Source organism: Bactrocera dorsalis, chromosome 2 (assembly GCF_023373825.1).
Source record: "Bactrocera dorsalis isolate Fly_Bdor chromosome 2, ASM2337382v1, whole genome shotgun sequence".
In the NCBI taxonomy this organism is placed as follows: domain Eukaryota; kingdom Metazoa; phylum Arthropoda; class Insecta; order Diptera; family Tephritidae; genus Bactrocera; species Bactrocera dorsalis.
Window position 1 is genome coordinate 93138627 of NC_064304.1, and position 288358 is coordinate 93426984.

Consider the following 288358-nt stretch of genomic DNA (forward strand, 5'->3'; position numbering starts at 1 on the left):
TCCAAGTTCAAACAAAAATTCTCAAGTTAAATATCAGAATTTTTTTAAGTGGAATATGTTCAATTGTTTGGAAGAGAAGGGCTCATGAGAGAAACTGATCCTTATTGACTTACAAGATCTAGTTTGTACAAACTTTGGTCCACTTTTAAGCGTAATGGTAGCCACCACATATTTTGACAGCCGATTTCACTCTTCTCAGTTTGCAATCTCTATTTCTAGCTTAATGATCCCTTTTTCGAGGAGAGATTAGAAGTGAACTCGGAGGTATTCACCACAACACGTAATATCAGATTTTCTAGTACAGAGATTTTATAATTGATAGCCATAAAAATTACCCTCAATATCAATATTTGATGCCGCTTATGCTTAATATGGTTTCACTCTCTTAACAGCAATGGAAAATAGCAAACTCTCGCTCGATAAAATATGTATATCTATGTATGGATAAATAAATTAATAAATGAATATTTGTCTAGCAAATGTGCTCATATATACGAGTTTGTTACAATTCTTAATGATCCAACATTTCCGGTGCACTTAAGCGCTCCATTCCCGTCGCGCTTTTGCGTGTGTTTGCCTGCTGTGCGCTGCACGTTTCTACTTCAACTGTTTACCTCTCTAATTAAGTCATTTACATTTTCTTAAATAATTAATTAAATGGACACGCGTGCCGTCGGACCACTCTTGTGCAAGCACAAACGGCATACCTTTTTTTGTAGAAATTATCAAACGATATCTTCGTTTCGATTTTTTATTGCTACGGTGCGGCTGCCAGTTTTCCGCACGTGGATATTTGCGTGGGTTAGACATAAGATCTTCGTTTTATTTGTCGGCGCCAATGATGGACGAGATAAAATCATAACTTGCGTGTGGGCTTGTAAACCTTTAGAAATTTATTAATTAATGTTTTTAAGAACTTGAGTTTGATTTTGGTTGATTTACAGTTTAATATTTCATTTCTTGATCATCTTTTAGGCGAGTGCGGAAGGGTTAATATCCGTTCGAATTCTACGACTGATATTTAATATCCTTTTTTAAGTTGAATGCGGATTAATAAACATAGATATTTTGAGTTAGTACCTTACTCCTTCGTTGACGATGCTTTCATCGAAGTTTTCTGACATGTTCCGAAGATATGTGACACCTTGAGGTGATGTCGCATGATTTAGAGTAGAAAAAACATGAACTTCATAGCTATAAGACCCGTACAAATACAAAAGTTTCCTTAAAGGATTTTTGATCGATCAGTTTGTATGGCAGCTACATATATGATATGGTGATCCGATCTGAATATTTTTTTCGGAGATTTCACCGATGCTTAGAGCAATAACCCCAGCCTAATTTTGTGAAGATATCTCTTCAAATAAAAAGTTTTCCATACAAGCACTCGATTTCGATCGGTGCATTATGCTTGCACTGCTATCTAAGCAATTTTTTCGGAGATTATATTATTGCATTAGGGAATAATCAAATGCCAAATTTCATGCAGATATCTCGTAAAATGAAAAAGTTTTCCATACAAACATTATATATTGACCGTTCCGAAAAATTAGTAGCTTCATAATGAGAAAAGGGATGGCGCAAAATTTCAGTTCAATGTTTCAAAAACTGAGGGACTATGTCGTATATATACAGACGGCCATGACTAAATCGACTCAGCTCGTTGCGCTGATCATAAGTATATATATACTATATACTTTATAGGGTCGCTAGCGTATCCTTTTGAGTGTTACAAACGTGGTCAACTAAATATACCCTGTTCAGGGTATAAAAACGATGGCCACTGAGGATGTTATGTGTTTAAAATCAATTATGGTTACTTTTGAATATATTTAATTACCATTCAAGAGAACAAATTAGATCTTTTCAACAGATAAAAAAATAACTAATAAAAATCCCTATATAGAGATATATCAGCTCACTTATCAAATGAAGAAAAGTCAATAACCAAGTAACTTACAAGCTCAATCACTAATACAAAAGAAATGAGAGAAATAACTTTCAGGAAACCTGTTGAAAAAGGCATTATTGCATGAGAGGGCGGTCATTTAATCACTTTGACAGGCAATTTGCATATCTGTTGAATTGTGGCGGCAACGCGGAACGGAGTTGTTGGCAGCGCTAACTCATCTAAGCCACCAGCCTGCACTTAACTAGTAAACAACAAAGCCATGCCTATAAATTCAATTGGCGCATATTGTGCAACAAAGCCACAGCGCAACAACTTCCACAACTCTATGGTACAACAACACGGTACTGCTCAGCGCACTACAACAGCACAAATTAATAGCGCATTTTAGCGAAATTAATTGATCTTCAAGTGAACGAGCAATTGCGTCGTTCGGCAATGGCGCCAAGGGAGTATGCTGGAAGAAGGGTGTAAGCGATTTTTGAATGAAATCGATACATGCGGCAAGCCGTGCGCAAGCTTGCAAAATTACACGTTTTGTTGTTGTTATGCTAAGCGCGACTCAACTGAAACCTGTTCGATACTGTTCGGTCCAAAAGCGCGCCTAAGTTAAGATGCAAATTTCTTCAATCGACCGCTTCGATGGCTGTATTTTAACACAAATATATACATACATATGTATATAGAAATATTTGTATATACCTCATATCATTACACGCAAGTGGGCTCCCTCTAGGATTTGACATTTTGACGCCATGAAAATTCATGTTCGAAAACTTGAAAAAAGTCTAAACAATAATATAATCTATTAAAACTTTAGATACACTGTCTAAGATCTAAGTATCATAGTTTCATATTGATTATTTCGACTTCAAGCTGGATATAGCTTAGAGTCAGAAGTCCCTTTACCTACTTCAAGCGTTACATACCCGAAAAATCGATCTTGGAACACTTAAGCGCTCACCATTATACTCGAAATTGCAGAAAAGCTTATTACTGAAAGATTCAGAAACTTAGCCAATGTCGGTTAATAAAAGCAACTCAGCACTTATTTCGTGAATCTCCTGCTTTTGCGAGATTGAGGATAAAACATCATTAGAACTAAAGAACGATCGAGATTCCTATGTTACTTCATATAATCTTCAAATTTATTGGGGATCGTTTATTATCATTCAAAAAAAACTTCTTTGGGATTTATTTTTTGAAGATAATCTCTTTCAAATGTTGGTCACAACTACGTCTCAGATGTTCCATCAATTGAGTCCAATTTTTGATGACTTGTTCGAGGATTCCGCCTGGTAAGCGGCGAACGGCACGCGCGAAATTTCGCTCCAAGGCCTGAATGGAAGCGGAATTGTCCGCATAGATTTTATACTTTAAATAACCCTATAGAAAAAGGTCTAACGGTTTGATAACACATGATCTTGGTGGCTAATCGGTTGGCTAAAAACGTGAAATTATCTGCACCACACAAAATCGTTGTTTTTTCTGGATAAAATGGCAGGCCTTGAGTCTCTTAAGGTTTCTCTTCGTCCCAAATCTGGCGAATTTGCTTGTTTACATACTCAATAAGCCAGAACTGGACCTCATTGCTGAACAAAATTTGGCTCGAAAACGTCAGAACTTTTCAAGAGCCCATAGAGCGAAGCAACATCTCTTGGGAAGGTCGAGCGGCTTCAGCTCTTACACAAGCAATATGTTGTACGCTTTTAATTTAAGATCTCGACGCCAAATGCGCCAAGTCGTTCCATACGTCAGTCTTCATGTTCAATATGAAAATTTTTCCTACAGGGTACTTGGCGTACATATAGCTTTTACTACTGTAGATTTTTATGGTTCAACTTTAACGCTATTTCACATAACTTGTTTCAAAGTGGTCAAATAAATTCGTTTCATGCGCTTTAACTCGCTATTAAATGCGGCGTGTGTAATTTATAATGTCTGAATTTGTTTAAGAATTTTAGATAAAATAATAAATTAAAAGCGAATAGTTTCAGATATTCTGTCCAAAAAATTACCGAAATAATATTATCTGAAAATACCGTTATGAGTTCCAAAACTACAGCGAATGCAGTCGATCCGGTCTAAGACGAAATGCGTGAATTTTATAAGCAAAGAAAACGTAGAAATTGTCTATTTAGGAGAGATTGAAAATAATGGAAACTAATTTTATTATATTTATATTAAAATTTTTCAAGTTTGATTGATGTCTATTGAACCGCAGATACTTTTGACTTACGCCAAACAGTTTCCATTTTTGTGCTAACAAAAAAAGCAACAACTGTAATAAAATTTAAACAAATAAATCAATTTGTACATAAACACAATTACCAGATAATCAACAATTAATCACGAAACGTGCAAGTAGCGCTCGTCAATTTGATTGCCTTTGGCGCTATTTACGCCTCCGCACCGGAAATGATAAATAAATTATACGCATAAACGTGCTGAATTTCATTCAGACTATAGCTTTATCCATACATAGTATATGTCAAAATGAATTTTTATTGTTGGTTAATTCAGTAAATGTGCTCTTCCGCAGCATTACTTTTGCAAGTAAACAAAACACAGTGAGCGACCACAAACTACTCGATCCACTGGCACCTGTATCTACGCTTGCGGCAAGTGATGAATCAATTGAGCTCCGTTGATGCTACGCAGATTCACCAAAATGACGTTATGATCAGTTTTTGTTCAGAACGGTGAATGAAACTGGTTCCACTAACGCCACTGACTCACTACAACTTTTTTTGCTCAGCTTCAAGCAGATTTATAGAAAATTTATGTAAAAAATACACACTGAAATTAATAATCGAATTGAATGTATATTTAGAAAGTAAAATATATTTTCTATAATGTTAGGAATTCTTGTGAAAAGTAATGACAATTCACGGAAGTGATTGTGATCGATTAAATCACTGTTAGTGACAAATTTAAAGCGTGAATGATTAATATAAGGCGCTTCCGAATTGCAGTTTCCTATACGAAATTTATCTGAGAGCCGCAATAGAAATATTGTTATACTTGTATGAAGACAGCAGTAAGCTGTAGAGCTGTTTCTTACAACATCTTAACGAAAGCTCCAAACTTTTGATTTCAAAGATTCCGAAAATAAGCCACTTTAAATAGATCCAACAACTACATTTCATATATGCCAGTTGCTTGTTCTTTTCGCCTTCTCTAAATTTGGACGTGTAAGGAATGCTTTCATAAGTAAAACTTCTTTTGGGAATTCCTCCACACTAAATGTGTAATAATTGGTTACTTTTAAGAGATGATATCTCATGGCTCGTGGTTCCAAATGGTTCCAAATTAAACTCACTTGGCTAAGTTTCCCCAAAAAAAAAACCTGATAAACACTTAGTAAGCACAAAGCTTACAAGTTTTAATACAAAACGTCTTCGCTTTAGATCAATTTTTTCTAGTATATTGACCTTTCGAAGGCCGGAAAGTTTTGATAGTTCAGAAAAATGTCGTTCAATTTTCTATTGAATGCATAATTTCATTATATCTTTGGAACAATACTGCTCAGCCGGCCGAAGGCCCTGTCGCTAGTGCTGTTATATTTTATAGGTAGTATAATTATTCTATTATATTATAATTGTATTTCCTTTAATAAATAAATAAATAAAAGTAAATACTGCTCAGATATATTAATATCCTGAACAGGGTAAGGTAAACTTGAACTTCCTGCCAAAGTACCACCAAGAAGGAAAAGTCGGAAGCCCTATAAAATACACATATATATTGTATATACATATAATCAGAATGATAAGCTGAGCAAAGTCCTATCGGTCCATCGGTATATATACGAACTAGTCCCTTAGTTTTTCAGATATCGATATGAAATTTTGAAAAGAACAACAAATGAGGAACCGCCTACAGGACCACTATAGTATAGAAGTTGCTACCTTACATACTGAATAATCAGAATCAAGTTCTTGGATGGAAAACTTTTTTACATAAAATTCGGCACGAAGTATCGGCCCAGACAGCCTTCCAAAATCTGAAGAATTTTTTTGGGTCGGACCACTATAACATAATGTTGCCATACAAACTGAAATCGAAATCAAGTTCAGATAAAGATTATTTAGCATTTCTGTAGGGTATTATAGCAACGGTGCTACCGACGTTAAGGTTTTTTTTCTTGGCGATAATTCTATATATTCTGCACACATTTTTCCTTAATCTTCACAAAATAAGACTCATTATTACGTCATGTGAAGCACTTAATTTGTAATGGCGCCTAACAAGCCATCTAAGCGTCTTCGACTTCGACTTCGAAGAAGTAATTGTTTACTGTTATTTCGACAGGTGCAAATAATAAAATATTCCCACACAAACGCAAGAGGTGTTTGGTAAAAATACTAGCATTCGAAACATACACATGTACAATTATATACCGTTAGCAAGTTGAGTTCATACATACGCTTAAAGTATGTATCATATATATGTATACACAAGTACATTAGCATATAAAATGTTTGCTGTCGAAGCGCTTTAGCAACCACAACTTCATGGATCATCACCACTTTTAACACCTTAAAGGCGAACTTTGTGTACAGTTCACAACACAGCCGCTCTCTTCATTCATTAATTAAATTACGCAAAACGTTTTACGAGCAAAACATCGAAAAGACACGAAAAACCGAGTTAAAAGCATAAACAAATCGCCCACATACTCGCACCTAACTTACATATACTTATATGTGAGATGATTGTATAGGTGTACAGGCATTTATGTTTGTATGTGTGTATGTTGTAGGCCAGCAAATTCAGCTAACGGCCAGCCTTAAAAATTCATTCATAAATTCAGCGTTGAAATGCTCGAACCTCAAAAGAGTGCGGTGCTAAAGGCTGGTACAGCGAACGCGTCGCTTCACAAGCCAGACTCGCAGCTTACGTAGTATGTCACAACATTTATCTGCGTGTAACTATGACGATTTTGAGGTGACTTAATGATTTTTTAAACGCATATGAAACGGGTATATATGGGTTGTAAATTTGTGTGTGTGAAACTCCGACTAAGTAGGGAATTCTTAAGTTTGTATGGAACCGAAGAAAGCCTCTGCGGCTATGTTCAAACATTTATGTATTTTGAGCACTTGAAATCAATAAAAGTAAGTGTTCAGAATTACTCTCCTTCTGAGTTATTTCACACTCATTTAATCACAGATGGATTACAGTGCTGGGGCCTTATAAAAGAAGAGCAGCTCAGCAAAAAATATCTCAAGCAAAAATGCCTTTCATATGCTGGATATTCAGCCGATTCAAGACTCATCGCCAGTAATAATACGTTTCATGACAACTTGTTGAACGGAAAGTAGTGTTTCACAGGCGTCAAACCGACGCTGTTTTTCGAAAAAATGCCGTGATTTTAGAACCTTCACTTTTTTTAAGTTCAAATAATCTTTCAATATGGTTTTCACTGATACTTCCGAGCTTCCAACGATGCCAGTATGATCTCTGACTGTTAGTCGTCAGTTCTCAAGCACCACTTGCTTCATTTTATTGACGTGTTGAGCATCAGTTGATGTTGTTGGCCTTCCTGGACATGGTTCGTCGCCAACGCGTTCACGACCTTCTTTGAATAATTTGTATCTATAAAAACAAACTTGCTCACGACAAATAATTGTCATCGAAGCTTTTTTTCAACATTCTGAATGTTTTGTCACATGAAATTTGAATCCACACACAAAACTTAATGGAAGTTCTTTCTTAAACAATTTCGTGTAATTTATCGTAAAAATCGTCGCAACTTTATGTAAGATAATACTAACCACTAAGAATTACTTTTGATGTGACATTTGGCACAGATCTCACTGACAGTCATGCAAACCTAGAAAAAGAAAATATTTCGACGAATGGGTTTTCGCGCGAAATTTTAATTAAAAAGTCTCACCATTTTTTGCCCACGGATTCTAAAATTGTGCAAGTCGCTGCGAGACAATTACCAGAATCACATCACTCTTTAAAGTATCTACAGTAAATCACTATATATCATAAGTTTTCAGCTTTCGGACAAAAAACACTCCAAAAAGGTTTAAAATACCTAAGTATGTATAATAGTACGTTGGGTTAAACAAAATACAACTTTCGAGCTGCACATTTATGAATGAATCGAGTGGCTGTCGTGCTATGCAAATCTTGTCTCATTTTTAACAATTTACTTGGTTTCTAACATTAAGTTTTTTGTTGTAATTCATATTTTTGCTTCAGTCCCCGTAACTTATTCATATATATGCGTATATGATAACCATTAAAGTCGTTTGCAATGAGAATTTAATGCTAAGCAATTTGCTTCATGCACCGGATGTAAAGGTGTAACATTATTTTTACAGTTACTAATGGTGAAACTTAATTGCTTGCTAATCAGTGCGCATATTTTTAAGTTTTCGTAAAGTTTAATTTTGCTGTAAACTGTGCTCCCTGAAGCTGTATACTACTTCCATGAACAATGTTCAAAGGACAGGATAAATGCAGTTAAATTTATTTTATACGGAAGCAATTCACTAGTAGCGTATATATAAATATTAAATTGCCATTCAATTAGTATACAAATTTTAACAATATTATTGGTGATAATGAATATTTTGCAGCACAACTTAGTTCGTGCAAAAAATATAAGCGTTTGGGTAGCCAGTAAAAAAAAATTTTCTGCTCCTGTTCGAATCGAGACTGATTGCTAATTTTATTTTAAATATCTTGCTAAATTGACAGCTTTTCTAAAAGGTATGTATATGCTAAATTAAGTTTGAATGTATGAAATACCCAATTAAAAAGTTTTTAACACAATTTTCCGCAAGATTAGCGGTAAGTTTGTATTAGTATTTGCAGACTTTTCAAATACCAACTTAAATAACACAGTTTTCATATTTCTTTATTTTTAGTAATCCATACAACTCGCTAATTGAGTAAATTAAAAATTTGTTGAATTTAATTGTCTAACGCTAATTCGAAAGTAAATTTAGCTATAGACATGCCACATCAGAACGCTTCATCACTGAGCCATTTATTGCTGTCAACAAGCAATAAATGATTTCATTTAAAATTTTTATTTACACAAAAAGAGAGTTTCCTCGTTTACATATTGTATATATAATATTATAGCATATTTGAACCATAAATTTACCACTTAAGTAGCATTTACGGCACGCGGCCGCTTCATTAGCATGTTATTGCGTCAATTTCAACACTTTTGACATTTCTTTAATGCCTTCAATCAAAAATTTAACATGGATATTTTGACAATAGAAGACTCCTAGAGACTATAAATTTTACTAAAAGTGCACTTCACACTTAAAGGTAAGGCATTTGTAATTAAAAAGATTTACATTCCTTTTCTACTTATAATAGTTTTTTCAAAACACCATTGAACTGCAATAAATATTATATGATCATGGTGTCAAAAGGCAGACACACTTTTTCACTAATTTGGTGACATTTTGACGGTCATTTAATTGGAGAAACAGCCGAAACACTGTTTTTTTTCTAACGGGTTTTTCAAAAGGGATGCTACAGAAGTAGTAGAAAAGTAGTATTAAATAGGGGCTTCAAACAACGCCACATTTTTTCCCGCTCATTTGACATTTCTCTTCAGTACGCTTTGCCATTTCATCGTAGAAAGATATACGATTCAACAACGAGTCGAAATTATTACAATTTACTACCGAAACCCGGAGTCAGTGGTCTAAACTTTAAGAGCGCTACGTCCAATTTATGGTCTTTATAATCGTACTGTCAAATCAACACAACAAAGTGTACCGTGCCAGTGAGGCAAATAAGTGTTCAAAATATTGCTATCGATAGTGCATCAATTCAAAAAGACCCAAATCAGTCTCTCACACGTTGTTCTCAAGCGTTAGGCATCTCTGTGGTGTAGTTGTGGCGAATTTTGTTAAAAGATCTTGGCCTACATGCGTAAAAGACCAAATTTACGCAAGCACTGAAGATTTTTGGCCACCATAATCCTCTTATGTTCGTGAATTGGGCTGAGCAACAACTTGAAAAAGATCCCGATTTTCATCGAAAAAACATCTTCAGCGATTAGGCTCATTTCTGGCTTTAGTTATTGGGCCGCACTACTTCCGTGATGATTAAGACCGGCACGTTACTGTGAATGGGATTCGCTACCGCTCACTGAAACCGAATATCTTTGGCCCGAATTAGATTATATGGACTTGGACAATATATTTGCTATAGGATGTAGTCATTAAGATTCTTTTACGTCGTTTTCGTCTGAGAAAATTCTTACGAAGTGATAAAAAAACACCACCTTTTTTGTAGAGTGGATTTTGAATAACTCAAGACTTCTGGGAAGCATATATGATAGTATTCGAAATCTACACTACTCTCTGTACCCAGTTGTCAATAAGTCTTCATAAAATGCTTCAAATTGACTTGCTCTAAGAAAAGTCCAATTCATCAGGCAAAAGCTGATCCCTCTGCGAGCTATAATTTATATCCGTTGAGTAATTTGGTATACTTTTAATCCTAATTTGTTTGGAATTTCTATAAAACCTGCATTTTGTTTGTACGTTCAACACATGGCGACCTGTCACCTCAGCAAAATTGATCGAAAATTTGTCAAACAGGACCAGTTGCGCCAAAGCCGCGGCGCATACAGCCAGCTAAATGAAAATTCGTGTAAAATGACGACAAACAAGTTCGGGTTCTTATGCACGTACGCGCGCGTCTAATACGTAAGGTGGCATGTGTGTATGTGCTTCAAAACTCATGTAATACCTTTTCACGTTGGTTGGAGTGGTCAGTAGCGCGGTTGCAAATTCTTGGCGGCAACGACGACAGACCTTTGTAATGTGCCACATACGCACATACCTGCCTATAGTATGCACGCGTCCATGCAACATGAGCCAACACCATTTATCATAGATAAATCCGCGTAATACAAATGACAGCGTCGCGGCTGCCACTGCTACCTTGTCGGTGGGGGCTACACATGTTGGCAGCGACTCCTGGTGGTCGGCGCGCGTAAACTGATGCGAATGCATGTGGCACGCCGGTGACACAAACAAACGCTACTGTCCGTTAAGATATAGTGTTGGGGGGCGCACACGTGTGCCAGATGCAAATTGGCGTGTATCGAACACAAATATGTAGCGCTTTCGCAAGAAGAGTCCAAGTCGAAGAGAGCCACGTTTTTGTCGCATATCGCATGTGCCTCACTCCGACATGGCTTGCAAAATGAAAGTAGAAGAGAATGACTCTTGTTTTGGCTACACTTCCAATTACACTTAGTATTTGCGCATTTACGCTCTCACTCTTTCGCTCTCCGAATTTATTGCTTTAGTTTTCCTTTAGAACGCATGATTAATGCCGCACTGATGATGCTGACAACCGCAAGATGCTACAACATATTGCCGCAGACGACGACAATTTGGCATCTGCGTAAGCAAAGCTACCGGTGTCGTCGCCGCCGCAGCCTTGCCACAAGCGCGCGTGTCAGAAGCGAGGCACTTAACTTCTTTATCGTGCACCACAGTTACCCTTTGCAGCCGCTTGCCACCGCAGCCACCACAAATGGCACAAGTGGCATGCCAGCCATACCAATGTCGGCTGCAACTGCGGCTGTGGCAGTGTCCTCCACTACCGTTGTGGCAACTTGCCTACTTTCATGTTGCACCAATTTTTCTTTATGGAAAAAGTAGCTTTTATGGTCATTGTCTACAGTTTGGATTTTTACGGTTTGTTAGTTGCTTAGTATCCTCTTCGCAGTCGCAACAGCCTCAGCTGGCATTTCCTTGGCCATTGCACAGTTAATTGCACCGTTCGGCTATAGTGGGTGGCTGACTGCAAACCGGTTCGGCATTTGCATACACTCCGACGTCGTTTCAGGCACACTTGTGCGCATGCGCGAAATAGTTCATGCACTTAGTTAGTGGTGCGCATGTGTAGGTAGGTATGTACATACATATGTGCGGTTAGGCAGTGGTCCAGTGGTCCAACGGTTCAATTGCTTATTATTCCTATTCACATTCCCATTGCAATTTATATTTAACGTGTATCAATAGATATGCCGACCATTTACCTTTGGGCTATGCATGTGAATAGCCTATACACACATATACAGCCATGCAGTTGCATATAGAAACATATTGGCGCATTGACTTCCTATTTGTTACGTCTTTATTACGCATTTGGCGCGGCTGCGCAGTTTTATTGCTTGAACAAAGCAAAGTCTGCTTTGGGCTGAGTTAATACAATATCGCATGGGCACTTCGGTTACCCACCATGGCAGGCAATCAAACCTCATTACGGCCATTGCCATTGCAATCGACAGTTCAATAAGATTTGTTTCTGATTGCGTACATAACTTTTTATCCACACTCAAAATCGTGTTATTTGCATTGTTATTTCACACACACCAATCCACGAGCATTTACATATTTGTCCCAGGAGAATACTTGTATTTGGAGTAAAGGTTCAAAGGTGCGAAAACATGAAAGATATGACGTTACTTTTATTAATAACGAAGGCGTAGAAGTAGGCATGTGTATTAGTATTAATCTGCTCGTAGTTATAAAAATTTCGTAAAAATATAATATCTGCTGAAAGTCGTCCATAATTGTTCAATTCGTATGAAATAAATGGATCTTTATGCAATTCGAAAACAGGGTAACGAAAGTATTTACTTAGTTCTTCCATAGTCGGGTGGAGTGTGTCCACGCTTTCAGTTGAGACATGCACCCAAATAACAGTCGTTAACTGTGCAAGGTAAAGTGAATATGAGCCGATACTTGCTTCCAAAACAAAAATTATTAGTCTTATTCATGGACTTTTTTATTGTCTTTAAACTAAATTACATTAAATATTTGCGGAAAGAAATTTAACTGAATCTATTAGAAATCGGACAATCGTACTCATAGACTTGTTAGTTCAAAAAGTACGACTGATTGCAATGTCATCCCTGACAGCGTTTAGGATAATAAAAACTTCGGGGTACTTTCGCCTACAGAGGTTATATTAAGGAGGCTTTCGCTTGGCCGGCTCATTGAATTGTCAGTTTCCCGACATATCATTACACCTAAGTGATAAATGTTTATTTTATTTCCAATCAGTTATCAGAGTCGATGTTTCATCTATTTAATAGAGTAAATTTGATCAATCATTTCGTTCACCAATGATTCTTTCACAACCAGTATGAAGACATGCCGCTAAAAAATCCATTATTTTTAGACGTGTGGTTTCCAATGAGACAATACTTTTTTCGGAGTTAGTTTTTTTGACAACTATTACTTGATTTATACGCAGTTTGTTTTGCCATTTCATAACTAACAGACTTTCTCCGATATGGTTCGTTTCGTGAGACGCTTCGCGCGCTGCGTCCAATATTCCATCGACATAATCTCCCAGCAGAGTCGGTAATTTGAGCAACCATAGGCCGATTATGCACCACGTTTACTCTAGAGGAAAACAAGCATCCTCAAACACGCCGTACAGCACTCACTGAAGAAGCCATCGCTGTTGTGGACCTGAATGAGTTTATCCGTTATTGCGCGCAACAATTGAAGTTGGGTTCAACCGCTTTAAGGAAGATTTTATGGAAGGATCTTGGTTTGCTGGCATACAAAATTCAACTCGTGCAATAATTGAAGTCGAACAAGCATAAAGAGCGAGGCACAATCAGAGAACGGGTCCAAAACGCAATAGCCAACGATCTTGATTTCCACAAGAAAATTTTGTTCAGCGATAAAGTTCATTTTTGGTTGAATGGGTACATTAGTAAATAAAATTGTCGCATTTGGAGTGATAATAATCCAATCGTGGGCCTGTGTCATAGCAGTTAAGATCCTGTCATTGTCTACGCAGATAAGCCCGAGAAGATTGAAAGAGAATATTCGGCGCGTTGTTTCTGACCTGCGACCACGATTGCTGCACAAGTTTTGCCCGAAATGTGTGTATATGTCACGCCCTATTGAAATTTTCACCTAATTGCCGCTGCTTCCTTCCTTTTTACACAGAGCGTTCGTATGAGCCTCAATACCCGCGGCGTTAGTTCTGCGATGAAAATACTCCAGCTCTGAAAGTATTCGACGCAGTACCCGCACGTAGCGAAAAGAAGAAACGACTGGCGCGCGGTTGTTAACTCGGCTATAATCGCGTAAGCGGTGTCTACGCCAATTAAGAAAGTTGGTATGAGATTAGAAAATTGAGATTATTGGTCCACAATCGGTTTTTACCATGTATCGTACTTATGAATAAATATCTTTCTTTTGTCCGCACCATATTTGTTCCAAACAGGTGAAATACCCATACATTTGTATGTGTTAATACCTGAGAACTTCTAAAAATTTCAGCAGCTGTGATTTTGATTCATGGAACGATTGTGTGTACAGTTACAATAATTCTTACTGCTCAGATCTCATATAAGCCACGTGACATGCTTTTAAAGATATGGGTTAGTAACTGCTATATGTACATTGGTGCGAAGTTCAGCAAATGGCAAGTTCTGTTTGTAGTAACAGTAACGTTACTGTATTGCAGCCATTGATTTGTCAATTCATAGCGAATGTATATTAGGTCGGCTCGCTTTTTATAAGACATTTTGAATATATACTAATTTCATATTACGTAGGATTGGCTTGGGGGAAAATTAGCATTTTTTTCAAATATGAAATATTGCGATTATTTTAAAGGAGTTGGGTTATTTGATGATAGCTGGATTCATTTAATCATATCGTGAGTTTGTCTGTGAGGTGAGCTAAGTTGAACTATCCAAGTGGAACCAAGCCGATCACCAGGAGGACACTCACGGTTCCATGCCAGCAATATGGCTGTGCGTCTTCCAAACTCCGGATATATTTATTTATTTAAATGCGGATCCTTCTCGGTTATATTGACTAGATTTTAGCGGAAACTGAGCGCTGTTTAGTGTTGTACGCACTCCGGCTAACCTGTCTCGACTCCAATGTTTGTTTCTGGCTGACACACATACATACATTTCAACTGTCTGCAGCACCTTTTATTTGCAGCTCTACATAACATATATGTATATCGATGTACATGAATTTTGGTATTCGATTACCTGTCACCGACAACGTCACTGCCACAAGACCCCTGGTTCTTAGTGCTTCGCGCGCTTTATTAAATATTTCTTTAACAATAAAATATTGCCAACCAAATAAAAGCGTTCACGCGGCCGTGCCACAGACGTGAAAAATGCAGTGTCTTATGGGCTGACAGCCGGCGTAACAATTTCACAAACACATACAAACTTATGCGCTTATATGCGATAGAGCTGCTGTTGCCGCTGCGGTTCGGTGTGCGAGTGTGTGTTTGCGGTTGTTGCAGTGGCATGTCGCGTGATTTCCTGTCGTACGTTAAAAACGCCGCGCATCCTTTTGGAAATTGTTAATAAGATTCTTTTGTGTTTTCTTTTCTTCCGCCGAACGTGCTACAGTAGCTGCCACAGAACGCAAGCGCAACTGGAATGAGACCTCTATTATTGTAGCGGTCGCGGTCGTTGTGCACACTGCTGCATGTTGCCATGGATGTTGTGTTGCATGCACAAATTGAATTGGTTGTTGCAAACGCTCCTGTTGCTGTTAGCCTCATTGACCAAAATGAGTTCACAAATCCGACAGATGCGCGCATAATCCTACCCAATTTGGTGTGGCAACAGCGACAACAGCAACACCGCGTGAAGAGCGGCAGCAACACCGTCAATGCAAATTTAATTTACGAGCTTCTATAATATCGCCTGAATGCTGGCTAGTTGCTTGCTGAGCGTATTGCATTTTGCACCGTGCCACAAACGAATTAGTGAGTACATAAAAATTACACCAAATTCCGCATAGCCATTTATGTTGCATTTCAACGCGTTGCCACGGCAGCTATGGCGAGCTGTCAGGACCGCCACCTGTTCGTGCACACCAATGTTTCATCTACCATTCTTTGCATTCGCGCTTGTCGGCGCACTTGTTGTTGCTGCATTTGGTACTTATTGCTACACGGCCGCGCATCCTTAATGGGTATCACGACCTTAACCAGGTAGTAGAGCGCAGTACACATACATATATGTACTATGTGCTGCGGTGCGCGTGCGCAGCGGGACCGGCGTACGCGTTTAATTTATGGTGTGCTACCTTTTGTCGCCTTGCGCCTGTCCGCTCGTCACTCTCCGGCACGGTTGGTGTTGGCACAAAAAGCATATTCCTGACTCTGTTACAAAAAGCATAAAAAAGCTGAGCTGCGTTTCCTTACTCTGGGAATCGCACCTCAGTGTAAACTAAATGGCGCGCAAGCTGTACTATTGTTGTTGTTTGCGCGATGATGAATGTTTTTGCATCATTTAACATTTTGTTGCAACAAAGTTGCACAATTGCCGCCACTTATAGTCGCCATTGTACTTCAAATGAAGCGTGCTGCTTACTACAGGTGCGATTACGACTTCGGAAGACGATTCGACATCAGGGTTTTAGAAGCGAAAACTCCACGCCCAATTTGCCACATACACACATGTTTCCGAGCGTTTCAAAATTAGCGTTTTTATATTGCAGTGGTCGCTTAATTGTGAAATATATGCAGCTCAGCTGACTCGATTTTAATTATTGAGGTTAAGGGTGCTCATTTTCAGAGTTTGTCTTCAACTGAATAAAGTAGAGCTTTGCTAATGTTATCCTCTGGATTCTCAAAGTTTTTGAAGAAGCTTCTCTTAAAACACACCATCCGTCCAAAGTCGACCCAAGACTTGATAAAACTGGTATTCACAAGATAAATAAGAAGAAAAGCTCGACAAAATGAGTAGGTGTTAACTACTGGGTAGTATCATATATATAAAAAGGTGCACAATATTTAAGTGAATCAAGTAATACCTTAAAAATATACACTTTAGAAAATGTTTCGACCCATTTTTCATCACAATGAACATCCCTTACCAAAAGCCTGATCTATGAAGCTTTTAACTTGTACTTTTTGGAATCAGCAATAGCAATGTTACGAACCTTACCACGGCCGTCCTGCGAAGGACTAAGAAATTTTCTCCGAATCGAGGCAACTTCTAAAAATACCTGAGGAAATATGCAATTTCGTACGTTTTTCGAATAATCAATTATGATTGCTTTTCGAAACAATACTCGAAAGCGCGTCGAGAAATAATTCTTTCTACAGTAATAAGCTTTAGGCTGAGATGAATTCCAACAATTCCAATTTCAGGCTATCCAAGACAACTGTAGCGTCTTTCAAGTAAAGCTGGTTTTCAGCTTCCTTCAAAGTGGTGTGCATTAACTCCGATAACAGAGCGACTATAATAGCTTTGAGTTCGCTAACTATGTGCTCAAAACTAGTCAATGAGCGACCTTATTAGCAATATAAGTACGTATGTAGCTTCAAACCTTTTATTATATGTATATACATATTTGGGTGCCCGATCACGGCGAAATCGCCGGAATGCCGATGGACTTTCTAGATCGTGCACTTCTGTCTCAATTTCATCAGATTTTAGGCACGTCGGTGTTTTATTGCGTTCTATTTTTGGAATATGGATCTCTCGTCTCGTGTGACTGCAAAATACATCTGGCCTAGAGTGAACCGTAGACGATCCTCTAAACCACTTCACCTTAGCAAAGTTTTGTCAAAGTTCTAGGTGTTCTCACTGAATATTGTCCAATAGGTTTACATGCGGTGTGGCTAAATATATTGTGGGACATTCTAAACTGTATGGAGGAGGGCAAGGTGGAATCATTTTGTCTTTCTTACTCTATATTAACCGCCTTAAGAAGTGTTTGGTAAGCTCAAGTAACTTCGTCCATCCATTTTGAGGAGTTTGGGTAACACAATGCAACGTTCACAGTTGTACTAATGATATCCAGAATCAGATTAGAATCAACCCTACGAACTAACCACACTTAAGCTGGAATATGAATGATAAAACAGTTACCTTTGAAGTGAAATCAGATTTTAAGAACCTGTACAGTTAAGTTCAAAAAAAAATAACAGGGTTACCAAATAAAATGTTGTCCAGCTATGGCAATCCTGGCCAACTAACAAAGTTTAGTTTCAACGCTTTACACCAATCAAAACAAAAATTTGTATGCCCTCGTATATTTGTGTGTGTGTATATTTGTATTTTCGAGCTTGTTTGCAGCCGTTGATGATGTATGTTTATGATGGCGTGCGCGATGGCGATGATTATGAAAAATTGTTACAATTTATGAAAATGTTTCTGTGAAAGATTGCTTTTAAAAGTGTTGCCACAGCGGCAGTAGCACGGCTGATTATGGCAATTTGAAGTGTAGTTAATGCAACAAAAACACGTTAAAGTATTTATGTATGGCTATTAAACTATGTTTGTGTATGTGTGTGTGTGTGCATACATGTGATTTTAATCTCGACTTAATAGGGTGCAACGCTGCTGTTGCAAGAAGTGTTGTTATCTGTGAAGTTAATGGAAATTTTTGCACCTCATCAAATGGGGCAGGCAACGGTACTTGGCACTTAAGCGGAGTTGGTTATTTTGATTGTAATAGTTAGATAAGCTATCTTTAAGTATATATGTATATATACAAATACATACATATTTATTAACATAGAGAGCAGATGGTGGCAACCGAATTTATGAGTTAAAGAATTGTGATGCTAAATATTTTCAGCTGAAAAGGCAATATAATTTGTTTATGTTCGGTCACATAAAATTGTTTATCATAATTTTTTAGTTCATAATTGACAAAGAGGGTGCTTTCTGCAGGCGGTGTACGAATCTTTGAGTTTTGCACACTTCGTTTACTTGAAAATGCTCGAATTTCGGAGCGTAACTATCTCCGCTTTTAAGTTAGAAATCTCAAGATCACACGTTCTACCTGAGCCATCCACTGCCTGCATAAAGGTAGTCTACAGCTTTCTATTCTGACCTTTCTCAGCCCAACTCCAATCTCGCTTTGGGGTAATGATCCCCCACACCACTGACTTTCGAAGGAATGGCATCATGTCTAGCTTGCTCCTCGAAACATATCCCCAAAAATTGGGAGAAGATTGGCGAAAATATAAAAAATAAAAATTCAAGCAAAAAAACAAAAAAATCATTTTCTTAGCAAAACCCTAAATTCCCAAAGTCTTGGAGTAAATTGATTCAATTCATGAGTTCACGGGCGAGTAACAAAATCAGCTAATAAACAAATATCTAGCCTAATATGTAATGCAGCATTCATTGTTGTTTTTTTTCTCATTTTTGTTAGCAATTCAAGTTCGCAATCATGAATTTGCCCACAACTGACCAACTGACCAATCGACCAACAAAACGGCCGTTTAACTGCCGCTCGTACAACAACACCAAGCACCTAGCAATATTACAGCTTGGAAGCACCACGACCAAACTTTATGTCGGCGGTCAGCGCCAAGATTATCGTTGGTAAGTCACGATTTTGCAATTTCAAATGTTGAATGCGAAGACTCCTGCAAAGCTAGCACCAGAAGGCCACTAGTGTAGCTCGATGCGCCTTGACGGTAAACAATACATTTTGCCATGATAATCTGACATTCATTCACATATTTCAATACACTTTCTTTGCAAATCGCGCCTAACTATAGCACTGGCTTACTGTTTACTGGTTGAAGGTGTTGAGATAAAGATCAATTTTCAGGCGTCTATAAAACTAATTGCGCTTATGATCTGTAGCTACTGTTGCTATTGTGGGCTTTCAGTGGAGTGTATATGCATGTGTGTGTATAAAATATATTACCGAAGCCGTAATTGAGTTATGTAAGCGCATAGTTGCGCACGTTTTTAGGAGAAGAATGTGTTCCTGCGGTATTTTATACAAATGCATGGCCATAAGAAATCTATGCTGATAGCATTCATGCTTATAAAAGCGCACAATCGAAGTATATATTTATATCATCACTGGAAGCAACAGATATTTCCTTTTACATGAGTGGTGAGGACACATTTTTTTTTTTAATTTTGACACACAAGCTGTTTGATCCGCAAATATCTGAGACTGTGAGTGGTTGCGTCTTTATTTCTAGTAAGTCCACTAGTTTAGCTTAAACTATATTTAACAACGTTGTATTCGTACTTGAAAACCCAAGCTTGTATTACTATTTAACACAACATCATTGCTTCTAGTTTCTACGTAGCGAAACCTTTAGAAATTATAGATATCTGAAATAGAGTTAAATATAGGTATCAATTGAAAAGTCCCCAGCCTGCCATGGCAAAATACATTTTTTTGACAAAATTCGTCTCCTTTTTATTAAACACAAGAATGATACACCGAGTATTTTTGTAGTAAGATCCTTTGCTTCAAAATAGGACTCAGTTTCGTCGTTCAACTTTTCTTTCGACGAAATTTTCTTGTCAGCGCGCATTTTCTTGAGATCTATAGTCGTTCGGAACCAGGTCTCGAGAATGCGGTGGATACGGCAGCAATACGACGCCAAATTCATAGATTTTTGCCAACGTTTTCACTCATTTGTGATACGGTGCGTTGTCTTGGTGGAACAGCATTTTTTTTTCGTCCTTCAAATGGTCCAGTAACGCTATATAATAGTCGCTGTTGATGGTCCTTGCTTTCTCAAGGAGGTCAATACAAATTTTTTCATGCGCATCACAAAATATATACGACGTGGCCAGTCGAATGTGTTTAACTGTATATGTACGAATGTTAAATGAAAAGTTTTGATTCAATAAACAAATGAAAATATTGCAGCAATTTAACGAATAACGCGATTATGCAGTCAAGCAATTCAAGACTTTCAAATCCCTTAAGAACTCTACAACACCAAAGTGCAGTATCTACGAATTCTCCTGTCAGTGCACAAAAGTCAAGCAGATAACGTGAAAATTATCAAGGTGACATTGATGAGCATTCACCGCTGGCAACGCAATGGGCACAACAGCCACAATTCAATTTGTCACAGATTGTCAGTGGGCCAGAACCGGACGCAAGCCGCTGGGGAGCGCTTGTGTCAATTTGTTGAAAGGGCAAACCGCAACAAAAGCTGCACCAGCAATAACATGCCAAGTGATTTACGCGCACGCGCATGCGCATTCGACAGGCGTCAGCTTTGGGCCAGCCACCGAACAGAACGGTGACAGAAGCTGGCGCGTGCAGCATACAGTATTACATAAGTACATATGTAATAGTGTGTATGGGCATGCCAGCAAGTGGGTCGCTGGGCAGGAAAGCCACACTGCTGTTGCATTGCCATTCGCATGAGCTGCCACCGGCTGCTGGAGTCGCACAGCGGTAGCGGTAGAGATCGGAACCGAATTGTTATGCTTGTTGCACGTGCTGCCACATTCGGCTACGACTGGCTTGAGGAAGTGTATCCAATGCGGGCATTCAAAATTGATTAAGCGGCGACAGTGGCGGCCGTTGGACATGTGCCAGCGACAGGGCCACTGCAGGACCACAACTGTGGTCAGGCTGTAGTGTCAGCACCTTGTTTTTCTCTAAATTATTCCTTTCGAGCACTCTGCCACCACACTACTGCGTGCATGTATATGTAATTGATTGTCAACACATATGCAAATTTACACTATGCCCAACAAATTTGCTACACAGTGGAATGTAGCGAAACGAAACTGCATGAAAAGAAAATAAAAAACAAAAACGCGACACCAACTATGCCAGGCACTTTAATTGCGCCGGTTTAGGAGACACCTATCGAATATGTACATCGCTAGCGACGTAGTCAATCGACACAAATCGGTCGTCAAATTACATCATGTTGCATGCAACCAGTTGCAACGTATACGCCTGTGGCAGTTGTGGCAACTGTGATTTTGTAAGCGATTGTCATCAGCTGATTGCCAGTGTGGCCAAAAATGGCAAGAATAATGACATAATTTGTAGAAACAAATCACGGTTGGCACCAAAATGGGTAATACCGAGTGCAGAGTTACTTGACAAAATGGATAACGATCCAACAATCTTCCATCGGCAATGTGCAGCCAACTCGCCAGTTTGCCAGTTTGGCACAACGCAACAAGTTGAGCACTCCGTTGAGGACAGAAGGAGCGCACAATTCATTATGTCGCAATTTGCAAATCAAATTGCCCAGTTGTGGCAAGTGGAGTCTGCGCGCTTCCATCCAAGCAAACACATGACATTTTCAGTCGAACAACAACACCGAGCCTCCGAGTCCTCAAGCCTATTGAAGGAAGTAATTTCCTAGGCACTTTCAAATAATTGCCTTTCTGTCTGTTGCAAGTGTGTGCCTATGTGTGTGTGCGTGCATACTTTTGTTAATTTGCCAACCAATTAGAATCTATTTTGTGTGCTTCAAATCACAATCTTACCATCTATTGCTAACTGCTGCTTTAAAATGCAAAGTGCCATGTAATTCGCCGTGCCATTGATGACGGTGTTTTTAGCATTCGCAATTGTTTATAGAGCAAAATGGTGTGCGAAAAGTCGGAAATATTACACCTAAGAGATTTTATAGTCGTAGAGGTGGAATTCATTGCTCCCTTCATTAGAAAAGTGGAAATACTTTTCGAAAATATACATCCTTGGCGCCTGACTTAAAAGTTCTAAGAAGGAACTTAGAAGTTGGTTTCGGTCTCTTCGAATGAATCGCTCAACATTAAAGTTTATTTATGAATCTCTTTTCATGAATTCTTCTCTACTCCAGTCTCGGAATTTTAATAAAAAAAAACCACTCCCTTCCATTCTAGAAATTTCGATGTAAAAGTTGTTCTAGCTGTGGTCGACCTATTGTTGAAAAAGTCGATGGAATTATGAAAAATACTGACCAGGACCGTCACATAAGCAACCATGACATCGCTAAGGAACTTAGCATTCAACATCAAACGGCTTTGAACCATTTAAAAACGACAGGCTACAAAAAAAACCTCGATGTTTGGGTACCACATGAATTGCCTGTGAAAAATTTAATGGATGGAATAAACATCTGCGATTCTTTGCTGAAACGAAATGAAATCGAACCATTTCTGAAGTGAATGCCTAAAGGAGACGAAAAGTGGATCAAATACGACAATAATGTGCGTACATGTTCCAAGCGAGGTGAAGCTCAACAAATGGTCGAAAAGCCAGGATTGTCGCCTCGAAAGGTTATGCTGAGTGTTTGGGGGGATTGGAAAGGAATCATTCACTTTCACTTCATTCTACATTTTACGGTCAACAACTGATGCCATTGAAGCAAGCAACCGAAAAAAAACAGCCAGAACTGATTCACAGAAAGGGCTTCACAACGTTAGACCACACACACAACTTAATTGAATCGGCAAAAATTGGGAGAGCTTGGCTGGCTGGGAAGTTTTGATGCATCCACCATATAGCACTGACCTTACAACAATGGATTACCATTTGTTTTGGTCCATGCTGAACTACCATAATGGAGTAAAGTTGACTTGAAGAGAAGCCTGTGAAAAATACTTGTCGCAGTTTTTCGCCGAGGAACCAGAAAAGTTCTACACTGGTGGAATAAGGCCCGTTAAGACCTCTGTATTGGATAATAAAATCGAATTTCACCAAAAAATGTGTTTTCTATTTTTTCGATAATAACTTTTCCGCCTTACTGCCTTATTAAGATTATTTGGTATCCCTCAAAACACTTTCCAAAAATAGCCTGAACTTGTCTTTAAATATTTTTCTTTTCATTTTTCATTCATATTAACAAAATCTATATATACATATGTGTGTATGTATGCGTTTTCATTATTTCAAAGCGCTGAACGCCGCCTGCCGAAGTGCTATGACCAATTGACCAACTTTTGAATGACTTCACACCAACACCAACAATGTGGTGGCAGCTAAGCGTGCAATTAATCTACAAGTTGCACTGCCTTAAATGGCAATCACACTGACAGACGGACAAATGAATGCGCTAATAACAAGTAGATGAATGTGTGAAATTCATAAAGATATGCCAATTTGTTGGAGCACAGTTCGCGCGAACATTTCAATGCATTGTAGACATATACATACATACAAGTTAGGGTATAGAAGCTCATCTAAAGCACGTAGTAAGCGGCGCATGCGCATTTAGCAAGCAAAGCTTACACGAAGCAGTTTTATAGCCAGACATATATGTATGTGTATGTATGTATGTACTATATATATAGCGAACATAACATTCTAGCACTAGTATATAATACAAATTCAATTTTATTATGGATATATTATTTATAATACTATACAACAGCCTTGCTCACAAGCATATTTCATTCATAAAATCATAGCAACTCTAATTTCAAGCGATTTATGTCTCTACACACATACATATTATACTTGTATATACATGCATATATAGTAAACATTTATACAGGAGTGCATTCAGTCGCACGCGGTTACTTTTCAACACAGCCACAATACCGACCGCAACAAGACGTCAGATAATTTATCTCCACTTCACAAATAACATGAACTTTTGGCCAGGGACACGACTTCTGATGCCTAAATGGCAGTGTTACTATGCGTTCACACTAATGACTTCATTTCTGCGCCAAGTTTCAGCCTAAAACGCTTGCCTGTTGCACTGCGAAGCTAAGTGCCAGCGTGGCATGATGATGCAAGCCTTTACTACTTATGCAACGTGTTGCAGGTTACTTCTGTATGCTTGACCATCAGTGTGAAAAGCTCTTTATGAATTTATTTATGTATGTGAATTTGCTTATGCTGGAGTGTTAAAAGCCTATTTAGCTTGCTTTGCCATTTGACATGACCTCCGACGTGAACGCAATTACGTGTTAGTTAATATGGTCTGTGTGACCATGGAATGTAGAGCCACATACTGGTGAGAGATATTTAGTTGGTCGGTAAAACTATTTGACTGTATAAGTCCAAATCTTTAAATGGCATGGTAGATATGGTTGGACTTATAAAATATATGCTTATGGTTTTTAAACGGTTAATTTGAATGAAATCTAGGAAAGTAATATAATTTGTTCTTGCAGCAATACCAACACAAGTTACATGGATGCACATTCAGCTTCCAGAAAATGTTGTCGTTTCTGTCTATAAAAGTAGACCGATAGGGACAGCAATCGACGCCATACTCTTCCCGCTCTTTTGACATTTCTCTTCAGTAAGCTTTCAGCATGGAACGATCCAACAAAAAGTCGAAATTATTAAAATTTGCTATCGGAATTCGGAGTTAGTGGCTTCAACTTTAAGAGCGCTACGTCCAATGTATGGTCGTCATAATCGACCTGTCAGACCAACAACTCAGCGTCTAGGCGAAAAATCCACGAGCGCAATACAAAATGTTCCCGTGCCAGTGAGACAAAGAAGTGCCCGCTGTGTCGACAATATTGCTGCGCATCATTCGAGGAAGACCCAAACCAGAAATGCGTTGGGCATTTCTGTGACGTCGTTGTGGCGAATTTTGCGAAGCTATATTGGCTAACATCCTTACAAAACCAAATTGAGTCAAGAACTGAAGCCGCTTGACCACCAGAAGCTTCACATGTTCGTGAATTGGGCTGAGCAATAACTTGAAAATGAACCGGATTTTCAAGGAAAAATAATCTTCAGCTTTAAGACTCATTTCTGGCTGACTGGCTCGACAATAAGCAAAATATTCGTTATTGGTCAGGCAGCAATCCACACGTACTCCATGAGTCACCATTGCATGCCGAAAAAATTACGGTTTGGTGTGGTTTATGGGCTGGCGTTATGCCAACAAGTCAGCGACGATTGATGAACTTTGTAAGAAAGCAGTATCGGCCGATTTATGCTTCAAAACCATCGAAAATTGGGCTTAGCGTCTGGACTTTTGCATGCTTTGGCCATGCAAAAGAAATCGAGTTCCATACATAATGCCATCAATTGTAAAGGGTGATTTTTTAAGAGCTTGATAACTTTTTTTAAAAAAAAAACGCATAAAATTTGCAAAATCTCATCGGTTCTTTATTTGAAACGTTAGATTGGTTCATGACATTTACTTTTTGAAGATAATTTCATTTAAATGTTGACCGCGGCTGCGTCTTAGGTGGTCCATTCGGAAAGTCCAATTTTGGGCAACTTTTTCGAGCATTTCGGCCGGAATAGCCCGAATTTCTTCGGAAATGTTGTCTTCCAAAGCTGGAATAGTTGCTGGCTTATTTCTGTAGACTTTAGACTTGACGTAGCCCCACAAAAAATAGTCTAAAGGCGTTAAATCGCATGATCTTGGTGGCCAACTTACGGGTCCATTTCTTGAGATGAATTGTTGCCCGAAGTTTTCCCTCAAAATGGCCATAGAATCGCGAGCTGTGTGGCATGTAGCGCCATCTTGTTGAAACCACATGTCAACCAAGTTCAGTTCTTCCATTTTTGGCAACAAAAAGTTTGTTAGCATCGAACGATAGCGATCGCCATTCACCGTAACGTTGCGTCCAACAGCATCTTTGAAAAAATACGGTCCAATGATTCCACCAGCGTACAAACCACACCAAACAGTGCATTTTTCGGGATGCATGGGCAGTTCTTGAACGGCTTCTGGTTGCTCTTCACCCCAAATGCGGCAATTTTGCTTATTTACGTAGCCATTCAACCAGAAATGAGCCTCATCGCTGAACAAAAACACGCGCGAAACACATTTCGAACCGAACACTGATTTTGGTAATAAAATTCAATGATTTGCAAGCGTTGCTCGTTAGTAAGTCTATTCATGATGAAATGTCAAAGCATACTGAGCATCTTTCTCTTTGACACCATGTCTGAAATCCCACGTGATCTGTCAAATACTAATGCATGAAAATCCTAACCTCAAAAAAATCACCCGTTATTTTCACAAGAATAATTCCATCGATATCCCAAGCCGTTTTTGTAGCGATCTCATTAAAAACCCATTATTTGAATAAAATAGTAATATCCGCCATAAAGTAACTTACTTCGGTACTGGGAAATGTGTGTGTGAGTTTACTGTTTCTTCACTTTTAAGGATGACTGAAGAGAGCTGTCACTAGCAAATCTTAAACATAAACTAAAATAAAACTATTACAAATACTAGATGAAGAAGTTTTTAATAAATCAAAAGTAACGCTATCTTATTGATAAAAACAACGGCATCACTGCCACAAATACAAACTTCAACGCCTTCGGCAGTTTCCGAATGCAAATCTTTAAATAGAGCCAATTGAATAGATAATAATTTATAACCAATCTTCAGCTGGAAAGCATAAAATACTGCCGAATACACAATAAATATATATCTATTGCTATATAGCTGTATATGTATATATATGAGTCCACATATGTATTTACATAAACCTTTGACTCTTCTTTGCATGTCCGCCAGTGCTTGCTGTTTATTTGTCTGTTATTTTCCTGTCATATTCAAATTGTTAATATGATTGGTGTTTACAGATTAGAAAACAAATATTTCACAAATATTACCACTAATAATTTTATTGCATGCAACATAAGAAACAAACGCGCATTTGCACCAACGCAACATGACGTGCCGCTATGCGCCCGACAACCCAACAACCCAACAAACCGCCAATGCCTGCGCGGCCATCCAGCTGTAGGCTAAACACAGCAGTAGTGCAACAACTGTTCCAACAAGCGATAACCTTTTGACTTTGGCGCACATCACTTGTGCTAAAGACGCTAAAGCTTCGAGCGAATTTATGTTGCACCAACTGACAAATTGAATGAATAAAAGAGCTGCAAGTGGTCGGACGGACAGGCGGACGGACGGACGTACGAACAAACAGACGGAAGAATAGCCAAACTAGCAAGCGACTAACGTCCGATCTAACAAGTAAACAAACTCTGGGGCGGCTGGAACTGCAGCAGCGAGCTCGGCGGCGTACATCGGCTTCATATGCGTGTGCTCATGCACATGATCGGCCCCTTTTTGCTAATAAGCAACGTTGCAACGCCTTACTTGTGGCAGCGCCGAACAGCAATGTGCAAGAAAAGAGATAAATTGGAAATCTTATGAATTTTCCGATGCATGAGGAAAATATTTTAATTTTTCCTACAACAGGTTATTGTTTTGCATTCCAACTGTGCGCGCCAGTAGAGTTGCCAATTTCTTGTCGTGCTTAGCACCCGCGGTTATATTTATAAATGGTTGGCGCCTTAGAAAATGGTTAGACCTTACCTGCAATGAGCTCCGTCTTTTAAATTTGACCAAAAGTAGATAAGAGGATGTAATAATGCACTTCTTAAGCTCGCTGATATCGTCTAGCAGAATGTTTTGGCTAATGTTTATATGGATTCTACTCTTTTCGGATGGTGTCATTAGCAAATGAGAGGGAATTCAGTAATTCTCTTACACTGCCGATTTCGTTCGTTTGTTTAAGACTCGTTTACTACCTAGGCGATTCAGATACATATTTTTTACCATCTCAGGGTATTTCTCATATTATAATAGTTATGAGCTCTAAAATATATTTTTTTCGATGAGCTTTTCCCCATCAATAACTGTGGAGATGATAAAGGTATTTATTTCTAAGGTTTGCTTACAAAATATTGGTCCTAGCATACATGGTTATAGCCGAGTTTACAACAGCGCGCCAGTTGTTCTTCCTTTCCCTGTTTGACGCCAATTGGAGATTCCAAGTATAGCCAGGAACTTCTCCACCTAGCCTTTCCAATAGAATGAAGGTCTTTCTCTACCTCCCCCGGCAGGTACTGCGTCGAATACTTTCAGAGCTGGAGGGTTTTCGGCAATTCCGTCTCTTAATTCGCTGAACTATGTCAATGTCGTTATACAATACATCTCATACAGCTCATTGTTCCGTCTGCGATTCTCGCCGTTGCCAATGCCCAAAGAAGCATAAATTTTCCGCAGAACTTTTCTTTCGAAAATTCGTTTCTACGACTTCTCAGATGTTGTCATCGCCCATGCCTCTGCACCGTATAGCAGGACGAGAGTAATGAGTGACTTATAGAGTTTGGTCTTTGTTCGTTAAGAGAGGACTTTACTTCTTCACTGCCTACTCAGTCCGAAAGCACCAAGAGTTATTTAGCATTGGGGTCGAGGCTGCCATTATGTATTGTTGGTGTTAATACTGGTTCCACCAAATATTCAGTTATTATTTCACCATATTTTATCCGAAAAACCGGTAAGTGACGATGGAGGATACTACTCTCATTGGCAGCTGATATGTTTTAAAGTATATGAATGCTATGTAAGCTCAAAAAAGTTTACTCGGGCATTTACTACAGGATACTGGATCTGATACTGATAAGAGAGCGTGGAACTAGCTGAGTTCAAGTTTGATGTCCGAGTCCGAGCACTTTTAGCTGCCTAGTATAACTAGTATCTAGACTATTAAAAATAAACTGTGCCGTTAACTTAGCCATAATACCTTATGCCGTATCTCATGCTGGACGATAAATGGAAAACTGTGTAAAAGTGCCGCACTCAAACCCGAATCATTCCGCAATTGTTAATAACGCCGTTGGCAACCACTTTTTAGGAGTAGTATATGTCCATACTGCTAGGTGTACATATGGACGTAAGCTCATGTGCATAGTCATATGTGAGTTATGTATATTCAATGCCGGCAATTTCTCTTTTTCACTTTGGCGCAGCGAATTACATTTTTATGAATTCATTTTGGCTACGAATCTACGGCCTCCTACAGCTCGGCACAATAGAAGCGGGTGTTGGCAAAAATATCGCAAAAAGGCACATAAAAAATATTGCTAATAAGTTATAAACCTGGTTGTAGGTGCATCTCGGTGTTCATATGTGAAGGAATATATATTGGTGGAATAAGCGGACAGCGCTCTAACTGCTTCGGCGTATGAAGATGCCGCAGGCGCCCTTCTTCCATGCGTTACAAGCAACTCCGCCTCGCCACAACAATTGACCATATGGTGCCGCGGTCGGCAAGTGAACCGCAATAAGCTGTGAATCTTCTCACGCGCGTTGCAAAATCAAATATACGGATGGCTATATACACTCGTACCTATAGGTGAGGATAATCACCTTTGGTTTTGTATAATATTTGCCTTTATGAAATAAATGTTATGCTCGTATAATACAAAATCGGATATGGCTTGAATCTCTTGACATCACTCCGAAAGTTGCAAGACCGCCAGTTCCATTATACTTATCCCATACTCTTGTTAAATTACCTCTAATATGGCAAGCATCACCACGTCTGACCTTAAGAAGTCTATATCGTGAGCTGAGGAACTCGGCAGCGTGCATAAAGTCCAGAGAAATGCTATATGACCGCTGCGTATACAAATTATCAACAACCACACACAACTTTCTTTCACCGAGGAGCAGATTCAACATCCGCAATGATTCAAAGCTTAAATCTGCAGACACTATCCGATCACTAACTGGTTCATCATCAAAATAGCTTATGAAAACAAAACAGATGGCGTTAATCAAATATTTTAAAGTTATCGACGTGTTTTTGTATTATTTCTTTGCAACATATTTCTTATGTTTTGCATTATTGATATGTGTGGTAATTTTATCATAGCTGGCGGTCTTGGCACGTATGCGCCGAAATTTCCTTTAGCTCATTAACACTTAAGTCAAACGAAAAACAGTCGAGGTAAGATTGGCTCTGCGAGTTGACCAAATGGCCGAGAACACACGCATCGGTTCTCACGATTATATCCTCCGATACCGATACTGTAAGCTCTGACGAAAGAACAAAGCAAAACACAAAGGATGGCGTAAATAATTTCGAGTGCAGTTCGTTCGGGGCAGTACCGCAACGGCATAAATGTTCTACGTTCTGTTAAACCGACACAACAACACAACGTAACGCAACACAATCAAGGCATTGCAATCTGTTGTGGCTTTGTCTTTATGTGGATAAAGACGGGCTGAGCTGAATACGCGGATAGGCATAAGGCACGCAAGTTGAAAGATCAACATCCGCACAGATAATCTACTGGAGCGCAGCAAAGCGGCTCAGCGCGTTGGGAGTATCAACAGCATCGAAAAGAGGATAATCGATAAGAGCACATTAAAGCCACAGTGTTCGAATCTATCACGATTGCGCAGGAGACGCACGAAAAGACCTTGCCGCAAGTAAGCGCCAAACGACGAAAACTCCATACACACTTATGTATGTATTTGTGTCTGGCAATGGAAGGAGACGCAGGCTGACTCAGAGCCTGGCGCGCTCTGTGACCAGATGTGTCGTGTTGCCGCGTGGATTGCTTTGCGTTCGCGTTGCTTTTACGCAGCGCGCGTGATGCCAATGCGAGTGGCCGAAATAAAAGGGTACCACTCTTTTAATTATGGGTTATTATGAGGGGCAGGATATGCGCTTGAATTGCTCATCGTCATCATCATCATCATTGTGTACAGCAAACGCGTATGGAGGAAAGTGCATTGTGGGTTTGTTGATTTTTGTGCGCCCATAAATACTTAATTTTAACATTACCGTGTTGTTTGTTTTTGTTATTTTTTTATTTTTTGTATTTTGTATTTTTTATGAATTCGCTTGTGACCCAGAGACGTGCGGTTGCAAGACCAGTAATTGTTGGGGCACGCACCCTGCAAATATGGTTGCATGTCTGTCTGGATGTACTTTTCGTTGTTTGTTTTAGGCGGAGCTAAACGGGTGTTGTGCCGGTACGACATACAACCTTACAGAATATTGTCAGTGCGGCGTTGACCTGGCGTCACACGTCATGTTGGGCCATTATGCGCATTTGTAATCGAGTGTGATCCATCATCGATCATTTAGGCTACGTGACGACCTGCCTGTCGTCACAGGTTTCGCCGTAGTTGCGTCTCAACGTACATTGATGAAGTTATTTTTCACGCAATTATGGCAATTATGTCATCAATATTTTGGTAAGGACCGAATTGTGTGGGACAGATGTGTAGAAGCCACAGTCGTAGATATGTATAAGTTTCGTATGCATTCTAGGGGTTAATACCCTAACGGTTCATAACAAAAGTTTTTTGAAAATTCCAAACAAAAAGGTCTAAGGCCAAAACACCTAAGGTCCTGACTTCACACGCCGACCTCTTCCAAATATATTTTGTTATCCAAATAAAGATAAGTACTAACCTGACGCTCCTGACCTCCTCCGAAGGTATGTGTGTCGCGTAAAAGCAGAAAAGAGAGTGAGATAGAAGAAACAAGAGAGATTGTGAGGTAAAGAGAAATCAGTAATTGTTGAATCCTTCGATATCCCACATCATAAGCATTTGACGATAATCACTCTACAACAATAAAAACATAACACATACAGCTTTCACTATACATTTCAGTACTAATCTATTTACGATTATATTTTTTTTTTTTGTGAATTTTAGAACAAAAAGTTGTAAATAATATAATGTGTTCTGTTTACGAGTAAAAAATTTTAATTCTCATTGTCGTCTTGCGTAACTGAACTGCGTGCTGATGATTCCACCTCATAATAGTCAGCCACGAGCTGGCAAACGTTTTGCGACGCTTCCGACAGACTGCCCTCCTCCATGCCCTCTCCCACAAAATGATACACGAAGGCACGTCGATTGTACAACTTATCATACTTACTAACCAGCCGACACCAAGCACTGCGAATGATGGTATTGTTGGAAATCGCACAGACGGCACGAGATGTAGGGGCCAGATCGCCGCCCGGTACAAACACCGGCGGCATGGCATTAACGCCAATTTTGAACCCAGTCGGCGTCCAATCCACGAAACGTGCAGTACGAGATGATTTAATATGTTGGATGGAGGAGTTGATGTCGTTCGGTGAAACATCGCCACGGTAAAGGAGCACACAAGCCATATACTTGCCGAGCGTCGGATTACAACGCACCATTTGACTGCCCGGATGGAAGCAAGACTGGGTCAGTTGCTCAACATTGCTGTTCACGTAGGGAAACTTGCTGACGGGCACCAGCGGCGCGTACGTGAGCAATGGATAGTGTATGCGCGGGTAAGGCACAAGATTTGTTTGAAATTCCTCAAAGGATACATTGTTTGTGCCATAAAAGCGCTGCGACGCTGTGAATGCGGAGACAACCTGCAAACGCAGTGATTGAAAGAGATGATAAAGCTGCGTAATGATGTGGAGGTTCACCTGTCCTATAATACGGTTCAAATTGGTATATGTGGGCGCTGAAACACCAAGCTTCGTATCGCAGATTTCATACAACGCTTCGTTATCTACAATAAAGGACACATCCACATAGTCCATGGAATAGTGTGTGGCCAGCAAGGCATTATACGGTTCAACAATAATAGGCGAAAGTCTGCAAGATGATAGGAGTCCGTTAATTTAGTTTGTGATCATCAAATTTGGCTTTGTTTTCTCACGAGGGTGATGGAAATACTAGAAACTCAGCCTTCGTAGTCTTCCGCCCATAGGCATCGGCCAACTTTTCCAGCAACAACGTGCCGAAACCGGAACCGGTGCCCCCACCAATGGCGCGAAATATTAGAAAACCACGTAAATTCCGACACTGCTCCGCCACTCGTCGTATAGCGTCCATCGTGCGTTCGATGAGATCGTGACCCAGTAAATTGTAGCCGCGTGCAAAATTGCTGCCTGCATCCTCCTTGCCGCTTATGAGTGTATCCGGATGAAAGAGGTATCTGTAGGCGCCCGTGCGTATTTCATCTAGAGCGTGTTGAAAAAGGATTATAATGCACATTATAGAGGTATGCGACGGGCTCTGCAAGTCTTCTGCATACGCACCGATAACTGTTGGCTCCGTGTCGACGATCACAATACGCGGCACCACTTTTAGCGCCATGCCTGAGATGCCAAAAAATGTGAGAAACGAATCGTCGTTCGGCATTTGGCACAGCGCACCGTTTGCCATGATTCCATGTTCGAGACAATATAACTCCCAACAGGCATTTGCTATTTGTACTCCAGCTTGTCCAATATGAATTTGTATAATTTCGCCCTAGCAGTGACATATCCGACGGAAGCATGTGGAAATGTTAGAGCTTATTTTATAAAAATGAGAAAGGATATATGTATACAAACTTACGCGGCTTGACATTTATTGTTGTAGCCTTCATAAACTGTGAATTTTGTGTGGATTACCGAAACTAAAATGTGCGAAACATTCGTAGATTTTTAGTTAATAATAATTGTGCTAAATATTTTTAAAATTTTGAATTTTGCAATATTTGTATATATTTTTTTTTTTTTTGAAAATATTAATTTTGAGGCGAGAATTTTTTTAATTTTGTATTTGTTAAAATTTCAAAAGTATTCTCTCCATTATTCTGATAGACTTCACGGTGTAGTGTTTGTAAAGAACTGAAACTTTTACAGTCTTTTACCGAAAAAAAGTGTTTGTGGAAATATTAATAAAGAATTGCCTGAAATTTAATCCCAATCGTCGTATGAGCTTTGCTGTGATCTCAGAGCATTGTTTAGGTTTAAATTATTAGAAAAAATGCATTAAGTAATGCATATTGAAATTACGTCTTTTTATGGGTTTGGTATCGTAACGTTCTCTCTATAGCAACAAATCTTGTGGATCTAGAAACCACTTTACAAGGTCTAATTTCCTAATTCAATTGACGACTCCGTTATTATGATGATTTTGCTATTAAAAATAAAACTTTTTATCGAAACTTTTTATCGAGAGCCCTGCTAAATTCTGGTAAGATCATATATTTCGATTCGCGAGCATGCCTAAATATTTCATACAGAGTTTTTTAACGATAGCCTTGCAAAATCGGAGCAGTCAAAAATTTTAGAGTAGCGATGATCATAACCTGTTTTCTTCCAAACTAATTCGACAGTGGTCATCCGTCCGGATTTTTAACTCTTGGTCTTTGGACAATGACAGAATCGTATCTGCAAATCCTGGAAATGCGAACTTTACTGAGGGAAAGACCCAGTTTAAAAGTGCATTGCGAGAAGACTACAAGAGTAAATTTAATGAAGAGTGATTACATTAAGACATGAGGGACTTTTCTTGAAAATCCAACGGCTTAGCAGTTTCCAGGGATTGCACTATGGCAAGGCATCCTTACAATTGATGGACAGTTTCCGACAACAGATGATCTCTCTGAATTCGACTCATATTTAAAAAACAAAACTCTTGCCTCTGTTGTTGTTGTTGCGGCAGAGTTCTGCTTCTTGCCTCTCTACTCCAAAGGTGCCGTATCGTTTATACCTGCAAGGAAAGGATAAACAGAGAAAAGAGAGCTTACTTGTCGACAAAGTCTCTTGATAATTGGCAGCGAAAGAGAAAGGGTGGAGATGGGGGACAATATATCCGAGTTCTCAGGGGACCCGGTGTACAGCTCTCTCTCTCTCTACGGCGCTGATAATCGCGAATGGAGTCAAAGTATTCAAGGATTCGGAGTGAGCAGGCGAATGAGAAGTAAATTTCTCTCTGGGTAAACAAAGAGCAAACCCTATAAGCCACTCATTATCCGCACTGCTATATAGGACAGAGACATGGACGATGACAACATCTGAATGAAAACACTCCAGCTTTGAAATTATTCGACGTGGTACTCGCCGGGGGAAACAGAGGAAGAGGAACACCCCGACTCCGTTGGTAAGACCATGCGGAGAAGGACCTAACTGCACTTGGTGTCTCGAATTGGCACCAAATTGCTAAATAAAAAAACGATTGACGCGCTGTTGTTAACTCGGCTATAATCGCGTAAGCGGTGTCTACGTCATTAAAGAAGAAGGAACCTATCGAAAAATATTGCTTGCCTCAAAGTATCTCGTTTTATTAATAACATCAGAATACTATATACATACATACAAACATCGGCATTTTTATTATTTTTACAGTTGTAAGCGACTCTTTCATATATATCAATATTATTGTCCGCAGACTTCTTAGGTTAAGGTAGGTACGAACAATAGAATTCATGTTTCAAAATGGACACACATATTTTAACGTAATAATTGAATATATTTTATAGGCAATAGACTTTAATATTTGTTAAGGTGCAAGCAAAATGTGTATTAGCTCATTTTTTATAATTTGATAAGCTTAATTATATTTATTGTAACTATTTTTGCTTAACATTATTACTTAGCATAAATGATTTATTTAATATTAGAAAAAATATGTGTAAAATGTACATAGCATATATAAAATAAATACAAATAGTCTTTTTAAGTAGTCTAGATGAAATAATAAGTTAAATTTTTTAAATATTATGTTATCTCAGTATTTTAGTGACAAAATGCAGAGTAGACAGTTTAATACTTGGAAATGTTCATTGACTAGTACATAATATAGTGTGAAAAATTATGTGTTCGTTTCAATATAAGTGTGAGGGGTCATATATACATGTCAATGAATTATAGTTGATAAACAATATAATGTATCATACAATATGACTGCTATCAAAATAGCACACGATTGTTCTACGAAACGGGCACGCCTGTAAATAAATAGATTTAACTTGTATTTTTAAGATTTTTCTAAATGTTATGCATTTGTATGAACTATACCATTGAAAAATGTAAGTTTAGAGCAGAGATTGTTCAAGCATAATTTTTTCGAAACCTGGCGGCGCACCATAATGAAAGTTGTCCAAAATAATGTCTACAATGGCACCATTGCCCACTGAAAATATAAAAAATATATAGACTTTATTGCATATATGTGATTACTGATTGCAAAGCATACCGAATATAACTGGGTACACGGCGCCCTTTACGTTACGAAATGGCACTTCCAAATTTTTACCATTAAAATAGAAATTTAATTCTATATGATCGAATGCTACACCCACAATATCACCTTCATCGGGAAAATTGTGTAGCGGTTGTGCGATAAGATTACCCTCACAGTTACTACTAACATTCAGAGCATCGCCAAGCAAATTATCTTCAGGTACATCTTCAATGCCAATGAGACCAGCCGCCGCTGCAGAGTCCTTAACATTACTATTGCCATTGCTAATTGGTTCTTGTGTTGTCACGACTACTGGACGGAAAGTTTCATCATTGTGGCGTGTTGCGTTATCGGAGCAAAGACACCACGATTCCTTGTCACAGCCACCTAACTTTTTCGTCAAATCTGCTTGACGTGTTGCCAAACCGACCGACCAACTGCCACCTTGTTGTATTTTAATTTCGAAATATGATTTGGATTGTACAAGTGGTGCAGTGGCCAATGCGCCGCCAGAGCCAGTAATTCGCAGCTGTCTTGATAGTAGTATAACATCAGGCCCTGTAGTTTGTACAAATAATGTATGTAGGCAACATTTAAGTTTTATTTACGATTAATAACACTAATTTATACACAAATATTTATATATATATGTTTGCATATGTCAGTTATTGTAAAATGTTTACCCGCAAACGAAGAATCGAGAAATATGTCTGGCTCACGCATTCTACTCGCTGCTGAGGAAGCGGTTTTCCGCATATTTTCGTTGAAACATGTGCGCAAACAACAAAACATTTTAACTTTTTAGCAATATACTTAGTTTAATAGGCTTTCCCCACAAAATTTAGAAGCTGCACTTTTTTTCTTCGCTGCAATAAATAAATCAACTAGATGTCGTAAACGTCAAAATCAGCTGCTTCGTGTTGCTTAATGATGAAATGTTGTAGGAACATGTTGCTAAATACAATGTTGCAAGTGGCAACAAATATGATACTAGCCGAATATATTTGAAGTAGTTCTATGAACTCAAAGCAAGTAAAAATATTTTTAAGATAAATGTGGCCCCAAGATATTAAAATACAATTACAAAAAGAATTTGACTAATTCTTCTCAGCAACATGCGCTGCTATTACAAATTAGTTTGAATAAATAGCAAAGTCAAAAACCAATAACAGAGGTGGCTAAAATATGGTATTAAGGTTGCAAACTGTACTAAGCTGTGAGTGCAAATGCATATAGAAATAGATATTTTTTTATTATATTATTTAATTTTTTTGAAGGGTTTTGAACATTTGAAAATGGTTTAAAGAGAAATTTTAGTCTTTTCTTATTTTAAGTTGAAACGTGTTGAAACTTGAAGGGTCAGTCGAAAACGTTTAAAAATTTTAGCCTAATTCTATTTGCTTCACGTAGTTGTGTTCAATGGCAAGAAGAAAAAATATCTATTCAATAAAAAGTGAACATTTTTCAAAAGTTTCAAAGCAATCACAATAACAGCACAGAAGATAGAACTTTTGGAAGAGCGGCCCGTCAGTCCAAATGGGTCGCCTAATTCAATCTTTGAACGTGTTTTTCTCAAAATATCGTTTTAAAAATCGTTGGTCACGTTTTCTCAGTAAATAGTGAAATGTTCTTACTGAAATTTTTTACAGTTTCTCTAAATTGATAGAAGTTTTTTTTCGATCATTAGTTTTTTCAAGGCAGTTTGTGGACAAAATCAGGCCTGTAATCATACTGTTTGGTTTGCAACTTTGCCAAAAATCGATTTTTTTCACATTCTTCCATTAATCACGACTTTTACTCATTTACTATGCAATAAGTTTACATTTTTTGGTTTTAGTTGAATAATCCTTCGTCTGTTATGCTGACAATCTCTTGGAGCCTTTACAGGCGGTGCCTCCGAAAATCAACTGCCGGCTGAACTTCCAAAAATTGTTTATGAAAAATTTTCATGATTGCACAATATTTTAATCAAGAGAAATTGCCACATGCCCCTTTGATGAAAATAAAACAACGATTATTTTTTATTTTTTACAATTACACAAAACAATTTAAAATTTTATTTTCATATTTTTTTATTTGTTTACTCTTTTTTCACTTACTTTTCATGCATCTATATATTTATGTACGTAATTCGTTCTATGTTATATGTTTCCAACTCTTATCCAATTGCTTGGATCAACGGCGTATGGTAATTGGTTTTAAGGAAAGAGAAAAAAAATAAAAAATTAAAAGTAATAATAAAAGAAATAAAAATAGATTTTTTTTTATAAATTCTAATTTCTAATATGTAAATTTATAAATTAAATGGAAGTTAAAGCAATTATAAATTATAGTAAAACTCATAAAAAATATGCAAATTGTTGTAAATCGAAAAATATCGCATAAAAAAACCATTTCATTTCCAAATTGTTATTTTTAAAATAACTTTTTCTTCAATGTTTTAACATAATTTTTATAGCCTAAATTTTGAAATTCCATTTAATAGCGTGTATAATATTTTTCTGTATGCTCTGTTGCTAGCTTCACGCACTTTACCGTTGTATATTTCTAATAGCATACGCGCTCTTTACAGTCCGCCCTCACTCTGTACGTTCAATTAAGTAAACAATTATTTTTTCTTATGGTTGTAATATTTTTTTTTTTTTTTTTTGTATTTTTTCTCATTTTTGAATGCAACAATACGTTTAAACTCACAATATTACAATATTTCCGCTAAATATTTGTTTACTTTTATATTATTTAAAATATCATTATTTTGCAAATTTGCATTACTTGCATCTGTTATTATTATATTAATCTTTATAATATTTTTTTTTTTTTGCTTTCACTTTGTATTTTCCATTAGTTTTGCTTCAATATTTCAATATTTTGTTTGTATTGTATGTATGTATAAAGAACAAGGCTCGTATTTTATGTATTTTACTTCAATAATTTGTGTGTTTGTTTTATGTTTCTATGATTTCAATGCAAATATATATTTAAGTACATAAGTATTTTCAATATGAATGTATATAGTTACTTTGTTCGAAAATTGAGTAGCGAGCGCAATAAATAATTTAAGCACATACGTATGTATGTCTGTATGTATAAGACTCTTACAAAATATTTGAAAAAAAAAACTTTTTTTTTGGATTTTGCTGCAATTTTGAGCATATTTTGCATTATTTGCTGATTGGAATCGAGTTGAAAATCGAGAAAATGTTGCTTTCACCTTAATTTTTCTTGCAGGCGGGCAATCACGCAAAAGCTCTTATGAAAGAAAATGTATTTATGAAAGCTTTAGAATTGATTGTAAACTTGTTGCTTAATGAACGAACTTATTATTATTAGATATCTTGTTGTATAGCTTTATTTCTAAATATAATAAATTATTTTAATAATGTTAATAATTATGCGTAAATTTGTAAAATTTTTTCAAATGTTGCTATGGTAATGTACTGATTTTTTTTTTGCTTTCTTTTGTTGCTTCAAATACATACGCATCAGCACATATATGTATGTATATATCAATACATAATATACATAGTTTTTTGTTTCATATAAACAAAAACAAATCACAAAAACAAAAAATGCTTGTATAATAAACAATTGTAATTAATATATAAAGTAATTGATACTGTACATGCTGCAGCTGTATGTATGTATATACCATATGTAAATGTCAGTAATGTTGAGTAGACATTTGCAACATTGCGCAATATATATTTAATTAAATATCAATATCGTATATGTAGAATGTATAGATGCTAATATTATTAAAACTTTTTGCCATTTCCATTTACTTGTGTAAGTATTTATATATGTATGTATGTATACAAGTGTATGTATATTATAGTAATTATACTCTCATATTTTGTTATCGGGCACGAATTTGATATGTTTTCAAGTATTTCCATGTATTCACTTATGTTTTGCGGCCTAGTCAATGCTGCATTTTCATAATTTTTTTTTTATTAAATTATTTTGACGAAGTTTCTCGCACGCAGTACTGCCTAAAAGCTAAAGATTCAGTTTTTTCTTCATATATATAATTAATAAGTATTATTTACTTTAATTTTGTATATTGTAATATAATTAGTTATATTTAATAATTTGCTTTGCACAATAAACTTTCTTATGCACTCCTTTTACTATAAGTTTTTGTCAAATTTGTCTACTTAAATTTAACACTAAAATACATTTACACCTTTCAATGTGTGATATTTTTATTGTTTAGTATTATTTTTTTATTATAAATATTTTTTTATTATTCATAATTGATTTTTATTACTTAAATATTTGTTTTTCATTAGTTGTTATATATAATATTTTTTATATAAATTATTTTATTATTCATAATTGATTTTTATTATTTAAAATAGTATTTTTTCATTAGTTGTTATATGTAATATAATTTTTTAAAATTTTTTGTTAAAAAATGTTTTTTAAATTATTTACTTTTTACTTTTTTTTAACAATAAAATTAAATTAATTGATTTATATATATTATTTTTCAATTGTTTATTATTTTATTTTATGTTTTTAATTTATTATACGAAAAATTTGTTAATAAAATTTTTTACTAATATTTAAAATTATTATTATTATTATTACTTTTATTTTTATTAAACGTATTATTATTATTATCAATAAAATTGAATTAGTTGTTTTTGTTTTAATTGTTTTTTTTTCAATTTTATCATTTATTATTTGAAAAAATTCTTAATTTCATTTTTTTACTATTTAAAATTTATTATTATAATTTTTTTATTATTAATTATTAATATTTCCCATAACAAAATGTTTTTGTAGCAAATACCCCACACCTTGAGCGTTTTCAGTTCGCTATATTGTTATTTTATTTATTTATATTCATTTGACTTGATTTAATTTTGGGTTTCAAAAATTATTTAAATTTTTTTTTGCGAAATTTTTATTTTTTTTATGAATAAAACGTTTACTTCGTTAATTAATGTTTTTTTGCTGTTAAATTGTATTAATTGTTTTGCTTACATATTTTTTGCCTTGTATGTATGTATATTTTCCAAATGGCTTATGCAAAAATTTCACTAATTCAAAATTCGTTTCATTAAGGTTTCTCATTTAATATAGTAATTTAATATATACTAAACACGAGTATATTTTCCCCATTATAAATATGTATGTATGATGTTATCAAGAGAAAAATAAAATAAAATTTATTAAATTGAGGAAAAAATGTGAAAGCTAATAAAAAATTTATAAAAAAAACTAAGAAATCAAAATAATAATATTAAATGTGATATTTAGCCGAAAAGAAAATTATAAAAAAATCGAAATCAACATATGTAACTTTTGTCATGAGTAAGTAATCAAATCAAAGTAGAAAGAAAACATAAGCTAGTTAAATTAAAATACTGTGCTTGTTGCCATAAAACACTCAATGGCGGAAAAGATTTACTCAGCTGAGTTAAAATTAAAACAAAAAATATTATAAATTAAAAAAGTTTCGAATATTTTTTACTATTAAAAGTATTTTTATAAAGAACTAAACTTCATTTTTTATATTTACTTATTTTATTTTCCTTGAAATATGTATGTACATTAACGCTGAGCTATAAACTCGAGTTTAGTGTCCAATTCGAGTTTTCAAAGCAACGAAAACACAAGACACCTCATTTTTCGCTATGAAATACTTAAACGTGACAGTTTTCCTCAAAGTCGGGTCCATTTAACCCAGGTTTTTACTAGGCAAAGAACTGCCATCATCATAGAAAATGAATATGACAGCTTAAATTGCTATAAAATCAGCTTAAGGTCAACAAAGAACTGTCAGCTGTCATTTCAGCAAACAGACAGCTTAAATTGCCTAAAAATCATCTTAAAATCGACAAAGAACTGTCAGCTGTCATTTCAGTAACAGAAAATTCAAATGACAGCTTAAATTGCTATCAATTCACCATCTAAAAATTCCTCAGGCAATAATTTAGCTCTGCTTTCTCTGAAAACGTGAAATAGTCCACGTAAGTCCTTAAATTTTTTTTAATAATATATTTTTAATCCTTGTCAGTTGCACCGAATTTATGAAAATAATTGTTACAAATTAAAATAAAACAACCAAATAATTTTATTTTGAACGAACAAAAAATATTTATTAATACAGAGAGAATTAATTACGTTTAGTTATTTAAGGAGCTTCATAAGCAAAGGCATACCACACACACACACAAACACACACAGACTTGTTCTCTGTGTACGTGTGCGTATGTGGCATTAACATAAATAATTATATAATTATAAGTTTACGGCATGATAAGGCAATCAATGAGCGCTCGAAATTGGAAACGAAAATAATTTAGTTAAACATTTATGCAAAGTTTTTTCTATGCTCTTTTGTCGCAGTATGTGTATGTTTGTATTTATGTTTTGCAAGCAGTTTCCAATTACACGCATAACATTTTATTTAATTTTTCATATTTTAGTTTTTACTTGTTTGAAATTCCCTTAAATTTACGTTTATTATATATTTTATACAATATATGTATGTATATATGTATATACTGTAAATTATTTATTTAATGTATTCCCTAATAATTTATTATGTTTATTACGCATGAATGCATAAAAATACCTGCTATTTTGTTTTCCATCATCTGCAGCACAACGCTCTCATTACTTTTATTTTTTGTTGTTTTTTTTTTTACTTTTTATTTTTTAATATAATTTTAATTACGAAATTGCTTCACTTTACATACTCATGCACTGCCGTCAATGGTTTCTTTACAATAATTGTTTTAAGTATAACTAAATTTTTATTTATCGTATCATATTTTGTTTTTGTTTTTATTTTTGTTTTTTTTTTTTTTTTTGGTAACTGCTTCTTTTCACTATAAATGTATAATGTATGTGTATGCTTGCTGATTGAGTTAATTTCTATGCCTTTGCGCTAGATTTCTGCATATATGCCTACATATGTACTCGCACTTCCGGTTCCGGTAAATATTATTTCATACCCATTTCATGTATAAATAAATGAAAACAATAAATATTTTAAAAGTTTCCTCAGCGTCTATTATATAAGTATGTATAAGTATATTTAATTATTTTTCTTGCTTTTTGTTTTTTTTTTATATTTTTTCTTTACTCTTTTCGCTAGATTCTGCTACTTTATTTATGTATTTCTTATATGTATGCGCATTCACTGCAATGTAAAAGTTGTTAATTTTTGCTGATATGTATTTGTTGTTTTAATTTAATAGTTAATTGATTTCATTTCACAAAACTTGCAGCTGGCATCCACCGCTGCATGCCTGCCATTCCTGTCTAAATGTTCTTGTTCTTGTTGTTGTTGTTTTTTTTGAAATTTTTTCTTTAGTTAATTTTCGCACAATTTACACGTTTTTATATATGTATTGTATGCATGCACTGCAGCTGTATTTTATTAGTTAATTACCGCTTATATCTACAGTTTAAAACTTAATCTGAAACTTGCTAAGCGTCTTCACGGCGGCATTGTTCTGACCTTTTTGACCCTTACAAAATGTAAAATTGCTGGTTCAAAGATATGTTTATTGGTTTTGTATTTGTAATCGTCGCTTTATCGACTTTTTGTTTGGTAATTTGTTTTTGTTTCCTTGGTTTCGCTTCTTACTTTTCAAATATGCCTGTTCTGAACCTGCGCTCGGCTGTCTTTTTTTCGCTTCTACTGTTTTGGTTTGTCTTTTCTTTGTATCTTCATGCTTGGTTAATCATAGTCGAATGTTGGTAATATATATTTTTATATGTATTTATATGTATATATATAAGTATATAACGTTAAAGTAATTTCAATTAAAATTTATATTAGCTTCTTTACTTTACTTTGCTTTTCATAATAAAAATATTAAAAGTATTTATAAAATTTATTAAAACTAAATAAAAAAATAAAACAGGCGCTTTGAAAAATTTGGTGATTTATGTATTTTTGAAGAGTATAAGAGCTCAGCTTATAGATGTGTTAATATAAAATAATTATTTCAATAAATATTTTTCATGAAAAATATAATATTAGATAATATTAACCCTCCATTACTAACCTTAGGGTCGAATCGACCCAGACACGCAAACTTTTTAAATTAACAAAAAATAAAGAATATTTTTTAACGCAAGATATATGTGTAATCTAAATTTGTACATATTTAAACGTTTATAAACAATAAGAATAAGAAACATGTAAAATATTATGCATAAAAAATTGTTTTAAAAAATAGCCTGGGTCGATTAGATTACATAATTGAAAAATTTTTGCATTAGTCATTCCAATTTTTCTTTTTTGCATTTTACTTTTATATTTCAGGTTTCAAATGCACTTTATTTGAAGTCAATATCTTTAAAACTTTTCATTTTATGCGGAATCTGGCTGGATAACTTTTTTTTCACTTTATTAGCTATGTTGTAATGAATACAGACTTAATTTCAATTTAAGTATATAAATTAATTTTTTAACACATCATTTTATAAATTTAACAATAAAATACTACAATATACTAAAAGACGTATACGTTTTAGCAATTTATAAGTTTAAACGATTTTAATAGATAATACAAATGAGGGTCGATAAGACCCATGGTTAGTAACCATGCGACATGATTTGAGGTTAGTAATGCAGGGTTAAATTAAAAAAATTATTTTACTCTGTAGCAGCATGTTGCAAGAATACTAAAATAGTAAAATCAAGCAAATTAAAAAGCAAAAATGATATGATTTACGAAAGAAAAAAGAACAATACCAAAAAAATAATAAAAAAATATTTTAAACTAAATAAAGTATTAAGTAGTAAATAACATAGAACAATTGAATAGTATTATAATTAAATTTAAAAAAAAAATCAAGAAAATTAAGAAACAAAATTCAAAATGTTTGAGTTAAAAAAATTTATAATAATAAAGTAAAATAAAATAAAGTTTTAAATTATACGGAATAAATAAAACAGTAAAAAATTTAATTCAGTTAAAAGAATATTAATATAAAATAGAAGAAAATAAAAAAAATGATTAAATATTAATTGAAATTAAAATCAATTAAGTAAATTAAATAAAATTAAAATTAATTAAATTAAATTAATTTAAATAAATTTGATAAAATTAAATTAAATAAATTTAATAAAATAAAGTAAAGTAAATCAAGATGTCTATATTTTAATTGCAATAAAATAAAATAAAAAATTAAAAGAATTTAACTAAATTTAAACAAAATTAAGTAAAATATAATAAAATTAAATTTAAATAAAGTAGTAAAACGAATTAAATTAAATAAAAATTACAATTCAATTACAATATAAGTAATTTAAAAAAATTTATTAAAATTTTTTTTTTTTAAGTTTAATTAATTGTAATTAAATTACAATTTAATTTTTGAAATTAATTACACTACAATTTAAAAAAAATATTAATTAGAATTCAATTAAAATTTATTTTTTAAATTAATTAAAATTTAAATTAATTAAATTACAATTTAATTTTTTACTTAACTTTTTTTTATTTTATTTTAAATTGCAATTTATTTTATTTAAATGTTAATTAATTTAAAAAATTAAATGGAAATTTTATTGTAATTAAATTATAATTTTTGTTTAATTTTTTTATTATTTTTTTAAACTACTTTGATTTAAAGAATTTATTTGCAATTTTTTTAATTTAATTTATTTTATATTATTGTTTTTGTAATTAAAAAAAATTAAAACAATACTTCCACTGAATTTAAAGAAAAAAAAAACTCTTACCAAAATATTATTTAATTCATACAATAAATACATAAGAAAGTAAAAAAAATTAATTAAATTGCAATAAAATATGAGTTTATGCACAACAATGCAATAAAATGCTAAAAGTAAATATAATGAAAAAATCAAACAATTAATGGTGAATTAAAATATTTTATTAAATATTAAATAAAATAAAAAATATAATAGTTAGAAGAAGACAGATTAAACAAAAATATCGAACTTTTAAGCTGATTTCTAAAATACTCATATAAATATGTATATAGAACTGTTCATCGACTTAAATATATAATTGCAACAGTATTATGTACACAAGTGGCTAAAGCAACCACATACTGGTTTTCAAACAGCTGCTCGTTCAAATAGAATTTTGCCAAGTTAATTCAATCAGCTTTCAATTATTACACACCAAAAACAACAAGAACGCTGAGTTTTAATTATTTCAATGTTATATTTATGAATTTTATGTAAGCATATGAACTTTAATTTAGATGTTCTTAATAATTTATAATAATTTCAGTTCAAAACCAATTTAATGAAAAACGTATTTTACTCAGCCATTACAACTCCATTGTCATAAGCAAAAAGTAACTAAACTGGCGTGTTCTTTTGCCACTTGTTTACATAAAAATGTTGCTACAAATACGCGTGTTCTTTTCTGCATTGCTTGCCACCGAAACGAGCACTGTGCCGCATGCCACTATTATATTTAACGGTGAAAATATTTATGCCAACTTGTAACTGCTTAACAGTCACGCTGCCATTAACAGTTATTATTTATATACTGTTATCTTACAATTAGCGCTAAATTACTAATTTGATATTTACTAAACACTTACCGATTTTTAATATTTTTATGCGTAAAATGTTTGCCTCAATTTGTCATTGATTTTAGTTAAAATGACACACTTACATATGCAACATTTAAAAGTGTACATTTATGAATAACAATTGAATTATGACATTTTAGTATGTTTTTCACGCTATCATATAGATTTCTGCATACACGTTATTTTTAAAATTTCGAAAATAATAACGGCTTACTTTCGAAAAATTTCACGCTTAATTAGTTTTTAAATATGCTTACAAATACTCGTACTTGTAAGTATGTTTTGTTTTGTTTTCTTCTTCTTCATAATAATAATTACTTTTAGAGTTTGGAAAAAAGGCGCAATGTATGATATGCATTTAGTAGTCAGTTGACTTCTTCGGCGACGCGAGCGGTCGTGGAAAAAGAGTTTGTCTCATAACTAATTAGTTAGTAGTATCTCTTATTATAACTATTACTCTTAATTATTAAGAATGAATAACCGTTATCAATTCACCGCTACATAGGTGTGTATGCAGCACAAGTGGCCGTTTGGTTGCTTCATACCAAAACCGGGCAAATCACCAAAATTTCTAGCCGTACAACAAAAACAAAAAACTAAGTTAAACTATAATTAAGCTTTTGAAATACATATTAACAAAATATTATTGGACGGAATATGCATATGCCGACTAATATGTATACAAACTATTTACTTGCATGTATGTATATATGTATGTATGAGTAGCTTGATTTATATGCGTATATTTGAAATGCAACTAGTATTTTGTTGTAATATGTTTTTTGCATGATTTCTTTGAAGTTTTGTTGCCAGTTCAAACTGAATTAAATACCGCTAACGGTAAAGCTAAAACCATAATTTCGCTTAGTGCGAGTTCTCTACACTTTTTTGTTTAAATGTATAGCGTTTACGGTAATTTATGCTGATATTTTTTTGTATAAGTTTGTATGCTCATATTTAGGTAGGTATGTTTGCAAGATAACACTATATATATATAAATATATATGTATGTTAGTATATAAGTTTTTATATAATTTTAACCATTTGAATTTGCTTTGGTATGTCTAGTACTAAACTAAGAAAACAGTAAATTATATAATAGATCAATTAATTAATACAAAAAATTGCAATAAATGTTATATAATGTATATATATATATATTAAATTTTTGTTTAACGCATTTTGTTTGTTTTAGTAAGGACAACTTTGGTAATGAAAAACACATAAAAATTCTACTTCAAAAATACTTTTTTTTTGTTGTTTTTTCGTTTGTAACCTAAGAATGTTTTGAAAATTAGTATGCACAAATATACACATTACACTTGTTTATGTATGTTTGTCATATATTATGCATGCGTATATATGTATGCTTATATATACGGTATATTTGTATATCAACATCTTCTAAAACAACATTACAAATAATCAGCATTATCATCAGCAGCATTATTTGCATTCGATTAGCATTATATTTATGTATATGATGGGCGTAGTTATATATGCATTGCATCAACGCTTGATTTGATATAGATTTGCGCTGCCAAATAAGGTCGTGTTCACAGTGGCGTAGTTTTGGGAGAGTTGCGGCGAGTAAGTTAGGTTTGCGGTTGAAGAAAAATTATTTTAATAAAATTTTTAAATTTTGAATTTTGTTGTATACAAAATACAATTATTTTTGTAAAAATTTGTTTGAGCTTGCGTTTGCAAAAATTATGTAAATATTTTTTTTATTAATTTCTTTAAAGTTTTGAAATAAGTTTTAATATTTTTTTTAATTTGTAAAATAATGTTTGAAAACAATTTTTAATGACCTTTAAACATTTTTTTTTTAACTTTTTTTATTAATCTTTTAGTATTTTTAAACCGTTATTTTAATAATTATTAATATTTTAAAAATATTTAAGATTTTTAAAACAAAATTTAAATAAATTATTTAAAATAATAATTATTGAAATATTGTAATTAATAAATATAGAAATATGTTTTTTTTTAAGTATTGAACAGTTTTGAATATTAAAAATTACTAAAGTATTGTTATTAATATTTTAAAAATATTTAACATTTAAAAAAATTTTAAAAATTATTTAACATTAAAAAAAAAATATTTCAATTACCAAGCTATTGTTATTAATATTTAATAATATTTTAAAAATATTTAATATAAACCAATATAAATTATTTCTAAAACAATATTTCAGTTATTATAATTTTTTTAGAAATGTTTAAATAATATTTTTTCTTTTTTTTAATTTTAAATAATAATTATTTTTTCTAAAATAATGTTTTTAATTTTAAATAATTAAAAAAAAAAATATAAATTTTATAATAATTTTAAATAACATAAAAAAAAAAATATTTTTTGTCTAAATTTTAAATATCTTTTAAAATAATGTTTTAAAAATCCTAAAAAGTTATTAACAAAAAGTTTGAAAAAAAGTTAAAAATTATTAAAAAATATTTTTAAAAATAATTTAGAAATTAAAAACAATTATTAAAAATTATTTAAAAACTATTAGGAAATTTAAAAAATTCAAACACTTTTAAAAAATTTCAAAATATTTCTTTATAATTTTTTAGGAAATTTAAAAAAATCAAACACTTTTAAAAAATTTCAAAATATTTCTTTATAATTTTTAAATGTTATTAAATAATTTTCTAACGAACCTTTCTATTTCCCTATTCTTCGACCAATACTTGCCACAACTCGTCTTGCTGCGTGTCAATTGATCTTTCTTTTTTGCTCCATTTCTTTCTCTTTCTCTATCTCATTCTCTTTCACACGCTTGCTAGTTTTCATCTATGGCTCTCTCTGCTTATTTGGTTTACGCTTCATTTAATTATTTATTATTATTTTTTTTACTTACATCAGTATAAACTTTTACACTACGCAAGATGATATGTCATGATATATATAATATATATTTTTTTTATTAAAATTTACGCCATTTGTAATTCCCGTTATTTTTTTTAACTGTCTGCGGCGTATTTTATGCATGCTTTTGCATTTATGTTTGCTTTAACTGCTGTCATAAATTTGTTGCATTTTGGTTTCAGTTTTCAGTCACGATTACTTTATACAATGTACATAGGTTTGTATGTATGTGTAAGTCGCCTTCGCTATCATTGCTAGCTGTCAGCTGCGATTTTCACCTGTCAGTTAGTGTGGTGGCTGTATCTAGTTGCTGTTGTTGTTCTTGTTGTTTTTTATAAATTGGGCGGAAGTTAGTTTTTAATAAGTATATGTGTATGTAAGTAGTTGTTTTATAGTCCTAGAAGAAAATCGCTATGTTTGCTTTGTTCTGTAGTCTGCAACCAGGTTACATAAAAGTTTTGGTTATGTATAACAGCTAAAATGGGTAGAAAAGCGTTTGTTTTGTAAAGTATAAGTAGTATGCAAGTTTTGTTTTCCGTTTAGTTAGTATGTTAGCTCATTGTTCGATATCCACATATATTGTGGTTTTTGTTGTTCTTATTTGGGTAATTTCGTAACTGTTTTGTCATTCAGCTGCCAGTATCACGCTCACTAACTGCTTAACTGCGACAACTTTCTGCGCAGTCTACTCTCAAGCCTTAATGGCGTTCAGACAGCGCCTTAATTTAGTCAATTAGCAAACTGTCAGCAGTCATACCTAATTTCGGCCGCTTTAAGTGTTGTTCGTAAGCACTTAATATTCGGCTCGTACGCTACTCTGTTGCTTGATTTAAACATACTTTGTTATATATATTTTTGTTTAGAAAATCAATAATTTTGTGTTTTTTTTTTTAGTTTTACTTAAACAATTCGGAAACCTTATGATTTGTTGGTAGTTTCATTTGTTTTTAATTTTTTCATTGTTTTATGACGCTTTTTTTATTTATTTATGTCTCACATAGCCTACTTTTGGTTATTGTTTTTCTTATTATTTTTTTGCGTATTGTTTATTTGAAACTCTAACTCTACTTTGCTTTTTATCAAAATTTCTACATGCTTTACTGCCATTATGCGCACTACTCAGCAGTTTCTGTATTTTTTTCAATAATTATTCCATCATATTTTTATGGCAATAATAAAGATTATAATTTTATAGCTCAATGCATTTAAAAATTTATGATATTTGGGACTCTCCAATTTGTTTTGTTTTTGCAATTTGTTATTTTTTACTTTTGTAATAATTATTAATAATTATGTTTTTTTTATATAATTCTAGAAAGAGAGCTATGTAAAGGGCACATTCGGTTAAGCTATAAATAGTTCTTTATTATTTATGTACTTTTAATTTAATTTTCTTTTATGACAATAAGTTTTTAATACATATTTCTATATATTTACGATTAAAGTCAATTTTTGTAATTATTTATAATTATTATAATTATTTTTGGTTATTGTTGGTAATAAAATGCATTTAAATTTAAAAATATTTCAAAAAATTGCATATATTCTTTTTAAGAAGAGACTAAATAAGCAATTGATGTCTAATATTATCAATTCCTTTCGAGAAAATTAATTTTAGTTTCGAAAATGAAAAATTAATATTTTAAAAATTTGAATATTATTAGTGCAAGTATTGCAAAAAAATATTATTTTTGTAGCAAACTTGGCAAAAATAAAAAAAAAATTTGAAGTAAATTACAAAAAACAAAAATATAAAAAATTATACCAAAAAAAAATTCAAAAAAAAAAAAAAATATTATATTATACAAAAAATTAAAGAAAAATTTAAAAAAATTAAAAGGTATTCTTAATAATTTAAAAAACGCATATATAGTAAATAATTAAAAAAAAATTATTGAAAAAACAATTAAAAATTTTTAATTAAAAAAAAATATATAATATTTGAAAAAAAATTATTGAAGAGTTCAAAAAAAAATTAAAAATATTTCAAAATGCATTTAAAAAAATCCAAATAACTTTTAATTAAAATTTAACACTTTAACAACTAAAAAAAATTATATATTAAAATAAAAATAAAAAGTTTACAAAAATTACAAAAAAAAACTCAAAATGCATTTAAAAATTGCAAATAACTTTTAATTAGTGTTTTCACATATTTTTTTGAAATTGCTTTAATTTTCTTTAACTGTCATATGTTTCCAAACTGTACTACACTATGCTCACACACATAGCAGTATAGTACATATGTATGTGTTTGTATGAATTTTATTATTTACTAACATTTTTCATTTATGTATAATTTACTTATATTTGGTATGTTTTTCTTAGATATTTTCTAAATATGCTGTTTTCCTCCACGCGCGTGGCATGACAAGTCTGTTGCCTGCTGCGCTACGTACGCTTGTTACACTTACACTCTCTGTGTTTAGCCCCTGTTGCATGCTGTATAAACTCAAATTGTCGCTGATTTTGACGCAATTGTTTGTATTTGTTGCTATTGTTATTGTTGTTGCTGTTGGTTTTGTGCCATACTCCCACACGCAAGCTTGGTGATCGCATTTTATGCTTGTTGTTATTGTTGTTGTTGCATTTAGCGGCATTTACACTAGTAACTGTAATTGCCATCGACGAAGTTGTCGTACTATGCCGCGATGTGTGTTGTTGCCGGCAAAACGTAGGAGTAGATGCCAGCTGCCGCTGCCGCTCCTGGTGTGGCACCCGAAATGAGTGTTGTTGGTATGTGATGTGTGGCGGCTAATGTGGCGGCGGCAGCTGCTGCGTAATGTTGTTGCTGCTGCTGTTGCTGGTGTTGGTGGTTAAGATGCGTTGAAAGTGTCGCTGCGTTTGTTTGTTGCTGTTGTTGTTGCTGCTGTTGGTAGTGCGCTGTATAATGCTGATGTTGTTGCGTTTGTTGCTGCTGCTGCTGATGCAGTTGTTGTTGTTGTTGTTGATGCTGATGTGCTGCCGCTGCTGTTGTAACGGGTCAAGTCGGTGTTGTCATTAAAAATTGATGATGTTGCAAGTCGCGTTCGGCCTTTTTATTCAATAAATCATGCCTTGATTCCATACCCGCTCCTCTGTAATATGAAATGGTGGCAATTTAAAACCAAATGCTAGTGGAATATTTTCTATTATTTATAAGCAATTTTGTAGTAAGACTGTGTGTGTTAGTAGAGCTTTTGAAGCGCTAAGCTGGAACTATGTACAGTTATATGTTGGGTTGAATTTAAATTAATAATGTATTATAAGTACGTATATATATATCTGTATATATATTTGTCTAAATAAGTGGATATAAGAACTAAAAAAATAACAACAATAAAGCTTTTTTCGCAATATGTGCTTTTATGGTGAGCTTTTTGCTAAGATGTATATGCTTTGCGCCATATTTTATACCACATGCGAGCTTTACATATAAATATTGTTATATAAGAGATATAATTTTAGTGAAAATTTCCAAGCTTATTAAAAATAAGGTTTTGTTGCTTTTGGAAATATCTATACTATATATGTACTTATGTATCATGAATTCTAAATACGTCATATTAAGTAAGAATTTTTTATAAAAAAAAAGTTACTGAGATGACCGAGGTAGGGTGCACGAACATATTCAGAGCTGCTTCATAACAGCCGATGGATTTTATGAGAATCTTTAGAAGAGCAAAAAATCTTTCTAAGGTTTGCTTCTATCCACAAAGTACCGATTACACTCAGAGGGAAGCTTTTTATATTTCTCGCAAGCTTGGATAGATTAACTATTATACTAAAACATACTATATATTATGTTATAAAAATTGGTTTATTATATTAAGTTCTCATTAATGGGCTTTACGTTAAATATAATTTTTCTCATTTTTAAAACGTTTTTTTTTTAAGCTTCTTAAGGTTATTGAATAAGCTCTCGATAAAAGCTTTACGCAAGCCAGTTAGAAAGCTCTATATTTTCGAAAGTTAGTGAGCGAGTTTTATTTTTAGATTTTCTGTTATGAAATATCTTAATATAAATGTTGTAATATTTCCAAAATCTACTTATTTATCAGCAATTTTTTAAGCTTGTGCCAATAACGACGTTGACCTATTTGGTTCATTTATACTATTTTTGAATATTTTTTTCCCAATATTTTAGAGTATATATTTTTACTCTCTACCGTCTATGAAGTGAGCGTTAAAATATATTTTCACGAAATGGGTAGCACTTTGTATTAAAGGGTGATTTTTTAAGAGCTTGATAACTTTTTTTTAAAAAAAAACGCATAAAATTTGCAAAATCTCATCGGTTCTTTATTTGAAACGTTAGATTGGTTCATGACATTTACTTTTTGAAGATAATTTCATTTAAATGTTGACCGCGGCTGCGTCTTAGGTGGTCCATTCGGAAAGTCCAATTTTGGGCAACTTTTTCGAGCATTTCGGCCGGAATAGCCCGAATTTCTTCGGAAATGTTGTCTTCCAAAGCTGGAATAGTTGCTGGCTTATTTCTGTAGACTTTAGACTTGACGTAGCCCCACAAAAAATAGTCTAAAGGCGTTAAATCGCATGATCTTGGTGGCCAACTTACGGGTCCATTTCTTGAGATGAATTGTTGTCCGAAGTTTTCCCTCAAAATGGCCATAGAATCGCGAGCTGTGTGGCATGTAGCGCCATCTTGTTGAAACCACATGTCAACCAAGTTCAGTTCTTCCATTTTTGGCAACAAAAAGTTTGTTAGCATCGAACGATAGCGATCGCCATTCACCGTAACGTTGCGTCCAACAGCATCTTTGAAAAAATACGGTCCAATGATTCCACCAGCGTACAAACCACACCAAACAGTGCATTTTTCGGGATGCATGGGCAGTTCTTGAACGGCTTCTGGTTGCTCTTCACCCCAAATGCGGCAATTTTGCTTATTTACGTAGCCATTCAACCAGAAATGAGCCTCATCGCTGAACAAAATTTGTCGATAAAAAACATTTCGAACCGAACACTGATTTTGGTAATAAAATTCAATGATTTGCAAGCGTTGCTCGTTAGTAAGTCTATTCATGATGAAATGTCAAAGCATACTGAGCATCTTTTTCTTTGACACCATGTCTGAAATCCCACGTGATCTGTCAAATACTAATGCATGAAAATCCTAACCTCAAAAAAATCACCCGTTGTTAGTGTATTTTTAGCGAAAAGCTAATAGCAAGCGCTATTTCCAACATTATATGGTTGGTGTAAAGTTCACAAAGTGAGCCATCAGTGTAATATGTGAAAAAAAGTAGACGAGCAGAGCAACAACGCAGGTGGTATGTGCTAATGAGTGCTTGGTACCCAGTAGGAAAATATTAAAAACAAGTAAGAGCCACGTTTGGGTATAACCGAACATTTCACATTCTTACAACTTTCAGGGATTAAAGCCAGGAGAGTACCTTTATGTACATAAGGCTTGTTAGTTATATGGGGTCTAGGGCGTGTTTTCGCCCGATTTTATACATTCTAAGCGCAATTATGCATCGTTATAAGAAAAACATGATCTCTCAATTTTATTAAGATAACTCATATATTGGCCGAGATATGCGGTATAAAGGCACCCCCAAAATCGAACATCTTCATATTAAATATATGGAGACTCAAGGAAGTATCAACCCGATTCAACCCATTTTTGTCATACAGACTTACTGCTATCAGGAAAGGATTTACTCTGAATTTTTATTATATATCTCACAAATTGACTGAAATTTTCGGTAAAAAGTCAACTATAGGCACTGAGGTCCAAATAATCTGTACCTAGGGGCTTAAACAGTTTTATTTATATTAGAACAATTTTTGGTCAAAAGCTGGCATATTTTAAAGGAATTATTCGTGCAAAGTTTTATCCCGTTATATTAATATCTTCTTGATTTTTGTACTGGAAAGTGAACGAATCAAGTGGAATTGAAATGGTGTTATATGAGAAGTAGGCGTGGCTGCAGTTCGATTTCGCCCATTTTCACACTGCAATAGTAGAATGTGAGAATAATTTCACGCAGCAAATTTTGTTGAAATCGGTTGAGCGCGTTCCGAGATATGTGATTTCGTAAATTTTTGGCAACGGTTTTGTAGTAACGAATTTTCGTTGAGAAAACTTAGTTTTCATAATTAGTCATCATTTTCTCACAACCATGAAACTTTATTTGGGTTTTCGTTACCTTAACCGTCAAACCGAAATTCAACAAAATTTCCTACAGGGTATGCGCATATAACTTTATGCAGCTTTTTGCATGTACGCCACTTAAACTATTAAACTTGTTTATCGTAATTCGCGCTATCGCTGAGCAAGCACTTGTCTCATCCCGCGCTTGGCCAAAGTTTCACCTTTCGCGCAAATTGATTCCGACACCCAAGGGACGAGGTCGCTGCCGCCATGCCAATATGGTAGCGCAATATGTACACACGTCTATTTGTACGAGTAATGCTGGAAATTTTACTGTCTAGCGGTTTTCTACACTTTGCACTTTTTACGTTTTTTCACAAGCGGAAAGCTTGCATACACACTAACTGTATACATTTTCGCACACGCCTCAGCGTTAAATCTATGGTATGTGTGGCATGTGTATGTGTGTTGGTGAACTGTTGGTTTGTGGTGAAACCACAATCATAACAATTGAGCGCCGCTGTGGCCGAACCCAGAAGGGTTAACTGCCGCCATGAATATATGTCTGCACATACATATGTGTGGTGTATATGTGTGTGGGTGTGTGGCAATATAAATATGGCGCAGGCGACGAGGCGCTGCTAAGTCAGCTAAGAATCTATTGGTGTAAATGCAAACAAATGCGCGTGCGGCAAAGTGTGGGGCGCACAAACTTGCTGCATTTTTTATAAAGTTTTTGTGCAAATTGAAAAACAAATTTATATGGTACCTACTTTGGTATTTTAAAAACGTATCAAACATAAAATAGCGGTAAAGTGGTAAAATGCTTGTAAATGCGTGTGCACACTAACGGTTAACGCTGTTGGCCATTAGCGGCGTTTTTTTAGTGCACACATATACTAGTTGCTCGGTGTTATTTGTATTAAGTGCATACTTTCAGGCGTTGCAGCGTCGCTCTTTTTATTTTATCTGTATGTATTTATTTAACGCTATAAAGGAATTGCTCGCATTTACGTTTCGACTTAGTGCCGGTGGTTAAGGGCGCTGCGACGTGCGTTTGGCTCGCTCTACCTCCGCGTAGCGAATTTAAATCAGCAGCCAATGCAGAGGCAGATTAGTGAGGTGGTAGGTGTGCGGCGCATTAGCATTCCAATTACTTGCATTACCTAGGACTTTAGGTGTATTTGCAAAGTCAAGCGTTGGTAGAGATATTGTTGAATAAAGGGATACTTTTGTTTTAGAAATTTGATATTTGAAAAGGAAGAGGAGTGCGTACTGGGAACATTTCAAAAAGCAAAAATGATAAAAATTCCAAAATAATTTTTTGTTTTGCTTTTTCAATTACGATTTCACATTAGATCTTTTATGTAAGGTAATCTTTGATACAAAAAGTGCCTGCTTCAATTAACTCAATAATATCATATTCTGACTCTTTTTCAGAGCTCTTTTTTTCGCAAGTGTATTACGATTCTGGTTGCAATCGAATAACGAAGTCCAGAAAGCACAAAGATATCGTCGATATTCGCAAAGAATGTTTCGTCGAAATAAAATACAAAGTACGAAGTCAGGCTTTTTCGGATTAGACAAAGGTTTCCAAAGTAACCTTCCATAAGGAATATTGCGACAGAACATATTCAATAATTTTACAGTCATTGAACAAACAGCATCATGCTTCTTCATTGTGTTGAAAATGTCAAATTTAGTACCGAAAATTGATGATTTTTTATTACCATACGAAGAAAAGTGCTGCAGAGTCGCATCGAATGCTTGTCGAGGCATATGGTGATCATGTTCTCTCAGTAAAAACACACAAAATATGGTTTCAACGATTCAGATGATTTCGATGTGAGAAATGAAGAACGGCGAAGACCACCATTACCGAACTACAAGCAATATTGGATGAAGATGATACTTTGAGTTAAAAGCAAAGAACAGTGATATTAAATGTTGCAAAACAAAGAATTTCAGATCATTTTAAATCTTTAAAAAAGATGCAAAAGTGTGAAAAATGGTTGCCATAGGAATTGAATGAAAGACAAATGGAAAACCGAAATTGCATTTATGAAATTTTGCTTCGAAGGCACATAGAAAATTTAAAAATTTTAAAATTTATTTTAAAAATCTTAAACGAACAAAATCATGGGTTAATCCGCGAGAACCATTTACATCGACTGCAAAACACATCGATTTAGTAAGTTTCAAGTTTGGTAGGATCAGAAGTGTGGGATATTTTAAGAGCTTCTAAAACCTGGTTAAGATGTTAATACTAATCGCTGCAAATATCAGTTTAAAGCATGTGTTGATCGAAAAACTACCAAACTGAGCCAGAAGCACACAAAGCAAAATCGATTCCGGATACAACCGTACTTGGATGGGAGTTGCTACCACACAAGCCGTATTCACCAGCAGTGCTTCGTCACTCACAGCGCATGTTTTTCTTAATGCCCCTTGCAACATAACAATCTTCAAATTTCAAATTAAATACATTATATGTTCAATTGACAGCGTTTTTGAAAAATAATGGTCCGTTCACAGAATTTCTTTCAGAAAATTTAATCTGTTGAAGAATTCGCTCGAATTGATATGAAATCTTCTGTTCTCGACAAACCGTGCTTATTGAGGGAGCCAGTAAAAGAGGGATAATGTTTAAGGACTGAGTAGAGTGGGACTTGATGCTTTGCAAAGTTTGAAAAACGAAGAAATAATGGATAAAGCAGACAAAATCGTTTATGCAGTATTATGCCATTCATATACTATATTCCTCGCGCTGCTTGACAGTATAATAAAAACGAAGCGAGAAAGGCTAGGGTATGTCAGAATGAACGTTTCCTTGCTTTCCTCATAAAAACGGCGACTGCTGATTGACAAAGCGTAAAAAGTTCAGCGCTGGGTCACATTTGGCTCTACTTTACTTAGCTACGTCTCCACGCTCTCCGCGTTCTGAACGAATTCATACAAAAGCATTGACATTTTCTGTCAAAGCCAACGTCTGAAGCAAAGCAAAAGATGTAAAGGAATAAGCCATAAACGTTGGTTTGAATTCTTAAGAACGTTTTCTGAATCTCTGGTGAGTAGTATTCTATAAGTTAAGTTCTGGTTACAAAAATGTGCTATATCGAAGAAGAAGTTTTGGTTGAGTTAACCTTTTTTTAAGCCAGAACTTAACTGACGGATGGAGAACGGCTCTTAGCGAATTTGCCTTTGCTAGTAGTAACTGATCAACATACGGTAATAATACGGTTTTCTCGGGTTTAATCTAATTGTAATCTCTCAGCGTATTTTTGTTTTGCAAAGATGTGAACTCTTAAACTTCAGCCGCTTAGAAAAGCTTACAAGCCCAAACAATTGGCTAGCTAAGTGCTGTAAAGTTCTTAAATAGTATATGGTGTATCTGGAAGCAATTCAGCTAACTGTTAACGCGTTAGTGAGTTCAAGTACAAGTAATCTAAGGGTTAAGCTATTAATACTTCCTTATTATATAACAGAATTTTATATTAAATACCAAAAGTTATAAAAACGAAAATTGTTGCATGTAAAATTGTGGATCAAGCATTTTTTCAATTTTTACGCAAAAATAATTTGTCATATATTAAGGTATGAATATACATTCGTATAATATTTATAACAATAATATAAGTTGAAAATACTTTGCATAATACGAAATGCTAATAAAGTGAGTAAATCTTGAATAAATATAGCTAAATAATTAAAAATTATGACAATAGGCAGGCAATTAAAGAAAAACTAAAGCGAAACACTAGAAACTAAAGATAATTATGTAGTGAAAGTCATCGAAGTGACCCTCGACAACCAATACGTACGTCTCTAAAGAGATGATTTTGGTGCTGAGTTGGATGAAGTTGGTGCTGTAGTGAGTTTACAACAACAGTAGGCGGTGGTAGTGCGGTAGAACGATTGTGCACAATATTACTGTTATTACTGTTAATGTTATTGTTATTGTTATTATTGATATTATTGATATTAATGCCGTTATTATTATTTAGATTAGTAGTGCTGGTGGTGTTGTTCAAATTATTCGTGCTGTTGGTGCTAGTAAAAATGGTGGCCAACGATGGACCCACTGCTGACATGGCCTGCAAACCGCCGCCAGCTGCTGGATAGGCAACAGCCGTTGCAGTGCCACCATTTGCGGTGATAAAATGTTGTGCCGGCAAGATGGCCTGCTGTTGCATAACGCCGGCCGTTTGCAATATTGCTTGCTGTTGTTGTTGTTGCTGTTGCACTTGTTGTTGTATTGCCTGATGTTGCTGCTGCTGCTGTTGTTGCTGCTGTGCATAGCCATTGAGGATGATCAGCTGCGGCTGTGGCGGCTGATTGCTGATAACCGTCATAGCGGTACCGGCGGGGCTGAGCGCCGTCAAATTGTTGGCCGAAAGCAATTGTGTGGCGTTCATGACATTGGCCGCCTTCTGCATAGCCAATGCTTCATTGTTGTTGATATTGTTGTGGTTGTTGTTGTTGTGCTTGGCACTGCCACCGCCGGTGGCATTGTCATTGATCATTTTGGTTTTAGCAAATTCTATGCGTATCGAACCGCGGTCGGAGGATAGTAAATATTTACCCTGCAATTGCTGCATTGCTGTTGCAGCGCTAACGGTATCTTTGAACTCAATAAATGCAACGGGATGATTGGCATTGCTGCTGCTGTTACTGTTGTTGTTGCCAGCTCCGTGATAATTAGCTATGGCTGTTGCATTAGAATTGGTAGAAGTGGTGCTTGTGTTGGTGGCATTGGTGATGGTGGAAGTAGTAGTAGTAGTAGTAGAAGTAGAAGTGAGATTGTGCGAACCTTTTGTGTGCATTCGGAGGCGACAAAAGCCAGGCATACTGTGTGTGTGCAATTGTTCAATAATTAAGTAACAAATTATACATATTTGTAAATACAATAAATATATATATTTATATGTATGCTTGGTACAGTATATGCATGTATGTAAGTAAATAGTAGTATTGTAATAGTTTAATTTATTTTACAGATATATAGAATGTATTTTATACTTTATATTTTATTTATTTTTAAATGAATGAAGAGAGTTCTGTGTATGAAAGGTATTAAGTCTCAAAAGATATGGTCTGTCTGCATCTGTGCATCATAATTATAATGAGAGTATGTGTATAGCTTTTGGTTTTTATAAATTTCCATGAAAGTAAGCTGAAGTGAATAACAAAATAAGAAAAAAAAATATTAACTTTGATTGCAACGAAGCTAGGGACCCTTTTAGACCCTTCGCAAATAAGGAAGTTTTCATATAACAAACTGATTGCCATTGTTCAGTTTGTATGCCGGCTATATAATATAGTGGTCCGTTCGGTATAATTTATTCAGACATTGTAAGTTGCCTTAAGGATTAATTTATCCTAAATTTAGTGATGATGTCTTATTAAGTAAAAAAGATTTCCATACAAGCACTTGATTTTGATCTGTCCGTTTGTATGGACCCTATATGATATAATGATCCGATCTAAAAGATTTCTTCGGAGAGTACATGGTTGTCTTGGACAACAGTCTATGCCAAATTTCGTGAAGGTGTTTTGTTAAATAAAAAAGTTGTCCATACAAGAACTTAATTCTGTTCGGTCTGTTTGTATGGCAGCTATATAATATAATGATCCGATTTGAAAGATTTCTTCGGAGAATACATGATTGTCTTGGACAACACTACATGCCACATTTCGTGACGATATCTTGGCAAATATACAAGTTTTCCATATAAGCATTTGATTTTGATCGTTCAGCTTGTATGGCAGCTACATGATATAGTGATCCGATATCAGTAGTTCCAACAACTCTAAAGCCTCTTGGCGAGAAAAGAATGTGTGCAAAGTTTCAGAGCGATAAGTCAACAACTGAGGGACAAGCCGAGTATTAAAAGCGACTGTACACAGTCTGAGGTATGAGGTCAGCAAAGCTCTGTATAAATGCCAAATATTTTCAGGCGGTGTTTACGAAAGTATTCCACGAAGTCAAAATTATTATATTTTAGAACCAAATCAGCTATACACATACATATATAAATACATTATCAGTACATAGTATATGTGAAAAGAAAGTATACAAAAACACTCAATAATTATCTGAGTTCATTCAATTTCGAATTTGGATTTTTATTCAGACTTCACGTAATAGGAAAAGACTACACTTTCTTTTCACATACATCACTGGTGTACGTAGTAGGCTGGTTATTACAGATATTGAATTGGTGCTTTTGACTTTATTGAACAGTATACATATGCATGGTACTTTAGTCTTGTGAAATAATTGATGCTTACTTTAGTTGAAAATTTTTTACAATCATATTGCATACATAATTTTTCAATGTGCGATTTTATGTATTGTGATTATTCATGTAAATTTAATTTGTCATTAACCTAATTGAATTGAATGTGCAAGTGAAGAGAAACTTTCAATAAGAAAGGATGAAATCAAAAGGCGGTCAAATATTCGACACGAAACTCAAGTTGTTACAAAAAATGTTGTAAACACCGCGTTAAATCGTTATTGAAGTGCAAAACTCTCTGTCACTCACCTGGAAAAGACCTCTTTGAGTTCATGTTCGGACACGAATTGCCCCAAATTGGCCACAAACAGTGTCGAGCAGGGCGCGTTCGCAGCTAATGGTGGATTTGATGGGTGTGCTGGATTATTCGAGGAACCAACTGGACTCGCCAAAGCGGGGCTGGATAAAAAATGATGATGTGCTGTATGACCGGCTGGTGGCGGTCCCGGTGGGCCAGTGGCGGCTGTGCCCGGCGGTAAACCAGCAGCAGCAGCGGCAGCAGCAGCCGCAGCAGCGGACATATGCATAGCTGTTGGATGTAATGTTGTTGCTTGTTGATGATGTTGCGTCATAGCGGTCATTTGAGTCTGAGTGAGTGTAAATTTGTGAGTAGATGAAAAAAATGCGATTACTTATGATAAAACGTTGAAAGTTGTATCGGCTGACATATGCAATACGGTGTAGTGTTAGCTGTTATACTCACTTGATGCATAGGCTGTTCGATAACTTTATCTGTATTTAGTCAGAGGTAAGAGCGTACCGGCACCTGCGGATGTAGAGCTGGATGCACTAGTGTGGCATGCTGTAATGCAGCTGCACCGGGTAATTCAGCGGCGGCTGCCGAATAAGCTAACGGATGATGCCATAATTCCGGGCCGCCTGGAAAGAATGGTCCACCCAAATCTAAGTGTTGTGCAGAAAGAGAGAAATTGTTTTTTGTTAGAGAACAATAACGCTTCGGTGCAAACGAATGGAAAGCAACTAAACGTAGAATATGCGAAATATTGGAAGAAATCAAAAAGAGAATTGTTCATGTTTTATATATGCACAGTTGAAATAACTTTTTGTTTTTGTTTTTATAAAGATATAAATATTTTTTAATTTTAGTTTTTTTTTTTTTTGAATATTTTCTTTTGTTTAATTTTAAAATTTCTTACTGGTTATTGACAATTGTGTGCGAGTTTGATAAAAGGTAGAATACATGACAAGAGCGCATTTAGTCGATTGAAGCTCAAATGTTGCAGCTTCTGTCGTTTTTAGAAAATATTAAAGTATTCGATAGCTATTACGCTTCAGTCTTCATTGTAATAAGGTTTGGTTTTTGAGTAATTTTAATCGTTGAGCAAAATAACTTTTAAATTAACGGCAATATTTTTTCAATCTGATCAAAAGTTCATTTTTCTGATAAAAACACGGAAGCCAGACTAATAGCTGAATTAATTACTAAAGATTAATTTTTCTAAAAGCGCTAACTGTTAAATCCTGTTAAAAAGTCACATTTTTTCAGCTTAAAAAAAGCTTTCTAATATTAAAGAAAAGTCAATTCTATTGGTCGTTGTTAGGATTTTCTTAATTTTTAAACTTTTTTATGAAAAAATCGTTTGTATAAAATTTAATTAGCGAGTTCGCTTCTTAAGTCTTTTGTTTTAAAACATTATAGATAATAACTGTCTTCCATGCGCCATTTCTCTGCTCGCCAAGTTTAAACTGCACTCTCTTTAAAAACTAACTACTAACTAAGAAACTACTTTTTTAAAGTCGCCTAAAATTTACGTATGCTTTTAATTTGACCTTATTTAACCTCTTCTTTCATACCAATTGTTTGTTCGAATCGACATTTTTCAGTTTTAATTTCGATATATATATTTTTTTATTTATATATAATTGTAATTTTGTTTAATTTGTAATTTCAGTTGTAATTTAGTTTAAATTTAGTGTTATTTTTTTTTAATTTTAATTAATTTTAATTTAGTTTTAATTTTAACTTTAATTTCAATGTAGTTTTAATTTAATTTTAATTTTAGTTTTAACTTTAATTTGAACTTTATTTTTAATTCAATTTAACTCTAACTTTAATTTTTAGTTTAATTTTACTTTTATTTTAATTTTAATTTTAATACTTATTTTAAGTTTATATTAATATTATTTTTAATTTTGTTTTTTGTTGTAATTTTAATTTTAATTTTAATTTTAGCTTCAATTTTAATTCTATTTTTAATATCAAGTTTAATTTTAATTTTAGTTTTAGCTTTAATTTTAATTTTGTTTTATTTTTAATTTGAACTTAAACTTTATTTTAGTTTTAATTTTAACTTTAATTTTAATTTTAATTTATTTTTAATTTTTATTTTAGTTTTAATTTTAATAATTATTTTAAGTTTATATTAATGTTATTTTTAATTCTGTTTTTTTTTTATAATTTTAATTTTAGCTTTAATTTGATTTTAATTTTATTTTAGTTTTAATTTTAATTTTAATTTTAATTTTAATTTTAATTTTAATTTTAATTTTAATTTTAATTTTAATTTTAATTTTAATTTTAATTTTGATTTAATTTTATTTTAATTTTTTTTTCGAATTTTAATTTTAATTGGAATTTTGATTTAACTTTTAAACCACTAAATGACTACGTTCAATGCAGTTAAAATACAACAAATCAGCTCTAACTGCAAAATTAACCGATTTTTATCCGGAAAAAATAAAAATATAAGTATTCTCTGGTAGCTAGTTAATTGTAATAACTTCATATAAATCCAGTGCATCTGTCGTAGAATTGAAATTTCGACATAATCCAATTGTTTGCACGCACAGAGATTCTCGTCAGCAGAAGAAAAAAGTAGTGTAAAATGAGTTGAGAGCGCTAAAATTCACGCTGTATCTAATTATAATGGAATGTTAATTGCAATCACTGTGTTTTTGTACGAATTTGCATATAATTTTTTGTGTTTGTGTATGTGTGTGTGGGTGTGTTTTATATGCAGATATTCGGTGTAACAGCTGCGGGCTGCTTTTGTGACTGTGTTGTTTTCATATTGTGACGGTATCAGTGGCGATTGTGATGGTTGTGGTCGTGATGGTGGTGGGTGGCGTTCTTTGATGACATACCACGTGGTGAAATCAGTGCAAAAGACATTTTGCTTGGGGCTTGAATATTGATTTATCTCAAAATAACAGGGAAACTTATTTTCATTACAATTAAAATTTTGTTTACATTTCTCACTTAAATCTTATGTAGGTGCTCTAAAGCAGTTTTGTTGTTGGGAGAGTGTGTTATTTCCATTTGATTTGAATTTATTGTATTTTCAATTTATATAAATATGGGAAATTAATTAAGTGCGCTTTTGTCATAGAATTCAGTAAATAATGTTATACATAGTTATAAATTTGTTTTTGTACAACAACAACATACTATATGTAATTAATATTTTTATACTTAAAAAATACACAGAAAGCAGTTGAAATCGATAAAAAATTGTTTAAATAAAAATAAATAAAAAAATTAAAATAAATAAATAAATAATGCAAAGTAAATATAAGAAAGCTGTAATAGTTAAAGCACTACAAATACAAATACAAACACATATATACAAAATTAAAAGCAGAAAATTAAAAATTTGCATTTAACATTTGATTGCTTAACATCTTTTTGCTATTTTGATTTTGATTTTTTGCATAATTTTTTTATTTTTTTTTTTGAGTTTTGATTTTTCAAACATTCTTTACTTACGTCCAGTGAGTGGGTGCATCAATGCAGGATGTGAGGCTGTTGTCGCTGTATTGGGCTGTGGTTTGGGTTTGCTCACTTTCGTGTTACTCTTGGCGAATTCCAAGCGAATTGTTTGGGGCATATCGGGATCGAAACGTACACCCTGCTGCAAATGAGCGAGTACGACGGATAGTAATCGATTTTGCAGTTATTTTGTAATCATATATTTCAAACTTTCTATTTGCAATATACTTATTCAAAGTTCATTGTTAAGCAAAAAATCCAATATATTTAATAAAACAACAAATTTCATGTAAAGTAAACTGTTTTGTTCACAAAGTTTATACGAAATTCGCGCGAAATTCTCTTGCAACAACTCAAAAATGTATTAAGAGATTTTTTGTTTTTTTATTTTTGAAATTATTTTCTTTATGCAAATTGAATTTAAATATGTACTTTTACCGTAACGACTGGCAGTTTCGATTTGAGACGCGTCAATTCGCCAAAAATATGTCATAATAATATTTTATCTAGCTCAAAAACTTTCGTGTGTGTTTTGAAAACAGAAATTGGGTTAAAAGTATGCTACAAAAGGCACAATTAAGATGGAATTGGCGTAAATATATAAACTAATATATTTTTATTTTTGAATTCATTGGAGGCATGTAGCTATATCGTTCTAACTGTTTGTTTTTTAATGAGAGTGTGGAAGTGGTGGGAGCATTTTTAAAACTATAGAGCTTTAAGTGTTTTTCTTCAACGCCCTCAACTGTTTGCGTTTATTGGTGAATGTGTAGGCAGATACACTTTTATTAAATGCCTTGATGATATATGTATGTTTTTATAAAATAAATCAATTCAACTAAGTGGAAGTCAATTGCAAAAATTTATGAGCTTATGCTTAGCTCAAACTAATTTGGAACGTTTTAAAACTTTCACTAACTTTTTTTTAGATTATTTTACTGCTTATGATAAGCTTTCAATCTTTTATCTTAGTCTATTAAACATTTTTTAAAAGAAAGCTTTCACAAATTTCTTTAAAAGCTTTTTTTAACTCGCTTGCTTCAAAATTTAATTCGATTTCTCTTCAAAAACTAATTTGATTATACTTTTTTTATATTAAGTTTAAGAATTTTCGTGTTGGTGAAATCGTGAGAACTCGTTTAAAACGATTTAATGTTTTTAATTATGTTTGAGAAGTTCAGTAGGTGCGAAAAGCACTCAAACACGCATTATTATATTTAAACAAATTAATGAGAAAGCGTTAAGAATAAGTTTGAAGTCAATTTATTGTGATTTAGGCTTGAAAGCTTTCACTTCAATGAAAGCTCAAATCCTATTTTTTTGCGTTAAAAGCTCCTTTTAACTTTTCTACCTAGCAAAACTGATTTGTGGTCAACTTTTATTGTAAAAGTTTAAATATTTGCTATTTTGTTGTTTATTTTTCTATCGTTAAAATCAGTTGAGTGCCTGCTTTATGCTGTCTTTTGAAAGCTTTAGAAATCTTTGCAACTCTATTTGCTGCAACTGTAATACTAACATAACTAAAATGCGTAACTTTCACACATGAAAATTATTTAATGACTGTTTGTAAATTAAAATCGCTCTCCAAAATTCCCTTTATCCCCTTTTAACTATCATTTCTAAAAATAGGACTTTGCTGCTCAGTGTGTGATTTTGTTGTTGTTGTTTTGCTAGTAGGTTGTGGTTGGCAGTGGCGGTGTTTTCATTTCCCATACATGCACCAGAGCTAAAAACTACTACAAGGATATTTCAAAGTTGAGATGCTTAACAAAAAGTGATGACATATTTGTACGTTTGAATGAAAGTTAGATAGATAGTTAAACAAAATGGATTAGAAGAGTAGGCGTGTTGGTTGCGTTTGATAACAGAAAAAAGAAGAAGAAAACAACAGTCTTTAAAAGAACCGAAAATGTAGGGAATTAAAGCAGTACTGGTGTGAGAGAACATTTTGGACGCGCTGAAATGTTTTTTGGAACTTCTTATTTGTTCTTGTTCTTAGTGGAAATAGTCATTTTCAAAGTGCACAATTTAACGAAATACTTCATATTTTCCATTAATTGTTGTTTTTTCTTGTTGTTGTTGTTGCTTTGCTTGGTATAATCGTGTGCGGCAAGCCACGGCGGTGTGTTTATACAAAAATTTGCAAGGCGTGAATATATTTGTTCATTATATTAATGGAATATATGAAATTTGCACTCGCAAGTGATAACATAAATACATACACACACACCCACAAGTGTACTTTTGAAATGCAAAAGCGCGGGTGTTTTTAATTATAATAAATATTGCTGCAGTTCTTTTGAAAATGACTACTTCGCTGCCTTTTTACATGTTTTTGCTCAGTATGATTTTTGTCTGTAGAGTTAGTGTGTTCACGCCAAGCCTGCGTATGCGAATTTTACATCGAACGTACTAAAAGTAAATAAAGTAATGTGCGCTGCTCAAATAAGCAACCCTGCTTGATTTGTTTTTGTATTTTTTTTTTGCTCAACATTTTCTATGCGCTGCTGCATATTTGCAAAAGTTTTTTTTTTTGTTTTTGTTTCTTTTTGGTAAAATAATTTTCATTGCATTTGAATTAATGTTGTGTGCCTTTATAGCGGTAGGAATTGCATACAAAATAGTTTACATTCTCATATTAAATCTGTTTTCTTGCTTAATTTGTTTTTGTTATTGTGATAGCTTTTGTTCTTTGCTCGTTTTGTTTTTTGTTTTTTTGTAATTTCAAAATTAATATTACCTGTAAATCCTGTTTAGCTGCCTCCGCACCGGCTCTGGTGTGAAATGTTACAAATCCGACGGGCTGTAAATTGGCATTGAAGTAGAACCGTTAGTAGCGTATAGTGGGAAGAAGGGAGTGCCGTGCCGTAGTGTATTGGGATATATGCACTTAAAATAATACCTAACTTGTGTTTTACTTACCGATGCAGTTTTGCCATTCTTGCTGGTCACCTTTAAGAGAGATCCTTCATAGCCCTGCAAGGTGGAGATGTAGAAGAGAATTTTGAAAAATGCTTTCGAAATGTGTGTTATGAATGTTGATATTGTGGATTTTTGTTTTATAAATCCAGTATATACATACATATTAGAGTGGTTCTAAAAAAGCGGATATTTATGTCATTTGGTTTCTGAAAATAAGTGTTTTAGGCACCTCTAAGAACATCTATAGAAGTATGGGCTCTTAAGGGGTTACATGGGTTTACGGGTTTAAAACAATTGATTGAATTTTTTATTGTTTCATTAAATTCTACAATATCTCTAGAATATTGTTCTAAATTTTAAAGTTGATCCGAGTAATAGTTTCAGAGATACAGCCTTGAGAATTTGTGCGCTCGAGGCTAGCAAGGCTACGTACGCCGTCCTTAAACTCGCTTTTCTCGAAGCTGTGTTTTTGAGATAAAAGTCTTTAAGACTTGAACGAAGATTTTTTTTCGGTTGATTAAAGAAGGCACATTGCTCTATCGTACAACGCTCAATTTTTTCTAACTCAACAGTTAACAGTTTTTTTTTGGCTTGTAAACTCTTTACTACCGTAGTAAAGGAAAATTTAAATCTTGCGTTAATTTTGAGAATTTCGGCTATAATCGCGTAAGCGGAGTCCACGCCAGTAAAGAAGAAGAAGAAGTTAATTTTGGGACCCCATTTTTATACATCCCTACTGACCTAATATTTTATAATAGATAAGTATCGAACCTAAGCTCTGACCATCGTCCAAGTTAACGTCGATAATATTTCGAAATAAAGACTGGAGCCGGATTAACAATGCTTAAGGCTTCGAAGCTTTTTTGCATTTTGATAAAATTTTATAGAAACTATTTTCTAGGACGGTACAAAACATTAATTTTTCGAGCGAAGGCGCTGTCACAAAAGGTGAATATAAACAGAGGTGTGTGCGCGAGGTTTAAATTATTCTAGAAAAATAACGCGCACATAATCTATGTAAAAGTATCTCAAAAGGACAATGAGTCTTAATTCGGTTTTATATATAATTCTATAGCTTATTAATAATTTTATCGTCAAATGTCACAAAAAAGATGCAGGTTTTGCCTACCATTTTTAATAACCAGAAATGTTTTAATTTATAGAAAAAAAAATTTTACAGAACTTTTTTTTTTAAATTCAGTTTCTTTTCATACAAAATAAAAAAAATGTGCCTGAACTAAAAATAAATTGGCTACTCACCTCATAAGCTCTGAATAAAAGATAAAGTTCGCGTGGTTTTGCGTCCATTGGCAAACCGCTAACGAAGAGGGTGCGAACCTGAAAATAGATAAATGAAAGTCATACATGAATATTAGTTGCAAACATTAAAATTATATGAAAAACATACAATTAAAAGGTACAGCAAATTTTAGCTGCCAAAAAACGTGTTACATGCCCTAAACTCCATTTTAAAAGCTTACAGTTCCGCTTTAGTATTTGGCACTTGTAGTTTAGCTGGAAAATGCCAAAAAAGTTCAGCAGAAAAAATTAAGTATTGCACTTTACATGCATGAAAGCAATTTTCCATGATAGCGTAATTAACTCACATCTTCGCACCTGACAGCTGACGGCAGCAACCACAAACATACGCACGCATACAACTGCATTATGCAAACAAAAGAACGCCATTACCTTGAGTGTATTAGCATGGGTGTGTGTGTGCGCTGTTGAAAATGCAAATGTTTGAGTGCTCTTCGGCACTCTCAAAAGTTCATGTGTGATGTTAACAACAATATCAAGCGCGCACAAAGCATACAACAAAACAGAGAAACTACAATTGGGAAGCCGAAATAGCTGCGAAGCAATTACGTAAGCGTGTGTGAAAATGGTTATTTGCATGTGTGTGGGTGTATTTGTGCGCCTGAGTAGTGGAAGCAAATTAACAGTAAAATCACTTGGGTCACATCATGACCGAATGAACGCCTTCACACACACACACACATCCACACGCACTTACATGATATACATATGTATATAATATACGTGTGTGTGGTTTCGCGTGTCATTGCGCTCCTTTTAGCCCGTATACCAAAATCCTTGCCATACTAAGTACATAATTTGTATATACTCATACACATACATATATGTAGGTGGTACGTGTAACTTTCCGCTATGCATGAGTCATTATATGCACGTGTGTGCCACGCTCGAGATGTGAGTGTGTGCGCGAGCCACCAGTGTCATCTGCGCTACGAAGCCAAGTGCGAGAAAAAAGCTCTCCAACTAAATAAGCATTATAAACGCTGAATTCATTAAGCGAATTACGGGCGAATGGGACGCTAAGGGGTAACAGGGCGTGAACTTTACGAGATTCGAGGGCAGATAGTGTGGCGTTAACGTCCTTTAAAGCCCGCTAGCAGCTCACAAATGCATGCATATGTGTGCGTATGTATGTATACCACAATGTATGTGTGTGTACTTATGAGGCGAAACATAAATGTGGCACCTTTGTTGATAGCGATCGTGTTGACAATGGGAATCCTCTGGCTGCTGACTGCTGCCTGACGCTGATAGACAACACATTGCCAAAAGACAAGTGAAAAAGTGTTGACATTTTTCAATACATACATATATAGTTGATATAAAAATAACATAAGTTTAGTTTATATGTGTCGGACTATGTGTGTGTGGGCAGGCGTTTGCATGTAGCGATGCATATGAACATTTTGTTTAAGCTGAAAAACGTGTTCTATCGGGAAATCTGTTGTGTAATTTAGCAGATGACTTGTCACAGCTCACATATTGTACTACACACATGCTGAGTTATTAATATATTTTTGTGTACGTATGTTTCCGTGTGCATGCAAGGAAATCTGGTGATTTTGTAATATAAAGTTGGTTATTATTTTGGATTTTCGTTATTATTTTTCAAAATAAAACAGTTTTTAATTTCAACAAATTGGTAAAAATGTAATGTATTTTTCAAAGGACTGCTTATAACTGACGTACTCACGTTAGTATCATCTTCACGTTTTTCTCGAACATAAAAATGTTTTGTCTAATTCGAATAATGAATGCAAAATATTTTTTTAATCCCTTCATGCGTGCGATTGTATCATTGAGTAAAATTTTGTCCATCTAATTTATTTTTCTTCCAATATTTAGCAATTTTTTTAGCTTTACTTCTATATGTGGTTTTTTTTTCATAACATCAACATACAAATACTTTAAATTTTATGAAATTATTTGTAAACGCAAAGGGCATGAAAGAAAGAACTGCAGAATATGCTTAAAACAAAAATTAACAAAGGGTTATTTGGAATTTGGAAGTTAAATTTGTATAGCCAAACTTTTAATATAGGGATAGTTGTCATGCTGCGTGATTTGAATGCGCTTAACTTAAAAATTTATAAAACCACAGAAAAATGTATGAAATTATAAAAAAACCTATACACATATTAAATGAAACTTATTTATATGCTTTGAATCCTGTTGGAAAATCATTCACATGCCATTACTTAAATTTCTTAAATAAATTGAGTTTAGTATTTTGTTTTTCAAAAAACATAAACATTATTTTTAAAAGAGGTAATTACTTATAATTAAAGACAACTGCTAAGAACAATGTTAGTATTGATACATATAACATTTTTTATTACTCTGTTACCAATGTAACGAAGGCATTTAACATTTCGACATTAGAATTAACATTTTGAATGGCAACAACATATCAGTAGATGTCTAACATTAACTCGACATAATGCTATATTTTACTGTAATTTAATATTACGACAGTAACAGCAGAGAATTTTAACGAATACATTAACATTCTTTGATAACAGTGAGTGGCCACTTGCGCTATGATGAGCAACCTTTTTATGTGAATGGCTATGTTAGATACGTTGAGATAAAGAATAAAAGCATTTACGCTCCAGCTACCAACAAAATTTTAAACAAAAAAGATATGTGAAAAAAATCTTAACTAACAGAGTTTAACAACATTATGGCGGAACACAGTTGAAAGCATTTTAAATGTTAGAAAAATGTAAGCTTTTTGTAAATGCCGGATTTGAATATTTTCTAATCCTAGAATACTCTCTTTTATGTATTTACTTAAAAAAATATTTATTTCTCATATTTCTACTTACATCAAATTGTTTTATTATTCATATTTTTGCTTACAACAAATTTCCTAGAGGCTATGACTGCATGTGCTCACATAGAAACAAACTTATTTTAGTACAGCACTAATGCAGCATATTCAATCCTTCCATATCGTAGGCTACAAATAAAGAGTTTAAGGCCATCGACTATGTGTGAATGCATACGTACATATATAGTATAGCTTACAGTTCAAGAGACGAGAGCTCTAAATCTGACAGCTTTATTTTGATGGAATTTCATGAGATGAAATTGACCTTTGGTCTGAGCATTTGACACATTGTGTACAAATAATTGATTTTTGTTATATAAAAGCCTAAGCGAAATATAAGAGAAATGTCTATGTAAGGTCAATATTCACAGCAGCTTGCAATACCAGCAGTTGTGAATGAAAATTTGAAGAGTAGTTTTTGCGTTTGCTCAAAAAATTAGTCAAACATATTGTCTTAACAAAAACTATTCACACCAAATCAAGTCTCATCAAACTTCACAATTTCTAGCACCTAAATTAATAAAAAGAAAACGTGCTGCAGTATATAAATCTTCCATACTTTCAATAGTGTAGAATTGATTTTAAATGCTGGCTGTACACACTCGCTTTCGTGCCAAAATTGCTTTAATTTATATCATTAGCCTATATATCAGTTGAAATAACTATTCTTCATTTCATATTGCCACAATTGGTGGCGTATGCGTTGTGCTGTGTTGTTATGCTTTTGAAAATCTCGAAATTAAAATCATTAATCAAGCAGCAGTCGGAATGTGGAACGTGCCACTTCCCATTTCGAACACTCGCAACAGCACGCGAAAAATGCAACATCACTTATATGCATATACATAGCATATACAACACTTGCATGTTTATACGTTGCCACCGCACCTGCAACAATGTTAATTGCCAACGTAGACGGTAGACTTACAACGCGGTTTTAATTGAATTTTTATGAATTACGAGACTTGTGTGATGCAGCGAAAGAACATGCCATTGTTATAGCGAAAATATTGTGTTTCAATGAATATGTGATTGCTCTACACATTAATATGTTATGTGCGTTAGTGTGCCGCGCAGTGGTTAAATACGTTTGGCTTATTAAGGGATACCGGTTTGAGAGCATTAAGGCTTATAACTTGTTTAATTTAAAGGCTTTCAGGAATCTCATATGTTGCTTTGGGTTTGTTAAAATTCGAAAATTCGCTTATCCTAAATATAGGCAACACTTATACGTTCCATTATCAGCACTCTGTTGAATGTTCACAAAACATGTGCCCCTCATCTATCCGAAAATTATTTTTAGAATACCACCTATTTATAAGAAATTTTTATATCGTATCACTGCTCCTAATTTTGAATTGAAAATTTACGAGTTTGAATGTAGAAAGCCTAGTTCTTTCATTACACATAAAGCTAAATATCATTACTAAAACGTTGCCTACACTTAGGCGATTACTACTAAGTATGGTATGGGCTTTGTTTTACAAAATTTTGAGACTTCATTCGACAAAAACTGCAGGATGCCAGCTCTATCAGCAAATTTAAAAAACTGATTTTTGCAGCGAAGTAAATAAAATTTCACAGCAAAAGACTTGATAAAAATATAATAAATAAAAATATTTATTAAAAAAAAAATAAATACACTTTTCTGTCAAAGTATTATTAAATATAATCAACTTATTATTATTATTTTTTTTTTTAAATTATAGTTAATAAAAATGTTATATACAAAACTAAAATTTTAAATTTGCAATGCATATCCTAATGTCTCTTACACCATTTAATCATCTCATAAATTCCACGTGAATAGAATTTTTGGAAAATAATCAAGCAAATTGCCATATCGCGTGCGAAAGCACTGGCGCCTGCTTCTCGTAGGAGACGTTCATTGCCATACTAACTTAGCTGAGTGCTATAATAAATGTGAACTTTGCAACGAAACAGCTCTTCAGAGAGTTTTCAGTTGGCAGCTGCTGCTGTAGATTTTTGGAAGACTAATTAGGCAGCGTGATTATGGAAAATTAGTGCAAATGAAATCACAGTAGAACTTAAAAAACAAACGAATACAGAAAATTAAATATTTAAACAAATTTACAAAGGAGTACCTACGAAAATGAATATGTCGTTTGTAGCAACACGGTCAGCTCAAGTGGGTTTCGAGTGAAAATTTTCATACTTCTTTTCATATTTGAAATATTTATTTATTTTTGTTTGAAGATTTACGCTTTTCTGCGCATAAAATCTCCGCCAAATGATGGCCCGTCGACGGAGCATTTGTAATTAATATTGCAAGTGCTTAGCCAAAAGCTTTCCGAGTGAAATTATTTGGTAGTGCCTTCCGCAACAACGCTTCGGCAGCGGTTTTCATTTACCAATTAGCGCTAATGGACGTCAAGAGCGGTTAAGATAAGGCAAAAAGAAAATTTCGCCCTTTTTGACTACTACAACAACACTACTTGTTGAGATTTGTTAATTATGTATGTAGAAATATTGGACCAAAGTCTGCAGCGTTACTTGGTAATTTGTAAAATTTAAGGCATTAATTAGTGCCAAGAAATCAAGAAAACGCTGCTCATAGCATACGAATTTATCAACGAATTGTCAGTGGAAATAAGAAAGTGGGAAATATAATCATATTGGTGTGCTCTTTTGCTGTTGTTGACTCTTTTTTGCTAAGATGCCCTTGCTTTTTGAATAATTTAAAATTGGGAGGTTTCAATTTACGTGACATATTGTTTTTTTTTAATCTTGAGAACTATTTATACTAAATCACAGTCCTCCAAAGAATCGGCATACTTTTATGTAGAAAATACTTGCTACTTCCACTAGTAACACACTTCAATCTTACTTGCCACAGCACAAAATCGAAAACAATTTATTTTGTCAGCGTAAAAAATCAATTCTATATAGTTTTAGCACATCCTCAATGTTCATGTTACAACAAGCTGCTGCAAGCACAACGAGCATGCAGTTGCACGCACAACTAAATGGTGTGACCCTTGTACGAGTTTATACATGAGTCCGTGCGTGCGTTAGTGCGATAATAATCATTTGGCGTTTCTACTGGGAGCGTGTTTATCTGGGCAAATCAGCACAAAGCTATCGATGAGGCCTTGCACGCACACAGGTATAGGGATGCAACAGCGTGTGACATGTACACATGCCCAACTGCGTACAAGTAAAAGGTGGAGCACTGCGGCCATTGCAGCAAATTAACTATACAAACATATAAATATTATTTGTGTGTGTATTAGCAAGTGATGAACCTCGTGTTTGCTGCGTGGCAGTCCAATGCTGAGTAAATCAGTATGGATGACATTGCGTATGATGAACATTTTACATTTGCGTATGAGGTTTATGCCTACTTTCAAATTTTTAACTTCACCTAAATGTAGGGTAAGCTTATCACACACACATATAAAATCAGTCTAACTACGCTATTAGCTAAGAAATTCTTGAAGTCAATGGAAAATAACGTTTTATTTACACGCAGCAAAAAGGTTAATAGAAATAACAAATTGGCAGATTTCTTTAAATCATTTTAAAACAAATTGTAATCAGATCAGAGGCAAATCTCTGTTGATGAATTGACACTTAAGATTTGTTTTAAGCGCACCCGAAATAAAAAAACAAGCGCGTTATTCTACAAATTTTCCAGTTGTGAAGGCTAAACAGTATTTTTTCACTCAGGCCATTATTTTTAAACAAAATTATTAGGAAGTTTCTTTTTGAATTTTTTTATATTTTTCTCCGTAAAACAGCATTTTTTACCTAATCGAATTAGCTTTGCTCATACTCATTTCTTCAGAGACAAACTTTAAATTTCCTGGCGAAAGGCTTAAAGCTGTAAAATGTCCATAAAACAACAGCAAAATTACACAGTGCTGTTGGTAGCCAGATAACAAAATAAATAAAGAACTATAAAAAGACAAAAGTAATAGCCGCTGTGGCAATGCCACTTTGATGGCCAACAACCCGACTGACACCGGATATAAGCTGCTGCAGTGTCTCTAAAAGAAAGAGAAAAAAAACCGTAATAGCCAACAAAGGCAGAGCAATGTTCGAACAACCATGACGGCTCGAAACCAGACAAAGTGGCGTCATCAGCCGACGGCCTAGACAGCAGAATGCTGGTGGACTAAGAGTGCCAAGGGGAATAACAAGGACCGGATGCCAAGCGTGGCTGCGGCTGTGGCTTTCAATGCGGTTGTATGTGCTGCAACGTGTGTGTGTGTGAGCGCGTGTTTGGGCATGTGGTTTCCACTACCGAAGCAGCAGCGGCGACTGCTACGGTGTATTTCTGCTAGCGCCAACGGCCTGGCGATCAGTCGACCGGTTGACCGGTTGATGGCTACAGTGCTATCCATTTAAATGGGATTTTCAACCCATACATATATATATATGCGTGAACAGTTTCAAGCGCTTAAATATGTCGAGTTTAATGGCTGCACGCTGATCCTGGCCATGAACAGAAAAGCCGTGGAGGGGCGGAAATATAGTAGTTGGATGGAGAGTGAGAGAGCGGGGGAGCGGTGGGCATTTGGCGTGGCTGCCATATAGCACTTTATACATGCCATTGTTGTTAGTTGGCTCTCGCTCAAGTTAACGTTGTCGTTTGCAACTTCATCAACGGTGCTTTCATTACCCAGCATTGCAGCAAGAATAACTGGCATAGTTGTTGGCGTTATTGGCCTTCTGCAACCAGTGTCAAAGATTGCCAAGCATGCAGCAGCTCTGTTGTTTTTCTCTTGGTTTGCTTGTAGTTTACAATGTGGTTGCGAGTCGTGCAATAAGAGAAATTGTTGCAACATTGACTGCGCAACTAATGGCAAAGGTGCCAATGTTTGTGTGTACGTAAGCAGCAAAACATAAATATCTGATTTGCATTTGCTTGTGCGTATGTCCTTGGGCAACGTTGATGACTTGTTGCCATTGTGTGTCCCCTAACGGGTTTCTACATTGACAAAACTAGCAACTCCATTGAGTCGGTTTATTTATTTGTTCAAGTTGCAAATGCTGCTGCGTATGTGGCAAATACTTCCGGTTTATTATTTTCTATGCAAATGACTTTTAGTACACACACACACACGCACGCACAGACGCTTACGAAAGTTGCATTTGAGCATCTGCCAGCGTTGCTATATACAAACAGATATCATTTCCTCCTCTGGCAAGGGAAAACTATGTGTTTGTTTTAAATATTATAACTTTTCAACTTGCTGCTGGTGTATTTGCTGACATGTATGTGAGCAGTAGCATAAATAGTAGTTGCAGCTGGTTATGCATACTTACCCTGTAGGAAAACAAGCAAATTGTCTGACGAAATTTTTAAAAAATTGCTGGAAGGATCTCATCAAATATTGAGGTTATTTTTTAAATATTTATTTATTTATTAAATATATTTGCTGTGGATTTTCATTTGAAACAAATTTCAAACAAATTGGTTTTCAATACATGTTTCTTAAAAAGTTTTTGCAAATTCAGTAAAATTTCTAGTAAAAGTGATATATCCATTGGAACTTTCCCTAATTAGCAGACATTATATTGATATGGTTTTTCTGGTGATGGCATCTAATTTTTGGTATAGGATCTGTGAGAAATATTACGCGAAAATTTTGTTAATCCTAAAAAAATTGCAAAAAAAAAAAATAATAAAAATAAATATAAATATAAAAAACAAAAAAATAAAATAAAAATATATTAAAAAAAGTTCATGCTCAAGCATACTTTTGGAAAAGTCAAAAAATTTGAAAAAAAGAGAAAAAAAAATAGAAAAAATATTCAAGGAAAAAAGTAAAAAAAAATGTTTTCGTGCTAAAACATAAAAAATCTCATTCCACTCCGTATTCGCTGGAATAACAGTTACGCATCATTTATGTACTCATTTGAAAAACCTCTTTTGTCAGCAGATCCTCGTTATGATTGCTCATACAGCCAAACATTTTACAGAAACATACAAGTATATTCATCTACAACAACATCGTATGCATTTCAGATTTCGCTATGAGCTTATAATTACATACGACTTTTTGATTGTTTTTATTTGTCATATCACATCTCATTTGTATTTGTTTTTGTTACGAGTGATTAAAATACAAATTTACTGCTTGCTGATTATCCAAATTTCTACATCTGCCATATATACTATATATAGTATATGCTTGTATATTAGAGCGGGCTGATTTACAGTGTGAGCGAAAAAAACGGAAGAATCGCGTATGCGGGAACTCATTTGAACATCTTCGGTATATTTATTAACAAAGTATTTGCACACATTTGCATGCATGAATACTGAACTTAGTTAAATACTAATAATTTGAAAAAAAAAAATATTGTAAAACTGTGAAAATATTTATTTTGGCAAAAGCTGTATGGAATCGTATAAACAAATATTCAGCATTGCTTAAAATATGAAAATTTTGCTCGTTAATAAATACATTATTGATATCACACATTTTTATTAATTTGTATTTATTTGGAATTAAAGCCTAACAAGCCCTATAATATAAATATTTAAATATTTCCTTTGAAAATATTTAGATGTGATTTCAGTGTTATTTGTAGTTTGTTTTGAAAGAGAGAAAGAGAATATATCGTCACCCGAAATGCAAAATAACGCAACAACATTTTCAGAAATTTACAGTGGCATGAATGAAACACGAAATAAAATGGAACATGAGTGAAACATAATATTAATATTGGTTAAAACTGGTTTAAATATGATCGCAGAACCAGAAAATGTTGAACATATGTAATATTATGTATGTAATTTGAAGTAGTGAAGCGTAATCAATAAGACACTCAATTTCGAATTTTTTGATGATACGTTATTTTGCATTTCAGATGACGATATGTACATATGTATATCAAAATTATATTTGAAATTTGAAATTTTCGTATAAATTTTGAGGTTATGTGAAGAAGGTCTATATACAGGAGTTGTAAACGAAAATGAGGCTTTGCACTGCGATCTTCGAATACATCTTTTGAGACTTAGCTTACAAATATCACAGGGACTAATCTGCTGAAAAATAACATGTTTGCTTTTGATGGGAGGTAGACAAGAAGAAAAAAAAGAATGTTGAAAAAAAGTTTATTTTTACCCGAGGAAACCCATGTAAACCTTACCACCTCTGTCCACAACCATTACCAAAATTTTCCTAAATAATTTTTATTTTAAGCAAATCGTTCATAGCAGCCGCGAAATTTCTGTTGAATTGATCATTATTTGTAGATTTTTATTGCCAAAGTAACTTTAAACTCTAAATCACAGACTTTAGGTGTTATTAATGTGTAATAAGTGTAAGCTTGGGCCGCTGTTCAGGGTGTTCTGAGAAGTAACACAACTGTCAATTTAAAATTCCATTTAAAATTTTCATACAGTTGTTTTTGTTTTCTTTCAGTGAACAAACTCACTTCGGAATTCATTAGCACATATAAATTTTGCTCATTAAAATTGTACCCTAATTAGTTATCACTCGTGAGTTTTACCTTTCCACTCACACCGACTAGAGTAGTTGCATAGGTATTGGTGGAAAATAATTAATTTTGCTATATTCACAAACATACACGTCTAACTTAATGTGCTTGTAGAGATATGTATGGATCAACGCAGACGCGCGCAGCAATTACAACAACAAATTTTTGTACAATGTTGAATGTTGTTAAATCATATTTCTAATACCGTTATATATTGGCCTTCAAAAAACGGCGAAATACAACAAATGTGATGCCGAGCACTGTAACAACAACGAATTATCGATAAAAGTTGTAAGCGACAGCGCAAAGGAAGAGAGACGTCTTGAAAAAAGCATATATATGTATATAAGTATGTTAAGTTCAAGTTAAGTTTATGTTACTTGTGTATAACGGTACATTCCGCGCTCTCCGCCGTGAAACTTATAAATATCTTCAATCTAGAGCATCTCGAGAACAACTAGCAGCAGCTGCAAATACAGTGCTCAGTGTTATTAGATCTGTCGTTGGAAGTTGCAAGTTGTAAGTTGTACGCTGGCCAAAGTTGTTGCTGCCGTTGCCGGCTGTCGTCGGTGTTAACGGCGAAAAATTGCTTGTAACAAGTAATCAGTGTTAACAATTTTCCCTAGCTAAAAACTTGCTAAGCACTTCGCCAAGCGTCCAGCGCAACTGCGGCGCTGACTACTTAGCAAACGAGCCAAAATGTATTTTCTACGTGGCATGGCATTTTGCGTGCGGCATGCCTGGCGCGCTTGAAATATTAATAGTTGGAAAAGGTGCAGCAGCGGTTGATGTTTAAACCGAATTGTGTGTGCGTCGTATAACGGTAAATGTACTTGCAACAGCAACAACTACGCTGCCAAACTATTGCCTTTAATAATTAAAACTCATTAACACTTTCGCTGTGCAGAAGAAGTTCTAATGTTAGCAAGAAGACGATGAAGGAAAATAAGACGAAGAGAGCCAACAGAAAAGGAGGGTGGGAGTCCAAAGTTACACCGTCCACTTTTGTAGGATCAACTTTTTAGCTTACAATTTGCCGTTTGTCGCCTTTTTTGCAAATAGGATTAAGCTTCTGCATAAATTTGAGGAAGACAATAACAACACAAACAAGTAAGGAAGGGAGAAGTTCGGGTGTAACCGAATATTTCATATTTTTGCAGCATGCAAGGAAAAGCCGAGGTAATGCTTTCAGGTACATAAGGCTTAAGAGTTATATGATATCTAGGGCGAGTTTTCACGCAAATTTATTCATTCACAAAAATGTACCGTTACATTAAAAACATATTCTCTCAAATTTCGTTTGATAACTCACATACTCGTATGGGCCGATATATGCGGTATAAAGTCACACGGTAGTTCGAAAATCTTCACATTAGATAGATGTGGGCTAAGAAGTATTGACCCGATCCAACCCATTTTTGACACACAGGCATAATACTATAAAAAAGGGATTCTGTCAAAATATCGGGCATCGAGTTATGTATTTTCACTTAAAATGGGCGGTACCACTCCCATCGTCCAATTTTGATCATGATTTCATTAAAACCCTATCATATCACCTCTGGCGTAAAATTTAGGGTCTCTGCCGTATTTAGTTATTGATTTAACGCTCTTGTAGTAGTTTATAACAGTACCGTTACAATTGCGTTACCCTCCGATTTCAACCATTTTCACAGTGTCGTTAGGGGTTCTTATAATTTTAAGCTGGGTGAATTTGGTTGTAGCTTTAGTGGTTTAGGAGGCCTTTATAGGTTTCAGTTAATAGGGTTTTGTGGGCGTGGCAGTTGTCGGATTACGTGGACCTCATACTTTTCATTTTTACCAGGGAACGCATGTACCAAGTTTCCTCAATATCTCAATTTTTACTCGAGTTACAGCTTGCACGGACGGACAGATAGATAGTCTCCCGGATTTCAACACATCATTCTGATCACTTATACATACATAACCCTACATCTATCTCAAAAAGTTTTAGGTGCTACCTACAGCCGTTAGATGAACAAAACTATTACACTCTAAAGCAACATGTTGCAAGAGTGTAAGAAGATGTGCGTCATTTGAGTGTAACAACAATTTAAGTTTTACCAGCGGCAGCAACACAGAAATTTAGCAACCACTCTTGTGTGCCACAGCCAAGTTTATGTTGAAGTTATTGTTGGCGTTATTGTAGACGTTGCTGCAACTGATTTTGCCTTTCAGGATGCTGATAAATTATTAAATTATGTGACATTTTATGGCAGCAACTAAGGCAGGAAGCAGGAAACAGCAACTGCCCCGCAACGAGAAGTTGCACCCGAACTCTAATGCACAATTGTTTGTTGGAATTTACAGCTATTCACATACATGATTTGCTTGCTACAGCTGTTCACGTTCGTGCATTATTTGCTACGTCTCACGCTTGGCTCACGGGAGTTTTGCCTTAATTGGTTTGGGGTATTACGGAGCTGGTCAAGCGGCCACTGGAATGCTTTGCTTTTGAAAGCCCATCTCCGAATTTAATAATTAATTGTTTTGCCTAGTAGAGGCTGCATTAAATTAACTTGCCGACATTTCTACGCACCTACACATGCAGGAATGTAATAATATTTATATATGGTTAGGGGATCTACTGATTGGTTGCCTTATCTTTCGATAGCTTGCAGGCGAAACTAGTTTGTGGTGATAGCTCATAGACATACCCCTATGTGCCTGCCAAAATTTGTATAATTAATTTGTAAGTTGTTATCATATACCTATCTGTTCACATAGATGTTTTATTTAGCAGCAATTTCATGGCACTGGGAACTATTGGCAATTTGACATGCTTTGAGGTTATTGTAAAGCAAATCAATAACAGAGCGCGTCATATATCTAATGGATTACAATATTTGCATGTGCTGAACTAAGCTTAATATGCGTAGAATTGCTGTTCAGCACTAAGAAAACAATTTTTCTATCTCAGCAGGCTAAGCCCAAATTAATTTTCAATATTTCACTTATTTATAAGTTGTCGATCTGTTCATTTTGGGACAGATACTACTCGAAAATTAAAAGCCACCAAAGCTTTGATGTCAAGCGACAACAGTTCTAATACTTGGTGAAACTTGCTGATGTAGCAGCTCCAGTAGAGCATCGTCGATATTCGATATCTGGCGAATCAAAAAGTCTGCGGAAAATTTGTGATAACTACTATGGCCTCATGGCAAAACACTTTCGTTAAGAAAGTGAAATCATTTAGGAAGCGATGATCGTATTCTGCATAAAGTGGAGAATATTAAACCTTGAGTTTTTAGACTTGAACTTTTCCATAACTAAGTCACTTTTGAGCTCTATGAAGTTTCATAATTATTTGAAAATTTTCAGTTACAGCGTTAAACTCTTATCTTAATATGACAGGATAAATATACCTCGAAGAGGATAGAACCATTTTAGGAACGTTTGTAACAGATAATATGTGACTAGGCCCTTCAGATTTCTCTAGGTACTCTCTACAATGCTCGTATGGTATCATAAAGAGTAGGAATATATGTATGGTACTGCCTTGACTTGAGTTTTGAGATATGTTTATGTTATTTCCTGATTTTTTGCAATATTCTCATATTTCCATCGAGTGAGCGAAAACACTCTATGAACCACTCTAAATGCATTTATCAACCGAATTGGAGAGTTCGTTTTGGATTGACAGATTTCATCACCTTCAACTTGCCACTCAAAGCTCTAGTGTCAATACGCAAGTCATGCTGCTGTCACATCGCTGTCCAATCTGCACTGATACTATGACAAATGTCACCTTGTTACAACTAAGAGACATGGTGTAGAAGACCAAATAACTAAAAAATATATAAATAATATGCATTGCATTGCAATTTTACGCCTTGTTGTACGCAGTCGCAGACACTCACACGTCCATACTTGACTGCTGCAACAGTCACTTGCCCTGATTCTCTGCAATGCCGAGCGAACATAAATTATTACACACTGTCATTGTCGATTGACAGTTCAATTGCCTTTAATATTGCCACATTTACGGCAACTTAATATATGTGTGTTTGCATGTCCGCATCTTGACTTGCTTGTTTGTTTACACTGCTTGCCACCTGCCCACACACAAGTGGCAGCAACGAGCTGAACTTCAATTTGATGGCAGCAAAGCAAAATTGAGTTGAAAATACGAGAAATTCGCAAAGATTTACAGCTGTCATTGGCGACTGTCAGTGGTGGTGTTAACTCAACGCCTTGCGTTGGTGCTGTCGCTCATGCACAAGCACAAAAGCAACAAAAGTAACAGCAGCCGCAAGCAAATATATGGGCGTTTAAAAAATGTGGGCTCAAATTCTTGTAAGACAAAGCGATTACGGCACCGTTTAATTGCAGTTTTTATGGATTTGCTTTTGTTTTTGTGCGGTATTGAATATCATTGGTAGTTAACATTTTGATTTATTGCATATTGCTAAGCTGTGAATTAGTTCTTTGAGCCTTGAACCAGTTGATATTTGTGCGCTGCTGAAGCTCGCAATAACTTTTTAAGCGCGGATAAATGAATTGGAGAGAATTTTGACAATTTGTAGAGTTTTGTGAAATCTTAAGCATTAATGTGTATATATATGTATTTGACTTTTGAAAATTAATTACATATGATAAAGCTGAGATTTCTTGAAGCTAAGATAGATGTTCAAATGATTATATTTTCAAAGCTACATTCAATATTTATAAAAGTGACCTATAAGTTTTTACTACATTGTCGGAGATTTGGAAATATTTTGGTGAAAAGAAAGTGGGCACTTTAGTAGAGTGCACCATTCTGAGAAATATGCATCTAAAGTCAAAGCGATGCCATGAAATACCTCTGATCTGTACGAATTTAAAGATAAAAACTCACGATTGTAGTGCGTTTTCTACGGAAAATTTTTACAGGCCGCTTGGTCCAGTTCTTAATATTAATATTAAGAGCTAAAATTTTCAGGGAATTTTTTTTTATAGTATTTCCAAGGAAATTTCGTGACGGCACTGAAAAAAATTAACAGATAAAAAAACACCCTAATATACAAATATGATATCGGAAATTTGAAGACTCACATAGTCGGTGTACTGCCCTCGGTGTAACCTATTTTTGAAAATGAAGACAAATTTTGCAAAAAATAAAATTACATTCAAATTTTTCCTTTCCATCTCTTTATTAAAAAGCTTACTGCTCATATTTTATTCTATTTTATAAAGATTCAAAAACCAACAAACATTTTTTTCTTCATCATTAATCGTTATATCAAATATAAACTGCATAAAACTGATGAACTGATAAAACAAACTCAAATAAAATATCATTAAATTTGAATAACAGCGCTTTATTAAGGCTGGTGCTTAAGGAGTTAACCAAACTTTGAAATTTCCCACGCCAATTCCTAACACGCTATCAATTTGGGTCATCAGCAAACTAGAAGAGATGCAAAGAGCTAAAGCTTTAGTATTAGTTATTTATTGTGGTAAGAGTATGTTGCAAGCTAAGCGCCTGCTTGCCGCGCACTCATATCAAAGTTGCATTTCGAAGTTGAGTGCGGCAAGTCGGTAAATTCCCTTTCAAAATTCGTACGTTGCACAATTTTATGGCAAACATGTACACATACAAACAAAGATACGTGCTCACCGTACCCATTGAGGCAAACTAATGAGAGATAATCAGAGAAAAGCTTATTATGCAACAAATGCTTAAACTTCTGCTGTGGCGTGTTCTAAGGGAGCTGCAACTGCCAACTACGAAATGGCGGGCTAAAGAATTTCCCAATTGCACGAGTGTGCGCACGTATTACACACACACACACACACATTCACATGAACTTAAATAAAGTGTGCTTTGCCTCCACGCCTTGACGCCAGCACAACGCTGGCACGTATGGCATACAAACAACAATGGCAATGGCGAAAGTCAGCACAACGCAGGTGGCGGCAATGAAAACGGCAATCATCAAGCGGCGTCTTTATGACTGTCAGTATGAGCGCAGCGTTGCTGGCTTGCCATCGCCTGCCGCACGGCAAATCTATGAATATTAAATGCACGAGTGCCAGTTTGGCAGCACACAAAACGCCACACGCTGCATGCGGAGCATTGCTGTAAGTGACAGTTTGTTGCTATTGCAACTTCAATCTCTATCAGTTGGAATTGGGTGTGCGCGCGTGTGCAATCTGTTATTGTTGCAGCAAGAGTCAACATTGGAATTAGCTATCCACTGCAGTGCTACCAACGACAGACGCAATGGTTGACGCACTCTATGTGCCATTCCTATTGCTGTTTATTGTCAATGTGCCGCATAACCCGATTTTCGGTAACACTTTAACAGCTTCACAATCACAGCAGCTAGCTGTTGACGGCGCGTATGTGCACACGCATTGAAATGTCAACTGCTTAGCTGTCAGTTGCGTAGTTGGCTCCGTTAGTTGTTTGAAAATTAATTAAGTTTTGTGAAAAAGTCGACTTAACTCGCTTCTGTGTGCGTTCTTGCTACATGTTGGCATCTGTGTGCATGCGTCACGTGTGTGTTTGTGGTTACGTGTCCCGTGTTACTTTTGTTGTTGCCCCAATTGTCATTAGCACGATAGTAATTGCAATTGTTATGTCTCTGTTAAGTTGTGGCAATATTTCGAGTTTGTTGGCTTCTCTGTTCTCTGTGTGCTGCTGGAAAGGTTTTATGGGGTCTGCTTGTGTTCGTTAAGACCAGTGATGAAAGCAGGAATACAAATTTACATATTTGCGTGGAAACTACGAGGTGTGTTTCAAGAGTAATGGAAATTTTGGTTTTTTGTGAAAAATATTAACTAGTCGAAAAAGTCTTTTCGTATTTATAATCAAATTTCAACTTATTTTATTGATATTTATAATGAACCATTGCCATTTGCCATTTTTCTGCTAGAGACATTAATACATCAGCATAAGACTTTTCTGGCTTCTCGGCGAAAAACTGCTACAAGTAATTTTCAGAGCCTTCCCTTGTAGCCAACTTTACTCCATTAAGAAAGTTCTGCATTGACCGAAACAAATGGTAGTCCGATGGAGCAACGTCAGAGCTACGAGGTTTGACAAGTAAGTAATGAGACTGATTATATTGCCGTGCTTGTGGTAAACCTGTGACCTTGATATATGTACCATCGCTCTAGCTTGTTTAGTTCGCCTGCTGCTTCAAGTTGAGTAGACGTGTGTTTGTAGCGCTCGTCACGAAAATGAAAAGCGAAATCAAGAGCAACGCGTCGCGATAAAAATTTGCGCCAGATGGGGCGAAACAGCTTCGGAAACGTACGCTAAAATTGTAAGAGTGTAAGGTAATAGTGCTTTTAGTCGTGCACAAAGTCACAATGGTTGTCTCCGCGCGCCCCCCGCCCGAAAAAAGCTCGCATGAGCAAGTCGAAGGTGAAAACGATGATTATTGCCTTTTTTGATAGCCGTGGAATCGTCCACAAAGAATTCGTTCCAGGGAGGAAAACTGTGAATTAAGTCTACTATTGCCAAGTACTCGAAAGATTGCGAAAATTAGTTAACAGGGTGCGCCCAGACATCGTTCGTAACTGGATCTTTCATCACGACAACGCGCCGTGCCACACCGCCCTCACCGTGTCCCAGTATTTTGCCTCTAGAGGGATCGCCGTGTTGCAACAGCTGCCTTATCCGCCCGACATGTCATTCTGTGACTTTTCTTTGTTTCCTAAAACAAAATCGGTGCTCAAAGGAACCTATTGAGTCGATTACGAACATCCAGGCGGCTGTGACGAGGGTACTCGTGGAAATCCCAGTCGAAGCGTTCCAGAAATGTTATGAAGCATGGAAAATGCGCTGGAATCGCTGTATAGCAGCCCAAGGAGACTACTTTGAAGGGGATGGCTGAGTTGTAGAATAATTTTCAAGTATACGGTTTTTATGGAATCAGTCTCTTTACTTAATTGTCATACCTCGTATATGGTGGATGCATCAACATTTCTCAGCCAAGCTTTCCCAGTTTTTGAAGAGTCATCAAAGATATGTGTGGTCTAGCGTTGTCCTGACGGAAGACGACGCTCTTTCTGTTGATCAGTTCTGGCCGTTTTTTTCAATTGCTTGTTTCAATCTCATCAATTTTTGACAGTAAAATGGAGAATCAATAGTTCGACTAGGCTGGAGCAGCTCATAGTGAATGATTCTTTTTCAATCCAACCAAATGTTCAACACAACTTTTCCAGGCATCGATCCTGGCCGATTTTAATTCGGTTCATTAAATTTCAACTTCCCCGAATTTAAATGTTTGTTTGGTTAAATGAAGCTTAAACCCTAACCTTTCCAAAATAGTATGGCATAATGTGATTGGTAGCACTGGAGATATACGACTATAAAGTCATCTATTGACAAAATACGAAAATACTTTTTCGACTACCCAATATATTCTCATCAAAAACTTTAAATAGCTTAATTTTAGTACGCACTCACACATACGCAGGAATACCGGCTCACTAACGAAGTTTTGTGCTATTTAAAATCAAATATGCGCGAACACACAGTGACACACTAACATGCAAATATCACACATTTGCAAACAAGTCACGACATATATATAGTTGTTGTTGTTGTTGGTGATCTAACTAAAGTATACTTAAAGGACTTGGCAAAAGTAAGTTTATTAAGTCAACAGAGCAGAAAATAACAAACTAAAGAAACATAATAATATAAACTAAAACAAAAACAAAAAGAAAATAGTTAAAATAAAACACAAAAACAACATGACTGCAATGGCAGCAGCAACAGTAAATATAAATAACTAGTGCCAAGTGTAAAATAAGCACAATAACAAAGAACAACAAATAGAAGAAACAATAAGATGCCGAGTATTAAAATGGTAACTGCAGAGGAGGCGCGCGGGCGGACACAGTGACAGTAGCAAGGCGAACAGTTGGCGCATACACCAAAAGTAGATTGTTTAAAGTGTCCTTATCCTTGTCCCACATTTGTTTATAATAATTTCTAAAGCTGCAACGCGAGCGGACACGAACAACAAACAGCACAAACGCATAACGGCGCTGGCAACTAACGAGAAACTGCAATTGCATGCAACAATAAGAACAAAGAGCAAATATTTTTTGAAGACTGTCGCTTGAAGCGCACAAAAGCAAGCTAAGACTTTAGCTTTTAAGCATGTGAAATGTGCTAACTAAAATGCTTCTATTCTTCTGGTTCTCTACATCTCTCTCTTCTGCTGCTACATTGCCCCTGCTATTCGCGTTGCTTGTGTGCGCGTTGTAGCAAATGCAAAAATTAAAAATTTAAACTCATTTCCCGTGCTGCCGCGCTGACAGCCCAACGCCATCGCATAACAGGCAAGTCGGTGCACCATGTCGTATGAGCAACAAAGTGGGCGCGCGACGAGCGCGGACAGTGTTGTAGTAAGAAAGCGGCAAACAAGTCAAATGTTGATTTAAGTTTACTTTGTATTTCGTTATTTACACAGCAATTTAGCATTTTTGTTGCTAAAGCACAAACAAAAACAACAGCACAGCGAACAAAAGTGTCGGACGAAGAAGTTGTAGAAGCGGCGTCCAAGCACAATGTGCACGACTTGCTGAGCCCAGCAGATTGTAGAATGTAGACATTGCTTCTGTTTTCATGTGCAACAATAGCTACACATACATACATATAGCTATAAGCGGGCAGTTTTGCAAGCCAGTCGGTGACAACTGCAGCAATATGTTTGTGTTTTGTGTGCACAGCGGGCAGTTTTAGTTGGGTTTTAGTTGGATTTGCGCCACCTGCTCCTGCTGACGCGACAGACTTGTGTGTCTATGGATAAAATAAAGAGCGAAGCAGTTTATTTTCAGTAAATGAACTCTACTTCCCGACAATTCAATAATATTTTGTTCGATTGCAAACGAGTGAGCCGAATCGAATTAAGTGGACTGGAGTGGCGTGGAGTGGAGTGGCAAACAGTTGAGTACCACTATGACGGCACACTATTTTCTTTCAATTAGTTTGATTGTGTCTCCGGTGAATTCCAACTGACCCGGTGAATGCACTCGTAATGCGCAAAGGGTTTGGGCGCATCGCCGTCACGCCTGCCTTTTAGGCAATCAAGGCAGGAGCGTACCAGCGCTTCAACCGCGCACACCTCCCGCTAAACTGTGTTTGGGGAAAAGTTGTTGCGCCTTATTGTTTTCGTCATTGTTGGCCGCATTGTTGGCAAATTCTTTTGTCGCTTTGCTATTGTTTTTGGCGCTGTTCCCGTTTACTGCTTCACTGCGAGTATTTTGCAAGCTAGTTGGCAATTTTGCGCCTCGCCTGCAAGTTGCATGCCTTTCTCTTTTACCTTTTATGCCGTCACGTTTCCCTATAGTGGTCGGCATTTGTATTATGCGCTGTTGTTGCAGCGTCGATGTTGTGCTTTCTTTCGGCAATTGTTGAAGTTTGTGAGCATTATACGACACAAAAATATATAACTTGCATGTATATATGTTATATATGTGCGTGTTTGTGTGCATTGGCTGCCTGTGCCATGCTCTTGCAACTTGACTATAATCGCGCTTGACATTTTCGCCATCGCATTGTGCTACTGGATCGGCGCTACGCCGTTGCAATGCTTTATTTAGCTCTTTATTTGCACCACGCACACACATACACACATACATTTTATTTGTGCAACTTAGTTGCTGCCACGGCTGGTAGGTTTGCCAGTGCCACGGCGTGTGTGTGTATGTGTGCGTTTGTTTGCGCCGACAATTGTTATCGCTGCGGATTTTCACTGCAACGCCAACAATTGTGCGCGGTAATTAGCGTTTTCCTCTTTACTTTTTACAATTCTTATTCATTTAGTTGTATGCATTCGCTGCGCTTTGTTTCGCCTGCTTTGGGCGCGTGCTGCAGTGTTGGCGCTTCGTTTTTGTTTGCGCACTGCTCCCTCGCTTATCAGATTTTGCGGCGTTGCAAGCGTTTAATTTCTTTTTTGTTCTTAGTTAATTTGTTCCACTTTTCGTGCGAATTTTATTCGTTTTTGGTCTCTGACATTGATCGATTGTTTTTGTCTGGCGCACAAAGTAGGCGAATGACCGTGTGCGTGTGTGTTTGAATAAATTTAAAATAAATTAAAATGTTTCGATACTTCATAGCGCCATCATATAGTAAATTTTCTCATGATATGCTTTGCCGTGCTGTGCAAAATGGTTATATGTTATGTAATATTGGGTAGTCGAAAAAGTCTTTTCGTATTTTGTCAATAGATGTTGTTGCAGTCTTATATCTCCAGTGCTACCAATCTCATTGTGTCATACCATATAATTTTGGAAAGATGAGATTTTAAGTTCCATTTAACCAAAAAAAATTAAGTTCTGGGAAGTTTAAAGAAAGTTACAGCTGTTCAAAAAAGAGTGAAAATAATGAAGAAATTCGCTATATTTTGAAATTTATGTATAAAAAGGGAAGAGTCACGCAAGCCACTAATGAAATGTGTGAAGTTTACGGAGACAATGCTGTATCAGTTCGTTAAGCACAACAGTCGATCGTTCGCTTCAGTTCTGGAAATTTCGAAATTTTGATTTACGCTGATGGAATAGTGTCTCTAGCAGAAAAATGACAAAAAATTGTCGACCAAAATGGTACATATTTGTTTATTTATTATAATAAATATAGAAAATTAAGTTGAAGTTTTAAGAAATACGAAAAGACTTTTTCGACTAGACAATATTATTAAAATAACATATCATAAGTTATTATCATTAATATGTCAGCTTTTTGGACTCCTCATGAGCATTTATCTTGGCAAAACTATCGAAGTTTTATAAGCCCTTATTGGTATTTTTCATGCATTGACGTTTGCTTTAGTGCCTCACAGAGCAATTGAAGACAGCTCTTTAAACCTTTTATACAAACCAAGAGCACCTTTGATAGAAATTTTGAAAACCATTGTTCGTTGATATAAATATAGTACAAAACTTTTTTGAAAATACCTGCAAAGAAAAGAAAAAAATAAATTTTTAGTTCTTTTGTTTTTCGAAATGATGAATACAGAAATTAAATATTATATATAACACATAAAAAAGCTTACATTTCTAAGTATTCGTTGTCATAACTTAGTTTAAGAAACAACTTGAAAATAGTTTTGGCTTACCAACGGAAGCTACATGGCAAGCGGAACACATCACACACATTCAAAAAACTTCAATTTCTAAGTAATCGTTGCCATAATTTAATTTCAAAAACAATTTGAAAAAACATTTCACGTTGAAACCATTTAAAACTGATTAACTTAAAGTTCGTGCATAAATATTTTAATTAAGAACTTCAATGAACATTCAAAATTTTGCATAAAACGTGACCTTCCGTCAATTAATTTGATTGACCCGCAGTCAACTCGATCAAATGCCACTTGTCGCAATATTTCAATTGGAATTAAGTTGTAAAGATGTTAAAACATTACAATTGGAATGCCTTTCCGCCTACTTTCCTGCTATGCAGGGGCTACCTATATAATGTAACTACATACATCGGTATATATACATATATATAAATGTCTGTAAATGACTTGAAAATGTTTTCGCCAGCCAGCAGCCGTCAACTAACCACCGGCGGCGGCTGAAATGCTAACTTTTCCAACTGTCTTTGTGGCCATAGAAGACACAGAGTTGACAGAGACCGCGCCGGCTAATTTCATTTGCAAATGAAATGGGCTAATTGTGCGAAGTGTGCTGGCCAATTTTTGTGTGGCGGCAGTCAGCCAGCAACTCAATAGCACTTTAACTAAGCGACGATGCAAGGGTATACATATTTTCATTTATTTATATGCAGCAAATCGAAGTTCACTAAAAAATTAAATGAAAAGAGAGAGAGAGAGAGAGAAAGTGCGAGAGGTTGTGTGTTAGCAGGCAGGTGATAGGAAATAGTCATGTTGGGTTGATGTGGCAGGAATTGAAGTCTAAAATTTTCCAATTTGAAATAATTGGATTTACTAAATAAAACAGGGTTTGGTTTTTTTTTGTATGAAAAAACGTTGAATTTTTTCTCTCACTAAAAGCTCCATATACCATTTAGCGAAACACAAAAATCCTTTTTTACAGTTTTAAATATTTATATGAATTTATTTTGCTTAGCTTAATTTTTTTTCAAAAGTAAGAAGTGGGCATAGCATGCTTTTAGGCGCAAAACTAATTAATTAAATTTATAGCAGAGGCACTATTTTGTTCAAATATCATACCAAAAATATTAAAAATAGATTTCAAAGCTTCATTGAATTTTATAATTGTACCGCAATTGTTTGTATTATTTCGAAAAGACATTATAAATGCAATTACAATACTTACAAGTCAAATATTAAACCCTAGAGAATTTGAGAAATCTCAATCTTAAGCATCTAATTGTGATTGTGATTGCCACCAATTCCCATTAGCGCTAAAGTATGATATTTCTTATTGTTTGCATGTAATGTATGAAGTCAGGTATATACCTACATTTTTAATTGAAGTGCTTATGACAAGCAAACCGAGTCACCTAAAGTACTACTTAAACTTTAATGAAAACCTCAGCAATTGTCAGTTTAACGCCTAAGAGAGTTTATTATAGAGATATTTATTGTTTCTGCTTTGCTATAAATCAGCAAACATCTTGGTTAATTGTAATGCATATGGAATGCATGCCGTACATAATAAGTTTGTGTATTCATTAATGTCGCAGGCAACAAATTTGGACTCATACCGTTATTTATGCATAAACTGCAGCAAGGAAGCATAAGGATTCCTTACCGCATTTGCGAGGCCTTGAGCCGAAATTTTGATAAACAAATGCAAGGTTGTAGGGCAACAATGCTGTGTTATTGTAACTTGTGTGTCGATGTGTGTTTGTTTTGTGTGCACGTGCCGGCGCCATTACCACAATCGCTCGATATAATGTTGCTGTCAATTATGATTAGTGCAATATTTATCAGCTAAGAAGCGATTTGCAGCGCCTGTCAATCTCAATAGATGACAACAGCGCAGAAGCGTTGTAATGTTTAAATAACAAACAACAATTTACATAGGCTGATGTCGTGCGCTTGGCAATTATGAAATTCGGCTAAATAATTTAAATAATATAATTGCCAACTAATATTGGCATATGTGGAAAATGTGAAGTTTTGAAGCGTGGAGTGTTTAGGAATTTTATATTTATTTGTTAGCGGATTTTATTAGAATAATAGACAAAGTTAAATATAAGTAATAAGATATACTAGGTAGTCGAAAAAGTTTTTTCGTTTTTTGTCAATAGATGTTGTTGCAGTTGCATATCTCCAGCGCTACCAACCACATTGTGTCATACCATATAGTGTTGGAAACGTGAGATTTTATGCTTCATTTAGTCAAAAAAAAAATAAAAAATAAAATTTGCTTGAAAACTTTTTTTCAAAGTCAGAGTCATTTGCCGCATATGCAATTTTGAACACAGTATCCAATACCAAAAATTCACTACAATCAATTCCTGCGCTTTTTCAAAAACAGCGAACTAACTCGCTGTGCCATTAGCTTTCGCGTAATGTAGTGGTTTTTGGAAAATATCTGCGGTAATAATTAAATTCCGTTGACTTTATGATTAACGAAGCCACAAATGTGTGCATTGACAGATTTCTGCATAAATGCGTCACAATGTTTACGCCACAAGTTTACAAATTTACGTACATACAATAATGTGATGCTTTTAGGCGCACGCTGATTAGCTGTGTTGTTCATTGAATTTGCAATTCTGCGGTGAGGGTACAGTACAATTCACTTAAATCATGTTTATATGCACACCTCGAAGCGCTTTCCATATAAAAGTCTGTGTGCATGTGTGTTTAGCTATAGAAATATTGACCTAAATCAGTTATTATGTTTAGTTAATATTTTTTTTTTGTATATTATCCTTATTAATCGCGAGGAATACGCTATAATAATTTTATTTTAATAACCTTATTTGGGGTAATTAACTTGTGTGTTTACTTTTCATTATCCTGATTTCTGTATTTGCGGGAATTTTATGGTGTATTCATATTATTCATATTGCGCTTTATTTATTCAATGTGGTGTTAAACATAGCTGAAAGGGGAGAATTTTTGTGAACAATTACCTCAACATTCTGATTTTTGTAGGCTTTCTTAGACTTTCAAGTAGACAAATTTTTGGTCAATTTAAAGCTCTTTCAGCTACTGAGGAGTCCCTTATGCTTTCGAAGCAAATTGGAACAAAAATAGGCAAGGTATATAAAGTAATTAAAAAAAGATTTGGGAAAAATCACCGATTCCGATCTTATGCATAAAAAATGTTTTTATTCAATTGTTGTTTTTTTTTTTTAATTTCAACATTTTAATATGATTCGAAAATATGCAAAAAAAATTCTCTGCAGTTATTATATCCGATTTTTGAGCCTTGTACTTAGTACTTGATTTTCTTAAATTATTTATTTATTAAAAATTCCAAAAAATCTGCATTTTTAGCCAACATAAATGCTTGCAATTTCTTAGAAAAATGCATAATTTTTATTTTTTACAGTACAGTTCGCATTATTCTAATAAAATATATTTCATCAATATTTTAGATCTCTACAAAAAAATATTTAGCAATAAGCCGCACAGAGATTCAGCATAGTCTAGATGTAGTTGTTAAACAAACAGTTTTTGCAGAGCAAAAGCAAATAAAACATTTTACTTTTTCAATGCAAATCCCTACAAAGGCATTGCAAACAAAATCATGCTCATAATTGCACTTCATCAGCGAATATAAACAAAGTAGAGAGAGAGGAAAAAAAAAAACACAAATATACCGGCGGCGACTACATGCAAATAAAGCTAGTAAATAAGAGAAAAAAGCGATTCGAACTAAAAAAAAAAAAAACACCGAAAAACATATGCGCGAACAATGCGGAAGTGACATTAATGAATTCGGCAATGTCAACAATGCGTCACTGCAACACATAAACCGTCAATGCACACACAGCGTATTGTAAGCGCAACACATACACTTGCATTACTACAAGTCAGCGTGTATACAAGCTCATTTGTCAATACAAGCGCGCACAGACAAGTCTACAAGCTAGGCAGTGTGAGCACAGGTGCATACTTGTAATAGCGACGTCACTCATACGCCCTGTTGGCTGCGCTGCAGAACTGTTTGACTGGCTGGCTGTGTCCATCGTTTCGACAGGCACGCTTTTTAACTGTAGGTTGGTGATGGCACTGCCGTCCCTACCGCTTAACTGTTATGTGCTATTGGACATTGTAGTGCTGATGTGGCAGCCGCCATTTTGTTTATTTTTGAAATATTGATTTTCACTTTTACAATTTTTTTTTGATTTTGAAAAAGTACGGTGCACAGATTTCTGCTTTTGACGCGCGCTATTGACACAGCAGTACAGCGCACAAAAAAGCGCTTTGTGTGTGTGCCGTACGCTAAGTGACGTTGAGTGTGTGTGTGGTAAAGTACCGTTTTATTTTAATTTTTTTGCCTATTGCTGAGGTTTCGGTTGTAGTTAATTTTTTATTTTAATTTTTTTGTCGCTTCAACTGCAACACATTTGACAAATTTGTTTATTTTGACGTTTAATGCTGACGATTCTCTGCAATAAAATCAAATTGGATTTGCCACCGTTTGTTGATTTAGTATCTTTTGCCGTTTTGTTTTATTATCATAGCACTGCAGTGTTGAGTCGAGTGTTGACTTAACTTGTCATTTGTGTTTATGTCGGCCTGCATTTGACAGCAAATACATGCACAGCTGGCAATCATAGTTCGGCAGCAGTGAGAGTTAGCTGCAGTGGTTTGTGTATCTCGGCTGATTGATTTGTCAATTGTTTTTTCGAACGATAAATAAAGTGTAAAAGCTGAATCAATCGAAGCAATTAAATTTTGTTTATACACAGTGGTGGCACTTAAAATACTCGAAAAAGTGCAAACAATAAAGCAAACTGAAATATGAATACCAAAATTGTATGGAGCTCAGGTATGAACGTCGGTTGATTTAATTGTTAGTGAAGCTAGTTAGAAGCGCAGGGGCAATTTAGTAATTTTAGCAAAGCAAGTTTTTTATTTGATTGAAAAAACTTTATGAAATGGATTTATACACATTTTAATCTTTGGATTACTTAGAACTGCATATATGGCTTTGTTCGCTAACTAGTTGAGTTGTGTTGAGATGCGCTACTAAGCGCGAGATATTTGCGATTGTTATTAAAATTCTCATAAAAGTTAGAAAAAGTTTATATCAATTGGAAAGTATATATGTATATATTTTTATATGTATATACATATATGGACGATGTTAGGAGATGTAGCAGCATTCTAACGGTATCAGAGTAATGGAATTTTAATATACATATGTATATGGGGTTGTCACACAGATCTAAGCTAAAAGTGGGTAGAGAATAAATACTTGTAAAATTGCAAAGAATAGAATTTTTAATTAAACTTAACTTAAGCGTAATTGAGAATGACGTTGCCACCTTATTGCAATTATAAATACTTAATATGTATTGAAAGATTTAAAATTTTTCTTGTGAATAAGATTTTGTTAGAAAAAGTGATATTAAAAAATTGCTATCGTGTTGCCACCTGGTTTTAATTATATAAACAAATAATTTCCGAAAGTTTGCATAAAAATTGTTGAACATATATTTTCCATCTAGATCTTCTTAACTAAAGTGTTGTCGAAAATGATGTTGCCACCTTATTGCATTTCTTAATAAGCAATATATTTCGAAGAGTTTGAAAAAAATATGCCGTAGATTTTATGAAAAATTATTATTAAGAAAAATTATTATTAAGAAAAATTAGTATAGTGTTGCCACTCGATTTTAATTATATAAATAAAGAATTAAGGAAAATATACGCCAATATTTTGAACACATATCGCTTCTTAAGTTTCAATTCTTCTCAACTTAAGTGTAATTGGAAATGATGTTACCACCTTATTGCATTTATAAAAAAGGTAATATGTTTTGCAAAGTTTGAAAATTATATACATATAAAAGTGATATTTCAAATTTATCATGGTGTTACCACCTGCTCTTAATTGTATAAATAAACAATTTCTTAAAATTTATGACAAAATTTTTGAACATATAGTTTCCTAATAGCTTTAATTCCTCTTAACCAAAGTGTAATTGGAAATGATGTTGCCATCTTATTGCATTTACAAGAAAGGTAGTATGTTTTGAAAAGTTTGAAAAAAGTATGTTGTAATTATATTATTATTATTGTTGTAAGTTACATTAAAAAGTACTATAGTGTTGCCACCTGAATTTAATAATATAAATACAAAATATTCGAAAACTTACGTGTAAATTTTTGAACACACAACTCTTTTAAAGTTTCAATTCTTCCTAACTTAAGTGCGATGTTGCCACTTTATTGCATTTATGTATAAGTACATCATATGTTTCATAAAGTTTGAATAAATACATTTTGCGAATTAGATTTTGTTAAAAAAAAATTATTTACAAATTAGTATGGTATTGCCACCTGATTTTGATAACATAATAAATATTATTTTTGAAAATACGTTTTAATTATAGTATATGTTCAAAATAAAAAATAAAATTTCAAACTAGTGAAAAATAAAAAAATAAATAAATAAATATGAAAACACAAATAGAACAAACAACTGATATATGTGAAAAAGACTGGATGGAGATAGTGAACTAACTGGTTATACTACTTTGTGGCTTCCTGCTGTCTGCTATCTGATAACTTTTCATGTGGCTTTCACCGGCGAAAGGTGTGCAAAACTAGTAAGCATTAAACTGGCGAAACGAAGAGTGAAATATTTAGCTGATATTTGCTATGTACAGTTATGTCACTGTATAAAACACGAGAAAAACCACATATGTTGAAGGCGGCATTTCCTGCCTTTTCTGTTGGAATAATTTCAAATTAAAGGCACTTTACGTGAATGCAATCTCAATACATAAGCATTTATAATTAACTAAAATTTAATACATAAATTATTAATATTCAACATGAGGAAGCCATATTTGTTGAATATTTCATTAGCGGCAATTGTGCAATATTTCAGCCATAAATAAGGCAATGGCACGTTTTTTGTATGCTGCTCCAATGATTTTAGTTAATTAAATTTACAAAAAAATAGAACGCAATGGTAAAACAATAAATAATTATTTCAAACAAATATGATTTGACTACAAATGCGCAATGCATAATTGAGGATTAAAACATAATAGCCAGCAAAATGCATGCTGACAAAGGCAAATTGCACGACAGGCATTAAATTTAAAGCCTGACACGACAATATGCCTGTGAAATGATACTTTGCTCACAGCACATATGCTACTAAGTAAATTAAAAAAGTACCTGCTGAGACGGCATAAATTAAATTAAATCCTGCACTACTCACACAGAAGCTAAATGATTGATAATTTCATTTGAAAACAAAATAGCAATACAAATAGCAGAGGTTTGCAATATAGCTCACAGCTGGCGTGCGAATTCACTGGCATGCCACATATGTATATCTACGCATACCACATTTAAATAGTTTTACCATTGCTGTGTCTAAATAAGAATATTATTTTCCCATAAATTCCCTGTTATACGTGCGGACATCAAAAGCCACTTTAATTGATTTTTTCACTTGCAAATTGTTATAAGCGCAAATATTATTGAAAATAAAAAATGAAAAAAATATAATAATAAATAAAAATATTAACTGATTTTTTATCAAAACTGTGATGCGTCAAAATTATTGTTTTTATTGTGCGCTAGGTGTTTATAGCTATGCAAAACTGGAATTTATATTATTATTATAACTACACTATGCAAGGAGAAGTTTGCTCACAACTGACACCCTGCATGACAGAATTAGAATGGAGGAATTATTCGAACAACCTGAAAACCGATATCGAATATCCGGTTTGTAACCGCTCATCAATGTCATAAATCGAAACAAAAACTGAGGTTTATGAGGCTTCAACATCTCCAAACACTGCTCCGAAGCATTAACTCGTCATTGTTTTTGGTCAAAAGTGAGCTCGCCCGGCATCCACCTTACACAGAGCTATCTCATACCTAAATATTTGTGAATTATCAGCAGCTGCAGTTGTTATCTTTAGAGTGTCTACTATCTCAAAAAACTTTACTTCACGGTCATCCAAAATTTTTTGGTGCTCTTTTTTGATGTTTTCATCGATAACAACACCTCTTAGGCGTCTACTGCGTTCACTGTTTTGGGTGCTCATTTTACCACGTCTAAACTTAGTATACCCAATCCCTTATGGTTCATTTTCCTGAAACAGTCTTCGGAAATTCTTTTTCCCTTCAATTTTTTGTTTGAATAATATTTTTTTCCTCCAAACATCAATGTTTTATCAACATACAAATTACTTATTATCAATATTTTCCACAATAACAAAAGTTACTTAACTCAAAATGACATAGTTCACATACTAACAGCTGCCAACTATATTACACACGCGCCTTTTGAAGGTTAAAACTAACTAAAAATCTTATAGATTAAATTTTAGTGGTGCCATCTATGTGTCAGACCGGGGACTTTTGAATTGAAGTGTTATTTATTTTTCATAAACGTGCAAGTAACATTCTAAAGAAGTTTTTCAAAAGTAATTTTTTCCTCCAAACCACAATTTAAATTTATTTTACAATAATATTTTTTAAATTTATAAAATTTTTTAAATTCCATGGAGCGTTTATATTGGTACACAATTAGATTGCACAGAGATAATGCGTTGCTCGAGTGTATTTTAATTTTGCCACTCAACATTTTGCTTCTATTTGGCATACTTTGAAAGTAATATTGCAGCAACTGAATTTTTATGTAGTTTGTTTAGTGAAACTTTTACATTATTTTGATTATTGAATTTAATAAAGAAAGCAATTTGTAGAATATTTTTGGCAAAAAAGCGTTAATATCCTTTTCAGCGCGCATTTTTGGTGTTTGTTTTGGCATTACTGTTTATAGAAGAGTATTTTTTACTCGTAACAATTGTTAATTGATCTCATTGTCTATGTATTTTTTTGTAGAGAATAGACATGTTGCATGGAAAAAGTTAATTTTTATATACAATAAAAATTATATTAAAAAAAAGAAATATTTTGAACACTCAGCGAAATTAGATACTATTACGAGTCTAAATACCATTGTTTGAATACCCAGAAAAATAACAAAATGTTGATAATTTTGGCGAATAGAGATTTTACTTCAAATCAAATACAGAAAAATTAATTAAGTTGTCAATCAGTTGAGGCAAAATTTTATGGTAATTCGCGTTTGAACAAAATTTCTGCGGTCGCGGTGCAAGCATTTATTGAAAAAAACTGTTTTTTTTTGGATAAATTTTGCATGGTATTTTGCTGATTATTTCTATCAATTTAAACAAGTTCCACGAAATCTACATTAGATTGTCATGAAAGTTTTATTTTACAATTTCTAAACGCTGTAATGTGTTTTCGTAGATAATATGGTAAGCAAAATTCTACTTCCTGCATATTTAGCATACATTAAGGCGCATGATTAAACAGCGCATTTATACCATTTGTCGGTCATCAAAAATGCAAAATTTTACTTCATTATTGGTGTATAAAGACAGGGTTATCTTTAGTTATCATCGTTCACATTGCATTTTAGTCGTAGTAGAACACAAACTAGTATAATTTGCCGTAATAATTTTCAAGTTTTATGAGCTACGGTTGGCTACGGGTAGTTTCAGGTGGGATTACAAAACTATTACTACTTTTTAAAAGACTTTCCAAACAAAAACTACTGCAGGAACAATATTATTAACACTTTATGGCGTGGCTATAAATCTCAGAATACAAAATATTCTGCTTAAATTGCATGCTTTTACTCTCACTTTAATATTTACACAATTTCTGCCGCAAACGAAAATTTAAAATTCTTGACTTGAAATCCCAAATGACAGTCAAGAGCCTAACTAGCAGTACATCGCACACATACTTGTCTGTGTGTGTTTCTGTACGAGTAAAAGCTCGGTAGATAAGATAAGCAAGTACGAAAGCAGCCTGACAGCTTATCGCCATCGACTTACAAGCCGTTGAATATCAACCAACAAACTAAAGAAATGTGCATTTATTTTTATTGATTGCGGTAACATAAAAAAAAAATGCTGAGAAAAAAAACACATTTTTGGCAAATGCTAAATTGCGGTTACAGCAGAAATACTAGAGAAAAAAACACAAAATCAACAACGATAAAAAATGCAGTGAAGAGGAGAGAAAACAGGAGAAAAAACTACGAACTGAAAAATTGTCGCACATAAATAAAACGATAAAAGGCGCAAGTTGAGAATATATCGGTCGAAGCAGCTGTTGGCCGTTGTTCAATGCCTCAACGCCATTGTTGTTGTAACTGCTAACAAAATTCACAGTGATTCCTGCGGGCTTACGACTAAAGTCCATGAAGGCAGTAAAGCAGTCGTTAGTGCTTATGGCTGTGTGAGTATGTTAGTGACCATGTATTTGTGTGTGTCTGTGTGTCTGTATGTGTGTGAGTGTGTTTGTATGTGTATAAGTCAGTATTTGTATGCGCATGAGTGAGTGTACTGCTGTCTGTGTTGTCAGTGTATTTACGTAATCGGCTGCCCATCATTGTTAGCGGATAAGGCCAAGTACTTGGTCGTACTTCATTGGCTTTGCGTGTATGCTGGCGAATGATAGAGAGATTTTTATGCTTGAAGCCATACGCACACACACTTGCATGCCTGGGTATGAGCCTCTCCGCATATGTCCGCTTGTTGGTTATGCGCTTTAATCTACTAAATATGCCCACTTGCGACCGCAGCGCACTCGTTTCAACGGATTTAAAGTTTAAAGCAATGAAAATGAAGCTTGCCACACATTGCTACAACTGCACACAGCATTTGAGAGGTTTCAATTTATCATGTGTGTGCACGCATACACACAAACATATATTTGTTAGCAAAGTAATATTTTTTTCATGCCGCTGTCCATTTGGTGCTGGTATTTGTCTAGCAAAGTGTGTCAATTGCGCGTCTTTTGTTCAATTATTTCTACAGAAAATTTCGCGCCAGCAACTTCCGCAATTGCTCCAATAAAAGTTAAAGCATTATAAAAACGAACTATGTGGCAGCACGTGTTCGACAGCCGGCTCGTTTTTTATTGGCTGGCTGTATCAGCGCTCGCCACACTCATGAAATTATGTAGCAATTTTTCCGCATGAACAACTTTATTGGAGTTCGGCCAAACCGCCGTAAAGTAGGCAACGCAAAGCATATAAATACATATATGTAGTGAGCATGGGTGTCGGTGTGTGTGTTGCGGAACTAAAAGGCAGCTTAATCATTATGAACCACATACAACTCTATTATATATATTTTTTTATTTTTGAGTTGTTAATTTGCTGAAATGCGTGGCTCTACATATACATACATATGTATATAGATATGTATATAGTAGTGTGATATTGCGCAAAGGCTGAGTGATGCCAAGTTAAAAGCGAAATATTATTATGAACTTTTGCACTTATTCGTACTGAACTTAATTTGCTTAATTTTGGTTTTTAATTTTTAAAATTTAAATTCTGTTGGTTAACTTTGTGGCTTGCAAACTATTATATATATTTTATGTATTATCACTGGAAAGCTTAACTGATTCTTTTTCCAACTATGGCGGTGCAGGAGCAATTTAAATGCACACGTAGTCTTATTTTTTACGTTTTAAGGCAAATATAATTATAATTTTATGAGAGTTCCTTATGAGAGTTCCTTATATATCTTATACATACGATGTTAAGAGGCGAAAAGGACTAGCCATAATTTTCAAAAAATATTTTTTTTTTAATTTTTGTTAAACATAATATCTAAGAAAAATGTACATATTCCCCGAAACTTTGAAATAAATCTGACTGATACCTCTAGAGTTATTCACTAATAAACAAAGAGTTCTCGGGCGCTCGGGAAGTGAACGTATGCATTGCTTTACGTAAATTGAGTGTGAGACTCCAACTGTATTTTTCTCTAGACTATGTTTTTTTGAACTGATGAATAAAAAAACTTTTCGAAACAGGCACAACTATTGTCTGACCGAAGGATTTTTTATTTCATTTTTTTTTGAAATTGTTTTTTCCCCGAAAAACTTGAAAAAATTTTGCCTGCGCCGCCATTTTGTCACTCAAAAACAAAAAAAGCTTTGATCATATACTATATTATCTATTAATGAAACTAAATTTTTCAGACCGATTATTTTCAGATGCTTACACGTCCTCATACGCATGCGTAGTTGAGTTGGTAGAGAAATAGTTTTTTTTTTTGTAAACCATTCACCATTCTTTGACTAAAAGCAATTTTCGACACAATATCAACTAAAGCTTCTGATAACATTTCTGATTCTACAATAGATTATCTTATTATTTTTTATATGAAATGCAAAACAATGCCTATTTGTTGCAGCAATATCTACGTAAGCACACTTCTCTCCTTCCTATTATAACCTTTGCTGTATGGATAGTGTGGACTATGGGTCTGAAAGCTTTTCTAGTACAATGGAGTTTACTGAAAGTATCCATTTTCCATTTGATTCCTTATACTTTATTTTATGTAGTAATACTACTACTAGAACTAAGTATAAAGAACATTGTGCAGTTTGTGGGAATTTATAGCTTTCGTTGAACTTCCGTTGAGTTTATCGATTTTGTTATATAACATTCAGATATACATTCAAATACTTAAAGCAGGTAACTGCGAAACCATTACCTAACCATTTTTATAAACACACTGGAAAGAGTCAGAAATGAGCCAACAGAGTGAAATGCACGTAGGCAGCGAAGCATCTACGCTAAATAATTCTGAAAGGAAATGAAATGAAATTCGCATGAAGCATCAAGCGGCGGACGACCCATATATTCGGCACGTTGCAAAGCGAAACAGGTTAAGTGGGCTTGCAGCGAAGCAGAATGTGCTGCGGACTAGGCTTTCAACTACCGCCAATGAGGTATATAGTGGAGCACTATTTTTCGTTGTTGTTGCCACCTATTTTTGTCTTAAAATCTACTGACTTTATACAACACACACACATGTAATTTCATTTCATAAGCCAGCTTGTACGTGCAACCTCTTCAGCAACTGACTGCGTCTTTTGCTCTTGGTGCTCGATTTTCTTCGCATTATTTCTTTATTTTCCTTTTTGGCGCGCGTATTATCATTTTTAGATTTTTCTGATATATTTTTTTTTTTTGTCTTTTTTTCTTGCAAACACAATTTGCGAATAATATGCATTGCTCCGTAAATGCTCCAATAAATATGACACAGTGCCCGCGGCACGTACTTAAGTACACACAATGGTGACGAGCGGAGGCAGCAAAATGCGCACATACGTGGTGGTGTATGTGTGCATATACATTTGCACTAAAATAGTGTGCTGCCAATGTTGCATGCGGCATCACGTACTGTTGCTAGTATGACGTACATGCCACATGACATTACGAACAGGCGGCACGTTGCAAGCACTAATGCCCTTAGAACAGCAACAAATAAATATACTACTTTATATATACAAATATATATACAAATATACAAATATATATGTATACATATATATAATATGTGTTAGTGTGTGTCAGCAGGCAAGCGCCGAGCGCCGATATCACTTTTAGTTGGCGCGCTGATGAAAGGCGAATTAAGTTGCCTCGAATTTGTGCCAAAAATTTGTGGTGAACCTTATTGCCGTTATGTGATTTGTAAGCAAACGAAAGCGTTGCAGTCGACTGACGTTGTAAGGACTGTTTTAATATGCCACAAGCGCGCTGAAATTTTCACATGCAATAGTTTTAAAAAATTTTATATTTAAAAATATTTATTATTATTATAAAAAAACATGATTTTATTAGTAAAATGTTGAAATTTTCAAAATTAAAAATTCAAATACTTTGAAGAAAAACTGTATTGAATTTAAAATGCACAACAAGCGGCTGCATATTTGAAGGCCTTCCGCTTCATGAATGTTCCCCTCTTGCTGTGCAACCCTCTAGGGAAATGAGTGTTTACGGCTTCATGTACTCGATTGCATTTGCCTGCTCACTCCTGCGCTCTGCACGCCAGCGACCAGTCTATTTCCGGTTTCATGTTTCCGCTCAGCATTTAGCAGACGCGCATAACACCGCTTAACATTCTCAGCATTTTTTATTTAGCTTAGGGTTAGGCAATATTTTTTGACACTTTTTTTTAGAATATGTCATGCATATTTAACAAATCCAGTTACAATATACACTCAATACGTAGTAAATGTTGCACGAATGGCAAAACGACATTTCTGACACTTCCACTGCCGAGAGGTCGGTGTGTTGCGTTGCATAAATAAACATGCGCCAGCAATGTTCGTAAATAAATAGAAAAGTGTGATATTTTATTGGAAAGAACGAGCTCTGGATATTTTAGAAATTTATAGTGGTGTATATATGTTTGAATGAGAACTGGTTGTATTGACAATTTTCCTAACTAAACAATGGTCATAGAAATATTAAAACTATACAAGAAATTTAAAGTAATATTTTTATTAAGTCACAGATAAGCTAGTAGCTGTCACTTAATGCATGTATGACAATATTGTTTGTTGCATGTAAAGGGTGATTTTTTAAGAGCTTGATAACGCATAAAATTTGCAAAATCTCATCGGTTCTTTATTTGAAACGTTAGATTGGTTCATGACATTTACTTTTTGAAGATAATTTCATTTAAATGTTGACCGCGGCTGCGTCTTAGGTGGTCCATTCGGAAAGTCCAATTTTGGGCAACTTTTTCGAGCATTTCGGCCGGAATAGCCCGAATTTCTTCGGAAATGTTGTCTTCCAAAGCTGGAATAGTTGCTGGCTTATTTCTGTAGACTTTAGACTTGACGTAGCCCCACAAAAAATAGTCTAAAGGCGTTAAATCGCATGATCTTGGTGGCCAACTTACGGGTCCATTTCTTGAGATGAATTGTTGTCCGAAGTTTTCCCTCAAAATGGCCATAGAATCGCGAGCTGTGTGGCATGTAGCGCCATCTTGTTGAAACCACATGTCAACCAAGTTCAGTTCTTCCATTTTTGGCAACAAAAAGTTTGTTAGCATCGAACGATAGCGATCGCCATTCACCGTAACGTTGTGTCCAACAGCATCTTTGAAAAAATACGGTCCAATGATTCCACCAGCGTACAAACCACACCAAACAGTGCATTTTTCGGGATGCATGGGCAGTTCTTGAACGGCTTCTGGTTGCTCTTCACCCCAAATGCGGCAATTTTGCTTATTTACGTAGCCATTCAACCAGAAATGAGCCTCATCGCTGAACAAAATTTGTCGATAAAACACATTTCGAACCGAACACTGATTTTGGTAATAAAATTCAATGATTTGCAAGCGTTGCTCGTTAGTAAGTCTATTCATGATGAAATGTCAAAGCATACTGAGCATCTTTCTCTTTGACACCATGTCTGAAATCCCACGTGATCTGTCAAATACTAATGCATGAAAATCCTAACCTCAAAAAAATCACCCGTTATAAAAAACTTCTCTTCAAGCTTTCAAAAATTGTAATTTATGCACGAAGTATATTATGAAGTGTATTGGTATAGATTATTTGGTTATAGCTGACCAGCTATACCAGATGCTGACAATTTTTTTATAACCTTACTTTTTGATAATAATATGTTAGTATATAAACTTTTTTTCTAGAAATTTATAGCGAATTATATCGTTTGAAATTGAAATCGACGGGAAACATCTTATCCTTTATATTTCTGTGAAAGTTGAACTTCATTGCTTTAACGGATCGTCTCAGTGTGAAATTTTTGAAAAGTTATTTATTTTGTTGCATTATTGGATAGTATATAGTACACTGTAATAAATATTTTCTCAAATTTTGAAATCGAAATTCAAATTATGGAAGTCGCTACAGCGTTGCTTGTAGAAAGGGAACATAGCGACTTCAAGCTTTAAGCGAGGTTTTTCTCAGAATGGTGTTTTTTAAATGAAGATTTAAAATTGCAATTTGCAACATAAAATTTTTCATAGCTTAATTGAACTCTGAAATCACACATTTGTGAAGAAATTTAGTTCTATTCTGCTTTACGATTCAAAACAGGCAGACCACATCGCTTAATGATAGAGTATTTACTAAATTGCCTATTGAGTCGAATAGAAGAGTTTATTTTCATAAGAAAGACTGATAAAGATAATAAGTGCTTATGTGAAACCAATTTAGATGTATCAATAGTTCATTAATAATATAAAATTAATAGCAGTGTTCAAACTGCCATTTCGTTGGACGCTTCTACTTTCTTATCAAAATGATTACATGCAGAAGCAGAGTATACGGATACCTCATTTAAGTAGTTTTTCTTTTATAACAATATTTGTTATGACAGCAATTTTACAGTTATTGGTGACAAAGAACAAAACTTAAGTCATTTGTTGTTACGTATTAAAAGGCGAAACTTTAAACGCGTTTTTCTCGTAACGACATTCTTCAAAATTGCTGACATCATAACTTAACGCGAAATTGACCGATTGAAACTGGGTATTCTTGGATCTATTCACTACACAATGACCTGCGATCTTTTTGATTGATTAAAAATTGTTAATTCGGCATTAAAAAACCGACAATCTTTTAATTAAAAAACGAAATATTTTTTAGAACTACGCCATTTTGTTATTTTTGAAATTTTTCAAAAATCGTAGGTCATTGTATACGAAATATCTTCAACTTTAATAACCGTTTTAAACCTTTTTGTTGCAGCTACTCATTCGGCCGGAATTATGTCAGCAGTTGAGAAACTTTTTTTGGCACCTCCGAAGACAGCACATATCTCCGTTATTTTGCATTATTTTCGTAAAAAAAAAATCTTAAAATAATTTAGCTGAAAATATACCTTAATATGTCCAAGGTATTCGAAACATTCGAAAGCGTACTTTCGTTTAAAAAAGTTTGCGCTGGTATGGCCCCTAAGACGTTGGAGGTTCTACTTTTTTGTAAAATTTTTCTGATTAAGTCTGCGAAATAATCTCTACCATCATCATACAGACCTATTAAAATCTATTATGTGAATGAAAAACTTTGTTTTATTTGCAGAAATAGCTTAATGAAAGTTGCCAAGTGGTAATGCCTTTGGCAGCTATGCAATCTTCGAAGAAATTGTTAAGATCGGATCACTATGACATATAACTGAAATACAAACTGAATGAACTGCTTGCATGGAAAGCTGTTTCATCCTACGACATATCTTTTTGTTTTCAATTACTTTTTCTAATTATAACGGGTGATTTTTTTGAGGTTAGGATTTTCATGCATTAGTATTTGACAGATCACGTGGGATTTCAGACATGGTGTCAAAGAGAAAGATGCTCAGTATGCTTTGACATTTCATCATGAATAGACTTACTAACGAGCAACGCTTGCAAATCATTGAATTTTATTACCAAAATCAGTGTTCGGTTCGAAATGTGTTTATCGACAAATTTTGTTCAGCGATGAGGCTCATTTCTGGTTGAATGGCTACGTAAATAAGCAAAATTGCCGCATTTGGGGTGAAGAGCAACCAGAAGCCGTTCAAGAACTGCCCATGCATCCCGAAAAATGCACTGTTTGGTGTGGTTTGTACGCTGGTGGAATCATTGGACCGTATTTTTTCAAAGATGCTGTTGGACGCAACGTTACGGTGAATGGCGATCGCTATCGTTCGATGCTAACAAACTTTTTGTTGCCAAAAATGGAAGAACTGAACTTGGTTGACATGTGGTTTCAACAAGATGGCGCTACATGCCACACAGCTCGCGATTCTATGGCCATTTTGAGGGAAAACTTCGGACAACAATTCATCTCAAGAAATGGACCCGTAAGTTGGCCACCAAGATCATGCGATTTAACGCCTTTAGACTATTTTTTGTGGGGCTACGTCAAGTCTAAAGTCTACAGAAATAAGCCAGCTACTATTCCAGCTTTGGAAGACAACATTTCCGAAGAAATTCGGGCTATTCCGGCCGAAATGCTCGAAAAAGTTGCCCAAAATTGGACTTTCCGAATGGACCACCTAAGACGCAGCCGCGGTCAACATTTAAATGAAATTATCTTCAAAAAGTAAATGTCATGAACCAATCTAACGTTTCAAATAAAGAACCGATGAGATTTTGCAAATTTTATGCGTTTTTTTTTTTAAAAAAGTTATCAAGCTCTTAAAAAATCACCCTTTACAATAATACCATCTCCTTGTAAATTGTTCGGATTGGTTACTATAACATATAGCCGCCATACAAACTGCGTTTTTATACTCTCGCAACAAAGTTGCTAAGGAGAGTATTATAGTTTTGTTCACATAACGGTTGTTTGTAAGTCCTAAAACTAAAAGAGTCAGATATAGGGTTATATATACCAAAGTGATCAGGGTGAGGGGTTGAAAACCGGATGTCTGTCTGTCCGTCCGTCCGTGCAAGCTGTAACTTGAGTAAAAATTGAGATATCATGATGAAACTTGGTACACGTATTTCTTGGCTCCATAAGAAGGTTAAGTTCGAAGATGCGCAAAATCGGCCCACTGCCACGCCCACAAAATGGCGGAAACCGAAAACCTATAAAGTGTCATAACTAAGCCATTAATAAAGATATTAAAGTGAAATTTATCACAAAGGATCGCATTAGGGAGGAGCATATTTGGACTTAATTTTTTTTGAAAAGTGGGCGTGGCCCCGCCCCCTACTAAGTTTTTTGTATATATCTCGGAAACTACTATAGCTATGTCAACCAAACTCTATAGATTCATTTCTTTCAGGCATTTCCATATACAGTTGGAAGATAATAACCACGCCCACCTCCCATACAAAGGTTATGTTGAAAATCACTCAAAGTGCGTTAACCGACTAACAAAAAACGTCAGAAACACTAAATTTTACGGAAGAAATGGCAGAAGAAAGCTGCACCCAGGCATTTTTTAAAAATTGAAAATGGGCGTGGCGTCGCCCACTTATGGACCAAAAACCATATCTCAGGAACTACTCGAGCGATTTCAATGAAATTCGATATATAATATTTTCTTAACACTCTGATGACATGTACGAAATATGGGTGAAATCGGTTCACAACCACGCCTTCTTCCAATAGAACGCTATTTTGGATTCCATCTAAAGCCTTCTCTGTATAATATATAAATTAGGAACCAATGATAATAGGTAAATGACAGATAATGAAATCTCGATTATCACTTTATCATGCGGGAGTTTAAAATGTTCGGTTACACCCGAACTTATCCCTTCCTTACTTGTTTTAATTGTGAAATGTTTCATAACTTTGGTTTTTCTTCTTCATTATTTATTTTATCCAAAATAATGACACATTTTATATTTTTTAGTTGTATGTTGCTCTTTTAACTACCGTGTAAGTGCTTAGACTTCATAAAATGGATTTCAATTGTCATACTTCACGACTAATCACATTCAACTTCATGCAAATCCTCGCGCTGCCGCTTTCAGCTATTAAGCGCCCACTTACTTGCACCATATATGTAACAAATAAGAAAGATAAGGAAATTGAGAAAAATATATGCTCGACAAATATTTCTAAAATTTTCCGAATGAATGCAACAAAATTGCCAAATCAAATTCGTACAAGTTTTATGCCGCTTCACTTTGCATTCATGCCATACTTGTGCATGCATACACACACACACGCACGCTTCTGATGTTTGCTGTCCATATGAATAATCGTCGAAACAATCTGCACAAAATCTAACAACAACTCAGAAATTTTCAATAAAACTCTTTTCAAATGACTTTTTGTGTGGCAAGAGAACAAAGAAGAGCAAAACGAATATTAAATTGAGGGCGCACACATGCATGTGTAAATGCAAGTGATTGCTGCATAGCTATGCTGCCATTTTAGGCTGCGTCGTTGTGCATAATCGTGTGTTGCAACTTGCAATAAGAATGTGTTGTTGTTGTTGCTACTGTGATGTGCTCTTCGGTAATTCTGCTGGTGTTTGAACTAAGTTGAGCCTCTCGACTGCGCAATAAAATTTTGCATGAATACCAAATGTCAAGGCTGTCGAGGTGGGGCAAGGAGGTGTTGATGAAGAGAGCGCCTGCAGAGGCGGCAGTCCTAAAATGTAGTTGTTGCTTGAAAGTCGTTTCACTGCAGTCAGCAGTAACTGGAAACAGTCCTGTATGCAATCTCCTGTTTGCAACAAGCGCAACAAAATGGACACAAATGTGATTGCTTGTCTGCCTTGCAGTCTGGATAGATGACAGTGTTGCAAGTAACAAACTGTTATTGTCTTGGTCTTCTGCTTTTGTTGTTGCCTCACTAAAGAGATTTTAGTGCACTTTTAATACTATTTGTGGCACATGCAGCTGATTGCAACAAGAAATTGTCAATAGTCTTGTTGCATGTATTGGAAAACTTATTTATAGTTACTTGCCATGCAGAGTTTGTATTGGCATGTTCATACACACACACACACACACACACTTGTGCCTGCTATGTATGGTCAGCTAAAAGAGTTTAATTTCGGTTGTAACATGTTGCAAGTGTATTCAAGATTTTGTTTTGTTGTAATTTTGCGATTGTTATGTATTATGTCTTTTGATTTTCGGCATAGCATTTGTTGCAGCATGTTTGCTATTATTTGAGTTATTGCAATTTTCCGTTACATGCCACAAATTTGGATTGCTTGCAACAACGCTTTCTAAGCAGCTTGTTTGCTTTGTATTTGTATTTTCAACAAATTTTACGTTACATTGAGGCGCAACAGTTTGCATGCAACACACACATAGACGCTCACGCTCGCATACACAAACTAATTTCCATTTTAGTTTCACACAATTTAATTTTCAATTTGCCAAAATGAACAGCTTTGAACAAATTTACAGTTATTGGGTCACCACATCATTTTCCTGCTAAAATTATAGCCGCAATTTATCAATGAATGCAGCGCCCAGCAATGCATCACCGAGTTACTAAGTGTAACACTGATGTCGTTGTTGTTGCTGACGTTACAGCTGCCGCAAAAGGCACAAATCATTGCCATTATAAATTCGCGCAGTTGTCGTCGATTTATAAAGTTGCCACAAAATGTTACATCAATGTTGTTGTAGCGTGTGACAGAGTGCACTATGGTTCAGTTGAAATATTGTTGGCGCAAGGTGCACGGCAACACTGTCTTTAGCATGCTACAAACAATTAGCGTGCCACAAATATGCGCATGTAAGGCATATACGAGTATATGCTAATGATAGGTGTGTTGCATATGTTGTGCATGTCTGCTACGCGCGGAGGTAAACGAAAATTAATCTGCGGCTATAAATAAGCCATTGGCCTTTACAAAAATTGCATATTACCAGTCTTGCCACTTGTCTCTGACTTGTAGTGGCGTAACATGCAGCACTCTACTTAATCATAGGTGTTTGCATCTTGGCAGCTGCCGTTCGCTTTTATTATCCGCCGCAAAAAAATGCACAGATATATGTAGACTTGCCGCTCTTTCGCAGTTGCCAATTGGCGGCGGCTGCCTCTGACCTCGGTGGCAGGTAAAGTCAATTTCAAGTTTATTTACATAAATGAAAAGCCACATTTTTACATACACTTACACACACATTTGCATATGTCTGTTGCTCCTGCCATTATTTAGCCACGCTAACGGTTGTTGCAGCGCGCACACCCTGTCACCCCGTCTGTCTGTCTGTTGCGCTTCAATGGTTCGCTGTAATAAAGCGCCACTCTTTCATTTCTTTGCCGCTGCTTTTGGTCTTCGTTTTTCTTCTTCTCTACTATTTGCATTTTTGTTGCATGCTTATTCAGTTTGAATCTTCTCTCGTTGCCAACATTCTAACCGCCAATTTCCTTATGCAATCAACCACATACAACAACAAAAACAACAACGTAACAACATGACTCGTCCATTGCAGTTATGTCAATGCCTCTATATCTCTGTCAAAGCGACGATTTCATTTTCTAAGCAAGAGCAAGCGCATAAAAAACCAATAACAAGAAGGGCGACCCAGACACCTATGCATATAGCGGTCCATTGAAATGACGTTAACCTTAACTGTACAGCTGATCATGGCGAAATGTTGTGAATAAATGGCAAACATAGCCGTCAAAAAAAGCGTGCAACACAAAAATTGAAAAAAAAGCGCCTCAAAACGGAAGTGAAAGAGGAAAACATCGAAAAGACATTAAGTACGGACAGAGAGTGGCACACTAAGTTTGACGCTAAGGGCATCGCGGTCGCCCTTGCACTACACCTACATGCATGTATGCATATAGCTACGTGTGTCGGCGTGTGTCTGTGGGCGTTTGTTAAGCGCAGAAAGCGTAAGTGTGTGCACGGATGCGCGCAACATGGCTGATGATCAAATCAAGGCGCTCATGCGCTCACTCCGCCAACTGCGTCCAATGTCGTTAAATCGGATTGATTGGTGTTGATTGAAAAATGCAATTGGTATGCGCAAATACAGTTATTTGGAAATTGAGATTTACCCGCATGCAGTGTCACCGGTTGGGCAGTTTATGGGGTAATGAATAAAAGTCATGTTTATCCGAAATATTTAGAATAGACAATTGAGTTTTGGGCATTATTGCAAGCAATGTTGAGTTTATGCTTGATTTTAGGTCTAATTGCTACTACAAATTACGATAAAACGATTGGTTGTAAAAGAAACAAATCTTTGGAACAGTCACAGGGTCATCGCATTTAGAAGAATAGTGAACATTTCAATAAAATTGCGTCATTAGTTCCCGAGAAATCGTGACCACTGACTTGGAAAACGATGTTTCGAGAAAAACACGATCAAAGATGAAGTAGCCGACCGGTCTAGCCTGACAGGCCGCTCTGCCAAAGTTACTAATTACACTTTTAATACGATTGCCTGCCAAGTATGGGAAAATATTCGAGACATTTCATAGTAATAAAAAAAATAAGAAAAAAATTTAAGTTTTGAAATTTCAGAAAAAAAAAATTTCCTTAAGCCTTTTAATCAACAGCTAACTGCGCTACGTATTATTGAGTGGAATTGCGCTTAAAATTGTTTTCAAATTTGTATATTTTGATAGCGATATAGTTATTGTTAAGTAGTAGTGAACCACTTGTAATAATATCAAATGTTACTCATACGCCATGTATCTGCTTAACAACAAACCCTCATTCGAGTTACTTATACGCCATGCCGTCGCATAACCATTGCGTTGTTCGGCATATATGAGTTTCCATCAAAACTTTTTAACGCCGTACAAAGTAATATTGTGTTTACGCGACCATTCGTACCGAAAATTACTATTAAGAGTACTTGAAAGAGAGAAAGAGAGATATGCAACAGACAGAAACTGTCCATTTTGGCCAAAAAAAATCGCTTAATAATTGTAAAAAACCTGCTTTTAGTGATAAAAACTACACTTCACATTGAAAATATGCCGGCTTTTATTACAAGTACTACTTTAGCTGCACTCAATATATTTTATACAAAAGCACATCATTTCTACTTGGCAAATGCTGCCTAATTTGGGGCATGCAAGGTTTGCAAATCAAATTAAAGAAATACCGACCTTTTCAATCAGCTTTTTGAGTTTTTTTGTGCGCAGTTGAATGATAAAGCTACAAAAAGTGGTAAGGCAGCCAAAGTGGTCACATTTTAGGTTGCTGTTAGACATAAACCCATTGAAAGGCAGCCAAAAATGAGAATATTTAATAATGTTGGGAATTTATGAAATTGACATGAAAAAAATAAAGAAGTTTGTCCTTTTTTGGAATTGAAAAATGCAAAAATAAAATTATAAGTAAATTAAAAGAAAATCAAATATTGCATTTTCGTTGGTAGAACAGCTTTATTAAAAAAAAATTATAATAATAAAATAATGGCCCCAAATGAAGGCTGCTGGCTCATTTTGAAATTTACCTTTTGTTTTTTGTTAAAAGCATTGCACTTGACCCTCATTATGTGTTTTGTTAGCGCTATGCTGCTCTCGAGAGTTCTCTTATGAATGAAAGCGATTGATTATGTAATAAAATTGGCATACGCACTTAAGATATATAAAAGCTGTGTTATGAGCATACATTTTTTATAAAGAGATAGCGTCTTTCTTGAGAAAAAAATATTAAAAAATAATTCTCGACATTAGCCCTCATTGAATGGGTGAAAGTTGTTGAAAAATAACTTTTAAATTAAATTGAAATTACTCTAATATCTAAAGCTAAACTCATACTATACAATACATTTTTCTTGGTCTCCTAGCCAGCTACAATTTTTGTTTGAAAAAAATATTCCAAGGAATTCAAATAATTCGAGTCGAATAAAATGCTAAATGCTAAATGTTCAGAAAGTAATCAATTTTATTCGATTTTTTTTATTAATAATAATAAATTTATAACGCATATCTCTACACACCAGTGATCCATTTATAGTGAAATAGTATAAATATGAATTTCAAGCTGAGAAAAGGAGCCATTCTGCAAATTCATATGCGCTGCTTTGTTCACACATGCAACATCACCTATTTATACTTGTTGGTTTTATTTTAACATACATCGTTATTTCAATTATTTGGTTGAATAGAAGAAAGCTCATATCCAATACAAAATAAAATATCATTTAACGTACGCTTCTATTTAATATTTTGTGTAAAAATGCCAGAGATTTTTGCAATAGTTGTGCTACTAAAGCGAAATATCATTTCTTGCCACTGAGATTGCTACAACAAAGAAGTGAATAAAAACGGTGTGTCAAGTTTTTGAGATAAAACGATAAATCAAAGAGTGGTAATCTCGTCTATTCACATAAAATACCGTAAAGTCAAATGCAGTGAGGGAGCAAAGTGTTTGCCGTACATGTGAGCAGAAAAATAAGTGAGTAAACAACAGCGTGTGGAGGGAATAGTGTGAGCTTAGTTGGATTTACGCATGCCACTTGCGCCATATATAGCTAGCTGGTTTGGTTTTGTAAGCACTGTTGGACGTAATTGTGGGATCATACTAAGGTTGGCTTAGAAGAGCATATGGAGCTATTCACTATGTATCAGGGGAACTTTATAAATATATACTGTATATGGAAATTGAGAAATTGAGTTTTTAATGCTGACGATACAATACATCATGTAGCTCATAAAATTTTCAGCTTCCGCTGTCAGATATAACCTATATATAGTATAACCATTTTATAATCAAAACTCAAATTTTGTTTCAATTTGAGTAGACTCTATTAAAACATTTTTCCTTCGCCTGTAAACTTATGAAAAGTGATGTCCCGTTATTTTTCATTTTAGATGACGATATGTTTTCCTTATCCTTCTTAAGTAACTGTGGCAATATTGCAATACTTTGGAAACAAACTATTACTAAGAAAAACTCGTTTTCCTACAGGGTCAATTTCGAATTGTTTATGTCAAAAATTGGCATTTTGCGTTTAACATTTTTCATGCACTACGGGATAGAGAGCAAAGCGTGTGGCAAATGGAAAAAAGAACGCAGCAGCTTTTGCAAATCTACCCCGTTAGTTGGTACACACTAGTCGTTCAAGTGGCACGTAAGCCGTGTATAGCGTAAACACGGATATTTGTATGGGCAAAGTGGAGTTTTGTGTATAGGTATGTGTGTCGCTTCCATTTATGCACGTTGATTCAACAGCAGCCGCATATTGCGCAGCTTAGCTGTCACTTTCATGTCAAAAAAATGATTGTTCGCATTCTTCATGGCGTCATGGTTATGCTATAGCGCATGGCGCCGGCAGCAAGTGAATGATGATTGAGTGACTGCTTACCTGAATGTGGCAGGTATACAGACACACACATACATATGCATTGTTGTGCGCTATAACAAGAGCGAAAGTAGCAAGATTTGTACTTTACTCGCTGTTACAACCAAAGAAGTCTTGGATAAATGTAGCTCTCGAGTTTCTGATGCGACAGTAAATGGTGTGCAGGCAATATATATTGCTTGCTACATATTATACAAAAGCAGGTAGCTTATATGCCGTTACTATAGGTATTATATGTACGCAACTTTTGATAGGGAAATTGTACTTGTTATGTCTGCGGGTTATCGAAAGCCCACTGTTCACTTATAAGATCTTAACTTTGTTTTGTATGGCAGTTGCACACCCCTTAGTTGACGCCAAGCCGCTTGGGGATAGTGTTTCACAAACACTCTGCGAGATGGCAAGCTTTTGCATTAGTTTAGAAAAGACTTTATTTTATTATTTTTTTGATTTTAGTTCAGCTCAGGTTTTTAGACACTTGCAACCAAAAATGATTGTTATGAAAGCAAAACTATATACAACACCAAAAAATCTAATATGTGCGCCTCAAAAGGTGTCAAGCAAAAATGTGCAAACGCTGTAAACCATAATATTTTATTTTCATTCCTTTTCAGTTTTGCTCAACTATGCATATATAACGGTGTTTGTTGCTTGAAATAACGTTATTCCCAGTTGGCGCAGTTGTTGTTAGTCAACTGACATTTTTGACGTTTATATTGGGTTTACAGTTGCCACTATAAAAACGGAAAAGTACTAGCTTGACTGTTATGTATGAAAGCAGAATTCACTGGCGCGCCAAGTTGCCTTAACTTCTCATCCGCTTTATGCTTTGTTTGCTTCAGTAATGTTGCAAAGAACAAGTAAAAAATTCTGCAGAGGCAAAATATCAAATATTAATCCTGGAAGCTTGCTGAAACTTATGTGACATATAAATATCTAGGAATGTGCATTAGGGTGGTTATTGGAAACTGAAAACCACTTTTTTTCGCAACTCCATCGAAAATTTCTTGATAACAGAAAGCACATATATTATTTAAAAGGGTTTTGACAAACGAAGTCGTGTGGTATGGTACCCATTGAGACCACAAATTAACGCGTTATGCGTGCCACATCTATGTGCCTCATCTTTCCTTGTAAAGGTGACATTTTTTGATAAAATGAGTTACATTTCTAAAAGCGGCGGTATACTGAGAATTTAAGGCTAACTGTTAATGTAACAAGGCTGATTTTTAAAAGCTGAAAAACAGTGTTGTCACTAGCGTACTAGTTTAGGACTAGTCGGTCCTCCTGTAGTAGTTGTAATGGTAGATACGCCATAAAATTGCCACATATTCGCTGTCACATATTTTTATACATGGCAACATACATGAAAAATAAAAGTATATGTTTATAGATATTTTATAGAAGTTGCACACAGTTGCTGTGGCGCTAACTGTTTAGAGTTGCCAACACGAAAACGTGTCAGAAATAGTTATTACAACTTTTTACAATGCTTATTTAGTGAAACCGATGCCAAAGCGCTAAAGTATAGCAATGCATGGTGTTTCTTCTCTCTCGTATATATTCTTCCCTTTCCCCCATCCAACATCCCTACTTTTTCTATCAGCGTGGTTTGTCTTGGGACAACATCGCAAACTTTACTTTGCCTCGCCGCAAAGCGTCGACAAAAAGAAAGAACATGCAATCAACAACAAAAAAGTTAAATAAAGAAGAAGAACAAAAACAGCTAAAGTAACTAAGCATGTTTAAAATATTAAAATGCTAAAGTTTATTCCATCAAAGTCGGCAAGTAGTGAAGAAAAAGTTATTTGTGTGTGAATATGTTCATGTTCATGCCACAACGGCTTTGCAGCCACGTGACCATGTGCCGAAGGATAACTTGCATTATACGTAAAGCAGTAAGTGATATGACAAGAACTTTTTAAAAGTTACATGAACATTTATTTGTGTATGGTATATTTTTTGAAAGAAAAAAAATGGAATATAAAGCACGTTTTTATTTCAATTAAAGTTTCAGTGTGGTCAAAGCTGAGTATTTCATGGCATAAACATAAAACACAAAATTGTGGCAAGATGACGAAAGTAAATTTGCTATAAGCCTGCTTTTTATGGAATCCTCTTTTGTTGTTCTTAATCCTTAATCCTTTGATATCTTCTAATACATGCACAAACACACACACACATATGTATATATGTATGTTTATTTCTGTGCAGCAAACTGATTGTCACGTTCGGCATGCAAACAACATTTTACATGCATCATTTATATTATTTTGCTCATTCTTCGCCAACACACACGCCATTTATCTTCTTCTCTTGATTCCAAATAGCAACAACGACACCAATGCCATCAATAAAACGTCGTCAGAGTTAATCGGCAACTGCTCATGGACAAGACAAGCAATCATGCGCTCACAGGCAAACAAGCTATCAATATTTAAACGTTTATAATGACACTTCACGCAGGAGACACATTCGCCCCGCTCTCTCCAACCCGCTCAAGCGCCACTTCACTACTTTTCACCAACACTACAACAACTGTGTACGCTCACCAGCGTATTTCTTGCAGTTATCGATGTTGTGCCAACAACAAAATGCGCTATATCATACATACTCGACAACAACAACAACAATAATACTCAGTCTTTGTTTGTGTTGACCACCACCGTTTGGTGGTGGTCGTGCCACAACTCGTTTACTGATTTTTTCTTGTCACTTGTCAACGCATCAACAACAATGGCTATTGTCTGCAGGGGCGCCAGTGCGGAACAGCAGCGTGGTATATCATAGCTTGTTGCAACAATCAATATTGGCAAAATGTATGTATGTATGGGTAACATAATGTTGCAACATTTGCCAGCAGCGTCAACTGACCGTCACCAGTGCGGTGAGCTTGTTGTTGCTACTGGGAGTTTTATCGGTGCTATTGGTAAGCGTGACTGCGGTGTTATCACGTTTTGTGTCAAATAGCTTTTTTTTACGATTTTTTATGATATTTTCCTTTTTTTCTTTTTCTTGTCTTTTTTCTTGTTTCGCACGTTTTCCAAAACTTTTTTTTGCCACATCGAGCTAGTGTCAACTTTCGTAGGCATACACAACGACTTTTAGTGCTGCATGTGATACTGGCGACCGCATAAGATCTGTTATTATAAACTTCTGAAAAAAGCAGTCTTAGGTTTAGGAATCGGGTGGAAAAGCGGAAAATTCCGATACTCGAAGAAACCTGTCGTAATGAAGCTATTCTTCGACGATACTTTTACGAACTCACCATTTTTCCATTAAACAAACTTTCTTAATATTACTTTGTTTATCACATCTTTGAAGGAAAACATCAACATACCTGGAAGAAAAATAGAATATATTGTTAATTATTTGCTCACTCAATTTCTTTCTTTATAAAACTATTTAAAATTAAAGTAAAATTAAAAACAATATTAATTTAAAGCCATAAGTAATGCTATTTTTTAAGTTTTTCAAACTTTTTGAGAATAATAAAATTAAAGGCAGGCATTGTTGTTAGTTAAATAAGTTTTATTTGCTATATCTAGCATTTGCGTTAGTGACATTAACTATGAAAAATCATTGTGCCTAATGCACACAGACCTCAGCAAGTAAAGGTCTTTTTGATAGTAGGAGAAAGCATCGAAAGTCGGATTGCGGGACTTTAAACCGCTAAACATTACCTACTCACAGCTCATGTCTCTCCCACGGGACCACTGGACAAAGTATTACTTCATGGAAGAGAAGAAGACATTTAAGTGTTCTTTACAGTACGGGCTGACTGACGCCTAATCTGTTGTAAATGCCTAAGTCGTATCATAATTATAGCTGCCGCTTCGCTGAAAGGTTTCAATTTTACAGAGGACTCGCATATAAGTGTAGTCGAATATCCATCGTAAGACTACCTCCAAGTGTGGTTTTCAACTTTTCCCTTATAAATACTTGAAATCCAAGGGCAATGATAGAATACGTGTTCAAAGTCTTCTTTACATTCTAACAATATGGACTAAAGTCAAGATGATGGTTGTATAGGTAGCTTCTAAAGCATTCATGGCTGTTGAGCATTTGGGTCAAGTGGAAATCCAGGTCCAGGTGTTGTTTATATGTCCACGAATATATGTCCAGATTCGGTCTGTGTCTCCACCATCCTTTGCATGAAGTTTACCACCGTTATTGCTACATTGCGATACTTTCGATTCTTTCCTTTTTTTCTGCGGTTGACGTCTCTGATAAGTTATACATATATACGAGTATATTCGCGCGAATTCGTTTCCATGGATGTCAATCGGCGCCATACTGGCTAATACCTCAGCAGCCTCATTTCATATGATTCGGAAAGCCATTAGTAGTAAAGGGTCTACCAACAAGAGTGACGATAAAATAAAAAATTAAAATGAGTTCTGTTTTTTTTTTATGCAGATAATTTCATGTTATTTATGATTTGGACAAAATTTTGTTTATGTCAATTTTGGATGACCCGGTGCAGTATTTCGTTTAGAATTTCGGCTATAGTGTGCTTAATGTTATATATATTAGAGTATTGTTGATTGATTGGCGTAAGACTTTGATTCAGCATTCCCCTAGAGAAAGTAATGTAGAGGCGTTAAGTCACATGATCTTGACGCCGTTTGACTGTGTCATTTCTCGGAATAAATGAGTCATCAAACACACGGTTTTCTTGAAAATAGAAATCATCTGGGTCGTTTTCATCAAATTTAGGGTATACATTGTGTTATAACGCCCGATGTTGATGGTTGATTTCGAAAGAATATTTCGGACCACTACAACTTATAGGTCTGAAGAAATTTTGATTATTTTCCACCCCCTTTTTGTGAGTGAAGAATATAATATAGGAATATGAATTTCTTAGCTAGGCCGATAACTTTAATATATATGTCGCGGACAACACTAAAGCAAAAAGTGAAATTGCATTTGCCATAGCAACTCAACATAATTGCATTTTAAAGATTTATCCATTTCAAAATGTAATTGCAATTTACGTACAATCCTTTAGGCGCTTGTGACTTCAACACAAAATTCTCATTTGAATTATTTATTACGACCGTATGCCAGCAACGGCGTTCTCACGCAATATTAACGCATTCACGGGCTTAAGTCATAATAATTTCTGATTTTTTTTTTACGTTTTTGCACGATTTTTACACCGCCAACAACACTCAAACGCCGCAACACTCAAGAAAAATCAGAAATTAACTGCTGACAAATATTCATTTTGCAACTGCTCACCGCCGCCGCCTTCGGTTTCCGCTCATTCATATTTAATGTCGCTTGCGCTATTTATTGCACCCAATTGTCCAACCTGCCGGGCTTCCTTCCGCGCTGTCTATCGCCGGCAAACACTGCAGTTGTATGCAAAGTCCGATTTTATTTGCGAAAAGGATGAGCACACATATAAACGAACATACATGTATATCTTTATATGTATGTACTTAATTTTATCCTTCCAGATACATACATATAGTATATAAATATAACTGAAGTTGTGCAATAATATTGTTTCTGTATAAAATTGCGAAAAACAGCAACAAATTGTCGAGCAGCGTATAGGCTGACGGCGAGCAATGTTAAGTTCAACGGAGCTGCCATGAAATAAAATTAACTGCAGTCGTTTTTTAACGCATTGCAATGTGTATGGGTATGCAGCGAAATAACCCTAATGGGAGTTAAACGGGCAATAAATAACAATATGCAACACGACCGCGACCACGGCGACGACACCAACGACGATGTCGTCGTTGCAGATAAAATAAATACGCGCAATAAAAATGGTGTGGCAACAACTTTGAAGGCAGCACCGGCGGCGTTGGCACGTATAACTGTAGTGACAGCTTCCGCCCGTTGAAGGCAAAAGTACCGAAGGTTGCAAGCGTGACCAATAGCACCGTGTGCGCTGTTTAATGAAAAAGACAACTGAAGATGAATTCGTTGAAAATAACAGCAATGAAAATAAAGTATGAAAAAATGCCAGAAATATAAACAAATGCGCAGTATTGTTGTGTTTGCGTTGTTATTACTGTTACTGGACAGTTTCCAAAGCGCCCTTTAGGCAGCAGCTGTTACATCCGCCGTGGTTGCAAGCGCTGTGGCATACACGTGCACATACACAGTGTGCGTGTTGCGTGTGCTGTTGCTATAAACAGGATACCGTTAGTACAACTATACGAACTTTTACACCTTTCTGCATGCAGCTCTCGGCGGCACGGCGAGTTTCCATATTGTTGCCGTAACTTTTTACCTGTAACAAGCCAACTGTTGTAAACAGTTACTCTGGCAGGCTAACGAAGACTTCCGCAGAGCTCGGAGGCTACTCGCAAAGATATGCCGCTTGACTGACTTTTGCCTGTATTAACTTTGCCAGTGACTTCCGTTACGAATGTGCGTCTACACAGGTTGTTGTTGCTGTTGCTGCTACGAGTACTTGCTGTTTGCTCTCACAATCATTGCAGATTTTTTGTTGCTTTTCAATAATTTATTTTGTTTGATTTCTCAGCACACAAATACCCGCAGCTTCACAGTAAGCAGCGAAACTTTAGTACAAGTGAGTTGAGCCGGCACTCACCGTAGCAGGGCCGCAAGGATAACAGCATCCTTGTAAGGTGGCATGCGTTTCTTCTTCACCTCCAACAAGCAATGCCAATTTTATTAAAACTCATTTCCTCCAAAAGCGTTATTTTTGCATACATAAAAGCGTGTATGTATTTGCTTTTACTTACACATACATACATGTAGCAGGACATATGTGTGTAGATCTTCTTGGTATGCGAAAGCGAAATAAAGTGCAAACATCTGTATTTTCCAGCGCATAAGGTGCAGCGCATCACAAAGCACATCCGCACAAAACGTCCAACTGACCTGTGCATACATACGCACACATGCATATCTACACATATTGTAATACATAACTACATTTTAAATTTGTATATTCCTGCTTTCGAGCAGCAGCGAGTGCACACATTAAAATTTTAACAAGGATATATGCAACTTTATATGTATATGAGTATATGAGGACACGTAAATATATATTTATATACGCCAGCACACATGAGAAATTATTTCGATGAGTGCCCAAAGGACTCGCCAAAGGATGCGACACGATTTTCATGCTTCGTCGAGCAGCAGAATTTCGTTTTATTTATATGCACATTTTTATCACACAGAAAGTACTATTTTTACATACACACATACATATATTTTTCAACACAATAATAAACAAATTTTCGTAATAAATATGCATCCCTGCTATGCCGTACTAGTTTCAAACTGGTTACTTCGTAATGCCAACCTTGCTTAGTTCCATGCTTGTTTATTACAAGCGCTGAACCAATTGAGTTCTTATGTAGCTTTTGGTACTAGTTGGAAGCCTGTACTCAGCTTAGTATTTTTATGCTTCAGAAGAGGGTTCAAAAACTCGTTTCATTTTCGCTAGAACAAAAGTCGACGCACAAGGTTAGAGGTTCTAAATATAGGGTTTACGATTTTTGAAAGTTGTAGCTGGAATTCTTTTGAATCTTTGATATAAATCCACAGAGCCTCTACACTTTTTTGTGGTCAGATATGCTTATATGGTATAACTCCTTTTTTCGAATACTGATATTAGACGCATACACATACGTATTAGACGCATGCACATACGTATTAGACACATACACATATGTATGTATGTAATCTCACTATATGTACATATGTTGACAAAATACGAAAATACTTTTTCGACTACCAATATATGTATTTTATTTAAAATATCTTGTACAGACATAGCCTTAAATAGCAAAAACACCGAGAAGTTAGTAAAGAGTTAAGCATTGTTTGTTGAAAAGCTATTGCTTATTGCCTTACCAATTATAAAGTCGTATGGTCTATTGAAAAACTATTGCTAATAGATTTGAGAATTCAACCGTTTATTTAAATACTATTAAGAATTGACGCACGATGACAAGTAACTGTTGTTAGCATAAGCTTATTTATATCACAAATATTGAGAGTTGACTTTAGAATTCAACAGTCGGTCGAGAAACTATTAAAAATTTCCGGGAGACAACCTGAGTTAGCTATTTGCTGTGTTTATAGTCTTACAAATAATGCGCTTAAATAGCTAAGGTTTATGGGTTTGCCACCTTAGGTGTTGAGTATGAAAGTGACATTGTTTTTATTGTTTTTGTGCAGTTGCGCGTTTTTCAAACGAACGCGTTTCAGTGTTTCGCGCATTCTTCGTGCTGTGTGGAGAGAATTTATTGATGTCACCACTGTGGCTGTGCTCTGACCAGCAATATAGTTAACAACAACAGCAGCTGCTGTCTGCCACTTTTATTGTACTTTACTGTACTTTGTTGTTGTGCTGCTGTTGTTTCTGATTTTTCTCGCCAGTCACTACCTAGGGTTCGCAGGTTATGCATAAATTTTGCCTTGCTGCTTTTCCAGTGCTAATGAAATTATTTGTCAGCATGCTTTAAGCTGCCAATGGAGCCAGTTGTGTGAGTGTGTGCGTGCATATATACAAGCGCACAAGTCCACACATACAGATGTGTTTACAATATGTGTTTACTTGTACATTTATATTTCAACTAATTTTGAATTCATGTTCAAGGAGTAGCAGAGCGCCGCAGTGTTCAGCTATTTATTGCTCTTGCGGCATGTTGTGGGTGTAGCGGTAAGTTATTTATGTGTAGGTGTTTGGCTTCGTATGATAAAATTATGTGTTTATAAATAGAAGTTTAAATCGCCGATTGAATTTTATCTTTTTCCGGTGGCGCAACGCGGTTGCGATGAGTAGATTATCGCTTGTATGTTTTTTACCGCAGATGATTTATATTTGCAGGTGGGCGTATTGGTTGGAAATGTTGCATTATATGACATTCGCAATTGCTATTTGAATTAAATTCTTAAATGTAAAAATATTGTCTTAATGCTTTTTGAACATGCACTTGAACTCGAACAAAAAGTGAAATAGTTTTTGAGGAAACCTTTTGGTTTTGAATTTTCAATAAAATTAAGCAAATATATTGAGATAAATTTATTATCTATACTTTACTTTTGTTTATGGTTGTTGTTACTGAGCCATCAAAGCCTGTTGACAATTTAGACTTATCAGTAATACTAATTTTGTAAATATGTACTCAATTTATGAATATTATTTAGCATTTTTTCCATAATTCGATAAGATAATTAGATATTCAAAAATATTCTTCAAAAAGGATTTTTAAAAATTAAAATTATTTCAAAGTTATAACCGTTTTAGTGTGGTAGCAACTGGACAGTCGTCCTCTAAACTGCAACAATAAACGGCTGAAAGTAAAACTTTAAAGGCGTTTTTTTCAAAACTACTACTACTTTTCAGCCAATTTACTTGAACTTCTCTCTATCATATACAAAACAAAAGAAAGCAACAAAACTTTTAAAAAAATTGGTGAAAAAGTCTACCTTTGTTTTTGAGCAGCCGCTCTTGTAAGACATTTTTTTTTAGTTTTTCAGCCGTTTGAGCTCATCGCTCTATTATTTTTCAGATGACCAGAAGAATAGAAGTTATAAACGGCCTTATTTCCCTTCTACTTCAAGAACGCACAACTTAAAACGAATTTTGTGTATACTTTAAATATGAATAAACAAACGATACAATAATTGATATTAAAAATTTCAAATGCTTTATTTGCCAATGGCCAAAAAACGCTCGAAATTCGAGCCTCTAGACTAGAGTAACCGCCAAAGTGTCCATTTGAGTAAATATGAAATATCACGAGCACTCAATTTATTCATTTTTTAAGTTAATTAGCTTGATGTTTTTGCACAGTTTGAGGAAATATGTGGTATTGTTGAGTAGTCAATTTACTATTTGACTCAAGTATTGTTTTTTAATTAATTAAATTACAGTTTGAGTAAATATGAGATAGATTATACTTATTTATATAAGTATACTCTATTTGCAAATTGACTAAATTATATTAATTTGAAATCAATTATGTTTCAGTATAAGTAAATATGTAATATGTTGAGTATTCAATTTACTAATTGACACAATTACATGTTTTATGGTCAACTCAGTATCGCTTTGTAAAATTATTGAGTTCTCAATTAACTAATAATGTAATATTGTTGGGTACTCAATTTACTAATTGACTCAATTACATTTTTTTATTGCCAATTAAGTATCGGTTTGAGTAAATTTGTAATATTGTTGGGCACTCAATTCACTAATTGACTCAATTAAATTTGTATCCTCAATTAAGGATCGGTTTGAGTAAATATGTCAACGAATTGTCAATTTAGCAAATATATTAAAGTGTACTCTTTTTACCAAGTGACACAATTTAGCTCAAAACTTGCCAACCCATCCTTTTGTTATACATATGTATTTCATTATTGCTTTACGTGTTACTCAAGAATATGTTTCAGAAAATATTAAAAAAAAAGTTATTGGATATTCAATTTATTTATACTCAAATTAGTCAAACAGAGCACCCTTAAAGTTTACAATCGTTTCCGGGTATGCGATCGAAGATGAGATATACGATAGAGATGAAACAGCAACATTGTGCGAAAGCAAAAAATACAGTATAAGACAAAAAAATACGGGAACGTTTTGTTTTTTCTATTTTTAAATGCCTCAAACTTGTTTGATATACTGATAAATAGATCTACAACATATGTAAGTAAATCATTTTAATGTACTAAATGAAGGTGGTCACACATAGGCATAATGAATGGGACAAAGTCGCACGCAGATACATGTTTATAGGCGATTTCTCAATGCTGCCACCCAAAGAATAAACAAAAACGAAAATTTAACAATAACAAGAAGAATGAAGCCATGGCAAGCAGGAGTCTTAAGTAAGTAAATATCTACACATTTTCATGCCTTCGTGCGTTTGTGGCTTAATATATCATATAAGGATATGCTGCATATTGATATACAAGTATGTCGTTTAAGCAGTAGCAACCAACTGATATCTGTATCTAACTGTACTCTAATGCATTATTAATGACACACACACACATCACACTCGAATATATATGTAACATGTGACTGCACATATACCTTTATGTACGTAGTGGAGCAGATAGAGGTTACCGCCCCAATTTAACCTACGCGACTACATCCATTCAAGCATTTTCAGGAAAATACGTCGATTTGTTACTTGACTATCCAGTCATCATCAACAACCGCGCGCTTGCAGCGCTCAGTAGTTCGCTTTTAATTACTATTTGAGCTTTCACTGTAATGTGGCACTATGATATGCAAAGCCCAAACAGGAAGTTGTTGCAGCTTAATTAGAAAAAAATAGTAATGTGGCAAAAGAGCTGCGCTACATTGAAAACACACCAAACTGTGTGCGTGCATATGTATGTGTGAGTTTTACACAAGCCACATGCGGTAGTTAAATTGCGTTATAACGCTATGCTGCTGATGGTATATGTGGTATGCTTGTATACGTGTGCGTGATTGAATTTCCCTTTTGCGCTTTGTAGCCTGAAAGTATGCATTGAATTGTATTTAGTTCACTTTTACTTGTTTCTTAATGGTGTCTGGCGCAAATATTTGTTTAGAAAATATTTAAACGCACTCATACAAAAGAAGTGTGTACTCGTTCTATATTTTTTAGTTGTCAAAGCGCCGGCAGGTATGCTACAACTTGCTTTCAATGTTTTAATTGAACGCAGATCTTTTTGTATTAAAGTGTTTAGGCTCATAGCGCTTTTATGGCACATTTTGCTTTATTGGAAACCAAAAATAGAAATAATAATCTAGATAAAATATTTTTAGCAAAAGTAGACTCTGACTTTTTTGTAAATATAACCTATACCTGCCTGCATTAGTATCATTACTAAGGGAATCAAGTTTTGTAAAATCCGTGAATCATTAATTTTTTTTTGGAATTTAAAAGTTAATAATTGGTTTAGAAGTAATATTTTAAGATTTTAAACTGTATTAAATGCGCTTTAGCAAATTAGTGAAAGCTCATAAAAGCTTTTAATGTTTGTAAGCATTTTTCCTAACCACAGCAGCTTTTGTGAGCTTTCACGTGTTAGCAGAAAGAAAGCTTTGTAATGTGCTTACGAAAAACTTTTACTTTTAGATGGCTATATAGCAGACTATAAACTTTTAGATTGATTTATTGAAAGCAAAATTTTAAAAATGATGAGCCTTACGCGTTTTTGTAAAATAAAGTATTTTATTTCTATGCCGGTTACGTAAAAAATATAATTTTCTTAACGTAGTCGAAGATTTCCTGCAAAATATATTTTTACAAACGCATTGTCACCTCTATTGCATTTACTTCTCTCTATTTGAATCACTTTTCATTTGTAAATAACCAAAAAGTATATTTCTATTAGCGCCCAGTAATCAGATTCTTTAATAATCCGGTAATCAAAAAGCTGTACACTTATTTCTTTCTCATACACCGGCTTATTCCTTAGACTGTGAAGGTCAGACGCCATTACAATTTCTTCCCTATTGTGTTGCCACAATCTTGAAATGACCTCTTCTATTTTTGAAAAATACATCTCTCTATTGATTGAGCACATATTGCATAAAAATAGATTTTCAGTTAACACCTAACCAAACTACGCAATCACAAAAGCATTATAAAACCACAATTTCCATTACTGTTAGCTTTCTCAACAAAGCTCAGAACGTTTTTACTGTGTTTGTCCGCTTTCGATTTCTAGGTCTAAAATTTGCTTACCAATCGCATATTTAGGCGTCGAAGTGTAATTTGACGAGTATTTTTAGAACGAAATTGTAATTGCCGTACAATCACGGTGCTGGTAGTTTACTGAAAGTTAAGTGCGCTTTTGGATAGCTTTCGGAAAGAAATGAACTTCTGTTTTATTACTATTTATGGAATATATACTTTACTTCATATAAAATAAGCTATGAAAGTATTATTGCATTTAATTTCATGAAATGGTAAGTATGTGCTGCCAGTAAAACTTAAATAATCATTAAGTCCACTTTGCAAAATCGTTTTATTTCATCCATTCAAGTTGGCTTCTATTAGTGGCCATGAAACGACGGCTATACCAGAGAAAGTTCACAAAAGGACAAATAATATATATAACTGGCGGTTCAGTCATAAAGTCAAATAAACTAACTCAAAGCGAGCGAAAGCCCCTGTGAGAAAACTAAAATATATGATTAAGGAGATGTTACTTATTGTTATTTTCATCAAAAGAAAATAAAAAATAATTTTTGGACAAATATTTTATACATTTTATGATGTTCAAAACACTAACAGTATTCAAAGAGATATAATACAATATATTTAGAAATAAATTATAAGTAAGATATCGATTTTTACAGTTAAAACTGTATAGTATTATATTGAGAAGTTCTCCAAGTTTAAAATTTTCCTAGCGCAATAAATAAGCATCTTCATTTGCTTAATCTATTGTCATTGTGGTAGAGAATATCTCTAAAGTAATTTTTAGGACTGTTGGGGCTTCTATATAATACAAGTTTAGCAGCATTATGACTAAAGAGCAAAATTCATAAATGCGTTATTTCATAGCATAAAGTAGAGCCATCCCCCCCAACTGTCTAATAATAGTACCACCGGGTAGTTTTGAGAAAGCCGCTGCCTGCTATTCAATTGCATATTACTGCCAGCTGAGGTTGTTAAAACTTTAATATAATTTCCATAATGCAGGGTTAGCTAGCGGACACGTGTGCTGCACATACAACCACACACACACGCATCAACTATGCTGAGGAATAGTGGACCGACAGCGCTGTTTAACGGTTTCCGGTGCGCCGTTCTGCATGGTGGCACAATACAATTTTCGACATAAAATAATAAGAGGAAAGTAGCGAACGGAGTAGGAGGGGGCATTGAGCGGCAGACAACGTTTCAAGGTGTGTTGCAGCGCGCGAATGCACAAGCACACACACATGCAACTAACCAATATGCCAGCGCGTAAATGAATTTGTTAGCGTAATACAGTGTAGCGTATGAAGTTGCACATTAGCCGTTACGATGCTAAACGTTGGTGTGTGTTAGTGTGTGTTAGTGTATATGCGCGTCGTTTTTAGCGTCGAGTAGCTGACTGTAATGTGGCAACTAAATGGTATTTAATAGCCTCAGATGGCTCCTGTGCGTAATGCGCCACATTGTGCTAGTTGTTAGTATATGACTACATATTTTGTTGCCGTTCGCTGGCACACTAACACAAGCAACCTATACGTGTGCGTACATCAAACGTTGCTGTGTCCCCGAACCTCATAAAGCGCCTTTGTTTCGTATGTTTCGTGCGCAAACGTTATTTCGACTTGACATGCAAATTAATACGGGCAATTTGGTATGCTACATACTCTCGCCGAAAGGTGTGGCATCAACGACAGCTTTGTATACATACACCAACAGTAGTTGGTAGCATGTTTAATTGACATGCCACATAAGCGGCGATGCAGTACTTTGAGCGCAATATCAATCGCTTTTGTTGGTTGGCATTTCGTGTTTCGTACACACTTTGATTCTATAGTAAAGCCGCTTGTAGTAAGCGCTTGAAAGCAACAACAACAAAAATAGTTTACATGGTATAATGCGAAATGGAGCAGCAGTGTGGCGAAATTGTTTCAAAATTTATAGTCATCCGCTAGAATTTAAGTGTAATTAAATATAAATAAGCATCATGATTGTCAGTTAGAGTGTCATTAGCGTCGATCGTACAGTGCGTTACGCTCTCTGCATACACCGCTTGCCCCAGCGTACTTTGAAACAATACTTTGGCGTGTTGTTGTTATTGACTTCGTCATTTGCTACATATCTGCGTTCGCATGCCTAGTGCCTATACATCAATATATGTGGTTATGTCTATATAGAAACCAATACAGTATATGGTTTTTGGTGGGCACAAACTTGTTTGTATAAAGGGTGTATGCCTTTTTGGGTACAGAAATTTTTCTCTGAAAATTTGTTATGTAATTTTAATTTATGATTTCCATATCTAAAACAGATTGCTCGAAGTTTTTAGCACCCAACTACTGTATTCTGCCGACTGACCGTCTGTTTCAAGGTAGTAAACATTATCATCGCCGTCGTCAGTAATAATACGTTTCATGACAACTTGTTAGTCAGAAAGCACAGAAAGCATTGTTTCACAGACATTAATGCCACGCTGTTTTCGAAAAAAATTAGTGATTTTAAAGCCGATTGTGCTTTTAATTTTCTTAGTCCAAAATGATCTTTCATAATAGTTTTCACTGATTCTTTTGATAGTCTAACGATGCCAATAAGATCTCTGACTATTAATAGTTGATCCCCAAGGACCAATTCTTTTATTTTATTGCCTTGATTATCATATGATATTGTTGGTCGGCCTGAACGTGGTTCGTTGTCAAAGCGTTCTCGACCTTCTTTGAATAATTTGAGAATTCAAAAACACTTGCTCGCGGCAAACAATTATCACCGTAGGTCTTTTCTAAAATTGGCAACAGAAATTTAATTTTGCACACAAAATTTATTGGAATTTTTTTGTTGAATAATTAAAATTAAGTTTTTGTAAGAAAAAGTTTTTTATTTGAACATATATCTTCACGAAATTTGTCACAGATTATTGTCTAAGACAACGCTATAATATTGGAAAAAATTTCTAGATCAGGCAACAAAAACATATAGTTCCCGTACTAATTGAACGATCAAGCTCGAGTCGTGGTATGGAAAACTTTTTTTTCTTGACAAGATATCTTCAAAAAAGACTGTTATAAACTATTTTCCAGAGCAACGCTACAATTTTGTTGAGATCAGACCATTAGTTACCACTAGATATATCATTATAGTTGCCATACAAACTGTATTATTAAAGTAAAGTTTTTGTAGTTTTGGGAACTTTTTTATTTGTGTTGGGTGTTATAGTTTAAAGAAGCCGAAGTTCACTTTTTGTTGTTTTAATTGTGTTTTTTTTTTTGTTTTTTTTTTTTTAAATACGCATTTAACTTACACACCTTATTATATAGCATGCTCTGTCAATTCTCTAAACGCCCACGATCGTTCGCATCTTAGCAATGTGTCGTATTGGATTCCAATAGGAAGTGTGCAATTTGACAGTTTTTTATCTCTTGAATTAATCGATGAACACATGTTCGTAATTGCCGGTAGTCAATTTTAATTTCCCAGCCATTTAAACGAGCTGCGCACAATGCGTTTTTTCTCGCAGTTAACTTTTTTTTATCTCATGAGAGTTTTCATTTGGTCGCCCTCTCGATACTTTGAATTGTCGTGGAAATATGTAATAAGCGCGGTTCAGTTGGTGAGTTATTGCGCAATAATTGTTACTGAGAGTTTTATTAAATACAGTTTAAGTTGATGCTCAACTTAACATCATTTTTTTGAGGCAGCTCTTCCTCAATTTCAAGCAAAATTATTTAAATATTATTTGGATAAACTTTTTTACCGACATATAAAATTCTTTCACACCAAATTGATTTGCCATAATATTTGATTAAATTTAAATGCCGTTAAAATATGATTGACCTCAAAAGGCGCACACAAAAATGCTGCCACTTTTTCGAAATAAAATAAAATATTGTAGCATTTTATTGGAATAAGTAGAATAAGGTATTAAGTACCGCAAAGCGCGCCTGGAGGGAAAATGTACGCCAGAGCGCCGCAATTAGCTGGTTACCTACATAACGGTATTACCTACATACATACTGCATATAACTCCTATAGTACATGCAACACTAACTATGTCGATTTATGCGTTTAAATGCACTTTTTTGTGCCAAAGCGTGACATACTTTTCGCCAAATTGCCCTAGAAAGCCTGCAATATTAAGGGCTTAACGCAATAAATTGCTACAAATTGCCAAAAGTACGCTTTATTAAAGTGCGGCTTTGATATTTTTCACCAAAGTATACTTTCCCTGTTTTTTGTGTGTTTTTAACGTGTGTGCCACAGGCATTTGGAAATTACGTGAATACCGTTAAATATCAATAACACGCATTTTAAATAATAATTTGTGAAATTTTCATTGGTACTTAGATTATAATTGCCGTATTACATTTAGGAATTTATTTTGCAAATTCCACAATTAGTGAGAGTGCAATGCAAAATAACCCATAAGGGTTAACCGTTAATGCGTGTGAGATTTTGTAACTCTAAACTGCGGTTTCAAATAGCCTTTCGAGTAATTAGGCAAATTAAGTTTTGATTTTGCATTCATTTCAATGTTTTAATTATAATGTGTATACGTTTGTATTATCATTTTTGACAATTTTTGTTTTATATGTGCTTTGAAATTGCGTATTGCTGCTGTAATTAGCTGTCAAAAAGGGTTTCTGCTACAAATGCTCAGTAAGCTAGTATTCATTGGTTACTTTGGCGCATTTCTATGAATTGGACACCATCACTGATTCCGGAGGCATGCAAATAACGCTTGAAATGAAAAGAGAGGATTTTTTTAAGTACTATAGGAGATTTCGGGGACCATAAGTCTACGTTTGATTTTAATTAAAATCTTCCGAAAAAGGGTCCCAAAAATGAAAATGTTTGAAAAACCTTTATGTATTAAAAAATATACAAAGAAGTTGAAAAAAAAATATTAAAAATACCTTTGTATTGAAATTGGTTTATATTGCAAAAAAAAAAGTTCGATTTTATTTCTCAGATTTTTTAATTTATGCATTATATATTTTTTTTGATGCTGTGTTTTTTTTTCTGTAATGATAAAGCAAACAACATGTAGCAACTCCAGCATTAAAATTTTTATTTCCATATTATATTCTTGGATTATGTAATTTGATAACATTTTCGATTTTATAAATTTAAGGTTTTTGTATACAAATTTCAGCGTGTGGCAACTAGACATAGAAATTCTGTTTCCTTTACTTACATTCTGCTTGGCTCTGAAAATTATACTCGACATCCGGGCAATATATATACAAGCTAGGTATAAGGCAATGCTTACGAACAGCTGACTTCTGATTTTTTGCAATTGGAACCAGGGTAGACGTCACTACGGGCATGATATCATACTCACACATTGTCACATTAAAGAATTCAGGTTTAGCTGAAAATGTAACCAATATGGAGATTCACGAGGAACTAAACACATCCTTTTCTTTCCTCAGTAGAGAGGATCGAAATGGCTCTGATCGACAGTTCCAATGGCAAGATCTAAATATTCACAGACAAGTCAAACGGGAACAGGACCGGGCTTCTTTTGCAATAAGCCATACATAAAAAGGAGCTGTAAAGTAAATGATTATAGTTCAGTCTTTCAGGCCAAATTGGGCAGACAGAAGGTGATAATTGTGCTGCTACTCTAACCAGCAAGACCATACATATTAAAGGTGTTAGCCCATCGAAAACTAAGGCCATCCGTAGCGCCAGTACTTAGTATTTTAGTAGGTAAATAATACTATTTAGGTATCCTGTCATAAATAAAAAGGCAGTCGGATATCCAGCCTTCCACAGCTCCTAATATTTCACCTTAAGAGGCATTGGGCAGCTGGGGTGTGAAAGATCAAATTTTTTCCACTGAGTTGCTGGATAATACTTAAAGTGATTATCGCCCTAAGCGCGGCCACCTGTGGTCCATATTTCGTATGAAGTTCCAACTTAAGTTATTTAAAGAGCTTATTGGTGTTTAGTATTTTTTTTTTAATAAATCATTTTGTCGAAAATGTGCCAACTAAAGATATACGAAATTTTCCGAATTTAGAAAAGTAGATAATTTAGCAAAAGAAAAAATAAAAGGGTTGCCACACGTATATAATTCATGTTTTGCAAATTTTCTAATAATGCACAAAAAATCTGTCAGTAAAAATAAATAGAGAGCCAGTAAATTAAATGTTACAAAACTATCAGTTTAAGGGTTGCCAACTGACTTTATTTAACTTTTTGAATAAACCCCAAAAGTTGACAATTTTAATTTCAAAGCGGGTAAAAAATTAAATTATTTGATGAGTTTTTTTCCAAATTGTGTTATATGTGTGGTTACCATATTTTATATATATGTACATATATGAAATACTAGCTCTTTACCCGCGGTTTCGCCCGCAGTGGAGCCATTAAATAAGTATGAGAAATAAAGGGTAAGGGTATAATAATAGAAATGAGTCAAAATGATAACTAAATTTTATTGCTTGGCTGAGATCAACAATTTTTAAAAATTACTACAGGCAATGAAGTTTCAACATCTTAAAATATGCGTATTGAAATGCACCAAAAAATGTTAAAATATATTTCACCGTAACAAAAATAAATATTTCTGAATTCTAACAATTTAAAAAAATAAAATACAGAGTGTTAATCTAGTATATTTTTATAGACCATGTTATAAGTTTTCCCGTCGAGTGCAAATATGTGTACATTCTGGGCATTAGATACACGTGAACAGGCTACATAAAGTTGACCATGGGAGAAGCATGGGTTTTCTAAATGCACTCCTGCTACCTGTAATGCTTGTCCTTTTGCCTTTTTTATAGTAACAGCAAAGCTAAGCTTGAAGAAAAACTGAACACTTTTAAATTTGAATGGAAAGTCAGTGGGAACAATTGGTATCCGAGGTATTATAACACTATTTCCCTTACCGACACCTATTAAAATAGTAGCACCAAGTATGTTCTGTCCCAATTTTGTTATCCGAAGCTTGGTTCCATTACATAGCAGTGGAGCATCTAGATTTCGCATAAGCATTACTGGTACATTTAGTTTCAATTGAAGTTTATGTGACGGTACACCCGATAGTTCAAGTGAATTTAAAAACTCCACAGGATATGAAGTACTTAGTTCCGTATCTATAATTGTATCCATTGACAAATATTCCTTAATTTTTCCCTGAACCTCGTTTAAAATATCAGTGTTGATCCTATTAACAATTTCATTTCTTATATATATAATATTGCTCTTGCACACAACCACTGATTACTACACAAATTTTGTCGCAATTCCGGAAAAACATTAGTAATGAAATCCACATCACTTTCTACTAAATTACAAAATTCTCTTGACAGTAATATGTAGCCTTCAATGTCAACATCTAAACAACCATCACCAATTTTCAACAACATTTCTGCGTAAAGTCCTGAATCCACGTCATTATGAAGATGCACTCTCATATTCGTTTTCAGGCGGAGCTTTTCAACTGTCGACCATAAGCGTGATGATTTAATTCACGCTTGAATTTCATCTGCTGGTGTGGCCCTCTGAATCACTGGGAGGGTTTGACGGAAATCACCAGTCAATAAGACTACCATGCCATTTTGGATATACCAGATTTCCGCTTCCGTGGCATTTTCTAAGAAAAGCAGAGTAGGAATTAACATCAGCGAGTAAGATCTAAAATAATAAAATGACTCCTAACCACAAATATTACGGATTACCTCAAAAATTTTAATAGTTTTATACTGCATGTAACGACAGACAGTTATCACAAAAACGGTACTCACGGACTTTTTTTTAGATCATTAAAAGTGAAATAATTCTTTCATACATAACTTTTGTGTATCTTGAACCGCTTTCGCAGCGCAAGGAACGGAAGCCCTCAAAGATAAATAATTTCCCCCGTTTTTTACACATTTACCACTGTTTCTTCGCTCCTATTGGTCACGTGATGCGTGATGCTATATAGCCTATAGCCTTCCTCGATAAATGGACTATCTAACACAAAAAGAATTATTCAATTCGAACCAGTACTTTCGGAGATTAGCGCGTTCAAACAAACAAACTCTTCAGCTTTAGAATATTAGTATAGATTCTAAACAAATACGATGTTGAAAGAGTGTCTTGAAGAGAAGTGATAATGGTAATGAAAAATTAAAATTTTGAAAGTTTTCAATAATTTTTTCGCGTTAAAAATAACACTGTTTTCAAAAAGTTGAATATAAAATATTTAAATTTTTTCAAATTCGCCTTCAAATTAACCTGCTGTTTGAACTACTCGTGCATAATTTGTTATTAGAAGAATTAACTTCGCAGTATTGAATTTTTTGAGAAGTTTATTAAGCCTAAGCTAGCTCAAAAGCAACGGCAACTAGCCGTTAAAACTATTGAAACAATTGTAGAAGTACTTAGTTAAAAACTTCGTGTTAAATCAATTTGGATTCATAATAATTTTGCGCTGAAATTGCTACGAAGTAGCAAACGTAGCATGGTAGCCACACCTAAGCCATCATAAACCAACGACTTGAGCAAAAAGAGTCTTTTAGGTCGCTAATCTTAAGCTCGTTGCTAGAATTTCAGCCAATTCCAAGTTAAGTAGCAGCACGCTTGCCTGCTTGTGGCTGCTAACTATTGAGATTTACTGCACTTGCCATCAAACAAATCTTGGCGCTCAGGCGCAGCAACCGCATTTCCAACAGCCATCACCATAACCGCATAGCGTGAGATATTGTGCAGTGCCAACAACAATAACAGTGCCACGGGAAATGTGGCAAAGCGGTGGTGTATTTTGAGGCGCCGGCGTTGCAGTTGATTTACCGCTCGACAAGCCGAGCCATAGCCATGGCATTAAAGCTGCATGCAACACAGCACACCACGGCAAGCCACTTGAATTTACATTTTCTTAATTTACATTTACTTAAGCAAAGTTAAACAATTTTTGAATTTCACGCTGCCCCAGCACATCAACAGTGGCAACGGCGAGCGGCAAGCGGCGTATCGCGTTGTCAGCGCAGGATTAAGGCTGCGTGTAGCCATAGCGGCAGCATAAACCGCACATTATGTTAATGAGTTGCTTTTTATGAGTAAATAATTAAAAACGCAATTCTGGCAGGTTCGCCAAAGCCACTTTTTTATACACTCAAGGTTTGCTATAAGCATCTGTATGCGCTGTTTTCTTGTTGTAGTTGTTGGTTTATTTTTTTTTTTTTATGCTCTTACCTTTGCAATGAGGCACATGCTTATTTATTTATTTATTTTTTCGCTTTTTGCTGCTTTTTTGTATGCATCAAAAAGTTACTCATACCACATGGCCGCCCGCATTGACAAACTGGCGAGTGGCGAGTGGTAAATGGCGACTTGCTAGTGGGAAACTGCAGGTCAAATATTTAACGGCTGGCATGTGAATATGTTTTTAACTTTTTGTATGTAAAAGTCATTGTTTTTAATTTGCATATGCGAGGGTGCGCTACAAAGTTTCAGAATTGGAAAAAATGGACTAATTATGCAACATAATTTTTACTTATGTTACCTACCAAATTGTAAATAGTTTTAGTTGTGTAAAATACTTTTTTTCTGAGCAAAGAAACACCAAAAAAAATTAAAAAAGCAAAAGTAATAAAATAAAAATATTTCTTTCAAGTTAACAGTACTTAAAAAAATATAACAAAAACATTTCCCTTGAAAGATCTCGTTTTACTTATGTTTGCAATAGTCTCAACTACATTTCGAAATCGAAAAAAGAAGCGTGTCCAAATTTCAATATTTTTTTTTTATTTTTCAGAACTGAAAATATGAAAACTTGAAAAATTTTCTATACCAAATATGAGCTTACGAAATACACACACCATCATACTTTTCGATCCACCCTAGTATTTAATTTTTTTTTAAATATAAAATAAATAATAAAATTCATAAATCAGCTGAGGATTATACGCCGTTTTAAAATTCTCTCCAATAAAATCTCTGAAATCGTGCGAAAAGGTATGTGCAGCCATTAAAGGGCTACCACTTCATGTTGACTCTCGTACTGAAGTTAAGCCTGCGCTGTTAATTGCAATTTGGCAGAATATTAAAAATTCCATTTTGCAAAACTGCCATTGCAGTGGCCCAGTCCACCAACCCGGGTGAGGTCAATTGGCTTATCGGCCAACAGCGGCGCGCCGGTTTAACAGCCAGCACTTGATGAGTGCAGTGCACCGCAAAGCGCACCAATTATAAAACGAAAATCAAAATTAAAATCTGTACAATGTAAAATCAACATTGCGAAATGTGGCAAGTAATGCAGCGTGCTGGCAACGGTAGTAACAACGACCGCAAGGCACGCCGAAACGTCAGCTTTGGGATGTATGACGGTGGAGTGTGGGCAATGCAGCGTAACTTTGTGCTTCCTCATGCTAATTATGACGCGTCGTTGCTGCTTGCTATCTACAAAAAAGACAATTTCATCAACACAGCAACAACAACAACAGTTACCAACTAAGAATGGCAGCAAAAATAAGCAGCTAGCACACAAGCAAGCGCCACAATCTGGATAAAATAATGAACCTTATGACAGCATGTAGTGTGCGTATATAGTTACATGAAACAGTAATAACAACGCGTATAAACCCATTACCTGCCGCTAACTCATGCACACACTTACTTCAATGTGCAATATCATTTACATATGTATTATGTTTACAGTGGTGTGCGTGTGCATGCAGAATTTATTGCTCTTGGCAAATGTGCAGGAAGCAACAGCAACAACAATTTGCCCGCATACAATAGCAATAACACATATACACACACATGTACAGATATATGTATGTATTAAGGTGGCATATAGCGCAACGCAATCGCTGTTGCGGCAACAATCAGACAAATGAGATTCGCATATCAAACTCGTAAAATCAGCATTATAACTGCGTCAAACGAATAAACTATGCACAAACCAGGAAAAGGTTGACTAATTCGTTTCCAGCTGCAACTACTTTGTTATATTGTCACGCAGCAACATAGCTTTGGCTACCGTTATTAGGCGTTTAAATGAAAATGCTGGACAAACATTATCATAACAAAATGTTGCCAAAATTCAAAAATACATAAATACTTATGTGAAAAAATTGCCAAGCGAAGAAAGTTTGAGTTGTTTTCAAATGAAGTTCGAATATTAACGGAAATCTGGCAATTAAAAGCATTAAAGTCTGAATATTGAAGGCATTGTGGCAAAAGTAGGGGTTAGCTAATGCAACAAGGCTGTTTTCGTACAGAGAAAAAATCGAAAAAATGAATAGAGCATAACGTAGACAGAGTTAGCAAGCAGCTTTCATGGAACTAGAGTTTTTTAAATCATTTCTTGTCTCTCATGTGTACGTAATAGAATGATATTTTGCATGAGCGCAGATTCTTCACTGGAAAACATTTCTCAGCTACTTTTACCTTTCGTTTGCATAGTAAGTGTTGTCATTAACATCTGATGCCAGCACATTGATCGAACTGCTAGCTGTTGCAATAGTGTTTTCTCAACTGATTTCATTTAACATAAAATAATCGATCAGCGAGAGCTTCGTCATTGATACCTCGTATTTTATCGTTGTAGATTTTTGAATATTTTCTGTAAGTACTCACTCTTTCATTTGAAAGAGTGCTCTCTCTCTCTTTATACTCACACAAGCAAAGTTTAAGCTGTTACATTTATTTTTGTAGTTTTAATTTTTTATAATTAAGTGTAAAAACGTATTTTTATTAGCAGAAAAAATTAAAAAAAATCGCTAAACATATCAAAAATACCCAGAGTGCAAAATTTGTAGCAAGGGAAACTTTCGAAACCATACTTATCTTTTCTACAAATGTTAACAAATCGTCTCTTTTAGCATTCATTCAACATATGCGCGTTCAAAACCGATTGTTTAAAACATGTAACACGGTTGCTGAACCATTATGTATAAAAATTTAATTTTATTAAAAAAAAAAAGAATATAGGAAATCCATTGGGCTGATAGAACTTAAGTTACTTGAACTCCTGAAAAAAACAATGGACAATGTTATATTTATTATGACAAACTAACTCACTCACACAACTACAGTTAATACTAAAACAAGCATAAAATTTCATATTTGCTTAGTTAAAGTAGACACCAAACTCTGCAATAGAGCAAATATAAAAAAATATATACCCATATGCCACTGCTGAAAAAAATTCTAGGTGCCTTCTACATATTTACAAACATTAAAATGGCCAGCAATTAAATCTGCGCTTGGTTAGCCAAGTGCGCATGCGCCGCTTAAAGCAAAGTACTGAGAAAACATATTTGTGTTCATATAGAGTAAAACGTAGAACGCGCCTATTGCAATTTCCTGTCACAAAGTACTCAGTTCTAACTTACACCGCTGCAAGAGCTAGCGTGTTATAAAGCTTAGTTGGGGTTTATGGCATTTACTTTTTCCATATGTGGTTACACATTTCCTCTGTAAATCTCTAAAAGCGTATTTTTCATACAGCACGTCTGCAGCGATGCGGAAAAAAAGTTGCCAAGCAGCTTAGTAGAGAAATCATTTGAAAATACTTAACAGATGCCTCTACTATAATACTAAAGTGGGCTTCAATAAAAATTTAGATGCACGAGAGATTAGTTTATAACTTAAATACTGGGTGCCTCAGAGTATTTAATTTTTCGCTAATTTAAAAAATTCTATAATTGATGTTTGAGAATATTCCACAAAGAGTTGGTGCTCAAAAAAAGTAACTAATTCTTGGTTCCAGTTTTTCACTTTTCCGACTGAAGAACTCTTTATTACTATTACTATTATTATACCCTGAACAGGGTATATTAAGTTTGTCACGATGTTTGTAACACCCAGAAGGAAGGGTCGGAGACCCTATAAAGTATATATATAAATGATCAGTATGTCGAGCTGAGTCGATTTAGCCATGTCCGTCTGTCCGTCTGTCTATCTGTATATATACGAAATACTCCCTCAGTTTTTAAGATATCGTTTTAAAATTTTGCAAACGTCATTTTCTCTTCAAGAAGCTGCTCATTAGTCGGAACTGCCGATATCGGATCACTATAACATATAGCTGCCATACAAACTGAACGATCGGAATCAAGTTCTTGTATGGAAAACTTTCACATTTGTACAGATATATTCACGAAATTTGGTATAGATTATTTTTTAAGGCAACAATGTAATCTCCGAAGAAATTGTTCAGATCGGATTGCTATAGCATATAGCTTTCATACAAACTGAACACATAGTTACTAACAGAAATGCACCTGTGAAGGGTATTTAGCTTCGGTGCAACCGAAGTTAACGTTTTTTCTTGTTTTTTATTTTTCTTTTGTATAAACATACATATATATGTATAAAATAACAAAAATGCTTTATATATATTATATATTTAGAATATATTATATATTTAGTATATTTCTTATTTAGCATCTCATTGCCGCATACCAAAATTTTTGCCTACATTTCTTTCAGTAAACTTGCATATTCTGGTGATTTGTTATGCAACTGACAGCTGTCACATTTGAAATGTTCAAGTTTTGGCAGTGCAAGGCACGCTTTTGTCGTTTTCTTTAAGTTTTTCGCAAAGAGTTTGATATTTTTATACCCTGGCACAATATTGCGAGTACTTTCTGTTAATGCTTCTAAAGTTAGTTGTTGCTGTTGAATTACTCTGAATTACGAACTTTTTATCAAAAGTAGATTTTCTGATCTCCTCATATATACATAGTTATTTTCTAATCTCCTCATATATATAGAGTTCTTTCATCAACCATTATAACCCACCTCCCTTAAATTCATCTGTTTGGCTTAGAAACTCGTCAGCCTGCCAACGCTTATTATTTCCACCATTTTGTTGTAGGGTGCGAGCAGCAAATTGCAACATCTTATATGCATTACAGTGAGCAAGCAAGTCTCTTAACTACCTCCAGAAAGTGGAGACAACGGGATAGTGACTAAAACGCTTGCAAGTACTGAGTGCTTTTGTTGAAGTAAGTGTTTTTTGTGCTCGGTTAAATGGAGCATGCTCTCGAAATGAGCGCTTATCTGCACACTATGCTTTTGCAATGGGTATGGAGCATCGAAGAAAAACCTGAGCAATTTTTACGTCTTTGTTGTGGCATATTTCACCTTTTCTTATGGACTTAAACGCGGTTGGAAACATATCTACTTCCACAAGCATTCCTACACACCCACATATCTACTAAGTATAGCTGGTTTGGGCAGCGTTTTAGCTCCGCTCTTTCTTGCATTGTTGTTTTTGCTGTCATTCTCATGCCGGCAATTCTTATAAAAAATTCATTACTACTTTGCGGTTAAACTGAAATGTTTTGCTACGAAGTTTTTTTGTTTTTTTTTTTAAACCTAAACACAAACACGTTCACAAACTCTCCCTCTTTACTTCCACTTGTCTACCTCACTTTGTTTTGCTTCTAAATTTACTTTATTTCTTTATTATAATGACTCGTATTTTGGCTTTCTTATTTTGCGTATTCCTGACGTGTTTAGCATTTGACACCAGCTGCGGTTGCTAAAGTGGACTGGATTCGGCGATCATTACGAAAAAATTTATTATTTGTAGGGAGAGTATGTGAAGCAGGACACGAATTTTTGCTGTTGATAAATAAATAATTTTATTTCCTTGTGGTTAAATGTGTTTTAAATATTTTATTTTGAAGGCAAAATGTAAATTGAATATATTCTGTGGTAGAAAGAAGCATAAAACGAAGGGTTTTCAATGACAACTGCGTTCTGTTGGCTGTGAAAAGGTGAAAAGTTTTCATCTTCCGCAAACCCTTCGGGTAATTGTTTTTGTGACAGTGTATGGTAAAAAATTTATACACATATTTAGATGCAAATGTTTTACCAGCTATTTGTTGCATACTGACTTTCATATTAATAAAAAAAAAAAATAAATTACAGCTGCCTAACACTCTAAAAATGTTCGAGATAAAACCCATAAGGATGACTGCTTGCATTTAGAGACATTTTAAGTCAATCCTGCTTTTTTTCTATGTATTCATACTTTTGTAGAAATAACATATTTATAGTAAACGTTCGTATTACTATTTTTTGTGCTCTTCTATAATTAACCTATAAGTATGTACAGCTTTAATCATATTATTACAAACCAGTAGTTTAAACTAAGGAGTTAGTTTGTGGGCATACCTGCAAAGAAACAAGAAAAAATAAATTATTTAATTATTAAATTCTAAACTTAACACTTAATTGATAGAAAAAACAGTATATATAGTTAAAAAAGTAATAAATACAGTTAAAAAAGTATAAATTCCAAAATAGTAAAGTCTTCCCGAAAGTTAGTGAAATATGTTAAGGCGTACCATGTGTTTCCACGGGTAAAAAAAGTATTTTTCCAAAAATGTTTTTCTGATATAAAAATTTAAATATTTTATTAGAATATTTTATTGTTACTAACATACACTATTAACAAAGAAATTTTGAAATTTTTGGAAAAAAAATATATTAGACTCGGCCAATCAAATGGCATTTCCGGTGACTCATCAGAAGAAAGATGCACCCGCATTGGCTTGGTAACTGCTACCAAGATCATCTAAAGTGAAAATATTCCTGTTTTAGTTAAAACCTTAACTTAGAACTTGGATGAAGGAAAAAAATTAAAAATTGGACTTTTGACAGACATTTAGAAAAAATGGAAATTTTATCAAAAATTTCGCGACATTTTTTTTTGCAAATAGTTGTAATCGAGAAAAATCCTTCGTCTATGCCTGTAAGAATTGTATCTCAAAGACCTGTGTAAAATTTCTTGAGGATCGATTAAGTAGTTCTCCGGACTTCGAAGACAACAGACTTGCGAGAAAAACTAGTTTGAAAACGCCACACTAAGCGTAGCTAACCTCGAACGCACAAGTTCTAAGGCTGTTCTCCGAAATTATTAATCGGATCAATTTGAAAATTTAGGACAATATTCTAGGCGTGTTGAGAAATTTAATAAGGCAATAAAAACCGATTTTTTTTTTAAACTTGTAAATTTATGTAACCTCTTAAGGCTTAAAGTTATTATTTTAAGCACAAATTTATTTTCATAAAGGCAGACATAAATGATATTCTGACATATATGTACATATTTTAAGATATAGAGGCTGAGACTGACATTTTTCGTATATTTTGAGAGTGTCATCAAAACTAAAAAAATATTTAATTGGTAAAAATTTATTAAAAAAAAATAGTGACGTTCAATTTCTTTTTATTGATAATCTTAAGGGGTCAGTAGGATAATTTTTTTTCAAAATTTAATTTTTTTTTTACATTTTCTATTTCCTTATAACTTTAGAATTAATGTTGAAACCCACTTTATCATTGGAAGGCTTTGAAAATGGCCCAAAAATAATAATACCACTCGATGTTCGGAGCGCTCGGAGTGCATAACTCAAACTTTAAACGCGTTTTTCTCAAAACACACTTTTTTAAACTGGCGGACAAGATTCCGGTAGAACTCTTTAAACGATTTGTCTAATTTTTTTTTAAATGTTCACAAAACGCCTGGCAATCGTCCCTATATTTTTTATAATTTATTGACAATGTTATAAAAAAAAGTAATGCAAAAAAATTGGGAAAAATTAAAAAAAAAATTAAAAAAATTAATTTAAAAAAATTAAATTACTTTTTATTTATCAAAATTTGTCCATGATTCTAGTAGGGACGACAACCATTCCCTTACTTTTTAAGAATAAATTGGGTTTTTGTGTGTCAGATGATCCAAAGATGAGAAATCGTGTCCGCCAGTGAAAAAACGCATCTCATTCACCCAGCCATTTCTTCGACAGATGTCATCAAAAAATTCCGAAAAAATTCGTTTATACACTCCACAATATACCTCAGATATGTGGAAAAAGTTCTATTGTAGAATAAAAGTTTCTATTAAAAATATCCAAAAAAACAGGCCAGATTACCCTACCGACGCCTTAAAAATTCAAAAACCTAGAATTATATGACGCAAAAACTTCGTGTTGTACTACTTATATATTCAAACAGTACATAAATGCTGCCGAAACCAAAACTTCAGTTAACCAGCTCCATTTTTTTATATTATCTAATGACATATGTTATATGTGAAAACATTGCGTAATTTGCAAATCATTTACGAATAGACAGACAAACTGAGTTCAGCTAAACGAAGACGCAATTTCATTAGAAAGTAAACGATAGTAAAAAGGCAATATCATGCAAACTTTTTCGAAAGAAAATACATATACCCAATATAACATTTAATATACGATTTTTGGCAGGAAAAAGTATTCCGTACTGATAGCTAATGTTTATGGCAAATGAATTTTAATTGCCGATACCCTGTAAATAACACGATATGGCATACTTAGAGGAAAATGCTAGAATTTAAAAGGCCTCCACGAATTTATTTGTGATTTAGCGACGAGCTGCTTGAGAAAATCCGTATGCTTGATGACAGATTTGCCATTTTAACTTTTAGTTTTAGATGGTCGCAATCAGAGATTATCGCCTACATTTAGGCAGTGATTTATTAAAATTATAAGTTAAATAAAGAATCTGAATTGTAGGCAATATATTATTGACATAGCATATATTTGGGACATTTTATTTAGGAGTCTAGGTGAATTAATTAAAATTTCAATTATATTTAAGACACTATTATGACTTAACATAGTCTTAATACAGGCAATGCAACAGTAACAGAAATAAAAACTTTGCCTTCCTCTAGGCGCACCATCTGAATACATATAATAATATGATTAGTCAAGTGAGATCCATCGCAAACTTTTGTACCAAGATAAGCTATATGACATAACATAACCTATCTACAGAGTTGTTTTCAAAAATTACCTCAACTAAAGTTAAAAAATATTACAAAGAGTGTTGAAAATTACAGATGATCTTCTAGTTGGAGAAATTGGTAAGGAAAATGTTTATTGAAGACGTTAAAAATATTACACTTTTCACTTTTAGCATCAAAGTAATTTCATTCGCACAAACTTTTGTGCTGTGACTTTCCCACAGACCATCACTTATATATACGAAAATGTAATTTATGATGATCGCTTATGAGAATAATGACAAACACATTTGGGCAAGTGATTTAAGCAAATTATCGTTAATGACAAACACAGATTGTCACAAATTTGATAAAAGATATGCGCATTGCACAGATGGAAAAGTTTATGTGCACAAAATATGCCTAAAAATATTTGTATGTATATATATTTGTAAATAAACCAAAAGTTTGTAGATATATCAAATGGGTTGCTATGAAAAGATATTATGTTTGCATATAACGAACGTCTTGGGTAGCTTAATTCAAACTTATTTCTTTATAATTTACATTATTATAAGCAAAAATTTGGGTTAACATTTCTAAATAGTTTCCTTAATATAATCTTTTTGTCACCTCAAAATATTGTCCGGAGATTAACTGATTATAACTGGTTGGCCTCAACTGCATTTATTTCATGTGTAGCCATCATAAATACTTTCAACTTTCTGACGTTATATGCACTTATGAGCTATAAGCAACGACCCTTGCGCCACCATAAAACAAAAACAACAACAAAAGCAACTAAGTACACTTGTACGTGTCTGCAATGTCAAACAAGACTGCCCTAAGCATATTACACTTATCTCATTATTATGAGTAGCTAAGAATGAGATTAATATGATAAGGTCTATTAAAAATGTCAGGTTTATTCTAAATAATATAAAGTAAGGGGCGAAGCAAAGGCATAAATTTAATATATGTATGTATGCACTAGGCATAAATGTAATTGGAATTATTCATTCATGCGCATAATCACCTATATATACAGATGATCTATATAAGCAGTCTACGGCAGCAGGCAACCCTTTAGGCATGTAAATTTATCGCTGTGTGTGTAAGTATATATAAATATAAAAGTGTGTGCGGTATACTAGCAAGCAATTACACTAACATATTTATGTTTGAAATTATGGTAAAAACAAGAGAGTCACGAAATTTGATGGATTTCCTGGCAATGCCACTATCAGCACTTTTTATATCAAAAGCGAGGTGTGTGTGTGTATGTGTTTGCAGGTTGACGTGCTTCCTCCTATGCGGAAGCAAAAAATGTAATACGCAGACATGCGTACATGTTTTTATACACCGTTATGTAGCACTAAAGCACGCTTAGCCCGTTGAGGCCACATTACTTGGAAAGGATAATGATATAAAACATTGTAAAATGCAATCTTAAAGGCGCAACTTATGGCCGGCGTGAGCTCAATGCCCACAGCAAACTTTACGTAAGACACTTGCCATGACCAACAGGGCGTATGAGTGCCAAATGTCGACGGCGCGCACGAACAGGGCATAAAAATAAGGCGGCAAGCACGAGAAGCACGTACATTTTTTGCCAGTATGTGTGCGTATATATGTGTGTGTGTGATTTTACGCGGGAGTTGCGGTAGTAAGGCTGCTTAGCACCAATAAATTTCGCTAGCGACACCAAGTATAAACTAGACAGCAACATATATTTACAGCAAAGCAAATGCTGCTTGACTTGTTATTGTTGTAGTGCGCGCAAACGCTGCTGCTTATATTTAGCAAACGCTGATGTTTTGCTCCATTTTTAACCCTACTTAGTCGGGGTACAACCTTTGAAGTAGAAAAGCGCGAAGAGCAATCACTTATGCGTGGTGTAATGTGCTTGTGTTTGTGCGTGTGTTGATGTATTAAAATAGTGGTGTTATGCACAGCTACTTCAGCGTGTGCTTACAGGCATGTGTATAGTTGTTAATAGGTTTGTAACTCAGAAGCTGTACGTAGCTTGGCTGCTTAGCTGTGTCGTGGTAAGCCTGCTGGTAGTACTAATGATGCAACCACAATTTGTAGCAATTTACATGCAAACGCACCAACACACAAATATGCATATATATTTATTTACTATATATGATATTATATAATATGCGGCAGCTACATCACCGGCAGACATACATAAATTCTGTGTAAATGTGCTGCAACGACATGAGCAACATTACAATGTGGCTTTTACAACAAAATTAGTGGCTAAATGAATGTTTGTGCGCATGTTTGTACGCACGTTATGGTATGTGCAAGTGGCATAAGTTTGATTCTTAGCTGGCAAACCACCAGACATGCTTTGATTTAATGAGCACTTTTAAGTTGTTCTTTGCCAGGGATTTGTGGTTTCTTAATACCGCCATGTTGCATGCCGCAAAAGATGGTGACAGTAAATGTTTTATGCGGAAGTTTTCAAGTGCTTGCATGCATTACAGTTATCTACACATACATATGTATTAAAATTATTTAAAATTTATGCGCTAGAGCACCTCAACTTCGACTATTTCGCTGAATTTGTGTTGCTGTTGCGCGTTATCCGACTGACGCGCCTGTCATAAATTAAAATTAATCACGTTCATGAACTCTAGTAAATATAATTTGCATTAAATCTAGTCTGGCGGTAGTCAAAACAGCGGAACTGGAGTTAGACGGCAATAAAGAGTTTGTTAGGAACTGTTCTAATTAACATGTAGCTAACAGCCTGGAGAATGTTGTGGTGGGAGATCTTTAATTATACCCACATATATATTAAAAGAATAAATATAGATTTATGATTTTGTCCTTGATCTCACTGAATGCTAAATTTTTGTATATTTTCTTCGTGATAAACAGATGTAAATGTTAACAGAATCTTGAGTTGTTTATTAACAGCAAATGTTATATTTCAGAAATAAAAAATGTTAACACTCAACAGAGAAACTATGCTAATGTGAAAGTATGTATTTTATGCTTTTTTTTTAATTATTTTTCACTTTTTTGATTTTTTTTTTACTCAAAAAAAGTTTATATATTAATATTAATTAATAATCGGAATCCAATATGTATCCTCTACAACGCTTCCTACCACTCACATTGAAGCAAAATTTCAGTTTATGTTATAAACCGGTTATATATTGGTTATACTGTCAGTAGAAGCTGAAAAATTTATGTTACGTATGTATATGCCATATTATGGAGTGTATCGTAAGCTATAAAAATATTAATTAATTTTTTTTTGATTATACATTGTTTTGCATTTTTGGTGACGATAATCTCTTAAACCGCCAATGTGCTGAAGCTCTGTTCACTCCTTAACGTCCTACATAAAAAACTCTATTGAATAGCCAATTGCATACATCAAGCCTCAGAACATATTTTTAGCGCCAGAAAAATTTCTCACTAAATATAATGATTACTCGAAATCTCCTTTAAATAGTTATGCCCGGCCTTTCTCAGAAAGCAACCAGCTAAACACCACATATGGAAAGGGCGGATCAGTCAAGTAGCAATTAATGCAGATAGCCAACAATTTTCAACAAATTAACGCTTCGTTGAGAAAAAAACAGTTTTCCTGATTTCAGTATTTCGATAAACAATTTAAATTCCCCTTGCCTCGGCTGCTTGCAACAGTTTCCTGCAATTACAGCCGGTTTTTCTCGACTTTATGCTCGTTGGAGGCTGCACTCAATGTTTGGTTTAATTAATAACCTGCAAGTGTATATGTGTAATCATATGTATGTGTGCGTAAAAGTATACGTAGGACAAAAGCACAAACCCTGCAGGAAATTGATGCTCTGCAAAGGGTAATGCACTGAAGAGTAAAAAAGAAACAGTGAGAAGATACGATAAATGTGAGAGTTATCAGACCTGAATTGAGGTGAGGAAAAGTAGGAAGAAATAATATAAAAGCTATAATGTAAATATACAGATAATATTACAAACAAAAAGTTTTCTACAATTTGTGAAATATGATATTTCACACCAGTGTGCATATTCTTCACCCTTTAAATCAAGAAATTGATAATCACGCTAGTCAATTATCTTCATGCAACATGAGCGGTTAGCAGTTTAATTAAAAGAGTACAAAGTAAGCTTGGATTTACATATGAGTGCTTAAGCCTCACTGCTTGCCACAACACTTTCAAGTCGCTGAAAAGGTGCGCATACCACAAAGGTTGGCACATAAAATATACATGCATATGGTGTGTATGAAAGGGAGGTCGTAATTTTTAAATTTTATGGCCTGATGACAAATTATTTGAAATTTCCATTAGCACCCAGGGGCGCGACAATACAGATAGCAAGCCGTTTTTACAGCCCCCGCATGTCGGGTAAGGATGCCGCCATATACGCCAACATATGTACGCATTTAGCGAGCGGAAAGTGAATGATAAAAAAGCGTGCTCCTTTTATTTCTGCGGTATGTGGCACAAAAGGTCATGTTTGCTCGTTCATTTGGCTTTTTGTTTATTTGCGCGACGGAAAATGGGGAAAACATTACTTTGCTTTATGCACGTTGCTTGCGTGCCGGTGTGCGAATGAGTATAGTGTATGTGTGTGAGTTGATTTAATGGCGGTTATGCTCATATTTGTGTGCTTGCCGTGTGACTGGCACGGCATGGCGTATGAGTGACGGCAATTTTGCAAAACTCCACAGTCATGTGAAATTTTCTGTTGGCGGGTGATTTCATTTTTTGTTGGCCTAAAACAAACCTGCAGCGTGTGTGATGTTTCGTGCACGTTTCTTTTTTTTATTCATTCCTTAATCATATTTATTTCATTTTTTCTCTGCATTTTCAGCATTATTTTTTCGCTTTTAATTAGTAGTGAATGTGGCTGGTTAGGGTAGCTGACTCACTAAATGTGCTTTGGGAAAAGTGGTTTGGTATGTATAATTTATCATAACTGCAAGACTCGTTGGGGTAGAGAAACTGTTGGTTAGAAGCGATTACGAATAAGTTGTAAGTGGTGGGTTGGAATAGAGAGGTTAATGCTCGCTTTTATTCAACTATATATGTATGTTGTATATGTGTGTAGGTGATGAAACTGAATAGTCACTATTTCGCCTTATTTTGGGTGGTGTATTTTAAAGTATTTATCATTTTATTTAAACATTGTTTTTATTTTTAAATTTTTTTTATTTGTCTAAATAAATATTTGGCTCTAAATTATTTAAAAAAAAAATAAATATTTACGACTTAAAATTTTACTTTAACTTAACTATGACAGTTCGAATATGAAATCTAAAAGAATTAAGAGCCTCTCTGGTATTACATATAGCTGCTTCGTTAAGCGATTAAGTCTTTATATGTAAGTCTATAGTTCTCTGCTTTTGTGATGTTGTGGAAACTGACGCATTAGCAAACAAGAAATTTATTCATTTATATTTCATTTCAAGGTGATTGAAATTGTCAGTACGCTCTTCAGCATAAATATTATAATTTTAGAATTTTCTAGAATTGATTACTTTATTACTTTTTACCGAACTTAATAATATGTGGAGTATATTTAGGCTGCGGCAATTTGTCTCATTTATATATGATTAAATGATACACTATCTATAATAAGAAATATTTTGTTATATATGTGGGCCTCATGCTCCTTTGCTTATGAAATACACATTGTTACAATAAATTTCATATTTATTCGCTTTTTGCTGATACATTTATTTGCCTTCCTTAATTTTTGCTTTATCGACAAAATCAAATTTATTGCTTTACACGCACGACTTGCTTTTCATATTCATGAGCGGCTATGGCACATGCGTGTATGTGTGTGTAACAAGATGCCAATCAAAAGGACAGTACAATATACACTGCCTGGGCGAATAGGTGCAGGTCGACATATTTGATATTTCGCATTAATTTTCCACATGTCATTTTCCAATATGTTTTATATATTCAGTAGTATGATCCAACCATGCGTTGTTGTAACTGTGGTTGACATTAGCTACTATTATAATAAAATATGCAATACGGAGAAAATATTATTTGCGTTTAAGGGCGAAGAATTCAAGTAACTGGTCTTAAGGTTTAATTGTAAAAATCATTCATTCAAATATTTTTCAATTGAAAAATAAAATAATTTTCTTTTTCATTTACCATTAAGTTACATTAAACGAGTGGTATTACTTGTTATTTTATCTGTTTATTATTTATACCAGTTGCGTAATTTACGCCAGACTTTGTGATTTATACCAGTTTGTGTGATTTACTATAGTTTTTACGATGTATAGCTGTAAATGTGATTTACACCATTTTGTTTAATTTATACCAGTTTTCAATATTATATACATATATTTTAATCTATTTTTTGTGATGTATACATTTAGGGTCTGTGGTTTATTCTGTTTTCTTTCATATAACATTAAATTACATTAAATGAGTGGAAACACTTACTATTTTATTTATTTGTGACTTATACCAGTTACGTGATTTATACCAGTCCTTGCTATTTATACCAGTTTGTGTAAATCACTATAGTTCTTATGATTTATAGCATTACATGTGACTTATACCAGTTTATGTAATTTATACCAGTTTTGTATAATATATCTTATTCTGGTGGTGATATACATCAGTATGTAATGTGATTTTTTCTGTTTTTTTTAAGTATAGCAGCATTTTATTTTCACCAGTTTATGTGTATTATTCCATTCTAAGCGATTAATATCTGTTTTCTCGATTTACAAAAATCTATTTCCACCAGCTAATTTACCGTACATATGTACAGTGGCGGACAAAAGTCTACATACACCCCCTGTTTTCTTCGATGTGAGAGTACAAAAACTTTTTAGAAAAATGTGTTGATACAGTTTTATTCTAATATCTATTATAATAACAATTAACTAAAAAAAATCATTATTTAACATAAAACAACAAATTTATGGAAGAAAAACTCAAAAATTGCTTTGACAAAAGTCTACATACAGTTCTAATCTCCTACTTTGTACATTGCAATATTAACAGTAAGGTAACGTTAGCCTTTTTCTTTTATTTCAATATGTTTATTGTTTGATATTTATTGAATTTAGTTGTGGTTTAAACATTTCAATAGCTATAATGGCTCCGCGAAATGAAATATCAATTGATGTAAGAAATTTGGTGATAAAAGAAAGAAAAGAAAAAAAATCATATGGTGAAATTTCTAAAATTTTTAACTTGAGTCGAGCAACAGTACAGACAATTCTAAAAAACTTTAAAAATAATGGTTCCAACGAAAATAAACCGCGCAGTGGACGCCCAAAAAAACAATCTCGTAGAGACGTCAGCCTGATTCCCAACGAAGTAGACCAAAATCCAAAAGTAAATGCTCCAAATATAGCCGAACGCGTAGTAAGTACATCACAAATGAGTATCCAACCAAAAACAATAAAAAAAAAACTCTAAACGATAACGGATTCCACAGTAGAACACCACGGAAGAAACCTTTTATTTCTGAAAAAACCGGAAACTTCGTTTAAAGTTCGCCAAAAAACACAAAGAAAAGGAAATGGATTTTTGGAAAAAAGTTTCATTTACAGATGATTCTAAATTCACCCTTTTTGGTAGTGATGAAAGGGCTAAAATTTGAAGGAAAACTAACGCCACGCTTGAACCGAAGAACGTAGTATAAATTGTGAAGCTCGGTGGCGGCAGCGTAATGGTTTGGGGAGCTGTTGCGGCCTCTGGAGTTAGAAAGTTGGACTTTATTGAAGATGAAATGGACGGTACTTATACTTAGTCTCTGTTGGAACATAATTTGAGGCCTTTGGTGGATAATTTAGGGCTCGGTTCCGGTTGGATATTTCAACAAGATAACGATCCGATGCATGCGGCGCAAATTGTCAAGGATTGGTTGCATTATTATACTCCAAGTGAATTAAATACACCACCTCAAAGTCCAAATATGAATATTATTGAACATGTATGGGAGATTTTGGAGCGTAGAATTAGAAAGAACCAAATTTCTAGCTCTGCTCTACTCTAAGAGCGCATATTGGGACCTTGGAACAGCATTACATTTGCAGCGTTGACAAATTTAGCAGAATCAATGCCACGGCGTCTTCAAGCAGTTATAGATACCAATGGGGACCCAACTAAATACTAAAACGTCTTAATAACTAGCATTTTTTACAGTTTTTCGCACTGAACTAAGATATTTTTGTACTGTATGTAGACTTTTGTCAACACAATATTTGAGTTTTTATTCCATAAATTTGTAGTTTTATATTAATTAATGGATTTTTTAAGTTTGTTGTTATTAGAAAGAAGATTAGAATAAAACTGTATCAACACATTTTTCTAAAAAGTTTTTGTACTCTCACATCGAAGAAAACATGGGGTGTATGTAGACTTTTGTCCGCCACTGTATGTCGGTTAATGTGTTTTATACCAGTTTCGGTGATCTATGGCATTTTATGTGCTTTTATTTATTTCTATGTGTTGTACAAGTTAATGATACTTATCACGGTTTACGCATGTTATGCCAGATATTTGGTGTACACAATTTTATGGGTTTTATACCAGTTCATGTGATTTAAAATAATTTCCATAAGCAAATTATACCAACTTCGTGATTTATGTGAGTAATGCCGGTTTATGCCATTTATACCAGTTTATGTGATTTTTGCTTGCCTTTGTATTTTGTACCAATTAATAATATTTATATCGGTTTACCTTTTTATACCAGTTTATATGACTAATGCTCATCTCTATGTTCTTTATACCAGTTGTATATGCGATTCGGCAACTATTACGGCGCGCAAACGTAAAGTCAGCTATAATTTCTGTGAAGACGCCACTCTTTCTATTCAAATCAAAAACTGTCAGCACAATATACCAGTAAGGGAATTTTTTTAAATAAATCAAGAGTGTAAAATAAAAAGATCTGTAATAAAATTTTCACTTTTCGCTACATCAGCTCATCTGTACCACCTGCTTTGAGGCAATTAATTACAAAAGGAATTAGCTGCAACAATGCGGGATATTTAATTTGCCAACTTAAAGTAATAGTGACATTCACATATCAACAACAACAGCAAAAGTGCTGTGCACAGCACGGAAAGCATACAAGGCTTTGCAGTACTTAAAGTGGAAATTCACAGTTACATACAAGCACACACATATTTGCAATGCTAATGGTATGCCATTGTGTACAAAAAACAAAAGTCTTTCACTTACAACAACTCCCAGCATTAAGACAAAAGCAGTCTATGTCTTAACTAACTAAAATAGCAACAACGAACATTGCAAATCAGCAACTGCTTAAAGTAATTGAAGATACCGCTTTGTATGAGTGTGTGTTTGTGTGTGTCGGCCTGTGCGTGTAGCATGCGGTGTGTGCCAAAGTGCCAGCTGTACCACAGCAACGCGTCGCGACTAGACAATGAAATAAGAGCATCTGTTGCAAATTGCTTGCGATGAGCAATGAGCAACAAAGACAAATAAGCAGCAACATGAAAATTCACACACACATACACAGAAAGTCTTTAAATTTGTGCTGGTGGGCGGTAAGCAAATGAATGGGTAATAAGACAATGCGCAAGTGGCAGCGATTCATTGAGCGACTTAGACCACTCGCCCCAACGAACGCGACGAAAATAAGAACAAAATCAAAGAAAACCAAAAAAAAAGGAAAAAATTGCAGCAAAGACATGAGCGAATCAACTAAAAAACGGGCTAACATAAAAATTAGCGCAAAAGTGTGGAACAAAAGGAATTGCTCAATCAATTAGGCAGAGCAATTGTCGTGGCGACAACGCAATTTCCATGGACAAACGCACACGATTAAAGCCGCTGTTGCTAAACAAATAACGCTTACTAATAAATATATGTGTGTGCGTGTGTATATATGCATTTGCGCAAGTGTGTGTGCCACTGAGTGCGCACAGATTATTATTTAATTGCGAAAGCACAAAAGGAAGGCATTTTTCACATTCTTCAAACGATTGCCAAGCGCAATTTGTGCGCGTTTGTGGTTGTTGCTGTTTTTGTTTTCTAACTACTGCCGCTGATTTGTTTGTTGTTCTAATGCTTGTGCACAATCTTCTTCGTATTTGCTGCGTCGCCTGTTGATGGCTGCTATTGTTCACATTTATTGTTGTTGTTTTTATGCTTTTATTTTCGTTTTCTATTTTTTCACAAGCTTCTTTACATATAGACATATATGTTCACATATTTCTATGTAGTATATATGGTATGTGGTGTTAAAATGCATGCCACCAGTTGTACTTGGCACTCTGGCAGCATTGAAAAGCAACAACAATGCCATGCTGACGACATCTGCCTACTCCAGCACTTTAGCGCATTTGCTCGCGCCTTTCCATTGTCGCTGGCGCGCTTCAACTCACTCATTCGCCATCGCTTTATTGCACTTTGCAAAGCAGTTAAGTTAGACTTTTGTTTTAGTGCCGCACTAATTATGGCAATTAAGTAAATGTACTTGACATATGTCGGTGATGGCATTATCGCTTTTGTTGTATAGCGTTACTTATTCATATACATACGTATATCTGTATATATACGAGTACATATACGCAAGAATGTGTGTGATCAAAAGAGCATGTAATCACCATAGTCAGTAGTGGACTTAAAGTGTGCCCTGTAGGAATACTTATAGTCGGAAAAATTATTGGAAACAAGAATTTCAATCAGACGTTTTCAGAATGCTAAAAAGTACTCGCAATATTATACATAAACTATGTAAACATTTTATGAAACCAAAAGAAATCATTGAAGTATGAAATCCATACGAAACGAAAGATAAAATAACAAGCATTAAAGGAAAAATAATAATAATAATCAAGAAAAGCAAAGGGAGGGGCGTGATGGAGTTTATATAGGTTATAAATGGTTATCTCAATTTTTCGCACAACTACGAGTCCTTTAGGAAAAAGTTGTTTGGCAATGTTGTAGGTAATGAAAAGGTCTATAACTTTCGTTCATTGAACTTTTTCACATAACCTCAAAGTGTATGAGAAAATTTCAAATAACCAAGTTTTTGGGTTTTTTTATTTCAATCAGGACAATTTCTAATAACTGAAAACGCTGTGGATATATAATTGTATGATACTTATATGTAATGATTATTGCATACCACAGCTAACCAAGAGCTTTGGACATGTCAATAGAGTTTTGGAAAATATTTTTCAATTCCAAGTATAGGAAAATATTTATGTGATTTTGTAAATGATTTTCCACGCTTAGAAAGTAATTTTCAAAAACTTTCTTTGTAGCCTAGATGTTGAAGCTATGATCAAATTGTATTTACACTAAGGCAAGTTATTTGGTTTTTTGTATAGTCTGTAAAAGTAATCACCCATATTTAACCTGCAGGGCCACGTGATATCACAAGTAATATTAGAAGCGTGAACATATGTTGGCGTTGGTTCACTCGTTGGCATTTTATCAGCCTAACTGTCGGTCGCTTCGTCCCGCCATCATAAATGCTGTGACATAACACAACGTAATCACACATAACACATACAAAAGCATAAGTATTCATACACATATGTAATTTATACATACGCATTTTTATTGTTGCTGCGTATGTTTGTATGTACGAGTATGTGTGTAATAATCTCAGCTTACTTTAACGCCTTTTCTTGTATGTGAAATTCAATTATCATTCTTCCAAATGAGCATTGGCGCTAAGTACACTTCAATCGCTTTTAAGTTTTCTCTCTATACAAGAGTATATGTATTTCTTTGCTAACGCTGAAAGAATGCCAAGCATTCGATAAGCACGCTAGATGGCTCAGACTTAAGCACTTGCAGTTATGAGAACATATCAGCTTCGAAATGGGAACTTGACATTGAAATGAAAAGGAAAGTAGTTGTGGAAGTAGGTTACTGAATTTATAAAGATTTTAGATCAAAGTCTTCTATTTAGTTTGAGGGGTCTTTTTTCTTAAGTTGAGGTTATGGACATGAAATATACATATATCGGTTTAAAAGCAGTTTGAAATATATAGTTTTATATATAGTTTACGGTGATTCATAAATACATGCCTACGAGTGTTACAACGCCTTCAAACATGGTTAAGAGATCGTTAAAGACATGCCTCGTTCTGGACGACCTTCGGCCTCTTATACTGATGAAAATATTAAAAAGCTGAAAGATATTGTACTTGAAAATCATCAAGCAAGTGTTAGAGAGATGTACGGATGATTTTTGCGGATATGTTGGGTATAAGTCGCGTTCTTGTTCGACTCGTTCCGATAGAACCGAGTTTGTTTTCAAAAAGAGTACGATTTTGACCGAATTTAACTGAAATTGCCGCTCCGTGAAACCCGTCTTTAGTCGATCGAAGAGATAAAGACAAATTCGCTGAAGGCCATCACAAAAAGTGCTTATGAAAAGTTTTTCGATGACTAGGAGAATCTTTGACATATCTGAATTACACCGGAGAGCGATTACTTTGAAGGCAACAAAACAAATATTGATGAATAATTAAATATTTTCCATTGTATTTACAAGTTCCCGGTACTTTTTTGTCACATCGTATGTCTATAACCAATATGTTCGCTAGAAAATTGCACATAAAATTTCTCTTGACATGAAATTTATTGAATATTTGTACAACAATGCATTAAAATATACTCTCATACATACACACATGCATCGTTATGATTACACTTCGCAAATACATATTCATACTTATCTATTTCGTTGTAAAATTCTATATAAAATAATTAATTTTATGCATAATATATAAGTGTTCATATGTTAGGCATTTAAGCATGCATGTGTAGGCGTATGCCATTCGTTTAATTAATATCATGTTGTTTACTTGTCGCACATACACTCACATATACTCATACACGCACACGCAAATAATGGTTTAATTAAAAACTACTTAAAATGAGTTTAATTGAGCTTTCGTCGTCGCAACAGCAGTCCGCTGTCGCCAGAGCTTAGCAACAATTTAATTAGGGCAAAAAACACACACACATGCACACATATGTATGTACGAGTACATAGCATGTCACATACCTATATTATCACAGCGCCTGTGCGAAACCATAAAGAATTAAATTAATGGCAAAGCAAGTGGAAAATCGCTTGGCAAAGTCAAAAATATGCGCGTTTGCAGAAATGGAGTGTTTTGCACGCCCAATAAAAATGTCAGCTTCAAGCCGCTTAAAAATGTTAACAGCCACAAATTGCCTCAGATATTAGCTGCAGTCATTTGTTATATTTGAATAATTAAATAAATTAAGTTGGCTATAATTATGAATTTAACAGCTTTTGTGGCCGTTGCAGCTCTCTCGGTGGTGGTTGAATTGTTTTTAAAAACCGCTTTGGTTCTCTATCTACTTGTATTTATTGCAATAACTCCAATATGTTGTTTCATTTATGAGCGAGTTTATGATTCACTTATTTAGGCTCTCATTCGTAGAGAGCGGTGGAACTGATTATATTCGGTAGTCGAAAAAGTCTTTTCGTATTTAGTCAATAGATGTCGTTGCAGAAGTATGTATATATAGTGCTACCATATCATATATTTCTAGCCACTTTTTTTTGACCTAAAACGCCTTCAAGTCGAATCTGTCGAAAAGATCTTTATCTTGATTTTGAACCTTCGGTTTGTATTGCAGCTATATTATATGGTGGTCCGTTCTGCAATACTTCTTTGGAGTTGGTACTGCTTTAGGCTATAAAGTATGCCAAACTTATTATGATATCTTTTTGAATAAAAAACATTTCCACAAAAGGACTTTCGATGTGTAAGTTTATTTTACAGCTATATGCTATAGTAGTTCGACCCGAAAAATTTATTAGGAGTTCTTATCGTTTTTTTAGAGAATAAACCGTGCCAAATTTGGTGAATATTTCTGTCAAACAAAAAACGTTTTTCACACAGGGCCTAATTTGGATCGGGCACCTTGTATGGCAACCATACGCTATAGATATCAGTAATTCATGCAAATGCGGAGCTTCTTGGTGAGAAAAGGATATGTGTAAAATTTTGGATAGATTTTGCAAAAACTGAAGGACTAGTTCGCGTATATGCAGAAGGACAGACGGATATGGCTCAATCAACCCATATCGCCCCGCTAAATATTTTTATAAATGTAATTTATAGAACCTCTGACATTTCCTTCTTGATGTTACGAACTACGTGGCCAACTTAATTCACCCTGTTCAAGGTATAAGTTAAATTGGAGATATGTTCAGACCAGCTGCAGGTTAATGAGTTTAGAAAATGGAAAAAATGTACACCCGTGGTCACGCAAAGCTTACCACAATACTTTCTAAAATTTTGTTTCGGACTTTTGCGTTCGTTCGGGATTTTCTTAAATTTCTTTTTAAGTTTTTAATTATAATTATAGTTTTTAATTTATTAAGTTTAATGTGTAAAACACAAATTAGCTTTTCTGTATTTATACAAAATCGACAGATTTAAATTTTTAATTTTTCTGATAACTAACATGCCATTAACTTATTTCTATATAAAAAATTTCAATACCGCAAAAAATCCCGTTAAAAAGTGTTGTCAAATAAGCACAATACTTGAAAATTATAAATGGTAAGGTTTGCGTGGCCACGAATGTATGTTTTTCAGATCTTCGGGTCTATGTAATCGAAACGAACTCAGATCTATATCCGAACAAGGAATATCAACTTAGCAGTTTTCTTAAAAATTATTTGGGGAATTTTGGGCTATTAATATATCACAAAAAAGGTGATAAAGGTCAAAATAACTGCCTCGATAGATGGATGAATTCGCAGCTTAAGACATAGCAGACTATTTGATGATTTAATTGGAACCACACACAACAAGTTACAAAAATTTACCAGTTAATATATCAGATATTTATTATCTTGCATTATTTTGGAATCTAGAGTACGAGAAACCGTAAGTTTTGAACACTGTATTTTATATAAAATGCTTGGTAAATGTTCATTCTCTTTAAAGCAATTATTTTACATTTGTACGTTAATTCTAGCTCGCGTTCACGACAATTTTCACGGAAAAATATTATATTAAAATAGGCCCATAAAAACAGCGTTTATGCAAATAATTTCAATAAGTAATCGACGGCAATCAGTCATTAAATAAATATAATGAGATGCAAGTATAGGGAAACCATAGATAACCTCATTCGACATCCCGTACTGCTATTTGTTTGCTATTGTCATTGAAATTTCTCCAACAACCCAATGGGATGGTGGCTAAGGTAAGAGCTAAAAAGCAAGTTAACCACACAGCTTATTCTAGTGGCACTTGAGCATTTATATATCCACTTTAGTGAGTAATAATTCGTCCAGTATAAAAAAAAAAATATGTAAATAATTTATGTCAAATAACCTGCCTCAAATTGTTGAGTTGCTCTACACTCGCTTTTGCTATTGGTTGCTATCAACGTTTCGTAATTTTGTAATGATCTTGAGCCAAAGAGAGAGAGATGCACGTAATTAACTTAATTAGTGAGTAACTCATAAATTTTATTTACAACCGACCGTTGTTCGCGTATTGTTGGTATTTACACACATACACCTACCACACGTGAAAAATATTAGCTTAGAATGTGCTTGGGAGCAATGTGTCATGTCGAGTCTGCCTAATTGAAGTCTAACCACACCTACAACTTATGAAAATATAGCGCTAAGGGGAGCAGTGGGAAGAGTTCCAATAACAAATAACGCAGTAAGCGAGCTGTGGATTCAGGCAATGAGTAAGAAAATGGAAATCTTCAAAACAAATGCGACGAAATCACGATTGAAATCAGTTGCTAGAGAAAAATATATGTACTTACATAGAGTAGATATAAATATTTGTATATAATATAAAAGTATATGTATTGAACTGTTAATACATAAATCATTACGACTTCAAAAATAAACAAATGATTTGCGAATTAGTTAAATTGCTATCGAGCAGCTAATTACATTCGAAGACAATCAAGTGCGCATGAGTCACAAGCGCGAAGGCCGTCAGCAGCCGCCGGTTATAGTACACTCGTTACAAAGTGCTATGTGTTTGTTGTAACACTTGTAGATATATATTTATATGCCACAGTCTTTTGATTGCCACGCAGCGCTCACAAACGCTGAGATTTGCTTCTACTAAATTGCCAAACACACATACACTTACACAGCCGTATTTGCCAATTGCCTTGTGCGCTAATCAAAATCTGTCAGCAATCAGCGTGCAGCAGCAAAGTCAACCCACACACAGATTAAATGCGCAGACGTGCGATTAATGCCTGCAACAGCAATAACAGCTGGTAAATAGATTGCCGTTGATGAGCCAGCGGTTTCTGTCATTAGTTTGCCGTTTACCAGTTGATTTGTTGTTATTTTGCAGGTTGTTTTTTTGTTTTTTTTTTTTAATTTTGCGATTTGTTGAAAGGGAAATCCGCTAATCCGCCCGGCTGTCGTGTCGCAGCTCATTGTTAGCGGGCAGGGTTGCACGTCGCACAAACGAAACTGCAAGGCAACAATCGCAAAGGCGGCCAACAACTATTCGCTAACTGACATCATTTTATCATCATCAGATATTCTCAGCGGAGATTTGCAATTTACAAATGCTGCCGCTTATTTCCTATAATCAGCCAGGAGCATTGTTTGGCCACTTAAGAGCTATTGGCATGCAAATCAGTTATTATTTGGAGTTGAGTTCGGCAGGCAGGTTGTTTGCGTGCGACTCTATTCACAGAGTTTTTTGTTATTAGATAATTATGAAATTGGCGCAATTATTTGAAAATTGAAATTAATGAAATTTTTGAATTTTTTGTGGTATATTCTTTATTTCTTACATTTTTGAGAAGATGATAGAAGCTTTATATTTTGTCAACATTCTTTTAGAATAAACTGTTTTGAGTGAAATTACATAAGTTCATGGGAGCTGAAAGCTTTTGGGGTAAATTTCTGAAGCTTTCGATTATTTAAAAGAGTTTCCTATAACTGATGAAAGCTGTATTCATGATTAGGTCTATGGAAAGCGAAAGCTTTGGGGCAAAGTTTTGAAGCTTTCGGTTATTTTAAAAAGCTTAAGTTCGATAAATGAATGTATTATACGCATTAATGTATTCGATTTATATCCATAAATACTGAAAACTCTATAGCCAAGCTCTGAAGCTTTCGATTTTCCAAAGGAGCTTTTGTAACTAATAAAAACTTTATTCACTTACGCACCAATTATATGAATGAATAACAAGCCTATGGTAAATGAAAGCTTTAGCACAACGCTTTGAAGCTTTCAGTTATTTTAACGAGCTTTCATTAGTTATGTTGATATGTATTATGAAAGTAATATATAATTTAATGAGTTATAATTGAAGCTATGATAACTGAAAGCTTTCCGATTAAAGTTTTACCACAATGCTCTGAAGCTTTCGGTTATTTTAACGAGCTTTCATTAGTTATGTTGATATGTATTAAAATATATTTTAATGAGTTATAATTAAAACTGTGATAACTAAAAGCTTTCCGATTTATTAAAAAGCTTTTATCAACTATAATATCAAATGAAAACAGGCTTTATAGTAGAATACTCGTATTTCGAAATTTTATGTAGCACAATCTCATATGGATAATATAGTGCGAATAAAAGAAGTGAGATGCACTTTATCAAATAGAGCTTAAGAAGCTTTACAAAAGAAAACTTTGATGTGTATTTTATATATTTTTTTCTTTTGTTCTTTTTTGACGAAAATTGTAATAAAATTGAATAGAAAATATATTGTGACAAAAGTTTAATAAGTGACAATAATATTTAAAGAGTATCAAAAGCAATTAATCCTAAAAGCTTTTAGTCACTTTTTGTGCACAAGAAAGCTTTCATCAATAGTTTCTTTTGTGCCATTGATAATAAAAATTTGAATAAACCAGTATTATGACTAAAAATCAATAAAACTTAAATAAAGATATTTTGTATGCAACTAATTGGGCAAAAATGCTCACATTAGCAATGGAAATATTTGAGGTCATAATTGTTATTGCATCATTAGCAAAGCTTGTTAAAATTTTAAATCATTTCTGCCACATTTATAATTTTTTCTTTGGCATTGAAAGCTGTGCATTTTTGCCGTTTTGTTCTGTTGCCTCGGCAATTTTGCTAAGTGTAAAATTGCTTAAGTGATCCGATAATTACATTATCATTTTTGCAACGCAGCTTGGCACGACACACAAAAAGCGCATATGTGCTGGCCCACACACACACATACCTTGTATTTGGCATGTCTACATGAAAGGGAATTTGTGGGTGTGTGTGAGTGAATTTATACGGCCACTTTGCCACCATAGTCGGGCTGAAAGCGAAACTTGCCACATATAAATATGTATCTAGTTGCAAACAGTTAAGCACCACAGTTATGTGAGAAATACCTGCAGCATACACACACTTAAACTCATTTAAATGCACACATAACGATATTTGCATGTATTTGGCGGGCTCTGCCAGTCGGCTAAAGCGTTAAGTGGAAATTATTTTAATCGTTTAAAATAGTTTTAAATAAATTGTGCGCAAACGCTTAACGGGCTTTTGTGTAATTTCATTTTACTGCCGCCAACGTCTGCGAACACACGTACACTTGCTATTCTCATGTGTTCGCTTTTCGCTTTCACTCACCTTTCGGTGGGCGATTAGAGAGGGGAACGGTATCTATGACTACGCATTTATATATATGTATGTCAGCAGGGATGTGTTTATGTATATCGGCACGCAATGTAAGTGACAAAATTCTCACACGCGCTCGTAAATGTCTCAGCCCTAGCAGCTTAGCAGACTATCTGCAGTGCAGAAGCCCAGTGAGTGTCGTAGCGGTGATGCAGATATTTGATAAAGTCGGCTACTTGTGAATGTAAATTTAAATTTGCACCAATTGTGGGTCTGCTATAATCGGCTTTGAATAACACACCGACCACACAACGCCGTTAAAGTGAGAGTATTAACGCAGCATTTCGGGAGTGCGATGAATCCTGACACCGAAATGTGCGGTGCAACGTTGGAATGCGCATGAGATGCAATTCACTGTTATGTATTGAAGCAGCACAGTTTGAGTGCAGTTACTTCAGTGCGTATATTTAAGCCGATTGCTTAATTGTTTAGTGGGCATTTGGGGCGCCAATGCATATATGCTAGTTACTGCTAATATATAGCGGTGCTGCTTATCAGCATCCTTGATCATTGAACAGCGCTTGTAGCAGCTTTAAATTAGGGTTCTCGTATGACAAGCGATAACGCTTAGCGCCACACGAGAGGCATTGTGTAAAGGATACTGATAATCAGCTTTAAGGTGAGCATGCTTGGAATTTGGGATATCGCATCAGCATATCGCGCAAGAAGTTTGAAGTAAAGACTAAGCTGACTAAGATATAGTAGTATGTCTTAAAAACAGCACACAAGGAAAAGAACAGAATTCTACTTTGTTTGGACTCAGAGAAGTTTCGTACGTTTTGATTTTAGCTTTGGCTAAGATGTATAGTATATTGGTAATTTAGTCCACAAAGTCTTGAATTAAATCAACTTATCAGATCTGTTTAAGTTTAGATGAAGTTATAACGCATACTTATCATTTTTAGACCTTACATAAACTAGAATTAAACAAAAATTTTGTTTTTCCATAAAATTGGCTGATTTGACTGGGACTTGGCCGGTCAAGTGGCGAATATTTGTGGAATTACCAAGGTGATCGGCCTCATCAACAATCCGGCTAATACTAAATTATGGAAAAGTTTGACCAGGACCGTCACATAAACAGTTATGTCATTGCTAAGGAACTTAAAATTCACCATCAAACGGTTTTGAACCATTTAAAAAATGCTGGCTACAGGAGGTTTCGGCACCACATAAATTTTCTGTGAAAAATTTAAAGGACCAAATTAAAAACTCCGATTCTTTGTTGAAACAAAATGAAATTGAACCATTTCTGAAGCGAATGGTAACAGAAGACGATGGGTGGATCAAATACGACAATAATGCGGGAAAAATATAATGGTCCAAGCGTGGTGAGGTTCAACAAATGGTCGCAAAGCCAGGATTTACGCTTTGAAAGGTTATGGTGAGTGTTTGGTGGGATTGGAAAGGAATCATCCACTCTCTAGCCTGGTCGAACAATTGATTCTATATTTTACTGTCAACAGCTGATGAGATTGAAGCAAGCAATAAAAAAAAAAGGGCTAGAACTGATCAATTGAAAGGGCTTTGTCTCTCATCAGAACAACGCTAGACCACACACATTTTTGATGACTCTTCAAAAAGTGGAAGAGCTTGGCTGGGAAGTTTTGATGTATTCACCATATAGCACTGACCTTACAACATCGGACTACCATTTGTTTTGGTCAATGCAGAACTACCATAATGAAGTAAAGTTGAGTTGAAGAGAAGCCTGTGAAAATTAAGTGTGGCAATTTTTCGCCGAGAAACCAGAAAAGTTTTATACTGATGGAATAATGTCTCTAGAGGAAAAGTGGCAAAAAGTGATCGACCAAAATGGTACATATATGGTTCATTAAAGTTCATTATAAATATGAAAAATAAGTTGAAGTTTGATTAGAAATACGAAAAAACTTTTTCGACTACTCTATATAAAATTCCGTCGAAGACATTGAAATCAAGCTATATTATCCTTAAGAAAAAAGTTTTTTATATCATAAAACAGTACAAAAAGAATGTATTATTATTGACATTTTTCGGTCAATTTGTATCACAGCTATAAGCTATAGTGGTCCGATCTGAAAAATATATTCAGATACAATATAATTGAGACAATGCTATTGAAAAGAATTCATGCATTTGGCAATATTTTATTAAACAAAAAGTTTTCCATATAAGGACTTGATTTTGATCGATCAGTTTTTATAGTTGCTTCATGCTATAATCCGATACTCCGACACTAACAGATTTGTTAATACGGACGTGGGTATATTGACTCAGTAGTTTCTTATGGACCGATCCAGCTCGAATTTATACCGACAGTGACATTTATGAAGCCATAAGGTATTTGGATTTGTATAAGAACAAGTACTGCCAACTAATAAAATTTTCAGTAAATCAAAGTATGACTAATACTTAGCCTAAATAATATAAATTATTATGATAAGGTCTAAAGTACCATCTCGAAATCTGCTTATTCGCTTTGAAAACATTTTGCTTCTATATAAAATTGAGTGCAAAACACAAAATTCCGAAATGACGCACCAAAATTTTGTCACAAAACTGAGTTTACGCATACTTTTATTGCGGCATAAAACATTTTTGCCGATTCACATCAATAAAAGAAGAAAAATCACGCACATAAAAAACGATTTGCTCTTACTATTTTTACTTAAGAACATTCTGCCAATGTACATAAAATTGCTAGGGATAACACGCATTCATTATTATTTTGGCTTTCTGCTGATTTTATAGACGCGTGCAACAATAAGCGCACAGCTACTTGTAGTCATGGCCATATGCCGGCAACCAAGGACTCAGTAGCCACACTTCGTGTCTAATTTACACACTGACTCAAGGCAGCGCCCCACTGGAATGTGGTTTGTTTGGTGTTAGCGCTGGCACACAAACACTGTGCGAATCATGCAAGGGACGACCAAGTGTTGTGGCAGATGAAAAGCTAAATTACAAACTGTGGGAACTCCACACGTTCGCACACGCTGAATACGAATGTGAAAAGCTGCTGGTGAGCTAGAACGAGCAATATGTTTTTGCAGTTATACAAATAACAGTAGCAACAACTACATGCATGTTAACAACAAAAATAAACACAGCAATAAAGTAGCTGAAAAGGCAACTGCGAACTGGCACTACCGCCAAGGGTGTGCTTGCGGCAGTGTGCGCGCGGAAGGGGCGCATGTTGTGCAGGCGGAAATGAATTAAACCGGATGCTGTGCAAGTTGCCGGCTCCTCAACTGCCGACCGTTTACTACGTTACTTAGCAGTTGCTGTATTATTGTAGGAATAAAAGAGCGCTGTTGTGATCTGCATAATAAAATCAGCCAACTACAACTACTGTAACAACAACAACAACAGCTGTGACTACTACAACTATTACTGTGTAACAATAAAGCAAAGGAAATAATAACAAAGCAACAACGGCATGCTCGACAACGGCTGTGAAACAACTGCACACATACACATATTTACACACATACAAACAGCTGCGAGCTAACTTTCTTCACAAGCCGAATAATTAGCTAGTAAGCGCGGGCGAAAGGGTGGCTCAAATGTTACGCGGCAAATGAGTTGGTGGAAAAATAGTTTATTCAGCAAAATAACGGCAGCGAGACAAGAAAAGGCGGAAAGTTAGCGAATTAAGCACGTGCAATGCCACACCAGCTCCTTCAGCAGCGCCTCGCCTCTTTTCTATTTTGCTTAATATTTGTCCGCTGCATTACGCTCAATTTATTTGCTTGCTCGCCTCGCGAACTACATTATGCAACACACACACACATACATGCACTGTCTGGCTGACTGCTCTTTATTTATTTTATTTTGGCCATTTGGCAGGCTTTGGCGCGCACATTTACATATTTATAAAAATAAACATGCATTTTCCGTATGCCACTATTCTGATTAAATTGTGCTGATACCGTTGATGGAAGTGTCTGAAGTGGCATTATCAACTAGGAGTAATCTGTTGTGGCATGCAGCATTACGTTATTGCCACAATGGCATAGTTGAGTTGTTGCCGCGTGTGGCATGCACGGAATTTCAACTAGACACATGTAAATATGTGAATCTGTACTATATGTAGAAGCGTAGTGTTTTAGGGGCTTTCATGTTGCGAGTTTGGTAGAAATTAATTTTCGATTTTCTCAAAAAACAAACTATAGCTCACAGCTATTAACCCATGTGTATACAGCTATTAACCCAACGGTGATCAACGGTTTCGCTAAATTGAAACATAAACTTGCCGAAACGATTCCAAACCGAAATTTCTGTTTTTTTATCTTAAGGTTCTAGCTTTTGAGAAAAGGTTACGGCAATTAATATATTCTATATTCACATTTACTTTGAAAATTTTGTAAATTCATCAAGTTCGAAGTTTTATTTTCGAAAATATTCGAAATTCCATACAGTGTAACCGATATGCATGTCTAAAAATAAATTGCAAACTTTTCTTGCTAGAGATTGAGTATTTATACAAAGGTCTTCGAAGATGGAAGCAAAATAACGCAAAGAATTCCGAAAAAACATTACAGAACTTCGTGGCATTTAACATCAGTAGTCATTCGAATATAAATCATAGACGCGTAGGTGATGCGAAAATATTGGATTTTAGATTACTAAGAGAACCACTGCAGTATATTTCAAGCTGAGGTCTTTGCTACTGCGAAGGCAGCGGGGCTAGCCTCTAATGCACCTGCAGACAATTCCAGAGTCAACATCTACGTAGACAGCCAAGCAAAAATCATGGCAGTAACTACCGCCAGAAGTGTCTTGGGAAACTGAGTAGCAGCGGAAAGTATTGCCAGAAGTAAGCAAATTCACTACTGTTCTATTGGGCACCAGGCCACAAAGGCAACAAGAGCAATGAAATAGTGGACAAGGTTGTCAAGAATTTTGTACGGCTAACATCCGAAACATTGTCTATACGACGATCTTGACAGAAAAATGGTAAAGAGAACGAGCTACATGGGTGCAAAACTACAAAGTTATGTGCAAAACAGTAGATCGGAAGTACGCCAAATTCCTATTGGCACTCGGTAGAAGAGATTGTAAGAACATGCTGGGTATACTAAATAGTCAATATCACGCAAGCTTTCTTCATTCTTAACGCTGACTTAAATCGTCCAACTAGTACAGTTGCGTCTATGAAATGTGGTTTATTTGTAATTTGAGTGGAGCAAAGTCAACATGTTGCAAATAAAAAACAAAAAAATTAAATTAAATTAAAAAAAAAGAACTGAATACAAATATATACACAGCAAAAGCTGTAACCACAATAAAAAATAAATAAAGTATATCAAATGAGCTTGCTGTAAGTTGGCAGCCACTATTGTATGACTACATTCGAGATACACATATAGTCGGCATATGCAACTATATACCACTTTTTATAAGCCAAGCAAACAGGTCACTAATTATATTTGTAGAAATGTAGAATATTAAAACGGGAGAGCGAAGCCTGAACACGTCCTGGCTGCGGTGCTGTGAATGCCGCTGCAAACCACAAGAACACGTAGTTCTTGGAGAATTATCTTAGCGAGCGAGTGGCGAAAATAGAAATTTTAGTTTTGGAAGTAAAAGAAATAGTTAAAAGTATAAAAAAATATATGTTAGAAAAATCAAAAAAAAAAATTGCATGGGAATCTAAATGGTAAAACAACGTATCATCGAAAATTTCAAATTGAGTTTTTTATAGCTTACGATTCACTACATCTATTATATGTATATATGTTGCATAACATTTTCAGCTTCCGCTCTCAGATATAACCAGTATATAACCAGTATATAACCAATTTATAACCAATATATAACCAATTTGTAACCAAAACTCAAATTTCTTTCAATATGAGTGCTTTCATTGTATCGTTTTACATTCGCCTGCAAACTTCTAAAAAGAGATGTTATGTTATTTTGCATTTTAGGTGACGAATTGTACTATATCGTCACCTGAAATGCAAAATAACGTATCATCAAAAAATTCGAAATTGAGTGACTTAATGATTACGCTTCACTACTTCAAATTACGTACATAATATTACATATGTTCAACATTTTCAGGTTCTACGGTCCAGTTTTAACCAATATTAAAATTTTGTTTCACTCATGTTCCATTTTATTTCGTGTTTCATTCATGCCACTGTAAATTTCCGAAAATGTTGTTACGTTATTTTGCATTTTAGGTGACGATATGTATTAGAATAAGTAAATATAAAAATAAATTATCTGCTGTTACGATTCTAAATTTAGTTTGGTAAAGATTTTTTTAACTATAATTTAGTTATGCATTTCATGCAGAGAGCTACAAATAAAAAATTTAAAATATGTAGAAGTATTTTGGAAAATACACTCGTAATAATTATTTAATGCTGGCAATCTCACACTAAACTTACAATAATGAAAATGTAGACTAAATTTATAACATAAATTATAGTAAATAACATATTCTTTGCAAGTACTATTTATATTAAGAATTTCCCCTTAACATTTCGTAAATCACGCATACATACACACACAAGAGCGCATTTCACAACAAAAGTATTGTAAGTATATGCATTTCCTGTGAGGTTTCGTGCTTATTTGACATTTTCATAATGCCCACAATTCATTTTTTGTAATCAAGTTTTTACTTCAATGCTGTCATTAAAATGTTTTTGTGGTCTTTTTTACAAATGTTCATCATTTAAGTGCCACAAGTAGAACGCAATAGCATTGTGGCCGAAATAACTATTAATAATAGCGAACTTCCTTTCCGGCTAAAATAATCACGTACACAATGATAGTGCTGTTTTTATTAACGTTTTTTGTATATATCTCAACAGCAACAACAACACCGTCAAACATTAGTGGGTGCTGCCATGCGTGAAGGTTAACGCTGAGGTGAGAGCGATGGCATGGCGAGCCAAGTTAAGTTAATTAAAATAAATGTATAGCAATATATCGTATTATGCATGTATGTATATGAACATGGATGTTATATTGGATGTGCTTATATATGAGAGTTACAAGGGTTGCTAAATAATTTACTACGTTTTGGGTTCAAAAATTATAATTACAAGAGTGGTGAAAAGTTTTCAAAAAAATATTTTTTTTTGTTTTAATTTGGGAAACAATAGTCATGAATGATATAGCAAAAAGTTGAACCCAAAAATGAGAAATTTGGCTTCCATTATAACACTCTTCGCAAATTAAAAAGATTCTGTGTAAAAACTTGACTTTGATCGGTTAGTTTGTATGGCAGCAATGAGCTATAAGGTCCGCTATCGGCGGTTTTGACATTTTAGCAGCTGCTTGTTGAGAAAAAGATGTGTGCAAAATTTTAGATCGGTATCTCAAAAGCGTTTTCGAAAAATAAAATGAACGAATGGACCAGATTGAGTTATAGCAAAGTTTGTGGTGCAGAATTAACTTATTTTCTATCAAGACACTATTTCAAAAATAATAATACTCACTTTTATTGGCTAAACGCCTTTTCAGGCACCCTATATATATTTCAAAATAATAATTTGAATTTGAAATAAAACTTTACAACACTTTGATTTAACTCTATTTTTGTGATTTATGACATCCGTTCAACGGGCTTTCAAGGGAACTTTCATGTGACTATTATCATTGCTTTTTTAAGGACTGAGTAGGGGCGAAAACAAAGAAAATGCTATTACAACAACACAGTGATTGTTTAGATACATATATCAAATGAGTTGCTTGTTGCGGCTGAAATGTGCGACGAACCGCGAAAAACCACACGAAGCAGACAGCGTACATAACATAGTGTGGAATAACATTAAAGCCACATACACCTGCGCCCATACACGCACACACATACACTTGCGTATAATATAAATTTAACAATGATATCACTGAATGAAAAGCCGCAATTAAACGAATTGTGTGCGACACGATTAAAGGTACGCGAAAGTAAAGCGGCGACGCCTGCACATGAAAGCACAACAATTTTTATGTGTGCCGCACCAACACCACCACCGCATAGCACACGCACACAGGCGCACGCCATGACTGGCACTGTTGACGTGTTTTCGTTTGGCGTCTAATTAACGGGCAACAGTCGGCAGCGGGTGGCGGTCACTCAGCGCTATGACATGAGGAACGAGCCGGCAATGTGGAGTAGAATTAACATTCGACATGAATAATTATCAGAAATAATGCATGAGCATGCATGCACGCACATGCGCACACATGCAATTACAATTGCAAACAAATAACCACAACTGCTGTAGTTGTAGTTACTTACTATGTGTGGGGGTGTGTGTGAGCAGAGCCACACAGCAATGACAAGCGCGTATATCAACGACCAAAGCGCACACCACAATCGCCTGACCGACCACGCCCCACAATTATTATGATTATTATTCGCAGCGCTCGCTGACTTTGGCCATTTCAGCAACAACATTATCATTATCAGCGGCAATATAGGCGATTTAATCGCGTAATTACAAATATGAAATGTTTTGTATAATTTCATACGATTTCGGTTAAAGCGAATCGCCCAGCAAGGCTTCGCCTATCTGTCAAAACTTGATTTCAGAGCCTTTTGCTGCGCTTTAAATAAATATCGTACAAAAGCCTTGATTACTTACTGTTTTGATTTGTTTTTTATGTTTGGTAATGAAGTACTTGATTTAACGGTTTACATACCTGAAAGTGGAAGATATAAAAATTTAATTAGTATATAAATTTATTTTTGTGTTTTTTTGTTAGAAAGTTCTAAAATATATGGAAAGTCTTGAATTTAGTTGCTCAGCAATTGTTGGCGATGTGCATCAAGCAATTTTTGTATCAGGTGGAGATATTTAGATGACGCTGGAGCCTAGTTATTGGTTAAAATCGCTATTTAGGGTCTAATAGAGAAAAGAATAACAGAGGAAAATCATGGAAACAACAGGAAATTGGAAAGTGTTTATTGTGCAGATTATTTATTAAACTTATACAACCTGTCTCTTAACTTCCTTTATCACCTGCTGTGCTTATGGGGTTAAAAAAAGAATTGTTGAAGTTGTTTAAAAACTACTAATCTGCAAGCTTCAATGTCTCCTGCGATTAATTTGCAACAACATCACACTATATATGTATATTTATTGCAGTAATGAAATCAATCATAAAAACCACTCGCTACTCTCATAACCACTCAACAAAAGCCTGTGCTGTGCTTCAGAAAATTTTCTGAATCTTTTCTTTAAGCACAGACACAAGGTATGATATCATCACCTAAAATGCTAAATAACGTATCATAAAAAAATTAAATATGAGATATGATAACCAATATATAACCAGTTAATAACAAAAATATGAGTGTCTGACAACCAACATATAACCATTTTATAACCAAAACTGAAATTTCGTTTCAATATTAGTGGTTTCTGTTATATCGATTTTTCTTCCCTTCAAACTTATGAAAAGTGATCATAGTTATTTTCATTTTTTTAGGTGACGTAGTTTCTTTTCAGATCTCAATTATTTTTATAAAAAGTTAATATTTTACTTAAAATAAAATTTTGTTAAACTAATGATAGCCACGAACTATATTAAAAAAAAAAAATCATTATAAATACTTAAGGCATATTTTGCATTATTAATACCCTTATAAGTAGCTTTAACAGGCCCAAAAAATTCGAAAAGAATTTAAAAATTTCGAAAAAAAATTAAAAAAAAATAATAAAAATTATTTTAATCAGAGAAATAGATGAGAAGCAACAACAAGCAAGAGCATGAGCTAAAAAAATTAAAAATCATGCTCAAGTGTTCACTACATAAATTGTACCAAAAAAGATTATAGTGTTGCCACTTTGAAAATAGAAAAAAGCCGATACTAAAGGTCTAAATCCTTTCAGCCGGAAATTGCACCTTTTGCAATCAATAATAAAATTTCAAATCTGCAGCCACCCTGTGATTTTAGATGCAACAAAAGAACTGTAAACAGTACCTTTACATGCGAGCACAGCTACCGGTGTGAATAACTAAATATAAAATAGTGCAAAAATAAACACAAATTTTCACGTGACCGAAATTCTGTCTGATTTTATTATACAAAAGCTAGCCACGCAGTGAATGACAGCAGATAGCAATACCATACATTGCACGAATATACGCAAATCGACCAGCAAACATATACATATATAGTACATATATACGCAACACATTTCGCTATTTGCTGCTTTGCAACAACTCAGGCTATTTGCAATAGTTAATACAGGTTGTTGTTGCAATTGATTTTTCGATTTTTATAGCTGAACAATTCGCATTCGAATTGCCCCGGAAATCAAGTTTCAAATATTTGTTGTTACTGTTTTTGTTGTTTAGTTGCTTCTGCACTTTGCTGGAACATTGAAAACTCATGAAAACTCAGGTAGCAGAGCTGAGAGTCAAGCGAAGTTGCAACGAGCGGAGCGCCGCAAGGCAAGTGGAAAGCGAATGGGAAGCGCAAACATGCAATTCACTCAATAAAACCAAAATTGGAGTGAAGTGAAATACCCTTGAAGGCAACGAAAACGAGAAAAATGCGTACAGAGGAAAATAAATAAAATGATAAACAAAATATGAAAAGTCAAATAACGAGTGTGTGGGGGTGCGCACGTACAGAGGTAGGTGGCGTGTTTTGCTACGTTGGTGTGCAACGTTGCATTGAATTGCCAGCGGCAAGTATAGCACTGCAATTTTACATTGAGACTGGAGCATATTTCATATGCGTTGATGCAATTCAATGATTCCTGACAGATTTTTATCTCGAGCTTTATTTACTTACAATTTTAAAATAAAAACAACAAAAAATAAGTTGCTTGTAGCAAGCAGCAAAAATCTTACAAAATTGTATAAGTTAATACAGCTTTTTTTGCGCAGGCATAAACAGAAATCGTATTGCAAGGGACGACGAGGCGTATACGCAACGAAAAATACTTCGCATTGCCACGTTAGATTCGCTGTGCCGCAAAAATTGCACTTACTACAATCCAATTAAAGTACGTTTTATACACAAACTTCAGCAAATAATTCTTCGCAAATAGCATTTATTTGCAAACTTTGAATTATGCAACAGCAAAGATGAAGAAGAAAAAGGAAATACTACCGCTTCATTTACTACACAACTGAGCAGCAAATAAAAAACCACTAGAAATTTATGATAAATGCATTAAAGTTTGGCATTCATTGGTACATTAATTTCGATTTTTACTATGGTCATTAAGTGCATCGATTGCATGCGCGTGGTTGAATGCATTCGCTGGAGTGGCTTGCCTGAAGAAAGCCTTCGCCGTTAGCAGCGCAACCAACTAATAACGAGCGCCAGCACTCAAACTTTGCGCTCATGCAATCCATTTAATTTACTATTTGCTACTTATATGCACAACCTCTCTCCACCCTCACCACCGTCAGCTGCCACAGCGCATAATAACATTTCAGCTTGCCCAAAAAAATATAATAAATAAATAGACCACTACTGCCCAGGGAGCCTCAGGCAAGCGCAGTCGTGCTCTTTATAAGCCATGTACCCATGCTGCTGCCGCTGCCCCGCTGCCCCTCGACAACTACATATACATATCGATTTTTATACATCCTCGTTTTTGTGCGCACCTTTTGTGTGCGGCGATTGTGTGCCACGAACTGTGTTCTCGTGAATAGTGGCGCTTGTTCTTGTATTACCTGCCTTTCAAATAGCCTTCGGCATGCAACCGCGCTTTTGGCGCTGCACTAGCCGCCCTACTTCTTATTCACTACTCATATAGTGTAAGCGCCTAAAAGCATGCCATATAATTTACTATACATGTGTAGTAACGCACCCAAAAAGTAGCATGAAGCGACCGAGAGTGTGGTGTTAGTGTACTGAAATAGAAACGCAAAAAGCACATTAAAATGTGGGGAAAAAACACGCAGTACTTTGGTTGATCCTTTTACATTGCGTGTCGGCTGAGTGGCGCCTTTTAATTTTATTTTTCTCTCATTTTTTCGCTTTCTACTGTGCATGCTTCATTACGCCTATTTCACTTGAGTTTGTTAGTTCTCGGCAACCTTTTTAAGGATTATAAATTCATTTTGTCGGTTTACCATTTCTACAGTGTTTTCCTTTGAAGTTGGCTTTAATATGACGTTTGTTGATTTGGCTTCAACGTAGGGTTGACGAAAAGAGATAAATGTCAGCTTAAGTTGTAAAATAGCTCGTTTCAGGAGCTGATAATACTTACACGTGCTAAATATGCCTTTAGAACTTGGAATTTACGCTTCTGTAGAAATCTTTTTCTTCACAAATTACTATTTAGATTAGACACCAAAAATATTTTCTAAAATTTAAAGGCTTCGTAACATTTCGTAATATTTTTTTCAAAACATGTCTCTTTTGAAAGGTTTTCGAACACTTATCAGTGGCGTTTGCTCGAACTTTATTTTTTCAATAAGTGACAACTGTATCAAAATATTTTTTGAAGCGTGAATATAATTTTTTTAATAAAATACTTCCAAATATATTTTCTTAGCTTCAGATTGAATACAGGGTGGGCCAAAATTAACACACGATTTAAATTTGCCACCATTTATGTAGTAAAGTGTTAATATTTTAATTTTTTTACATGTGGCAACTCTGTTTTTCCGTATATAAAAATTAAAATATTTCCTATTATTTTAATGTAGATCTTTTCAGAACTTTTCATGTTTGAGGCGCATTTGGTATGGCTATTGTGAGCTTTAATTCACATAAAGATGGCAACTCTGCTGAAAAAAAAATTAAGTCATTGACCTCCAAACTTTAATTTAGATTTTTTCAATGGTTCACGCTTGCATAGATACTATTATAATAACTCAATTTATAATATTTCAATTATTTTGTTAGATGGCAACTCTATGTGCAAAAATATATTATAAAAAATATTTTCAATTACTTCAATGTGGGCACCTTTAGAACTTATCATGTCTGAGGCGCATTTGATATGGTTTTTGTGAACTTTAATTCATACAAAGGTGGCAACTCTGCTGAAAAAAAATTAAATTGCAGAACTCCAAACTTTATCTAAGATTTTTTCAATAATTCATTTTTGCATAGTTATTATTATAATATCTCAATTTTATAATTTTTTTTTAACTGGCAACTCTGTGCAAAAATATATGAATTAAAATATTTTCAATTACTTCAATTAGGTCATTTTTAGAACTTTCTGGTTTGAGATGTGCTTTTCATAGTTATTTCCAGCTTTAATTCATCAAACGTTGGCAACTCTGCACTATAAAGTTGCACACTTACATACTTGATATTAGTTTCTTCAGTGCAATGTTATTGGATAATTACTGAAATGTCTTAAGTCGAAAGTTGGCAATTCTATTCCACAATATGACTAATCACGTTGTATTATGTTTTCCTGGCATATTTTAAAATTGCTCATAAATATTTAAGTCTTAACTCGAGTTTACAAAATAACTTGTCTAAATCTCATTAAATTTTAAAACCTTAAAAATCCTTTACATAAATGGAAAACCTTCTGCTTTGAGTGACACATTTAAGTCTGTCTTTAATTGTTCACTAATTCACACACATTGTGTCTCAAATTTAGGAAATTAAATTTATATTACAAGCGTATGTAAAATAAATCAAAAGTCATGCGACAGTTACATGAACAAATTTCATTCGAAACAGTGAAATGATTTCAGGTATTTGAATTAGATAAATTAAAATTTAAGTCAAGGTATTGTATAAAAATTTAATGGCGCATGCAGATTTTACATGTAACCTTGCCTTTTATTTATTTTTTGTTCTACAACCTTCTCGACCCACAAATGCAACCATGAGCATGGCTGCCAGCTTGCCCTGTATTTTATCACCAGCAGCCAGCTTGATTGACACAATGCTACCGAATGTTATTGAAAATGTTAAACTTTTTTAACACTTGACATAAACATACAAACAAATAACAGCGTTTTTGCATTAGCCGTTCTTTTTTACTCCAACGTTTGTATGTGTTTGTGTTTGTATATGTGTGAGGCGGTTGATAGCAAGTAAATGTAGTTATAGCACTCTGTTGCTTGAAGGAAAATGTAACAGGAAGGTATTGCTTTAAGTTATTTTCGTATATGTTTGTGTATGCTTTATATGTGTATATTTTTATACTTTCGTACGCAATATCTACATAAATACATACATATAAAGCTACCTGATAAACCTTTCACTGTCACACTTTTACGGTGCCCTTATCAAACAAAGATTTATAATTAATTATCTTTTACTTCTGCTTTTTAACTCTCCCTTTGAGCATTGTGCTGTTTCAAATTTATACCTCTTTCACCACTACATATAAAAATAATATAAATTAAATATAAATGATACACATCTAAATATATTTATACATTTATATATATGTACATTACAATTTGTTTCAGTGCGTCTTGCTTAAACTACACCCTTTCTCAGTGCTCTCTAACCCCAACGCCCTTCTACGGCATTAAAAGCAACCAAAAAATTCAATTACCCACGCTTGCAACGCTTTCAAATCAAATAAAAATGCAGAAAAAAACCAATGTGCGCCTGCAAACACGTTAACAACCGTCATATCTTTTATTGTTGTAACTATAAAGTGCCATACAATGGCGGCGCTATAATTGCGCTGCTCCTTTTTCACAACAGTAAATATCTCAAAACTGTCAAATTTGCACGCGCAGCTCTATGGCTTCCTGAAAACGAAGAAGCGCACAACAACTACAACAATACATTTACATCACACACACACACTCGCACCTTTCGTCCTTTCAGGCAACGTTCGCTCGTTTCGTGCTTCGTTGTTGCGGCGCAAATTGATTGCGTGCGCCATGTCTGTAGTTGTTGTTGTTGTTGTTGCTGTTGTGCGCTTATAGTTTACTCGCTTTTGTTATTTTATTTGTTTGGCGATTTGTTTGACTTGCGTGTCAATGATGACACAACAAGCGGACGGCAAACGACAAATACCCCAGCTATTATGTTTAAGGAAAGGGACGCACAAAAGTAATAATAACAACAAAAACCACAACGTTGAGCAATGCAGCATGGCGAAGAGCAATCTAAGTACACATTCTCATGGCTTACACAATTTCGCAGAAGAAGCAGCTAACACATACCACGGTGCTGAAAAAGTTCTATACCTACACGACTTGTATGTGTGTGTGTTTTTATTATGTTTGCTTGTGTCGCGCATATGCTTATTTATTTATGTATAAAATACAGCAATGCTGTTGAAATTTATTTACTTTGTCCAAGTAAATTGTGCCTACACGGGCAGCAACACTATTAAATGCGGTCATTTGCTTGCTTTAGCATACCTTAAGGCGCCATAACAGCAACATATTGAATGTGACAGTGTTAAAGTTTGGTTATGTTTTCATTTGCCTGCACATTTATTTATTTGATCATGACATGCAAGAAGCGAGGTTCACCGAAAAAAAAATAAACACACACACACAAACAAAAAAATTTCAGTTCAAGGAAACTTAAGCCGTACTTTTTATGTTTAAACGATGTCCCTCAAATGTAAATATGCAAGCGAGTGTGGTTTTACATAAAGTTTTATTGTGAATTTTTAACTGCTATATCATTTTCCCTCAAAGTGAATTCCATATAAATTCGAAGCTTTCGTTAAAATAACAAATATTTGAACTGATTGTCAATGTAAATGAAATTGTGGGTTAGTATATTTCCACGAGGCTATCTATTCCATATATTGCTATAATCGATTGAATAGACTTCTGTGAAGTCCTAGCTGCAAATAAACTTGAAAAATAGTTATGTTTTTACGATTTTGAGATATCCGGAAAATTATAAGAATTTCGTCACACTTAATAAAAATATTTTCTACGATCTCGTTTACAAGGAAATTTCAAATTATATTTTTATTCATTTAACTTAATTTTTAATAAAGTATAATTATTAATTTACTACCTCAGCTAATTACGATCATTAACCACAGCGCTGCTCATTATTTTCTGTAATTTTTGTGATAATTTATGGCACAGCAGGTTATGGCATAGTTTCAGCTGACCCGCAGCGGGTGCCATACTGGACCGCGGCGCTGAATTGGAGTAAAATCTAACGACCGAAAGTGGAAGGGGCGAACTAATGAAACTCACCATAAAAAAAAACAACCAGTTTCATCACATCACACTAATTCAGTACACACATGCACACTCGCAAGAAGCGTACGTTATGGCAATCGCAGCGGCAGTCCGCTGAAAAATCTCATTTCACTTATTTATCCCAAACGCTGCTTGAGCGAGTGTGAGAGAAAAGTAAGCAAAAAATGCATTATTTGTGTAGTAAGGATAGTGCGAACTGCTGTAAGAGCCTATAGAAAATTGTTTCGATTTTCTGCTTTACGTTCATGATTCCGAAAGCCATTAAAAATTAGAGCCAAAGCCTGATAAATAAAAGTTGTCAAGAATTTTACTTCAACATACTGAAAAGCCAGACCACCGCAAAAGTTGCCGTTTTAAAACGTGTAAGGAACTTCATAAAAATTAAAACAAAGTGAAGCAAGCGAGGAAGAGACCTTCACAGGTACAAGTTTTCCTGGAAGCCCTTAGTTTAGAATGATCAGTTTGAGAGGTAGCTATATGATGGTGTATATGGTTCGATCTGAACAGTTTTTTCTTCTTCGGAGACAATAATTCTTGCTAAATTTCATGAAAATATCTCATCAAATGAAAAAGTTTTCAATACAAGCATTTGATTCGGATCGTTCAGTTTGTAGGACATCTAGATGCTATAGTAGTGTGATATCGGCGGTTCTCACAAAATGTGTCAGTTTCTTGGCGAAAAAAGAACTTGTGCAAAATTTTAGGTTAATATCTTAAAAGCTGAGGGACCAGTTCCTGTATATACGAAAGTACAAACAGGTGAGCATGGCTCATTGGACTCAGCTCTTCATGCTGATCGTTTATACATATTGTATATACATTTTAAAGAGACTCCGTTGCTTCTTTCTCGGTGTTACAAACTTCGTACCCTATTGAAGGTATAGAAATATGAAGATAGAGAACTTCCATCTATAGGAAAACTATTTAAAATTAAAGTCTCTAGCAAGTCTTAAATCGGCAATTCTGAACTTAAAAAGCCTTTAAAATATGCAAATACTCAGCACACTACTGTATTTCAGATTCAAAATTCTAAATCTTTCTATAAATGCAGTTTTCAATCTAGAATACGAACAAAGCATGGGGCTTCAAATAACTCATTCTTAAATGATCTTTATGAGGAATTTTTTTGAATCACTTTCCAACACTTGACTAGAGGTCACTTGACTAGAGGACATTTACTGTGAGAAGACATCAATAAACCCATTCTCCCTTCGTTAAAGTACTCAAAAGTCTCTCTTGCCATATTGATTTTTCATTTCTATGTTATTTTCGACGCGAGAATGTGAGGTCATAATTCACTGACCATAAAATAAGAGTTAAAATTAAAGTCTTACTGATAAAAAGTAGACTATCTCATGCAGTCGTATGTAGTCAAGTGTCACTGTTAAATTCGTATATGCTCATTAGAGAAGCATTTATGCTCGATTGTTACAATTACATAACTACAGCAAGAATGTCATCCATTCTTTAAGTGAGTCTGCTAACAACACATATAAGACCATATACTATAATATGAACGTGCAACACTTAATTTGCAAGGAAACATATTTCACGCATCAGTAAAAGCACAATTGAAAGTGCAGCGAACGCCACATATTTACACTGCGCGCAGGTGTGTATGTGTATATGTGTGTGTGAAAGCGCTGCATGCTGCATAGACAGTCAGTCAAGCAAGCGTCTGACATGGACTAAAGCAACAATGCCAACAATGAAAGCAAACAAAAGCCAATGCTAACAAACGTTAGATACACACACTTGAATCGCATACACACACATATATGTATATATATATATATTTGTACAATGAAACACACACAGGACTTAAGCATTTGATGTAGAAGCATGTAGCTATGAGTGACACATACTCCATGCACAAAGGCAACAAAAACGGGCAAGGCTGCGCGCTGCTATTCATCTGTCGAGGAGCCAAATAGAGATGGAAAGATGTGTGCATGCACTGACAAAAAGAAATGCGAAAATTTTTTTACAAAGCGTGTAAAAAGCTTAAGCTGCACAAGTGGGGAGTGCAAAGTTGGTTGTAGGGGTGGGATAAGATTTTGATTTTGCGTTTAGTCTGTGGCTGTGGATTGATGGAAGTTGCATAAACGCGGCTGCACAAATATTGTCTTGTCAAGATGCCAATGCTGCGAATTGTAATAGCATGAGAATTGGAAGCGGTCGACTTGAATGTGGGAGAAAATGCTTGTGTGAGTGTTGTAGGTGTCACTAGGAAATGAAAGACCAAACCAATTTTTTTCGAGTTGGCGAGTTGTGGGGAGAAAAATCATTTTTCTGAATAAATCATTTAAATTTGTCTAATTGGCTGCATAAATGTGGAAATATATAAATATTTTAGCTCCAGATATTTTCTAGTTAAATATATGATATTAAAATGATTTTTAAGTAAAAAATTAAATAATTAAATTAAAAATTATCTCTAAAATATTTGAAAATTGCATAATGCAAGAATTTGCGATTAAATTGAAAGTAATAAAATTTTTTTATCATTTCAAAATTAAATATTACCTCAAAATTATCACCAACTGGCAACCATAAAAAACTATATTTTCAAAATTAATTAACAGCACAAATGTGGGATTAAGTAGAGATTAATTATTTACTTTATTATCATTTAAGTGTATATACCACAAAAATTATAACCAGGTGGCAACCATAAAAAACTCATATTTCCGAATTCAATTACCTGCATCAATTTGTGATCAATTACAGAATAATACATTTTTTATTTGGATTTGAATTTAAATATTACCAAAAATTATAACAGGGTGGCAACCATTAAAAAGACTATATTTTCCAATCCATACCTGCATAAATTTGTGGTTAAGTAGCGAATAATTATTTATTTTATTGCCATTTATGTTTAAATACAACCAAAAATTATAGCAAGGTGGCAACCATAAAAAACTCATATTACCAAATTTAATTACGTGCATAAATTTTTGATTAAGTGGAAAATAATAATTAATTTTATTTCAACTTAAATTTAAAAAAAATTAATACCAGGTGGCAACCATAAAAAAATCACTCTTGTTTTTAAAATGCTTTATTTGGCTTTCATTAAAGACCAACATTTCAAAACTACGAAAAAGCAACAAGACAAATACAACTGGTGACTAAACAACTAGTTAGGTACTACTTAGTATGGTAAGCTAGTTCACGCAAATCGACTCCAGAAGAAGTCATTATCGCTCAAATACACTCGAAAACATCATTTTGCATTTGCTTTACGCCAAAAAATTCGAAATTTAATTCGTAGGAAGCTCGTTTCCAAATAGGGATACATGCATTAACTCACACGCACATATACACATACGAATGCCCGCTTGCATAGGTGTGTAAAAATAGCGTGTTTACACTTTGGAGTATACACTTGCTAGTTTGTTGATGTTTTCTTTGGCCACCAACGCTTAACGCAGCAATTCGCTTGCCACAACGCTCTAAGCGCCGTAAAGTATGCTATAGTTACTAGCTTGGCATATTTGCTGTATAAACAGAGCTGTTTTAAAGTACATAAATGTTGAAGAGGCGGCAAAATCGACTGTTTGCGCAAACCCAAGTGCGTATATGTGTAAAATATACATATATATGTGTGTGCGTGTGTGTATGTTGGTGTGCGCGTTTTTGTGGTTATTGTGTTAGAGGCGCCGCCGCGGCTGAGTGTTGCAACGACTACACCTACAATCTTGAAACACCACTACTGTTGCAGCTGCACATTGCCGCGCTAAGCGCTGTGTAGGTTGAGAGTATTGATTGACATGTGTGCGAAGCTTTGCGACCGAATGCTGCGCACTGCTTTCTTTACAATTGTAGAAACTGAATGATGTGTGAGTTAGGTTGTTCAACAGCTATAAATGTGTATATATGTGTGTGTGTGTGTATTTCACTTTCGCTTTAGAATTATGATGTGGGTTAATGAGGTTATTTCAAGTGGAAATTTATGCATGCACTCAAGAATCTCTTACTTTACTCAAACAAATACAGCGGCGTGCTTGCCGCATTGAATTGCTGCAAAAATATACATAAGTGTTCAAGGAAATGCGAAAATTAAAATTTGTACTTATTCTGAATGTGCGCTCATACATGTAAGGTAGGTGCATTTCTTACTCGCTTTAAGCCAAAAGTTGCACCTAAAACTGCTTGCAACTTCAATAGAAGCGCGCTCGTTTTGAACACCAAGCTACTTACTTATTGTGCATACGCGGGTGTCATACACAAAAGCGAATTTTTCCCTCAAAATTTACTGTTAAAATGTGTAAAAAATAAAATTCAGCATTTTTTTCAATATGGCAGCGCTTGCTTTTATAAATCAATGCGTGCCCGGCAGCGTATTAAAAATGCATAAAGAGCTTAAATGAAAATGTTGCAAGATTGAAGTGAAAATATAAAGGGTCGCTACGCGTGCAACACCAACACATGCCACACACACACACAGACACGCACATGCATAAAATAACACAGCGGCTGAAAATCAGAGGAGAGTGCAGCGCAGTGACAGTTCTGACTTGGCAGTTAAGCTGAGCTGTAGGAAGTAATACCCAAAATGCACACATGCGCGCCAAGTGTCAAAGGTAACGAGGGTAAGTGAGGCAATAGCAAGAGCCTAGTAAAATATTTACGTACAATCAACCTCTGTCATACTTTTTTAATTGACTAACTTATTCATGCTCATGTTGAAAGTGCAGAGTGTGGCACCCACACATGAACGTCGATACAGTTAAACATACATAAGTGTATACAAAAGCATATTAACATGCATATATGGCATACATATGTATATATATGTATGGTGTTGTCATATTTTCCTATCGCTGATTGACTGCCCAAACGGTCAATATCGCATGAACGGGTTGAAAGTCTGCATAAAACAAATGCAAAAGGTTGCAAAGAGAAACGAGATGACAAAACAAACAATAAGGGGATTGAAAGTGACAACAAGAGGATATGCACTTGATGTAAGCGGTCGCACAAACAATCACACTTGCAGGCTCGAAACTCGAATATGCTCGATGCATATATTGGCAGATTTGCGAAAGCAGGGCGCCGTGAGTGCTACTTGAAAGCATAAAAACCCTAAAAAAAAAATAAAAAAAAAGAAATTAAAGCAAAAAAATAACAAAAAAATTGTAAATTCATGTAAAAAAATTCAAATTAAGTCGCACAATATACATTTGCTTGTATGTGCGCTGTATGCGCCTTGGACTAAAGGAAGCAAGTATGGAAAACAAAAAGCATTGGGAAATACCGATCATATGCGGAGCAAGTGCGCAAAGGATAACGGGCAACAGCAAACAGTGCATGGAGTGTTTGCGCACAAGCACTTGTGGTTAAGGGAAGCTTTAAAGAGGCTACACCCGTCTTCTGTCTGCTCAACAATCACTTCACTTCCAGCATTTGCTTTGTTTTTCAATATCTTTTCTCGTTCTCATACTGCTCGTCGCATTTGTTTGATTACATAATTGTAAGTACTATATTGGGTAGAAGTAAGAAAGTTGAAATGAAAGTAAAAGTTCTGAGAAGCCGTACGCAAGTTAAGCAAATGATGTATTAAAAAAGTTGAGGCGAAAGAGAAATATGATACAGAAATTAAGTACGCAACAGGATAAGTAAGAGTGCAAAAAGTTTTATAGTAGCAATTAACGAGATATCTGCAAAATTTTTTATTTTAGTTTATTTTATTTTGTTTTGTTTTATTTGATTTGATTTGATTTGATTTGATTTGATTTGATTTGATTTGATTTGATTTGATTTGATTTGATTTGATTTGATTTGATTTGATTTGATTTGATTTGATTTGATTTGATTTGATTTGATTTAGTTTGATTTGATTTGATTTGATTTGATTTGATTTGATTTGATTTGATTTGATTTGATTTGATTTGATTTGATTTGATTTGATTTGATTTGATTTGATTTGATTTGATTTGATTTGATTTGATTTGATTTGATTTGATTTGATTTGATTTGATTTGATTTGATTTGATTTGATTTGATTTGATTTGATTTGATTTGATTTGATTTGATTTGATTTGATTTGATTTGATTTGATTTGATTTGATTTGATTTGATTTGATTTGATTTGATTTGATTTGATTTGATTTGATTTGATTTGATTTGATTTGATTTGATTTGATTTGATTTGATTTGATTTGATTTGATTTGATTTGATTTGATTTGATTTGATTTGATTTGATTTGATTTGATTTGATTTGATTTGATTTGATTTTATTTTATTTCATTTTATTTTATTTTATTTTCTTTTATTTTACTTTATTTTATTTTACTTTATTTTATTTTATTTCATTTTATTTTATTTTATTTTATTTTATTTTACTATATTTTATTTTCCAGTTTTTAACTAAAATAATTTTTATTTTTTTTTTTAATTTTTTAAATAATTTTTGATTTTTAATTTTTTCTTAAAATTTTCTATTGACTTTCCCAGTTTTTTCATAATATTATTTATTTTTTTTTGCATTTTAAACTCTACCCAATTCTTCTTTACGCCGTTACTCAAATTAGCGTTTTTCTGCTTCTGTTTTTTTTTTTTTTGCAATTTTCATAGCAGCTTACGCCTTTCCCTCAGTTAACGTAGCAAACAACTACGAAAAGTACAAATATTAAATTCCCTGCTTTCACACAATTCGTAGCAGCATTGTTAAGAAAACACACACACACGTACACTCATATACTTTTCTGCTGCTGATTATGGCAGCGTTCTTTCGACGAATGCCCATTTTTTTAGAGCGACCTACGAAATTGCTTTCTGCCATTTTGTTTTTAACAAAAGATAATGCTGTACTTATTTTCTTCTATTCCTTTCACTATTGAATCCATGCGCCCACACTTTTTCAACGCTCTTTACTTTCGCAAGCAACTCACTTTCTTCGTAATGTAGACGCTTTAGCATCTCCTTGTAATGTTATATGTGCATCTCTCAAGTTTATTTTTGGTTGTGTCCAAATCTATTAGTAGCCATTTGCTGCCTTTATTCTTTTTCCTGTGTATATATTCAACTTCACCTCTAAAGCTTTTGTACAGCAACAAAAACTTATAAATTTTCAAAAATGTACTGCTTTACAATAATGTAAAGGTTTAATATTTTCTAAGTAAGAATTCATATTCCAAATCAGCGGACTCACTATACAGAAAAATGTTTAATACAACACAAAATGATTCAAAATCGATGATATCAATATATGTAAACTTCTAGAACAAAAGAACTGAAAGTACGAACATTTTTCTTGTCATTACAACACTTTGAACCAGAGATATATCGTTATATATCCCTTTGCATTTAAGAATATCAAGTGCAATTTATTTTCTTTCTCACATTATTTCAAACTAATGCACAATGAGCCCTTTAATATATAAGTAATAGTTATTGAAAACCTTTGCTGACCTAAGCGCGAAATAAATTTCCAAAAACTGTTGTATCTTTTCAAATTCAGAATACTATAGCTCATACTACTTAGCTCGAAATATATATGTTAATATATACTCGTACACGCATACATTATCTCCCATCTGCGTCTTCATTATGTTGCTGCACCGACTCGGCATTTGATTGATACATTTTTAATGCGAGTGCGCCCGAACCACTTTTATTCATATTCGCATTTGCTGCGCAACTTTTTCCGCGTATGTAATTTATGTGTGGCACTCGATTGAAAGCAAGTAATTGCGCGTAAGTTCATTCCAATCGCATGCATGTGTGTGTATGGAGTACGTATGCATAGGTATTGCATGTGTGTGTAGGTGCGCACTCAATGGCATGGGGCGTGGAGAATACAGCCGGATATCTGCAGATAGCGTAAAAGTGTATAATAAATGAGAGCGATGAATATTTTAAGCTCCTTTGAAATCCATACTATTGTAAAATTACATTTGATAGTCTTATTTTGTGAGCGAGTGTGGGTGCGTGCATGGTATATCGATATTTTAAAGCTATCGCGAAGGTGGGCGGCGGTGCAACTGAATGTGCTGATTTTTTCTGTAGTAATGTTATATTAAATCACAAGAAAATATGAATTTCGTTGCTGTATGTAAGATATGTATGTAGATCTATGAATACAATTGAAGCGAAGGTAAACAAAAAACAAGAAAATAATTTTAATTCTGTTGTGCCGAAGCTATACAATTTTTAACAAATAAAAAATTGTTCCATGAAAGAACGGAATTTTTAACGATCAGTTTGTCTGGCAACTATATGATATAGTGGTACGATCTAGAAAATTCCTTCAAATGTTATAGCGTTGTCTTAAATAATAACCCATGCAAAATTTCGTGAAGCTATCGCGGCTAATAAGGAATTTTTCGTACGAGTTCTTTGCTTTTAACGTTCAGTTCTTAAACTTAAGGCGTTACATTAGTATCCTGAGTAAAAAACAGTCTTTTTTGAAATGTCTTTTTTTCATATAAAAAATTAAATATTTTATTAGAATTTTTTGTTGTTAGAACCATAAACTAATAACAAAAAAATTCTGAAATTTTTGGGAAAAAATATTCAAAGCTCGGCCATAACTCCTTGCAGGATCAACTAAAGTGAACAAATTAGTGTAGGAAGGAAAGTAAACTGAACTGTATTTTTAGCAGACATTTTTACAAAAAAATTAAAATACTTCATTCAAGTCTTCAAGAATTGTACCTCAAAGGCCTGTGTGAAATTTCTTGAACATCGGTAGAATAGTTCTCGAAAAGTGTTTCTCAAAAATTTCAATAAAGGTCTAGCAGCGAGTTATTGGTTAAGGTTTCTAAGGTTTCCTCTGCAAATTTACAAATTTTCACTTGAGAATACTTCAATGAACATACCTAACCGGTTTTCGTTACAGGAAATATTAAACTTTAATTTGAGCAACAGTTCCCTATGTAAATGGCAAGTCATAGCTTCTTGAAAATTTCAAGACTTAGGTTTTTATGAAGGTCGTCATCAATTTATCGTTCTTAAACTTCACTTTGTTTATTTCAGTTTCGGTAATCAGAGGGTTTAAGATGAGTAGGTGATTAGCCTTCTGTATCCGAGCGGGCTGCTGGTTTCGCCTCTAAGCAGGCAGTGTCGTAGGAATTTCCTCCTGGCATGTGCTAAGGTTATACCGCCTTCTCTTGGACGACAGAGCCTCGTTTGTAGTGAACAGAGGGTACCGCGCGAAGGTGAGGTTGACGTTTAAGAGGAATAGGCTATATATTTCCATCACCAACCCCATTTGCCCATTTTTTGGTATTAACTGAATGGGGCCCTATATATGTTCCACCTAGGAACTACGGGAAAATATATATAAGGTTTTTATGAACACAAACCATTATACTTAATTTCCTTAAACACCTCAGCGACAACCCTTAATACTTCCTAACGTGAGCTTTTAAACTCGAGTTTAAGGTCTCCATCCTCTCAGCGTTTTTATTAACATGTAAATTAAAGGGTTTATCTTTTCTATCCATTTAGAGCTCCTTGTTAAACTTGTGATTATGCGTTGTCAAATCAGTGAGTAAGAGCCAACTGAGCTCACTTTAAGAACTCTAGTGATTTCCAAACACTTGCTCGAAAACACAAAACATTAAACACGAGTTTGTAACTTGTAAATTCAACCCTGAGTATGAAAAAATTACAACAACATCAAACTGACAGTTATTACCAACAAAGTGTGATATCATTTTGCATTTTTCGCAACCTCAACTGTATGCCAACAACAATACAAGAGTGAAATGTTTATCAGCGATGCAACGTTGCGCTCCTGACAATTTGCAACACGAGTACTCGCACACTTATGTTCCGGTGATTTCTGCTAAAAGTTTCAATGCACGAGCGGTCCAGGCGTTCAAGTGAAGGCGACAGTGTTAGCGGTGGCGGTAGCAAGCGTTGCAAGTCACCAGTTGACCGAAAGAGTGTGCAACAACAAAGCGGTTCTGCAACAGTGGCGAAGCATTTAAACGCTACACACAATTAAACTTTGACTTTGTCCGCAAGCTTACAGCGGAAATATGTACATATGTATCTAAATTCGCTTACCACAACAACAGCAACAACAACGTGCGCCATGCGTCGCCGCCTGCAAGTGGCACGTTGGAGCGCGCCAAGTGACGTAGAGTTAACAAAATTAAGCAAAGAATGACTGATAAACGGGGGAGGCGAGGGTATAGGTTTTGTGTGTGAGTGTGCGTAAGTGTGTGTGTGCGTTTTTGTTTTTAGTGGTCTGATGTTGTGTAACCAACTTTGTTTGTTTCTTTATTGTTTGTTTGTCATATTTAAAAGCAACTTTTATTTGAGAGCAGGGAGCAAAAGGCCAACAGCCCAAGGGGATTTGGTATACCCCACTCAGCGCATTTTTTTTTGTGTGTTTCATGTGTGTGTTAGCAGAGCTAGCGGGTAGCTATTTGATATGGCACTAAAGTGTTTTATACTGTGGCGGCGCACTCACACACAAATGCATAAGTTCAACAACTAAACTTTTCCTGCTTGCAACAAAAAATCAGTTATATACGATATTTAGGTGTGTGTATGTGTCTATATGTGCTTGTAACAAACTTTGTGCAACGCTTTGAATGAAATAAATAACGAAAAGTGCCGCTGTCAGTAGTTAGAATGTAAGCTTGACACTTGCCACTTTGCCGCAAGAAGCAAATTTGACATTGAAATGTCTACTCGAGCTAAATATACATACATTTATACACACATACCTACAAATGCCGCCATTAACAAACTCAAAAAAGTTCTAACACTTCAAACAATTCAGCACCGACGTGACTACCGAATAACAAATTTACTTTCTGTTTACTTTCTCGCTCAAGTAACGGCTCAACGAACTAGATATACAAAAATATACAAATATATATAAATATACAGTTATATAGTACATAGTATGTATGCCGCACACCCCACGAAAATGCGAAAATTATTTGCCTTTGCTGTTAAAAAGTTGGCGTCTACTTGCCACGCAGACTCGAATTACCGTTGCAGCAAAAGTTTACGCACTTGATTACTTGTAATCATGACAACTTGAATGATTCATTTTACAGACACCACGCGGCGTGTCATGTACTTTTGCACTCGGAGTAGCGCACGAAATATTTATTAGAAGAGCTGAGAGCAGTCAAAAGCTAACATTTTCAATGCCCCAAAAAATGCTGGGCAGTAAGTTGTAAGTAATATTTTTTAATAAATGCAAACAGTCAATGTTGAAGCGCAAATCGAGCTAGGTGACAAAGAGCATGGTGAATGACAAGTTAATTTATGATTTGGCAAGAAAAAAAATTATATTTGCATAAATTTATTTGCTTGAAAGTTATAGTTTAGTTCAAAACTTTACTTATAAAACTATTTTCCTGCGTAATATTCAAAACCCAACAAAAAGTGTTTCAAAAATAATCAATAAAATAGAAAAAAATACAGCCTGCGTCAAATTACCGCAACTTTGAAGCGGTTAGAGTAGATTTGCCAAGCTTATAAAATACACAAACCGTGTTAACGTTGCTACAAAACATCAAAAAATCACAAAATACCACCAGCTCTACACAAAAAACAATATAAAGCCGTTTTGTTGTTGAAAATTTACGAAACATTAACCCCATTATAGAAGTAAGTCTAAAAATAACACGCACACAACTACACTTGACACATTTTCCACAAATTTGCGCAAACACTCATGCAGTCATCTTTACACCGTCTTCACTTCTACTTAAAGATCAACACTAACACACGCAAGCATTACGCAGTTTGTCACTACTGCACTTTTTTTGATCGAAAATTATCCCTTCGTAGAATTTGTAAGCGCTTCAAATAGTAAGAGTGCCATTAAAATTTTAAGCACGCTTCAAAACTGTTAAGTGGCACCTGCGTTGTTGTCGCGTCGCTCGGTTGCCGCATACATCGTTGCCCAACAACATTTATCACAACTTGCTTTCGCTGTAATTTGCACTTAAAAACTTTTATAGCATACTTTAAGGCGATTAATAGTACAATGTAACTGATAATGCACTTGATTGTACACCAGGACATAATGTAAATTGAAAATGTTAAATCAAATAGTTTGTAGTTGTTGCGCTCTTTTGGGAAATTAAACGCTATGCGTTAAATTAAAGTTGTGGTTTTATGGGAAGTTGGAGTTTTTTTGCGAAATTCGTATAAGTACCAGGAATTTTTGAAATACTCGTAAAAATTATAAGGAAATATTTCGTGAACGTTCTTAGATTTCTAGGTATTTGTAGGGTAGAACAGGCTGTTTGGCAGAAATTCAATTGGAAAAAAAGATCATTTTTGCGTTCGAGGAACACTCAAGGTCTTTTGCGATTTACTATTGACGAGAGAGTTATTTAAACTAGGCAAGTATTGATAGTTTACCAGCCAGCTCACGTAAAGCTCAGTCAAGCTTCATAATACGGGGAAAGAGAGCGCAGTTCCCACATTTTACCAATCTGCTAATAACACTAGTTTACAGTCAATTTGTGACTGTGATGTTAGTAATTGTTTCTTGCTAATCTTGGGTTGCTAAAAGCAAAAGTTATGTAAAAATTGTCTAATTATCTAGGATGTAGGCGTAAAAACATCACCACATGCTAAAATTACAAAAATAACTGTACGTAATGGAAAATTGTTGCACTTAAATACGAAGTCATGACCCCACAGATCTCATAGCACATCAGGCTTGCTATAAGGCAACGGTACAGTATACTGTCTTGGAAAGTTACTACTTGAGATTCCGTCACGGCAAGGCACGCACATTAGTCTTAGCAAAAAAAAAAAGATCCGTCCTAATAATAATTAGCTATTCCTTATCAGATATAGTCGAATTTAATGTAATAAGTGTTGGGTATGTGAATTGCTTTTTCATAGAAGAAGTGCATAGAAGTTCAGGCAAGTGAGAAAAGCTCTCTGCGCGCCATTCGCTTGGTAGATTTCTTTTACATATGGCTCAAGCAGCTCACGACTTCCAGTCTTAGACGAAGTATCTTCTGAGAAGCCTAAAATAGACGTTTGAACGCGAACGAAATGAGAAGGCGAAACATCTCCTCCCCAGGCTTGTGCGCTGGGTTTGGGAACCGCCACGTAAAAAACCGTACCAATGAAAAGGAAACAACAGCCGCGACTAAGTGACCCTCCTCTTGATAAGACACACACTACCTCTTTATCGATTTGAAAGCTGCTTTTGACAGCACCAAAATACTGTTAGCGGGAAATTGGTATCCCCGCAAATTAGTACGCCTGTGTAAGTAATACCAAAATCAATATCATGCCCAGCCTTCGGAGGCTTAAAGCGCATTAGCTCGTATATTGGACATCATATAGGTATTCCATAATTTATAATAATAAAAATAATTTATTTGCAGCTGTTATCTCTGACTCAATTGTTAGGCGTACATATACGACTATACGAGTATCTAAGCATAAGCCACTTACCTCTTCTTCATTGCTGGCCGTATTCACTGAGTCCATGCTTTGCGATAATCCCAGTGGAGCTAGAGCCATTTGATTTTCCATTGTCGAGCTGCTGGTAATGATTGTGTTGTTGTTGTTGCTATTGCTACTACTACTGATTGGACTGCTGCTCAACACACTGGTATTGTTATTGTTGTCGTGCGTATTAAGTGCTGCTGTCGCTGCCGCCGGTGACGGTGTAGTCGATGCAGAGGATGTGTTCGAATGTGACGAAGTTTCGTTGACCGAATTGGCTGCTAGAGCAGCAACAGCGGTGGCTGTTTGAGCGCCGACACTCGCGTTTGAAACCGCTGTCGCTGTTGTAGTTGTTGTATTTGCTGTGGGCGCTGTGGCGGTCAGCGATGTGCCGGTGTTTGGTGTGCTGCTAACTGTGCTGGCACTACTGATGATCAAATGTTGTTGTTGTTGCTGTTGCTGTTGGGCCTGCAATTGCTGACGCAATGACTGTTGCTGTTGCTGTTGCTGCTGATAAACGTGCTGCTGACTCAGCGAATGCTGGGCGTGATGATGATGCTGTTGCTGTTGTTGTTGTGCTTGTTGCTGTAACACAACGTGCTGCTGATGTGCGGCGGCAGCAGCAACGGCAGCCGCTGCGGCCGGTGACAACGAGTGCGATGCAGCTGCAACCGAATGCAAGTGCTGATTCAACAATGCAGCGGCCGAGGAATTATAATGTTGGGCGGCGACAGCGATGCGTTGTTGCTGTGCTGCGGCGGCGGCAGCTGCAGCTGCGGCAGCGACCTGTGTGTGGTGGTGGTGTTGGTGGTGTTGATGTGTATTGACGGCGGCAGTGGCGGCGTATTGGGCAGCAGCAGCGGCAGCGGCGGGATTAAAGGTCAATTGATGGCCGGCCTTGAGGGCGACTGCGGCGGCTGGTGTGGCGGCGTACTGGACTTGTGGTGTCAGTTGGGCGGCGGCGACGGCGGGTATGACCGAAACTGCGGTGGCGCACTGTCGCTTGGGCGATAACACCTGTGGGGCACTCGCTGGCGTTTGCGGCAGCGTTGGCCTGCGTTTAATCGCAATCGACGAAATGGTGATGGCTTTTTTCGAAACGTTTGACTGGGGTGTAGTGATCTGGTGCCGTTTGTCTACTTGTGCTACTTACCGCGCTCACGTTCACTCTTCTTGCTGTGCTGGATTTAACGTGTCCAATCTCAAGCGTTACGCTCTATCATATACGAATTGGTTTGATGGAAAAGTATAGTTGTACCCTTCAACTTGTACATGGGGAATTCAGCATAACTGTAAGTAGAAAACATATATACAACGTATTAAAGAAGACGTATTGGTTTTCACATATAAAAGTTTATGTAAGTTAATCATTTTATGTACTTAAAACAATCTCGCGCTTTCTCAGGCCACTTGCAACTTATTAAAAATGCATTATCCTCAACTAATGTACGCGCAATGTGCTAGCAAATTTAGATTTTCTCCATAAATTTCTTGAAACTCATATCACTGCACATTAATACCAACTGCCACTCTCTATCGCTCCCCTTATAATGCTCTTGGTCGTCGCTACAAACTAACGATATATGCATATTCACCATTATATGAAAGGATACCTGCTTCTGCCGAACTAATCGCCTCAGATTATTATCCTTACCGCAATGGAAAAGCGTTTTGCGTGCCAGCATTCAATTTATCAACGCCAATGAATTTCCCATTGTCGGTTCGAAAGTATTTACCGTGGAGATTAAGCTTGCGATTTACTCTTTATATTTGTTAATGGTGTATATACTCGAATATTATTATACTGCGGCTTGAGAGTGAGAGAAAAGCTCGTTGGTGTATAGTAGCAGCAGTAAATAAATTGTTGAATCCTTTTTGCGTTTTCTGAGCAAATTTGGCATAGCAGTGTATTGAAAAATCCAGAATCCAAAATTTAGAATTGAAATCTTTTTTTGAAAATTAGGATTTTTTCCGATATTAGATGAATATAAGGGGAAAAAATAAATATTTCAAAATAACAAGAAACCGTGTTTTTGGGTCATAAAAAGTTAAATTTCCAATATAAAAATAAAAAACCCACAAACTGAGTTAGGTGAAATTTTCACATAAAATTTGAGGTTATGTGAAAAAAAATTGATCTTTTTATTACCAACTACTTTTTTGAAAGGACTTGTAGTTGCCAGAGATCAATATAAACCGCTTTTAAACGTCAAAAATTCAACCACGCTCTTCCGCTTCCTTTTCCCGAACTCAGATCGCTCGTAAACTATGTTTCCTTTAATGTTTGGTACTTTATATTTCGGCGCCGATGGGTGAAAGATGAGAAGTATGTTGCTATGAGTTTTTTTTTTTTGGTTTGCAAAAATTATCTACGCTTATCACAGTCGCCATATCATCTCGAATAAAAACAATCTTCACAATCGCTTCAAGTGATAAGTGAAAACTTTTTTCTATTGCTCAGATCGAGAAGACTGAAAGCAATGTCTAGAGCAGGGCACTAGGAAAACAATGAAGCATCTCTTGTGCACTTGTTCCGCATTGGCAATACTACTCTGTAAACATCTGGGGTCCCCACAAAGTCGTACACTGGAGGAGGCACCGTGTGGCCGCAGAGTCTGTTAAACTTCGCGTCAAGCGCTGGCATCCTAAACGATGACTACTCCTCTTGGACTTAACAAGTGAACTCCATCTGTGGTCTGCTTGGTATATTGGCCTACCAGACTAACCTAACCTAACATTTTTCTATTGCTGTAAAGCAGTACTACCCAATTTATAACTAATAGAAATAGAATTCATAACTAATAAAGAAAGAGAAAAGTACTATCCAATTCATACCTAATATATACAAATATATCAGTGAGAAAGTAGTTAAGTCACGCTGCGAACCATGAACAATGAATTTAAATACTTGCAGTCCTAGTCTGTTGTATACTGCTTTGTTGCAATTTAGTTCACCTCTTTTATTGAGAATTTCATAACATGATATATTCAATATGAGGATAACTCGCATGCGATATATTTTGTAAAAAGTTGTTCCTATTAAAAATCGGTTATGGACTTATTTCATGAAATTCCATTAACAATATAATTCGACTAAGCCTTTGGAAAAAAATTTATGATACGAGTAATTATTTGAAATCACAGCAGCAAAGCCGTAAAAAAAGGTGGAATTCAGAAAAATACGCTCGCAATTCGCGGAATATTTTTAGCTTAGTTATGAACAAATATAATTTAATTTGATTTATTAAATAAAAACAAATATGTTCAGCGCATCGATATCGTAACCGAAGTACATTTCTCCTGAAAAAGCACGACCAAAAATAATTAAACGAATAAAACCGATTAATGCCGTCCTTGCAAACGCTGCTTTACGGTCGCACTAGTTGCGAAAATGTCGTGCCACTTAAGTGCTTTTACGCACAAACATATACGTATTAAACGTGTATATGTTAAAGCAAATAATAATAAATAACATCGGAAATACATTTTCCCAACAAAAGCGATTCTGTTGTCAGTCAATGCCAGCACACACATCAGCTGAACGATCAGCCGCTTCAGATGAACAGCGTGATTTTGCATATTTCCATATGCAAAGGACTGCTGTGTTTGTAATATTTATAATTTTATTGTTGTTGTGCGATTTTTTGTTGCCTCCTCAAACACCCACCTACTCATAAGTAAGTCGAACGCTGAGTGCGTTTACTGACATTATAATCGCTCCGACTGTCATATCTGTGTCGCCAGTACTCATCCGCAAGCGCCTTCTCTAATGTGAATATGTAAAATATGTATATAGGTATATATTTATGTAGTCAATCGCTCAGTATGTGCATATATTTTGTTTATCCTCGCTTTAATGATATTCGAACTTATTGTCATGCGCTTATTGCATATGAACGTATTGTTTGCATTACGTAGCTGGCAACATTGGCGGTAAATAGGAACCACCCACACAAAAGCAATAAGTACAATAACAGTATTGAGCGCCCTATCGTTTGTGAACTAATGATTTATGCAGTGTTTCGCTCCACATTTTTATTGGTTTTGGTTTTCAGTAATTGTTTCTTTTATGTTTTCTCTTCTTCGCGCATATTTTGTAGCTGCGCGATTGTTTAATATCGTATTTGTATGCGACAGTATTAAATATTTATGAACATGAAATTTCTGTATTTTTTTTTTTTTTGTTTTCATATGCAAAATATGTAAGAAGTTTTCAAGCTTTGTTTGAGGTAGTCTTCGTCTTAGACCTTTACAATAACACACACACTGTAATTACAGTATGAAAAAAGAAATAGTCGTGCGATAAAAAAGATTTCCTTGCACTAAGTCAATGTTGTAGACAGTCTCTCTTTGACATTAGTGCATTGAAACCAATGTAAGATTCAGAGCTTTTCTGACATAAGTCTCTCTTTGACATTAATGCACTTTTCAAAAGGAGTTTGCTTGACTTGCGGTATTGATAATTCTGCTTACAGTGTTAGCATTATTATGCAATAAGAATGAAACATTTATTTCACTAGAAAATTGACGGAGCTTGGTTCAAAGAAATGTTAATTTAGCTCCTCATATAAATTTTAATCGTAATCAGGCACCCCGAGAGCAAAGGAATAAGTGGAATTGCTGCTTATTCCATAAACGTGTATTTTCATTGGAACTCATTATCTTTGATGTTTTGTTTAAGCTTTCGAGTGAGTGTCGACCAGCTCTTTGAAAGAGAGTAAACAGTACATAATTTACGGCTTCTCGGTAGTTGAGGATGTTATGAGTCGTTTCAGTCGTTTCTTCGAATTTTTGTGCAACAAGACGAGTACAATTTAGATTTCTGCGGAAGGATAATGCTATTTATGGCACAACAGGTCATATGTATAAGTAAGACCTGTGTTATCTTGTACAGCATAATATTAGTGCTCTTAATCAGCTATTTGTGTGTTCTTTATAGAGGAGAATATACGTTCGATTCAGAGTGAGTTATTCTCAAAATATTTTATGAGTTGTATGGTTAATATTAGTTAAGTATGGTGTATATGGCATCAGATATATAGTTTTCTCACATATCTAGATGATTATTGTCAGCTCTCAAGTACTCATTTATAATTTGCGTTTACATTTTTTTTTTTTTTTTGAAAAGTAAATAGTCTTACAAGTTTTAAGTCGCCTGCTCATGCCAAAAATGCTCTTCACGAATCTATGCTTCTTAATCTTTCTGTATGACTCGGTTTTGTTCCGACCTTTAATGGATTTACTTTTGAGCACCATATTTTAGTATGATTGTGTACATACTTATAAGTATTTATTAAAATTCTAATAATTCTCATACAACAAAACATATAACGGTTAGAAAAAAACTTCGTTTTCAAGTCTTTCTTTAACAAAACATATATCTCCATTACAAGCGTTGTTGAGGTGACAAATGCAATTAATCTTTCTCACCTTCATATATGAAAACCCTACAGACATATGCACATTCACATGTGAGCATTCCGAAGAGGGCACAATTGACCCTAGGTCGCGAAGCAATACCTCATTAACAATATCTGTGAGCATGCTGCACGTCATGCCGCTCTTGCCTAGCTCCTACTTTTCTCACATGACTTTTAGATAAAAATCACTGAAATTTATTTAAGAATTTTCATTTATATTTGTATATTTAATTTTGGTTTTGTCATAAGTAAATTCAAAATTTTCCAACAGAATTATTTTCTACAAATATTCACAAATATGCTTGTATTCTTTTGTAGTTACATAATGACATAAATGAAATTCGATTTTAACTGTTAAACAACAATCGGCTTGTCAAACACACAACCTTTTGTTGAAATGCCATTGCAAAAAGTCAACTGAACGCCCAATGTCAACGGCAGAAGTGAAGTGACATGGAAATGTTGAGAAAATACTCAACAAAATTCTAAATTGACGCAAAGTAACTTAAAGTACTTCGCTAGAAATTTGCTTACAAGCAAGCGATGTGGAAGACTCAAAACGTACTTAATAAGCTACAAAATATCATTACACAAAAAAATTCAACTTCAACGTGAAAAACAACAATGAGGCGACAACAACAAACACCCACGGATTCGCGTGATGCTGCACGTCGCAGTAAATCTCAGCCAATTTGGATAAAACCACTTGGCGAAAAATGCAAAAATTAAATACAAGCAGACAAAAACACACATACACACAAATATATGTATATATGATTGAGAAGTGGAGACTACAGATATTTGTGTAGCACAAATAAGCAAAACAAAACAGGCAGCACAGCGCACGTGGGTCTAGTAGCTTCCATTGCTTGCTTTGCTTCGCAGCTGAATGAACAATGCAGCATCTCTCAAGTATGTGGCGGCTGAGAAATTCTTCGCTCGAAAAAAGTAGCAAAAAAGTCGTTAAGCAAGTCGGATTGTGGCAGAAGGCACGCGTGTTGCGCTTGGCCTGTGTCTGCTGAAGTGCTCATTGATTACGCTGACAACAAGTGGCAGCACGCAAATTATGGAAACCAAAAGCCATAAAGCCGCGCGTAAAGAAACACATAAAATAACAAAAGAAAAAAAAAAAAAATAGGAAAAAATAAAAGCAAAATACGCAACAAAATCGAAAGTTTAATTGAAAAATAAGTAGGTGGCTAACGGGAAGCAAGAACTTGCGCCGGATATATAGTATGAAGATGGTATGGGAGATTGAGGCGTTTACCGTAATATTAAGAAAACATTTACGCTGAGCTTACTATTAAATAATTCTGAGTTTGTATAAGTTGTGTCTTTTATTAATGGCGATCCATTTCGATGTTCCTGACTTTTTTAAAGAAAAAACGAGGAAGCTTCAAATTTAATAGGGAATGTCTATTATCATTCGAAGAAAGATTATCTCTTTCTAATGTTCGACGCGGCTGCATCTCAGACTGATCATCCATTGAGTTCAATTTTCGTTGACTCGTTCGACCATTTCGACTGGTAACTGTCGAATGACAGAAAAAAGCCTAATTGTCTTTGTGTCTAACAATATTGGTGTCCAATCGACCGATCCAAATCGTGACATTCTCTCAGTAAATCCATTGGTTGATGCGATGTGTGAGATGTGCTGTCTTGTTGAAACCAAATGTGACCGAGGTTACGAGCTTCAATTTCAGGCATCAAACAGTCGGTTATCATGACGCGATAACAGTCGCTATTGACGGTAACTTTCTCACCGGCATCATTTTTGAAGAAATATAAACCGATGATTCCACCGGCCCACAAACCACACCAAACCCTTTTTTCTGGAAGAAATGGCAGTTCTTGAATCTCTTCAGGTTGTTCTTCGTCCCAAATACCGCAAGTTTGCTTATTCACATACTCATTGAGCCAGAATGAACGAAATTTGGCTCGAAAGCATCTGGTCTTCGAAGAGATGACGCTTGGGAAGGTCGAGCTCTATTTTACTTGTGTACGCTTTCAATTTAAGCTCTCGACGCAAAATGCGCCAAGTTGTTCCATACGTCAGTCAGAGTTGCTGCTAACGGCGCCGAATCGATCCTCCACGGTCTTCGTGTACACTCTCAACTACGGCTACTATGTTTTCTTCTCTGCGTGCTGGACATGGTCTCTGCGGTCGAACATTATCCAATAATGAATGCTGGGTCTTAAGATGAGGGATGATGTTTGCTAAGAGTACGCTCAGTAGGTCGATTATATTGACCATAAGTTGAGCTAAGCGCGCGAAATACAATATTTACAGAACGTTAAGTTTCGCAACAAAGCTGGACGATTTGTAAACGTTGTTCACGCGTTAGTCTAGTCTTTCTACGATAAAATACCAAGCAATAACATGACAGCCTGACACGACGCACGTTAGATCTGTCAAAAAAAGGCTATTGAAACAGGTTACAGAAAAAGGTCGGAAGATACACAAACAATTTAATTGTAATTAAAAATCTGTGATAATGTAGGGTTCGTATAATAATAAGCTCGCTCTAATATTCGACTTTTTTTACTTTTTCCATCACATGTCTGCATTTAATTATAGTTCAGTCTTAAGATTAAAAGGATCAATATTTTCCTTTCTACTCTCCAGAGTGAAGCTTCCAAAATCAGTTTGCTGTCATCAACACCACACAACGAAACTCCAGAACCGCACACATGTGAATGTATATTCTTTATTGGTAATACTCACTTTGGATTTATTTTGGTTTGTTCTCCCTACTTTCCACTTTCAACTTACAATTTAACAACCACCCACAAATTGTTACCCACATACATATGCAACTACGCTAACGAACAAACGGTATATATATACGAGCATTTCTCAACAATCAGGGATGGTAACCACATCCTTCGTGTAGCCACAAACTGCATTTAAAATGGGTTAGCAACCGCTCAAAGTGATATAAAATTACAAAATCCATTAACGACCTGAATCGAGGGGGTTGAATTTGAGTTGGAATATTAAGAAAGCAGTGTGCAGCTCGATGAGGTGCCTTTCTTGGCACACAGTATGCAACTATAAATCCATTAGCGGCGGTATTTTACAGCTATCGTTATGGACTATGAAACCGTTATTTGAATATTTTCTTTATTGGTATCATATTTTCTTGCTCGTGAGCATTTAATTTAACCCTAATCCGCTTCGTGGTCGATTGGAAAACCATGATTAATCAACAAAATTTGGAACCAGCATAATAATATATCGTAAATCAGGGTATATATTGTGCAGTCGAAAAAGTCTTTTCGTATTTTGTTAATATACGAATAATAATATTGTTGTTGTTGTAGTCGTATATCTCCAGTGCTACCAATCACATAGTGTCATACCATATACTTACATAGTATTGGAAAGGTGAGATTTAAAACTTCATTTAAGCAAAAAAAAAATTAAATTTGGGGAAGTTGGAAAAAAGTTACAGCTGTTCACAAATGAGTGAAAATAATAGAAAAATTGAAGAAAATAAAATTAGTGAAGTTTACGGAGACGATGCTGTATCAGTTCCTGTCCATTCTGGAAATTTCGATTTACACTGATGGAATAATGTCTCTAGCGGACTAAATATAAAAATATAAGTTGAAGTTTGATTAGAAATACGAAAAGACTTTTTCTACTACCACTATTTATTTGTAAAAAAAATATTAAAAATTTCGAGATTTTTTGAGGTTAACTTCACAGGCTGGAAATGGCCTGAATCGAATAAAGGAATAATTGAAAAATATATATTCATTATCATTGGTTATTATCGCAAACTTACGTCAACTCCTCCCTCATACTCAAAAACAAGGTTTGTCTTATCACCGTTGTGTGCTTTTCAGTGATCTTGGACATTTTTTCAAAGTCTGATCGAAGAGTTTCCTTTTGCGTGACCCAATAAACTAAGGTAAACTCTTATACTCGTATGTTTACCAGCATAATTGAGCTGTAATTTGCATTAAAAACGAGTTTTGAGGAAATTAGAAAACTAGCTCCCACTGCAGATACTCATGGACAGACATAAACATATAAGTAATGCCACTTCTTCGCTTATTTTCGAGATTTGGGAATGCCAAGTGACTAATGCCGCTACACACGCGATTATCTAATTATTTGCTGAATATTAGAAAAGCATGAATTTGAAAGTTAAACTTTCAATTCCAATGCAAACAAGCAAATAAGCGTAAGTAGATCGCTCATTATTGTAATTTAAGGCGACGTTGCAGACTTTCTTACAGACAATTTGTGCGTGCTCGCCGATCTACAGCAAAGATCTGAACTCTACACAATACGAAAAGAAAGAAGCAAGAAATGCAAAACTCAGCAAAAACAATAAGAAAGCAACAACTAAAGAAAAGTAAGCTGTGAGTGCGGGAAAAGTCCAATTTACTACATTTGTTGTAGTAAATAAGTATACACCTAACTATATACATATGTACATACTGCAATGTATATCAACAGCACATAATGAGTTTGGCGTTGGGAAGCAGCTAGAGACAATACAAGCGTGCAGTCGCCTCACTAAGTGCCTCGCAGTGAAACTGTGAAAAGGCGGGGGAGCGTGTCGAAAATTATATAGCCGGCTAAGTAACGTCTGACTGACGTGTCTTTTGGCGGTGTTGCTCTTGCTAAAAAACCTTCAAAGTGAAACTAGTTCAAAAGTTCAATGTAACAAAACCGCGCCACTGTCCGCCGCTGAGTGTGCGCGGCGGTTCAACTGCGCAGCTGCAGCTGTCGCTTCGTGTGCTTCGTTAAAGCTGTTTTCCATTTGCCGTATCGCCTTCAATCCCGGACAATATATTTGTGTGTAGTTCTATAGTAGTTTTATTTAATTTGCATTTTCCACACAACAACAACAATACAACGGCATAAAAACTTGCATAAAGCAGAAGAAATATAAAGGAAATTGCCACATACATACATAGCTAGCTGAGCTAACGATCATTGTTGTCGCTGGTGTTGTTGTTGTTGTGGTGCTGACATGCAGTTCAGCTGCAATATGATCGCTGCAGCACGTTGTGGCAAGCAAGAATGCGGCAAGTACGGTGTGTACGAGTGTAATGCAAGTCACTCACGGAAAGCTGCTGGGAGTTTTGAGAAATCAAAAGGGCGTACATAATTTCAACACTACTATTGTTGGTGTTCTTGCTTGATATGCGTAGTAGTATTGGCATGTTGGAAAATCAGCAGGAAATCATAATGGATTCAAGAAATTATATGTAAGTGAATGTTCTACAGAATGAAAGATGCACAGTGTTGGTCGCTTAGCTGTCAGTGACTGCCGAAACGCTTTGAAAATGAACTGGAACAAGAAAAAAGTAAACGTGCTTTGAAAATGAACTGGAACAAGAAAAAAGCAAACGTAAGTTACATCGAGAGGGAATACCCTAGCAGGACTTGGCTTGATCGATCAGTTTGTATGGCAGCTATATGCTTTAGTTGTATGATCTTAATCATTTCTTTGTACATAATATGATTTCCATGGTGTATAATATGTATTAAATTTTGTGAAAATATATTGTCAAACAAAAAAGTTTTCCATATAAGCACTTTTTTCCCATCGATCAGTTTTGTGGCAACTGTAAGCTATAGTCATCCGATTTTAACATTTCTTTCGCAGATTGTATGTATTTTTGACAACGAGTTTAATAGAAGCCAAAATACATACATAATTATTTCTTATCAAAGAAACAATTTTCCATGCAAGAACTTGCTTTCGATTGTTCAGTTAGCATAGCAGCTAAATCCTATAGTAGTCTAATATCGACAGATGCTTTAAATCAACTTTTTCTTGGAGAGCAAAGGACGTGTGCAAAATTTCAAGCCGATATCTCAAAAACTGTGGAACTAGTTCAACATGCGGCAACGATATATTTAAGATTACGAAGAAGGAAAAGTTAATAGGAAGCTAAATATAGCTTGGAAGGTACTAAAAAGTGAGCTTAGAATGTGTTTTCCTGTTAAACATCCTTCTCCAGTCTCCTATTCAAAGTTTTTTTTACAAAAATATCAGCCCTTTCTATAGAAAATTGGCGCTAAAGGACATCGTATTCAAATGATGCACCCCAACATAAACCAATAAGAAATGTTAACGGCCTCTGTTAACCTCATATAGTTAAAATAATTATTTTCAAACACAATTTGTTCGACATTTGACGCACTACGTATAATTTTGAACACCCTCTTACCCATAAGCATGTGTATACATACATATTTATAAAGTTTTTGCGCTTCCTATGTTGCATACATACATATGAATGTCGTTCACAACATAATGACATTAACATTATTAAACAGCGTAAATCGCTTCGCTTTAAATTCAAATCCACTCTTTTGAGCGCTGTAAGCTTGTTGGCTAGCAGCATACTTCCGCTGCGTACTGAATTTGTTACCGGAGTGTTATGTAAATATGACTCAAAAGTTGGAGTAAACAATATTTGCAAATGTTGCATGTACTTTTGTATATTTAACTAACCGCACAAACACACACATATGTAATTATTTTGTGGTAAATTTACACATGCGCATTTGCACACATATACACACATATAAATGGATGTATTGACATGTAATTGTCTACTCGAATTTCTACCGCAATGACAACAGAAAACAATAATTTGCAAGACAAACTTTCAGCAGATTAAATAGCGTCTGCTTGCATTGAAAGTGCACATTTCCTCAGATATACACAACCGCATACATACAAACATGCATTTGCAAGTTCGGTTAGGTAAGAAGAGAGTTACACAAACAATAAAAGCGCAAACTAATATTCGATCTGTTGTTCAAGCAAAAATTACGTGGCATAACGCTAAAAACGCAACCGCAAGCAAAAATTGGAGAATGTCATAACTGATTGCATTTACCTGCAACAGCAATTGTACATACGACGTTGCCATGAGATCGACGTTCATAGATTTGTCTATCGCTGGCTTTAACAGCAGCTAAGCTGCAGTTGGAGAACGATACTTATGCTCCGGCACACTCACACACACACAAGAACGCACACGCGTATGTTGCCATCAAGCAAACGAATGCCATTTTGCGTCGCAATACTAGCCCGAAAGACTGCTGCGATGCACACACCACACCTGCTACCCACATAACCCTGCAAACTTTTATCAACTTAACTTAGCAGCACTTGTCGCAACTGTGTGTGCGTGTGTAGAAGCACTCGACTCTATTCTCGCATAAACACACGTGCTTTGTTATACGTACATACATACTGCCACAGCAGCTTATGCCCTGAAGCGCTTGCCACGTTGTTGTTGTTGCAATTGTCTTGTATTATTGTAAAGTAAGTATCTGTTTATTGCCATTGCGAAGGAAGCTCAACCACAGTGCACAGCATGTAGGTAAATGCGGTTACGGAAGCCTTGGATTTGCGGTTTATCAATTCGCAGTATGGAAATGTGTTCTACCCAAGTTACCCGTATGAACAACGGTACTTGATGTGGCACTCGAATATAATGCGGTTTGCTTCAATTGTTGGCAAATCGTCGAATCAGTAACTGACGCGTGATTGTTGCCATGACTATAACCACGAGTATAGATTTGTGACTTCCTGCAGTCAGTGGAGGCAACTCTGTTTTGCTTAGGTTTAGTGCTATCAAAGAGGAAACGCTTTATATTATTGGGTAGATCTCTTTAGTGTACGATTAAGAATTTATATTTACGTCTTAGAGGATAGAGCAAATCATTATTTTTGATTTTGTAATGCATACTAGAAGTACTAGTTGAGCTATAAGATCCAAATGTGTAAACCAAAGATATAAGAAACATTTTAAAGAGGCGTTACTTAGAAGTCACACATCAAACGAGTGGCCTTCAATATTTTTTTTATTAAAGCTTTGTTCTCTAAAGAAATGCTGCGCCTTGCTTTATATAACGGTAAAACTTTTTGTATGAAACAAATTTGGCTCGAGAACACCTGTAAGTGTTCTGGATCAGAATTTCGTACTAATGTTTGGATGTGTTGATCAAAATTTGAATGAGTTGCTTCCTCTCTCTGAAAGAGTCATGAAACACTAAGAAAGCTAAGAGAGTCAAAGCACTCAATGGCTAACTATAATAACCTCACTAAAGGTGAGATTTTCAGCTTCGTTTAACCAAAAAATTAAATTCTTAAATTCTTTGCTGAAACCAAATGAAATCGAACCATTTCTGAAGCGAATGGTAAGAGGAGACGAAAAGTGGAGCAAATACGACAATAATGTGCGAAAAAGATAATGGTTTAAGCGTGATGAAGCTGAAAAATCAGTCGCAAAATCTAGATTGACGCTTCGAAAGGTTATGCTGAGTGTTTGGTGTGGTTGGAAGGGAATCATCCACTATGAGCTGCTCCAGCTTGGGCGAACGATTGATTCTATATTTTACTATCAACAACTGATGAGATTGAAGCAAGCAATCGAAAAAATCGGCCAGAACTGATCAATTGAAAGGGCTTCGTCTTCCATCAGAACAACGCTAGACCACACACATTTTTATGAATCTTTAAAAAGTGTGAGAGCTTGGCTGCGAAGTTTTGATGCATCCACCACATATCACTGACCTTTCTCCATCGGACTACCATTTGTTTCGGTCAATGCAAAACTCCCTTAATGGAGTAAAGTTGGCTTCAAGAGAAGCCTCTGAGAATTACTTATCGCAGGTTTTCGCCGAGAAACCAGAAAAGTTTCACATTGAAGGAATAAGGTCTCTAGCGGAAAAATGGCTAAAAGTTGTACACCAAAATGGTACAGATTTGTTTATTTATTTGTCAGTATTTTCGACTACCAATATTTTCATTGAGCTCTTCAAATGCTATAAGATTTTCGAAAGTCAACAAACATGTGGACGAGATTTTGTGTCGCTCTCTAGCAGACAAAAAACAATCGGGAAAGAATAAGAAGTTCATCAATTTTTAAAAAGCTCAACAGCGACTGGAAAATCCTCTCAAAAGCAACAAAATGCTGATAATCACAAGCCTAGTGGCTTAAATAAGCTTACGTGTTGCCTTCTCTTTCATCTCTGATCTGTCGATTTGGAGTTTAAACTCATCTGAAGAGAACATTAGTTCAGTAATGGCTTATTTTGAGATTAGAAAGCTCAAATGTTAATTTGAAAGGATAAAGAAAAATCGAAAAAGCTCAAATCGGTTTAATTTTTTCTTAATTCCTTTTTATAAAATAATAGGAAAATAAAACAGAATAAATTAAAAATGTTTTCTTGCTCATTCGCCCTACCTTTAATTATTCACCTTGCCGTTCAACTCTTTCACAACCTTTCAAACAAACAACAAGCACTTCATCTAACGAGTTGCATTGATTTTCAGAAAATCCCTCTCTATTAATCTGCTACAAAGTGGGGAGACGCGTTTGGCTGCTTTTCACAAATCACTCAAATTAGGCGCCTCATTTTGCATTTGCACACCTTCGAACCATAACGGGGAAAACCAGCTGGCAACCTACTAACCAACCAACCAAGCGCTGCACAGCCATACACATATCAATCAGCAGAAATAAATGATTAGGAGTTGTGCGCCTCTGCACTTTCATCTGCGCTCGGCACGTCTCGTGTGCTCCTGAGTGCCCAGCAGCGCCGCCCCTCGACAATTAAAAGCACATTCAACATGGCAGAAATGAAAGGAATCATGAGCCGCATGTTGACAAATCCCACTTTGATGGCGTGGAAGATGTGAGCCACATTTCAGCAGTGGCGCAACGGCTGGGCTAACGAGCAATTTGCGCCTGCGTGCCATGGCGAACGCATTGGATTACTTAGCAAACCCCTTTTGACGAATGCCAAACACACGCGCATACCTACATACATTTGTACCAGTGTCACATGCGTTGCCTGCCACATGTCAAACGCCACATGCCACAAGCATGCTGCTATGCTGTTACGTTGCGTAGCTGCGTTACGTTGTCCAAAGCTGCGGCTGTGGCATTTAGGCGCAGCAACACATGCTGCCTCATTGATTTTGGTCATGCGAGTGACAGACGCGCCCGACCAGTGATGAAATCATCGTGCGTCACTGCGTGTATGTATGTGTGCGCACATGTACTAAGGCGCTAAGTTGCTCATGTTACGCATTGTTGCAACTACATGAAAATTCGCTTAGTGCGCCAGCGCCATGAATGATAGCACGGACGTCGAAAGCAATGTGTGTGCGTGCGCGTGTGGCAATATTTGTTGCCAACAAGCAGTACGACACATGCAACACGGCGCAAAACAAATGCGTACGACTCTTGTTGCTGCCACCGACCGCCACAGGCACACTCTCTGCCATGCAGCTAGCGGTGCGACGGCAACATATGTTGTGGGAATACAAGTGGCAGCTAAATAAATTTGCCAACAAAGCCGCGGTTTTGCTAGCAACTCGCGCCGCTGGCTGCAGCCTTTTTGCCGCTGTGTCCCGTGTGCTTTTGGCTTGCTCTGTCGCCATTCGATCACTCTGCGCCCGGTTAGTTGTTGTGGTTAGGAAGCTGCCACGTTTCTCAATTTAATTTTCTATGCGACTTTGTTGTTCACCATTTGGCTGGTGCGGGAGGCGACAGCGATTTCGTGGGGCGTAGCCGCCGTGGGGAACTCCGCCGAACATGCTGCATGCTTCGCATAACTTGTACGTGTAACATGCGCACAACAACAACAATTACAGCAAACAAAAAAATTAATTGTTGTTGTAACGCTCTTATTTGCAATTTGTTGGCGGACATAAGCGCCGCCGTTAGTGTGCTCGCATTTTTTATTAAGTATGCTAACACAAGAACATATGAACATGGCTATAAATGTTTGTACATACATACATATGTATGTGTGTACAAGCGCCGCTGTGTTGTTTTAATAGCTTTGTTTTTGTTAATGGAAATTGTTGTCGAGGTGCGCCTTGTCGCCGGGCACTCGGGAAATATGCAATGCCGTTTGCCTTGAAATCCCGCTTGTTGCTGTTGTTGTAGTTGTTGTTGTTATTTTGAAAACATGTGTGCTCGCATTTTCGTTTTTTAATCTAAATAATTTACATATTTACATATCACATTCCAACTGTATGTTAACCACATAAATATTTATGTATTTGTGTGTGTGTTTAGCGTGTGTATGTGCGCTTTTATGTACCTGTGCGCCACTGTGACACGATAAATGTGCTTTGGGAGCCTGTAACCCACCACCCTTTTGTCATTAAGCCAACAGTTGGTTTTTGCCCAAATTGGCTTTGATGCAACAATTGCAGCTGTGCGTTGTGCCGTTATGTGTTTTCCTTCCCCACATACAAATAAAATTCATTAAATATTCTGTGCATTTAATGAAATGTTTAGTTTTTGTGGTAGCAAACATTGTTTTAATATTCATTGCTTACACACATTTGGAACATGTATTTATATATATTGTATATATATATATATAACATGAGGAATTGTTTAATCAAGGAATCTTCGGTTGACACGAATGACTTCTGCTTCTTAAACAGGTTGAATATTGTGTCAATTTAATGCAGAGTGGGGTTAATTCAAGTCGTAGATGGAGAGTGGTGAGATGTAATGTGTGAGATATAAAAGGAAGAGTTTTTAGGTTATGAAAGAATTTGGAAGCATTTAAGCTAAACGCACAAGTTAACCCGTAAAGTTGTTATTAAACAAAAAAAAATTGCTAAAACAGTTCATAATTCGGTAAAAAATTTCGATGCACTTACGCTAGCTTCTAAATTAAATGCTAGAAATGTTTTCAAAATGAAAAAAAAGTAAAACAGTTCATAATAAGCACAAAAATGCCTTAGAGCTTAAACTTGGCTCTCGAATTAAACCAACAAATTTATTTTAAAACTAAAACAAATATATACAAGTCCATAACATAAATTTTGGAAGCCTGAACTTAAGAGAAAATACGAAGCTCAAAATATTGATGACTTGAAGAATGTCAAAATAAGACACTAAAATAATTGTAATGATATTTTCTAACGACAGTGACCTTAAACGGGCATTATTCAGTACTATGTACTCGCTCAAATTTATAATCTTCTTCTTCTTTATTTGCCAATTCGTATTCGAATATTGGTGATCATATAACAATTAATAATATGTACAATATTAATAAACTTAATAATAATATAATAATGTAATGTTTACATGTTAAATATATCTATTGTATATAAAAAAACACAATAAAAATAAAAAAAAAATCACAGATTTTGAATTATCGCAGCATATTTCTCTCTATCTCTCGCCACATCTATAAGGTTGCCCACGTTCTGGATTCCTGTCCATTGTCCATTTATAATAGTCTCATAAAAATCGATCGGCTATTTGGAAGAGACTTAAAACGTCATCGTTTGGGCTTATGGAGATTTTCCATAGACAGAAGTTACAATGCAAAGATAAAGCATATGATATTGGTTAAGTTAGGTTATATATATTAGGCCTTCTACCATGCCATACATAGATCGAGTGATATTTAGTAATGCCAGATTGCGGGTCATTTTAATTTGAGTTAAAGTATTCGTCATACAGGACATATGTATGTATGTAACTAATAGGACAGAACTTTAAGAATTACTGGGTATCTAATTTTGATACTTCATATAATTTCTTCAACTCTGACGCTCCTACATATCTAGACGAGTTCTAGATAATACTTAACATAAGCATAGGAAGTGTTCCAGTGTCCTTCCTAAGCCTACCTCCCATCACTTTCTGCATATGTCATCGCTAACAATGCCTACCCAGGTCGCATATGTGTGACCTGTTCTTAAGCCAACAAGTGTTCTGCAGCCTGTTCGAGACCGTGTGAGTAAAAAGCATGCGTATTTTCCTTTTGAACACTTGCACATGATCTTGGAGATCCTGTACATTCTTAAGGCATTCCATAGCGCCCTGATCTGCCAGTCAGAACCTTCGGATATTTCACTTTTCTTTAAAAGGAATAAAAAGTGTGTAAAGACTCCAATAGATGGCGCACTAGTCGAAATATTGTAAGAAGTGGCTGATAGCTTTCAGAATGGGACTATATTCTTATCAGCGGAAATGAAACAATTGCTTAGTATCAATTAAGGGGTATAATCATATTACAACTGGAACCTAAATCAGAGCTTTCTAGATGAGCTTCCATACCAAAGCTCAATATTTGTTCGAAATATTCATATTTTAACTAAAACCTAAAACTGAGCTTTCTTGATGAGCTTTCACAAAAAAAGCTCAATATTTGCCCGAAATTTATAGAGAGTGCCTAAAAGTTGGTATTTTCTTTGCCTAACTTATTCAATTCCTAGAATTTTTGTTTTTATTGGGTAGTCGAAAAAGTCTTTTCGTATTTTTTACTTCAAACGTTACTCAGAAAAGCATCTGCACATTGCACATAAATGTTGATAAAGCTTCACAAAATGAAATATCCAAATTAAAACCTCAAGTTATAGTCACACAGAATTCCATTATTCCCACTTTATGCTTTCTCGGCATTTTCAGTCTGCGTTTTAGGTTTCTAGTTGCTCAAATTAAAATTATACGCTTTATATTTTCTCGTAATCCAACTTTGTAGAGTTTTTGGTTTTTGGAATAAAAGATTAATTAATCTTCGCTGAAAACAATTAAAGCTTTAAAGACTTTTTCCCATGCGCCGCTTTCTTTCCATTCTAAAACCATTACAAATCATTTCTTTTTCGACTAACATTCATGGTGGCAACCGCTCACACACACAGCACGACATCTCGATTCGTGCATGTGTATGTATGAAAATGAACTCTATTAGATATATGTATATAAAAGTGTGTGTGTGTGTGTTGAAGCGATCGTTTGAGCTGGACATAGTTTTTACCGCAACCGACATAGCTCAGCGTGATAAATGAAGCGCGAATCGTGTGCGAAGCAATGGAAAAAACTAATTTTTTCTCTGGGGAGAATATGGCAGTAATACTACAATATTTTTATGAAAGAAGAAACGGTTGAAAATACCACTTTTAACACTTTAGCTGCAGAAATAGTTGAGACTTACTTGCGTTGTATGAATATAATGCCGCAGACTTATGGGTAAAGACCACTCACAAAGCGTTAGAGGCACCACACGGCTGGGAATTAAATAAAAGAAGTGTGTAGAATAGAAAAGTAGCAGCAAAAGAAACGATTGTGTAGCTGATTATTTTGCTGTTTTGCTGTTTTTGCGTTTGGAGAGGTCATTGGTGCGTCGGTAATTCCTACGCGGCTTTGAGTCGCCCATCAGCGTGAAGAAATCACAGTCAAAAGTCGGCGTTATCAACGCACGTACGTAGCTGTTAAGAAGAAGGCCATGAGAGTGGCGTAAACTAAAAACAACAACGAAAGTTTGTACAACAGACGCAGCAGCACTTTCTTCCTATGACTTTTAATGGCAATTCTGCGTTGCGTTCTTTGGGCGTTGGGCGCCAATATACCTTAAATGTATATACAAAAACAAATACGTTGATAGTACATACTTGAGCACATTAGTGCGCGCATATATATTCATTTGAATGTTAATAGTTGTTTGTGCCGTCAGCTTCCCAGCAACGAGTCAATAAATCAAGGCTACTCCCCAGTTGAGTTCTCATTTCACGAGTATCGAGCTATTCGCTTTTCGGAATGCAACATCGTTGCCTTTCTCTTAACAGTCGCACATAAAATCAAACACTCGCACACCACGCTTCTTTAACAACAATTTTCCTTAGTTTACGTTTTGGAAATAAACTTATTTCCGGCTCTCTATTTGCGACCAGCTGATCGGCCACCTAGAACACCCCCATGCGTGGCTTCATTTGGGTGGCTGTCGTGTTAACAACTTTGTTGTTGCTCCATTCTTATTGCGACTACATAGTTTGCAAGTGTTTACTCTTCGGTCTGCCGCAGTCAAGTGGGACTCTGCGGAGAAGTTCTTTGGCGGAGTACTAAAGCTTAAAGAGCAGCGATTAATCTTCACTAATTTAAAAGTTTTTAATGCGGTAAGTCTGTAAATGTGTGGCGCTGGTTCTGATTTTGTTTCGAGCACTTTGATTTTTCACAGTTGGAAAATGAGTAGGTCATTTGTTAAACGAGTGCGGGTTAAGTGGTCAAAGGGTGGGTGGGCTATTCCCTCAGTTTTTGGGATATCGATTTGAAATTTAATACACGTCCTTTTCTTTCTAAGAAGCTACTCATTTGGCGCAACCGGTGAAAAGGGCCTATAGAATACACACTGATCAACTAAGTTGGGGTTTGATGACGCCGTTTTTTTTGGGAGATGTCGTAAAGAACCAAAGTTTTGGAAACGACGCAATCACTATTTAAGGTCAATTATATGTGAGAATGCGTCTTAAGCTCTCGGAGATGAGTTCTTTGCAATATATCAAAGAAATTAATGGCTCATCAACACTGGAGTTTTTGCATGAACTCGCTTTGTGTACTCTCCCTTACCTGACTAAATCAATGAATAAATATATTTACTCACATTAAAACACCCAATTCGTCTTACTTTAACTTTGACTGAAAGTTTTGAAAATTGATCAATTTGACCTCGACTTCGAGTGAGTACTCACCTGAAAGGAAAAAGAGAAGCAATATAAGTATGATTTATTCAATTTTCATGAGCAATATTTGAAGCTGATAGCTTAGCATAAAAATAGCATTGAAATAAATAATCGATTGGTAATGAAATCAGCAAAAGTCCTCAACCATAACCCCAATTTAAAGTCAAGCCTACAATTTGCCCATTGAGCATACAAAGTCAGATACAAATTCAATAAACCGAAACGATTTGCAATTGTGCTGAACTTTGAAATTCAATTACTCCTAGCAATTTTCAAAGATGCTTTAACTGCGCCATGTGCCAACAGCAGGCGCACAATCAAAGAAATTGCTGGGGTGGGGGCGCACCCAACTGACAGGGTTGGAGCTAAAATCTCGGCTGGTGCTAGAGAAAAAGCAAGAAATCACACACAGTCACACGTAGAATGTGCCTGAATTGGCGGTCAGTGGAACTAGTAGCATACAAGTAGCAACAATAGCAACACCATATACCCGTAGCATTGTTTTGGCAATGCTGCCACACCGCCAAATAAACAAATACTGGAGGAGTTGCCCGTAGAGCGGCTGTCTGTAGAAGCACGAGACCAGCAAACGAAATTGTATGATGCTAAATGTTGCTTATTTACATATACATACATATGTATGTATCTTTGTAGTTATGTGCATAAGTGTTGTTGGCATGTTTGCGTGAAAGATTTGAAAGTTGATTATCTTGGCTCAGAATTTGCCAAACTCACCGCAAAAACCGGAGCACAGACACATGTAAGAACAAAGAAGTGACTGGCATAGACCATAGATAGACTAACGAGCGTCTGTATGAACGAATAACGGTATAATTCACCAAACCAACCGACCCACCAACCGACCGCCCAGCCATGCGTTCGATGGAAGCGACTAACCATGCGACCGCCAGCAAAAACTTTTGAGCAACCAATGTTAGAATAAATGAAGATGTTGTTTGCAGCATGGCCGGACGCATGGACGGACGGGTCTTGCACGGCGGTTGAACGTACTGGAGTGAAGGGAAAATGAAAGAATACATAACAAATAAAAAAGCACTGGCTTGTGCCGGAATGAGAGATTTGCGTCTGTATGTGCCGGTGGAATACTTCATTTTTGCTGATTTCATGCAGACAGTCGTTAGTTGTGCAAATATAATAAAATAGAGGGGAGGAGCAGCACACAAAATAGATAGTAATAGATAGTAATACATACATAACTCTTTATTTTTGGAATTATGAAATTGATTTCAATCCATTTTGTTTGCGTTGCACATAAGAAATTTATAACGATAGAAATGGAAAATCAAACTAATTGGGGATAAAGTGAAACTCTATACACTACATGCAAATAATGGGGTTTTTAATAGAGATGCTACAAAAGTAGACCGATAGAAACAGAAAACCACGCTATATATTTCCCACTCTTTCGACTTTTCTCTTCAATAAGGTTTGCCATTTCAGCAAGGAAAGATATACGATATAACAACGAGTCGAAATTATTAAAATTTTTTACCGAAATTCGGTGTCAGTGCCCTCAACTTTAAGAGCACTACATCCAATTTATGGTCATCATGATCGTCCTGCCAGATCAACAATTGAGCGTCTAGTGGAAAAACTGGAATCAACAGGCGCAGTGCAAAATGTTCCAGTAATAGTGAAACAAACAAGTGCCCGATAATAATGCTGCCGCTGGCGCACCAATTGAGGAAGATCCAAATCAGTTTCCCACTTATCGTTCTTAAGCGTTGGCCTACATCCTTACAAGATGAAATTGACGCAATAACTGAAGCCGCTTGACCACCAGAACCGTCATACAAGTATAATCGTGAATTGGGCTGAGCAACACCTAGAAAATTATCCGAATTTTTATCGAAAAATCATCTTCAGCGATGAAGCTCATTTCTGGTTGAATGGCTTTGTCAATAAGCAAAATAAGAATTATTGGTCAAGCAGCAATCCACACGTATCCATGTGGCACCATTGTATTCCGAAAAAATTACGTTTTGGTTCGGTTTATGGACATTACTGGGCCGAACTCCTTCCGTGATGATGAAGACTGGCACATTCTTGTGAATGGGAATCGCTACCGCTCAATGATAACCGAATATTTTTGGCCGAAATTGGATGATTTGGACTTGGACAATATGTGGTTTCAACAAGACGGCCACACAACGAATGTCACAATCGATTTATTGAAAACAGTTTTTTTAACGTGTTGTCTTACGAAATGGCTCAAGCATTGTCAAGTTCACTGATCGAAATGTTATTAAATTACATTGGCATGACAAATGGACAACTGGATAGTGTTTGGGTTGACGTTATACTTGCGGTAGACGTAGTTGTCGACCGATTTCGTTTATTTTCACACCACATTTAACAATTACCATGTGAATATTACGCACAGAATTTCGTTCAAATCGGGCGAGGGGCTTGCCATATACATAAAGGCGTTATAGAGTGGAAGATGTTACGGACTATGTATGATAATCTACAAGAAATTACTTTCTACCATTATTTATTACAGAGTTATTGCTCTGTTAGCAAATTTGCAGTAAGCTACTAGTGCATCTTGTATAAGTTTTTGCAACACGATTCACAGATCTTTCGAAATACAAACCGCTCAAATATATGTATGTACATACAATTCTTAGAGAGCAAACAATAGAGTCTCATATCTAAGCATTCGCTGTGTTTGTGAGTAAATACAATTTGAATTTTAATTACAGCATTAACTGGTGGCAGTTCAGCAATTGTCTGTTATTTTTTTCGTTTTACCGCAACGCAATCGCAACACAATTCACAACCAACTGGCGGCACCATAGATAAAACCTCTGAAAATCATCTGTTTCGAGCGTGTAAACAATAGACTAACGCTAATGTGAAGTCAGCAGACACCTGCAGTCACAGCTGTGCAACAACAACAACAACAGCAACGTAGTAAGCAACAGCGGTAAGAGAGCGGCCGGTGGTGGCAAATAAACGCGTCATCGCAAAAGCCGCAATTGAGCCGAAAATGTGAGCAAAGAGACGCGTACGCGCAAAAGCAAAGGCAAACAAGTGTAGTGAAGTGAATGCAATCGCACAATAAGACAATAAGGCAAACGCGCACATGTAAGGAATCTTGTCGGTGAATACCGATGAACACAATGCACCACCAATGCGAAGCCAAAGAATTGTGCAAGTGAAGTGTTTGCATGCGGCGCGGCAACGCGGCAACAGCGAGAACGCATTGAAATACGTACTTCTGGATGCAAGTGTGTAAATACATATGTATTAACATATATATATATACATCTGCGTAAGATAAGCTGAATGTGGCGCGCGACTCTGGCATTGTTGTGATGCTAGCAAGAGTTTTGCCAACAAAGGAACTGCGTTCACACGCGCTCACATGCATACACACACACACACCAAGATGCACCAAGTGTGGCTGAAGAAAAGTTTTAAATAAGGGAAACCGTTTCAAAGGCGAACAGGTGAATAATGCTTAAATAGTAGTAGTATGTGTATGCTGGCAAGGTTGCAACAACATAAACAAAGGCGGCTGTTACAAGGAAATAAGGGATTCCAAGCAGAATACGAGAAATCTTGTGGCCGTAAAGTCAAGAAATGAACCCTTATTTAATGACGCCTTTTGTACGAGTGTATATGTGTATGTGTGTGATACTGGCGCACAGGTGACAGTTGCAGCAACAAAACAAGCGGAATGGCGCATACTAGGCGAGGGAAATGTTTGGCTAAAAAAAGGCGCAATTTCATTACAAACTTATAAGTATATTTTCATTGAAGGCATATAAAAAGATGAAGGAAGTAATATGTACATATAGTAAATATATATATGTATTCATGATATATGTATCACGAGACGCGCAAGCATATCCTTTGGATTAAATGCGCTCAAAAAAAAAGTGTGGCATTCACATTTCTGACATATTTCCATAAGATTTCAGAAGCTATTGGTTGATGGATGTTTTGGAGTGATATCTAGAACACTTTACCTAAGGTTTATTGTATACTAATAAACGTCTGCAGGAATTAACTTCACACCAAATTTTCGCTGTACAGTGTCACAGTGTGAGAACCCGACGGTTTTAAAAAATGCACACTTCAGTGATACTTATTTAAGCCTATATGACCTGCTTAACAGCAGCTGGGCAACACTATATTTCGAGATCATATTAGTAATATCAAATCTAATAAGTTCTAGGAACTTTGCTTAAATGAAACTATAATGTAAATGAAAAGGGGTTTTACTGTCAACTCTTCCACGGAACGAGGAAATGAAATTAATGGGAATTGAGTCAACCAGTTCATCAGAATCAAGGCTATATGCAAACTCTTTTCATAGCAGTTAGCTGGTATTCACTCAACTCATACTTCATATACATAGTATATTGTGGATGATTGCAGTTTGCTATATAAAGAACTAAAACGCAAAATATGTTCCAATAATTATTTATTTTTCGGAATCACGAATTAGTGGACGTCAGGTGAGGGAAAGTGTAAAATAGACGGGTGAACGTAATCGGTCTCGAAACCCACTCATATGCGGCCAACTAGCGTGGTGGCTTTGCAGAATTCCACAACACTATTCGCAGAATATTTGAAGACAGCAACAACAGCAAATACTATATTATCGCAACAACAGCACCTGTCGCCTATAAAGATGACTATTGCCGTGTGCAATGCCAAAAAGGAAATACAAGTTGCACCATGTGAGGAAGTTTTTTTATGATTTTTCCTTTGAAATAAATATATGCGCATAAATATAAATTCAGCATGGAAATATGCAAATAAATACCAATAAAATATAATAGATCACTGCGCACAACCTCACTCACACAAGCACGTATGTATCTGCTTATGTACATATAAATACATACTTGTATGTCTAAGGGTATTTTAATAATCCCTGCAGATTCACAATATCTGCATCGTTCAATACTATCTTATGGTTCTTATGTAACTTATTTTTTTATATACACAACAACAAGTTTCTTCTTTATGAGATGAGATTTATTTGCGAATATCTTTGCTTAAAACAACTTCGCAAGACTCCCAAACTTGCATATGTAGTAGGGAAAGCTTCATAAGAATATGAATATGAGTTTAAGCATGTGTATTAGAGCGGAATGATTTACAGGGAGCCAAAAAACGAAAATGTTTTATTTGCTGAAAATTTCGTAATCTATGTTTCATTCTTAACAACTTTGTCTAAGAATATATCGGTCTAAAACCGGTTTCTTTATAAATATTAAAGGGCTATTCTGTAAAATTACAAGCACTTAGCTTTTAATGAAACGCATTATATCGGAAAAAATCTGAAAAATCGGTTGTATGGGAGAGATATGTTATAGTTATCTGATTTTCATTATTTTCACTGTCATTGTTAAGTATAAACTGGTGGACAATTCTGCAAAATTAACTGTTAACTTTTAAATTAAAGGCAGGCATTTAGAAAATTTCCTTCAGATATCTCAAAAAGACTGGCATTTTGGAAAATTTTCATTCAGATATCTCAAAAACACACCAAAAAAATGTTTTTGATCCCGAAAAATTAAACTTCATCTCAAATATCGTTGGCTGGAAACCATTTTTAGAGCCATATTCTCTTAGGGAAAGTTATTCTGAAGGATCCGTAGAACATTTCACGGTTACGGGATTTTATAGAAAATAATAACGAGCCGCTCTAATGTGTATACGCATATACATATAAAAGGTCTTATGTATTTCTCTCAAAATTTATATATATTTTTATTTTATCGAAAACCTATTAGTTTCCTTATTTGGTGTTTACATTTAATTAACAGAAATACATACAACACTTATAACTGCTTATCATACTCTAGATACATATCTTTTTTAAACATAAATATTTTCTTTTCAATTTTATAACATTTATTATCTTATAGAACCGCCTGCAAGAAATTTAAATACCTTCTAATGCTTTAATTCAAAGTCCGCTTAAGTAGCTCACGCTAAGCGGCTTGCTACCAGAGCGGAGCAGAAAGAAGCATAAATAAAGTCTGCAAGACATAAATTTATAATGCAAGGAATCGAAGGCTTAACAGGCAGCCGAAGACGAAGTCGAAGAAGCAGACAAGCTTAAACAGCGCGCTGCAGCACAAATCAAGCGCAAGGCAACAACCCCTACGCTTTAGCAGTGTTTAGCCAAAAGACGTGTGCAGCAACAACACTTAGAGCGCCCGTTATCCACAGGATAGCAGGAATGAACGAAGGAATTGTGTAATAACACCAGCATGTAATACAAGACGCCCACAAAACACAAAAAAAGAGAAAAAAGGGAAACAACAAAGCAAAATGGAAAGGAGAACGCGGTAGTAATAAAATAAAATCGTCAGACACGAAAACATAAATAGAAGACGGAAGCAAGCAAGCAGCGCACACTTACCGGGGCTATTTGCAATCGCTGATAACCCTTAGCAGCAAAACAGGATATTGGGTGCGCGCATACAACACAGGGATCAACAATTTGCACACAAACCTAAAGCGCGCACAAAGTCCACACATGAAAGGGTTGTTGCACGTTGCAAGTTGGCATGACATGCCGAACATACGTCTGCGATGTATCAGCGTTACACTCATAAGCATTTACGAGATATAAGCATATCAGCTTACGAATATAACATAATATTTTAGTATCTTATTTTATTTCTTTATTTCCTTTCATGCCGTTTTGCGCACAGTCCACCGCCCGCTCCACCGCCGTTCAAACCGACGAGCTACCCTCTTGCTTTTGTGCTGCCACTACATAAGCACGTTGGAATGGGTGTGTGTGTGTGTGTGTTGGTGTATGTGTCAGTGTGGCAGCAGACAGGTTTGCTGCGTCTATTGTGCCACTTGCAACAGCAAGGGTCGCCCAAGCAGTGTCGCTATTTCACGCTTGCTTTAGCAAAATTCCGCCATGACGTTGGAAAAATAAAGCAGAGAATGAGCGTGTAAATAATACAAGCAGACTTTCATAATATTATACATGCACTTTTATTTTCATAGCGTCGAATATGTTTAACCGTGTGTGTGTATGCGTGTGTCTGTTGCTTGTCAAAGCGACAAAGGAAACAAAAGTGAAAATGTGGCAACACTCAGTGAAAAAAAAAGAGTGAAAATTTTGATTTGTGTAACTAAATAGCATTACAAGTGCTAAATAGACGCTCGCATCGCATTGTTGGCTCCACTACCTATACACACACAGACAGGCGGACGCGGACCAAGTGTTGGCGCGCGTTGTCTGTGGCGCGGTGCTTGGCAGTTGTCATTAGAGTACGTTGCGTCAGGATATTTGGAGCGGAACGCAAATTGAGACAAACAAGAATATGAGCTGGCTGTTTGACGCATAAGTATATCAAACATAATACACAAGCGTGTATATAAACATAAGTATTTATATATGTATATACTCGTTTATAAGCAAATACTCGGCTATGGCGTCTATAACAAAGTAATGGCAATAAGCATAGTTAGTTGTAGGCTCTCAGTTTTCCTTCGTTACATATAAAACATATATAAAATAAATTTGTATATATACAAACATATGTATATAGCTCTTTATATGTATATAGAAGTACGCTTTAGCGACTTCCATGTGGCATACTTGTAGGCGTAGAAGCGCTCAGCGCGTGCGCTGCTAATGATTTGTAAATAATCTCCACTGAACATGAGTGTCAATTCTCTGTCAGAATTTACACTCTCCACTGCATTTGCGTATGTATGCATAGATGTGTGTGTTTGTCTAAGGAATATAGTGTCAGCTATTTCTCTATTATAGCACTTGTGCGCTGACTAACGCTTAACAATGTTTGTTTTGATTTTCTTGTACTTGCAACAGTGAAATGTATATGTCGATTGTATAGCTTCAGATGTCAAATGAGCAAACAGATTTTTCCGCTTGTTATTTTTTTAGTATTTGTTTGTATATTTTTCATATATAGGTATGTATAAACGAGGATACATACATATGTATGTATATGTGCATTACTGCCTGTAGTGGTAGATAGATTTGTTTTCGGAAATCTATCAAAATATAGATTTATTTTTAATATTCCCATCAGCTCTAAGAGAGGAAGTGGTTTTGTAGAACATGTTTTTTATGTATTTTATTTTGTTTTATTTTATTTTATTTTTATTTTATTTTTATTTTATTTTTATTTTATTTTTATTTTATTTTATTTTATTTTATTTTATTTTATTTTATTTTATTTTATTTTATTTTATTTTTATTTTATTTTATTTTTGTTTTATTTTATTTAATTTAATTTTATTTAATTTTATTTTATTTTATTTTATTTTATTTTATTTTATTTTATTTTATTTTATTGTATTTAATTTAATTTAATTTAATTTAATTTAATTTAATTTAATTTAATTTAATTTGACAGTGAGGTCAATATTTTTTTTAACAATTTGGCTTCAAAGCGCCAAAGCTTTGGGCTTTAAGAAATATTATTTAAAAAAATTAAATGTGGGAAAATAAAATTTAAAAAATTTTGTAAAAATTATTATATGTAAGAGTAATTATCAACCAAAAACCAAAATTTTCGAAAAAAATTTAGCTTTCAATCTTATCCTTATCTAACCATAGCAAATTTAGTTGTAAATATTACAAAAACATAACCTCAATGAATGTGAAAATAAATCAACGACTAAAGTTGGACGAATGTGACAAATGAAGCAAGCCGACATTATCTTTGATTTTGCTTTCTAGCGCCCACGGCGACGTTGTCAAACACTCAAAGCTCATGTATAATCACACACCGCGAGCAAATTACATACATATATACCTGCAAATCACAGATATACGCATTAATGTGGCCCAAAGACGTTGAAATCCATAAATTAGTTTTACGAACTTCTTACGCTTTCTATTCACTTAATCTGTCTCATGCTGATAAAGCTCCACACATGCATATATATACATACACCTGTGGATTTTTGGTGGAATGCAGACAGATTTGTTTTTAAATACAACTGAAGAGTGAGAGTATATACATAAGTATTTAAAAATATATATGATTTTATATTTTATATAATATATGTATATTTTTACATCCGCAAAATCGAATCATGCGCTGTTATTAAAACACAAAAAGCAGGGCATGCGTGTCTTCTGATAGTGGTATTGCCTTTTGCAATCTATTATTACCCATTAAGTGCTGGTTGTGGAGTTGTGGAGCTTTAAGCCTGATAATCATAATTCATTGCCAACTCGCCACTGAACTCGCACTCGAAAAGCCACGTCTGCTTGTAATGTGGCACGTGCATTTCGCGCATTGCTTAAGCATCCACAATGCCAATAACAACAAATAATGATAATAAATAGCAAAAGCGCTGCTTAAGCCGCATGGCTAGCCAAAGTCGAGTCAAATAATATGATTTATTGTTAAAAATTTCGTTTTCATATCACACTCGTTTTGTTTTTCAATTTTTATTTGACACTTCATTGTTTCACAGCTTTTTTATGTGCTTGCATTTGTGTTATAATAGTATTTTTCAATAATTTTGCCGGCGTTACAAACCACTGTGCCATTGTTGAAGCTCAAACCAGCATTTTTCGTATATATCAATCATTATGTGTCGAATGAAACGCTGACAAATGCATTTGTTAATGAACCTTATTGCCAAATAATGTTGTAAATAATACTTTATTTCGTAATAATTTATTTCCACGTTTTCTCAACTTCTCTTAATCTTCTTTCGTTGTTCGAAAGTTAAGCTTTATTACACTTTATAATGCTTACTCAGCATCGAGTGCTTTATTTATTGCTCACAATTTACATTTCCATATATACATGTATGTGTGTGTGTGCACATAACTGATCGATGTGTGCTATATTGAAATTTATGTTACCTCGCAATGGCTAGTTGGTCAATAATAAGATGGTCAGCGCACAGTGTTATGGCATTGTTTGTAAAGGGCAATAGGGAACTTGAAACACAGAACAGAATAAGGTTTGAGTGTGTGAAGTTTTTGCAAAAGAGGTAGTGTATAGAAGAATCACCCTCAACAAGGCTCAATTTTTACTAGTGATTGCGAGTGCAAGGCATAGAGCACCTAATCTGTATTACACGAAAGACTGGAAGCCTAATTATATCTTGAACAGGCAAACTTTATAACCACGAAGTTTGTAATACCTCGAAGTAAACGTCAAAGACCCTATAAAATGCACCATATATAGATGATAAGCGTGACGCGCTTAGTCGATTTGGCTACTTTCGTTTGTCTGTCCGAGTGACCATTTGTTTGTCTGCATATACGTCCCTCAGTTTTTGAGATACCGATTTGAAATTTCGCACTCAACCTTTTTTCCTCAAGAAACTGCTCATTTGTCGAAACTGTGAATATTGGAATATGATAACATATAGCTGTTATACAAACTGAATGATCAAAATTAAGTTCTTGTAGGGAAAACTTTTTTTTGACATGATATCTTTACGAAATTTGGCTTATTGCCTAAGACAACTCTGCCGTATCTCGAAAATTTGTGGTATACGTGTTCCTAGGCGAAAATTTGATTACGCAATTAAAGGAAAGACAGTATTTTGGTAAAAGAAATCACATTTGAAAGTGTAAAAAATATGAAAAAATGGGCGTGATCACGCCCAAATAGATTTAGTGTACATATCTCCTAAATCATTAACGCTACAAGGCCAAAAGTCTTATGAAAACTGTCACCGACAGCGAGAAAATGCATGAAAACGAATTATAATTCCGCCTACTCCTCATATAACAGTTTTGTTAAAAACTACTAAAAGCGCCACAAATCAACCAATGCTTCAGAGTCATAAAATTTTGAACTTGAGATGGTACAAGAGGGTTTGAATGGCCCAGAGTCAAACAACCACATTTACTACTGATTTTAACCAAGTTTGTTATGTAATATGTATTACCCTTAGATCACAGTACTAAAATGGGTAAAATCATATTAAAACCACGCCTACTTAAATGGCGATCAACATGTGGGCCAACCAAAATCCGTGATCATCAGAAATTCTATCGTAACTGTGCGTAAATTCATCAAAAACCAAAACATTGATTTATCGCATTTTGACTGAACATTTGGGCTTACGAAAGGTGTGTGCACGGTTTGTACCACGACCAAAAATTGCTCAGAATCCAACACTCGAAGAACATCATTAAAGAGGTCAAAAAGGACACAAACTTCCTTTACAATATTGTGCCTGGTGGCGAAACGTGGTGTTTCCAATATGATCCCTGAGTGCTGAATGGAAGGCATCGGACGAGCTGAACCCCAAAAAATCGCGCATGGAGAAGTCAAAAGTGAAGACAATGCTGATTTGTTTCTATAACTGCAAGGGTATTGTCCACAAAGAATTAGTTTGTGGTTTGAAAACGTTAATGCGGTATTCTACCTTGGAGTTTTAAAGCGTTTGGTGCGCCGTATTCAACGTGTTCGTTCCGAATATCGCGAAGATGAAAGTTGGCGTTTGTTGCACGATAATGTGCAGTCTCATCGATCGACGCTTGTGACCGATTATTTGACCAAAAATCACATTTTAACCATTAATAACTCCCCATATTCACCGTCATATCACCTGCGACTTCTTCCTTTTCGGAAAAATGCATTTGCCTATGAAAGGAAAGCGTTATGCAGACGTAGAGGCAATTCAAAAGGCTTGCACCGGCATACTGATGGCCATACCAACCAACGAAGTAAAACACTCGTTCGACATGCTTTTGGACCGTGAAGAAAGCTGTATTGAAGCAGAAGGAGACTACTTTGAATAAAATAAATTGATTTTGTAGAAAAAACCATTTGTTCTGTTTTTTTACAGTCCAGTCGAACTTCCAGTTGCTGTACATTTTTTAGAAATTTAAAACATGATGGAAATAAAAAATTAAATTTATACATATATTTGTTGATATTTCTGAGTAATTAAATTACCTTATAAACTGCGTTTTTTATTAAAAAATAACATAATTGCAAAGTGTTTTACTTGAAAGCGCAAAATTTAATACTCAAATTGTCAGCCACAAATTTACATGGCATGTTTGAACATATGGTATGAAATATTTGTCTGTGAGGCGATTAAAACTTCAATAGTACAAAAGTCTAGTAATTCAAAATAATGCCCTTTTTTCACTAAAATCTTCACTTTTTATTTTAAATTATTTCACTTTTTTCTCTACATTATTAAATTTTTTTTAAATTACTATGGACTATTATAACCAAAACAAAAAACAAAAGGATGTATTAACATATTTCATTTAATATTTTATAACATTTAAATCTAAATTTTTGACACCTGCTAATTGATTTTTATTCGCTTTCAATAGTACAATAAATTATTTAGTTTGTTTTTGTTGATTTGTTTTTTTTTTTTATCTTTAAATGTTGTACATTTTTTATGAAGCATACCCACACACATACAAAACACAACATATACCCACATTGTCATTAATACTCCACTATCTCTTATCTTCGCAGCGGCAGCGTTCATTACATTTGTTTTAATTATTATTTTCGCTTTTTTGTCCAAAGGGTTACGCAGATTTTTACCATCGCCTGCTAATGTAATGAAACTTTATTATGTGCTTCACTTTATTTACTAAAACCAATTAGCGTTATCATTTCAACAGCAGCCTAATCGTTTTATCGCCTCGACTCTTTTGTTTTGTTTTGTTTTTGCTTAGAAAGTGTGGGTAGGCATACATACATACTATATATATGTATATATACATACATAAGTATATGCCCACATTCATACAAAACCTTTGGGTTTGCAGCTCTATTTGCTTTGTAATATCGCGCACTACCCAACAACAAAATGCTGAGGAAGCCATTTGTTATGCCACATAAATTTGAAAGGTGCATTTTTAAATTAATTAATCGTTTTGTAATCGATGTTATCTAATGTTAAGTGTTTAAATTTGCTGCAATTGATAGTTAACTACTTTCGTTACCGCTATAAAATAATTGAAAGTCTAGATACGAAATGTATATCAACTCAAAAGTCTAATTATTTTTAAAACTCGACAAAAAGTATTTTTTTTTATTTTTGTTTTGATAAAGAAGTATTGCAAATATATGACCGCTGCTTTAATTTAATATATGCTTTGTTTTTATTGTTTTTTCCCACTATAGCCAGATAAATATACCCAAGTTTTTATACTTTACACCTGTTTCTAGAAGCGCTTTTTTTGAAAGGGCTTAGCAAAAACTTTACGTTTTTGTGCTGCCACATAAATTAAATTTACAGAATATATAAAAAGAAGAAATATTGTCTATCCAAATATAAAAAGCTTGTAACTCTTGCAAAGCATCGCAAAAAGTATGAGTATTAAGTTGGCGTAAGTGACGTCAAAGCGCTTTCGCCTTGTCAGTCAAACTTAAGGCTTTCAAATAGTGATTTATGGAAAATACTTTTCTAATATATTCTTTGGAAAATATGTTTATAGGGTAATTTTCTGATATTATCTTTTCACTGTTGAACTTCGATTGTTAAAACAACGTGACTAAAAGCCTCTCACTCTATTGTCTGCTCTCTGGACCACCTTCCTTCTGATGGAGATCATTAGTTCAAAAACTTTTATATCTGCAACTTCCGAAATATCGTCAAGAAACCAGCTACGACTGGTCGCGATTCCTTTCCCATACAGAGCTGTACATTCGCATAGACGATGTGTTATAGTATCTGGACAGCTTCTTCAATAGTCATTATTCTATTTGACGTTCCTAGTCTAAGTGAAACTTTTGTATGCCCGGCCAAAAACTGTCCAAGCCCATAGGTACCGAATATTTGAACCCCAATACTTTCATTTGTCTTTTACAGGAAATATCGGTCAACGTGTGAGATATGTATATCATTGAAATTCCTTTTCTGATATATAGTAGTATGTCTGTGTGCTACAAATGGGTTGAATCGTCTTAACATTTCGCTTAGCCCCCATATACATATCTCATAAATGGGTCAGTCTGTAGCCCATCTCTCTTATATGATATTGATTTTAACGTTCCCGCTCGCTCTACCAGGCAGTTTAGACCCTTACTTTTAAAATTTTCAGAACAAATTTTGAGTTAAACGAACCATTCCGCCGTATATGTCATGATTTCAATTCTCATTCCAACACATTTGATCTAACAGACTTTACCATTCAAAAAATTATTTTATCTACTCTTAACAAGTAATATTTAAATATTATAAACTTTGATTTATTTCTTAATTTTGGCTGTTTAAATTAGTGTTTCTGTAGCTGGGCAGCTTAAGATCGCAACGCTTAAAACTCTCTTGCTTTTTATGACTCGGCTAATTCCGCTCGTTCGCGGATTGCGCCCCACACGTCGGTTGGACGAGAGAAGGGTAATCGTTGGGTATTATTATTATTATATAAAGATTTTCGCATTTCCCGATGACTTTGTACTGCATGTCATCGGCCAATAAGGGAAATAAAATTTATGAGTTATAAAAAATATTTCGAATTTCTAAAGAAAATATTAAATAATATCAAATATGTTCTAAGTACTCAATATTTGGCACTAGTTGCCATTCATGCACAAATCTCCAGAGAAATTTGTCGAGGCAGTGCATTGAAATTATAAATTGTGATTTTAATTTGTGAATTATTCATTTCTACTTACATATGTATATTAAACTTACATACATATCTAGTATATGCTATCCTAAAACCACATAAAATCATTTAAATCTGTATGGTATTTATTAGCTATTTTGTATTTTGCATGGCACCGCCAGCGCTTTGTTAAGTTTTTCGAATAACGTGAGCGTGTTAATGCAAGCGTGAAGCAATGGAAATCTGATATTTAGTAAATGTGCATCATGTATTCCGGTAACTGCTTATATACATATGCACTAAATATATACAAGCGCGCACGAACCACACTCAGTGGGCCTACTCGTATTTGTTTATGTAGAAATGCACACTTTTGCTTCGTTTTTTTTGTTGTTTTTTTTGTACTGGCGGCTTTGCTTATTGCATTACACACTTTATTCCCAGTTTCTGTGACTATTAGTGAGTGCTGCCTTTCGTCGAAACAATCTGTGACTGGGTGACGTATTTATATACGTACATAGGTACATATGTGTAAGTTCAGTGATTTGTTGTAACTTTTTTGCAACTTAATATCTTTCTACCGGCTGCGCTTTGTTGATTAGCGTGTTCGATTCACAACATCTACTTAGGAAATTTTGTACATTTTTATATTCTCGTGCTAACAAAACTGTTATATAGTAGTAAAATATAAAAAAAATAAATAAAAATAAAGTGTTTATCACTCGCATCTCTCACGGTTAGATGTTTCTATGACGATTTGAAAATACTTATACTGGCTTAATCTTTCAGCATGTTGAACATGTGAAAATATTTTTTTCCAATGATTTGCAAAAGATTTCTCAAGTAGGAACTTCATAATATACATATGTACATATGTATGGGTTAGTATTTATAGTAAGAAATGATAACAGTTATTATAATGGATCGGACTTCGAGTCATTCGGTTAGGTTCATATAACTGAAATAAATTCGGTTTCATATGCAAACGAAAATTCTTGGTTGTTGTTGTAGCGCCAGAATTCTGCCGAGTTGACAGGGCTAGGCCGGATAAAAGTGCGGATCCGTTTCGGTTACGTAGACTTTTCGTGTAGACTCGACTCTCGTAGGAACGGAAATTCTTGGTAGTGTCCCTAAGTATTCTCTGTGAATCTAACACTAAAACAACAACAAAAGCAATTGAATATTCATATCCGATTCTGCAAGTATCAAACTAACTTATGTATATCTAATAACAATCGCTTTCGGTTAGAAGTTTAAAGGCTACGATCATATTATTATAAGATCCATCAGCTCTTGGAAGTCGACCGAAAGCTAGTGGGTCCCTCCAAGAGGGGAAGTTCGGTTTTAAGCCTACGTTTATGGTAGGAAACAACTTCTCACTCTCTGTCTCTCTCTCTATTTCTCTATCTTCCCCTCTTTCTCTATAGAATCAGCTATTTCGAACTATTTTTTCTAAAACCTTAAGAAATAAGTAAGATCGGTGAATTTTCTTAGTTTGCATTAAATTATGAGCCAAAGTAAGTTTAATTCTCCGAAACCCACTTATAGCACTCTACAGTGATAAAGCAGCCAAGCGTAGATACGAATGCATATAATCACATGGTATGTATATAAAAAGTATTGCACGTGAATTTCCAATATCGTGGTTAGGGTCACTTGCTAATCGTGGTGTTAGCTGTTACTATAGCTATTTGTTGTTTTTATTGTTGTTACTATTGTTCTATTAGCTGTTGCCATTTGATTTGAGTCTTCACTTCAGTCGCTTCACTTTATCTATGCTTTCGCAACTCGACAAGTCGGAACAATGGAACAATTGCAACATTGCCGCAAGTATGCCACAATAGCGAAGAGTAGAGAACGAAGCGATATGAAAAGAATATGCGCCAGCAACAAATTGGTATGTAACTTACGGAAAAAGTTGAAGCAATAAAAGAGAGAAAAAAAAACTGCCATTGACATGTTTTTATCGCCAATATCGCTGGTTTGCTGTTTCTTACAACATATGTTGTTGTTGCTGTTGCAGCCATTGTCATTTGCTACACGATGTGGCAGCAATCAATCCATACAATTGCCACTTTCAGAACTGACTTCTACGGTATTCTTTGTTTCCAATTGTGCACTGTCTTTGGCACCGTACCGCACCGCTGTGTGGCTGCCACTTACCTGTGAGGCTGACTCTGTGGCAAGATGCTGCGAAGAAAAGCAACCGATGGTAACAACTATATGCAAATTCATCGCACATATGTGGGTATGGATATACGAGTATATATGTATGTGTTTGTGTGCTAGTGCGTATGTGAGTGTGTGTGTGCTGGCGTATTGGCTGCACTTATTAAGCTGTTCAGGCCCAGCAAACTTCTCGATATTCGCATCGAATTTCATATTTGGCTTTTATACGCGGACTGACAGCTCAGCTGACCGCATACGCACACACTCGTATACATACATATGTATGTGTAAGTATGTATGTATGTAATATAAATCGCTCTTTGCTTTCCGCTTGAGACACACATCCGTCTCGCGTTGCCCTTCGGCGTAGCCACTCGCTTGCTGCCCTTTCATTTTCTTTGTGTTTTGTACTTACTTCTCGCTTGATTATCATCATTATTATTGCTTATTTGTATTTATTGAACAGCAATATTGCCGCTGCTACAATGCAATAAAAAACTGTGTGTAAATCAAATAGAAATAGCAGGCACAATGAGACACCTGAGCAGATTCTGTGCCAAATGCCTACATAAAAAGTGTGTGCAAAGTGAGAAGCAGGGTTAACCAAATGTATATTATGACCATTAGGGTGTCTCATAAATTAACATTAAAATCCATTTATTCATAGGTTTGAATTGGAACAACTTTCAAAACACGCACAAAATTTAAGTCTTTTTATAAAAGAAATAAATTAGATAAAGTTTGGTTACAAAAAACTATTATTTGCAACATGACGTTTGGGTGAGAACAAATATTAAGTTAATAAATGCTAAAAAAATATAATAAGTTTGGTAGACAATAATAAAGTACTATTAAAACTTAAACCAAATCTAAATCTTTAAAAAATAAAATTGTTTAAAAACGAAAAAATTTTCAAATATATTTTTATAACAAAATTTTAAATAAAATTTTTAAATAAAATGAAATAAAAAAAATATTAAAATTTAAAAAAAAATTTATATCGGTTTAGAGAACTTATGAAACCCCCAAAAAAATTAGAAAAAAATTTTTTTAATTTTTTTAAAACGAAAAATTTTAAAACAAATTTTTAAATTTTAAATTAAAATAAATTTTAAAACTATTTTTTTTTTTAATATTATATAACAAAAAGAAATTATTTTGGTCTAGAAAACTTATGAGACGGCCAAAAAAACGTAAAAAAATTAAGAAATTTTTTTTAAATTTTTAATAACTCTTGCGCCAACCTAATGTACACGCAGATATTTGCATGCTTCCTATATACACACACACATACATAAATGATTCTATTTCCCAAGCTACATTCGCGCATACACTTGTAGTGCTCACAGCTGTGGCGTGGCATTGAAGGTCAGAAAGGGAAAAATTAGTTGTAAAAAAATATGCCAGCGACAAAAAACATTTGAAATTAATATGTGAATGGAGTAGAAGGCATAGCGAATGCGCCAAAACAAGTTTAGAGATATAGGTACATACAAATACTTTCAGATACTTGGGTGTAAACTCAGTGTATTGCTATTGAAATACTTTTGTAATTACTCTTTCAAGTTCGCCTTCAAACACGTAAAAGTAAGCGCTGATAAGTTGTGTCTGAAATTGTAAGTGCTGTAGCTTCATAACTGGGAAATTCTAAGAATTATTGAGAGCGCGGAATAAGTGAGTTGTGAGTTGATGTTGACTCGAGAAGTTAATAAATTCTCTATCGAACAATTGAAACAAAATTGGTCTACTTGATGCAAACAGGCGTTTATGCGATCGTAACCATATTTTTTCTCAAGAAATGGTGCGACAAAACCTAGATTCCTTACCGAAAAGTGAGTGTTTCTGATTCCCTGAACCTAAAGACTAAAAGTTTATCGATATTTATCGATTAACGACAATACATCGATAAAGTATGTCGATAATAAATTTCACTCTGTTACGGCTGACAATACTGTATGCATTTTGCTCGAATTTCCTTTGCTTTATTTACACCAAAGAAAAAGAGGATGAAAAAACAAAAATATATATATTTGAAATTTTTCGATAAAAAAAGTACCCTCCCTAATATACAAAGCTCAATAGCTTTCTGTCTACCACGTTTTTGATAATTTTCTAGTAGTAAACTTACACTTTTTCCCATATATTAAGCCGATGAGTCACTCACCTGAAAGAATAGAGAAAAAACTATATTATTATCGAACAAAAATTTGAAATTTTTGTGCATTTTTATACAAGGTTAAATGAGCTGAACTTCTTCACTAAATCAATCATTTAGTGGCAACATTTATTTGTCTGACAATTACAAAGGTGAAAAAGCACTGATTAAAAATTCGTTATAAAGACGTTTTTGTACATACCATAAGTAAATACCTGTACATATAATATATTAGGGTGGGTAAAAAAAAATATTTTTTATAGAGCAGAAAGTTTCATACAAGACCATAGTCTTGCACTCTTAAGGAGTTTTTATTCATTGAATTATAAAATTCATAAGCAATTTTTTTGTGACAAACAAATTTTAACAATTACTATCTTTTAAACGGTAAGGTTTATGAAAAATTCGTTATAGTCCTTTAATTATTTACAACTTATGTAAAATATTATTCTAAGTAGTTTGAGGCGAGATACACATTTTTATATGATTATAAGAGAAAATATAATAGAATAGAAATAGAGAACCGTTAGGCGGTGAACCTTCTTTACAATTAAAAGCTCATACTTGGAGATTCTTTCTTAGAGATGTCTTTCAACCAGTCTTTCACAGTACGAAGCGAAAAATCTTATTTTCTGTCACCCTAATATATGTACATACATATGTTTATACTAATACATCTGTATCGAAATATGTACAGACATACATACATCGCTTAATGCGCTTATAACTTTAAGAAATGTAGGCTTTTTGTGTGCCATTTGTTGAAACCTTGATTCTACTGAGGCGTCTTCTGTTCGGCTTATAATTTATTTACATTTGTTTTTGTGTTCTGTTGTACAAAACTACACATAATAAATTGTTTCCGCTGCTGCGCTAATAGAAAAGTTGAAAAATCACTCGATCATCTGCCGATTTGTGTGTCTGTGTAGGTGTTTCTACTTATGTAATAAGAAACTAAGTTTTTAAAAAGCGTTTTTGCTATCGTTTTATGGATGGAAGGCGAGCTTAAGCTGAGAAATTACACAAAAATAAACACAACAATATTTGTATGTGTGTTGGTAAGTTGTATATACATATGTATGTACGTGTAGGCGATTGCTAGTAATTTACTCGAAAGATAAAAATACAAAAATGGAAGTTTGAAAAAGTAAACTAATCGCAGTGAATGGCGAACAGTGTGGCGCTAAACTTTTTTTATACAATTTTTACTTTGTTTTGTTATAATTTAATTTATTTTAGTTTTTCTTATTTGTTTATTTAATTCAATTTTATTTTATTTTGGGTTTTTTTTTAATTTATTTTATTTTTTTATTTTTTTTATTACATTGTTTTTTTTAAAGAATAGTGATATATCAGAATCCAAATAACAATTCTCTCTCTACAATTGGTCGTTGAAGCCGTTATTAGACTAAAGAGCGCAAAAGAGAACATTGTTGAGAGTTTGAAAGGCACTGGAAACTACTTTATGAAAATAATGATATATAAAAATAAGGAATTTTGGAAATAGCGGAGAGAAAGAGAACTGTAATCATTATATATAAATCTACATAGACGTTCTTTCAAAGCTTAATTATTGCCAAAATGAAGGATGAACTTGTAATCGATACGAAGAGCGTTGTTCATCCGTGTATCATAGTTCAAACTGCTGAGAGGAAATAGCAAATTGAAGTGGAGATGTAGGTAATAGTTAAAAGCCGGGTCCGAAATAGAGAACGATGGCATTATTTATTAATAAGACAACAAGGAACAAGATCGGAAACAATATCAGAATTTAAAACAGAAATTTGTATATATGTATATCCGCTCTGCTTTGGAATGACCAAATGAAAGAGGAAATACATATATCAGTTTTACTGGAAAAGATACAACTTACTTCAGCAAACCAATATAAATCCACCTCTTTTCCCCTTTTTAAAAAAATTTAAAAGTTAATACTACATAAAAAAAAGTAACAACAACAGCTTTTGAGGCAAATTGCATTCTGCCAGCACACTGATGAACTTTTAATTTTCGCTTTGTTTTTATAATCATTTTCTGAACTCCGTAGAGCACCCTCACCGGTTGAGTGTACAGGCAGCAATTCATTACAAACTTCTGGCAACTATTAAAAATTTCACCCGTCGCCTTTTTCTGTCATTAAATTTCCATTTTACTCGAACACGCTTTAAGCGTAAATAAATCTATGCAAGCGAAATTGTTGTTGTTGGCGTTTTCTGTGTTCTGTGGTTGGCTTTGCTTTTAAGCGGAAAACTTTAAATTGCCGACACAAGGATGAGCAGAAGATGCTTAAAATAACCGCTTATATTAACCGTTTTCCCCACGCTGCCACCGCCTTCTTGTTGTGGTTGCGCTATATTGTGTGCGTTGTTGTTTTGTAGCTATTTTGGTCGATGCATTTCTTTTTGTACTCACTGCTTTCCGCATTCCGGTCTGCTGCAACACCTTTGCAGCATTAATTGCTGCCATGCCACCGCAACGAAAATCACGCACACCGCCACACACACACACAGTGATGCTTGCATGTGCACTCGCACTTGCCATCACGCAACCACATACTCGTATGTAGATTTGTAAGTGGGCTTTAAATGGAACGAGCTCTGTTGGTAGGGGGCAAAAGTCACTGCGGTTGGCATACGCTTGTGTGAACCCCTATGTCCTGCCGCTATTATCCTGCAATTGTCTTGCATTTGTTGTTGTTCTTTTTTTCTTTCGCCATCGTTGTCGTCTTGCAGTGTGCCAGTTTTTCGGCTAACAACCCACTTGAAGGAACTAGTTTGCGAGATTCATCTTTTGTCACCACAACTGCGGGGAGGATGAAGCTGTTCCACTTCAGCTGCCGACGGCTGCATTGGCTTGTGCACGTCATACACCTTAAGTTCCAAATACAGCGTTGTGCTTGGCACCGGTGGCGGGTTGTTGCTAGTTGCTGGTCGCTGTTGTCAACGTGCCGATTGTTAGTCTTCACAGCCGTCATGTGCAATTGATGAGCGTGCTAAGTGCCTCCGTTCGCTGCTATTCGGGGTGAGTTTATGGGTTATACATCATTGTGTATGCCGATATCGCCAACCTATAGTGGTAGCTTTTGCCTTATCTCACACACCTTTCCCATAAAATTGTTTATTAGGGCACATATTCGCTTTTTATTCTACTTTGTCTCGCAGGATTAAGCCGCTCGCCTTAACTTAAGATGTGAAGTCAATCAGTATGAGTGCGGCATTTACAGTAGAGATCAGCTGTAAATTGGTAAGGCTATAAACTGCATTGCTGGCCATTTTTGAAAGGACGTGCAAATGCTGAGTCACAAGCAAGCGTTTGCAAGTTTTTCTAGCAAAAAAGAATACCAAAATTTGACAATTTTTTTTTTTTTTTTTAGAAATGATGTAGAGACTGTTAGTGTGGTAATTATTTATCAGGAAATGCAGAAGTCATGGACATCGGTTGGTTTTCACATACATTAAGGGAGGATCAGTCAAACAGACAGTAGAAGAGTCCTTAGAACATAACGTCTAGGATCTGTAAGCTTGTTCGGACTTCAAAGGTGTTTCCATCTGAAACTGGTTTTCTCGCCATCTTACGGAAAGGTTATGTAGCTTATAATATTATTAACTTTGGTTCAACAAAATTTTAGAAAATTTCCTCAAAAGTTCATTGCTCTTACCCAAAAAATTCACAACAGTTTCTTTAAGGACAATAATCAAGCATATGGCCTAAACTGACTATTTACACCCCCAAAAAATATATTTTTGTTATCTGAGATACATATGTACTTATATGTGTATGTATATGATTCAAATGTTGGTGACACACCTTAAAAAACACGGTGAATTAGAAAATCGACCGCACACAGCAAACAAACACGAACAGGACGTCAGAATATGGCGTAATTACACTAGCTTCGGGACTAACAAACTGACACAATTAGGGGCGCGCCGCTTTTATGAGCACTTTTGTTGCACACGGCGTGCCATGCAGCCATATGTGCCTTACATTAAATAACACTATTGCGCAAAACTTAGGCATAACTACTTCAGTTCAAAACAGTACTACTTCGAACAAAATGTTTTTATTTATAATGTAATTGGTATGCCTTGTTAAACACCCAATAAATTTCGAATATGTTGCAAGAGTGTTTCGATTCCATTAATAGCACTGTAAGCTGTAGTTTTCGGCACGAATCCTTCCGCTGTTCATACGTGCTTTGAACTACATAGGTAAGGCAGGACCTAATAGGCAGGCGCTCTTAGAGAGCACAACTTCGACCAATGCTTCGTATGGCATGATAACAACACATATGTACATATTTATATCCATAAAAAATTACTTGCCACTAATTTTCAGGTTGCATGCTAACATTAAATGTGCGGAAAATGAACGAGCCAAGCCCATCAACTAACCGACCAAAGGTAAAAGGATAACAGTGCGAACAACCAAACGCACACACACCCATAGGCACGGCACATAAAGTGCATTAGAGGTTTAAAATGTGCGAATGAGCCTGGGAATTGCATAAACTGCCATGAAAGCGGTGGTGGTTGCAACACATATGTATGTATACCAATAAACGCGGCGGCGTAGGTGTGCTGCGCTTACACTCGCCGTTTATAACTGTCGAACACTCAACGTCATTGGGTATGGATGCATGCGTCGAGTTGTTTGGTCGACAGCTGATAATATTTACCTATAAATTGACGTTCGTAGTTACTATATAGTATTTATGTAGCAATCGTTGCATATTTTAGTAGTGTTTATAATGTACATATGTATTTAACTTCATATTATCTATATATGTATGTATGTATATACACTAAGCATATTTGAACACCAAAACACCAAAGGGCACTGAACTACATTTCAGCAGAAAATGGGTTGCAATGTTAAGCAAACACACACACTCAACCAAGCATGCGTGGCTTGTGCACCTTAGCAAATAAATATCATATCAAAATGCTCGGCGGCGACAGTTCTTGCTAGCCGGTTCGTTGATTGGCGGTGCGCCTGTTAAAGAAATAAAGACACGGTTGTTCACACAACCTACATATATATGTATATAGTATGTATGTATGCGCATATATGTAAAAGTATGTGTGTGTATATAAGTTTGTATTCCGCTCAGCAACAGCCGGTTGTGCGCTCCGCAGTTGACAGTTGCACGGAAAAATTTTGTCAGGTGGTGATCAGTTGTTAAGAGAAAAAAGTTGAATCGTAAAAAATAAAACAAAAATGTGTAGAAAAATTATAAAAAAAAGAATACAACTATAGAAATGTAAAAGAAAATACAAAAGTAAAGGTGGTAGCGGAAGTTACAGCACTGACCTCTGGCGTCATAATAAATGTACACACTGAGTTTTTTGTCAGTTATATACATACATATATACATATGTAAAATGATATTTATATACTTCGAAGTACTGCTGGAAACATTCATATTAATTTTTACGGTTTTATCTGTAAAACATAAGTGATTCTTATGACCTTTACATTAAGTTAAGAAGTCGATCCTAAGCAGGAACTTACTTAGATAGCTTGGAACAGGATCATAAGACCCTTACAGCGCGACAAAGCGCTTGGAGTTTACCACAGATTTGTTGAGGCGACTAAAACCAGTTTTGGTAATGTCTACAGGTTCCCTGATGGTTAGACTACCGAAATGTTTCGACGTAACAAAGGCTCAGAACACATCTGTTACGCCACGTTCGAATTAATACCAACTCTCGAAGTCCAAGTGTTTTTGTTACGTAAAGGTTTGTAAAATCGCCCAAAAATGATTTTGGAAGAACTGTTTGAAGTTGAAGTTCAACAATGTTGCAAACATTCTAAGGCCCGTTTTATCAAAGTCCGTTTGGCAGCCATTTGAGAGTTAAGTTCTGGTTAACTTATCCGAAACTCCTTCTTTCGGTAAAAAAAAAACCTTATCTTTTAATCAGAACTTAACTGACAGCTGACTACTAATCAGACATTGAGAAACTTGCCCTAAAAGTATCAAGGCAAAGTGTGGAAAATATCGTTAAAGAATATTTGAGCACGTAAAGACTCTATGTCGAGAGAATAGCCTGGAATATTTTTTGAAGCAAAAGCTCTCAATGGTGCCATAAAAATAGTATAGAAAAGTTAGACGAAGCCGTTGTGGGTATATTGCAACTGTTTTTGATAATTAAATCGAATTTTTTCCATAAAGAAATTGTTTTATTTAAAAAAAGATGAACTTTTCAAAGTGTGAAATGCACATTTCAACGTAGAGTGCAATTCATTCGATTGACCCAGGTTTTGAACTCAATTCACGCCCAAACAATGCAAAGTCAATTAAACTCTCAATGCAGTTGAAACACTGTACAAACACAGTTACAAGAAATCCATTGTACATATGTATGTATGCATGTATATTTGCCACTTCTGCATGTGAACATCGTTTGAAAGTATCCAAATTGTTGCCAGCGTGCAAAAGCAATTTATCAAAAACATTAAACAAGCGGCGGGTTGAAGGGTGATGAGGCTTTTGGAAGCAGAGCGCAAGAATGCTCGGCATAACTGTGCAAACACTTGAGAATATAAAGTGAATAACCACAGTGACAAGAATAATAATATTTGTATAGTAACAACAACAACTGCAATAGCAGCACAGATCACAGAGATCAAATGATAAAATTTGACTTAACTTGACTTGGAGTTCGCGCAAGGCACACGGAAAGATGTCAACGCGCGCCGAGCCAAAGAATTATGACAACTTAAAGAGCAAATGAAAATTGAAAATAAGATAATATGCAAGTGGTATGTGTTATGAAAGGTCACCGATACAATGGTAGTTGAAAATTATCGATGGCATGAGTGAGAACTGGACGTAACCCCCGAAGTTAGTCATTGATGGGCCGCGTTCGTAGCTTGTGACTTGTGGCAACACGTTCACATCAATCAATTCAATGTATATAACAATACAAACACACACACAAAAATACATGTATATAATGCGACTGTTTGTGTGGCAAATGATTGGAACAATGACGAGAGAAAAAAAAATGAAAAACAAGAAAACGCTTGCATGTGAGCAACTACAAAAAGTGGCTGAGAAAATTTTCACGAAATTCAATTAAAATTTATTGCCAGTCAATTTGTATGTATGTATGTATGTGTGTGTGGCATTTGTGGAAGTAATTGCGCTTAATTGAATTAAAAGAAAATAAACCAAATGTGTGTGACCTAACAACTAACCGCAGAAAATTTCCAATAAAATTTGTACTCATATGCTTAACTACATAACTATGTACAAGTGAGATATGTGTCTTTATGTATGTGTGTGTACACGTGTGAATCATAGTGTGCTTGTGTGTGTGGGCTTTCATGCCGGCAGCGACTAATTTGGGGTTTACTGCGTGTGGCCGTACAATTAAAGAAACACATAGTCAATTTATGCGTGTGTGTTTTACGTATGTATGTGTGCAAACAACCGTAAGTAAATCATCGGCACCGATATCAAAAAATGCAAGAAGCAACAACGAAAAGCGATTTTCTTGTCAAACAGATAAAAAAAATGGCAAGTCTTATCAATTTCATATTTGTTTGGTATTTGAGTTTATTAAAATTACACAGCGATAACGGTAAAGTATTGCTATTTTCATAAAAAAAAATATATTTAAGAAAGGGTGTATACTTCGAAGTCAAATATCTTTTTCATTATAGTTCTAAAGCTCTTCAAAATGATAAGCAGAATCAACGGAACTTAAATTCTTCGGCGGAGGGAATGTTACAACTGTAACATGAGCAAAGCAAAGCTAACAGAATGGTGACTATGTAAATCCTTATAGAGCAGTGTAACTAACATTACATGAACTGAAAATTTGCAACAGAGTAATGCAATTAACATAAAGTTAACAGTACGTGCCGCTAAGCCATCAGAAGTGTAGCATAAATATTAAAATTACATTCGTAGAAGGGAATTATAGTTCATAAATGCATAATAAACCAAAAAAAATAATTTAACTAATGTTGGAATGAAGCTATAATACCCTTCACAAGTAAAGAAGTTTCCATACAATATCTTCATTTTGCAAAAAACTTGATTTTGTTATTTCAGTTTGTATGACAGCTATTTGATATATAAATCCGATCTGAAAAAACTGCTTCGTATGTTATGATATTGCCTTAGATAATAATCTAAGCAAAAATTGGTGAATATACTTCGACGAATAAAAAAGGTTTCCATACAAGCACATGATTCCGATCGTTCAGTTTGTATGGCAGCAATGTAAGTGTATATTATAGGGATCCAATATCGCCAGCTTCGAATAATGAGCAGAGTTTTGGGAAGATAACGTCGTGTTCAAAATTTCAGATGGATATCTCGGAAACTAAGAGAAGGAAATATGGCTAAATCGATTCAGCACGTCATGCTGACTGTTTATATACACATTTTAAAGAGTCTCCGGCTTTAAACCTACAAACGAAATTGAAAACATTGCAAAACTTTATCGTAAGTAAAGACAAGTAAATATGACTGCTCAGCAGAGCTTGTCTGTGCGCCAACAATAAAATAATGTCAAAGTACTCGAAAAACCTTAACAAGATAACGACGTTGTCCACAAATTACGGCTCGTCATTGTAATACCCCCAGCGCCAGGCGCAAAGTCTTATACACACACACACACACACTTACCTGAAATCACCACAAGCACGTACTTTATTTCAACCGAAAAAGTGGTTTGTATTTACATACATACATATATGGAATGCATTTACTTTATGAATTAAGATATGGGTGTCATATGAACAAAATGTTCAAAAAAAATGCACTAGCTGACGTTTCATCTTATCTCAAGCGGTCTTTGCTTCCGATAAACCTGTGATTTCCTCTTGCCATGTGTACTCTCATGCATACGAATGGGTATGCTTATATATATACATTCATACATACATACATACATACATACATACATACATATATACAAATGTATTTACTTTTCGCCCATTAGTCACTAACGCGGTTATTAACTGATTAGCGGCGTTTTTATCGGTACTTTAACTAAATCGATAGTGATTTTTTAGACCAATTTATAAACACCTGGTTATGATCATAATTTTTGTTGTTGTTAATTTTTATTTTGAGATTATCGAAAGTGATTGTGTTGTATTATTATTGATCTTGTTGTTATTGTTATTATTATTATTATTATTATTATTATTATTATTATTATTATTATTATTATTAACAGTTTTCAGAAAATTATAGGAACAATTACAGCAAACTATAAACCCTCTACTTTTGGGTTAACACAACCCTAAACAGGCAAAAAAAAAAAATACTTAATACCTGAAAAGTAAAAAATCCGAAAAGTAAAATATGGGCAGAAATCTATATTTACCTATATATAACCGTTTATATAAACCGTTGCAAATGCGTCCCAAATATAATTTATTTTTATTTACTGAACTATGCAAATATGTACATACGCTTTTAGTGTTGTTGTCGGCAAATCTTATCGCTACACTCAATAAGCCTGATAAGCTCCACCAAAAAGCATAAAAATTTCGTTTACAAATTGAAATGCAAAAATTACAGGCAAACAAATGTTAGTTTAGATAAGGATATCATTGCAACAAAAGTAAAAAAGAAAATTTTTGAAACCAAAAATAATACGCTTTGAAAGTATATATAAATAAATATATATGTACTTTACTATACAGATGAGGAAAGTTTTTTTTGTAAATATATTTGTATATGCGCATTTTGATTCTAATATTGCTTCGAAACATTTTTTTTTTTATTTCAAAACATCTATTAAATTTCCAAAGACAGTCTCTTGTTATACTCAAATATATCTATTCCACACATTTCCTTCAAAACTGCAATAAATGCTCACTCTCTGGGAAATTTACAGGACTGTACAGTATTGACCATTATTTTTGTACCCTGAACATATAGCCTTTGATATGGAGAAAAAACGTCAGAGACCCCATGAAGTATAAATATATGTACAGACATGCATTTACATATATGTATGTATGTAAATGATCAACGTGACAAGCAGAGTCGATTTATTCATGCCGGTCTCTATGTCCGTTCGTCTGTCAGTATATGCACGAACTAGTTCCTTTTTTGAGATCTCTCTGCCGACTACGGCCTTACTCCACTATGTTCAAAAGCGCATAGATCACAATAAACTAAGAGGATATACAATATATTATAATATACAAACTGATCAAACAAAATCAAAATATCTTCAAAGCTTGTTAGCCAGGGCTACACTACAATCTCTAAAGACATTGTTCAGATCGGACTGCTATAACACATGTACATATGTACATATATGTGGCTGCCAATCTATGATTCGAGCTTTTAGATTTATGTTATATATGTACGTACATACATGTGTATATATATGATTGTACATATATACATACAAATAAGATAAAATAATACCACACTCTTCCCTGAAATATTCGTCAGTTTCGTTCAATTAATTCAATTCATGATCACTGGCGGCCAATAATTTTTACAATTCAATTTTTTCATTTATGCATTTCCTATCATCAACTTTTTAACTCTCACTCAGAATGAACGCGCACAAAGCAACAGAGCAAGCAAGGCTAACAAAAGCAAAATGGCAAAGCGAAAATTGTTTAATTTTGCGAAGTCAATTAAAGTGAACTACGAGCATTACATACAAACATATATACATACATACTTATATAAAAATACATACATTCATGTTGATATATTGAGGAGTGTATATAAATACATATATATGTATGTATATATACATAATGTACATATATATTTTAATATATGGAAACTCCTCACCAGACATTTGTCGCTTTCATATCGGCTCACAAAGCCTAGAAACCCCCATTTTATAGCAAAAATGCGCTCCGTTCTGAAATGTCATAAAAAAGGTCTCAATTATTGAATGTACTAATTCAAGTGAAAACTCACACCCATATAAACATATCAATTTATTTATGTACACTTACATATATACAGGCATACTCAGCGCCGAAAAAGTGAGCTCCACTAGTTCACCCACTTGGCTTGTAGATTTTTTAAAGACGCAAAACATTGCAACCCGTCGAGTGAGCCAGTGACTGTCCACAACTGTTGTATATGTTCAACGTACTTGTATATATCTACCTACATGTGTTTATACTTATTTGTTGCTTTCAATATATGTAAACAGAGAAACACTTGCTTAGGCACTGTGACGGCGTGTCGGTCTCAGTCTTGGTTCCATTATTTTATTTATAAACAAATACTAGGTATGTACGAGTATAAATAAATAAACTAATGCTTTGACTGCCGCTGTTACGCCTCACACTTCAATCTCCAACCGCACGAAGATAACGATTTTTTGTTTTAAAAGTTAAATATTTACTCATTATTAGATATTTATAGAAGAGAAGGTATTTGAAACAGCACATTTTTAAATTACAATTGATGAATTGTTGTTGTTGGCGTAAACTTAGAAGGAAAATTAGATTTTTATAAAGAAATTGAAAGTATCGCATGTGGTGTTCGAAAATCGTTAAAAACAAGTAGTAATAATAACCGCTCAGATGCAAGTTAAACGAAAAAGCTTTCATGTTATTGTCTTGATAGTAGTGTTTAATATTAAAGAAAAAAATTTACTTAATGTGCTGTTGAGAGTAGTAATATCGCGCTATAGAAGCTTTTATGTTTTTTCTGAAATCCTCCTATTTTTCTCTTCGAAAAACTGTCGAAAAAAAGGGCCAAATTCGATACTTTTTGTTCAAACCGCCGCCATTTTATCTAATTTCAAAAAATGCAAAACAGGCTTTCATAGCGCGAAGGCGACTTTACTACGGAATAATAATTAAAAATTAGTTTCAACACAAAAACAAAAATCACGAAAATCTGTGGTTTTTCGGAGGGTCACACTGAGGAGGGTCACTAGTCGAAAAAATCTTTTCATATTTTGCCAATAGATGTCGTTGCAATCGTATACCTCCAGTGCTACCTAGCACATTGTGTCATATCATATAGTGTTGGAAAGGTGAGATTTTATGCTTTCGTTCTGAAAATTTCGAAATTTCAATTTACTCCGATGAAAGTTTTACACTGATGGAATAATGTCTTTAGTGGAAAAATGACAGAAAGTAGTCGGCCAAATTGGTACATATTTGTTTGTTTATTTACTATTATAAATATAAAAAAATAAGTTAAAATTTGATAAGAAATACGAAAAGATTTTTTCGACTACCCAATAGTAGCGAATTTAGTAAAATTTTGTATATAAAGTCAACCACGTATTTTATTCTTCTGTACTACAGAGCATCACTAACCATTTCACCACATTTTCAGCGCTGCAATTTGACACGACACTAAAGTTATATTTAATTGAAATTGCAAATAGTTTTCGAGCATAACCTAACTAAATTGCATGTGTAGCATCCAATCAGTGGCGTACTCCTTTTAACTAGGCGATTTTAGTAGTCACGTTATATACATTCGAAATATTTCAACTAGCAATACAACTACAAAATTGTCAGCACAAAAATGTTTAGAAATTTTTTAAAGCTTAATAAAATAAATGATTTACCATTTATGCTCGAATAAATACGTACTCCAATAGGCTATGTTTCAACTGCTTATTTTTGGGGGGTTAAACTTTTCACTATTTTTATAGCGCTGCTGGGTTCAGTTTTAATTTTCGGTTGTTTTTATTTTTTTGTTTTTTGGCTTTGCGTTACTAATTTCGTTTCGCAAATTTTTCACAATTAATGCGCGCAAGTTTCCACAAATCGGCTTTAATTTTTACACAATACACAACTACACTACACTGAAATGTTTGTATGTATGCGGTATTTTGGTTTTTAAATATTGTTTTTTGTTAAGCAATTTTTTTCTTCTATGCTTTATGCTATTTTTGTTGTTTGCTGATAATTTTTAAGTATTTTTTTCACTAGCATCGTTGGCTTGCCACTAATTATCTGGAAATATAATTTTTTTCCACTTGGAACATAATGAGTTTTCTACACTTTCAAATAGTTGTTTTACGGCTTTTTGGTTTTGCTTTGCGTTTTTTGCTATGCAGCGATTTGTGTGTCACTTCAACCGGACTTTTTGTATTATTTTCTTTAATATTCAGCTTTTCTGAAAATTGTGTAAGCGCAAATTTTTCTGCTTTGCACTTAATGCTGGCTCTCTATTTATCACAATATGCACTAAATACGCTTAAGCTTGGCTTAGTTTTTGGTATTAAGTTGTTTTTAGGTATGTTTTACGCTGACCATTAATATTTTGATGAATTTGAATATTGATTTTTCTTTACATTGAAATGTAAAATTGTGTGAAACTGAAAATAGAAAAAACAAAAAATATTAATTTCGAACAAAGGAAGGAATTTTTAGAATATTTTTAAATTTTCAATCTTTTAACACTCAACAACAATTTGTGCTGTTTTTCACTTAAACGCATTAATTCATTTACAAGTTTTAGTGATTTTGCGAAATCACTTGGCGTTATTATGAATTTTGCTGTTATTTGATTTTTTGTTTCGTTATTATTAATATTTTTATTATATTTTATTATTATTTAATATTTTTAATATAATTTAATATTTTTCTTATTTTGTATTTTATTATTATTTAATATTTTTATTATTTATTTTTATTTTATTATTATTTCATATTTTTTTTTTATTATTATTCGATATTTTTCATTATTATTCAACATCTGTGCGCATATTTATTGGCCAAGCGCCTTTATGCTCATGCTATTTGCTAATTGTCTTGTCTTGTCAAACGTGCATTCATATATGCCATTTTATTTTTTATTGTATATAAATAATATTTCACACAAACGCCACAAATCACTTGAAATTAAGCTTAATATTTTGTTAATGTGCATATAAACAATATTTTCGACAATCAGCACGACCGCCGAAAATAGACAAGTTCACGTTTCCTGCACTGTGGCCGTCGAGCGCCTTAGCCCAGTTACGACGGCAACCGGTTCTTGCCAAACCACGTCTGATTAATTACTAATTGATTGGCGCGCAGTAACTGGTTAACTGCCTAGCCATTTGCTACCTCATTTAGCTGCCGCACACACAAATATTATATACAACAATAGCATGGCCAACAACAATATTTCGTTTTTTTATTTAAATTATATTTTCTTCAAATAAAAATAATATTCAACACTTGTTGTACAACAATGCAAAAGGTGGCTGTATGCGCTGCACAAGCAAGCTGCCGACAATTGCTTGACTTCTTTATACAATACAACTACAATAAAACAATAACAACAGCCAATAATAGCAGCTTACGCTTGAAAGTAAAAGTGTCAAATTTGTCAAGATCTCGCATTACGTGCGCGATTTTTTTATTAGGCGCACATTAAAGATAATACCAACACATACATACATATTTCAATGAATTTAAAACAATATCATAAATCTGTAATGGTGTGCAATCACACCGCCAACGACGACGTGTGTCGCATTAATATCCCGAAATATTTCTGTGTTTCTTTTTTTCCGAAGTACATAATAAATCCAATTATATTGTACAATATTTTCAGAAGCAGAATTTTGGTATTTGTACAAGATATCTGTGTATATGTATATGATATAAAGATATATTATATTGGTTTAACATTCGGGAGCACATACAAGTACATATCTACAAAACAATTTCTGAGTAAAGGTTATGTGAGTTGAGTCCGAAGCGTCATAACAGCGAGCAATACCGAATTCTATATCATGCTTTCATTGCTCACTATGTTTCAGAAGAAAGTTGGTGCTAACGAAGGTAATCAGCCGATTTTTAAGTTGCTCCATTGGTTCTATGAGATCCGCATGAAGTCAAGTTTCAGTAGAAATATATTTTTATAACATGAACAGGGTATATTTAGTTTGCCACAAAGTTTGTAAAACCGAGAAGGAAACATCGGTGACCCTTCATAGCATAGCATATATAAAAGATCAGTGTGGTGAAATTTTTTGACCCCAAGAAGCTGCTCAATTGTCCAAACCACGAATATTGAATCACTATATCAGCTATCCATACAAACTGAGATACAAGATATCTTGACAAAAGTTTCATATAAACATACCGAATTAAATCAAGATAAGAATACTTTCATGCTATAAAAATTCATCTGAGAAAGGTAATATATGGTAACTACGGTGCAATGGAAGTAAATTTTTTTTTCTTCATTTATTTATTTTCTATAGAAAAATATCTGAGTATAACGAAAATTAGCAAACCTTATGTTGCCTGCAGAAGACATAATTTTTATAAAATGTTTTTCGTTCTACTTATATACATACATAGGTATATCATCTGACCAACTTGTGGTATAGTCACATAATGCCAGAAATCCAAATTTTAGGTTTCTTGTTTGACAACCGTTAAGTATGATTGCGGTGCCAGCTCTGTATACGATGATAAATGGGCAAAACCCCAAAAGTATGGTAGTGTAGACGAGTTAAGGAAAGCATTACGTACGGTAAACTCCATATTTGAAAACAGGATTAAATGCCATCCACTAAAATGAATACAGATACGAACTTATGGGTGGATATTTAAATAATGCTAGCTGCTACTTCTGATCCCACCTGACTTAATAAACTCAGGCTATTCATGGGTGAATCTAGTCAAATATCCATAACTAAAAATCTAAACAAATTTCTGCTTCCGAAACGGAATATGTCATTGACAGGCGTGTTTTTTGGAAGGTTGTGGAAAAAAAGGAAAATGGAAATTTTTGCTAGCAGTTCGTAATTTTGATGAGATTGAAATACTAGATAACGATATATAATATATTAAATTTATTATCACTCATACAATAAATAATCCTGACTAAAGATCTCTAACTGTTTTTGCCGAATCAGCTGTTGAGGTAAGTACAAAACCTGAGCAGCAGTCGAAGATAGGCGTCAGTTGTGCACAAATAGTGATAAATAGCTGTAAATTGCCATCACATGTATACATACATATAAATGCACAAATAAAGGTATACGCCTGTCGACAGATTTTCTACCCATTGTAGTCAGTGGGCGCCTGACTAGAACAACAGGCAGATGGCTTGAATGGCAAAGACGAGTATGTATCACGAAAAGGGCATTGAGATCAACTCTTTCCTTAAGACAAGTAATTACAATTAACTTAAATGTAAAATTGCGTACTTCTTGTTGAGACTTAGCTACTAAATTGAGAGGTTTGCTAACTTTTCAATGCTTAGACACGTACGAAATCGGCATACAATGCAAAAATATAAAAATAAAGCAATATGCTAAATTGGCTAAGCAAATTGGAACTTGGAGATTTCAATGTCAGCAAAACAGCTGACAGGATTTGACTTGTAGGAAAAGTAGAGGTTAGAAAAAAATTTAAAACAAAAAAATAAAACCAAATGGATGGAAATTAGAGGAACTAAAGATAAAATACTAATATCACACTACAATTTTTTTTATTTTTGTTGAAGATATAAGGTTTTATTTTTCATAATGTATGAAATGTTTTCTAAAAGAGCAAAAATGTATTTCATTTTACGGGAATTAAGTGATGTGCTCACACTAAAAGTAATTATAAAGATACAATAAGATATCTAATGCATTAACAACGTCAAAGAATTCCCTACTGGGCATACAAAGAACAGGTGTTTGCGTACATTGAGTCAGAGAGGCAAACACACTCGTATAAGTCGTGGCAACCGCTTACCGTCAATCCAACAGCTGCCGCCGAATAGAGTCAGAACTCGAAGCGGAATGCCAAAACGACAAAGCGGAAGAAGGAGGGAAGAGCGGCGGTGACCGCTGCTCAAACGGCCAGCTGGCTAACTCCCAGGCCGCTTAACGGCTTGGCCTGCGGTTATGCTTGCGAACTTGGCTTAAATATATTGTGTAGCTATCCGACTAAAAAATTATAAAAAACAAATACTTGCACACACACAAGTATAGGAATGCGGAAAGGCATACAAATGCTTTGGAAATTAAAAGGTCCCAACAGTTGGCGCGTCGAAGACTCTTTAGCAGTTCATCCCTTTCATTTACTCTTCGTAAATTCTTTACTTTTGCCGCGTTTTCGACTTTCGCGGCAATTCAGTTCATTTGATTTTGCGCGTGGAAATGTCGAAATGGAAAAGTTTTGCTGCAATGGCGAAGATTTCAGCTAGCCAGAAAGTTATCCATGGCAGCAGCGGACAAGTTGCAGCTTCAATGAGTTGCTGATGTGGTTGTTGTTTAAATGAATGCAATTGTGTAACGGTAAATTAATCGTGGTAGCATTAAATTGTTGAAGCGGCGTAAATTTTCATTCAAGCTTAGATTGCAAAGGATGTCTTTGTGCTGAAATCTTTGGGAATTTTTTCTTTCCTTGCTAATTTTAAAAATCTAGAAAATTGTTGTTTATGCTAGTTGTGCAGTTGTAGTGAGTGTAAACTTGAAAATATTCAAGGCAGTAAAGAAAAAAGTTTAAGTTCAAGTTCTATCTTTCTTATACCAAAAATTTCTGATTGACTAATTTGTAGTTGGTTAAAGAATCTTAAAAAAATCGTAGAAAAAATATCAGTATTCATATGCATACATAATCAATTTGAAAATGTTGTAATTTCCCAGACACATTTATAGAAGAACACTCCTAAAAGACTTAGAAAATATTTTTGACAAATTAGTGAGAATTGGTTCCCACTTAGTTACTATCTTTTCCCGAAATATACGTAGTCTTACGAATTTTAGCGAATCTTCAATTTACTCGCTAGTATTCATCACTAAAAAGGATCGTTGAAAAAAAGGATAGTCCATCAAAAATTGATCGCATTGAAATCCACATTTAGTTTTTCAAAAAAAATTTTTGATTACCCCAAATACCCTTCATCAATATTGAAAACGAAGTGTGAATAGCCAAAACACATTCCCTTCTGTATTTACTTAAAAAAAGATCATTTCCTTCGTCAAGTATGAAAAGCTCTATTTTGTTTATTTTTCGAAGGCTATAACTGGTATGTACTTGTATGTTTCTCATTAGGATGACGACATTACTTGCACGGCACAAGTCAGCTTCTAGGCGCCTTTCAAATAAATACTTTCATTTACGGGTCAGCGCAACGAATTTTAATGCCGCTTAATATGACTTAGTCATAATAACAGCAAGTAAGTAAATAAATGTAATATAAGTTTTATTACACATATATCATAAGTAAACGCTACTTAGCGCTAGAGCTAGTAAGTCATTTGCTTTATTGACCACATGCATGCATGTGTGTATATATAATATACTTAAGCACATACATAAAAAGTTCGTGTACATGCACGCTTTTTCAGCTTATTACTGTATCTCACGCTAAACTATGCTGTGTGCTATGGGTTTTGCCTACAATTCATAAAATTCAATGAGTTTCTCCACAAGCGCCTTCCGTTCGACTTTTGTGCGAATGCGAGCACTTACTTGCGGACAATGTACAGCCAGCACGCACACACACATACATATATACAATATATGCATACATACAAAAAAGCTGTATATAACGCATACTTCTGCAAAGCTTTATGTATGCTTCATATGCTGCATGCAAGTATGTGTGTGTGTGCGCGCATGTCTGTGTGGCTGACTACTTTAATTAAGACTTAATTACTTCCACATTGCGTCGTTCTCAACTCAACTGACCGCCCGTTAGTTACTTGATTGTGGCATTATGGAAAAAATAGAAGAATAATAATTATTCAACAGTAAACTCAGACGCATATGTAGCAGGCGCGCACTTAAAATAAAATTCATAGTCATATTCACATATACATATGTATAAAAAAGTGTTTTTTTGTATAAATAATACTGCTGAGCAGAAAACATAGTAAAAAAGCCAAGTCTAGACCATTAAAAATCCGCGTTTGTTTGAAAGCAAAGTACTACGAGTATTATTACATAAAACGCGCTGGGTGCTATGTATAGATACTACCACAATTACATATTTATTTATACTAATATATATACATATGTATAAATATATATATGCATATGTATTTATATATTATACATTTATTTCTCCTGAACATGAAATTCTATTTAAAAATTTTTTATCTTAATAAATAAGAGCAAAAAATAATTTTCCAACAACCGGTGTGGCTTCACATCATATTTGCTTTCTGCTCCGCTTTTGCACGCGATCACGATTTTGAAATAACACTTCTAGTTTTAATAGTATATAAGTATACGTAGACACCTTACTCATTTTTATTATTTTATTAATTTGTTTCCTTTTCGCTTAAGAGTTGGGAGTTGTCTATGACACTACTTTAGGGTGGTCATTAATATGCGCAAGTGTACAAAAAATTAGTTCTCAGTCCTATTATTGATTTTTATTGAAAAATATAGATGGCAAATATAGAGTTTGACAATTGTAATTGTATATTAGCACCCTTCTAACATTGATAAATATTGGAGACTCCTAAAGCTTTTATTACTATGTTAATATTTGGGTATTCCTGCATACCCTTCTGTAATGAATGCTTTGTGCTTAATTTGAAGCTATTATATTCAAATAACATAACTGTTTGACAGCAAGCAGAGTTGTCATCATTTTCCAGATTCTAGAGCACTAGTCGGTAAACTTCACATTTCAACTTTATATTTTATCACTTTTTAATTCTGATTTTGAAAATAAAATTTAAATTTATAATTATGGTGTAATTTATTAGATCTTTAATCCCAAACTTTAGCTTTAAAAAATGTGTAATTCTGTTAGCAATTTCAGCTAATTGTGATCAGCTGTTTCCGAGACTTTAACAGCTGATCGCTCTTGCTCAACCGTTTACAGGTACTGGTATCAAATTGAGCACATTCCGACGAAAATTACATATTCATAATACAAAGACAGTTAACTCGGTAGTATTCTTGAAAATATTTGTGGAAAAAACAAACAATCAACGATGAATACAAAATTGTTCTAAGGTCGTTTTCAGAAACTTCATAAATAGTTCACAAATGAAAAAGCTACAAACGGTTATGTGAGGTTATTGTGGACTTCTATTGGCGAAAGTGTGAAGAAGCTTGGTTCAACAAGTCTATAAAACCACGCAATAAGTGTGGTCATCTTCGAATACTATTTTTTTGTTCTCATATAACCTTAAAAATATTTTTTTGGTATAAAAATTTTATTCATTAATTTTTTCATACAAATTTGTTATAATTTTAAGAAATGTTGACAAATTTCTTTATTAATTTCTTCCAAAAATATTTAAGGTGTACTAAAACCACTTACATAAGTGAGATTTTATAAAAGTATAAACTAATTATATAATAAAAGGAGCTCTGTGCGACGGAACAGAAGTGGTAAATTTTACGAAACTACTAAGAAACAAATCGTTTTTTAAGCTTGTTGTGAGAGACAAACAACATTATATTCAATCATTATACTGACTTAAGCGTCTGCGAAGAGAGATTTGATACTAAATATCTTTAAAAGACGGATATTATTAGTGACAACTAATTTCACTCATAAAACTTTGACATTTAAGGCTATCAGCGCTGTTGCCAAATTTCAGCGAACACAGTGGAACAAATTTATAAACAAGTACATACATATTTATGTTCTCCAATTGTTCTCAGGGCATTTACATTTCATGAAAAAATAATGCAAGTACTTTAAAATACACACGTATTTATTTCACAAGTACTTTTATTGCAGATGTAAATGCATGTGTCACCTATATATGCATTTTTGTATATACAAACAACTTTTTTTCTTTCTCAAACGTGAGCGTTCGATTGCATATTTCGCCTCATGCTAATGACTTATTTGATTTGCCTACGATTTTTTCTCAGCTTTAAGCGGCTTGCTCATTTAAATTATATTTCTACAACATTTTTAACGTTTCTGAATCGAAAAGAAAAAAAGAAGCTGAACACACGAAGTCAAGAAACTTATAAAACTTAATATTTTGCTAAGAAAGTTCGCTTCGTCTTAGTGAAGTGGGCGTTGTTTTCCATATATGCAAGTAACTAGTTTTAGTTAAATATGGCTATTTTTCGAAGTGGATTTAGAGATGATGAGTTAAATTAGTTGAGTTGAGAAATATTAATATGCACTGAGAAAAAATGGTTGTTAGTTGTAAGAAATAAATGCAGTTTTAAATTGAAGAGATTGTGGCAGAGAAATATATGCTTCTAAATAATCATGAATCAATATCATTTCCTTTACAACAAATATAAAGTATTAAATTTTATTATATTTCATTTATTTTTTTCTTTCAATTTCCAGTCTTATGATAACTATAATATTCACTTTTGTACAAGGTCGGTTTAAGCCTGAAGAACTAACATTCTGGACGTGCTTTTTTATATACATTTTTGAGGTTATAATACTTTTGGAAACATTTAAAATTGAAGTCGAAGGGAATATGCCACAGTGTGTTGTAAATTTGGCCTGTTACATAAAACAAAAAAAAAATAATTCTGTTTACAACAAAAGTAAAAATTGTTGAAAAAGCATTTAAATCAGCTTTGCAAATATTTTATGTTGTGGTAAAATCGTATTTTTTAAACACAACTATTATGTTTTATATCCTTGTTTACCATGTTCTCATAATTTACAGTTTTTTCGCATCGTTAACTCTACGCTTACCGCTAAGATACACGTATACATATGTATATACATAAAATGTATCTAAGTGTTCATAATTACAAACTAATTATGATTTGCATTTCCATATTCACTAATTATGCCTTGAATTGTATTCCCGCTTGACCGTAACAAAGCAGGGTAATCAATTGGCGCACAAATTGCTACACTAACACGCACACATATGCGAGCAAGCGTAGCGAAGTTGGCTGCTTTTTAAACTGAACTCAAGACCACATCAATACCGTTAGAAAACCAGCAAAGCACCGACACAACGCTTGGTTGAGCAAATAGCAAAACGTAGCAAGCAAGAAACTTTTCTTGTAGCATAAGAAAAGCATATATAATTGTTTCTGAAGCGCATCGAATAAAGCATAAAAACCTACATAAACTCTTTGTGGTTGAATAAAATTGAACGTAGTTATTTAAATGTACATATTTGCGTTATTATTTAAAATAATTTGTCGTTTAACAACAATTTTCGTTGATGGGTTTTAAAAGTCAGCACAAGTTTTGGTTGGTGTTTAAATTGTTGTTGGTTTATATTTTATTTTGTGTTCATATTTTAAATATTTTTTAATTTTTTTTTTGTATTCGTAATTTTATTTTTATATAAAAAAAGTATTTTTGTTATTATTTTTTGTTAAATTATAAAATTTTTTTAAATAAAAAAATACTTTTTATTTATAATTTTATTTTAGCATACAAAAAATATTTTTTATATTATTTTTTTTTTTATGTACATTATATAAAATAAATTAAAACCTTTACACGTATACAACTTTAATCTTATTTAATTTTTAATTTATTTTCAAGATTTTATATTTTTTATAAAATATTTTTTAATTTTTTTACTGCTTTGTTTTTGTTTTTAATTATTTTTGTTAAAAAAATGTTTTATTTTTTTTACTTTTTAATTTATTTTCATGATTTTATATTTTTAATTTTATATACAAAATTTTTTATTTTTTACTGCTTTGTTGTTGTTTTTAATTATTTTTATTTTTATTTAAAAAAATAATTTCTAGTTACATATTTAATTATTTAAAGTCTTTTAATGCAGTTTTCAATTAAATTTAAATTTTTTAAGTCACTATATATGAATTTGATTTGTTTTTTAGGTTACTGCTACACAATAATTAAACATATTTAATAATAATGAATTTTGGCTGAAATATTTTAGCTTACTTTTTTTTAGCTGAAATTTTTGTTAAAACGCTATAAATTTAATTGTTTGACAGTTAGTGTAAACATTTAACACATAAAGTATACATATATTGATTTTTTAATAAGTATAGTTGTTTTTATAATTTTTTAATATTTTTGTAAATTTTTAATTTTTATTTTGTAAACTTTTTACACTTTGTAACGGCTCGGCGTGGCGCTACTTTTTGAATTTTACTTCCACTTTGTGTTTAACTTAGATTTCTTCAAATTGGTTTTTATTTCAATTTACTACGAAATATTTTTTTGCACACTTTTCCAGTTCTAGTGTTGTTACATTTATTGCTCACACTGTTGCAATTATTGTGAAATTTTCTTTGTATTATTATTAACGATATTTGTTTTTACTGCTATTGCTGTCGTTCATTCAAACATTAGAACATTACTAGCAATAAGCAAATGTGTGAGAATGTGAATATTTTTCTTCCGCACGTTGAGCTGAATAACTTCGTATCTGACACTAGACTGACGACTCGTATAACTGCGACGGATAAAGTATCTACGGTGCGCCGCGAACAGCGAGTGCGAATGCAAGCCTTCATATACCTATGTATGTATGTATGTATAATGACTGCCTCATCCACAAACAAATCTACCGGGTATACTTCAACGCATTCGTTCGCGCACTCGTTCGTGCCAGCGCCACCACCATTGCGCCAATTCGGTTGTGCTCGCTCCCTCGTTTCTTGCCGTTTGCTTTCGGCTCTAATATACTCGAACATACATATTTATACATATTTACATATATTTTCTATGATTGTGTGTGTATGCTCCACTGTCGGCTGACAAAAGTTTGGCGCTCAGCTGTTTGGTTGTTACTAACGCAATTCGTTGCTCTTGGTTACCAATTAGTTACTACCTTTTCAAAGTGGTTAGTGAAATGCAGTTATTCAGTTGATAACATACATATTTTATATACATAAATAAAAAAATAAAATAACTAAAATTTTCTTTATTTAAAATTAATTTTTTATTATTATTTATAAACTTCAAAATTTCTCAGCAAAAGTTAGCTCTGCTCCATACTAACATACACTTTTAACTTCTAGCTACAAAGGCAACCCGCCGCTATAGCATACATTCTGCTTCGTAATTTTCATCATCGCCTTTGTTGTGGTTTTCATATTCGGTAGATAAATTATTAAGAGCAAATTTCAATTGAGTTCCACACTCTCTTTGGCTGGTGGCAGCAAGCGCTTGCTTTGTATTAACTTGTATCTTTCAGCATATTACTTACTTATATTTTTATCTAGACATGTCTTTACGAGTATGTGTGAGTTCTCAGCATGCAAATGTGCAGCTGGAGTGTATCTACAAAAACACAGTAGGTGTCTGCATCTACCTTTGTGTGGAACATATCTCAAATTGCAGGTGGGCAGCAGGTTAATTTTTTTCTCTTTATGCCAGTAAAATAATTTCATTTCATTTTATGTAAATATACATACATATGTACATATTTAAGTATATCTATATGTACAAATGAACACAGATACATACATATTTACACGCATTTGTATATAAGAAAGTTCACACCACCTAAGAGAGGTACAAAAATAATTATTTTAGAATTATGTTACAAATAAACGAAATATTTCGTAAAAATAAGGCTCTGAAAAAAATCATGAAAATTTTATAGAAAGTATACATATAAAAATAGGGAGGCATCTACCTTTCCGACTGACTAAAAGTTGCTGCTGTTTGGCTTGAAAGTGGTTTAAGTTCTGCTTAAGTAATAATTAATGTTTCACTTACACAATTACTTAATTTATACTTAATCCTGCCAAAAGTTCTGTTACAAGTTCAGGGCGAAAAAAAATTGATATACATACATATATTATACATTTCCCAATACACATAGTTAACTTTGTTTATTAATGCATATATAATATTATCTGGGCGTTATACCAAATATTATTTAGAAAGGTCACTTTACAAGTCCTCAAACGATTCCCTCAAACTATTCGCTTATTCATAAATACCAGCATACAACGTTTCTAGTCTTCTTCTTCTTTATTACCGTAGACACCGCTTACGCAGTTATAACCGAGTTTACAACAACAATGTCTGTTGTGTTCCTTCATTGGTTGTTTTGTTGTTTACGTAGCGGGTCTCAAATCCAGCGCACAACTCTGTATGATTCGCCTTCTCACGGACGTTTTTTAGCTACCTGGAGAATACTTGGTCTAAGACCGAAGGTCGTGAGCTGCTTGAGCTATATGTAAAATAATCCATTCTGAGCACTTTACACACGGCTTCAACCTCCCACAGTTTCTAATATTAGTAACATATTGACGACGCTTCTCGAAGCAAACATTTTTCGAGACTCTCCAAATTTCTGTGAGGTTGTGTGAGTTAGTTAGTTACATTCTCCAACTCTGTTTACTGTAGTCCAATGTTGTCCAATGTATTCAAAACTTGACTTCCAGGCGGCCAATAATCTGCAGTTATTATACCAAAAATATTGCTTTTAAATCATTGTTGTGTCGTTTTCGTCTTCTATGCTGGAGCAGAAACTTGCTTGAAGATGCATTGCTTTCCATCGAAGATAATATTTCTTAACTGCTTCGTCATGCCTTCTAAAGTTTCCAGTTTTAATTCCTTTTTCACATAAGTGAAGAGGTGTAACGCCTTTACGGGAGACTCACAATCAAACCTCTCTCCGATTACAACACACATGGTGTCCAGCGTTTCAAAGTCTTTAAAAGTTTTTGCGCAGATTTTGTTATATTATCTTTTTAAAACTTCTTCAACGTGTTGTTTCACCTATAAAAAGCATACTTTTATTGCCATCGGCCGCGTGCCACTGAAGAAACCGCTTGCATCTGTTGAGCCTCACTTGCCTCAGAAGATAATCAGTATACCTATGGTGAGATTTCATAAGGCCATCATCTTGAATAGGCCTTGATATTGATTTGGTCGATATATTCATTTCCCCTGAAAATAAGCTCTGATTGTTAAAGCAATTTTTTGCAAATGCTGACGGGAACAGTTTTTATGGCTGAATTGGTTTGATTCAAGCGAATTATGAGTTTCATGTTGTAGAACAAAATTTTGCTTAAAGAATCCTTTGGCTAGTTTTATTTATAAATTAACTAAGCACACAAAAAGCATATTCAAGAAGTAGAATATGGATTCCATTTTATTAAAGTAATTTAAGAGTAAATATATATCAACTACTAAACTAAGTTGAAAGCTCCATTGAACATTTTCACTTAAATATTTGATCCGTTTTTCAACCAACACATTCTTAAATACGAACTAAAGTGTGTTTACAAGCGACAAGGGATTTTTGCGGGCTGCAAAAATCACTCCAACAACACCAGTGTAAGCAGTTGCCCAAAGCACTAAATTAAAACATCACAGTAAAAACGAAAAGAAAACACACTTCCGACAAACTAGTAAACAGCCCGAACCCACACAGGCGCATAAAATGTGAAATATGTGAACACATGCTGGGACATACCACTTCAAAACACACACACGGGCACATCTAAACATAAAGCAAAGCGTAGCTTTGAAAAAAACCCAAAAAGGAAAGTATGTGGCTTTCAATTGCTAACTGGGGAATCCGAGACAATAGCGCCAAGGTATGCCCAGCACTAAGTCACATTTTATTTGTTGCAATAAAAAGTGTATAGCCAAAATTAGCCTTTTCCAATCGCAGTTACAATAACTGTATAGTGAGAAAAGAAACTTTTATTCGTCGCAATTTCTTGCAGGCACTCTCAAAGCGTAAGCCACTAGCTTTGGCGTCGTGTGCGTAAAGTATTTTTACGCATTTATTTGCTTTTTAAAGTGAAGTGGACAAAATACACGAACACACAACCGCATACTGGTTTCCGCTTGCGAACATATGTGCGCTTTTCTGGCGTTGGCAGCAAGATGTCTTAACAGCTCGGTCAACATGCCCGCACTGTAGTCAAGCTGCGACAACTGGACGCTTCCGCAACAAATCACAGCAGAAATAGCAACAAAAACATCATCTAAAACGACTGCGAATGGTTTAGGAAATTGTGCAAGTCCTTAAAGGAAAGGCGGAAAATTAGGAAATATGAAAAGAGAGGAAATCGTTTAAAATAGTCTTTAGAAATGCACATATTTTAGACTTATGGTATTTGTAGAGCGTAAAAGGTTAAGTGTCATAGCTTTGGTTTACTTTAAGCTGGTGAAAAGAAAATTCTTGCTCTACTTTATGTACTTTTTTGCTGCAAATGAACGCCTCTTCCATCCCCAGTTACTGAGTAATCATGGTATGTTAAAAAATTCCTCTCCTGGTAGATTTTTAATTTGAAACTGTTTTGAAATTGTCTTCAAACTTCTAAAAAAATTTCCGTGGAACATCCAACGCCTCACTGAGGAATATTATCATTGTACATGCAAAGGGATGGTTAAACCTTCTTCCAATGTTCGCAATAACTCTCTAGAGAGTTGCATTGTCTGAACACTGAAGCGAAACGTCTCAATGTCAAAATTTTCAATTTGGGTTAGAATTAAAATGTATATTTTTCAAACCGCCTTAAAAACCGATAGTTTATATACTGTGATAAAGAATACAGTTCAATGGATCGAGAGTTCAAATCGATACACAATTTAAGCCTGTAAATAGAGTCTGACCTTCGGCAGAGAACGTTAAATTGCTGAGGGAACTTCGGATATTTCATAAGAATTTTTGAGAATATGTTAGGCAAGCTGAACAGCTCGCTGACAGTGAGCTCAAAGCTCAGGTCAGGGAGTGCACGATCTCGCTATCTGTGAGGTCAAGCTACTTACAGGGTGAGAACAAGCAAGCTCTCATGTCGGCATGCACTCGTGTCGGCATGCACACGTTGGATGTATGGGCCTCAAGCGAGCCCAGCAAGCTTTGGTCAGAGTGGAATGCAAAAAATCGATGGAGCTGCGAGCTTTTAGCAAGATTCTCATGGTATCAGTGATAGGAGTTCTAACTGCACCTTGTCTCATTGGCTAAAGGTTTTAAGGATCGCAACTTGCCAAAGTTGCAGGGAAGGAAATGAGGCGAAAACACCTAGAGACATTTTTCTTTACTCTCCAGCTTTTGCTAGACTAAGGTTGAAGCATCTCGGTTGCCGTACTGCTTCCGGCAAATTGGCTGAAGTAGATATCAGCGAGCTCTATAAATGTGTCGTCATGATGAGTACTTAGTAGTTCTGGTAATCGCAACTTAAAGGCGTATCTAGCAGTCCAAGTGGGATCTTTCTTGTTTTCACGAATATCATCCTATTTACCTAAATCCTAGATAAGCTGCTGAAATTTTGACCCTTTCTTTTTTCTAAAAGAGAAGATAATGTACTCTCAAAACCTAAATTAAGCCAAAGTTTATATATTTAATCATATCAGAGAGGTTCAGACCACACTCAAGTTCTTTGAGGAGATCATCTGCAATGAGAACGCATGTTTTGAGACAAAGAATGAACGATCTTATAGAGTGTCTCTACTCTCAGCACTCTCACCAAACCCATGGAGTAATAAACATCTACGAAAAATTCATTTTCTCAACACATATGTATATTTTACTATTGTATTATACGAGTATTGTATATAGTAAAAGCTACAACTACACACATGACATTTCTTTCATAACACATTTTTGCTTTCAGTCACATTTTTCCCACATGCACCAATTTCGCTGCAATGCACTTGCACTTTCCATTCAGCCGCGAGCGAATATATTGCTTTGACATTTCTATGCCACACCATTGTGTTGTTGTTACTACTGTTGCCGGCTCAATTTCATTTCCAACTAAACTCTATTTATACTTTAGACAAATCTACGAGAGCGTACACACACGCTGAAATGCACCCTCGCCGCAGAGACCCGCACAACTAACTGTATACATAGCGGTATGCAAGTACATTGCAACAAACTGCTGCCACATTGCACCTGCACCTGTGTGTTGCACTTGACTGAAAATTGGCTTGACGCACTTTTGGCCAAACTGAAATGGTTTGGTTGGCGCTGTAAGTGAACCGCTATGCTGCAGCGCAGCGTTGTTGTAACACCAGTGGCGGTTCTAAGTTAAGTTCTGCCGCATACCTTATTTCCTCTATTTAGTGTAACTGTGCTCTTTCTTAAGACATCGCTTGAACAGTGCAACAAGCAGTAGGGGGGCTGTAAGTTGCGGCATTAAATTTACCAAACCGCTTGAGCTGACTGGATTCCCTTTGCCGCAGGTCATATGAATGCATGTGTTTATGTAATTCTCATTTTGTCGCATTCTTATTTATTTCTCTGGTTGGTTAGCTCCACAAGTTTCTGCTTGCTGTCGGCATGTCTGCGTATTCGGGAACGACGCAAGTTGCAACGATGAAAGCGACTGCTGCTAGCTGCGGCGGTGGCGGCTTTGCATGTGCGCTTGACGCACTTTCTTCACCTCATTGGCCGCACAAGCTTGTCAGGTCCTCACCTAGTTCCAGTTTGGCAAATAATCTGTGGCAGCTTGTGAGCGCCTGAACGTGTTTAGAGTTTAGACACATTTCAGAATTCCGGATTTTTTTTTCAAATTTCGTTAAATATATGTTAGGTTATGTAACCACAGATTTCTTTCATGCCATAACATATAGTAAGTAGTTAAGTGAAGTTGCAAATTAGCTTAGCAAATGTCGCCGGAATTTTCTAGAAGAGCTATATTAATCATGTCGTAACTTCGCTTGTTGTTGCTGCCAAAACATTCGTGACATGTAATTGTCAATTGAGAAAAAACGATTACTCATATCGATCAAACATTGCTGCAACGTTTTATTTTTTTTTTTTTTGTATTCAAATTAGCTTTTAGCTACATTACTACATTATTTCAAAGTTTCCTATGTACCTACATAATACATATACCTACATATATAAACCACTTATATACAAGTACATATCTATACACTTGTCTATATAGACTGGTAAACGCCTGTCCCATTACAACTTGTTAATATAAACCAAACAACTTTGTTTTGACTTTGTCAACTTTGATGTCCTGACAAACAGCAATTATTATCAAATTATAGACAGTTAATTTTGTTGTTGTAATACCGAGTAGCGCCATTTGTGAGTTATCGTGCTTGTGTCATAAAAATTGAGTTTATTTTATGCAGTCAATAGGAAAATTATAGTTTTTGTATTATTATTTTGAATTGAACAAATAAAAAGTAGACAGAAAATTGTTTGATCGATAAAGTGTGTACATTCCATACAAATATGGCGTTTTATGACATGTAAGCCACCATATATTGATTGAAAATTTGAGAATTTCGTTCGATTTGAAGAGTAACCACAGTGACACCTAATCACTGCGTATGATTGATGTGGGTTTTCGTACGAATAGCGAAGCTTGATGGAATAAATATTGAAAATAGGTTTGAATATGTGTTCCAATGAACGAAAAAACGAATGCCTCAGATATTTACCTGCCCAAATGGTGCCGACCACAGCAAGTGGAGACCACAAACAACAGGTAACCACAACCTTGTACAAGTTGAGGAATTTTCATATCTCCGAACCAGCATAAATTCCACCAATAATCTAAGACTGGAGTTCAAGCGCAGAATAACTCTTGCCAGCAGGTGCTACTTTTGGGAAGCATATCCCTCTCTCGACGAACAAAAACTACTAACTATACATTGTTTCGCAAAATATTAAATTATTCATCAATACTTATTTTGTCGCCTTCAAAATATGTTCCAGCAGATGTATGTATGCCCATGATTTTTATAGTCCTCGAAACACTTTTCATAAGTACTTTTTAGGATGTTATTCAGCCCTTTCAGAGAATTTTGTTTTATCTCTTTGATCGACTAAAAACGAGTTCCACGGAGCCCAAATTTCAGTTTGGAGGCCAAGAAAAAATCACACAGAGCCAAATCTGACAACTACGGCGGTAGATCAATAGTATTCATTGTATTTTTGGCTTTAAATTCGATCGTGGCTTGATGCAACGGTGCATTATCATTGTGAAAAATCCATGAATGGTTCTTCCACAATTCTGGACGTTTTCGTCAGATGTTCTCACGCAAAGGCCTCAATACGGTCAAACAGAACTCCATACTGACCGTCTGTCCTTCCGGGATAAAATTCATGATGCACCAAACCAAGAATATCGATAAAAACAATGAGCATCACCTTGATTTTTGAGCAACTTTGATGTGTTTTCTTGATTTCAGCTAGTTTTTCCTTTAATTCCGATAATTGCTGACTTGTTTGAATGACAAGCTAATAAACCAATGTCTTATCGGCAGTTAAAACGCTCTCCATGAATGTGGGATCGGAATTTGCATGATGAAAAAGGCGAGCAAGAACGCATTTCATACCCAAAATATTCACCAAAATCATTCGAACGGACTCGCGAGAGATGTCGAGCTCTCTTGCCATCACTCTAACACTTACTTGACGATTTTCCAGCATCATATCCTTCACTTTTTTATATTTTTATCATATCTTTCACAGAATGAGGAATGTCTTCAACAACCGTCTTTGAAAACTTGGTACCACACTTTTCGGTAACCAAAAACATGTGAAAGCTCCGTCCACCAATTTGTTCCTTTGTTAGTTTTAGTAAAATGTGTCTATGTAGTTAAGATTATTTTTAATCCGAGTGTTAGAATAAAACAAGTTTCAACTGCAAATTCGGTTGATATATCGACCATTCAAAAATGTTTACTTGTTTTTGGCAGTTTTCTTTAGTAGATCAAGGTCAAGTAAGTAAACCTTGCATAGTTAATATAATCAAAATTTTGTTTTGAACTTTTTTGTCTTTGACAAAGAGACTAATTAACTAATTTAAGCGAAAGGCTCCCGTTTCTAGTTTATAACCAAAGATCTGATGTAGTAAAAACCAAGCTCAATGTAAAATAGCTATTGAATACGCCGGATATTAGATTCAAATTATTTTCCATTCTTTTTACATTATAAATACATACATATGTATATGTACTTATATATATATACATATATAACAATACCATTATATGTATGTGTGGCAGCGGCATATATCATGAATGACAAGCCTGTTTCTGCTTTTTCCTACGCATGCACTCATATCTGCCAACCATCTGTCAGGCAGACGTCAACATGCTCACGCTCGATTGTCTCTTCTGCAGCCAAATGCATTGCTGCTTTAGACTTTTGCTTCATTTTATACACACTGTCTCTCTCTTAAAACCTACAAGTCTCACAATTTACGCTCTTCACTCTTGGCTGAAAGAGAAAACTGTGTGCGCTGTTGACCAAATTGAATGTAGGACATGTGCTAGAGCGGCGTGTGGAAGGGCTGAAAGAGAAAACTGTGTGCGCTGTTGACCAAATTGAATGTAGGACATGTGCTAGAGCGGCGTGTGGAAGGGCTGTGAATTAATGATGACCGCATCAACGCTGCTGAACGCCTAAAAGCAGGTGTTTGTTAAACGCCAAGCGGCGCTGCGTTGAAGATGACGTCAGAGAGGCGAGTCAGAATATGGCAAATGGTTGAAATGATATATCGGCGAACATATATACTTACATACCAACATGCATACAAATGTATATATATTAATAACTTTTTGTAACTGTGTATGCCGCGCCAAAGTTGTGTGTCGGTATGTACAAAGTGGCTTATACGACTAAAGTGAGTGTGCTCTCCTGTCTTTGTACGTCCTGACGCATTTTTATTATTGATTCTTTTTGTTTTCGCTGCTTTCTTTTATAATATTATTCTCATTATTTCGATTCGTTGGGGTTGTTTTGCGAGTAGAACTTATTTTTGATATCAAGCAGCTTATTGGGGGTGGTTATATAGTTCCCGAGAAACACCTTTATGGGCTTTAAATGTATATTTTTGTGAACAATTTTGTTGGCTTATTTTCGTTTGCAAGTGTGATGATGACGCGACTTGCTCTGGTAGCACTGCGTAAAAAGTTCAAAAGGGAAAACAAGAAAGCATCAACAAAAATTTTGAAGTATAGCAACTAAACTCAAATTAAAAGTGTTCGAATAGAGATATTAAACAAGCTAAGAAAGATGGAAGACTTCTTCTAATTTTGTATTTCGGATATTACCAAAACATAGGTTAAATAATGAGGTTGATCTGCACAATGAAGATCATTGGGATCATACTTTCATAGACCGGTTCCATGTGTTACCATTAAGAAAAAGAATATCAATTCATGAACAAATTTAGAAAAAAAAAAACAAAAATAACAAATAAATAAAAAATTATTCAAAACAAAACATAAATGTAAACCTGATTTACAGTGTGTGGACTTTGCCCTCATTCCTGTACGTACTTTTCCATGTTCATGAGTATTTCATTGAAATTTTGTTCTTGTGTATTTTAGCTTGACTGTTTTTAATGAACTTTTTCCTTTCCGGCATGTGCACATTATTCGCGTAATTATTTGTCACACCTGGGTAGCCGTCCATCAAACTGCCGGTCACAGTCGGTTGCACGTTTGTGTAGACGATTCGCCCGCACGCCGCCGACCGCCAACAAATTTTCCATGTTTTTCATTTTTCGTTTCTTTTCCAACAAAAATTGTAGTTGCTTTAATTGTACATTATTTGAAAGGGTGCAATATCGGTAGTAGCAGATAAACCATGTATATATGTAATACATATTATGTATGTATATTTTTGTAGTTTTCAGCCATTTTAATGGCGTGTATTAAATAGCTTCTGCTAATGTATGTGCGTTACGAGCCGCTGCTTGCATTTAGTTCCAGCTTTCATGTTTGTATGTTTTTTCGACTGCTCACCATTTCTTGTTGGCCTTTATGACATTTTCGTTCGCATTTAATTGACTGACAGCCAGTGTCTATCACCCTCGCGGCACCGGGGTGTACCTTTTACTTTTATATATGTAGCTGTACATATTAGTTTATCGTATATGAATAAAAATTTATACATTATAGGTATATAAATATTAGGGTGTGCCAAAAAAAGAAAATTTTACGATCTACAAAAACGTCTAACTTGATTTTTTGCTAAGTCGAGTCGCTTAAATATTATTCCAGGTCAAAGTCCAACCTTAAATCGTAAAGTATAATTTTGCAACTTTTTTGCCATATTTCAAAAAAAAATGCCTCAAAATCATAAAATATGTAATTTGTCATGACTTTTGTTATTTTTATTCGATAAACTGAGGAAAACTTTGTTTTATAAATTATGGGTGATCTGTGTCTGGGTTGCTTTCATAATAAAGTTGAACGATTTGTAAACGTTGTTCAAGCTTAAGTCTTTCCATGATGAATTAAAATGACAAACAATACTGAACAAAAATAACATGAAAGCTTGACACGACTTACGTGGAAACTGTCAAAAACAGGCTATTGAAAAAAGTACGTCTACTTGGATCACCCATTAGAACATTTAAGAATAACCTAGCTGATAGTATAAAATCAATGATTTTTTTTAGATTTTCAACCTAAATTTTCTCAGTATCTCAGTATCTCCTTTGGCCCACCCTACTACATACATATACACAAAATGGTTTATTCACTCCTGTGTTCCGTTTCGCTGCCGCGCAGAAGACAAAGTATTGACGCGTTTCGCCGGTAACCAAATCCGGTGCTGACGGCTCTGAGTGAGTGGCTGGCTGCCTGGCTGGCCGGGCGATTGGTTTTGAGCTGCGCAAATTGGTAGCTACGCAGCGCAGGTGAGACAGCCAAATGAGTTTGTGCCCGCTTTTAATAAAATGGGGTTAAGCTTTGCTTGATGATAATGTAAATTACACTACTATTTTAGCGGCGGCGACAGCCACAAAATCACAAAGCATTGCATTTTGTTGTTTGTATGGTTTTTATGTATGTGTGTGTGTGTTGTGATGTTTTTTGTTGGCCCATTTCAAATTCAATAACACAACAATGAAGCTGTTAACAACGGAAACGGATGTGTAGAGTCTGTCGAACGGGTGAACGGATGTGTGACGAGACGAGCGACGATTGGACAAATCGACGCACTGAAGCGCAGCGCACTTTGAATGCCCTTTCATTCCGCTTGGTATGTTTGTGTATATGTATGGGTGTGCTTTTAAATTACTCCAATGTACACAATGCATCGATTTATCAAGAATTTTCGAATGGAAATTAAAACGTTGTGCCAAATATGTTTCAAGCTCTGCTGCAGCGATTAAAATGTAATTAATTTAATGTATGCGGACTTTGACATTGTGCGTCGCCACATCAATTTTTGCGCATAACGAGTAGAGTGGAGTCTTTTGTGAGTATTATTTTGGATTATTGCAATATTTATCTAATAATAAATGCACTAAAATATGCATTTGTATGGGCCTAAAGAGTTACAATCGTTTGAAATGGCCTTACATATAGGTATATGCATCTTCAGTAAAGGCTCATAATTGGAGCTATTAACCCTCCCAACTGCACTCGGTTCGGACGAAACACTTTAAAAAGGGAACTTTGTGTAACGAGAAGTGTTTAGCGCGAAAAATATGTTGCAATATCCAAATTCCGAAAAAAAGTACCAAATGGTTTTCGATCCTGGTTAGAGGGTTGAAACTTGCATAATTCGAGGTTAGAATGATTCATGTAAAATTACCGAGATAATTTTCAATCAACTAAAAATTATATTTGTTAGTTTAAGCTCAACTCAAAATTAAAAGTAAGTTTATGTTTGCAGATAATATTTTTCCACTCCTCTCCGTTTTTTTTTCCACCAACAAACGTAGCACTCAGCTTAGCACCGAACAACGCAGAGTATCTTTATAAAAAGCTATATGGATATACCTCACTTAACCTTTAGAACATTTATGTATTGTCGGTTTTCCATGGTCAGACGCGCCGTTATCTGGTGCAAAGTACCAGCGCAGCTCAAACTTGCCACACAAACAACGCCTCGTTCATATATCTTACTTACGCGCTTATGAGCATGTATAATGTTTACAACTGCTCTCAACTAACTACATAATTATTTATGAGTCATGCTTACAACAAAGCGACGACTCTTTTGGCCCTACGAGTCATTTGGCATATGTCATTGCTGCCAACACGGCGCTGTTGAAAATCTCAAACAAACAAGAGGCATCAAAAATGTATGACTACATAACGGCGTATTTTTCAGTCTTCATTAATTGCCCCTGCAACTGTAGAGTCAACATAAGTATGCATGTACATATGTTTATATTTGTTCCAACGCAAGAGCGCCTGAAATCAAAGTGAGCTTGCCTTCTTCATTCACATTCATTCATTCAGCCTCCGTCAGTCGGCAGCACGACGCTCCATAGTTATCTAAGCTGCTGCTTACTATATGAACCTCTGTTTCACACGGGTGCGTGTGCATCGACTTGGAGACAGTTCGTTTCGTCAACCCATCTAAGTTTTTCGTATCACTCTCCACTTGTTGTCGTTCAGCTTGCAGTGTCCAGCCATAAGTCAACCCGTGTGTACTCTGCCATGGCTAAGCTTTCAAATTGCTTCTGGGCGATTTGCCTTGTTTAATCACCGCTCTGCCTTGTAGTTATAAAGATCCATTCGCTTTAAAAATTTAATATTTTTCGCTTTTGCTTCTGCTTCTGCAAAATAAGAAGGAGCATGCTAAAAACAACAAACAATTGCTACAAGTTGTTTATTTTTCTTTAGTATCTGTTTCCAGGCTAAGCTTTCAGGCTAAGCAGCGTTAAGAACATAGGAAGTGGTTAGCGTTGAATGGATTACATAAAATTAGAGGCTTTTGGATTTTGATCGTTAATAGTGACTTTTCTTGACAGTTAAGAATGGCCAAAAAATGTTATTGTTAACGAGAGAAAAGAATCACGATTGTTTTAACGGTTTACTTTACAATACGTAGTATTTCGAGCGTATGCACTGTGAGACCGGTTTTGAGACATCTTTAAGGGGGTATTCTGGTCTAGGATTTTGAAAAATTTGAGTTTTTTTTGCATATTTTGAAAGTTTAGAAAATATGACCTTGGACGGATTTTTCAAAATTCGACTTATTTTCGGAGACACAGCCGATTTTGTGACGTGACGTCACAAACTTTAAACGCGTTTTTCTCGAAACTACTTTTTTTGATTTGGTTGACATGATGGGGATGTTCAAGCAAGCAAATAACTGCGGCAATATTGCGACATTGTTGTTTTTCTGCAGGATATCTCAAATTCTACTGAACCGATTCCTTTGAAATTTGGTATATATCTTCTTTATACAATGCTCTATCGTGTCTGCCTTGAATTTCCAAAAAATTTTGATTTTAAAAAATCTGAAAAGGTCGAAAATATCGGGTAAAAAAAAATGTTTTTTCAAGTCGACGCCATTTGGTTATTTTGTTTTGTTTTTTTTTGAAAATTTTGATTCACAATAAACATTTCAATAGTTTATGAACTTTCAACACCAAACTGGTTTTGATGAACAGTTCTAAAATTGTCGAAGTGTGTTGAATAAAATTTAATTATAATTGCCAAATTGACGGAAGATTCGAACGGAATTATTTAAATTATTCAATTTAAGCAAAGGATCTATTTGAGGACGTTATACTATGGGACTCTTAAGTGAAATAATGTCTGCAACCCAACCTCAGTGAGCCCAATAATGATCAACACAAAATTTAGTTATAATATATATGCAAATTTTTCTTCTAAAAAAAGCTTTCTTCGACAGGAAATATTATATGTAAATAAAAAACTGAACAAAAACTAACTTGTGCAAAAAGAGTGAAAGCTCAACGAGCTTCGAACCAAAATGAAAGCTGCGAAAAGCTTTTTTGGAAGGCCGTAATACTCATCAAAACAGAAAGTGGACGCGCACCATATATGGTATAGCGAAAGCACGGAAACAGCGAAAAAACTGAAAGCTCCAAAAAAGCTTTGATTATAATACCATTAAATGGTTTTCAGGAAATAAGCAAGTGAACACACACACACATAATTAGTTAAAGCTCATCGAACTTTAAATAAAAGCTTCTAAAGAGTTCGAAAGTGCATTTTTAAGAAAAGTGAAAGCTCTTGAAAAGCTAAGCGCGCAAGCGCCTTGTTCTTAGACAATTAAACTATTGCCTAATATTTTCTTAAACCAGAGTGAAAGCTTAGAGGAAATTGAATATTCGCTATTCATATTTCGATTGCAAATACTTAGATTACTGAAGAAAATAGTATGTATCTCAAAACGAATTCAGAGCTGAAGGCGCTGATACGGCTATACAACCAATCATGTGGCCACCATAGTGACAAAGTAATTGGACATATTCAAATTGTAAACCAAACTAAAATCGAATTCAAAGCAACCTTCAAACAACTACGCGCAGCGACCGCACGCAATACAAAAACAACAATAAACAAAACTTTTAAAAATTAGGTGTTTAATTTTGCTGCAAAAACGGCATTTTTCACGCAATGAAAACATTAATAGAGGTTTTGGAATAAAAATCACTAAAGCAGAGATAATCTCGCTGCGCGCTACTTATTATAAGCGCGCACACACACACGCAAACACATAAGCAATTTGGTCCAGTCTACACAAAGTAAGCCAAAGCCACTTTGCTTGGCATGCCAATGGCTAACCAGCTTTAAGCTCCGAATGCATAAATTTGCTTATTGGCTTGCAGAGTTTTCGAGGGGAGGAGAGTGACGCGCAGGGTGCCGAGCTGTTGGATGGGGTCTATTGGTGGAGTAGAGTAGTGTATATGTGGCGTGTGACATGAAGTACTATATGTAGCATGTTGCATGCGGTAAGCCACGCTTGCATTCACATTTCGGCTAATCTCAGCCGTGGTAAACAACAATAGCAACAATTGCAACAACAATAGCAGTAATAATTTGCTAACAAACAAGCATTGGCGGTGGCAAAGCGAAGAATAAAACACTGCCAGGCGCACATACCCACCTACATACACATACAGGCATATTATTGAGTTAACACACTATCACGTAAACACACACAGCAATACATATATGCTATACACATAACATGTACGTGCAAACAAAGGCAACAAATGGGCGATATATAACGTGTTGGCAGAAATATTAACAGTTTCTGGGTGTGTGTGTATGTGTAGACTGTGCTTTGCCGCCCCCTCAGACGTCACTGGCATGCAAACCGCTTGAGCCGAAATATAATCTGAGTTTCTGGTGCAGCCAAAACCGGCTTTGGGCCTACAACAAATGTGTTACAGCAACAAAAAGCAAGCGTTAGTTAACGCAGTAAACGAATAGAGGCTGCAGTTTCCAACTAACAACAACAATAACAACAGCTATTAGTAACAGCAAAATCCAACATAACTGAATCAGACATTTACCGCTGCACATAACTGCAAAGCGGCGGCAACGCCAACCGCCAGTCCCACCTAGAGACACAGTTTTCAGCTGAGAGGCAGGCTCAGCCTCTGTGTTCGCCTCAGCTTCAGCCTCCGCTTCAGTCACCGCCACAGCTTCAGCTACAGTTTTAGTTTCAGCTCGAGTCTTAGCTTCTATAACTGTGGCAAGTTGTTTTGTTATTGACTTGTGTTGTTATTGGCTTTGTCATTGTTGCATCGTCGTCGCTATGTATCAGAGTATGTGCCGCATGCAGCGCTTTGCGCATTTCGGCGCCTTGTAAACAGCCAGTTCATTGATTGCAAATTCAGAATTTACTGCTAACCGAGACAATGTATTTCTCTTGGCCACCAGGGTTGTGCAGCAAAGACAAAAGCGCTCAGAGCCTCAACGGTGTTGGCGTCAATTCTGCTTTGTGAACATACACACATGCACGCTTGGGGTTGTACGGAGAATTTTAATTGTTGCAAGCACACTGCACCGAGCCGCGTGAACGTTATCGCTGCTCGCCACATGTTGGGCCTCTTTGAATGGGCGCTTATAATACAACCGAGAACGAAGGTTTATCGCTGCTATGGCTACTGGAGTTTAATTTCCGTTTAATTTCTGTTATGATACCGTTGACTTTCATCGCAGGTGCTGCCGCAAAGGTTAGTCACAGTTAAAGGAGGACGTTTATGGTAAACGCTTGCAAGAAATTTGCGCCTCAGTTTTGGGTTCAATTAGGGAGAATTTCGATAGGTATTAAAAAAATAAGGAAAGCTCAAACAGTTTGGCTGTACAAAGGTCCTACTTTTCTTGGCCAAAAGACTTTTATCAAAAAGTTCAAAGTATGAGGTATAGCCCAAAAAATTTTGTAAACCTAAACTAAAGATGGGCCTTCTATACAAAAGGGGATTCTAAATCTCTAAGGTACGTTTTTACCGGTCATTTAGACTTGTCGACTATTAAAAGTCTTTTTAGACTGAGATTCATTGAAAACAAGATTGTCTTACTCAGAAATAAGAAGCTCATAACGTTGCGTACTGCAGTTATACAAAATATTTAAAAGGTTCTTTCACACATTCGGTGTTTTAAGTAGTTCAAAATGAAATGCCAGCATCGAGTAGTAGAGTCAGAGATTCAAAACGCGTTGTGATCACAAAGTATGGTGATTTTTTTTTTAGAAAAGGTAAATCACCCGTCCGTTAAAGGGCACTTTTGTTTCCCTTCCTCGAAATAGACGAAATATTCTTTTTCCGATATAGTTTTAAAGACATTTTTGGTTCGGGTTTTATCTTCTGTTAATGTTCGAAAAGAACCAATGCGGTCACTATGATATAGCGTTGACCAAACGAGACAAAAAATGTTCTTCAAAATAGCTTGAGATGAGCTTAATTATGGTTCAACACTAGCGGCGACACGAGTTTTTGACAGAAATGTTCTGCGGAAGATTTAGGTCCTTTGCGCGTTGGCCACGGCGAATATCGCATTAGATGGAACGATGAGCTGTACGAGATATACGACGACATTGAGATAGTTCAGCGAATGAAGAGACAGTGGCTCCGCTGGCTAGGTCATGTCTTCCGTATGGATGAAAAGGCTCCAGTTCTGAGAGTATTCGATGCAGGACCCGCCGGTGGGAGCAGGCCAGGGACCAGGCGGAGAAGAGCTTGGCTTCGCTTGGCATTTCCAATTGGCGCCACGTTGCGAAAAGAAGAAAAGACTGGCACGCTGTTGCTAATTCAGCTATAAGCGGTTTCTACGCCAGTAAAGAAGAAGAGTAAATTAAGCAAATATAAACAAAAAGATTGACAGGTCTAGTCTGAGTTTCTTAAGTCCACAGAGTTTCAAATTTATAGAATTGTACGAAAATAATCATAAATTTATGTAAGATATGGAATATTGTTTTAAATCATAAGCAACTTTCGTCATTGATCCACGTCTTGTAGGGTCTTTTCCAAATATAAAGTCATGATTTTTAGAAAGAAACAAGCCATAGTATTTTGATCGCAGTATTAATTTTACGTTTTCCTTAAACGTTCTAGGATAAATATTATAATGGTGAAATATAAATATTGCCATAGATAATCGCTTCAAAAGTTATACCTGTTTAGTTGCTGATGTTCAAACTGGACGGTCTTTACCAAATATACAATAGTGTTTTTTAGAGAGTACTGGAGGAGTTCAGGGAGTGAGCTCACTACTTAGTATGAAAAGCTCGAAACTAAAGTATTGGACTAACATCAACGCTGTTCTGAAGGTTTTCAATTGAATGCATTTTCCTTCTATTCAGGTTAGAAGAATGCATCTAAAGTAACTATTTTCTTGTAGTAATTAGAAGGCGGTGTAGAACTTTATACAAAAACAATATTTTCAAACTAAAATGGTCAATTTGGGGAATTTTTAACTGACAGTAACTGACATACTGCAATTTTCTACTAAACATTTACACTCGCTGTATCCCAATCACTGAAAAACTTAATATTTTGTTAATATTTTGAGCAATTGCGACAATTTATATATTTCCTAGTTAAGCATTCAAATAAATGTCTAGGCAAGTTTTCCATACATATATGTATGTAAATTATTGTATATTACATCAAATATTAAATGTTTGAAAGAAAAATTTTTTATGTATTTTTTTTTATAGAAAATATTGTTGTTATAAAAACCATTTGTTTGCAATGGAACTCTGCAGTACATATTGAGTCACACCTCCAATGACCAAATACACAAGATCAACGTGCGAATAATGTTGTAATAAATGCAATAAAACGGAAAATCAAAACCGCGATTACAAAAACAAAAGCACAATGTGAGCGCTGTTAACTGACTTTTATGTCAAACGAAACTAAAACAATGCGCGACCAGTTTATTTTCGCACGAAACCGGATTAAAGTCAGTAACTATGAGAAAAGTAGAAGTTACAAGGGAATTTGTGCTTTCATTAAGCGCATTATATAATATTTTTGTGGGTATGATGGCAAAAGTGGTTCGCGTTTATGATTTGGTTTGCTTTGCACATACAATTGCTTTTTTATAAATATTTATAACAATTTTGGAATATTGATGTAATTGATGTTATGACGGTAGCAAGTGCTTAAATTTTTTTGAACGTTTGACAAGAGTTTATAGTTCATTAGGTATGGCATACAGATGGTAGGATGTGATAAAAATAAAGACGAGAGAAAGGAAAAATTACATGATCAAGTTTATAGAATTTTCTGGTCCGACAATGATTTTTGACTTGCTTTGGCGTGGTTTTTTCGGCTTCGGCTCACAGTTTCCACTATATTCGCTCGTTTGTTTCCGGTCGTAAGCATGGATCCAAGACCGATCGCCAATAATAATATATTTCATGACATTCTGGTATTCGAAAGGATTGTTTTACAGGCGTTAACACGATGCTGTTTTTTTCAAAAAATGAACAGATATTGAACCAAAAGGTGTTTTATTTTTCTTAAACTCAAATAATCTTTCAAAATGGTTTTCACTGATGAAAAGAAATATTTCGACGAATATGTTTTCGCGCGAAATTTAAAAAACGAGACTTACTGGTTCTTGTTCAAAATAGTATAGAAGGAATCAATAGAGAAACTCATGATATCAAAACATTTTTTTTAAAACGCAGCTCATCACGCTATTCAAAAATGAATACGAAATACATATATTATATAGATATAAGGAAGGTAAATGCACTCACCTTTCTCTTCAGTTTCTGCCGTTGCATGCGTTCAGTGGCAATTGACTCTGTAAAGAAGAGAAAACCGAAATGCAATTTAAATGAAAATAAGTAAATAAACTCAAATCATATTATTGCGAGTTTGTAAAATTTAAAAGTTGGAATATTTGTCGGCACTTGCACGCGCTGCACCACAAATTGTGGCATAAACTTGTTCTTCGGACATGTAGCTAACTGCTAAACAGCCAAGGCATTACCATGAACCTACTCAACTAATGTTAGTTTTAGCTATCCGTAATATTTCTTCAAATAAAAACATAAAATTTCTTAACTAACAACCAAAAAGCAAGCTAAAAGTGAATTAAAAAACCTTAACTTGCTACACCACACGTACAACCAGATAGCAAAGTTGCAAACCAGCAGACACAAGCAACAAGAAACAAAAGCAAAAACATAATGTAAGTATAAATATATATCTAGATATGTATATATATATGTATATATGCAGTTATGTAAGTTATGTCACTGGAGCATTTTCACGAGTTGCTCTAGTTGATGGCGCAGCGTAAGGAGAGGTAAGCGAGAAGAAATATCTCCAAAGTTTGAAGCGTGCTGCCGACTCAACGACAGAAAAGAAAATTGTTTGAAAAATGTGGCGCGGTTTGTTTTGCTGTTGTTGCTTTGTCATTTTCTGGACGTTCTGTTCCAATTAGTTTTTTATTGAGCCAGTAAAAAAATGTGTTTTCAGTTTATTCTCTCTTTTGCTTTATTTTCACTCATTATTTGCATGAGCAAAGTTATTATTTGCGTTCCGGTTGAAATCCGTTTAAGTTATCTCTGTTATGATCTAATGACTTGCGAGCGTTTTACTTTTGATTGTCAATGAGTTGATTTGGAAAATGGGCATGACCGGAAATTTGCTTAATGGCATACAATAAACATTTATCCATTTATGATATAAGCAATTAATATTTGAAAAAATATTTGTAAACATGATAAAATTTACCATGTCTGTCTGACGATTCGTTACTCTACTAAGCTGATTTTTGTAAAATAATATGTATTTACGGGTAGTTTAAGGGATTTTATTCGATTAATTATTGTAGATCTTTTACAGGATCGGTAGAGATATAGAGGCCGACGTGATGTAGTGGTAAAAAGAGTGCCCTACCACTCTAGAACTACTCTATTTTGAGTTTTTTTTAGCGGCAAAACACTCGAGAAGCAATAGATAAAAACTACCCAGCCAAGCTATCAGTTTTTGTCCAGTCATCAAAGATTTGTGTGGTATAGCCTTGTCCTGATGGAAGACGAATCCCCTTCTGTCGATCAGTTATGTTCGTTTTTTTCGATTGCTTGTTTCAATCTCATCAGTTGTTGACAGTAAAATGTAGAATCAATAGTTCGACCAACCTGGAGCAGCTTTTAGTGGATGATTCCATTCCAATCCCACCAAACACTCAGCATATCCTTTCGAGTCGTTAATCCTGGTTTTGCGACCATTTGTTTAGCTTCACACCGCTTGGACCATGATCTTTTTCGCATATTATTGTCGTATTTGATCCACTTTTCGTCTCCTGTTACAATTCACTTCAGAAATGGTTTGAAGTCGTTTGGTTTCAACAAAAAATCGCAGAAGTCAATTGGTCCATTAAATTTTTCACAAACAATTTATGTGGTACCCAAACATCGAGCTTCTTTTTGTAGCCAGCCATTTATAAATTGTTTAAAACCGTTTGATGATGAATGTTAAGTTCCTTAGCAATGTTATGGCTACTTATGTGAGGGTTCTGGTCAATATTTTCCATAATTTCATCGACTTTTTCAGCAATAGGTCGACCGAGGTGCATCTCTCACATCGAGTTTTCGAGAACGGAAGCGAGCAAACCATTGTTGTGCTACACGAAGTGATACAACATCGTCTCCGTTTTAATTACTTAAAATTTTGGCACATAATTTTCTTCTAAAAGACCCGTAGTTTTGCCGGGAATCCAGATAAAAAGCGTTAACCCTTAAAAATTCAACCACGTTCTTCGGCTACCTTCTTTTTCTCAACCGCCAATTCTTTTTCCTTTAATTTTTGTTACTTTACCTTTCGCTTCCAATGGATTTGATCCTACCTTTATGATTTTTTTTCACTTTCAGATGTTATCTACCCTGTTCGACGTGTAATTATCCAAACAGAAAGTTTTGAAGAAATAAATTTTAAGAGTGCTAAAATGCAGCTAAGTTTAGCAAATTATAATCCTCATTTGGAATTAAAAATTACCACAAACACAAATATATTTGTGAAGAAACTGCATGAACAAAGAAGAGCTAGAACGAAGTGTTAAAGAGCATTGCTATTTCTACTCTCTTCTCAATCCCAATTTGCTTTCGAATTTCTGGCAACTACGAAATGCTTCACCAACGTCCACAGCACAAAACTTAAATCTTGTAGATAACATACGATAATATATTGAAGCACTCGAAGGAAGTGGCGCTCAGTCCCTTATGATGACCACATACGACAGCACCACAACAACAGCACCGAACTATACCGCAACATAAAATGCGCAGCCCATTGGGCGCGGTTAGCCGAACCCCCACTGGCGCTGGTCAACGGTAAATAAGCATAATGGAGAATGCAAATAGAATATAATAGAATAGTGAAGCTGAAGCTTCTTCAACTGCTGCAATTACCTGGAGTTTTTACTACTTTGCAATGCAAACGCTTTTAGGCGACGAGTAGTCACAACAAACAAAGGGTGCTGTTAAAGGGTGCTGTTAAAGGGTGCTGTTAAAGGGTGCTGTTAAAGGGTGCCATTAGAGCTGCTGTTGGGACCTCAAATGCTTCAATGTACGGAAACATGTGAGTTTGGAATCATCTATGCAAGCTTATGAGCAGTTTCTGTGTGTCTCTATGCTGCATATAGGGCAGAGCAGTGTTACTTTCCCACTCATTCTCTCTTCTTCTAGCTTTCTCAGTGCCACTTTGACCGTTCCTCGTTCTCGCTGCTGCTGCTGGTTTGGCCATTTGCATTTCTCAGCGGAAATTTACCATATGTTGTTAAATTTTTAATGAAATTTTAGTGCCATATGCCGGCTACAACAACAAAAGCAACAACAGTAGCAGCAAATACACCAAGCAACCTGTGAATTCCGTCATCTTTTTACTATTTAAACTAGCCGAGTTAAATGAAGTTTTCACAAAAATAAGTAACTATGTTTGTGCATGTACTACTCACTTTCTCACACACACACACACATGTATGTATGTATATGCGTACCTACAGTTGTGCTCGGAAAACATTATTTTTGGTAGACCAAAGCGTGCATTTGAACGGGAGTTTAGAATTTAGAAGGCTCGTTTGGCCGCTTGGTTGAAAGAATGTATGAATAGATAGATGGAAGAACGAAAGAGCACCGCAGTTGCCTGCCTGAATAGGTTCGCTCGTGCCAGGTTTTGTTTACAATTTTTGGTTTCCACAAAAACAGGGCTACTTGAATTCACAACTTGCACTCAATGTGGCTTTCTATTTTAATTTTATCTATACATGTGTGTGTATATTGCAGGATAATTCATATATGTATGTGTGCTTACGTATGTGCATGAACTGCAAGTATTTGAGTGTGTGTGTGTGTAATGGTCATTTGAATTTCTTTCATGCTTTCAATGCTCAGCTAAATGCTAGAAGTGGCCAATCTTTCCTTTTGTTATATGAATGAGTTGGCATTTGTATGTACATATGTATGCATGAACTTTTTTCGATGTGGTGGCACTTAAATTTTCCACTTTATTGCCTGGCTGTGCTTCTCGACTGATTTTTAAATGCTTTAATGAAAGCAGTGCTGCTTAAATATAGAATGAATGACTTCATTACTGTGTAAATGCACCAATGAGGCCAAACCGGCCAAATCCTTGTGGTTATAAATAATATCTTCAACTTGTAAACATTGCTTCATTAAAATACCATAAGTCAAGCAAGTATCTCGTTTGAATATTAAAACGTAATTTCGTTAAAAATTGAAAATGCTTTCTCTAATACAAATTTCGATATACAATGGCGAATATAAGAGCAATGCCTTTTTTTAAAAGCGATTTAATTGCACGTCTGTGGAGCAATTTTTGCGATTCGGGCCAAAAAAAGTCAGTTGTGCTTCATGTTGTTGGTGCAGCACATTTTTAAAGCAAGTTATGGCTAAAAAGTTTATATTTTCTTCAAAGAAAAAATCATGGAAACTATATTTAAAATCTACGTCAATATCTATAAGCCCCAAATAAACCGAAATTTTGGTTTCTGGATAAGTCTGAATATATATCTGAATAACAGTCAATTGCTGGAACACAGGAACCAGGACGATTTCGGCTTTTTTCAACAGTCATCTTCAATTAAGAGCCAGCTGTACGACCCATAGTTTCAAAATAACATATTCCTACCCTTAACAGCATATTTGCTAAGAAATTTCTAAGGCACAGATGGAGGCGTCGGAGACCCTACAAAGTAGATTTTGCAATGCCCATCTGTCCATCCATCTAAGCGACTAGTTCTTCAGGTCTCGAGATATTGATCTGAAATCTTCAAATCTTCAAAAAGCTGCTCATATGACTTAGCCGCCGATATCAAACCGCTAGCGCATAGTAACCGTACAAACTGAACGTTGAAAATCAACTTTTTGTATTGAAAAATGTCTTATTGGACGAGATAGGTTAAGTTAGATTAAAAGGTCGATCCTAAAAGCGATCTCACTTGGACAACTTAGATCGGCAGTCCGTTGTGATACCTATAAATATGGTGCATCGTAAGACCCTTACAGCCAAAGCGCTTCGAACCTGTCACTAACATGTTAAAACGGCTAATATCAGTTTCGACTACGTCTCCTGGTTCGCCGAAGTGAAACTATCCAGATGTTTCAACATCAGTCTTGCAAAGGCTGGACAATGGAGGTTTCCACTTCACCCTCCTCTATACAATGGAGCATCTGACAAAATTTTAGGTCTGACAGCATAAATGTCTATTGGACAGTGTCCAGTAAGAACTTCGACAATTGTGGGAAGGTTAACTTTGCTCATGGGAAGTAGTTACGTAGATGCGTTCTACTCAAAGCCAGAATGACCTCGCAGTCACAGAGGAACTAGTCGTCGATGCGCTGACGAGACCCGTTGGTCCAGTGATAGAACTCAAGACATGTTGGAAGTGCAACTCGGTTCCATTCCGATGTGAGCGAGGCAAGGGCTTTGACTTGGCAGGTGACCAGGCACCTAAACGAGTCTGATGATGAAGTAGCTTGATGTTATTTCTAGTGAGGGCAGACAGTCCTTGATTAGCTTTGAGCACACAGTAAGCGAGCTCAGCGCTGGTACTACCGCTCTGCTGTCGAAATAAATGCTCACCTCCTACGTCTATCGCTACAGGGATCCGGTGTTCTAAAGCTAAGATTAACGGATAGTTTTAAAACGACCTTCCCTCCTAGCTTCCATCTGTGAAGAAGCTCATTGCGCTTCTTATCCAGCCACTTCTCTTCACCCACATCTCCCTCGTCGGTATTTAAGCAGAGCCGCGTACTTCGCTTTGATCCAAGTTTTCAGGAATACAGTTGAAAGATGCGAGAGACAGAATTTCGGCTTTTTTTGTACCCCTTCACATACCTAGCTTCCTTGAGCCTAAGAGTACAATTCGTAGTGATACTAAGGCAATAACGCTTGAGGTACTAGAATGAGACTTCGCTCAGATTTCGTGAGACAAATGAGAGAGCACATTTTGAGGGACTTGATACATTAAGTGTACTTTTATTATTAATATTCCCAAAATGCATCGCATAATAAATAATTTTAATACAAAATTCATTTATTTAAGTAACTAAAAATGGATGGATTGGATTACCGAAATCATTTTACTGCACAGCATTTGGGTCATGACATTCCGCTGGCAGTTCCTGAGTAAGTTAATGAGCTTTGTCCTGCGGCGTAAGCTAGAATGCATTCATCCAAATGCTGCATTGCCGTTAGTTACGACGGCGAACCCTAAACTCCAGTTGCTCTTTCGTAGAATTTTACTTTCTTACTTACATTACACACTTACATACATACATATATACATACATAGGTCCATATATATTTCTAAGACTGCCCTTTTGTTGCAATGGAGATGAGCGTATATATTATATTTCTAGTGTATTTGGCTACTAAAAATTTAATCAGTGCGAACAAAAGCTCTAAACAAAATGGAACTGAAGAAATTCAAGGCGAATAAAATTGAATGGAATTGAAAATGCGCTGCAATCAAAATAGAAAGGGAAATAGAAAACTTAAAAAATTAAAATATATGCAAAATAACGGTACTAAGTGAATAAAATATGACATAAACAGTAGGGAAATCAAAGTTTGACAAAACTATGACAGTGGCGAAAATAGGTCGAAACCATTTGTTATGCCATGCGAAAAAGTTTTATAAAAACTACATATATATTTGGCATGCGTTCTTGCGATGTCGCGGAGAACCTTACGTAAGCCTGCTACGACAATTTTGTAGACGTATGTGTATCATGCATATACACTATAAAGTCTGTGGCCTAACCACATTTCGTTGCTAACTTCTGGAAAAAGATTTCACTCAAATGAAGAGGTCAAGATTAAAACTTCGAGCTGCGGAGCTGAATCGAAAAGGCACAATCTTTTATAGGATGTTGGCCTCAACATCCGCACTGTTAGTTCTGCTTTCTCCAGGATCGAAGCAAATGGGTTTCGTTGTAAACGAGGGCAAGATGAAATATCTCAAACAAACAGTCGTCGCACTCGCGACTTGGCTCCCACGGCACTGTTGACAGTCGCAACTTCGAAGTCGAAGCCTCGAAATCCAACACAGAATATCTCTTGCCAACAGGTGCCATTTCGGACTGACTGAGTAGGCAATTGATAAGTAAAGTACCCTCTCGATGAACAAAGACCAAACTATATAAGTCACTCATAATCACCGTCCTGCTACATGTTACGAGTTTTCGAGAGAAATGTTCTGCGGGAGATTTATGATCGATATAGTTCAGCGAATTAAGATACTGCAAATAGATGAAAACACTTCAGCTCTGAAAATATTCGACGCAGTACCCACCGGGGTAATGGCTGCACTTGGTATCTCGAATTGGCGCCAAATTACGAAAAGGAGAAACGAAAGGTACGCCATTAAAGAAGAAGAAGAGCGTAAAATGTGGAGTTTAACCTAAGGTGTTTTGAAATATATTTTGAAAAATGTGTATTTCTCTTACAAAATTTCTCGTCTCAAACAACCATGATACTAGGCGTGTGTTTTTGGTTTTCTAAAAATTACTACATCTACGAGTATTTTCCTATGACCAATTAGGTTGACCTTACACCAAGTAATACAAAAATATGCTGAAAATTGTTTACATACATATGTACACGACTGTATGTAAGGCATAGACGAATTCACACGCTAACGAAAGATTTTTAGCCAGCACTCAGTCATTAATTAGAAAAGTGCATTAAGCATCGTAAATGTCCTGAAATGTAGTTGGCACGTCACTTTTATTCCGCTTACCTTGCTTCCTACATTTATCCACAGTTTTGATTTGAATTTAGTTTGCCACTGTGTCACGCCTCGCTGCGGGGATTTCTTTTGAGGCTACAACACTTATGTACATACAAATGTATGTACATATGCCTGTCAGTCGTCCAATGACACGTGAGTGTCAGGTGCCTCGCCTACCCAATCAACGTTCTATATGGAAAAAAATAATGCTAGATAAAAAAAAAAAAACAAAAACAAAAACAAAAAAGCACAATCTTGATGTGTCAGACGAAAAAGTGAAAACGGTCGAAATAAATATGACAAAAAACTGGTAACTGTAAATAGAAGCTACACTAGCGGCAAAAACGACGAAATGTCATAAGAAGCGCAAGTGGAATGGAATGATATCTCCAGCAGAAATTCAATTTCACCACACTAATCCATTTATCAAGTGTTCGTGCGCTTGTGTGGGTAATCACATAAGTACGCGCAACCATGGAGACCTGAGTGTGTTTTCCGTTTTGCGCCGTTTCTTCGGGTAACAGAGGTAAGACAGCAGGATGTGCACGGCAAGTGTTGCTACAAGTGTGGAATTGGGAAGCCAAAGCATAAGTGTCAAAAAGATACATCTAACTGTATATGAAGCGGCCATTTGCCTAATGAAATTGTTATCAAAATCGTGAAATAGTGAAGATAAGCTGGTCACTAAATAATTTGTGATGGCGAATCTGATATGGAAGCACACTTAGCTATATATGATAGTCATTTGATTAATCGAGGATTATGCTAAGCATTTGTATTGATATAATACATAAATATGTATCTATAAAATACATAAATAAATTGCATCGTTTGATGAGATTGCTTATTAAAATTTAGTTAAAACAAGCGAAAGCTTTAACTTCCGCTGCACCAAAGCTTAAAAGTTTTCCAACCAAACAATTATCATAATTCCGATCGTTCTTTTTGCAGCTATTTGCTATAGTGATACGATATATGTAAATATTATCTCGAATATTGCATTATTGCCTTAGATAATAACCCATGCAAAATGTTGTGAAGATATTTCGCCAAAAGTATTCCCTACAAGCACGTGATTCAAATTTGTATGATAGCTATATGCTATAGTGTTCGATACAGTCGGTTTAGACAAATGAGCAGCTTCTTGAGAAGAAAAGGTTGTGTGAAAAATTTCAAATTGGTATCTCCTGAGGGACTCGTTCTCACACATATAGACAGTTGGACAGATAGACGGTCAGACAAACATGGCTAAATCAACTTAGCTCATCATGCTTATAAGTTATTTAAATGTTTTAGAGGCTCCTCGACGGTTCCTTTTGTATATTACAAACTCCATGGCAAACTTAATATACCCTGCTCAGGTTATAAAAACAACGAATCGAAAAACAAGAAATCTCGCATTCAAAAACAAATCGCTTTAAGTCATTAATTGATCCACTTTCTATTTCGTGGCTCAAAATCGAATCTTTAAGGGAATCGGTTAAAATTCGGAATCATTGTAATCATGACAAACTAGATGCTGTAACAACTATCAGTTATATAGACTTGATTATCTTTCAAATTGAAAAAACTGGGACGGATTCAGTATGATCTCTTGGCGTAACCCCAACACTAACAAGTTTCTTATAAAGTCCATTAGACAGTTAGAGTCGGAATAAAAATAGTGAAAGATTATCCATTTACCTGAGAGCAAG

The 288358-nt window shown here is 35.0% G+C and overlaps 3 protein-coding genes across 3 annotated transcripts; all 3 read right to left on the reverse strand.

The window, feature by feature from the left end:
• Nucleotides 1–32015: 32015 nt before the first annotated feature.
• Nucleotides 32016–33977, reverse strand: LOC105230842 (tubulin alpha-1 chain). Its single transcript, XM_011211832.4, has 5 exons — nt 33758–33977; nt 33457–33670; nt 33075–33378; nt 32839–33010; nt 32016–32781 (listed from the first exon to the last, which is right to left on the reverse strand). The coding sequence occupies exons 1-5, from the start codon at nt 33767–33769 to the stop codon at nt 32128–32130; spliced, it is 1356 nt and encodes a 451-aa protein (XP_011210134.1). The 5' UTR covers nt 33770–33977; the 3' UTR covers nt 32016–32127.
• A 1469-nt stretch (nt 33978–35446) lies between these two features.
• Nucleotides 35447–37268, reverse strand: LOC105230843 (SPRY domain-containing protein 7). Its single transcript, XM_011211833.4, has 4 exons — nt 37057–37268; nt 36386–36931; nt 36208–36322; nt 35447–36137 (listed from the first exon to the last, which is right to left on the reverse strand). Exons 1-3 carry the CDS (start codon nt 37163–37165, stop codon nt 36225–36227), a joined length of 753 nt encoding a protein of 250 aa, XP_011210135.1. The 5' UTR covers nt 37166–37268; the 3' UTR covers nt 35447–36137; nt 36208–36224.
• Nucleotides 37269–51939: 14671 nt separating this feature from the next.
• On the reverse strand, nt 51940–205897 carry LOC105230975 (protein couch potato). Its single transcript, XM_049447073.1, has 11 exons — nt 205881–205897; nt 197883–197959; nt 196676–197817; nt 70105–70182; nt 68845–68898; nt 68663–68725; nt 65920–66064; nt 62949–63095; nt 62442–62655; nt 59715–60741; nt 51940–52870 (listed from the first exon to the last, which is right to left on the reverse strand). Exons 1-11 carry the CDS (start codon nt 205895–205897, stop codon nt 52844–52846), a joined length of 2991 nt encoding a protein of 996 aa, XP_049303030.1. The 3' UTR covers nt 51940–52843.
• Between the last annotated feature and the right edge of the window lie 82461 nt (nt 205898–288358).

Coding starts and splice junctions, on each gene's coding strand:
- LOC105230843 (XM_011211833.4), bottom strand. CDS start 37,165: ATGTTTTGTTGTTTGCGCACATGTTTCAACGAAAATATGCGGAAAACC. Junction 36,932..37,056: donor TCTCGATTCTTCGTTTGCGG/GTAAACATTTTA, acceptor TACAAACTACAG/GGCCTGATGTTATACTACTA. Junction 36,323..36,385: donor CGTGTACCCAGTTATATTCG/GTATGCTTTGCA, acceptor TTATATTTTCAG/TGGGCAATGGTGCCATTGTA.
- LOC105230842 (XM_011211832.4), bottom strand. Junction 33,379..33,456: donor CACGGAGCCAACAGTTATCG/GTGCGTATGCAG, acceptor AACACGCTCTAG/ATGAAATACGCACGGGCGCC. Junction 32,782..32,838: donor TGAACCGTATTATAGGACAG/GTGAACCTCCAC, acceptor CTGCGTTTGCAG/GTTGTCTCCGCATTCACAGC.
- LOC105230975 (XM_049447073.1), bottom strand. Junction 66,065..68,662: donor CAGCTAAACAGGATTTACAG/GTAATATTAATT, acceptor GCTCATTTGCAG/CAGGGTGTACGTTTCGATCC. Junction 60,742..62,441: donor CTCAAAGAGGTCTTTTCCAG/GTGAGTGACAGA, acceptor GCACACACACAG/TATGCCTGGCTTTTGTCGCC.